Source organism: Pan paniscus, chromosome 20 (genome assembly GCF_029289425.2).
Source record: "Pan paniscus chromosome 20, NHGRI_mPanPan1-v2.0_pri, whole genome shotgun sequence".
Lineage (NCBI taxonomy): Eukaryota > Metazoa > Chordata > Mammalia > Primates > Hominidae > Pan > Pan paniscus.
The window spans coordinates 17,913,788-18,131,551 of NC_073269.2; the positions used below are offsets into that span (position 1 = coordinate 17,913,788).

At 54.7% G+C, this 217,764-nt stretch overlaps 6 protein-coding genes and 1 pseudogene across 30 annotated transcripts; 3 read left to right on the plus strand and 4 right to left on the minus strand.

Moving 5' to 3' along the window:
* The first annotated feature begins 10,256 nt into the window (after window positions 1–10,256).
* Window positions 10,257–113,556, plus strand: NFIX (nuclear factor I X). Of its 16 annotated transcripts, none has more exons than XM_034945263.4 (11): window positions 10,257–10,647; window positions 39,835–40,366; window positions 87,838–87,900; window positions 88,213–88,287; window positions 88,697–88,817; window positions 90,306–90,442; window positions 93,379–93,501; window positions 96,448–96,623; window positions 102,747–102,894; window positions 105,059–105,150; window positions 109,392–113,556. In XM_034945263.4, the coding sequence occupies exons 1-11, from the start codon at window positions 10,621–10,623 to the stop codon at window positions 109,404–109,406; spliced, it is 1,509 nt and encodes a 502-aa protein (XP_034801154.1). In that variant the 5' UTR covers window positions 10,257–10,620; the 3' UTR covers window positions 109,407–113,556. The 16 variants fall into 16 exon arrangements, with proteins under 16 accessions (XP_034801154.1, XP_008965935.1, XP_063456004.1 ...); XM_008967687.4 differs by lacking the exon at window positions 10,257–10,647 and adding an exon at window positions 37,970–38,845; XM_003814840.6 differs by lacking the exon at window positions 10,257–10,647 and adding an exon at window positions 39,346–39,498.
* Window positions 113,295–119,174, minus strand: LYL1 (LYL1 basic helix-loop-helix family member). 3 transcript variants are annotated; one of them, XM_055103396.2, is made up of 5 exons: window positions 117,294–117,427; window positions 116,942–117,198; window positions 115,599–115,957; window positions 115,419–115,510; window positions 113,295–114,496 (listed from the first exon to the last, which is right to left on the minus strand). In XM_055103396.2, exons 3-5 carry the CDS (start codon window positions 115,931–115,933, stop codon window positions 114,081–114,083), a joined length of 843 nt encoding a protein of 280 aa, XP_054959371.1. In that variant the 5' UTR covers window positions 115,934–115,957; window positions 116,942–117,198; window positions 117,294–117,427; the 3' UTR covers window positions 113,295–114,080. The 3 variants fall into 3 exon arrangements, with proteins under 3 accessions (XP_054959371.1, XP_034801161.1, XP_063456007.1); XM_034945270.3 differs by lacking the exon at window positions 116,942–117,198 and having other exon boundaries at window positions 117,294–119,174; XM_063599937.1 differs by lacking the exon at window positions 116,942–117,198 and having other exon boundaries at window positions 115,599–115,810; window positions 117,294–117,422.
* A 494-nt stretch (window positions 119,175–119,668) lies between these two features.
* On the minus strand, window positions 119,669–133,213 carry TRMT1 (tRNA methyltransferase 1). Of its 5 annotated transcripts, XM_034946200.3 has the most exons (18): window positions 132,563–133,213; window positions 131,728–132,187; window positions 131,221–131,506; window positions 131,072–131,127; window positions 130,701–130,843; window positions 130,354–130,541; window positions 127,968–128,083; window positions 127,777–127,889; window positions 124,911–125,059; window positions 124,668–124,754; window positions 124,522–124,591; window positions 124,303–124,437; window positions 124,134–124,219; window positions 122,512–122,620; window positions 122,335–122,411; window positions 120,249–120,368; window positions 120,029–120,158; window positions 119,669–119,843 (listed from the first exon to the last, which is right to left on the minus strand). In XM_034946200.3, the coding sequence occupies exons 3-18, from the start codon at window positions 131,472–131,474 to the stop codon at window positions 119,697–119,699; spliced, it is 1,980 nt and encodes a 659-aa protein (XP_034802091.3). In that variant the 5' UTR covers window positions 131,475–131,506; window positions 131,728–132,187; window positions 132,563–133,213; the 3' UTR covers window positions 119,669–119,696. The 5 variants fall into 5 exon arrangements, with proteins under 5 accessions (XP_034802091.3, XP_063456000.1, XP_034802093.3 ...); XM_063599930.1 differs by lacking the exons at window positions 131,728–132,187; window positions 132,563–133,213 and having other exon boundaries at window positions 131,211–131,340; XM_034946202.3 differs by lacking the exons at window positions 130,701–130,843; window positions 131,072–131,127; window positions 131,728–132,187; window positions 132,563–133,213 and having other exon boundaries at window positions 131,221–131,359.
* NACC1 (nucleus accumbens associated 1) lies at window positions 131,873–157,693 on the plus strand. 2 transcript variants are annotated; one of them, XM_034946205.3, is made up of 7 exons: window positions 131,873–132,010; window positions 133,065–133,202; window positions 151,734–152,687; window positions 152,766–152,939; window positions 153,805–153,910; window positions 154,012–154,109; window positions 154,681–157,693. In XM_034946205.3, exons 3-7 carry the CDS (start codon window positions 151,742–151,744, stop codon window positions 154,938–154,940), a joined length of 1,584 nt encoding a protein of 527 aa, XP_034802096.1. In that variant the 5' UTR covers window positions 131,873–132,010; window positions 133,065–133,202; window positions 151,734–151,741; the 3' UTR covers window positions 154,941–157,693. The 2 variants fall into 2 exon arrangements, with proteins under 2 accessions (XP_034802096.1, XP_034802095.1); XM_034946204.4 differs by lacking the exons at window positions 131,873–132,010; window positions 133,065–133,202 and adding an exon at window positions 133,334–133,525.
* A 2,921-nt stretch (window positions 157,694–160,614) lies between these two features.
* On the minus strand, window positions 160,615–167,050 carry STX10 (syntaxin 10). 3 transcript variants are annotated; one of them, XM_003814841.5, is made up of 8 exons: window positions 166,687–167,050; window positions 166,276–166,445; window positions 166,047–166,141; window positions 165,583–165,645; window positions 161,842–161,949; window positions 161,321–161,427; window positions 161,134–161,228; window positions 160,615–161,043 (listed from the first exon to the last, which is right to left on the minus strand). In XM_003814841.5, the coding sequence occupies exons 1-8, from the start codon at window positions 166,719–166,721 to the stop codon at window positions 160,967–160,969; spliced, it is 750 nt and encodes a 249-aa protein (XP_003814889.1). In that variant the 5' UTR covers window positions 166,722–167,050; the 3' UTR covers window positions 160,615–160,966. The 3 variants fall into 3 exon arrangements, with proteins under 3 accessions (XP_003814889.1, XP_008965942.1, XP_008965943.1); XM_008967694.4 differs by having other exon boundaries at window positions 160,615–160,696; window positions 166,687–166,918; XM_008967695.4 differs by lacking the exon at window positions 160,615–161,043 and having other exon boundaries at window positions 161,140–161,228; window positions 161,325–161,427; window positions 166,687–166,918.
* Window positions 167,051–167,592: 542 nt separating this feature from the next.
* On the plus strand, window positions 167,593–171,454 carry IER2 (immediate early response 2). Its single transcript, XM_034944103.3, has one exon. The coding sequence runs from the start codon at window positions 169,734–169,736 to the stop codon at window positions 170,403–170,405; it is 672 nt and encodes a 223-aa protein (XP_034799994.2). The 5' UTR covers window positions 167,593–169,733; the 3' UTR covers window positions 170,406–171,454.
* A 2,169-nt stretch (window positions 171,455–173,623) lies between these two features.
* Window positions 173,624–175,729, minus strand: LOC129394741 (large ribosomal subunit protein uL11-like; annotated as a pseudogene).
* Between the last annotated feature and the right edge of the window lie 42,035 nt (window positions 175,730–217,764).

The window sequence follows — 217,764 nt, forward strand, 5'->3', positions numbered from 1 at the left end:
CTCTGGCCTCTGGCTGGGTGGCCCTGGAGGCCCCAGGTTCCCAGCATACGTGGCTTGGCCAGGAACTCAGTGTGGCCGACTCACCCCCTCTGATACCCACACCCTGGGACGGCTGAGCATTGCTGGCGGCCCCAGCGGCAGCGCACAGAGGCTCCTTTCACGAGCCAGGGCCAGGTTTCCAGGGCGGGTGGGTCTCCGGCTGGCCCGCTGCAAATGAAACGTTTCCCCAACTCCTTCCCTTTCGTCTCCAGATGAGCGACGGCCACAGGAGGCCCTGGCCAGGCTGTGCTGCCTAGGCAAGTGTGAGTGTGTGTCTGTGTTTCCCTGTGTGTGTGCATGATCTAGATATCTTTGTGTGACTTTTTGTTTCTTTTTTATTTTTTTTCAAGACGGAGTCTCACTGTGTCACCCAGGCTGGAGTGCAGTGGCACGATCTCAGCTCACTGCAATCTCCGCCTCCCAGATTCAAGTGATTCTCCTGCCTCAGCCTCCCAAATAGCTGGGATTGCAGGTGTGCGCCACCATGCCCTGCTAATTTTTGTATTTTTAGTAGAGATGGGGTTTTGCCATGTTGGCTAAGCTGGTCTCAAACTCCTGACCTCAGGTGATCCACCCATCTCAGCCTCCCAAAGTGCTGGGATTACAGGCGTGAAGCCACTGCGCCCGGCCTGTTTCTTTTTTTGAGATAGGATCTCACTCTGTTGCCCAGGCTGGAGTGCTCACTGCAGCCTCAACCTCCCGGACTCAAGTGACCCTCCCACCAGATTAGCTGGGACCACAGATGCACACTCTATGCCTGGAGAATTTATAAATTTTTTGTAGAGACATGGGCTCGCTATGTTGCCCAGGCTAGTCTTGAACTCCTGGGCTCAACCGATCCACCCGCCTCGGCCTCCCAAGGTGCTGGGATTATAGGCGTGAGCCACGGCGCCTGGCCTTTGGTGACTTTTTGTGTGCTACATCTGTGGATGATTTTGAGAACATCAACGTGTGTGACCCATCGGGTACATGCAGTCCTGTGTGAGATTTTTGTGAACCTGTGTGACTTAGTGTGGCCTGTGTGTACCTGTGTAACTCAGCATGAGATTCTGGGAGTCCATGTGACTGTGCGTCTGTGTGTGTCTTTGCAACTCGGTGTATTGTCTGGGTCTCTATGGGGATCTATGTGATGGTGAAGGTCTTTGTGTGTATGACCTGGCTGTCACTCTGTGGGTGGCTCTGGGAAGGCCTGTGTGGGATTTTTGGCATGACTGTGTGTGTTTGTATGTCTGTGTGATATTCTAGAAGGGTGTGTGATGGTATCTGGGTGACCCTGTGTCTGTGTGTCATTCTGGATTTTATCTGTGGGAACAGAGGAGGAGAGGAAAAGGGGGGAGGGGAGAGGGAAGGAGAAGGGTCTGTATTTCTGTGTGTCTGAGTGTGCCTGTGTATGTTTGGGTGCCCCTGAGTGAGTGTGATAGTGAGAGTCTGGTGTCTGCATTCACATGTGTGTGGTGTGGTTGTGGGTGTCCCTCGAGGTGTGCCTCAGAAGCAACGACCTGTAACTCCCCAAATTGAGTCCCTAATAGGGGCTTCTAGATCACCCTGGAAGGCAGACAGTGATTTCAAGGCTAGGACCCCAGGCCCGGAGCACAGATCATGCCTACCACGCTAAGTACGGGGACATCAGGCCCTCTTGGTGGGAGTGGGGATATCCAGGTTCTACTGGGGGTGCCTAGAGCACCCTTTTCTCCCAGCCTGGCAGCACCCATGGCCTGGCTCCCTGCCTATGCTACATGCCAGATGTTTGCCCACCTCGCCCAAGAGCCCTGCTCAGTTGCCAAGCAGCCCTGGAGCCTCATGTTGCCCGGCCCCACCTTCTGTGCCCCGGAATGTGGCTGCCAGAGCCCAGATGTTTCAGCCCTCCCCTCACCCACATCCACACTGCCCGCAGCATCCTGGCCAGGTAGTGCCATGGGCCTGGCTGCCGCTTCCTGCTCCTCGTCCTACCCCAACACACCTGCATGGTAGGAACACACCTGCTGCCAGCCACAGCCAGGTGGGCAGCCTGGCAGGGAGGAATGTGGGGGATTCCAGCTGTGGCATGCCAGCTGTGCCCAGCCCCCTGGCGGCACCCTCCTCCCGTGAGATTTCTCGAAGGCCAGGTGTATCCTAATACTTGGGCTCCGGGGAGGGGGAGACAGGGAGGGGCAGCGCTGCCCTCTCTGGCAGTCCCTCTGCCTTCCCATAAATTCTTCCCATTGCAGTTGTGGAGGGGAGCAGAGTGAGGGAGTGTGTGTGTGTGTGTGTGTGTGTGTGTGTAGGAGGGTGCTGTCAGTGTAGAGGAGGGGTGCTGAATGTGGGGAAAGAACTTTGAATGAGGATGTGTGTGTGAGTGTGAGAGTGAGTGTCTTGTCTGTGTGAGTGTGGATGTGGTGTGACAGTTGTGTTTGAATACAAGGAAGTGTGTGCGTGTGTGGCGTGTACATGGGGAGGGTGTTATGGGAGGAGTATGTGTATACAAATGGAAGTGTATGTGTGTTGTGTGTGTTTTTGTGTGTGAATGGAGGGATGAGTTGTGTGTGTGAATGAATAATAGGTGTTCTGGTGTGATACTGAGTGTCATAGAGTCCGTGACTGTGTGTGTGAAGGATGTGTGTGTGTGCACCTTTGGAAGTCTGGTGTCCTGTGTGTATGAATGGAAGAACAAGTTTGTGTTTGTGAATGAAGGATGAGTGTTGTGTGGGTGTGAATGAAGGGTGTGTTATGTGTGTAAAAATGAAGGAGAGATGGCCAGGCGCAGTGGCTCACGCCTGTAATCCCATCACTTTGGGAGGCTGAGACAGGCGGATCACAAGATCAGGAGATTGAGACCATCCTGGCTAACATGGTGAAACCCCCTCTCTACTAAAAATACAAAAACAAAATTAGCCAGGCGTGGTGGTGGGCGCCTGTAGTCCCAGCTGCTCGGGAGGCTGAGGCAGGAGAATGGTGTGAACCCGGGAGGCGGAGCTTGCACTGAGCCAAGATCGCACCACTGCACTCCAGCCCGGGTGACAAGTGAGACTCCGTCTCAAAAAAAAAAAAAGTAGGAGAGATATGTGTGTGGATGAAGGCTGGGTGTTGTGTATGTGTGGATGAAGGATGGGTGTTGTGTGTGTACATATGGAAGGCTGGGTGTTGTGTGTGTGGATGAAGGCTGGGGTGTGTGTGTGCATATGGAAGGCTGGGTGTTGTGTGTGTGCGTATGGAAGGCCGGGTGTTGTGTGTGTGGATGAAGGATGGGCGTTGTGTGTGTGCATATGAAAGGCTGGGGGTGTGTGTGTGCATATGGAAGGCTGGTTGTTGTGTGTGTGCGAATGGAAGGCTGGGTGTTGTGTGTGTGCGTATAGAAGGATGGGTGTTGTGTGTGTGCGTATGGAAGGCTGGGTGTTGTGTGTGTGCGTATGGAAGGCTGGGGGGTGTGTGTGCGTATGGAAGGCTGGGTGTTGTGTGTGTGCGTATGGAAGGCTGGGTGTTGTGTGTGTGCGTATGGAAGGCTGGTTGTTGTATGTGTGCGTATGGAAGGCTGGGGGTGTGTGTGTGCGTATGGAAGGCTGGGGGTGTGTGTGTGCGAATGGAAGGATGGGTGTTGTGTGTGTGCGTATGGAAGGATGGGTGTTGTGTGTGTGCATATGAAAGGCTGGGGGTGTGTGTGTGCATATGGAAGGCTGGGTGTGTGTGTGTGCGTATGGAAGGCTGGGGGTGTGTGTGTGCATATGGAAGGCTGGGGTGTGTGTGTGCGAATGGAAGGCTGGGTGTTGTGTGTGTGCGTATGGAAGGCTGGGGGTGTGTGTGTGCGTATGGAAGGCTGGGGGTTGTGTGTGTGCGTATGGAAGGCTGGGGGGGTGTGTGTGCGTATGGAAGGCTGGGTGTTGTGTGTGTGCGTATGGAAGGCTGGGGTTGTGTGTGTGCGTATGGAAGGCTGGGGTTGTGTGTGTGCGTATGGAAGGCTGGGGGGGTGTGTGTGCGTATGGAAGGCTGGGGGTGTGTGTGTACATATGGAAGAATGGGTGTTGTCTGTGTGGATGAAGGATGGGTGTTGTGTGTGTGCATGTGAAAGGATGGGCGTTGTGTGTGCTTATGCAAAGCTGATGCGTGTGTGGATGAAGGATGGATGTCGTGCATGTGTGTCAGTGAAGGCTGAGTGTGTGCATGTGTGTCAATGAAGGATGGATGTTGTGTGTGTGAATGAAGGATGGGTGTTGTGCGTGTGGATGAAGGATGAGTGTTGTGTATGTGAATTAAGGATAGGTGTTGTGTGTGTGAACAAGGGATAGGTGTTGTGTGTGTGGATGAAGGCTGGGTGTTATTTGTGTGGGTGAAGGATGGGCATTGTGTGTGTGGATGAAGTATGAGTGTTTTGTGTGTGTGTGGATGAAGGATGGGCATGGTGTGTGCGGTGGGGCTGGGTTGATGGTTTGAGCAGAGCCTAGGTCTGGGCCAGGTGCAAGGACCAGGAAGGCCATGAGGGACCATCAGCCCAGGAGCCCGGGGCCTGGGGGCTGGTGGTCACGGCTGGAGCACAGGCTGGCAGGTGGGGTAGGGCAGCCGGAGTTGGGGTTTCTGAGCCATGTGCCCCCTCACAGCCATTTGCAGGGGGGTGGGCAGGGTCTGCCTGGCTCTCAAGATCCTCCAAGCCCCCAGCTCCATGAAGGGTCTCACACCTCCCCGGGCCCTTTCCCACAGCTTCCCCCTCAGTCCCCCCACAGACCCACACTGCTCTGCTGTCCTCTTCACCCAGGACCCCCAGATCCCCCAGACATTGCCTCTGCTCCTTTCCACAGCCATCTGAGCCCCCGCCCTGCCTCCATCCCCCATCACTCCCTCAAAGCCCGCATGTCCCCAACTCCTTCTCCCAGACATCCCAGCCTCTCTAGGGCCCCTCAAAAGCCCCCAGACGCTTTTCCGTTCATCCCTTCTGCCTTTTCCAGCTCCCCTTCCCTCCCTACACCTGGACCCCCATTCTGTCCTCTACCCCTTTCCAGAACCATCCATTCAGGGGCCCAACCCCCTTGATCCCCAAATCCCTTTCTGGCCCTTCCTCCAGCCCCTTACCGCTCCCAGCCCCCCACGGGGCCCCGCCCCTTCCCCTCTGCGCCCCCCCCACCCCCGTTCCGCTTCCAACCCCTCCCCCGTCCGCCCCTTGGAGCCCCCTCCCCCTTCTGGGGCAGCGGTGGTGTGGAGGCAGGCAGCCGCAGCACTCCTGAAACTTTAAACGGTGTTAAAAGTTTCTGTTTACGAGAAACCCTTGAATTTTTAAGGACTAGTATCGATTCCCTGCTCCACAGCCTTGCCTCGGTGGCGTGGCGGCCTCAGGCACAGTGGGGAGGCCCAGACTGGAGGGAGCCGGGGTTCCGAGGCCCCCAAGCACCGAATGACAGATACACGCATACCCAGACACACTCTCAGGCATACAGGGACGCGATCCCTGATACACTCACACACACACAGCTAGTCACACACAGACTGACATGGCCTGACACAGACACACATATCAGGACACACAGAGACCCCTCCCTGACACTGACACACACATACACCAGTGTGTGTATACACACACCGACATGGCCTGACACACACACAGACTCACATCTCTGACACAGGTTTACATTGACCCCCCTCCCTGACACACACACACACCCCCACACACACACCCACACACACATACACTCCTAGTTACACACACTGATATGGCCTCACAGACACACACATTGACATGGCCTGAGACCCACACACCCCCACACATAGTTAAACGCTTTAACATGGCCTGATTCACACACACACACTGACATGGTCTGACGCAGACACACAAGAGACCGCCCCTCCCTGATAAATGAACACACACACCTAATCACACACACTGACATGGCCTGACACACACAGACTCACATCTCTGACACAGGTTCACAGGGACTCCCCCTTCCCTGGCGCACACACATACACACACCTAGTCACATACACTAACATGGCCTCAGACACACACACACGACCTGACACACACAGACACATGTATCTGGACACACAGAGACCTCCTCCCTCATACACAGACACACACACCGACATGGCCTCGCTCTCGCTCTCTCTCACACACACAAACATACACACACGCATGGCTACACACACACACTCTCTGGCATGGCCTGACACACACAGGCTCACATCCTTGACACACAGAGCCCCCATGTCCTGACAGCCCTGATCCCTGACACTCCTGAGCACCTGTGTACACACCCTGGTACACAAAGATCCTCATCACTGCCCTAGGTCCACATAGCAAAACACACACCTAGTGACACCCATTGACACTTTCTGCCCCACAGACCCTGATCACAAACAGGGCTGGCTATGCCCATTGGGCTCTTGCAAGCAGGTCCCAGACCCACTGGGACCCTTGCACAGTCACTCACGTGATCACACTTTAAGACACACACACACACACAGACCCATATACACCGACACTGCACTGTTGTCCAGGCTGGAGTGCAGTGGCACGATCATGGCTCACTGCAACCTCCGCCCCCTGAGCTCAAGCCATCCTCCCACCTCAGCTTTTGGAGTAGCTGAGACCACAGGCATGCACCACCACGCCTGGCTTTTTTTTTTTTTTTTTTTTTGTATTTTTAGTAGAGATGGAATCTCATCATGTTGCCAAGCTGGTCTCGAACTCCTGACCTCAAGCAATCTGCCCATTTCAGACTCCTGAAGTGCTGGGATTATAGGCATGAGCCACCGCATCCGGCCTACACTGACACTTTTTTTTTTTGAGACGGAGTCTCGCTCTGTCGCCCAGGCTGAAGTGCAGTGGCGTGATCTCGGCTCACTGCAAGCTCCGCCTCCCGGGTTCACGCCATTCTCCTGCCTCAGCCTCCCAAGTAGCTGGGATTACAGGCGCCCGCCACCATGCCTGGCTAATGTTTTGTATTTTTAGTAGAGACGGGGTTTCACCGTGTTAGCCATGATGGTCTCGATCTCCTGACCACCCGCCTCGGCCTCCTAAAGTGCTGGGATTACAGGTGTGAGCCACCGTGCCCGGCTGGTGTTTGTTTGCTTGCTTGCTTGCTTTTTTCTTTCTTTTTCTTTTCTTTCTTTCTTCCTTTCTTCCTTTCTCTTTTCTTTTTCTTTTCTTTCTTTCTTTCCTTTCTTCCTTCCTTCCTTTCCTTCCCTCCCCTTCCTTCTTTCTTTCTTTCCTTTGTTTCTTTCTCTCTCTCTCTCTTTTTCTTTTTTTCTTTTCTTTTTTTTGAGATAGATAGAGCCTTGCTCTGTTGCTCAGTCTGGAGTGCAGTGGTTCGATCTCGGCTCACCGCAACCTCTGCCTCCTAGGTTCAAGCAATTCTGCCTCAGCCTCCTGAGTAGCTGGGATTATAGGCGCCTGCTACCATGCCCGGCTAAATTTTATATTTTTAGTAGAGATGGGGTTTCACCATGTTGGTGAGTCTGGTCTCGAGCTCCTGACCTCAGGTGATCTGCCTGCCTCGGCCTCCCAAGGTGCTGGGATTATAGGCATGAGCCACCACGCCTGGCCATGGTCTTTATTTTCTTCCCCCACCATGTCCCCACTGCTTGGTATAGGACCGGGCAGGCACCTTCTCTGCCTCACGACACCTTAAGTACAAAGTCAGACCCAGTCTCTGCTGCACAACATACAGATCCACACAAAAAGATTCTTGCTTTGTTTTTTAAAATTTTTATTATTTATTTATTTATTTATTTATTTATTTATTTATAGATGGAGTGTCGTTCTGTCGCCAGGCAGGAGTGCAGTGGCGCGATCTCGGCTTGCTGCAACTTCCGCCTCCCGAGTTCAAGTGATCTCTGGCCTCAGCCTCCTGAGTAGCTGGGACTACAGGTACACGCCACCACACCCAGCTAATTTTTGTATTTTTAGTAGAGACGGGGTTTCACCATGTTGGCCATGATGGTCTCGATCTCTTGACCTCATGATCTGCCTGCCTTGGCCTCCCAAAGTGCTGGGATTACAGGCGTGAGCTCTCCCTTTCTCTCTCTTTCATTTTGAGACAGAGTCTTGCTCTGTTCCCCAGGCTGGAGTGCAGTGGTATAGTCTTGGCTTACTGCAGCCTCTGCCTCCCAGGTTCAAGCGATTCTCCTGCCTCAGCCTCCCTAGTAGCTGGGATTACAGGCATCCCACCACGCCCAGCTAAGTTTTTTATTTTTAGTAGAGACAGGGTTTCACCATATTGGCCAGGCTGGTCTCAAACTCCTGACCTCAGGTGATCCACCCGCTTCGGCCTCCCAAATTGCTGGGATTATAGGTATGAGCCACCACGCCCAGCCAGACTCTTGCACCTATCATGACCTGCATTTGTTCAGTGTCCCCGGAAGACACCAGACCCATCTAGACACCCACAGACACACTGCCTGCCATACAGCCTAATACAGTATTGTGACAAGGAGCATATCGTTTCTGGGACATTTACACACATACTCACGTACACATGCATACTTTTGTGCCTGCTTGCAAGAGCCCAATGGGCACAGCCAACCCTGTGTGCGTGCGCACCCCCCGCCCTGGGCACTGACACCCCCTTTAACAGACAATGCATAGCTGAGAATTGCCACAGCTTTTTGGCCCAAGAGAGCAAGAAGGTGCTGGTTGCACCTGGCAGCAGGCGGGTGTTTTGTCTCAGCAGGAGCTGCCTGGGGGCTGTAGGCACTGCCTCCCCACCCACCCTGAGGGTTACCAGAGGGCTTCCTCTCCCCTTGCTCCAGGGTCCCCAGCACTACCTCTCCCCCCAGGCCTTTATGTTCTGAAAATGAGGAGTCAGGGCCCGCAAGAGGGGCTGGAACCTCACCAAAGTGTGTGTGTGTGTACATGTACGGAGGCCCTCATGCCCAATTCTGTCCCTGACAGCTGAGCTGTGGGTCTCCTGCTATATTTGCCTATGTCGATGATCAGGGCCACATTACAAGTGTGTGTGTGGGGGGGCACGTAAGGGACATGGGTGTATGTGTGTGATCCCTGTGTGCATGGCTAGATGATTCTCCCAGGGGGGTTGTCAGCCGCCTGGGCATCAGTTGGTCAGTGTGTCCAAGGCCTGTGGGTACATCTGGGCAACCCAGTGTGTGTGTGTCTGTGTGTCTGTGTGTTGTGTTGTGACAGCCAGTGTTGCTTTGTATCTGTGACGCTGTGTATCTCTTTGTATTGGGGTCCTTTGCATTCACTTCCAGGTGTTTGGTGTGTGTTTATGTGACATTGTGTATCTTCCCTTCATTAGTGTCATCTTATTTATTTAGTTTTTTTTTTCAGACAGGGTCTTGCTCTGTCACCCAGGTTGGAGTGCAATGGCACTATCATGGCTCACTGCACCCTTGACCTCCCCGGGCTCAAGGGATCCCCCCACTTCAGCCTCCTAAGTAGCTGGGACCACAGGCATCCACCACCACACCCAGCTAATTTTTGTATTTTTGGTAGAGAGGGGTTTTGCCATGTTGTCCAGGCTGGTCTTGAACTCCTGAGCTCAAGCAATCCACTGGCCTCGGCCTCCCAATCATCAGTGTCATTCTGTACATCGGGGTGTACTGCCACAACTGCCAATGTGTTCTGGCACTGCGATGTGTGTGTGTTGTGTATGTGTCTGCGTGTAGGAATTGTGTGTCTGGAAGGTGTCAGCGTGTGGCTGTGTGATCTTGCATGTGTCTGTGCTCTGCAGGAACATGCGTCAGTGTGTGTGCATCAGTGTGCATCTCTATGTGTCATGCACTGGTGTGTCTTCGTGTATATCAGTGTGTGTCTACGTGACGCCTGCTTTGGTGTATGTCTATACGCGGTTCCTTGTTGTGTGCCTGGATACCATGGTGGGACGGTGCATGTCAGAGCGTGGGTCGTGGGTGTTTTCCCAGACTGCTGTGTGTGTGTGCCCGTGTGTAGGGGTTGTGTGTCTGTGCCTTGTGTGCACTGGTGTCCGAGTGTGCTTTGTGTTCGAAGGCGGAACGTGTGGCCAGGCGTTCTGGACGTGACATGTGTGGCGGGGTCCGAGTCCCGCTGCGTGTCAGCGTGTGTCTGCGCTGGAACGCGGGCCAGCACGTGTCAGGGCGGCCGCGTCGGTGTGCGCCCCCGCGCGCGCGTGTGCGTGTGTTCGTGTGTGTGTGTGCATGTGTGTGCGTGTGTGTGTGCGCCGGCCGCCGCTCCCCCGCCCTGCCCGCCCCTCCCCGCGCCCCTCCTCCCGCCCGCGCCGCCCGCCCGCTCCCTCTCCCCGGAGTGCGCCGCTTCCAAACTTTGTCTAAACTTTCACTTTCACAGCGCGGCGGCTGCGGCGGCGGCGGCGGCGGGCGAGGGTGACCGGCCGAGCGGCGGCGGCATGGAGTAGACGCGCGGCGGCAGCGGCGGCGGCGGCGGACGCGAGAGGCAGCGGCGAGCGCGGCGGCGGCGGCGGCAGCGGCGGCCCCGGAGCCGGCGGGGCCGAGCTTGCGAGCGGCGAGCGCGGAGCGGCGCCGGGCCGAGCGCGGGGCCGCGGGCCGGGCGGGCGCAGCGCGGCGGAGGCCGGAGGAGCCGAGCCGGAGCCCGAGCCCGAGCGCGGCCGCCGCCTGCCGGGCCTCCCCTCGCCGCGGCCGGCCGCCGCGCTCCCGCCCGGGCGCCCAGCTATGTACTCCCCGTACTGCCTCACCCAGGTACCGGCCGCCGCCCCCGCGCGACCGGGGGAGGGGAGCGGGCGCGGGAGGCCGGCCGGCGGCGCGGGCGGAGGGGACGCGCGGCGGCCGGGAAGGGGGGGCCGAGAGCCCGCGGGCCGCCGAGGGGTGCAGGCTGTGCCGCGGGGAGCCCAGGCACGCGTGCGGGCGTCACCGTGCGCGTGCGACCCTGGCCACCGGGCGGACTCCTTTTGGGGGTTCCGGGGGTGGCCAGCTGCGTCGTGGCGCTGCCCGTGGAGCGCAGGCGGGAGTGCGTGTACGTGTGTGTGTGTGTGCGCGCTCGACTGGGGTGCGATGGGCAGCGGGACTCCGGCTGACCTGTGGGCTAGTGTAGCGCGCACCCGGGCAGCGTGGTCGCTGGCAGTGTTTGCGGGGTTGACAGAGTGGCAAGAGGGTGGTCCCGAGGGCGCAGAGGGGACACTGGGTCCCGCGACGCTTCCTGGGGAGGGCGCAGCGGTTCCCGAGGGTGGCAGTGGCCGGCGTGCGTGGCGGCGGCCCTTGCGTGCGGCCGGGGTGCCTGGGGTGGGCCGAGCGGCCCGGGCGTCTCCCCAAAGTCTTTGTTCAGGCCTCACATGGGAGCGGGGCTAAGAAAATGGCGGGGCTCCCAAATTTCGGAGGGGCAGGGGAGGGGAGAGGGGGGCGGGCGCGCTGCCAGCGGTGGCCGCGCCTCTCCGACCCCGGACGTCGCAGCCTCTGCCCCCCCCCACCCCCAAACTTTCCTCGGCGCAAACTTTCTGGCCCCAGCGACCCGGGCTGCTGCGGAGTGGACCCGGCAGGCCTGGGGAATCCCGTCCCGTCGCCTGGAGGCGGGAGGGGCGGGAGGCAGCCGTGGACACAGCCGACAGTGCTGCGGCCACACCGTCGGGTCAGCCTCGGGCACAACAGCGCCGACCTTGGCGCGTTGCTAGAGCGCGTCCCGCCTGCAGCGAAGTTCCCTGCGCGGCGCACGGCTGCGGCAAAAGCTTCGAGGATGCCTGTCGGGCCACCCAACTCTCCCTGGGCTGTGGCCTGAGGCTCTAAGAGGGCACAGAAGCTGCCCAGAGTCCCACAGTGGCCCTGACAGCGTTGCCTGCAGGGCCAGGCCACAGCTGGTAACAGTCTCCGAAGAGGGGACATCTAGGGGCTGCTTAGCCCTGCTGCCAGCGAGGCCTGCATGTGGGGGTTCTCTAGGCCAGGCCCTAATTGTCCCCTCTGCCCAGCCTGATCCTTGTCAGCCATGTGCCAAGTGTGTCCACAGCTTACAGTGGCAGTCCACATGGGTATGGCTCCTACTTTGTCTGGGTCGTACCGGGAGTGTGCAGTGGTGTCAAGGGGCGAGGGGTTTGTCGGGGTGTGTGTCAGCTGTGGCTACACCACACTCCTGTATGCACAGGTGAGAGTGTATGCAAGTGTGAATCAATCTAGAGTCTGTGTGTAGCCCCTGTGGGCCGGCCATGGGCAGGCCTGCGTGGCATGGCCGTGTGTGTGGCCCAGGGAGCGGGTTTTCCTGTAGAAAGCAGGCCCAAGTACGTGTTGGTGAGGGCGCACTGGCATGCATACATGTTGCAGTGTGCATGCAGGTGTGAGCAGGCACCCTGAGCACCATGGCAGTGTGGGGAACCCCCACATCTGCACCTCCAGTTCCACAGCCACTCCATGTTGGGCGCCCCTCACAACAACTGCCTACCCAGCGGTGTCTGAGCTGGGCCTCTTTGGTGCTACACTTGGCTGGGCTGTGTGGCCGATGTTTGGGGCCTAGTGGAACCAAGACCCCACGCTCAAGCAGCCCCTTGCCCACCAGGCTGCCAGCCCGGCCTCCCATGCCAAGCACGCCAGACATCTGAGCCTGCTCCCTCATGGCTTGGGTGAGACACCAGCCCCTCAGATTTCACAGCACCCTGGGAGAGAAAATGCCTGTGGATACGCCGGTGACATGGCTAGGAAGGGGCTGGGGCGGCTGCGAGACCCAGGGCGATGGCCGGTGCTTGGCTCTGTGTGATTGTAGGCCCAGGTTACGACAGTTCCAGTGTGCCAGGATGGCTGGAGAGGGGAGTGGGCATGGTGTCACCAGGCTGCCAGCCCTTCATGGTGGGCAGGGAAACCCTTCAGCTCTGGGCAGGTGGCTGCTGTCGGCTGGTCAGTGGGGTCTGGCCTGCCCCTCCCTAACAATCACATCTCTGTTTTTACAAATCTTTCTGCTTCCATAGTTTGCCCCGCTGGTCTCTGTTTTTATGACAACCTCTTTCCTTTGCTGTCTTTTTCTCGGTCTGTTTTTATCGGTCTCTGGTGTTTTCTGCCCTTTTCCATCTCTCTTTCTCCATCTCTGTCCTTTTGTATGTCTCTGACTGTCTCTGTCTCTGATTCCAGTTTTGGCCCCATCTCTGCTCCCCCCTCCACTGGCGTCTCGGACTCTCTCTCTCTCTGTCTCTCTGGCCTGCCTCTCTCTCTTTCCCTCTCTCTCTCTCCCTTTTCTTTTTTTCAAACCAGAATTGGCTTCGATTTTAAAGTCAATAAATGATTGAGCAGGAACGAGCTTGGAGCAGCGGGGCCCTGGCGGGGAAAGGTACTGTGGGCGAGGGGGAAGGGCGGGGGGAAAAATCTCCTTCTAGAAAAAGCATCGAAATTCAGGGCGGCCGGGCGGGGCGGTTGCTGGAGCTGCTGGAGTCCATTGTAGCCACAGTCCTGAGTCTCAGGCGGAGAGAGGGGTGGGGGGTGGATGGATGGACCCCCCTCCCCATCCCAACCCTGCCAAGAAACAGAGACACAACCAGGATGTGAACTCACGTACACCACCATCACCGCCAAGATGGGGATGTAAGTGTCCTGTTCACACCGATGTCCAGACCCACGACCATCGACGAGCCTACAGACCTACGGACACAGGAAACCAACGACTTGTGTTCACACTGTCACACACATTAACACACACGCACCTCTTGAAATGGGACACGTATATTGGTGTAGGCTTAGCGACACAGCAGTACCTCTTTGACGCACGTATGGACACAGGAAACTGTGGACTTGTGTTCACAACCACCCCCAGCGCACACATAAACACTCACAAACCCCTCGAGATGACACAGATAGCGAGGAAGGCACATGGAGACCACGACACCTCCCAGACTCATGGAGCCCTGAGCACATGCTTGGATACAGGTAGACACAAATGTGTGTTCACCCCCACACACGCTCACATGGACCCAAGGACAGACAGGCGGATGGATGGATACACATCTTTACACAGAGACATAATGCAGTTGGCTCGCCCAGGTGTGTACACAAATACCTTTTCTTTTTCTTTTCTTTTTTTTTTTTTTGAGACGGAGGCTTGCTCTGTCACCCAGGTTGGAGTGCAGTGGCGTGATCTCGGCTCACTGTAACCTCCGCCTCCCGGGTTCAAGCAATTCTCTGCCTCAGCTTCCCGAGTAGCTGGGATTACAGGTGCCCGCCACCACGCCCGGGTAATTTCTGTATTTTTTAGTGAAGATGGGGTTTCACCATCTTGGCCCGGCTGGTCTTGAACTTCTGACCTCGTGATCCACCTGCCTCGGCCTCCCAAAGTGCTGGGATTACAGGCATGAGCCACTGCACCCGGCCACAAATACCTTTTCAAACACACACACACACACACACACACACACACACACACACACACACACAAATATGCACCAATGCGTGCTTCCCCCTCCTTGCCACAGGCAAACATGCCGACATTTGCTGACACACACAAAGACATACATGGCCGCACACACGGATACACCCGCTCTCAGACACGCAGCGACCTACGCCCATTTTCCTGGCCATACAAGCAGCCGAACGTTCCTGTACTTCTGTGTCTGCATAGCTCCCCCAACACTCCTTCCATGGAAGGGGGATGGCTGGGGCTTCCCTGATGCCCCCTTCCCCCAGCTTTCTCTCTGGGTCACTCTGGCCACCCCTCTGTCCCTGCGAAGCTATAGCTCTCTGTCCCTGCTCCGGCCTGGTGCCCTGTTTTCATGGCACTTGGCATTTTCTCTCCGGCTCTGGCCCTGCCTGATTCATGCCCACTGCTGGGGTGGGAGGTGTGCCCAGGTGTGGGCCGGGATGGGGTAGCTCATGAGATGAGCTGGGGCTCCGTGAGATGTTTTGATGCTGGGCCGAGCTCAGAGCCGAGGGCTCTGCCGGGAACAGGGTGCTCCAGTCTCTCTAGGGCCTGGAATGTCTTGTGTAGCCTCAAGAGCTCCCAGACGGAGGCTGCGGGAGCAGAGTCAAGGGCTAGGCTTTGCCGTCAGACAGAAATGGGTTCGAGCTCCAGCTCTACATGTTCTAATCTTGCGACCTGAAGCACAGGATTTTCCTGGCCTGTAAAATGGGCAAAAACCAGTGTCTATCTCTTGGGCTGTACTTAGGTTCAATGTGGTGCCTGGTACATAGTGTGTGCTCCATAAATGGTAATTGTTGCCAATTGTTGGTTGTCAACCTCCCAGACCCTCCCAGCTGAGAGAGGGATGCCTCTGAGGGGTAGAAGACAGGATCGAGCACCTCCCAACCATAGATATCCAAGTGGACTGCCTGGAGGAGGAGGAGGCAAGAGGAGAGTTTGGAAGGATGAGAGTTTGCACATGGCCCAGCTCTTTTACCTTTGGATGGGGGCCTGTAGGCCAAGCAGAGGGTGGCACAACTTCAAGATAGGGGAGAGATGGTGGGGAGAGTGGGGGGCAGGAGGGGAGAGACGAGGCCTCCACTGTTCCATGAGGACCAGATACCCTGGTTGGGGGCCCTGAGTCCTGGTATAAGAGTATGTGTGCACGCATTCATCCAAATGTATGTGGGACAAAGAGACCCGGTGCATCTAGATGATGACTTCAGGGACGTCCCCAAGCTCCAGAACTTTCTGTGTCTGCACCTGGGTGTTGTCACCTGGACCCGCCATGGAGACAGGACATATGTGCAGGACCCTATGTGGGCACTTGGCTGGATCAGGGCACATTGCGGGTGGGAGCAATGCTGGGTGTTTGGCCGTGGCGCCGTGGCTGTGGGCAAAATGCCCCCGTGGTTGGTGTGTTGACTGCCGTCCTCCCCATCTAACCCACAGGGAGCCTGGCCTTTTAAATCTGCTCAGATATTGTCTCCCCCACCCCCATGAAGCTGGAATCTATGGACTTGCTGGACCAGAGAGGTAGGGGAGGCTGGGCACTTTCTCCAACGCGGTGCTGAGGATGGGCCTTCTGTCCCCTCCCTCCCAGCTGGGGTGGGGAAAAGGAGGGGGGTGTCTTAATTTTCTTGCCCCCAAAGCCCTGGATGTGGGGGCAAGTGGGCCAGGAGGACAGCTGTGAGCCACTATCTGGGTTCTCCCAGATCGGTGTGCGTGTTAATCGGCATGTCAGGCCTCAGAGCCATCATTTTCCCGAGGATGTCTGTGTGGCAGCGTGTGTCTGCCCGGGTCCCTCTCCATGCCTCTCCATGTCTCCCAGCGTCCATCACTGGGTGCTACCTGCATGTGACTCCACGGATCATCGCACGCCCTGTCTCTTGTGTATTTGGTAGTGGGGGTCGGGGAGCGTGCCACCATGCGTGTCAGTGTGCCGGATGTAGTCTCTGTGTCACGGTGGCGCTGCGCGCGTCAACGGGTATTGGTGTACCGGTCACCATCTTTGTATCTGCGCTTTGTATCTGGGGTGACAGTGTCCCAGCGACATGCGTCACATCTACAGCAGTGTTTTTCTGGGTGTCTGTGCGTCACGGCAAAGAGTGTATCCGTGTGTCTCACACACGTGTTGGCCTGTCCGTGTCAACTTGTGTCCACATATGTGTCAACGCACGTGTCTCCAGTGTCACCACCCTCATATCACTGTGCCTCCTGAGCTTGTCCCCGTGACGATCACTGTGGGTCTCACCCCACGGGCGCCTCTCCTGGGCATTCCCTTGGCCTCCGAGCACCATGTGAGATGCCTGCTATGGCGGCCGGGCAAGCGGCTGGGAGCGGGCTGGCTGCTCAGTCCCTTCCCATGAGGTGGAGCGGCCGCGGTGGCCTTGCTGGGGGCCCCGCCCGTGCCCCTGGCCTGGCGTGGACAGAAGCCCGTTGTGCGGCAGCGAGGTGCGGGCGTGTGTTCGGGCCGCCCACAGGCCTCCCTCTGTCTGCCCGGCGCACATTGATCTTGGCTTCTGCCTGTGTCCGTTCTAGCCTGGCCAGCTGGGTGTCCGGCTGTCTCCGTGGGCCTGAGCCCACTATCCCCGCTGCCCCCACAGCCAGGCAGGCCCTGGGCCCCACACCCCTGGGCCACCCGCCATCCCTCCGAGGCTCTGAGGGCGCGGATTTGGAAACTGAGGTCCCCCCTTCTTTCCCCCTTTCTCTCTCTCTCTTTCCTCCCTCTCTCCTCCCCTCCTCCCCTCCTCCCTCTCCCTCTCTCCCTCTCTCTCTCCTCCTGCCAAACGCGTCTTGGCTCCGTCTGAATATCTCTCCTCCTCGATTTTTGGCTCCAGCTCTGGGCGCGTTCACTAAAGGAAGAAGGGCTAGCTCCCCAACCCCCCCTTCCTCACCACCTCCCCCCTCCCGAGGAGCCCCTCTGAGGGCGGGAGTGGCCTCGTGCAGGGGCCTGGGCCCCCTGAGTGGGCTTGGCCAGGGGGGCACAGGCCTGGCGGATGAGGGAACAGGGTGGACAGGGCCTGGCAGCCAGAGGGAGGCAATGGGCAGGGTGACTGAGCTGCCCGGCGGGGCGGGCGGGCAGGGAGGGGTCGGGGGCACGGAGCTGGGGTGTCTGGCTTCTGGTGGGGCTGGCAGGCCTCTGTGAGGCGCAGCTGTGCCCAGAACTCCAAGTTGCGTTTGCCACCACTACCGATGTGGCTGCGCCAGCCAGGGAGGGGAGGCGGGTAGCGGGCACTGCGGCGCTCTGCAGCCAATCGGAAGCCGGGGTTGCACTGGGGAGCTCTCCCCCCACTGGGCCCCACCCTGAGGGGAGCCGGGGGTGGTGGCCAGCAGCGGGCAGGGGGCAGTGCCCACCACCATCGCCAAGGACCCTGCCCCCTCAGCTGAAGCTCAGTGCCAGCCTTCCTGGCACAGATCGGGCAAGAGCGGGGATCTGTCTGTCCCCACCTGAATCTGTGTGAGCCAAGCTGGAGGAAAGGACAGCATGGAGGTGCACCCGACCCCCCTGGGCCTTTTAGTCCAAGGCAGGCAGGAGCTAGGGATGGGGGCCAAATTATCCAGGTGGTTCCGTCCAAATATCGGCTTCGGTCGAATAATCTCGAGGAGTAGGGGGGGGGGGTTTATTCCGGGTCCATCTCGCACAAAGTCACACACTCTCACTGGCACATGCGGGCACAAAGAATCACGCTGACACACACTGGCATGCTGCACCTCCCTCAATCAAACAGACACAGGCGTCCCCATACAAAGAATCTTGCCCTCACTCACAGACACCTTGAGGCACCCGGCCACACCCGAACACATCGATGCGGCATTACACACTCAGGGACGTGCACGTGGGTGCAGACACACGGGACACGCGCAGTCACACGATCACATGCCATGAAGCACACAGCACAGACACAGGCTCTGCCACCGTCAAATGCAGCCCCACAGGCACAGCTAGAAACACGCAGCACACACACTCAGTCATAATGTCAGTGCCCAAAACACACACATGAGCACCGATACACCCGCACATGCCGCCAAGCACACAGGTACATGCACATGCATGCAATAACACGCTCTCAGACACACAAAACACCCCACACACTCCCTAACCCAGTGTCACCCACCGGGAGTGATTTCGCCCATTGGGAAATGTCTGGAAACATTTTTTTTTTTAGAGACAGACTGTCATCTGTAGCCCAGGCTGGAGCACAGTGGTGCGATCTCAGCTCACTGCAGCCCTGACCTCCCAAGCTCAAACGATCTACCCATCTCAGCCTCCTGAGTAGCAGGGAATACAGGTGCATGCCACAACACCTGGCTAATTTTTAAATTTTTTTGCAGAGACAGAGTCTGTTTATGTTGCCCAGGCTGGTCTTGAATTCCTGGGCTCAAGCAGTTCTCCCGCTTCACCCTCCCAAGTAGCTGGGACTACAGCCGAGCACCACCATACCCAGCTAATTTTTAAATTTTTAGTAAAGATGAAGTCTGGCTTTGTTGCCCAGGCTGGTTTTGAATTCCTGGGCTCAGGTGATCCTCCCGCCTCGGCCTCCCAAGGTGCTGGGAGCCATGAGCCACCATGCCCAACCTGGAATCATTTTTGGTTGTCACACTTGTGGAGGGGGTGCTATTTAGTGAGTGGAGACCCAGGATGCTGCTCAGTCCCCTACAATGGAACCCCTCAACCCTCGCCGAACACAAAGAATGATCCAGCCCCAAATGTCAGTAGTGCCAAGGTTGGAAACCCTGCCATGCATCCCCAGATACACAGTAACACACACAGGCACAGCTAACCCTTGACACTCATTACACATGCACCCACATACACAGTCACACCCAAACAAGACGCCAGCTGACAGTGTCACACACACACACTCTCCCTCACTAGGACCCAGGCATTGTCGCATATATAGCCCATTTCCCCTGCCAAACCCAGGCACAGTCGGCGTGCCATGTACACAGTCCAGGGTTACCCCAGCACACAGGGACGAGAGCCACACCCCCACACATATTCGCACCTGGGCCACACCTGGCAGTGGTTGGAAATGGTGCCTGAGAGCTGAGACCTGCCCTGGTGGCACCTCCCCTCTGCTTGTCAGCCACAACCAGCTGTCTTTGCGCAGCAGCTACAGCCACCCCAGCTTCTCAGGATAGAATTGGGAGCCCCGAATCCCTGCCCTGGTTTGTAGAAGCCTGGGGTGAGACAAAGCCTGGAAAAACCACATGCCCATCCCTGCCCAGGACACTCGCAGTCTTCTAGACTCCGTGGTCGAGGGCTCCACCCTCACCTCCTTGCTCCTGGCAGCCACCGAGAGAAGGGATGGGGACAAAGCTAGGTTCTTTTTTTTTTTTTTTTAAACAGTCTCACTCTGTTGCCCAGGCTAGAGTGTAGTGGTGCAATCTCAGCTCACTGCAACCTTGGCCTCCCAGGCTCAAGCAATTCTTATGCCTCAGCCTCCCGAGTAGCTGGGATTACAGATGTGCACTATCACACCTGGCTAATTTTTGTATTTTTAGTAGAGACAGGGTTTCTCCATGTTGGCCAGACTGGTCTCAAACTCCTGGCCTCAAGTGATCCGCCCGCCTCGGCCTCCCAAAGTGCTGGGATTACAGGCGTGAGCCACTGTGCCTGGCCAACAAAGCTAAGTTCTGAGACTCCTGTCCTCCGTGGGGCTGTCTCACTAATCCTTTGGCCTTTGACTCCCCAGTTCTGACGCCAGAGAAAGAAGAGACAACGGTCAGCAGAATGGTAGAAGAAGATAGGATAATAGCAAAATAAATGTTTGTCCTAAAAATTGTAGCAACAGCTAACGTGAACTGTGTGCTTGCTGCGTTGCACCCTTGCTAAGTGCCTTCACAGCTTGTCTTCTTGAATCCTGTGTTCAGCAGGTACTGTTATTAGGAGAGTGGGGCCTGCAGAGCCAGCTTCCTGGGTTTGACTCCTGGCTCTGCCACTCACTAGCTGTGTAACTTCAGGCAAGTTGCTTAACCTCTCTGGGTCTCAATTTCTGTATCTAGGAAGCAGGGCTGTGGTAAGGATCTGAGGAGTTGGTTCACAGCACATGCTTTAAAACTGTGCTTGATGTGAAAACCTGCTTTGATTTTATGGATGAAAAACCAAGACTCAGTAGAGGTATCCAGTGCTAGGGTCAAGGGCGGGGAGCTCCTTCTTCAAGATCGTCACCACCCTAAATCCTGCCGATGGGACAAAATTGCAGCTTGTTCTCTGGTCTTTCCCAAATTTCAAAATGGGCCTGCACACCCCCACGCCCCCATTTGAAACGTGCCCTAGTGGTTGGCCCTTGAACCTTTCTTACCACTCTGACCTTCGGATCTTCTTCCATCCAAGGCTCAGAATAAAGGTGGATGGTGGTCTCACCCCCTCTGCACCCCTGCTGGCCAGGCTTGCCCTCACCCCCGCAGGTCCAAACATCCTCTCCCACACCTTGCTGGGCACCCAGCTGGAGCTCAAATGCTGGGGGTGCAGCCGGGGAGCCTGTGCATTCCTTCGACAAATATTTACCAAGCACCTCCTGGGTGCCAGGTTCTGTTTTAGGCCCCGGGGGCTCGGCAGGGAGCAAAATCTGCAAAGATGCCATCCCTGGTGGGAGGGCAGACTGTGAATCTGATAAACAAGGGAGTGTCCAGTCCTTGAGATGGCGCTAGGTGCTGTGGGGAGAACAGAGCTGGCCGGGCCCTCGGGAGTGCTGGGCAGCTGTGGTTTTAGCAGAGGTGGGCACGGAGGCCTCATGGTGAGATGATGATTTTGAACGCTGCCTTGCTATAGCTCAAGTGCAGCCCACCAGGCCCCTTTCTCTCTCCAGGGGGCAGACTGGAGGTCAAGGGTGTGTGGCTCAGCATGGCATGCCCATCATTTGCCCAGACCATGTTGCCTGTCATTTCTTCAATCTGAGCTCATCTATTATCCATATTTGTGGATATGCCATACGGTGCCCGCCCAAAATCTGGGGACAAGATGGCCGAGGCCTTTCCTTTACAGAAACTGGGGCTTGATGGGCACTGGGTATTCGCAACCCTGCTGCTCTGAGCTGGGGGATGGGGCAGGGGCAGCTGGTGGCCCAGAGTGGCACTTCCACCTGGGCCCCTCAATTTAGCTCCCCCGGGGCGGGCTGGGTTTATTTTTACCCCAGCCTGTCACCCTGGCAGTACCAGGCTGCGCCATCTTTGCAGGGTCTTGGGGATCTGCCCACAGCTTGGGGGTATCAGGCTTTGTCTGTTGGGTTCCCCAACTCCCACCAGGGCCCCAGATTCTCTCCACCCCCAAAGCTCCAGGCTTGAGAGCTCTGGGCTGGGGCCCGGCGGGGTCGGCACTGCAGGCTGGCAACCACCGTGCCCAGCCTGGTGGCATTTGGTTTGGCGCCCTGCCTGCCTGCCACCCCCACCCCATGCCCGGGCAGAGCCGAGCGGCTGCTGCTGCCAGTCTCCATTTCGAAGCTTGAGGTGGGGGTGGGGAAGTGCTGGGCGCCTCCAGGCCCCTGCTTGTCCCGTGCCACCTGGGGATCATCCCCCATGCCTGTTCCCTGGAAGGGCCGGGCTGCCTCTTCCGCTGCCCCTTTACAGCCTGGAGCTCAGCAAGGATGCCCGCCTGGCTTCCATCTTCCCGGTTCGCTCCCTCCCTTCCTCCCTCTCTCGCCTGCTTGCCTGTGATGGCTCACCATTTTTGGCATCTCTTCCCCCTCCCCCTCCCATAGGCGCCAACCTCACTTCCAAACCCGCCGCCATCGTTGGCTCTCTGGCCTTCTCCGCCGCCTGGGGCTGGGACCTGGAAATGGGAATTTGGGGGTGGGGGCCGGGCCTGTGGACATCAGGGGCTTTCTGCGTGCTCGTGTGTATCTCTGGGGTTGGGGGGCACATGTTCTAAGCCAGCTTGCTCCATCCACCCCTTCATTTGCCTCAAGCTTGCAGAGCAGGACTGCAGCAAAAGCGAAGACCCTCCCATTTCTGATTGCCCTGCACCTGGTATTGGCATCTGGGCCACCAGGGGGCTAGGGTGGGCATCTCTGCCCAAGCCCAGGCCCTGGCATGGCAAGGGCAAGGCTTCATCTGTGGTGTGCCCCAACCTCTCCCTTTCCCTAAGTTCCCCCCAAGGTTCCAAGATTCCTGCTTCCACTCCCCAGAGCTGGAGTGGGGGAACCAAGCCTCACCTTGGGTAATTGTGTCCCCAGATGGGGCAAGGGACTTCGGAGGAACCGGTTTAATGCCCTCCCCCCCACCCCACACCCGCTGCCCGCGCCTCTCTCGGCACTAAACAAAGTTTGCTAAGTAACTTCAAATGTTATTTGAGGACGGCCTGGCCTCAACCCAAGGCGGCCCTGTGGAAACTTGTTTTTCGCTGCCGAGGCTGCAAGTATCAAAGACACACTTTCGGTGGGGGGGTGCTCCAATACCACTCCCCCCTCTGTGGCAGGGGCTGGCCCTGAATGGACACACAGACACACAGAGCAGACACACATAGGCCTGTGCCTACAGAGACACAGACATCATCCTGTGGCCTAAACACCAGGTACAGCTGCAGGACAGCCTTGGAGCATGGTACACATAATACATACAACAAACACACATGTTGACACGTTAAGGAGGTAGGAGGGGGTGACAGGGCACTACCCCTCAGCCCATGGAGTCCTGGGATTCTTCCAGCTGGTGGGGTTTCGCCATGTTGGGAAAAACGTACGGCTCCGATCCTTGGGGTCCTGTATTCTCATGACTCCAGGGCTTGAGGGGGTGCTGGGATGAGGCCCCCAGCCTCAGTTTCCCCATCCACAGAGGGACACTATGGACTTTTCAGCCCAGCCTGGGTTTTTTCATCCCCCTGGCAGGGCTGCATCCCTAAAGGTGAGTCCCTAAAAGTGGGCTCTGAGCACAGGGCCTGGTATACAAGCAATGCTCCAGTGTCGGCAGGCATTTCTGCCAGTCCTGACCCCATAAACCTGGTGTGTTTTCATCCTGATTGGTGGCCCTGACCCCAAGCAGCTTGGGGTTCTCCGGGTCCCGGGAGGAGCCCACGCTGACGTTACTCGCTTGCTCCAATCTTCCCGTCTCTGTGATTTTCTCACTTTGTTCCTCTCTTTCTCTCCTAGCTTTTCTTGATCTTTCCCCACATCCCTCTTCTTCTTTCTCCAGGTCTCCGCTGGCCCTGCCCAGGCCTGGAGCTCAGGGAAAACGTGGGAAACAGGCATAGAGTACGCATCCCTCACTGAAGCCAGCCAGGCCTGCAGTCCTCCATGCTCTGAGCCCCCTGATGACCCTCCTTTGGCCCCCCTCCAAACCCCAGCAAGAAGCTGGAGGCTGGGTACTTGAGCTGACACAGTAGGTGAAGGAGAGGCTCTGTCACAGGGTCCTCTGAGACCTATCACCTCCAAGGTTTGCAAACAGGTGGAGCCCCACTGAATCCGATGGAAAAGCCAAGGCCCAAGAGGAAACCGGAGTGAGTTCCTCCTGCAGTTCCAGAGAGCCTCCCCATCCTCGCTGTAGCCAGGTCCTCACCGAGGTAGATTTGCGGGGGTCTCCCAGTCCCAGTCCCACACACTGCCTCATCCCCACTCACAGTCAACGCCCGCAACACCCCGCCACCCGCAGTCTGTCGCGCAGTGACAGCCTGTCACAAGCACCGCCGCACACCGGCACAATCTGTCGTCCACGCACAGTCTCACACACAACCTGTCACACACGCACACACACACACAGCGGCACAGTCGCACACACAGCCAGCCTCACGCGATCACACCAAGCGTCACAGCTTGTCACAGCCATAGATTCCTCACAATAAAAATAACAGCTACCGACTCCAGAGCAATTATGCCTGGGCAGCGGGTGGGTGGGGGGAAGGCGGGCATATGTGACCTCCTGTGACCCTCCCAACACGAGGCAGGTATGAGTAACCTGTTTTACAGATGAGGAAACAGAGGCCGCAAGGTCAAGTGCCAAGGTCATGGGGCTAGAAGCAGGGTGGTGGGGATTACCCAGCCAGATTCCCAGGAGTGAGCAAGACTTAAACAGGTTCACTCCAGCTTTTCATCCCCCTTCTGGCCACCTGAGGCTCCTCCTTCTGGCCTTCCCATGGGAATTCCCTTCCTATTCCCCAGTTCTAAGAAGCCCAGAGCAAGAAACAGGAGGAAGAGGCTTCCTGATTCCCCGCTTAAGGGTGTTCAAACTGTCTGCCCTTGGCTGGGAAAACAGGGCCACGCCCTCCCCACCAAATGCTACTTGGCTCCAAGTGGGGTACTGATGGGCACTGAAAAACCGATGGGCAGTGAGGGCTATCAGAGGGGCAACTACAAGTACAGTAGCACTAGGCTTGAGTGTCTGATGTGTGAGTGGCCATGTGGACGGCTGGAGTTGGTCCGCAATGGTGGCAGCTTGTGGTCCTTTGGGGGATTTGGTGGGTAGGACGGGGCCGGGGGTCTTCAAAGGCAGAGAAGAGACGTCTCAGGACTTCAACAGCCTAGCCCTGTCCACACAGGTGGAGTGGCCCACCTTGGGCCCCGGGGGGCCTCCAGGAGCCCCCTGGCCCAGGCAGGCCCCGCCTCCACCGCCCCAGGGGCCCTCCGCGGTCCAGGGCGCTTCCTCCTCTGCAACCCGCTTTTCCCTTGCTTTCCCCTTCTTTGTTCCTCCCCCGCCTGCTCCTGGGGCTTCCCCCATTGGAGTTGCCTCGGCCAAAACCAACAGGGCTCCAACGACATCCCGCCTTGGCCTGCCGGGCGGGCGGCCGGCCCTGCCCCATGGCCCGCTCAGGGGCCAGATCCGGGCTCAGCTGGGTCCGGACGGCGGCCCTCGCGCACGTGGCTACTCCCAAGGCGTGCGCAAGCACTCGCACACCCCCTGGCCCTGCGGCCCCCGAAGGGGACCTAGGCGCGCTCATGCACGTCCCTGTCTGACACCCCAGCCCGGCAACTCGGACGTGCGCACGCACATAAGCACGCTCTCGTACAGTTGCTCCCACCTGGGTCCGCAGCATGCCCTTGCCCGGCGCCCCCAGTCGGGATCTCAGGCACCGAAAGCTTATATGCGCACCTAGGCCTGACATCCCAACGACACTGGCTGGCGCACTTACACCTATAACATGCCCCTATCGGGCACCACATGGGGGTCCCGAACACAAGCATTCACTCCCCTGCTTTCCCTCCGATGGAGCTTTCGAGCACAGGTACTCGAGCCCTGCGCCCCCCAACGGGGAGCTCCAGGTGGGTCCGTGAGCCCGCTCTGGTGCCCACACACATGGCTCCAGGCCCACGCGGGTACACACCTCCCCAGCCTGCACACGCGTGTTTCACATGAGTCACACACCTGCCAGGCCGCCCAGGGCATCTGGCTTCAAAGCGGCATTCAGGTTGTTGCGGGAGCCGGCAGGGAAGGGAGGCCTAATTCCACCTCCCCCATCCTTCTCGGAACACCCGCCTCCCCATATGTCCCTGGGGCACAGGTGGGACATCCCAGAACTGCCGCTGCCCAGTGGCGCCCCTGCATGTGCTATATTTATATTTGAAATTTGTACCTTTATATATACTTTTTATATGTAAGAACCGCTCCCCCCTCTTCCCGCTCCACGTTTGTACTTGGATTTTACCACCCCCACTAGGCTTCGACCCAAACCTGCAAAAACCATTTCGCCAGGCAGGGATGTAGGGGGAGGCGGGAGCAGCCCTCCCCCTCTCCACTGCGGACGGACATCCCACGTTCTTAAAGACCGGGGACCCCCCTCCCCCAAGGGCCGGACTGCAGCTCCGAATCCCGCAGCCCCAGAAACACAATCGCGGGGGTGGGTGCTGGCGGCGAGACGTTGCTTTTTGGTGTGTGTTTGCTGTTACCGCTTAAATTAACCCTGAGTGACGGCTTGCAATTCGCCACAAAGAGGCCATTTAATGCCCCCCACCTCCCCACCTCGGGAGAAATTTCCACTTGCCCCCGAGTCCAGCTCGGGCCGCACGCTACCCGCCCTCCAGGCCTTCGCTCCAGGTGCGCCCGGGCGGTGGAGGCGAGTTCCCTGCGCGCATCATGGACTTCAGGAGTGAGGGTGGGTGGGTTTTGGAGGGGTGGGAGCAGAGGCTGGGGGGGTGTGCCGGGACTCCCCAGACGCTCCACTGCCCAATCATAGCTCTTCGATATCCCAGCCCGGCTGGAGAAAGTTAGATGGTTCTCCAGCGTCTCCTCCGGGTCCCCGGAAGAGAGAAGCTGGTCTGCACCCCATGTTGGCACGAACACTCCCTCCCCAGTGCCTCTGTGCATTAGGTCGCGTGCCTGTACGTACCCTACCTGAGACCGCCCCTCCGCCAAGTGCGCCCCTCGACAGGTGCCCGTCGCCCACGGGCTCCTTTCATTGTAGCCTCCCTGGAGGTTCTCAAGGCGCCTGGCATTTCCTGGACCCGCTGCAACTGACTCAAGACTGGGGGGAGGGGGCTCATGGAGGTAGAGGTGGTGGGGAGGTCTCCCCAGGGCCCAGGCAGGAGGAGGGAAGGTCGTGTGCTTTCCATGTCGCGGGCAAAATGGGTGCTGACGGTCACTGTCACTTGCATCGCACACTGAGGGGTGGGAGAGGACAGCACATGCCTAGACCGTGCAGGAGGCCCAGAACCGGGGCGCGAAGGGGCCGCGGGACACGAGCGGGCCGTGCGCAAAGCCTGGCGCGCGCGTGCGCAGCGACGAAAAGGCGGGAAGCGGCGCTTCGAGGCCCCGGATGTCAGACGCGACCTGTGTGGCATGTACCAGGCTGGCTCCGACGACGGAACCGCCATGGGTGCTGAGTGGAGAGTGGGGACCGCGGACCCCGGGGGCAGGTGAGGGGAAACTGGGAGCCTAGGTCTGGCTTTCGACCGTTTGTGCCGCCAGAGTCTTCTCAATGATCCCTCCCAGGCACCGTAGGCCCTCTAGTGGGTCTGGGTGGCGTCCTCCCGGCCCCTCGCTGCTCAAGCGCGGCTCCCTCTTGCCGGGGCGCGGTCTGCCCCTCACAGTGACCCCCCGACCCACCCCCCAAAAAGTGACCCCGAGCTGGTGGGCATGGAGGACTGTCCCAGTTCACCATTTGCTGCGTCAAATGCCGCCGCCAAAAGGGGCTCCGATGTCGGCATTTTTGCCTTAAGGCTAGTTTGTCCCCCAGGCGTGCGGGGGTTGGGGGTTCAGGGCCGCCTGTGCCTCAGTTTCTCTCCTCCTGCGCCCATCCTGACATCCGACGGAGGATAATGCACGTTGGAGGGCTTTGGCCGTGAATGCGATGTTGATGATTGCTGTGATTCTTTGGGTGCTTGGGAGAGTTTGGGGTTTAACTGCCCCCAAATCCGAGGACAGCTTGGGGGCGTCCCTTCGGAGAGGATCTCTCCGCGTCGCATAGTGAGCGTCGTCATCTCTAGACTACCCCGGTTTCCGAGGAGCCTCACCTTCAATCCCCGAGCCTTCTCTTTTGGGGGAGTAAAGGCGGGGAAATTTACCAGGGGAGATTTTTGTTTCCAGGGTTGGCTGGGTTTGGGGGAGTTTGTCCTCCAGCGAGCGCGGGGAAGAAATGTGACTAAGTGGCAGAAAATGCGCTTTCCCTTTCTCTCTCTTCTGCCTTCGGGCCGCGGGGAGTTGCGCAGACTCTAAAAAAAAAAACCTTTAAAAACCCAAAACCTCCCCTCCAAGTCCCTTTCGATCTACGCCACCTTCCCTCTCAGGGCTGATTTCTTGAATTTGGGGCGTCGAGGCCTCCCCACCCATTGCTACCAGCCCTTTTGCAGCACTTCCTGGGCAGGCCAGGGGAGAGGACGGAAAAGTGGAAAAAGAACGTGTGCGCCCAGCGGACCCGACTTAACCTGTTGGTGGAGGAGGAAGCTGGCGTCGGGCTGAAGTCCCCCGAGCCACCCCCGGAGCCAGAGCAGCCCCCGAGCATTCAGAGAAAGCCGCCCGTCCCCAGTCCCCTCGGAAGCCGGTCATAAACCCGACTTCTCATCACCCGAATTACTTAAATGAGCTTTGATGGTGTTAGGTCCTTTTCCACGTGCGGATGACTCAGCCCGCTGCAGCTGCGCCCGGGGAGGTGACCCTGGGGCAGCGGCTGACCCTGCTGCGCCCTGTACCCTGGACCCAGACGCGGCCCATCCCAGCAGCACCCCCCGCCCCAAGCTCCCAGACCACACTTAGCTTTTTTTTTTTCCCCCTTACTCTTCGAGTCTTTTTCCTCTTTTCTAAAAACATTTTTTTAATTTAAAGGAGTTTTATTACTTTTTTTTTTATATAAAGCATGTGAGACAGAGGCTGAATGGTAGAAACAGGCTGTTAAAAAAAAGAAAAATACGTGCCGGTGACGCTTCGTGGAGCTGGCGAGCCTCGCCTGTCCCGCGACTGAGCTTGCGGTCGCCCCGATTCTCTAGTAGACCCTGGCGTGGGGCACCTGAGATCTCCGCCACTGAAAAGGCGCTATAGAAATGCAAGGAATTATGATTTTAATAAAATTGTCTCATTTAGGAGCGAGCTTCTGCGCTGCCTCTGTCGTCGGAGCCCGGGTTTGCCACGGCAAAGTCTGTAATCAGAGAAAAATACCAGCTTTGTTGAGGGTTAGAATATATCATTGGCTAATGTGTGTGGTTTTCTTTTTAAATAATGCTAAGCATTGGAATAATTAAAGAGTGAGAAATAACTCGTCTCTCCTCTCTCCTCTCCATTCAGCATTGTCTTATTTAAGGGCGGAAAGCGCGCTTTTCGGCAGAGCTGGTTAGTTTTTAATGCGGGCTTTTTTTTCTCACCCGCCGTTCCCTCCGCTCCGGTCTGATTCGCAAATCCCCAAACTGGCACAAACCGGGAAACTTGCGGCCGGCCGTTCTTCTCCCCGAGTTGGAGACAGCCCTCTCCTCTTCCCTCCCCCGCCTCTGGGCCCTGACCCACTGCCTGGTTTGCGCTAGAGCCGTTTAAAAAAGAAAGAAAGGAAGAAAGGAGCCGGGCTCTGGTACCCCGATGCCAGCCGAGGGCGCGTTTCCCAGGCGGCGGGCTGGTGGGAGAGTCAAACCCGGGTGTGGGGAAGCAGCTTCGCTGCCTACTCTGCATCCTCTCCCCTAAAAAGAATCAAGTATTTCTAGAGATCGCCTGCTCAGAGGGCTCAGATCCCTTGTCATATTTTAAATTAAATTGAACAGTTCTTTCTTTCCAGCCCCATATGCAATAGGAAGAGAAAATGCAGTCTTGGAGAGCCCGCCTTGGCAACCCTGTGCCCTTGATAGAAGAGAGAGCTGCCCACTTGGGCTGGGCCTGGCATCCAGCCCCAGAGGAGTGCTCTTGCCACTGGCCACAGGGCCTGGATTTGGGGAGGAAGAGCAGGGTCCAGGGCCAGTGGCTGAGCACGGCCTGGAGAGATGTGGGAGTTGGGGAAAGGACTTTTTATCAGGGCTGCAGAGGTTCGGCTCTGGGCTGGTGGTAGGGGGCTGGTGGTAGGCGAGGTGGCTGCGGTGGCCCTTCCGCCAGGTGTGGGGTAGACCGCTTAGAAGGGAAAGGGGATCCTGAAGTGCCTGAGGAAGAAACAGCAATGAGAAAGCAATGGGAAAAATGGGCAATAAATGGGCATAGGGGTTAGTGCCCACAGGCGCTAGTGGCTGTGAAGTGCCTTTGAGGTGCAAAGGGAGCTTTTTATTTATTTGCTTCAGGTGTTTTTCATTACATGTGTTTCCTTTTTATTTTCCTTGTTATTTGGTCCTTAGACTTTTCAGCGATCCCTTGTATTCGTCTTTTTACATAAGCAGAAACTTTTTTTTTTCCTCCTTAGAGAGATACTGTGGGAGGTATTTTGCCTTCAGTGCTTTCTCTTTCCTGCTTTTTTTAAAATTTAATTTTAAAATTATAAAGTAAATTTAGTGCTAGTGAAAGTGAGGGGGGAACCAGCTGGGGCTGGAGCCAGGGAAGGGGTAGGCAGAGGCAGGGTTCTGCCTCCCTTCCTGAGGCAGCCCCGCCCCAGGACCCTAGGCCCAGCCTGGTGTCGCTTGCTCACTCTCTCTGCTCTCTTCTCTTGATGCCATTCTGCTCCCCTCACCTTCCTGCAGGGTTCTTGTGGACAGGGATGGGGACAGTGTATCCCAGTGGGTGCCCATTCTCCCTTTGGGAACCCCTGGCTCTGCAGAGTCACTTTCCTTCATGACCTACATACTGAGGCCCCCCATTCCCTGCCTGTCAGGCAAGCAGGGCGAGAGGAGGGGCCCTTGCTCCCCTCAGACACTAAGGCTGTTTGGCTTTCAGCTCGGCGGGTCCTGTTTGTCCCCCATACATGCCCTGTTAGTCTGCTAAACCCGCTGCACAGTTGGTTGCCCTGTTGATGGGATCAGAGTTGGGCAGGCATAGAGAGATGACACACACACACACACACACACACACACACATACACACACGCACGCACGCACACGCACTCTGCAGCAGTGAGGATGAGAGGGGCTTCTATTTGCCACATATTTTTGTGGTCACATGAATAGCACACTCTGCTCTATAACACGTGTATGCACATAGGTGTTTGCATTTGATGATACTGGTGTGACAAGGAGGTATTTCTAAGCCATATAAATTATGAGAACTGTATAGCTTAAAAATTTAAGGCTTGTTCAGCGGTGCTGAAAATGTTTATTTCTTAATCTGGGTGGGGTTACATGGGTGTGTTCACTTTGTGAAAGTGTATCAAGCGGCCTAACTTACAGTGTGTGCACTTTTTATACCTGCCTTGCTTCAGTTAAAAAGTTTACTTAAAAAAAGAAGCCCCACTCTCAAAGGTAAAGAAAAACCTGTGCATTACAAAATAATAATAAAAATTTAAATAAAAAATTCCTCCAGCCTGCTTTGCTTAGTCCTTCCTGCTAGGAATGGTGGGAGGGCTTGTAAAAAATAGCGGGCTGATATAAAAGCTAGCAGGCATGTGGTCCACGAGGCATCCTGACCCGTCCACATGTGTGGAGTGCCTGAAAACCGCCTACAGACAGGTATAGAGGTAGGATTTTAACATCTCAGGGCTAAAGGATAAGAAATGGTGAGGAGTAAGTTACTTACCAATTACATTTTGCTGTCAACATCTGGAAAGCAAAATTGCAGCTGTTCTCTCTGCCCCTGCCCCCCGCCCCCGCATTGCCACCTCTTCTTTTTTTTCTGCACACTTAAATTTTTTGTACGCTTGCCATTTATACTTCGGTTTTCTGCACTGTTAAAACAATTCCATGGCTCTGTTCAAATTGGGTTGTTGGGTTTGAGTTTTTTTTTTTTTTAATGGATCTTGTAGTCTGACAGTATAATTTTTGGAGGGATTTATTTAAACAGGCCCAGGAGCCATTGATAATCCCCTCCCTTTTCTTTCGCCCTCTCTGTCTTCCCAGAACTGCTCAGGCCAGCAGTGAGGGGGAGGACGCTCGGCAGCCCTTGCCGGGCTCCTTCCTTTAGCCTCTGCTCCTCCGGGCAGGTACTGACAGCTTCGCCCTCCATGGCCCTTCTGTGGTGTTTTTGTTTTCTCTTCGCCCCCCAAAAATATTTGAACCAAAAAGCCTCTTTTTTTTTTCCTCCACCCACAGCAAACTGAAAGGACTAGTGAACCGTGATTCAACAGAGCGAGGGCGCCTCTTTTCTTCCTTAGCATTAATTAACTCAAGTTCGTTAGGACGTTGGGTCTGTCGCCCACAGTTTTCTCTTGTGTGTGCTGAATCGGGTCATAGAGGGAGACTTCCCGTGCAAACAGTTTGTGTTGGAGCTGAAGGACGCAGAGGGGGAGAGAGGGTGAGAAAGAAAGGGAGCCGGGGAGGGACGGAGCGTGGCCGAGGGGTGGGCATGGTCCGAGCTCCTCAAAGCACCCCCGGTGTCATTCTCTGCAGGGGCTAGACACCAGGGAAATGTGGATTCTTGGGTTTCCTGGGCAATGATCCTGATAATAAAATAGTTGCGGGAGCAATACATTTTGAGGAATTGAAAAATGACCTCTTTCTAACTCCTGAAATTGTACATTTTGGGGTTCTGGCCACTGCCTGTGGCTGAAGCAATTGCAAGAAAGAGGTTCCCTCAGGACCGAGGGGTGCCAGGCCGATCTGAGGGCAGGTGGTGAGGAGAAATCCTTCCTTGCTCCTTGTCTCTCCTGTGGCGGGGGAAACAGAACTGGTAAAAAATGAAGGGGGGTGTCTGGACTGATCCTGATGGAGCTCTTGCAGAGGGACTGGGAAGACCTCTGCCTTTTGGGTTTTGTCACCTTGCCCTGACCCCTCCGAAGGAGGGGATTTGCTGTGGTGCCTGGGGTGAGTTTTCAGCATTTTGCCATTTGCTCTGGCCTTCTCTCTCGACTTCCAGATATTTTCACAGTGTGCTGGGCACAGACCTCAACTTCACGCGCTGGTCTCTCTTTGCCTTGCCTTTTGTCACTTTTTCAGTTCTTCTTCAGAAAGAGTTATGAAGCTGGCCTGTGCAGTTCTTCCCTCTTCCCGGGCCCTTGGCCACCATGAAGTGACACTTCCCAAGCCGGTTAGGTGTGTGAGGCTCTGCACTTCCCTTGCCCCCGGAAGCCCTTCCCTGTCATCTGTCCTTCACGCACTTCGGAAGGTTTCATCCCCATGCAGCCTGCCGGCTGGAGAAGAGAGCTTTGGCCTTCCTGGCTTTTACTTCTATTTGGTGACACAAGGAAGTTTCAAGCTAAATAATGAATTAAAGAGTAGGATTTTTGTTTCCCATTCCTTGTAGAGGATGAGATGAAAGTAAACAATTTCCAGTTGCCTTAGAGAGAATAGATTGTCTCCCCTAATATCCCCATTCCTACCCTATATTATTCTGTGCCAAGAGGGTAAGGGAGATGTGCCTGGAGCAGAGGAGCATTTGGAGCCAGAACGAGGCTGCCTGTTGGCCCGATCCCAGGCCACCGCTCCTGGTTTGTAGTCTGGAGGAGAAAAGGAAGGGGCGGGGGGGGGGGGGTGCGGTTTACAGGAGAGAAGTGTGCGGCCTGGCTGTGAGGCAGACCCTGTCCTAGACCCAGCACTGGGGTGTGGGGCGAATCCATTCAGCCAGCATGAGGACACTAGAAAGAAACTGCGCAGAGCCGCCTTTCCTGAGCAGAGGAAAACAGGCCCAAGTCAGCCAAAAACCCGCTTTGTCCAAATTATCCGAGCTCCCTCGCAAAGTGCATTTTCCGGTTTCCATTCCTGGAGTTTCCAGACTTTTGGATGATTTTGTTCTGACTACAGAGCCCCTTCTCGTTGGCCCCCAACTGAGGGGAGGCCCCACCCTCCTCTAGGATAAGCAGCAGGGCCCCTTCCCTGGCTGCCCAGTGCTGCCGCTGCGTCATGTCTGCAGTTCCCTTCCCATCTCTGGCCGCTGTCTGGCCACTGTCTTCTTGTGGCCTTCCACGAAGCAGCAGTAATCTTGGGACAAGGTGGGAGAGCTCAGGGTTACGAAGCCGGCTTCTTTTGGTTCAGACCAAGGCTGAATTATAAAATTCCAACAATTGGGCAAACTAATTGGGGCCCTGTTTATGGCCTTTTTAATTTCCCATGTCCTTTCATACCCAGGCTGCAGATATGCTTTATTAAAATGGATACTGGAATATCTGGTCATTTCTGTGAAGTTTTGTAAGTTATTTGCTCTAATTGCCTGTAGTTACCCAGATCAACATGGGCCCAAGTGTCCAGGATCTGAAAGAATAAATCTGGGCCTTAAAGCCAGCAGGATGTGGACACATAGGATTTTTTTTTTTTTAAGATAAAGAAGGCTACTAAAAGTGGCCCTGTCTTAAAATATACAACTTCTTATGCTTCTGGATGTTTCACTATAGGTAGGTGCGGGCAGGTTGCAAAACCTATCTCAGTCTGGGAAGATTATTTTGTTTCCTTGAAGAATTTTTAACACTGTATATGTGAGTGAGGTGCTGTACATATTTTCCTATTTTTCCTCAAATAATCCATACGGCCTCAGTGGACAGGTCTGTTGTGTAGAGTTTTTGAAAACCATGCATTTCTTCTCATGGAGAAGCAGTCATTTTCCTTAACTGGTTTTTCTTTCTCTGCCGCGGTGCAGAGCCCTTTTCTGTCTTCTTATTTTTCTTCCTCTGCTGTTCTGTTTCCTTCCATCTTTATCCTTCTTTCTTTTCAGTTGTGGGCCTAGCTCGGCACTCTCTCTCCAGGTTTGGCTTTTTTCTCTTTTTTCGTTCTCCTTCTCTCTATTTCTCTTTCTCCGTGGCCCTTTCAGTCTTTTTCTGTTGGGGGCACATTTCTCCAAGTGATGGCTGAAACTGGCATGGGTATGTATTTTAGAAATGTTTCAGTGAAAACTGTTGATGGTTTTTTTTTGTTTTGTTTTTTTTGTTTTTTTTTTTACCAAATAGTACTCAACAATAAAAGACAGAGGCTTTTCCTCCATAATGGCAGCAAAATCCCTTTCCACAAACCAAAAACCCATGTGAATTTTTAAAAAGTCTTATTTCTGGCTTCTCGATGATTTTTCTCTCCAATGGGGGAAATACCTTTCCCCCACAATGTTTCCTGCTTTTCCTTTTTTCCCCCCCTTGTCTTTTTTTTTTCTCTTCCTATTACCAGCATCAGTGGCTTCCTTTCCCCATTTCCCATGTCTTTCTACTCTGTGGCCTGCATGTCCCCTTGCTCCTTCCATCACCTGAACTCTTACACTTGCCAGTGACTCAGACCTGGAGAAGCCTTGAATCGTATGAGGGATTTTTTGTCTTGATTCTGGTCTTTGGTGCAGGATGTAAAGCGGTCTGATCTCCTGCCTGGGGCTGGAGGGGAGAAGGGAAGGAGGCTGGGCTGGGAACAGGTAATCTTCCAACAGGAGCCTCCACTCTCTTAACAAAAGGGGGACAGTTTCCTTTTGTCTAGGGCTCATGAGGGGCGTGTCTGGGCTGATGGCCGCCACCAGTGGCATGCAGGAGGAGGGGGCCCGCAGTGAAGGGTGCTTGAAATGTTTCTAATGGAACCTGAGCAATTCCTCTGTGTGCGCCCAAAATAGGAGGGGAGGAAGGGAGGGAGGGAGGAGAGAGAAATAGAGAAAGAGACCTTCTCATCTCCCGAAGCATCAGAATATCCTGGCCACTCCTCCAGAAAGGCCTCCTCCACTGGGAGCCAGCAGCCCATAGAGAGAATGGGGTGAGGGGAAAGTATTTGCCTGAGAATCTTCTGCCCACCTGCAAGGTTATAGCCACTGGCAGGAGAAGGACAATTGACAATTGTTCTTCCTCCAACTTTCTGCCCTGGGAAAGGCCTGTTGCTTCTTCTGTTAAGAGAGCCTTGAGGGGGTGCTTGGGGCTCTTTGTAGGTCCCTGAGGCTCTATTGAGACACTCTTCTGCCGCCTCTCCTCTGATCTCTCCGCCAGTCCATGGAGTTTTGACCCCCAACCCCTCTCCAGGAGCCAGTCGTGCATCTTGTCCTGTTTCCCTAACTTCTACATGGATCCTTCCATCTGTCATTTCCCAGCTGTGGGACTGTTGCTGCCCCCACCTCTATCCCTGACCCAGTTGTACCACCAAATTCAGATTCAACCCATGTCGAGCATGTCTCTTCTACTGTGGCACTGTGGTCTGTGAAGCGGAACATGCCAGGATTCTCCAGGAGGCTCGTGGTGGCCATTTTCTGTTTGGTGTCTAATATTTAGTATAAATCAGAATACAAGAAAAACACCTCCATGCCAAATATAAACTCACTTGTAGTTTTTAATGACCTCATCTTGACTTTAGAAGGTAAAATTGTTTCCACAAGGTGGAGAGGCAGGATTTGGTACCTTATGTCATGTCTCTGAGCTAACATCTTTGGCTGATTGGACTGAAGCTGGTTATTAACATGATGTGAATTATTGGACACCACCCTAAGAGGCCTGTCTCTGATACCACCTGCCTTCTGTACTCTCACCTCTAACCGTTTCTTTCAGGGATCAGCCATGAGCTCAGTTCACTTGAGATGGATAATTCAGGGCACAGACTGGGGTCCCAGGTGTTGGGCAGCCCCTCTCCCATTGTCAGGGTTCAGCGCCAGCCCAGGGCTGGATGTTTTATTTTGGCACGCCCCAGGTGCTCTTCCGGGAACCTTTCTGCCAACATAAAGGCCACAAAGCACAGGGTTTCAGTTGGGGAAGAAAGGGGCACGAGTGAGCAGTGACCTTTTTTCCGTCGCCAGCTGAGGACTGAGCCTCGCTGAGGGAGAGGGCGGCTGTAGGGATGGGGTTCTGAGTGGAATTGGATCCATTTCTCCCTGTCTGCAGCCACATCCTTCTTCCTCTGCTTTTCCTTTTATGTCATATCTATTTCCTTCTTACTGTGTTTCGAAGGCCTCAAGCATGGCTGCTCCATAGCTCTAACTGGAGAGACCCCCTCAGAAGTGGGACTCCCCTCCCCAGTGCTCACCCTTTCTGCCTGCTGTGAGGAAGGTCCCCAAGTGGAGGACCAGAGCAGGGGCTCCCCGGTGGGTCACTTCTCTGTGACTTGATTTCCCCCAGGTGGCCTGTTTTTGATAGAGCCCTTTGCTGTTTTTTGTTGTGTCCTTTCTTAGCTCTTTTCTTTTCATTTGGGTTTCTCATTTTATACTTTTGCACTTTGCACTGCTAGGGTTTGGGCCCTTTAGTCTAAATTGATTTGGGAGACAGGTAAGAAAACTAATCTCAGGTCAACTGGAGAGGGCAGATCTGGAGAATTAAATGCCTGTGCAGTGGTGAGGGGCGTTGGTCAGATTCCTTGCCTCTGCTCAGAGGTAGTGTCCATCTTTTTGCCTTTGTCACTTCTCCCCGGGTCTGGCTGTTGTTTGTGGCTGCGTGTAGAGCTTGTCAGGCGGAGTGCTGTGACAGGAGGCTATTTTAATAAACTGTTGCAGTTTCTCGAGCCGAGCTGTGTTGCGTTGGCATCCCTCGTCACCGCTAATGGAGTGTGCGTGGCTGGGTGTGGGCCGAAGGAGGAGGCTGAGCTTGCTGGGGGCTGGGGGAGAAGGGAGGGATGTGTGGGGTGCTGGCCTCCCCCTTGTCTGAGAGTGCTCCTTCAGCAGCCAGACCTGGGGGCATCACAAGGTGGCAGTACCCTGGGCACCAGATCCCTGCCCTGGAAGTACTGCTGGCATGGACACTTTCTGAGCTCTCTTTCTTCTTATTTCTATTCATAGCACCGCAGGCCCGTGTGTATGTGGCCGGGGAGGAAAACTTCCACTCGCCCCTGTGTGCTCCATAGGAAGAAAAAAAAAAAGAAAGAAAGAAATAGAAACAGAAAAAGAGAGTGTGCAGGCCCGAGAGAAAGACTGAAACCAAAACACAGAGAGAAGGCGCAGCTGCTTCCCCAAGGCCTTCTGGGGCTCCCGCCCGCCAGCCCGCCCGGAGTCAGGCCTTTATTTATTTATTTTTCAGGCTTAAAAAAAAATTTCGAGTCTTCCACAATCCCAGTCCCCCCCACTGCCCCACCCCACCCCCAGATTTGCTGGGTGGCTGCTGCCAAATGGACCCGAGTGGGAGCCTGGAATGAAAAATTCATAACTGCTGGACTTTGCTTGTTCATTAGACGTGAACTTGTCGATTGGGCAAATTGTTTTTGGTCTCCAACTGCCGGGGGCTCTCCCTACCCTCCCTGCTCGCCCGGTTCCCTCCTCCCCTTGGACGCAGCCATTGGCTGCTCGTGGATGTCTCTTTGCCAAATAGGTGGATCCTTCTCTCTCTTTCTCTCTCTCTCTCTCTCTCTCTGTCTCTTTCTCCCCCCACCCCTTTTTACTGGCTTGGCACAAGCAAATGGATGGGGATTGAGCCTGAAAGGAGAGAGAGAGAGAGGGAGTTTGAGAGAGAGAAAAGGAGCAAAAAAAAAAAAAAAAAAAAACACCCCAAAAACCCAACCAGTGCGCACACACACGCGCACACTCACACACACGCCCCATCCCATCCACGTCCTCCCTCGATCCTCGATCTCTCCCTCCCCCCCTTCTTCCTTTCCTCCCTCCCTCGCTCCCTCTCTCTCTTTTGCACGCGTCTGCCAGCAACGGTCTGCAGCCGGTCAGAACTCGTCCTCTTCCCCGGGAATCTGCGAGCTCCCCCTTTTCCTCCGATCAGGCAGCTCGAAGTTTACACCCCTGTGCCGCTGCCAAAGCCGAAAGCCTTTTTCTTCAGCTGCCGCTTTTTCCCTCCTGGGTTTTGTTTTTGTTTTTGTTTTTGTTTTGCACGGGGGTGGGGTGGGGTGCGTTGTTGGTTGCGGGGAGATGGTGGGAGGCTGGTTTTGATTTTTAAATTTTGCATTTTTTTCTTTTTTTCTTTTTTTTAAACTGGAAGAGGATGCACAGGGGAAGAAATTGAAAAAACAATTTTGTTGGCTTTTGTTTACCTGGCGTGTGTGGCAGCCGGCTCGCTCCCTCTCTCTGCTTGCTATCCCTGACCTTTCTTTCTTTTTGCTCCTTTTCAAAAAAATATTAATTTCCCCCTTCTGTGCAATGGAGCATGGGGGGGGGAGGAGGGGGAAGGGTTTGAGAATCCACCCAAGCCCGGCCCCTATTCCCCAGAACACCAATAATAACCCCCTTTAAAACATTTACCTTCCTCCCCTGCTCCTCCTCCTCCCCCCTCCCCCCACCCGCCCCCAACTCACAACTCTTTTGAGTCCAGAATCTCAGAATCGGGCGTTGGGCTTTGCCGGGTGCTTCAGATCAATGGTAATTATTTCATTTTTTCCAGTTTTATTTTTGTAAACAGAAATCAATTATTATTTAAACTTCAAACAAGCAAACAACCAAAAAAAAAAAAAAAAACAAACAAACAAAACCGAGAGAGCCCATCCTTCTGTCACCTGACTGAGTGGGAAAAAGGGTGAAGGGGTTGTGGGAGGCTGGGGAAGGGGTCGCAAGGAGACCCATGTAGCTTTTAACCCTAATGTGGCCGAGACAAGCACCTTATTTGTGCTAACAAGAAGTGTTTTGTTCATTATTACTGTGATTAACATTAGTATTGGTGTCGATAACAAAGCTGAAATCACATATTTAGGATTTAGGTCTGATTAAAAAATGCTGGGGTGGATGTTCCAACTGGATCAGGAGAAAAGAAAATGAAAACAGCCTGGGGAGAGGGAAGCCTGATCTGTTTCCTCACTCGCTTGCTCGTGGATGTCATTTTCTGTCTTCTTGGGGGCGGCCAAAAATCGACCGGTGTCGGGGACCAGAGGCGGCCCCGCACGCCCCCGCGTGTGCGTCCACGGGCGTCTGTGCAGACGGACACTGTGCCGGGGCGAGCTGACAGGAGTTCACGGCTGCGATAGAACATGGAGATGTCATGGGCGCGACAGAGCCTGGCGGGGATACCAGCAGCGTGTGTGTGTGGACGGCAACGTTGTCTGTGCGCGTGTGTGTGAGTGAGTGAGGGAGAGAGAGAGAGAATAGGTGTGTGTAGAGGCTCCCGGTGCCTCTGTCTGGCTGCTGAGGCTGAGATGGGAGCAAGTGGCTGGCGAAGCTGGTGGTGGCTTCAAACCACACTTTTGTAGAACAATCGCAAGAGAAAATTGTTGGGGGGAGGGAGGAGGAGGAGAAGGCGGTTTTCCTTGTGCCCCCCCTTCTAACGCTGCTTTTCTCCTTCTCTCTTTCCCCCTCATCCCGTCTTCCCCTCCTCCCGTCCTCCCTCGCCCCGCATGCTCCCGGCTTGCCGCCTGCAGGATGAGTTCCACCCGTTCATCGAGGCACTGCTGCCTCACGTCCGCGCTTTCTCCTACACCTGGTTCAACCTGCAGGCGCGGAAGCGCAAGTACTTCAAGAAGCATGAAAAGCGGATGTCGAAGGACGAGGAGCGGGCGGTGAAGGACGAGCTGCTGGGCGAGAAGCCCGAGATCAAGCAGAAGTGGGCATCCCGGCTGCTGGCCAAGCTGCGCAAGGACATCCGGCCCGAGTTCCGCGAGGACTTCGTGCTGACCATCACGGGCAAGAAGCCCCCCTGCTGCGTGCTCTCCAACCCCGACCAGAAGGGCAAGATCCGGCGGATTGACTGCCTGCGCCAGGCTGACAAGGTGTGGCGGCTGGACCTGGTCATGGTGATTTTGTTTAAGGGGATCCCCCTGGAAAGTACTGATGGGGAGCGGCTCTACAAGTCGCCTCAGTGCTCGAACCCCGGCCTGTGCGTCCAGCCACATCACATTGGAGTCACAATCAAAGAACTGGATCTTTATCTGGCTTACTTTGTCCACACTCCGGGTAGGTGGTTCTCAACCATTTTTCCCTCTCATTTTATTTTCCTTGCTGGCATTTGTTCTGTTTATTGTTCCTCTAATTTCCAAGCGATAACTCACCATGGGCCTAACTGGTGTATGCCCGTCCTGCGGGGCCTGCAACACGGTTCTATGGGCCCTTTTCCTTTTTCCTGTCTTCTGTCTCCCCCGACCTGTTCTATTCTTCCTCCTCTGCCCCCTGGCCATGGTATCGACTTTGTGCATCTCCATCTTTGGAGGACTTATCTGATCAGAAGGATGCTGCAGGTCTTAGGATTGGGAACATGATGCCCCCAGAATTGTCCATGATGGTGAGAGTTTGAGATGAACAACAGCAAACCAGTAATTGCTCTTATTAAAATGAGTCAGAAGAAGTATTGAGGGGCAGGTGCTAGTTTCACTGCAGCTTCACCTCCAGTCCCAGGAAAAACTGGGTTTGGTACAAGCGGGATGGGCAGGAGTTCGGTGGAGAGAAGGGGCATGTGAAACCCTGGGATATGAGACTGAATGAACAGAAAAGAGGAGAGAAGACAGTAGTGGGCAGATTCTGTGGCCTAAATACTCAGGCGGGAGCTGTTTTGGCTGGGATTTGGCTGTCAGTATGAAAGTAATTTGATTTCATAGAGAGTGAAAACAAGGATGAGATTCCTTGAGCTCTTTCCCTTCTCCTTATTTCAGCTAAAGTGGCAAGGCCTCAGGATGGATGCCCACAGCCCTGGCACTCTGCTGGGGAGCAGAGAGGCTTTCTCGGGGCACAGGCATGGCAGGGAGCAGCGTTGCTGTGGAAGAGGTCTTAAACAAGCAAACAAACAAACCAAAAAAAAAAAAAACTCTGTAAAATCTCCTTTTCCTTTTGTGTTCCAAGTAGTTCTGCTTCTCTTCGCTTTTCCAGTTTTACCCTGCATTTTGGGTCAGGGTGGTTTAGTTCTCCTCCTCTGTTCCTTTTTTCCCTTACCCTTTCCCTTTTTATAATTTCTTTCCGCTTTTGTTTTCTTACAAATTGAAACAGAGATGGCTGGTTAATTTTTAGCCTCCACTCAGCTACGCCCAATTTACTGCCGCCTTTGAAACCTAAACGGGCGGCACTCTGTGATTAAGCAAGGCAGAAGTGTGTTTACATTATGCCCAACCAACTTGTAATGAGAGGGCTACCAAACCTTTCTCTCTCTCTCTCTCTCTCTGTGTGTGTGTGTGTGTGTGTGTGTGTGTGTGTGTTTCCTTTCCACCATTCCAGTATTTTTTCCCCTTCATTTCCCTTCTTCCTCTCTTTATGCGAATTTGAGAGAATGTGGCTTAACTTCAACTCTCGCAAAGGTTATTTCTCCACGAGTGTGTGTCTCTGTGTCTTCCTTCCTGTTCATTCACAAAAAAGAAAAGTGATTCACAATGGCTGTGGTCACCCCCTTGCCTGTTTGGGAAGTTGGGAGGAATGATATAACTGGATCCAGAAATAAAATTCGGGTTTGAGGGTGCTTTCAGCACTGCGTCAGGAATGTAATCTAGACTAGAGTGAGCCCTAAGTTTACATGTTGGAGAACTGTGGAGAGGAGAAGGTGGTATTGGAATTCTTGTCCTGAGAGGTTGCTTTGGTAACTGGTTAGAAGCAGGGGACACCACTCTCACCCCCCAAGTCCCTACCTACTTCTGTGGATCTTTCTAGGCCTGCACCCGGCCCTGTGTGACCATCGTGACCCGTCATGCAGAAGGGCCAGGTGCCAGTCATTCCCCCTCCCTTCAGCTTGAATTTTTTCTTTTGTCTTTTTTCTTTTTGGAAAACAGACTGAGAGGGAAAAAAAAGTTATCCCCTCATTCTCTGTCTATACAGCAAGCCAGATTTGGGAGGGTGTGTGCCTGGTAGTATTGGAGGTGACTGGTGGCTTGCAGAAGGCTCGGAGCCTCGAGCTTACCAGTGTGGCCATCAGATACTCCTGCACAAGGGGATTCTGCACCTTCCAATTTTAGAACCAGGGGCTCGAGAGCATCTAAGATGAAAATCAACACTCATCTTCCTCTGAGCTGGCTTCCTCCAACCCCGCTCTCTGACTGGATCCTTGTAGCTGAGTTGTTTCCCTGGCCTCTTTTATTTTAGGCCGAATTCTTGACTGCTGCCAGTGTGGGGCTAAGGTAGGATGAAAAGTATGTGAGGAAGCAGACTGTTTCCTGGCCAGAAGAAAGGCCCCACCATGCCTCCCTGCCAGCTTAAGAGATCATTCGCCCAGGAATATGAGTGAATTCATACCCCATTCCGTGTAGCCGAGGCCACTTCTCTGGGCTGGGGCTGAGGCCGAGTCTCCTCTACAAAAGCAGAATAGGGAACTTAGGGTGTATTTTATATCATTCAGGCCCCAGACTCCAGATAATTTCAGTGAAGGTAGGATTTTTCTCACTGGAATTGCTTTAGTTTGAGTGTGCCTTCCTGAAGTGAGTTGAGGCGAGTTGGCGCAACCCGGGCCACCAGTGGGCTGCATCACTTGTTCCTCTTTGGAGTTGGGTTGGGTGGTCTTGAGATGGCACAGACCAGGCATGGCTTGCTTCCTCCTTGAGCTGGCAAGAAATAAAAACATTTCTTGCTTTGCTAGAAAATGTCTTCTGTGGCTGAGCCACCAAACAGCATCGATCTGTGGGCACCACTTTCTCCATGCCCATGCCTGCCAGGCACACTCAGCAGAGCTGCCACTTGCTCCTTCCTTCCAGGATGATAAACTGGGGACAGGGGCCGGGATGGCACAGGCTCAGACAAGAGCTGCTTTGGACTCTGAAATAAGTGTTTTTCCTTTTCTTAAGACAGGGCTGAAGAGCCAGATCTGGGCTGAGCTGGGGGTCCTGGGTTTCATGACAGTAACGGTGATGTGGTGGTAAATGTGGGGGTGTGGCTTTGCTCCCAGGTGCCATTGTCACCCATGGCCTTCCTGAGCCCTTGTTATGTCCCAGATGAAGCTTCAAGAGATGACATGTTCGAGAGGGAATAAAGGACGTGTGTTTGGCGTTGAAACTCCACTCCCAGAATACTGGGTCCAAATACAAAATACTAGGTCCAAAAGGCTGCCATGCGGCTGGCCTTCCTGCTGGGAAGGAGTCTCTCTGTGTGTCTGTCTGTGTTTAGGAAGGGAGGTTGAGGCAGGGCAGGGTCAGAGAGCACTGCCGTGGGGAGGAGGGTATCCATTTCCTGGTGATATCCTTCCATTCAAAGCGGGTATCCCAGAACAGGTGGCCAGGGACGGGTGAGCTGGGGAGGACCAGGAGAGAGATCTCTGCTTGTGTGAGAAAGGATGGCCGAGCTGGCCTAGAACTGCTGCTAGACTATCTCCAAAGTTTCTGCAGCACCCTGAAGGTGAACCAGTGCCTTCAGACCTTCCCTGACACCTAAGCCTTGGTCCTAGGAAAGAAAAAATAAAATCCAAAGCTAACAAAATACTTGAGCGAATGGAACTGTCAGCGTCACCCTGTCAGATCCCTCCTGTGGGCCTGCAGCGGAATCCCCACGAAGTCCAGGTATTTGAGTGGTGGCTCTTTTCTTTATCTAAACTCTTTAATGATGGAGAGCTTCCCACATAGAAAGAACTCCTGTGTACCCACCACTAGTGCCAGCAATCGCCAGATCACGGCCAATCTCAATTCAACCATCCTCCCAACTGCCCACCCACGCTGAGTTATTTAGAAGATCCAGGCATTATAGCTTTTCATCTGTAAATGTTTTTGTGCACATCTCTAAAGATACGGACTCTTGAAAAACCAAACCACAATACCACTATTATACCCATTAAAAATTCAGCATTTTTTTTAGTATCATCAGATACTGGTTAATGTTCACATTTCCCTAATTATCACTTAATTTTTTGTTTATAGTTTGTTTGAATCAGGATCCAGATGGGGTCGGTCCTGCATTGCGATGGGTTGATCAGTCTCTAAAGACTCATCATAATCTCTAGGTAGTCCTTCTCCTCTTCCTCTTCCTTAGTCTTGGTTTCTTTTCTGGCAGTTGTCATTGTTGTTGTCGTTGAAGGAAACAGGTTGTTTGTCCTGTGGGGTTTCCTCAGCTGGACTCTGCAGGCTGCGCTGCCCCGGGTGATTCAGTGAGTGTGGTGCTCTGAGAGCAGATTCGGCCTCCCCTCCCTCCCTACCTTCAGGTCCCGGGACAGCTGAGCTTAGCCTTACCTGTCGCAGGAAATGGGTTAGCACCTGAAGATTTGTCTAAGTGAACTTTTTCACCTGTGGGGTTGCCTTCTCAGGTATGAGAGCTTCTTGGTTTCGGCACTCTAGTTTAGGATTTGGGGCTTTGTAGCAGGCACTAGTTTTCAGGTCTGAGGGAGGGCTGCCCATCCACGTCCTTCCTTGGCGGTGGAGGGCATTGTTCAACTGTGTCCATACTGCCAAGACGGGGCTGGTGCCAGCGAGGTTCCCCAAGCCTTTGCTGGATGCCCAACCTGACTGTTGGCTCTGGGGTGAGTATGTGGGAGGGTCCACAGGAGCACCCGCCGCTTTCTCCAGGTCCACCCCCACCATGGACCCTGTGCCGCCTCATCCATTGCCTCCTTTTTCAAGGCCCAGAAATGCCACTGGTCTGCGTCTTTGAGGCAGCGCCATCTGGTGCCAGGGCTGACAAAGATCGCAGGGCCCTGGAACTGACGCCTAAAATTAGCAGGATCTACAGATTATCTTTTAACCCAATGTAGGGTCCCCTTTAGAACATCCCAGAAGAGGTGTCACTGTCATTCAAAGGTCAGCTTTGGTTGTAAAATTCTTCCATTCTTCCATGTCTAGCTTGTAGGATGGTTCCAGGGATTAAACCAGCTAATATGTAAAGATACCGGCACATAGCAGGACGGCAGCTGCTGTGATTGAGAACAATTGTTATGATTTAGGGAGCCCAAGGCTGACTCTCTGTCACCTTTACTTGTTGGTCTTTTTTTTCTCTTAAGGGATGACCCAAGTGAAAGCTGATTTTTCTGTAACAGGACAGCATTTGAAATACCAAAGGCAGCTCTTATGTCTCCCTTCCACCCTTCTCCCCAGGAAGCTGTCTCCTCTCCAGCCTGAATATCACCAGTCCCTAATGCCTCCCACATTTCACATGGCTCCTAGTGCCCTTGCCATTTTGGTAACCACCTCCTGGAAGCCCTCTGGTTTGTTTTGGTCCCTCTGATTCATAAAATTTCTGAAACTGGAGTGTTCAGAATTGAACACAGAAACTCCAAGCATGATCAGATCCTAGCCAGCCATGGTGGCTACATAATTTTCAGGGCCTTCCAGCTACATACTGTGCAGGGCTCAGTGCAAAATGAAAATGTGGGGCTCCTTGTTCAAAATTTTTAGGAATTACAGCACGACATCAGTTAGAGCATTTAACCAAGCGTGGGGGGCACGCAAGTTGCACACCCGTGAAGCTGGCCCTGGCCACCTTTGTTTTGGACATTCGTGTCTGTTAATACAACTTGGGGTGCTGGGTCTGGGTGATGTGGAATAATGATGGGGCTCAGGCTGGCCTCAGAGGGGGGCATGACCCCAAAGAGGAGAACAGAAATGCCCAGACCCAATCCTTATGCTTGGGCTTGGTCTTATTCTCAGACTCCTTTGACCACCTGCTCTTGTCCCTTTTGTTCATAGTGCTGTCCACCCAACCAGTCAAGAGCTCCCATTGCCTACAACATGCAGGGGGTTTCTCAGTAGAGTGCTTGCTCTGCTGGCTGAATTGGAGGCTATGACATGGGGGAAAAAAGAGTCACCTTTGTCGGAGCTTGAGCCAGCAAAGCGCCGACCGTGAACAAGCCAGAGGGGACCTAGAAGCCTGATCCCATAATTATGGGCATGGTGACCAGCCGTGCTCTATTGCTGACCCAGAGGAAACAGGGCTACTCTGCAGCAGAAGGGCTGGGGTCCAGACGTGCAGAAGGACTTCCTGAGAACTTGGTTTACTTTTTGGCGCTTCCAAAGCATGGTAGAATTCCCTTTATCCATGAAATGCACACTTAGTCAACTTACTGTGAGCAAGGTCCTGGCCTAGGGGTTCCTAGATCTCTAAGAATAAGAGAATCTTGCATGTACCTGGCAGGCTTTGGGTAAAGGCCCGATGATATCTTCTAGAAGGCTTCCTCCCGTAGGCGTAGGCGTGAACCTGCAGTGACCCATGCTGGAGGGGAGGGAAAGCCCAAAGGGCCTTATTTGGGGGATAGCTCACAGTGGGCTGTGAATTGGGAGGCAAGGTCCTTCTTGGCCACCCTCTAGTGTTACAGAGACCTGGGATGCCAGAGGAAGAGTGGGTTAGAAGGGGTAATGAGGCCAGTGCTACGTTCTCCCTCTGTCCTGGCTTCCTGTAGCAGCTGGGCAGAGAGGGGACAGCTGAGTGTCCCCTTTTCTGCCTAGGGAAGAAGGTGACTCCCTCCCCACCCCTTTTTCTCTTTGCCCTGTCCGTCCCATCCCTCCACCCCCGCCCTTCTGTCTCAGGAGCTGCCACGCTTCAGTTATTTTATCCTTCAGTGTCCGATTCAGAAGTCTTTTCAAAGGCCCCAGCCGTGTCAGCGCGGTGCTCGCACAAAAGGCCTCTTTGATTTCTTGTTTGTTTTCATTTGCCAGTGGAGGGGGAGGGGGGCAGGAGAGAAAGAGCTTCTGGGTTTTAAAATTTTTATTTGGGTTGCTTCATTCTCAGAGGAGTTGGCTCCCTGGAACTCCTTTCTGAGTTGGGGGCTCGGAGTTGAACGGCAGCCTTCTGAAGAGAGGGCTAGTGTAGGAGTGGAGGGTTGGGTGGGGCTCCCAGGGTGACAGGAGGAGGTGTAGGGGTTTAAATATAGTTATTGATTCATCCTACAAACACTTTGGGCAGATCTTATGTGCTAGGCCTAAGGGCAGCCCTGCCTGTTGGGTAGAGGAAAGGTCTGAGGTGTCTGGCACATGACATTCCCCTGTGTGTTGCATCGTTCGAGGACTCCTCACAGCTGTGGATTTGCACAGTTGTGAACTTTGACTTTGTTATTTTTCCTTTTTTGTCCCAGATTCCGCCTTTGAAGGGGGTTCTACTAGCATACACACTTCTTGGAGACTCAGTACTTCAGAATACAGGTTGGGGCTTCCCACCCTAAATCAGAGAATGAGGGAGAGGGAGTGAGAGGTTTATAGAGCAGCTAGGTGTCTTCCTGGGAATGGTGTGCAGAGGACCTGGGCCCACAGCTTGTTTTGGACTTTGAGGGCAGGTCAGTGCTGCTGAGACCTTGGTGAGTAGGGAGTTGAGGCCAAAAAGAAATGGAAGGCCATGCTTGTCCAAGGTTTCGAACAAGAGACACCCAAACCAGTGCCTGTTGGGGTGCGTACCTTAACACATGTGGGCACGTCCCTATATCCCAGTAAGAAGAGGTGCAGCCTGCTGGTTTACATGCCTGTATGGAGGCCTAATTGTCAGGGCTTGGGAAGAGAGTGCCACAGACCGAGACTCAGGCAGGTGGTCACGGGCATCAGCAACAGGGAAGTGTGCCCATTGGGTGAGGGGGGGCTCACAGGGCCTGGTTGGCAGACGGGAGGAGGAGGCTGGGGGGCTGAGAGATAGATAAATATAGCTGATGGCATTTCTGATGATAGGTTTTTCTTGGCACCAAGGGCACCGTGGAAAACAGCACGACAAACGCCCGGCCCTGCAGGCCGCCGTCGCCATTTTAAGCATGTTTGAGTTTAAGGGTTGTTGGCGTTAGAATAGGGTCCCAGGAGGCGGAGGGCCTAGGGAGGAGAAGTTTGGCTGGACTGGACCTTACCCCCCAGGTGCCTGGGTCCCTTACTTTGTCTATAATGGATATCTCGTACCTTATTTCCTGGCCCTTTGGGGATTTAAAAAATATTCTGGGGCTGCCCTTTATGGGTCTGTCTCCCAAGTGACTTATTTCACCACCAGCTGCCATGGACTATCAGTAGGGGGCATCTTGGCTCTTCTCTCACTCCTGATGCCTTACTGATGACATGGCATGCCACCACGACCCCAGTACAGGGTACTTATTAGCTGTTATTTGGGGACACCCAATAACTTAAGGGGCACCTGTTTGTCCAGGCTCCTAACAACTTCTTGTCCCCTGTGGGCATGCCCTTGGTCTCTATCCCCTGCTTTAATTCCATTTTTCCATTGAAGGCCCTCTATGGCTTTAGCACCAGGCTAAGTCCTCTCTATGTATTAATTCCCTGAATTCTCACCCTGATTCTAGTTTTAAACCTGTGCTCCTGGCTGGGTGTGTGTGCACTCAGGTGATGTGCATAATGTGTGTAGTGAGGAATCAGCAAACCAGACCTGGGGACCAGGGAGGCTTCCTAGAAGACGACCTACTTGACCTGCACCTTGAAAGACAGTGAGGAATTAGCTCGTTTTGTCAGCTGCCTGAGCCTTCTCAGTGTGCCTGGAGCTGATTCCCTCCTCACAATGGTTGAGTGATATAGACAGGGCAGGTATTATTGTATCTACTGTACAGAGGAGGACCCGAAGTACAGAGATGACAGGGGACTCTGGTCACATGATGAGTTTCTGGCAGAAGGGGCCGGGTTCTAGGTCACTGAGTACCTGGAGCTCATTCTGAGGGCATCGCTGCTCCTTGAACTTCATCAGGATTACTGGCTTTGGCAGAGTCTCAGAGGAGAAAACCTCACGGGTCCCTGTTGGAGCCAGTTTCATCATTGTGGTCTCTGTCACTCTAGAAGAGAGCCCAGCTTGCGGCTCAGCTCAAGGGCTCCCCCAGTGGCTGAGTATGTGGGGTGGAAACAGAGAATGGGCACCTGGCCCTGTCCTGACACTGGCCTCCCTCCCTCCCGACAGGCCATGGCTCCCTGGATCCCTGCCACCAACCTCGAGAGGCAGCATGCTAGCATAGACGGGCTGAGTCTAGCATAGACAGGGGCCAGGTTGGCTGGATGCTCTCACCCTGCTGCAGCCAGCTCTGCTTCTTTTCATATCTCCCTGGAGCATGGGGGAGGGATCCCACCTGACCTTCTCAGGTAGAGGAGGCAGGAAGTCTAGGTGTGAGGCCAGGCAGGTTCTGCTAGACCTTGGGATTCCTGATCCTTGCACTGTCACACCCTTTTCCTGGGAGTGTCCTTGGAATCAGTTTGAAATAAAAATGAATGTAATTATCATAATTAACCAGGTGATCGCTGGAAGTTTTACAATAATCTGCTACTCATTGCCTTTTTCACTTCTTCACATTGACTCTCACCTTTACCCCTTTCTTAAAGTTGGAAAACTCTCGGGCTGTGTATATAAAAACTCTCCTAGCATGACTAAGGCTGGGTTCAGGGAGAGGCTGGCTCACCGCTCTAGATTTTCGTCTGTGTCCATGGCTAATTAGACAGAGGCTTACCTCTCACCATTGATATCAGCTCCCCTTGAGCAGCATTTCCCAACTGCGGAACTGTTGACATTCGAGTGAGATCATTCTGTGTCTTGGGGGACTGTCTTGGACATTGTAGAGTTGTAGCGGAATCTCTGGCCTTGACCCCCTAGAAATCAGTTGCACCTCCCTCCCCAAGGTGTGACAACCAAAAATATCTCCAGACATTTCTAAGAGTTCCCTGGGAACAGAATCATGCACGGCTGAGAACCTCTGGCCTGGAAGAAAGAGGGATTCAGACAGAATGCCATCTGCGTTCACCTCTTGCCTCACCGCCAGTTTAGGTCCTCATTTACCTTGTGTTGAATGTCGACTGAACCTCTGAGCATCGTCTACTCCTGTGTGTCCTGTGTTGTTTTCGCTTTTCCGGATAGCAGAGCCCTGGGCTGAAGCAGTTTGGGGGCTTTCCCCTTTCACCTCCCCCTGGCCGGAACTGTAAGCCTGCCTCCAAGTCCCCTACTGAGTTATTCCTCTCTGATTTTTTGCATAGTGGTCTCTGTGTGCTGGGGCTGCTGATCTGGGGAACAGGACAGGGGATCTGCTACTGGGCTGACCCAGGCCTGTGCAGCAACCGGTAATCCTGTCAGGCCTGTATCAGACCCCAAAGAACAGCAGACGTTTGTTTCTGCAGCATGAGACACGGAGACCAGAACTGTTGTCTGGGTCTTAGTACTACTCTTTTTAAATGATTTGATTTTTTTTTTATTATAGTAGTAAAACACATTCTTTGTAAAAATTTAACAATAGAGAATGTGAGAGACAGACAGGTTCCCCAAACTACTGTCCTGTGCCTGAGACAACTTCACTTCGCAGATCCATGTTAGTTCTTCGAATTTTTTTCATCAATTCATATATCAAGTAACTTTTAAATATAGAGGTATCTATTTTAAGAGCAGATGGTATGTTTGGGCTAATTGAATTGGCTCCGTCAAGTGCCACTGTGGTCTTAACTCTTCCCACCCGCTGCCTTTTGTACCCTTGCCCGCATCATCCCAAGTGCAGAGCCAATGTCCCTGTCTTCTTTTCCCTGAGGTGACAGTTTCAGCGTGTCATTCCTGGGAGGAGTGACCAGCAGGGCATGTACTGGTGTCTGAGTGGTTAGGATCCCACTCTGGGGGATTCCTGCTGGTGGTATAACCCCGACCACAGAAGTCAGGGCCTAAGCCTCAGCCTGCCCTGAGATCCCCACCAAGGGGGCTGCGGCTGGAGGGAGGGGCCCCTGGGAAGTATCCTGCTTGGCTGCACCTGGCTTGGCCTCTGGAGTCGACTTCCCAAGTCTCCTAGGAAGGCGAGGGCTCTCCTTCATGTGGAGCAGACCCTTCACCAACTGGCCTGGCGTGTCCGGGAGGCTTCCTTTCTTAAAATGGGGGGATGAAGCGTCAGTCATGCTTCCAGGATTTATTTCATCATAATTGTTTGTTTTGGGTTTAACAATACAGCAGAGAGAAGAGTGGCAGAGGAAGAAGAGCGTCCTCTCCAGGCCAGGGGTGGGGCTGTGGAAATGAGAAACCCGCCAAGACAGAGAGGGAATCCAGAGAGGGCTTTGCGGTTGAGTCTGCCAGTCTGGAGAAGGCTGCTCTCCAGACAGCCGAGAGTAGGGTGACACCTGGTGACTCTTGTGGACTGGGCGGAGCTGTGTGGAGCGATCGGGAGATCCCCGGAGGCGACCTGCAGGAGGCCAGCCGAGTGCAGCCCTTGGGGAGTGTGTCCTTATTATGCCTGCAGATTATATCCCCATTAGCGCATAATTATTATATAATGGGCGTTATTGCATAATGGCAGTTATATAACAGGTGGCCCAGAATACAGACAGGGGGTGTAATAAGTGTATATCCTCTGGCTATAAATAGCCACCAGCCCCACACCAAATATGTGGTCACACCAGAGCCACCTTATAAATACCCGTGCTGGGCTATAAATTTCTGAGCAGTGACGTCAGCGGGCATGGTACCTAGTTAGGGGGTGGTAGGAGGGACCTGCGGCCCCACCCGGACACATGACATCATTGTTTCCTTAGTAACAGGAATGCTCCCGGGGGACCAAGTGAAGAAAGGCCTTTAAAGGGAGGAGGCAAATGGATAGGAAGCTTGAGTTGGGGGTGGGTGCTAAGCCTGGGCTGAACAGGGTGAGGTCTCCTGGGCAGAGTCCTTAATGGGTGAGACAGGCCATCTGCCCTTGGGTATTTGACCCAATGGGAAGCAAGGCAGTAGACTCCGTTTCCTTTCATCTTTAGGGGGTCTCAAGTCCCCTTTCCTGTGTGTAGCAGATTCTGCCAGCCTTGGCTGTGTGTCAGGGAGAAGAGGGGAGCTACAGAGTCTTCCCTGTCCTTCTCTCTCCCAGGTGACCTCTACAGGGCTCTGGGGCCACTTGCTTAAGGGAGACCCGACTTCTGCACCCGGTCATATCCTCCCCAGGGCATGACCGCTTCCCCTACCAGACGTAGTAGGCCAGTTTCAGCCTTAGTAATCTAAGAAATATGTGAGCAATTTGATGCGGATCTCAGAGAGCCTCGTGGAAGTAATGGCGCTGAGAGATGGCGCCTGGGGAAGAAAGAGGAGACAAGGATAGTATTCTGGCCCCAGAAGAAACTATGAGGTGGGATATAATCTTTTTAGGTGTATGGGAGATTGCTTCATATAGGGTGGGGAAGAACTAGTCTTCATAGCCCTGAGCATAGAGGAGGAAATTTGCCTTTGGCAGATGAGGGGATTGAAGAAGGCTGGATGACCAACTCGTCCTGGTTTGCTCAGAGTTTCACAGTCCCTCACCTCGGTAAACCCCTCAGCCTCCAGCAAACTGGGATTGTTGGTCACCCTAGAACAGTGATTTTCAACCAAGGGCAATTTTGTCCCGCAGGGAACATTTGGCAATGTCTGTGAACACTTTTGGTTGTCACAGTTGTTGGGGGAGGGTGCTATTGGAATCTAGTGGGAAGAGTCTACTGCATATGACAGTCCCCCAGGAACAAAGAATCATCTCGCCCCCAAACGTCACAAGTGCGGAGGTGGAGAAACCCAGCCTTAGAGGGAGAATAAGCAGACCCTGCTGTGCGTGGTCTCTCCTCAGGACGCCTCTTGCCTCTGCTAGCAGAGTGGGCTGCTTGGCTGCCTTCCTGAATTTCTTGCAGCTCTTGTTTTCTGTGCTTTGATTGGTTGTGTTTAGGGTTCTGTGGCCTGGAAACCTTTTCTAGGAAATCGTGTGGCTTCTAAGAGGGTCTTTCCCATCTCAAAGCTCAGAGACCCTTTGAGACAGTGCTGACAGCAAGCCCTGCCAGGCAGTATGGTATTGGTGTGGATCCTTCATCTGTTATTTAAAAAAGAATGGAAAAATCATCAAATACCTATCCCTTATTGCCTACCAAAGAGTTTCTAAAAGGCAAAGCCTGCCTGTTTTCCCTGCCTTTCAGGTCACCTCTTCCCATATAGACCTGAACAGGCCACTGCGGCTCCTGGGGCTTCCTGAGCGTAGCAGTCCCAGGGTGAGAACTCACTTCCATAAAAGCCAGTTTCCCAGACCCAGTGACCAGGGCTGGACTCTGCCACCCAAAGAAGCTTCCCAAATGAAACAAATGAGGCAGGAGCAGAAGAGAGCCAAATCCTATTCTGGCACATGGAGTTTACAGAAATCTAGGTTCTAAGTGTTCTCATGTCATTTATAGAAGTTTCCGCTTAGCCCGGCATATGTGAAATGTAATCATGAAAGCATAGCAGACACTGTTTTTCACCTGCCTTTAGTGCCTGTTTAGTTTACTACCTGGCTGCAGTTGACTTGGCGCCCTCTGGCCTTGACCACATGCATAGCGTGGCCAACTGGGTCATCGTTTCTGCTGGCCTTGGACAGGGCCTACAGATGAAGGCCAGGATGGTGGTGGTGGCGCAGTGGTCTGGTCTGCACCAGAGATTTGGCCAGAGAGAGGGGATCAGCTGGGCTGTGGGCTATCCGTTGTGTGTGTCAGGCCCAACTTTTGAGTTTGGACTTGAGATTGAGGCAGCTAATAAGCGTGGATGGGGAGGAAGGGCCCAAGGGTCTACATGCAAGGTCCTGCCTGCTGTGCCAAAGGGGACTCTGTGGGGAACAGTGCTGGCTCTGAACACAAAGGCCATTGCTCCATGGAGCAATAATCCTCAGGATATTGCCAGCCCAAAAGATATGGCCAAGAGAGAGGCCCCTGCCCTGAGGACAATGGCCAGATTTCTCTCACTTATTTATGGTATCGTGGTTTACAAAGTGGGCCCAGCACACAAATCTCTGGGCATAGTTTCAAATACATGCATTTCTTTTAAATTAAACCTCACACACACACACACACACACACACACACACGTGTGTGTGTGTAGGGTCTGTTCAAGCCCTGCTGCTGCCCAGGAGTGTTCCCAGCCACGTGGGACAGTAACTGAGGATGATGGTACTGAAGCCACTGTCTAATATTAGATTTTGTAACTCAGAGATTCATTAATATAATTACTCAGATGCCAGCCTGGCTTGGCAAGGCCTCTTGAATTGTGTTCCTCTTCAACAAAGTGCTCCGGCTGCAGAAATGCCCCTGGTGAGCCTGAGCTCTGCTACCTTGCCTGTGAATGGGGCAGAAGGCATGTGTTGGCCTCCTCAGTGCACCCTGGGAGAGGCAGTGCATCCCCATGGTGGCAAGTCTTGCCTTTACATGTCTTGTCACGAAAACAGGGACCTTGGAGAGTCTGCTGCAGAGGGGAGCAATCTGCTGGGCGAGGCCCCGTTTCTATGCAAGTTGGCCCTGGGCTCATCTGGGGGCCAGTTTATTTTGCTCCATTGTGATACTTAGCATGCAGTTTTGTAGTTTCTCTTAGGCTGGAATCTTGGAGCTGGGACTGTGTTTTATCCGCCTTTGCATCTGTCTCTCACGCAGCTTATAGTTTTATACGCTCCATAAACCCATTTTGAATATTGAATTACCTTCAGATGGGAAGCAGCCCATGGCCCATCCTTGAGATGATGTAAAGGCTCACGATGGTATAAAAATCAGAAAGGGGGCTGATGAAGGAAGAGAGCCAAGATGGGAAAGTGGCAGGTGTGCTGTCTGAGTGGGCATTATGAGGGGAGAATCCTGACAGAGGAGGGGCAGTGAAAGCTTCCAGAATGCTGGAAGGAGTGTGGCAGGCAAGTGAGAAGCTGTGGGTTAATGGGTTCAAAGAGACATGGTTTTTCAAAATACTTGTTTTTATTTTATGTGAATGAGCTCTCAGGAAAATGGGGAAGGAGCAGCCTTCTTCTCAGCCCCTTCCTTCACCCCTGCCCCCGCTGAGTACCTTGTTACAGGGGCTACTGCTTGGTGGGCTCAGCCCACCCCACCCTCTCATAGGCCTTTTCTTGGTCTCCTTGGCTGTCCCTGCTAGATAGTCATCTTTGGGGACATCCTCCCTTTTGGCCACAAAGCACACAGCCCCCCAGAGGCCATGTCCTCTCCAGACTTGGTCTGCGGAGCAGCCAAACTCACTCGTGACAGGGTCTCTTCCCGTGCCAGATCTTCCCTGCCACGCTAGCCTGGTGGATGCCCTGCGGCAGGGGTTGGCAGGGATCAGTCCTGGGCTCACTGGGATTGCTTGCCTTTTGCTCTGAGGCTTTTCCTCGCCTCCCTCCCTCTCCTCAGGAGCCCTGGCCTCCAGGCTCCTTGTATGGACAGACTCATGGCTGCTATTCCTGCCCTCCATCTCCTGGAGACCCCTTCAGTCTGGGCCTCTCGGGTCAGAGATGACTGCCGTCCCCCAGCTGGTACATGTGCTTGCGGCTCTGGTAGCTGGGTTTGGTTATTAACAATGAATTATTAAAGGAATGTGAATAGGGAGGGAGGTTTGTCTCTCACACACTCGCGCACACACACAGCCACTTCTCGAAGCAGATCTTAAAGTTGATTCTGCTGCTGCTGCTGTACCTTTGCTTGCCTCGGATCTTAGAACTGTTTCCAGTAGTTTTTGAGTGAATTCCGAGCACTCCACTTTCTACCTTAAGACTGTCTAGATAGCTCCTTCCTCCTCTCTCACCTGGTCCTAAACCTCTTTCTCTGGCCCCATGTGCCAGTTCTTGACTTTCTCTGAGACCGGTTTTCCCCTCTGAAGTCCTCCTTGTTCAGTGGAAGGGTAGCTAGAGGCCCACCAGGCACCCAGTCTTGGTAGTGTCACATGCCACAGCATGACAGTAACATGAGGACATTTCCCTCCTTGCTACCACTCTTTGGGCTGGAGTCCACTTGAGCATGAAAGTTCAGGAGGCCAAGCCTGCCTCTCACAAACTCTGGACACACAGGGGCTTAGTTTCACGATCAGCTGATTATGTTGTTCTATGATTTGGGGAGTGTGCCTGGTACGTACAGTCCCTCATCTGTCCACTGTTTTAAAAAGGTTATTTTTCTTATTATAAGACTACTGTACATTCATAATAAAAATACAAAATTAGCATGAAGTCAGGGGGTGGAAATTAAAATTATACAATTATGCCACTGAAATAACTGCTATTAACTTTTGTTGCATTTTCCCTTACTTATTCATGCACATATTTTATTTTTTACTGGAATTTATAGTATAGACACTTAGGGATGCTGCTTTTAAAATTTAATACTGCAGGGCGCAGTGGCTCATGCCTATAATCCCAGCACTTTGGGAGGCCGAGGCAGGCAGATCACGAGATCAGGAGTTCAAGACCAGCCTGACCAACACGGTGAAACCCCGTCTCTACTAAAAATTCAAAATTAGCCAGGCATGGAGGCACATGCCTGTAATCTCAGCTGCTCAGGAGGCTGAGGCAGGAGAATCACTTGAACCCGGGAGGCAGAGGTTGCAGTCAGCCGAGATCGTGCCACTGCACTCCAGCCTGGGCAACAGAGCCAGATTCCGTCTCAAAAAAAAAAAAAAAAAAAAACAGTACCATTGTGTATTCTACTATGTCGCTATTTTTCAAAATCTAATTTTTAGTGGTTTAGCATCTTTTCTTTTTCTTTTTTGTTTGTTTGTTTGTTAGTTTTTGAGATGGAGTCTCGCTCTGTCGCCCAGGCTGGAGTGCAGTGGCGCAATCTCAGGTCACTGCAAGTTCCGCCTCCCAGATTCACGCCATTCTCCTGCCTCAGCCTCCCGAGTAGCTGGGACTACAGGCACCTGCCACCACACCTGGCTAATTTTTTTTTTTTTTTTTTTGTATTTTTAGTAGAGACAGGGTTTCACCGTGTTAGCCAGGATGGTCTTGATCTCCTGACCTCATGATCCGCCTGCCTTGGCCTCCCAAAGTGCTGGGATTACAGGCATGAGCCACTGCGCCTGGCCTTAGCATCTTTTCTTATTAGCTGCATTACCCCTAAATTGTCAACTTTTCTAATGACTTCTGTCCCCTATTCCTTTTGAAAATGAGAAATTACCTCTTATTATAAGTGTAATAGGTGCTTACTGAAAAATAAAAACATGCTTTTACATGCTTTTTTTTTGGAGACAGAGTCGCTGTCACCCAAGCTGGAGTGCAGTGGCACTATCTCAGCTCACTGCAACCTCTGCCTCCAGGGTTCAAGCAATTCTCATGCCTCAGCTTCAGGAGAAGCTGGGTTTACAGGTGTGCGCCACCACACCTGGCTATTTTTTTGTGTGTTTTTAGTAGAGACGGGATTTCGCCATGTTGGCCAGGCTGGTCTTGAACTCCTGGCCGCAAGTGATCTTTCCGCCTCAGCCTTCCAAGTGCTGATATTACAGGAGTGAGCCACCATGCCTGGCCTGAAAAAGAAAAACATGCTTTTAAACAGCTTCATGAGATTTCATCATGCCAGAGCTGATGTAAACCCCACCCCCACCCCCACTGAGGCCTTTGAGTTGTGTTGCGTTCATCCCCATTGTAAATTCTGCTGGGATGGACATCCTATTACACCAAGCTTTGTAGCTGTATTTGTTACCTTCAGCTAATGCTTCCTAGCAGTTGAATTACTAGGCAAAAGGTATGGACTCTCTTGAAGGCTCTTCGTCCATCCTGTTAAATTGCCATCTGGAAACTTGACACCCTCAGGCAGCACGCAAGGATCCATCTCACTCTGTCCCTGTACCCTGATCCTATTCCCCAGAGCCTCAGAAAGATGTTGCCATCATTGTACATATCGTGTACATTGCATATACATGTCATGTCAGGATGCACTTTTACAAGTCAAGTCTCCCATCCCTGTCATAGGTGTATGTCCCGTTCCTGTATTTATTCTCTGCATCAGCTCACACATTCCTTGATGGACACATGGTGTTACCCAGTGTAAAAGCTAATCATGGACATCAGCCCACATTCTCACACCCTCCAATCCATGTTTTTATGAATCTGAGGTGCCCCCTTCCAGGCCTCTGCAGCCACTTCCTGTTAGCACTGCTAGAAGGGGAGGGACCCTTGGGGGTCACCGTGGCATGGCAGTTTCCTCTCAGCTCCTGGCCTTGGGACTGCAGAAGTGGCTCTTGAGACTGTCTGGTGGTGAGCAGGTGCTGGCCATGGTATCTTAATGGCAGTAGCCCCCAGGTCCACTTCTGAGGTGCAAGCCCATGCTGGCCGCCAGCACATGCCAGAGAGCTCCTGAGGAAGCAGCCGCTGCTGACACCTGAGGCCAGCTGCGCAGTCTGCCACCAGGCCCCTGGGGCTGCCAATGTCGCACATGTCCTCCTAGGACTTGAAGGGGGACTAGGGGAGGGTGAGCTGTTGCTGTGGACTGTGGACTTTGACATCACTCATAGACACCCCCTCTCTCACCCTTGCATCCCAGACAGTGTCCCCCAGGGCCATGCAGGCAGGGACACACAGCCCCCTTGTGCCCTGCCCCAAGTCCCTGTGTGTAAGTGAGCATGCTCTCATCAGACTTGGTCCCCACTGCCATGGCACTCTTACCTGTGTGCCTGAATATGCATGCTTATTCATCTCGAAAACTGGGCTGTAGGGCCAGGTGTGGTGGCTCATACCTGTAATTCTAGCACTTTGGGAGGCCGATGTGGGAGGATCATTTGAGCCCAGGAGTTCGAGCCTGGGCCACGTAGCAAGACCCCCGTCTCTATAAAATAAAATTAAAAAAAAAAGAAAAAAGAGAAAATCGGGCCTTATATCATTTTCTACATCCTATTCGGCCCATGGAAGCGTAAGTGTCTTCAGCCTCTGTTGACCCTTGTCCCCCACCCTTTCTCTGTGATACTCCACCTTACCCAGAACCTGACTGTCCTCAGGCCCTGGGTGGTGGGAGCTGCCTCAAGACTCCTGAGGCCCCACAAGAGGCTTTTGAATTGCAGCAGTGGAGGTGGGTAGTTGTGTAGGACAGAGGGAGGCGACAGCATCATTTCTCCCCTTTCTTCCTTCAGCTGGGGCTGTGGCATGGCAGTGTGGGCCATCCAGTGTCTAGAGGGCTTGTGGCCACGCAGTCGTGGGTGGGATGCATATGTTCATGAGGTTTGCTCTGTTCTTTCCTCTGCAGGGTGTTCAGGATGTGCTAACCTGCGGGTGTCTGTGTGGGTGTCTGAGTGTCAGGAGGTGGGTGTCTGTGTACAAGTATGGGTTGGGGTGTGTGTGTATAAATGTCAGCTTAATTCACACCCCAACAACGTAAGAGGAAACTTCTCAGTCATGAGGTTCAAGTTCTTGTTACTCCTATGAGCTGTAGTAGGAGTGCAGTGAGTAGGGGGCACAGCAGGTATGTACCCCTGGGCCCAACTCCAACCTGGCCCCTGTGGCTTGTAGCTTCTGAGTCAGAGGGCGTGCATGCTTGTGAGAAGTGTCAGGCCTTTCCCGTTCGCTCAGCAGCTGAGCAGTTCCTTTCTGGGGTTCTTTGTGAACCTGCCTCGCTATTAATCTACCTGTTAGTAAAAGAGATTACAGTTGTCGTAATTACAGGGCGCTGCGTCTCCACCGTCAGGACTGAGCTGAGTGAGAGGCAAGGGATGGGAGGAACCCAGCCCCACAGGAAGCTGCTATTAAAAGCCCTCTGTTTGGATATGGCACAAGGACAACAACCCTTCCCGGGGGCTAACGAGATCTGGGACAAGAGGCAGGTCAGGTTCCGGGGGTGAGGAGCGGGCTAAGGTCCCACTGCAGGCTGTGGGATGACACGGGATGACTGCAGTACTGAGGATGGTGAGAACAGCGGTGGCCCGCCGGCAGCTCAGATACCTGGGAGCAGCACAGGGCTCAGCACCCTGACCACATGGGCTCCATGCTGAAGGCTGCTTTACTTCTGGACAGGCCTTCACCTGCATAGAATGGAAGAGACCTGGTGGCACTTGTCATGGTGAGACAGTGGCTCTCTTCTGAGGGAGCTCCACAACCACCATGGATTTAGGTGGACAAACAGAGGTATCCTGGTCTGTGGCTAGCATGGGCCCCAGAGCTGTGTGTGATGCATGTGTTCCTGATAGCACAGGGGTTCTCAGTGAGGGTGGTTCTGCCCCTAGGGTATATTTGGTAGTGGCTGAAAACAGTTTTGGTTGTCACTACTTGGGATGGGGTTGCTACTGGCATCTCGTGGGTGGAGGCTGGGATGCTGCTAGCTGTCCTACACTGCACAAGACGACCCCCCATAGAAGACAGTATCTAGCCCCAGCATGAGGGGTAATGAGGTTGAGAAACCCTGACTGAGGCCAAGGAAAGGAACGGCAGCAGGGCAAGCCAGGCCCAAGGAGGGCTCTAAGAACTCCCTGATGCTGAGTCTGGAGACCTTGGCCCACGGTGCTCAGCAGTCTGTTGCCAGGGAGGTAGGAGAGAGGGGCAGCAGGCACACTGGGTTGACAACCGCACTGTGTTGACCCCATGGCGGGCATCAGGGGACCACAGGCTGTGGTTGCGCCTGTCCGTTCTCCCTCCCTTTTCTCGTAGGCTTCTTCCTCCTCCAGTGCAAGAGCTGGATCCAGGATTGGAGAATTTGCTCTTGCCCACCTCTCCATGTCCTCGTTGCCGACTGAGGCACCTGGGAGTGAGGGGCTTGGACATTCTTCCTCAGCTTGAGCCCCATGGACCCCTCCAGGTGGGAGGAGTCCAGAGGAGGATACGCAGAAATGGGAAGGGCTGACACTCTCCAGCTTCCATCTTGCAAGGACACAGGCCCCACCCTGGCTTCTCCCCAACACACATCTGGCCTGGTTTCTGCTCTGAGAAATGGAGCTGGGTGGGGCAGAGGCCTGGCAAGTAAACCTGTTTGCTGTTTTCTGGATGGAGTGTAGGAAGCCTCCTTCCACCAGTCATTCCTGTTGACCAAAGGGGCATCCCTGCAGGCACTCCTGCCTCCTTTTCCACTTTTGTTTTCAACTTTGACTCCCACTACCAAGGAGTTCTCGGGAAAGAGGGTAGGCCTGTGGGTTAGGAGGGCACCATGGAGGGTAGTCTGTGGGGCTGGGTGAGATGGGTGTGGGAACGCAGCCCTGTGTTTAAGGGTATGTGTGCTGCCTGCTTGCTGTGGGCAGGGTGGCTTCTGATGCCCTCCCAGCCCTTGGGCCACTGTGTCTTGTGTTTTCTGCAGACAAAGCATGGAGATTTTCAGCTGTTGTGAATTCTGCGTTTCACACCGAGTCCCTAATAGTGGAATCGCGTTGCCTTCCCCCCCCTCTTTTTTTTGCCTTGACAGCTCCAACCTTATAATTTTACCTTCTTTTTCCTTGCATACACTCTTTTTCTTCCCTTTCCCGTTCCTGGGGCTTTTGCCATTCATCGCTGGGGACCCCCTTTAGGAGGGATTGCTCCTGACAAGAGGGGAGGGGCTTCCTGTCAAACATTGGGAGTTGATGTTTTGTTTGGTAAAATGTCTGTAAATAGGCTGCGAGGCAGTCATTCTACATGGATCCCTGTGTATGCCAGCGTCTTTTTGTGTCTGAGCATGTCTCCAAGCATGTGAATGTCAGGAGCAGAGAGAAAGGGAAGGGAAGAAGAAGGGAGGAGAGAGAAGAGGGATGGTGTTTGGGGGCATTGGGATGGCTCTCTTCCTTCTTGGTCTAAATCACAGAGCCTGATCAGGAGAGGGTCAGAGTTCCAGACTCTTGAAGAGTCAAGAAGAACATCAGAAGTGAAGCTACTGCCATCTGAGGTGGCTCTGGGTTGGCTATTCACAGAGGGCTGGAATGGGATGATGGGGCTGTACTTCCCCACTAAGGCTGCCAGATCTGGAACTTGACCTTGAAGTCTAGTTATCCAGGACTCTTAAGGCTCTGAGGGTAGGTTGTAACGGAGACTGTTTCTCCTGCCCAGCATCAACGATGAGCCTTGGATTCTTGGGATCAATATCAGTCTTCCACCATGAATGGGAAACCCATTTCTCCCTGGAGACAGGTTCCTCTGCAAGACCACTCCCTTATTCTTTTTTCTTTCTTTCTTTCTTTTTTTAAAGTAGGACGCCTTGTTGCTTTAGATGGACTCCTTTGTTAAGCTTCAGGTAGCTTACCTATCCTATGATTTGATTTACAGCAAACTCACTAAAAACATTGGTCAGTTTGATTTCAAAAACGTGGCCACATCCATTTTCCCGCCATCAGCTTTCCAGACCACAGAATGCTCTGCTTTTGAGCTGCTCCTCAGCTGACACCCTCCCTGAATCCATTTTGAGTTGCTCTTCCCTGGCCCCATTAGAAAATGTCGGCTCTGACTACACCATGCTTGCGAACAAAGGTGCAGAACGATTTTGGCTGCTTCGTCCAGGAAATAAATTCCTCTTCGGTGCCAGAAACCATTGAGTGGTGCCATGTGTTGAGCTCTAGGCCCCAGAACTGTGGGCAGGGTTATTGCTCAGGGTGAGGAGTGTGGAAGCATAGGATAAGGAGGCCATGGGGAGGAGACCCTTGCTTCCCGGACATCCCCACGTACCTTGGGTCAAGAACCTGAGGACTTGCCATGTCCCCTGCTCTCTCTCTCCTGGCTTTCCATCTGCAGTTGCCCATGGTATGGCTGGTCTGTGGACTTGGGGAAGACAGGCCCCTCTCTTCGTCCCATGGTGGCAGCATCCCGGTCCGGTTAATTGCATGCCACCCTTCCCAGGTCCTCTTGTTCCGTCTGCTTGATGAAGGTAAAGGCTGATTTCCCTGGGATCTGCCCATGCTCTGCTTCTCGACCTGTGTTTTCACCTGTAATCAGCAATGCCACTTATCAGTGTCTCTGAACCCTATCTCATTTAAGCCCATGACAGTCCAGTGAACTCGGCACTTTTATAATCCTTGTGTTATGCCTAGAAGCTGGCAGATGGAAGAATCTTGCTCAAGGCCACCCACTAGCGAGCAGCAGCCCTGGGGCCTGTCCCCACCCTGCACATCTGCCCCTCACTGCTGACCACCCTGGCTTATCTCAGGGTCTGATTTCTCCTTGTGAACTCTAAACTCTACTTTCCAGCTACCAGGCAGACGCCTTGTGGACAGCTTGCCCCCGTATCCACAAGGTGTACCTCCCAGTACTCCTGGCTGCCCTCTGCTCCCTGCTCCATTCCTTGTCTTGGCTGTGGGCATCACCACCTAGCCAAGCACTTGAGCCCTCACAACCAGACTAACCACAGGCCGGTGAAAGGGCTGAAGCCTCCCTGCCTTTTCACCAGGCTGAGTTTTCTGAACTCAGTGTCTTCTCCTCTCTGTTGTATTTTTTTTTTTAATTCCCCATCTCCCCAGGTTGGATTTGTCTTTTATTAAGATATAATTCACATAATAAAATTCACTATTTTAAAGTGTACAAGGCCAGGCATGGTGGCTCATGCCTGTAATCCCAGCGTTTTGGGAAGCCGAGGCAGGAGGATTGCTTGAGGCTAGGAGTTCAAGACCAGCCTGGGCAACACAGGGAGACCTCATCTCTGCAAAAAATAAAAAATAAAAAAATTAGCAGTACTTGGATTTGTATTTTATCAAGATTTAATTCACATAATAAAATTCAGTATTTTAAAGTGTACAGGGCCAGGCATGGTGGCTCATGCCTGTAATCCCAACATTTTGGGAGGCCAAGGCAGGCAGATCACTTGAAGTCAGGAGTTCGAGACCAGCCTGGCCAGCATGGTGAAACCCCGTCTTTACTAAAAATACAAAAAAAAACATTAGCCAAGTGTGGTGATGCAGCCTGTAATCCCAGCTACTCGGGAGGCTGAGGCAGGAGAATCACTTGAGCTCAGGAGGCAGAGGTTGCAGTGAGACAAGATCGCGTCACTGTACCCCAGCCTGGGCGACAGAGCAAGACTCTGTCTAAAAAACAAAACAAAACAAAACAAAAATTAGCCATGCACGGTGGTGGCGTGCATTTGTAATCCTAGCTACTTGGGAGGCTGAGGCAGGAGGATTGCTTGAACCCAAGAATTTAAGGTTGCAGCAAGCGATGATCACGCTACTGCACTCCAGCCTGGGCAGGCAACAGAGTAAGACTGCCTCTAAAAAAAATAAAAAATAAAAAAATAAACTAAAAATTAAGCATAGGATTCAGTGCCATTTAGTACCTTCACAATGTTGTGTAACCATCACCACCATCTAATTCCAGAACAATTCCATCGCTCCCAAAAGAAACTCCATACCTATTAGTTGTTAGTCCCAATTCCTCATTCCTCCTAGGCCCTGGCAACCGCTAATCTGCTTTGTTTCTATGGATTTGCCTAGTTGTGGATGTTTCATATAAATGAGATCATACACTATGTGGTCTTCATGTCGGGCTTCTTTCACGGAGCATAATGTTTTCAAGGTTCCTATATGTTGTAGCAGCAAGTGTCAGTGGTTCCTTTTTTTTTTTTTTTGAGACAGAGTCTTACTCTGTCGCCCAGGCTGGAGTGCAGTGGCGCGATCTCTGCTCACTGCAACCTCTGCCTCCTGGATTCAAGCGATTCTTCTGCCTCGGCCTCCTAAGTAGCTGGGACTACAGGCGCCCGCCACCATGCCCGGCTAATTTTTGTGTTTTTAGTAGAGACGGGGTTTCACCATATTGGCCAGGCTGGTCTCGAACTCCTGATCTCGTGATCCGCCCACCTCGGCCTCCCAAAGTGTTGGGATTACAGGCGAGAGTCACTGCACCCGGCCAGTTCCTTTTTAAGGCCAAATAATATTTAATTGTATGGCTGTGCCACATTTTGTTTATCCATTCATACATTGATGGATATTTGGGCTCTTTCCACTTTGTGGTGTGAGTAATGTTGCAGTAAACATGCATGTACAAGCATTTATGTGGATGTATGTTTTGGATTCTCTAGGGTATATACTTAGAGAGGAATTGCCCTGTCCTAGAGTTTCATAACTGCATTCCTTGTGCATCTTGTCTGCCCAGCAGTGCTGTCCCCTTAGTGGGCACCCAGGGTCTCTCTGGGTCGGGCCCCTGCTGACCCTTCCATCACCGCATTCCTTTACTTCTCCTATACTGCGTATTCCAGCATTTGGAGCTCTCTATAGCCCCTGAGTGTGCTGTGCTATTCCTGCCTTTGGGCTTCTGCTCATGTGTATCTGGCGTGGTCCCTTCCCCTTTTGTCTGACGGCCTCTATCTTTTTACCCCCGGCCTGGCTGTCACCTCCTTGGTGCAGCCTTGTCCCGCATCACTTCTCATCCTCTGAAGCCAGTCCCTCCCTCTGAGGGGGCCTCCATTTTGTCCATTACACACCAGCTTTCAGCTGCAGGGGGGTGTTACCCAGGCAGCTTCTCTGGCTCTGTATCTGTGTGGTTCCTGGCGTCTAGCAGGTGCCAACAAACACATGTGGAATTAACTTTAAGGCACTGCATGTGCTTTTCCAAGTGTGCATGTCACAGATCTGTGTGTGACCCACACAGATTTGTATGTCTGCCCCTGCAGACATACAAATGAATATAGAATCAAGGTGTACCTCCCATTACTCTCTGGACCCCTGGGTGTCGGTGGCCTCATATTTGCTTCTGTGACCCAGACAGGACTTGGAGAGCTCTAGAGTGATTCTGAGGAAACCCAGTCCCCTTTAACCCAAACAGGTGACCTAACTGTTCCAGACTGCTGGGGAAGCTCTGGTCACAGGGGACATGCGACCTGTCTTTTGGCTCTTTCCCTTCACTCCTCTAAGCATGTGGCTGAGTAGCCTGCAGACAGATGGCCTGTCCCTTCCGTCCTTCCAGACCAGCCCCCTTGGAGATGGCCCTGGGCAGGGAGAAGGCAGGCCCCAAAGCAGCGTCCAGGTCCCGGGAGAAAAGCATAGTTGCTACCCTGGTGTTGTTGGTAATGACTTGGCAGTGGAGGGAGGAGGGTGCATACCTCCAGGAGGATAGTAGCAGGGGAGCCACGGAGCAGCTGCCCCATGGCTTGGGTGCTGTGCTGCAGATCTCATCGCTGAAGGTGTGGCTAAGGCTGTCCCACCAGGTGTTTGGGATGCTCTCTGGCCCCTATACCAGCCCCACTCAGGGCCAGAGGGCTCTAAATGAGTCACTCAGCTCTGGCTTTGCCAGGTGGCCCAGGGTAGGGGGATGCCTCAGGTGGGCACATCACGGTGCTGCCAAAGACTCAAGGAGGAAGAGGGGTGTGTCTGGCCACTACCCAGGGCTCACTCAGGGTACTAGGGACGGAAGGGAAGAGGAGGGGGATGCTGTCTGACCTGACAGCATTGCACAAGTCAGCCGTCCTGCAAGGTGGCTCTTTGCTGCTTTTCTTCTCGCTGGTTCTCCCCTGTCCTTCTCTAGCTGGGATTCCAGCTCTAGTCAGCCAGTGACATCTCCCCCGTACCCAGGCCAGTGAGCCAGATTTTTTTCCAAGCCTCAAGTCAGGCAGGTTCGGGGAGGAGACAGCCTCTCAGGCGAGTGAGCTCCAGAGGCCCTTCCTCGGAGAAGCCCAGCCCTCCTCCTCCTCCCTTCTTGGCCCTCTCCTCTCCCTGGGCCTCTTCCCCACGTGGCTCATTACAACTCCAGTTGTTCAGGTCTTGACCTCAAGAGCCTTCCCTATTGACCCCTGACCAGCGATACTAATCTGTGTCAACAGGCCCCAGGGGTTAAAGAAACACAACCCGCCGCTGCCGCCTTAGCAGGTGCCTGGAGGGGGCGGGGCGGCTCCCGGGAGCAGCCGGGCGGCTGCGGGAAGGCACTTCTTAGGCGCCGCCTCCTCCTCACAGCGCCCGCCTTCTCCGCTCCGGCTTCATGCTCTCCAGGTTTCTCCACTTCCTTTGCAGACCTCCCTCCTGCCGATTACCCACTCCTCTGTGCCCCACTTCCCTTCTGTCTTTCCTTTGCTGTCCACTCTGCTTGCAGGATTTGGGACCAAACGCCCTCAGGCATCCAGGTGGTGCCCGGGTTGATATGCAGCTGCCTGCCCTTGCACCTCTGGGGGCTTGTTAAAATGCAGATCCTGGGGCTTGTCCAAGTGGGTAGGTCTGGGCAGGGCTCGTGAATCTGCATTTCCACCTAGTACCCAGGTGCTGTTGGTCCTCCAGGCTTTCCCCCTGCCTCTGCCAGCTGCTGCCTCTCTGAGATGTGCTCTTTTGTCTCCAGGGATGGAGCCATCCTTAGGAGACAGAGGCACACTGCTGGCCATGTAGGCTGGGGGTAGAGCCCAGATGGGAGCCCACCTGGATGGCACGAACCACCTGAGTGATCCCCCTGTTCTCAGAACACAGGTGGGTCACCTGAGGATGTCCTGGTGACGATGCAGGAGCTGCCAGGCAGGACCACCATGAGTCACTGGGGGTCATGCCAGTGAGCTTCCTGCGCTGCTGGCCCTGGCTCTGCTGAGGGCCATGTCAGGGTGAAGGGGGCACGCTGCTGGCTTAGATAAGACAATCCAGATTCTCTCAGAGAAACAGTCACATGTCAGACATGTGCCCTTTCTTGGGCTGAACCTAGAGTTGTTCATAGCCTGGCCTTAACCCTGCCAATCGCATATACTGTGCTCATCTCGACCCAGTTGAGGCTGTGCTTCTACGCTTCTTGGAACGGCTTCAGGGCCATGAGGTTGGCACCCCCTGCACCCGTCCACACACACAGACCAGAGGAGTGAGGATGATGAGGACAAGGACATTAATCACAGTTCTGTTCTGCCTGGCACTGCAGCCCCAGTCCCCAGGAGTCTGTGTCTTCCCATGTTCCCTTCGTCCTGTTCACAGGGAGGTGGAAATCCAGACAGAAACCTGCCTTCTCCTCCATCCCCACTTGAAGCTGCTGGTACTGCTTCTGGCCATCCAGCCTTAAGACGTCCCTTCCTTCCGTGTGGCCCCACAGCCACAGGCTGCCCCTCCTGCACAGTGCACACATGTCTGGCAGGAGATGGCCCAGAGAAGGTGCTAAGCAGAATGCGGGGTAGGGCTTCATCAGGGCCTGGTGTGCTGGGTGGTTTGACAGTGTTTTGTGGGGGTCTCTCCTGTAGCTCCAGGAAACCTAGATGGGGGTCAGGCTGGCTGAGGGAGCACCCTTGGGTGCTGCCCTTTTTCCGAGTGCTCTGCTTCTCTTTGACTTTACTCTCTATCCCCTAGTCACCCCAACCCACTCCTTTTCCTTCTTCCTCTTGGCTGTAGCTCCCTCACAGGGCTGGGGAGCAATAGACAAACTCTCCAAAAATATTTTTTTTAAGTTTCCCAAACTTTTCCAGATGCCAAGAAGGGGCCAGGGAAACTGCAACTGCAGAGGGGGGAAGGGGAGAGGAAATGTTCCAAGGCCTTCCCTCCCTTCCGCCTGGAGGCGAGGATAACTAGGGGAGCAGGGTGACTCTGGTGCCCTCAGACAGTCCACCTGGAAGGGAGAAAGGCCCCTAACCATCCCACCCTTGCTACCCTCCAGCCCATCCTCCATCCTCATTCCCAAAGCCCCCAGCAGCATGTAGAGGTAGAGGCAGAGAAGGATGTCAGTGGGGCACCTAGGAACTTCTGGGGTTCAGAAGGGTGGATTTGGGACATATACCCCCACCAGTCGAGGGAGGTCAGGAGCTGAGAAGTAGGAGAATCCGTCCCCAAGGGCTCCCTCCCTGGGAGTCTGGGGCCTGATAGAAGAACCTGCCACTGCTGGGGTTGAGGTGTGGGGGAACAGACAGGAGGGGGTGGTGTGTGAGGACAGTACAGGGATCACTGCCCTCCCCCAGTCCCACCCTCAAGGGGTGCTGCCCCCACCTCTACCATTCTGTCCATCCACTCCCTGGACACCTCCTAAAACAAAGGCCTCTTTGTGGTCCTGGCCTACTGGCCTGCGGCCAGCGGCATTCTTTGCGTGTTTCCTGAGCACGGATCCCAGCTTCGTGGTCAGCTCCTCCCCCACCCAGCCTGCTTCCCGGCCTGACTCCTGGTGGCTCAGAGCAGTCCCCTCTCCTGTCCTGCCCAGGGTCCTCCCCCAGTTCCCGTCTCTACCGTGGACAGATCTGGACAGAGAAGGGAAACTCCCAGGAGCTTGGCCACTGGGCCTTCGGTGGGGGTTGGGGGACAAGTGGAGGTTCAACTCCATCCCAGCTCCAGCTGACTTTGGTGGGTTTCGCCGAGCCTCTGTTGATATGTTCTCATCTGTAAAGATGGGGAAAATAACCACCCCTTGGGGCTATCAGGCAGATTCAATGTCTCCAAAACACAGAGCTCCTGCTTGCCGCAGAGTGGAAGAGGCAGTGTGTAACTCGAGCTCCCCATTTCTGCACTGCTCCCTGGGTTCCTAGGGGGCTGGAGGTGAGCTTGGTGGGCGGCTGAGGAGCTCAGAGGAGTCTCCAGAGTCTTGGGTGGGACGTTTCCCTGCACTCCTGTGGGTGCCCCAAACCTATGGCCCACTCCTGGGAGTGCTGAGGCCAGTACCCCAGGGAGTCCTACTCCAAGAGTTGGAGCTGGGTCCCTAGCAAGTGGCCTGCCTGTCCTAGGCCTGGTCTGGCTCTGTGTGCCCCCAGCCCCTCCTGGCATCCATGTCACTCTGTAACAGCAGTGGGGTGTCCTCCCTGGGTTAGGCATAGCAGGGTGGTTGGTGCCTAGAGCCCTGAAAATAGCAGACCTGAGGAGGGCGGGGGTAGGGGGACCAAGGAGGGATGGCCTAGCTTTTGGAGAACACTTTCGAATGTCAGCAGATGCACACCCTTCAGTCACCAGCCACAGTCACACACAGAGACACACACGGTCCTAATGAAGTCCTAGATCACTGCTTTGGGGGGTTCCCCCCCTTGTTAAAAAATGTTCATAATTTGGAAAGAAAAGGAGCTTTTTACAAGCTGGCGGCTCTAGGGAACTTTCCGTCGGTTCTTTCTGGCCTCGTGATGGGTGGGGCCCACTTTTCCCTTCCTTCTCTCTCTCCCCCGCTCTCCTAATAATCCCCCCTTTCCAGCCTCACCAAACACACACACCCTTTAGGAGACCTCCCGCCGGCTGTCACCCCAAGAAAGCTGGAGGAAAGCCGAGGACCTGTCTGTGCCCTCCTGGGCCCCATCCAAGCGCCAGGCACAACCCTCCCCACCTCCCCACTCCTCCCTCCCACTTAGAGGTTGGCCCCCACAGGCCTAGAGTCTTCAGATTGCTAAGCTTCCCAGAATCTGTGCCTGGACCCAGGCCCAGCAGCCTGCCTGCCCTTCCCTGAGGGCCTGCCCCACTCTCCCGCAGGGTGAGGGTCCCCCGAGTCCTTCTTGCATCCGGGGGCCCCGCCAGGGAGGGCAGTGCTGAGCTCACCGCCTCGGCATCTGCCCTCCCCCTGCCTCTGGTGCGAGGGCCGGCCGCACTCCCGCCAGTGCCTTGCTCCCTAATAGCTTTTTAAGTCCAACCACATGTGTCTGTGGAGTGAGGAGCCGCCCCTCACGGGGCCTCGGCTCTCCTCCTCCCTCAGCCAAGACCACCCTCCACTTGGAGCAGCCTCAGGGCTGGGGGAGGGGGGGTCTGCCTCCTGAGAGCCCATCTGCTCGCCCCGGGCCTAGCTGAGGAAGAAGGGGGCGGGCTGAGTGCTTGGGGGTCTCTTTTGGGAGTGTCGCATGAGGCCAGCCCTCAGGCTCGGCTGGCCCCAGGTTCCCCAGCCTCTCCTCTGGGTCCTGCAGTCTAGGATCCTCTCTCTCTGTAGGGCAGGTCAGGAGGGACTGGCTTCTGGGTGTGGGAGCCTGGGTGAGGAGTCCTCATCTCACCTCGCGCCTCCCTGGCCAGGGACTTTGGCCAGCAAATCTCTCCTTGCACCCAGCCCCACGGGGGTGACCCCCCAGTCGCCCCTCAACTCAATACACGTGTGGTTCCCTGTGCGTGTGAGTGGTCTGTGGGGAGGCCTGTGGGGTGCGGTTTCGCAGGAGGGGAGTGAGGGCTGAAAAGCAACGAGCAAGCAGGCTTGGGGTCCTAATGAGAAAATTGCTTCCAGCCAGGGAGCCCTGCTCTGCGGCTGAAATTGCATCCAGCCCCAGCCAACTTTGCTGCCGCAGTACCCGCCCTTCGGAAGGAGTTGGGGAAGCAGGCGGGCAGGGGGAGGAGCGGGCTTTGCACATGACTCAGGCCCCCCCCCCGCCCCGTTCTATATGCACACACCTTGAAGAGTCTCTTCTGCCTCACGGGGAGGAGCTTGAGGGTCAGGCTTGGCTCTGCACCCGACCGACCGTTTGATCCTTGGGAGGCAGAGGAGGGAGTGGGGAGGGATTTCCTTTCTGTTTTGCTCAGTTCTGCTGCACTTATGAGGTGCTCACTGTGTGCAGAGGGCTTGGAGAGGTGAGCTTGCATAGGGTGGGCCTGCATAGGGTGGGCCCACCCACCCGGTGGTATTCACTCTTACTGTTAAAGGGTGTTAGGAGCACTTTGTTTTCACAAAGATCCTGCGTGGAGTCCCGCCTTCTAGGATGCTTCATTTGAAATTCGGCCTCCCTGGGGTGGGGTGGGACCCTCTTGCCTGTCCTTCCACTCGGGAGCCCAGTGCCTACACCCGAGGCCAGGGAACCCAGGGGTGAAAACCTGGCTTAGCTACATTCTTCTTTCTGTTCTTCACTTACTTGGACCCTTGAGCAGAATCAGCTGCAGAATTTGTGGGGCCCAGTGCAAAATGCAAACTCAGGGCACCTTGTTCAAAAATTAAGAATTTCAAGACAGCAACAGTGGAAGTCAAGGTTATGAAGCCAGCCCTGCTTCCAAGGAAAGCCGGTACCACCCAGCAGCCCACTGGTTCAGGGGCTGTGGCCTTTGCCCTGATCTGAAACAGGAGGTTCCACCTGCTTGTTTCCTGGATCCTGGGGAATCTCTTCCCAACCTGGGACGGTGGTCTCCCTGCTGCTGCATCCCTCAGAGACTCTAACTTTCTGGATTTTAGAGATGTTGCTTAGGGAGGAGGGCTATGAGGGGAGGGAACAGAATGAGAATGGATCACACCTTCAGTGCTTAGAGAGTCTCAGGGCAAGGCCGCACTTGTCACCCTTAGGTGAACCTGACAGTGGAACCATATCCCTGGTGAGGTGGAACCTGCAGCCTGCTGGGCCCAGCCAGTAGCGGGTCAGTGGGACCTTCCCCTCCTCGGGTGGAGCCTCCCCCACCAATGACAAGTTCTGACGGCTGTGCCTGTGCAGAGCGGGGAGCGAGCAGGAGTGCTTGGAGGGAGGGAAGCAGGCAGGAGGAAGGAAACAACCCCATTGTCATCCCCCAAATTACTGGCTGGGATGGCAGGGGAGGAGGCGGAAAGCCGACATTGTTTACTTAATTAAAAGTAAACAACAATTTGCCGCTGCCAGCCTCCCATTAGCTGTGTGCGAGGAGCCCTACGAGCTGCAGACTCGGCTTTCGCTCCCACCAAGCCGGCTCCTGATGCCACACCCCCAGCCTCGGCTCCCCAGGGCCCCGGGCCCTCCCCCGCTCATGTCCTCCTCAGGCTGAGGAGAGGGGAACAAGCTATTAAAAGTAAATAAATACATAAAAAGAAAACCCACTAGTGTCTCAGAGTCCTGTGGGTCAGGATAAGAATGTCAGAAACTGTCATGTGGCAGGCCAGCATGGGGCCTAGAGACCCCTGAGTGTGTACACTGAGGTCTGGTTGTGGTGGGCTGGGCAGGGCAGGGGGCACTTCTTTGTCCAGTAAGCCAGATGTTGGACTACCTGGGGAAGGCAGCCTCCCTCCCTTCCTCCCTCCCTCCCCCCAACCGAGGCCCTAGTCTATACTACCTGGAAGCCTGGGCCTCTCTGCCCCAACTCCCACTTTTTCCTTTTCCCTTTTAGCAGCTTATAAACATCCTTCTCCCATCTTTTTGGCTCTGCTCCCAGAAGGGGGCTGTTCAGGGATCCTGGAGGGCTGGGGAGAGAGGCAAGCTCCTTGGGGCCTGAGGGGAGAAAGACAGCTGGAACTGGCCCCACCCCCAGGACAGTACAGCTACAAGTGACCCTAGAAACAGGGGAGGGGGTTGCCCTAAGTTGCGGTGAGGTGGGGACCCTCCCAGCTCCTGCTTCTCTGGAGCCTTCAAGCAGGAGGGGTGGTTGGATGGCAAGAGGGGTTTTGCATGGGCTTCCACCAGGCTCCAGGGGCTGAGCAGGACACCTTTCCAGGGATCTGTCCTCAGGAAAGCCCTCACCTCTCCTGTAGGCCCTGCCTGCAATTATGTAGAGCACAGGCTTCCATCTGGACCTCGGTAGGCATGACCTGAGGCCCATGACTTTAAAAGCTCAGGATGTGCGCTGGGCGCAGGAGCTCACATCCGTAATCAATGCCAGCACTAGGAGGCCCAGACCAGAGGGTCGCTTGAGCCCAGGGGTTCGAGACCAGCCTGGGCAACACTGGGAGAACTTGCCTCTTCTAATAGTTAAAAAGGGGTGGTAGCATGCACCTGTGGTCCCAGCTACTTGGGAGGCTAAGTAGCTGGGACCACAGCTGCATGCTACCACCCCCAGCTAATTTTTTAGGAGAGCTAGGAGGGTCCTTAAGCCCAGGAGTTTGAGGCTGCAATGAGCTATGATGGCACCACTGCATTCCAGCCTGGGCGACAGAGCAAGACCCTGTCTCAAAAAAAGCAAAAAAGAAACAGAAAAGAAAAAAAGCTCAGGGCCCGGATACTTGCAGGGAGAGAAGTACAGGAGCACATGAAACGTACCCAGCTTTATGAAACCATTGCTGAGCCTCCTTCTGGGGGCCAGACAGGCAAGGTGGGGAGGGGTAGGTCTGAGAAAAGAGCTAGACTGAGTGAATGAAACAGCCCCAATCCCCAGGGTGTGGGGGTTGAGAACCCTGGTCTGGAGTTGGTCCCTCCAGGAAGATGTAGGTCCCCACTCTTCCCCGGAGCCACCGTCTCACCTTTCTCTTGTCCCATCCCCCATCCTCATTTGCCTCCTCTCATCTTAGTCCTCCACCATTAGGATTCACACATCCACATGCACGTGCACACAAGCGCATAGATCCCGGGATTCGTGCACATCGGGATTTTCACATGCACTCACACACATAGACAAATCTGGGAAGTCTGTCCCATACTTAATTGAATTAAAGGACTGGGGTTTGGCAGGACATTGTGTATCTGAGCTGCAGCCTCTTGCAGCCGTTTCAAGGGCTGATGGTTCAGTCTCCCTGTAATTCCAGCCGCTGCTGCTCCCTGTGGGCAGGTGGCTGGGTCTGCGCCTGTCGCCTCTCCCCTTCCCCTTCTCTCTCCTTTTACTTCCTAGGCCAGAGCCCCCTAGAACAGGGCCTGGGGAGGCTGGGGACACCCAGTGTATTCCTCCTCCCTTCTCTCACTTGCATTCTGGGAGCTAGTGGGAGGTTAGGGCATCCTGAGGAGGAGGTACCCCCAGCGTGAGGCCAGGGGACTGTCAGAATAGAACAGTCCAGGCAAATCCCTCCTTCCAGGTTTTCTGCTGCCCATTCTTGGAGTGGGAGCTGGAGGCTGCTTGCCACTGGTTGGAAAGTGGACACACTTCTTGGCCAAGTGTAAGCCACCTGGCTTTAAAAGGTGGAGAGTCTGGTCTAAGGGCTTTGGGGAACCCTACCGGAGTGGCCAGGAGCCATAATGATTGGGGGAGTGGTGCCAGCGGATGGGGTGTGCTGCAGGGCAAGAGGGATGCTTTTTTTTTTTTTCTAATTTGATTTAATTAGAATTCTTTTTTTTTTTTTTTTGAGACGGAGTCTCACTCTGTATCCCAAGCTGGAGTGCAGTGGTGCGATCTCGGCTCACTGCAACCTTTGCCTCTGGGGTTCAAGCGATTCTCTTGCCTCAGCCTCCCAAGTAGCTGGGACTAGAGGCATGTGCCACCACACCCGGTTAATTTTTTTTGTATTTTTAGTAGAGACGGGGTTTCACCATTGTTGCCCTGGGTGGTCTCGAACTCCTGAGCTCAGGCGATCCACTCGCCTCAGCCTCTCAAAGTGCTGAGATTACAGGCATGAGCCACTGCACCCGGCCAAGAGGAACGCTTTTGGCCTCCATTTCTTCCCTCCACTTCAGCCTCTGCTTTGGCAGGCTCTGGGGTGGGAGTAAGCCTGTTCTCAGCTCCCCTTTACTAGGGACAGGTAATTCCACTCTGGCTGCTCCTTGGAGAACAGAGTGGATGAACTCAGTCCCCACCTCTCAGAGGGACCTAGTACAGAGCCCAGCCCCCACTCTGAGGAAGCCTTGGATGGGCCATTCCTGGCCCAGAGCCTGAGGCCATTGGAAAGGGCCTATATCCGGAACGGGTGAAGGAGAGAGCCCGGGAGCCTCACTGTGGGTGGGAGGGGCGTGGTCAGCCAGGCTTGCCTCCTGGGGCATCAGCTCCCAGCTTGTGCTGCACCCTCTGACCACAACTTTGTGGGGCGCCTGCTGTGTGCAGAATCTGCCCCGAAACCTATAGCTTAGGAGAAGCCTGGGTAAGCTGCTAATGGCTGGTAGTATGGGTGTCCAAGGACCTGTTGGAGGAGCCCAGTCCAGCCCTACATGTGTGACCCTTGGTGCCTGGCAAGGCAGGGGGGTAGGGAGCAGCCCTCGCACAGCCAGCTAGACTGTTTTGCTCTGGGGCCTGAGGATTGGGGGGCCAGGGAAGCAACCAGGCCCAGCCTGGGGCCCTGTGAAGCGATCTGCACTGCCCAGGGTCAGGGAGATGGGGGGGTAGGCCTCACCTCGGCTAACCTCCCAGCGGAACAAAGGGGCCTTTCTCCACGCCCGCCCGGGAGGGTGTGCCCGCCCGGCTGCTGCCGCCACTACAGAGGGCGCTGATTTTTTTTTTTTTTCTTCCTGACTTTTCTCCATTTCTGTCTCTGGTTCCTGATCTCTGACTTTTATTCTCCATTTTTTCACTTTTTATGGGGATGGGGTAGAGATCTTCCTTTTCAAGTGTTTACCAATTGCAGAGACAAGTCTGCACTGCCAAAAGGTGAGGGCATCCTGGGTGCGTTAGGAATACTCCGGGAGTCACGTGGCCTTAGACCCCCCCTCCCCCCCAAATCGAGGGCAGCTCCGTTCTGAAAGAAGCAGGCAGGATTCAGAGCGGCAGCCACGCAGGGTGGGACCGGGCTCACTGGATAACCCCCAGTCAAGCTATGCACCTGGCAGGTCCCCCGCCTTCTATTCGCCCACCCATTTCGCAGTCCCCTTTCCATCCGGCCCCCGCACCGCAAGCTGTTCCTAATCAATGCGAACGGGAAACTCGGCCCTCATATCACGGGATGTGTTTGGCAGCGACAGCAACAGGAGCCGCTGCCACGGGCAGCTCCTTCCTTGGTGCATAACCCAGGGTCCCAGTGGCCTGGGCCTGAGTGGGTTCTTCTCCTTCCTCTTGGGACCCCCTGGGTATGCAGAGGGAACCACATCCCCTGGAGCTCTGGGCCGGTCGCTGGCCGCGCCCCGCCGCAGCCCTCGGAGGGCAGCTAGTGTTAACTCGCTGCGCCACCTAGCTATGGCGTCCAGGAGTGCAGCGCTTCGCTCCCTGAACCGCGTCGCTTCCTGAGCCGCGCCGCTCCCTGAGCCGTGCTGCTCGGCAGCCTGGGGAAAACCTCTTTTTGGTCCTTCAGGGAGTTATGAATGAGGAATTTGGCAGCTGTCAGTCGGAGGATCAGTGTCACTTTGTTCCTTCAGCAGCCTTTGCTGTCCTTATGCAAGCTTGGTACTTTATAGTATATAAAACTCAAAGTTAAAATATGTTAAAATCTGTAAAAATCCCCACTCACATCTCATGTTGCTGAGCAGGTCTTGGTTGTGTTGCACCAAGAAGCAGGAGAGACACACTGGAGGTCTAACAGCAGCAAGTCTAGGATTTGGAGCCTAGGCTTCTGATTCCAGGCCCAGGGCTCTATGCAGCACTCCGTGCCGTCCTATTTAACCCATCCCTGCCCAGGCTTTTAGGGCTCCAAGCTGGAAATTTGCAGTCAAAGGCCCAGATTCCTCGTATTTCCTCTGGACAGCTCTGGACAGTGGCTGCCTTTGGGTCTCCAGGGCAAGGAGAAGAGCAGGCCTGCGAGAGAGTGCTCTGCTGCCTTCCCCTGCTGTGCTGTTCTCAGTGAGGCTCCAGTTCCTTCCTCTGGTCATTCCAGCTCTTGAGTATGGTGCAAGTATGTTCAGTCCTGTGTCTGGAACCAGCTCGGCTTTGAAGGAAGATTAGCAGCATCAGGGTTTCCACATTAATTCACTGGACATGAGTGTCGGTGGTTGGGCTGCAAGAAAGCTATTCTTTCTTCAGGAGGGGGAAGATGTCAGCTAGCTGGTGCCTCTGTTCCCTGGGTGGTCAGTGTAGCCATGGTTTGAAGAAGGATCTAGAAGGGTCTCTTTGGAGTCTTATCATCCACTGCAGCTGTGCTTTGAGATGTGGGGGATGTAGCAGCAAACAAAACCAACAGAGAGGGCTTGTCCTCAAGGGGCTGATGGTCTAGTGGGGTGTTCCTGGTCAGGACCTCCTGGCCTGAGTGGCCTGGTGGCCAGGTCTCTGGGGCTCTCATGCCTTCCAGAGCTAGAGCCTCCCACTTCCCCAGCCGTGGACCAGCCAGAGGTTCCCTGTGTAGGTGGGATTTGGAGGAAAGGCTGTTTAGTTTCCAGCCTCCAGGTGGGAGAAGGGCCCCACTTAAACATCTGATTATGGTGGGCATTTGTGTTTGTTGCTTGTCCATGAGCCAGGGTCAGTCCCTGCTGCACCAAGGCAAGTCTCCGGGTGAAGGAGGCCCCTTTGGAGTCACCAGCCTGGGTATTGAGTGCTCTCTCACAGGGGTATTGAGTGCTCTCTCACAGGGGTTGAGGAAGTTAGCACCTGAGGAGGGGAGGCAGGTGGCTTCAGCCTAACTCCCACTTCCCCTTCCCCACAGGGTGAATTGAAGTCGGTGGGTTCTACAGTTCTAATCCCAGGCCCTGAGGTTTCCTGGATGGATTCTTCCAAGGAAAGGGAACAGTGGAAGGAGGCAGGAGCAGAACCCTGCTTAAGGCCAGAAAGAGAGCAGGGGGCAGAGAGAGGTGGTGGTGGAGGCTGATGCTCCCCAATCCCTGCCGACCCTCTGTCCTTTTTGATTTCCTCAGGCAAATAGGCAGAGAGCTTAGGGACCTTCCCCTGCCCTGGGCTAAAGTGAATTTCCTGCTCTATAGGGTCTCACTTCTTCCACCTTCCTTTTCTTAGCCAGTTGTTCCTTCTCTGAGCCTCCTCCTTTTCCTTTTCTTCTTCCTTCCCTCCCTTCCCCAGAAGCATTCAGGGGTGGGTGAGTAGGGGCTCCTTGTCCTGGGGTCTCCCCAGCTCCTCACTCTGCTGAGTGCCCACCAGACAGATGCTGGCAGCTGCATGCAGCCCAGCAGTTGTGCACACAAAGCCACTCTTGAGTATCTTTAGGAAAGTTTTCCTCTTTCTGTTTTTTTTTTTTTCCTTCACCCAAAGGAATAATTTCCTCTCTGCTCTTTTTTGTTTTTGTCCCCTTTCCCTGCCTCTCTCAGAATCTTGTACTGTACTTCTCTGATTCTTTTTGCCCCAGTCTTCTTTCTTTGCTTTGGCCCTGATTCTCTACTGTGGCTCCTCCTTCTCTCTCTCCCTTTCTCTCTATCTTTTAGTTTTAGTTTTGTCTTTTGGTTGCTCTCTGGCTCTGGGGCTTCCTGCCTTCTCGCATCCCTCCTCCAAACTCCTGCTTGTCCCAGGCGCATCCCTTGAGTGGCCTGCAGAGCCTCCGCCTCCTGCTTCTCATACCAGGTTGGCATTAGAGTCTGGAGGACTCTGTCCCTTTATGAATAATTAGACCAAGGGCAAGTGTATTTGGGGGTAGGAGGAGGGTGATGCCCAGCCCTGGGAGGTTGGGACACTATTAATAGCCCTAAGAGCAGCTGGGGGTGAGGGTGATTGTCTGGCCAGCCTGTCCTGTCCTGGGCAGCTCAAAGGGCCAGAAAGGGCAGTGCTGGAAATAGAGAAAGCGGGTGGGGGTGGAAGAGCAGCTCTGCAGGCCCCTTGCTGGGATGGGACCCCCCCTCCCCAGGGCCCCTCTCTTTTCTTGACATGTGGGGTATGGAGGGCATTCTCCACTGTCAGTTTTTCTTCGTCAAGTTGGGGAGGGGATAGAAGCTTCAGGGGCTGGGGGCTGCTTGCCTGGACCCCACCATCACATGACTCTTGGCCCCAGGCCCTCTCAGAAATGCTGGCTCCAGCTGCCGGCTGAATCGTGGCACCAGCCAGCACTGCCAGGAGAGGCGCCTGGCCTGGACGCCCATGGGCCTGTGCCTGTGCTCCTGGTTTTCTCAGCTCTCTGTATTCCAAGGCTGGGCTGGGCTGGGCAGGCCTTGGGCCCAGCACTCCCAGAGTCTAGGGGGACAAGCTCTATCCTCCCTGTTCCCTGTTGGCCCTCTCTCCCCCACCCCTGTTTCTAGTATGGTGACTGTCTTGAGACCGTTGGATGGCTATTGCACACCGATGTGGGGAGGGATATGCCTGTACAGGTGTCTGCCCAGGCTCTGCCATTATATTTGCAGAGAAACCTCTCTGTTGCTCTTTGTAGATGGTAGTGGGCCAGGCCCCAAGGGAGCCCCTCTGTTCACTGGCAGTGGTCCCTGGGGCAAGACACCAAAAACTGCGATCTAGGACACACTCACCATGTACTCAAGAGCATGAGCTCCTGGGGAGGGGAGCTGAGGGTCAGCCACAGCTTCCCCCACCAGGGTGGGAGGTGGCATTTGAACAGAGTTGAGAAGGAGGAATAAGCATTCAGCAAATGGAGATGAAGGGAAATAGTAATCCAGGTGGAAGGACAGGCGACATTTATGTAGCCCCAACTATGAGCCAGGCCCTGAGCTAAGCACCTTATTATACATGTTTTCTCATTTATTCCTTACCCAGGAATGCTAATGGTAGGTGTTATCTCCCTTTTACAGATGAGGAAACAGTTCATAACTTGACCAAAGTCACAGGCTGGTAGGTTCTGGAGCACGGATGTGAATTCGGGGGAGCCTTGGTATGCCGTTGCTGGCCACCCACCTCCCTCCTCCTCCTACCCTCCATTTCAGCATGCCCCCTTCGGCCCCTCTGTGCTGGGGCAAGGCCAGCTCACCCAGGATAGGGTATCCACAGTGGTAGAGCACCGTGTTGTACCCCCTCAGTGGACACAGGCTCCAGACCAAGGGCACCTCCCTGGGTAGGCCAAGGGCAGGCTCAGAGGACAGGGGAAGCAGACCCAGGCCAATGGCTCCTGCCTTTCTCCATCTCCCCAAGATGTTTTTCTTTGCCTTCTTCCTTGCCTGATCTTTGCCTGTCATCTTCAATCTCTTCTGCTCTGATGGGAATTCCTACCCCAGGTATCTCTGAAACACCCCAGACAGTGCTGCTGCCGTGCCCTGGGTCCACGTGTTCCCTCCATAGTCAGATATCTGAGGTGCTAGGTTTGGTGCTGGGTCACCTTGCCATGGGCAGACACAGGAGGAGCCTGCAGGCCCACTCGCATGTCCCATTGCTGCTGTGGCTGGGGGTCTCATTTATTAACTGTTGGGCTGGTCCTGGAGTGGCCATTGGCAGGTGGACCTTTGTCCACCTGCTGGGTGCTCTGTTGTGCACCAGGGGCATATCCCTTCTCTCTCCCCTTTGCTGGCCACTGCCTGTCATCCCTTGGGGAAGAGCAACTGAGCATTCAGTTCCCCAGTGCCTCCTGGCTTCTTCTGCCGCTCCATGCCTGGGCCCATCTAAAGGAGTTCTCCCTGGGCTGGGGACGGCTGCTAATGAACGGGAGCCAAGCAGAGAACGCTGAGTAGCTCACACCAGAAGAACTCCCTGGAAGGCTCCGGGGCCACTTGCTGGGGATGGAAGGGAGGTGGGAGTTCTATTGTTTTCTTGGAGGAAAATTTTAAGCTTAGGAACACCTTTCTCATTATATGAGGGAGGCAGTGATGGGCTGTGTGGCTGGAAGGTTTCTGGCTACGAGTCTATCTCCACATGGGGAGTGGAGGCAACCAAGGACTGTAGGAGACAGGCCTTCTTCACCTCAACACCGTGTGGGGCCTGAGGCTTTCAGATGAAGTGTGAGACTGCTCTGCTGATCTCCTGGGTACAAGATGAGCTGATGGACTTGCTTTCTCCTCGCTTCCCGGAGCCTCACTGCCGAGCTGTGAGTCCTGTAGTAGCCAGGCCTGGCACTTGCTCCAGGGGCACCCGTAGAGGCCGGGATGTGTTGGAATGGAGAAAGTAGTTCTTCCTGGGGTCAGGAGATGGAGAGGGGAATGTCCCATCCAGATGCTGGCCCTTCATCTGCCAGGTTCCTGTGCCTTGCCTACACCCCCGCCCCCAACAATGGCTTTTCTTGAGCCTAGGCCCTAGGGGCAGCCAGAGCAGGCCTAGACCACATGTGGGTGTCACTCGGTTTCTTCCTCTTTCCTGTCACTTATCCCCTCTGCCATGTCCTCTTCCCCCATCTCCAGCAGGTCAGTCAAGTCAAAGGCGGAAGCCCCTTTGGATCTGTGAGCAGGGAGGGAATGAGGAAAGGGGAGAGGACGATAATGGGGTGACATGTTCCCCTGTCCTTATCCCTGCCCCCACCCACAGCTTGCGGGCTCTGCTTCTTGTTCAGGCTCCTGCTTTAAACCATGTGAGACTCTAGGGATGACAGAGGAGGGAAAAACCTGCCACCTCAGGATGACTCCAGGATGTGTGTGTGCATGTGTGTGTGTGTTTGTGCACATGTGTGTGTGCACATGCATGGTGGCTGGTGGAGCAGGGTGAGGAATGGAGAGAAGGAGAGGAATATCCTAGAAGCCCCGTGGGCCCAGACCCTGGCCAAGCCTCATCCCCCTGGTCTGCCCTCTGGCTGCCCTGCATTCTCAAGGACTTCCTTGGTCCCCTGAGTCTCCTGTCTGCTGAGACGGGGAGAACCCCTCTGTGACCCGTCCCCTTAGCCCCCCATCTATCCACCGTTCCCCTCCTCAGGGTGTCTCAGATTCTCAGACTTCAGTTTCAGGAGGCACAATAGTTACATTCTCCAGCTCTGATGGCTACAGGCGGGGCCTCTGGCTCCCCTTGAGATTGGGTTTCCTGTGCCCTGGACGCTCCGGAATCTCAGAGGAAGGGGGAGAGAAGTAGGAGGTGGGTGCAGTGCTGGGAGGGCCAGTGATTGGCCCCAGAATCGCATCAGCCCTTCAGAGGATGGGGTGTTGCAGCTGCCCAGAGGCACCCCCAGAACAGAATGTACCCCCACTTGCTTCTGGAATGTCAGGCCTGGGAGGGCCAGGGGATGGGCAGGCACACCCCAAGGGCTGTTCTCCCCGTTTCCAAAGGCCAGCGGTTCCTGCAGAGTTGAAGGGGATTCCTCTCTGGTGGCTCCAGATGTACCATCTCACTCCACCCTTTCTGGACGGCAAGAAGTGGCTAGTGGCACCTCCGTGTGTGTGTGTGCGTGTGTGTGTGTGTGTGTCTGAGTCTGAGCATATGAGTGTATGCATCCAAGTGTATGCACATACCTGGGTATGCATATGTGGGTTCAGCTAAGGCCAAATCTGTGCACACCCCTCAGCCTCCATAAAACTTGTTAGGCCAAAGTCCGTGGGGGCAATTGGCCAGCAAATTACACATGACCCCTTTCACAGTACAAGTTTGTTTCGAGCGGGAGCTGAGGGCAGTGTTGGCTGTAGCCAGCAGGAATTCCTCCCTCACCCTAGTGGGAGCCATAACTATCTCCCCATCTGTAGGTGGAAAATATATATATATATATTAAAAACATGCATCCGGGCACGGTGGCTCACGCCTGTAATCCCAGCACTTTGGGAGGCTGAGACGGGCGGATCACCAGGTCAGGAGATCGAGACCATCCTGGCTAACACTGTGAAACCCTGTCTCTTCTAAAAATACAAAAAATTAGCTGGTCCTGGTGGCAGGTGCCTGTAGTTCCCAGTACTCGGGAGGCTGAGGCAGGAGAATGGCGTGAACCCGGGAGGTGGGGCTTGCAGTGAGCCGAGATCGCACCACTGCACTCCAGCCTGGGTGACAGAGCAAGACTCCATCTCAAAACAAAAACAAAAACAAAAACATGCTGTCAGTTGGAGTTTATGTGCAATCCCAGGCTCCTCCTGGCTGCTGGAGCTTCCCCTCCAGAGCTCTACTGAAGAGGCAGTGTCCTCTTGGAAACACGCACAAGCACATGTGCCTGCAAACAGCAGAAGGAAGAGGGGGGTGCTGAAGAGGTGAGGGGGAGGCAAAGGAAGGACAGAGGGAGGGGAGCCAAGGGAGACAGGGAAGTAAGATCAGAAATGGGGATCCAAGGGGAAAGGCAGAGAGCTGAATAAAAGAAGTAAGGTGGGGACTTGTTCCAGGGGCTGAGAAGGGGAGCTGGTGTGGGTGTGAGAAGGGCAATTTTGCAGGAGAACTTTGTGGCTGTTCCAGAGGTTACTGAGGGGCCCCCAAGGAAGAGAGGGGCCCAGAGTGGCCACTTGGCTCAGCCTGGCTCTGGTCTGGGCACTGCCAGAGGCCTCCAGCCCACAAGCTGTTGTTGCTGTGGAATGACCAGTGGTGTGCAGATGAATACAGAGTGGCCCCAGAACCTGGAGCCAAATCCCGTTTCAAAGGCTTCTTCAGCAGAGCCCACTTGGGCCCATGCGGAGGGAGTCCAGTCTTATTGCCTGCTCCTTCGTAGCCCTCCCTTCCAGAAGCCTGCAAAGTGGCCAGAACCATGGGCAGGGGAGGCCTCTGCCTCAGAGACATGGATCTCACGAGTAGCCCAGGTCCCCAGAGAAGGACAGCCAGCAGAGCTGCGTGTTTGTGTGACACGAGCCAGCCTGACACCCCCAAACAGCATCGAGAATGAGCTGTGGGCTCTGAGATACTCTCCCTCCCCTAGCCTGGCCCAGAAACCAGGGACCCCGAATGCTAGCCTGGCCAAGGCACCTGTCGGACACAGCGGCTGGGCTCAGGTTTTAGGCAGCTGCATTCGATGGGCCAAGTGGGAAGCAGCTGAGAGCACAGAAAGAACTTTCCAGCTTCCAGCACCAGCATGGAGGGAAACTCTGAGTTGGTGTGGGGCGAGGGGAAGCAGCAGCACCCACTCTATCCCATCTCCAACCAGTATCTCCAGGGAGCGCTGGGAGTCACAGTCCCTGAAGAGACTGGGAGGGTGGTTGGGTGGCCCTGAACTTGGGGGTGCACAGTTAGTGTCCCCACTGGCTGGCAAGCAGGCTGGAAAGAAGCCTGAGGCCAGAAAGGCTTCCAGGGGACATGGCCCCAGAAGACTGGGGAATCAGAGAGACAGTCCTCGGGGGCGTCGGCCGATGACAGGATAAAAGATGAAAGATGGAGCCCGGCACCTGCCCGCGTTGTGCCAGCCAATACTGTCCCTGCCCCTCCACTGGCCCACAGGCCACCAGCTGGCCCATTGTCCCCAGTGAGAGAGCAGACACTGGAGGGGGCTCCCTTGTGGGCAGGGGCTCACTCATGTACGCCTGCCTGGCAGGGACTGCCAGGGGAGAGCCACCCCGGGCTCAGGGGCGAGGAGGAAAGAAGTGGGGGTGGCCAAGAGACAGAGCGTGGAGACTGAGTGGGAGGCCCGGCCAGAGTCCGGGAGGCTGCCCTCCACCTTCAGAGTGGAGAACAGAGCCCTGCTGTGCTGCAGTCAGGTCCCCTCCTGTGCTGTTGGCAGTGGGCAGTGTGCGGGGCCTGCAAACAGGAGATAAAGAGTTCAGGCAGAGTGTTTTTTCTCACTAACTGTGGATTTGTGTATTTGTTCAGCTGGTGGCTCTGATAAGCCCCATTCTGCCAGATAAAAGCAGAGCAGCCACGAGGCAGGGCCTGGGGAGGGGCATCCTAAAGGGGCCTTCCTCCTTTCTGTCCCAAATCCCAGAGTTATCCCCTCCCCCGGGGAAGCCCAGACAGGGAAGGCAGTTACGACATGGAGATGCTCTGCAGCTCCTGTCACCTGTCCAGAGCAGGTGTAGACCTCAAGGCAAGGCTCCCCAAAGAGCCTGCCAGGTAAGAAAGCTGGCCCACGTTGTGCCTCTGGTGGGCAGGACGTCTCCTTGCCTCCCCAGGAGCTGCCTCCCCAGGAGCCCTTTCACCATGGACCTAGTGGCCTCTCTGGGCCCTGCAGCCACTGGCTGGTTCCTGCCAGCCTCCTTCCTCTATCTATCCAAGGCACATCCCCGAGCTGACAGGGTGCTCAGAGACCTTCCCCCGTCACATCCCTGGTGTCCCGAGGTGCCTGTGGCCCTATCGGGGCAGGGGTCTACTCTTGCTGAGCTAGTTAAGGCCCTGGCTAGAGATGGCCTGTGAGGACTTTAGCCACCTTTGAGTAGAGCTGTGGTGTCCCCTGCCCCTGGCTTCAGCCTTCCCTGCTCCTTTCACTGTGCTGGCCAGCGGGGAGAAGGAGAACACCACTTGAGCAGATCAGTGGGGCCCTGGCTGCAGCTGCCCCGGCCGCAGGCCTGGCTCCTGTGCCTCTGAGCCTGGGTCCAGATTTCCCATGTCTCTGCCTTTTGTCCTGGAGCTGAGCTGAGCATGTCAGGGGCCGGCGGTCGCGGCATTGTGGGCCTCCGGCTGAGGCCGCCAGCCGTAAGATGGCTGCCAAGGTCTAAAATGGCTGCCAGCAGCGCCCGGAGCAGCGCCCGGAGGCGCGTGGCAGGGGCTGCACTCACCGGATCCTTGCTCCCACTTGCTCCTTTACACAGAGCTAATAGTAATAACAGCAATAACGTTTTGGGGCTGTGTCCTGATTTAGAAGGATTTCCTGTCTGTCGCGCTCTCCTGGAGCCCTATTTGTCTCTGCCTCAGTCGCTGGCCCACCTCCATCTCTTTGTCGGGTTCCCTCTCGGCTGTCCCTGGGCTGGGTACGCGCATGCGCATCCACACGCGTGTGCACGGGCACATGACTTGCCATCTCCACTTGGCCTTTCGCAGTGGGTCGGGGCCGCTCCCATGGGGTGGACTGTGAAGCTTCCTCCTTCTTCCCCTGATTCCACTGATCCAGCTCTGGAGGGCTTGGTGGGGACCAAGTTGTCCCTAGGATGAGTGGGGTTCATAGCAGAGAGACCCCTGGGCAGCAGAGTGGGGACCACGTGCCCCTCGCTGAGCTCTGCACATGGGTCCTGAGGTTGTGCCCTTCCTGAGCCATGATTTAGAGCAACCACAGGACTGGAGTCTGAGGAGGCCCTGGTGTGGGCTGCCTGCTCCGTAGACCTCTTGGCTGTCACTCCTGGACTGGCTGGGGGTCAAATCAGACCCAGAAACCCAGCAATGGGCCAAGGTGAAAGAGTGAGGTAGTATCAAGAAAGTTCACATTCACACCATGCTATGGCACAGAGAGGCTGCCCTCTCAGGGAACATGAGTAGGCTTCCTCCAGAGCAGAGAGTGCCACTAACAAAGAGATGGCTCAGGGTGGGAACCTCTTTTGCCAAACACACCACCAGGGCTGAGCGAAAGGGGAGGTATGGAAGGATACACCCCAAACCAGAGGTGGTGAAGTATATCCTTCCACATTAAAAGCACTTGTTAGCACTTTCCATATTAAAAAGAACTACTTTTTCTTGACTCGCTACAATAGTATTTATTTTTTGGAATTAAAAAATCAAAAGTTAAGTGGGGATGGGGTGGAGGGGAAGTGGAGCCTGAAACAGTCACCCTTTTTCACCCATTACACTAAGGCAGGCAGCCTGGAGCATGGCCAGTGCTTTCAGCCCCAGACATGGTGGGGCCCTCATGCTGCAAGCAGGGGTGCCACCCGGGTGGGCTGCATCCTGCCCTCCAGCCCCAGAACCCAGCTCTGTTCCTTGCCTCCCAAGTGACTGATGGGGTCCCTCACCCCAACCCTAGGGCTGATGTCACCTTTTGTGAACCTCCTTTATGGTGGGGGCCAGCAGGTTGAATCAGGGTGGTGGCGAGACCCAGGAGGCAGGAATGCTCTTTAAAGTCGGGCAAAGCCCTGGCCAATACCAAGGCACGTTTTTCAGATGCCACCCCCATGTGGTCCCCCTGCGAGCAGCTGATTCTTCACCAAATGCCTGGCTTCCTCCTGCCCCACAACCTGCCTGGCCCCCCTCAACCACCCTCTCGCCAGCTGTCATGCCCAGGCAGGCATTCTGGAGGTCCCCGTTGTGCCCCTGGCACACAAAGCTTTGAGGACCGGGGGGACCAGGGTGGGGGGCTTTCCCAAGCTCAGCAAAATATTCACACACACACTCCACCCTGCCCCCAGCCCTCTGTGAGCTCCCACTGCACAATGAGCCCTTGTCTCGGGGCTCCCTCTGAGCAGCTGTGGCACCGGGGCATGAGACAGCCCAGACAGGCTGGCACAGAGCGGGCGACAGCGTCAGGGCAAACCTCCCCCCTCTGGGTTGCCAGGCACTGCCTCTGAGCATAAAGGTGAGGTGGGGGAGGCACAGGCAGACAGGAATGGCTTCAATTAACCAAGTTAGGGAAGGGGATGCTCCTCTGGGAGCTGGAGCTGGGTGGGGGATGGGGGACCCTTGGGTCTCTCCCCGCTGTGGAGAGAGATGGTCTCTGACTTCTCTCTTGGGACCCCTCTTTGCTCCTGACTCTTGGCCGGTGCTTCTTACCTGAGGGTGACTTTGCCCTTAAGGGCACAGTGGACAATGTCTTGGGACAGTTTGGGTTGTCACAACTGGGGTGCTACTGTCATCTAGTGGGTGGAGGCCAGGGATGCTGCTCAGATACCCCACAGTGCACAGGATGGTCCCCACCAGAGAGAGCAATCCAGCCCAAATGTCAGCAGTGCTGAGGCTGAGACACCTGCACTGGGCCTGTCTTTCCTTCCCTGCTTTGGGTCTCCCGGAGCCTCCTGGGGCTGGTTTGGGGAGAGGGTGGGGTGAAGGTTTCTGTAGCCAGGGTGGGCCGTCCCTGCTCTTGCACCAGGCTGGAGGGGCCAATGCTTGGCTGGTGCTTATGGGGAACTTTGCTCCTGACACATTCTCCCCTTTTGTGTCTCCTGCAGAATCCGGACAATCAGATAGTTCAAACCAGCAAGGAGATGCGGACATCAAACCACTGCCCAACGGTCAGTGCCCCCCACCTGCCCAGCTGCCCTTATCCTTCATGCCCCTCCACTTCCTTCCCCCACCCTGGCTGCCCTGGCCACCCTCACTTCTTCCCCTTCATTCAGCTGTCCCTTGACTGAGCTTAGCTTGCTGTCCTGAGGGGATGGGGGCACACCTAGAGGATCCCCCCTGTTCGGTGTAGACCTGAGGGCCAGCCTGGAGCTGGAAACGGGACTTGGGAGGGAGAAGCAACAGTGTGGAAGACCTTTGGAAATAGCCAGGCAGCCCCCTTCTGGCCTTGTCTTGACTCACTCATCCTTTCCCCTCTTCAGGGCACTTAAGTTTCCAGGACTGTTTTGTGACTTCCGGGGTCTGGAATGTGACGGAGCTGGTGAGAGTATCACAGAGTAAGTGAGTCCTTCCTTCCAGGCCAGGGATGGGGATTGAAAGTGAGGAGGTGGGACCTCATGGGATGTCCTCCTAATGGGGTCTTAGGGCAGGTGGATGGGAACAGATGCTTTCTGGGACACTCTCGGCTTCATTGGTGCTGGGCTGGGTACAATAGAGTCTTCCAGAGAGGCCTGTCTCCAGTCTCCATTGCTTTGGAGGAAAAAGAAAAAGTCACAACCAAAGGCTCTTCTGTGACCCACTAGCTGGGAGGAGGTTCCTCAGCAGCCCAGATGGCCCACTTTCTCCCATCTCCTGGCCCCACAGTAAACTCACCCTGGGCTTCTGGGAAGCTGTTGATGACAACGAAACAGACCCCATCAGGCCTCCCCCCACCTCCAAACCTCATCACCCTCTCGTTCTTCCCAGCTCCTGTTGCAACAGCATCAGGGCCCAACTTCTCGCTGGCGGACCTGGAGAGTCCCAGCTACTACAACATCAACCAGGTGACCCTGGGGCGGCGGTCCATCACCTCCCCTCCTTCCACCAGGTAAGCCCAGTGGCCCTGCCTTTCCATCTTCTCTCCACTCCCCCCAGGGCCAGGGCCGTCCCAGTGGCTATAGTCAGCTGTGTCACCGAGGCTAGGGTGCTTCAGAATGTCACCTCTCTCACTGAGGGCACTGGCTCTAACACTTTAGAGTCCACCATGCCCAGTCACCCACTGAGCTCCTGCTTTGTGCTGTCATGAAGGACCCAGCCCTGGGGACACAAACTCGCACAAGGGATCGCTTTGCCTGGAAGTGGGAGTCCAAGAAGGTCTCTGTCTTGGGGAGGTGACATTTGAGCCCAGACACAGAGGGGGTTGTTGGGGGGTATGGGGAAAATGTTCCAGGAGAAGAGGGTAGCCTGTATCCCAGTTCAGCCTGCACAGGCTGGCGGGGCACCCTGCAGAGGGCTTTGGAGGCCAGAAGAAGGCATTTAGACTTCATCCCTGGGTAGTGGGGACCCCTGAGGGGTTTTAAGCAGGGGATGCTGAGGGTGTGTGTTCCAGAAAGCTCTCTCCAGCAACAGTGTGTGTGGGCGGGACTGATAGCCAGTTAGGAGGCCATTGGAAAGGCTAGAGTGGGGGAGGGCCTGGAGGATGGGGTGGATGGAGAGGGAGGGAGCTGCTTGGGAGGCAGGGATGTGGGTTCTGGCCAGGGCAAGTTGTGCTGGGCAGGGTCCACTCCACTTTTTTTTTTTTTTAAACGGGTGTTTATATTAATTGCGAGATTTTTGGCATTCATTTTGATTTTTTTTAAATATGGGACTAGGCCAGGCTCGGTGGCTCACGCCTGTAATCCCAGCACTTTGGGAGGCCGAGATGGGCGGATCACGAGGTCAGGAGATTGAGACCATCCTGGCTAACACGGTGAAACCCCATCTCTACTAAAAAATACAAAAAATTAGCCGGGCGTGGTGGTGGGCACCTGTAGTCCCAGCTACTTGGGAGGCTGAGGCAGGAGAATGGTGTGAACCCAGGAGGCGGAGCTTGCAGTGAGCTGAGATCACGCCACTGCACTCCAGCCTGGGTGACAGAGCGAGACTCCATCTAAAAAAAAAAAAAAAAAAAGGAACGAAAATATTCTTTATTGATGACTGAGTTTTATGGCATTTTTGTCCCCCTGACATTTTTGTCCCTGTGAGTACGTCATTCACCTCACCCTAGCCCTGGGGGCTGCCAGGAAATCATAGGTGGGATACAGGAGGCAGCTGAGGGTTTTGCCGACTTCTCTGATGTGGGCAGCTTGGAGGACCGTGGCATCACAGATTGGGAAGGGGCTTGAGGAAGAGGAGCAGGTTGAAGCTGATGGCTTGAGGGGCCCTAGGGCTGATCTTGGGGTTGGGCACGCAGTGAGTGCCCAGAAATGTTGCTGTCGGCCGGCACCACTCCCCACCCAGAGGGCCATCTGTGCACAGTTCTTTAGCCTGGACACTTGGTCACTCCCTGGAGCCTCAGCCCATCCTTGGCCCATGTGACCCTTTCTTTCTTCCCCAGCACCACCAAGCGCCCCAAGTCCATCGATGACAGTGAGATGGAGAGCCCTGTTGATGACGTGTTCTATCCCGGGACAGGCCGTTCCCCAGCAGCTGGCAGCAGCCAGTCCAGCGGGTGGCCCAACGATGTGGATGCAGGTATGGGTGCGGGGAATCCTGACCCAGAGCAAGGGCAGCCCAGAGTCTTTTTGTCCCCTTCTCAGTTCACCTGGTGAGCCTCCCACCAGTTGTCCCCCTGTCGGGGGGCATTACCCATCTGTTTTCTTGCCTCCTGATCTTCCAGGGAGGGCAGAGCAGGCTGAAGGAAGGGAGTGGAGGTGAGGAGGGGTGCTGTGAGAGTCAGCAGCAGAGCCCGTGGTATGGCGGTGGGAAGCAGAGGGGGTGCCAAGCCTCTGGTGCCCCACAGTGGGATGGCCGCAGCCCCTCCTGGTATTTCTCTAGAGGTTGCCCCACCCCGTGGCCTCATGGTTTAAAGCAGTTTCTCACCCTGGGGGCTCATCATTCTGTGTAGGGGGATTGTTCTGTGCATGGCAGGATGTTTAGCAGCATCCCTGGCCTCCACCTACAAGATGCCAGCAGCAAAACCCCCACCCCCAGTTTTGATGACCAAAAATGCCTCCAGACATTGTCAGACGTTCCCTAGTGGGACGGAATCCTCCCAGGATGAGAACCACTGGTCTCAAGGGCCCAGCTTCACAGAGAGAGGCTCAGTGTCTAGTGAAGAATGAGCAGAGTCCTTTTGAGACCAGGTAGGGAAGCTAGCGAAGGGGAGAGAGTACAGAGGAAGCCAGCTCAGACCTTCCCAGTCCCCTCTAGGGATCTTCTTCTTGTTGAACCCACCCCCCTTCACCTCCATTCTTGACTGAGGGTGCAGACAGACCTAGAGAGGACTCTGGAAGACAGCATGTAACACGTGCGTGTGTGTGTGTGCATGTGCATGAGCACATGTGTGTGAGGAGGCTGGCCGCAAGAGTCCCCCGCTGACGTGCCAGTGGTACAGCCTGTGTTTATCCTCACTGTGGGTGTGACAGGGCCTGGGAGTGCAGACTCACGCGTGTGGGTTGTGCACAGGGCATGGCTGCTCTGGACAGGCCTGGGCCCTGGGCATCATTCTCCTCCTCCAAAAGGTGAGGGTCTGACCTAATGGTACTTTGTCTGATGTTTTCCAGATATGCCCCTACTGGGAAGGGCCAAGTGGGCAGGCAGAGTCTGGGGTGGAGCGAGGTGGGGCTGGGAAGCACTCCTGCTTTTCTGCTGCCCCAGAACGAATGCAAGTTCCGGCAGCTTCTCCTCCTCCTGGGAGGAGGAAAGGAGGGCTCGCCTCCAGGCCTCAGGCTGAGGGAGTGGGCTGGAGACCCTCTAGATGGCCAGCAGAGGCTGGCCTCTGTGAGAAGGCTTCCTTGCGTGACTCTGGGGCCCCTCCCAGGCTCTCCTCGTGGCAGGCAGGGACTTGGGCCAGCATGGGCCAGATGCTTCCCTAGGGGAGCCTTGAGAGGCAGAGAGAGGAGTTGAGAAGGCCCGGGAGACTCTTGGGCTACATCCTGGGTCCCTGGCCGGGGCCTCAGTAGGTGACCCCTTCTGCAAGGACTGCCCCTGGGGTGCATAGAGGACTGTGTCTGCAGCTGGCTCCTGGGGCAAGGGCTCCTGGGCTCCTGTGCCCAGACCTAATTCCTGAGGAGCCCCCCTCTTCCTGGCTCCTGCTCTCTCCTTTCTTGGCTGTCTGCTTTTGCGCCTGCCATTTCTGCATTTCTGCTCCTTCCGGCAGTCCTGCCACGCACGGCCCCTCAACATCCTCCCGCAGCACCCTCTGGCTCCCTTTTCCCCTCACCCCGCTGTGTGTTGTTTCCATGGGCTGCAACAAATTGCCAATTAAGCAGCCCAGCTGCAGGACAGGGAACAGCTGGGGAGGCACTGTGCGGCCATGGGGACAGCTGTGCACAGCTGGTAGGATGCTCCCCCCTCCCCACTGTGCCAGCTATCAGGTGGCACACAGCTGCTGCCAGATAACACCTCTGCTGGCGGCTGGGAGTTCGCCCTTCCCCCGCCCCTTCCCTCTGCAGTTAAGATGGCTCTTTATTTCTCTGTTCTGTAGCCCCTCCACCCCTCACCCAAACTGACTTGATTTGTCCTCCAAGGGTGGCAGCTGTGAGATCTGCCCCAACTCTACCTTATCCTTCCCAGCCTGGGCACAACCTTAAAGCTCAGCCCAAGATGGGAGCTGATCTTTCCAGAAGAACCTGGCCCCCTGGGGGCCCTGCTTTGTCATTTGGATGCTGTGGCCACTGGGCAGAGATGAATTTCTAAAGACAGACGTCAAACAAGGTGTTCTCTGTGCCCTTGTTTCATGCTGAATGCCACCCACACCTCTGGCACCAGAAGCAGGGCAGAGCCCTGAAATTATCCATCCTATGGCAGCTGAGCTTCTGGGTCCCCTGGCTGGGGGAGTCTTCTCCCCTCTGGCTCTGCCTGCACAGCCCGGCTAGGCCTGAGCAGCCCAAGGACTCTCCAGGTCCTCTGGCCTCTGTCCCTGCTCTCTCGCTGGGCATTGTGTCCCTCCTGAGGGCTCATGGCTGTGTGCTCCCTTCCCTAAACGGGGCCCTGGCTTCTTCCCACCAGAACCTCCCATGGCCCAGGGCACCATGGCATAGACCCCAGCCTGTCCCTCCCAAACTTACCCCTTCCCGGCTCTCAAGCTGGCGCCCTGGGATTCCTCCTGCACTCCTTTCCCAATGTTGGTCCTGCATCCCACCGTTTCACTTCATTACCTGCTTGCCAGGGCACAGGCTGGGGCCCTTGCTCACCCCCTACCTGGCACACACCACCCCACATTACCCAGGGGCCTCATTTTCCTCTCTGGTTAGAAGCACCCCTTGGCTGGCCTACACACAGGGCCTCCGAACCAGGCCTAGAACAAGGCCTGGGACTGGGCAAGGAGCAGCAGGAGGGAGCACAGTGGAGGAAGGGGCAGTGGGGAGGGGCTGAGGAGAGAAGGAGCGAGCTGCTGGCTTCCCGCCTTCCCCGCGCCCACCCCAGCCCAGCTAAACCTGCCCTGTGTTGCTGCTTCCTCCCCCCAGGCCCGGCTTCTCTAAAGAAGTCAGGAAAGCTGGACTTCTGCAGTGCCCTCTCCTCTCAGGGCAGCTCCCCGCGCATGGCTTTCACCCACCACCCGCTGCCTGTGCTTGCTGGAGTCAGACCAGGTGAGAAATGGGGGGCCCCGGAGGGGGGCAGTTGGGGAGGTGGCTGAGTATCTAGGGGCAGCTGGCCAGGTGAAGGGGCCAGAGCTGACCCCGAGTGACAGCCCCACGCTCTCCGAGTGGGCCATGGTGCAGCAGCGGGTGGGCATGAGAGCCGGCCCCTGCTTCACGTAGCACCTCATCGAGGACCAGGCCGGGCCCCTGAGCTGCCCACCTGGCTCCTGAGCAACCTCCCACTTCTCACTCCTCACGTGCATGGGTGCTACATACAACACAAGCCTGTCCCGAGTCCTCCCCAACTCTGGCCCAGTTCTCCTTTTGTCCTGCCAGCTGTGGGCGGGAAGGCACAGCCTTCTGCTCTGCCCTCCTGCCGGCTCCTCTCTCCCAGCTCCTGGCTGAGCCCAGGCTCTGGTTTTTTGCCAGCATGAGCCCAGGTTGATGTGGGGCCTGGATGGAGAAGAGTACTCCTAAGGAGCCCAGGCTCCTGCGGCAAGTAGCTACCTTGTCTGGGCCTCCCTGCCGCTTTCTAGAAAGGAAGGGCTGGGTCTAGGGGACAGGTGGTACCTGGGCTGCTCCCCAGGAAAAGGAACTGCTCACTGCCGTGGGGCTGCTCTCTGACTTCAGTGTCCCAGTTGAGAAGGTGCTCAGGATGAGAACACCTAGATCGCCCTGAGGAGATAGGATCAGGCAGGAGGCTGTGGGAGCTGAGACCTCAGCCCTGTCACTCCTTCACTTTCTTCTTCCCTCTCTGGGCACCCACCTGGCAGCAAGAGGCCTGGACTTTTTCTGGATATGGCCCTATGTCCGCCTGCCATCTCCTGGGCTCGTATGTAGGACACAGAAAATGAGGAGGTTTACCTCCTGGCTTCCTCCTTGGGGCCTCCTGGCTGGGAGCCCAGAGGCAGCCGGTGCTGGGGCAGGGTGTGGTGGCCGCAAGGTGGGGGTGGGGAGCCCAGGCCCTCTACACAGGCAGCAGGAGGGTGCAGGCCTGGCTCCTCCGGCTCCACCTCAGCTTTTATGAACTCCAGAGAGAAGCCAAGTTTCCTCAGCCCCCTAATGAAACCGAGAGCAAGAGCGAGCTGATTGGAAACAGACGGGAGGAGGAAGAGCTGGGGCCTGCTCTGGGTTGGGAATTGCGTGTGCAAGGACGCGTATGTGAGGACACGTGTGTGAGTGATGAGGCTGAGCACATGAGAACACCGCCTAGGTGGCGGTGGCTGGGTGCACACCAGCTCGCACTCAGGAGATGTGTGTGCATATGTCAGACGGCCATCCTGAGCAGATGCTGGCTTTGTCTTCATCCAGAGCCCCAGGGAACCCTCTGCCTCCTCTTGTCCCCCACCCAGTCTCCCACCCAGGGCCTGAATTAAGGCAGGGCTAGTGAGGCACTCACCTTAGGTGCAGAGTGTCAGCAAGTATCAAAAACTCAGTCATCAAGATAAATAATATTTTAATGGAATATGTTTTAAAATCCAAACTATTGCAAAAAAAGGGTATGATAAGCAAACACCAGTTTTTTTGTTTGTTTTTCTTTTTCTTTTTTCAAAGACAGTTTCCTGCTCTATTACTCAGGCTGAATGCAGTGGCATGATTATAGCTCACTGAAGCCTTGAATTCCCAGACTCAAGTGATCCCTCCTGTGTGCCACCCTGGCTAATTTTTAAATGTTTGTTGTAGAGACGAGGTCTTGTTATGTTTCCCAGGCTGACCTCCAACTCCTGGATCAAGTGATCCTCCCACCTTGGCCTCCCAAAGCACTGGGATTACAGGTATGAGCCACAGCACTCAGCCATGTCTTTGTTTAAAATGGTTTAAAATGTTGAGGCTGGGCACGGTGGCTCATGCTTGTAATCGCTGTACTTTGGGAAGCCAAGGCAGGAAGACTGCTTGAGGCCAGGAGTTCGAGGCTGCAGTGAGCTGTGATCATGCCACTGCACTACAGCCTGGATGACAGGGCGAGATCCTGTCTCTATTTAAAAGATACTGGCTGGGCGCGGTATCTCACGCCTGTAATCCCAGCACTTTGGGAGGCTGAGGTGGGCGGATCACAAGGTCAGGAGATCGAGACCATTCTGGCTAACACGGTGAAACCCTGTCTCTACTAAAAATACAAAAAATTAGCCGGGCATGGTGGTGGGCGCCTGTAGTCCCAGCTACTCGGGAGGCTGAGGCAGGAGAATGGCGTGAACCCGGGAGGCAGAGCTTGCAGTGAGCTGAGATCACGCCACTGCACTCCAGCCTGGGTGAGAGAGCGAGACTCAGTCTCAAAAAAAAAAAAAATTCTTTAGGCTGGGCACAGTGGCTCATGCCTGTAATCCCAGCACTTTGGGAGGCCAAGGCAGGCAGATCACTTGAGCCCAGGAGTTTGAGATTAACCAGGACAATATGGCAAAATCTCATCTCTAGAAAAAAAAAAAAAGCAAAAATCTACCAGGCCTGGTGGCGTGCACCTGTAGTGCTGGTTACTTGGGGGGCTGAGGCGGGAGGATTGCATGAGCCCAGGAGGATTGCTTGCCGTGATCCGTGTTTGTGCCACTGCACTCCAGTCTGGATGACAGAGCAAGACCCTGTCTCAAATAATAATAATAACACTTTTTTAAAAAGCCAAATAAAATAAAGACAAGATCCTACCCTGCCTCATCTGCCTCATCCTAATCTCCCAGCGCTGGTTGTGATCAAACTTTATTTACAAAAACAAATGGCTGGCCTTTGGACCCTAGTTTGCCTATTTGATTATTATTATTATTATTTTTTTTTATTGCATTAAAACATCATGGATCCTGATGACTGACTTTTTTGTGCCGCCTTAACTTTTGTGCCTGTGGCGGCTGCCTTACCTGCTCAGGATCCTCAGGACCCTCTGACCGGCAGCTCCCCTCCTCTCCTGTCCCTCCCATTGGCTGCCTCCTTGGCCCTGACGCCCTTTTTTCCCTGCCCACGTGCATTCAGGGAGCCCCCGGGCCACAGCATCAGCCCTGCACTTCCCCTCCACGTCCATCATCCAGCAGTCGAGCCCGTATTTCACGCACCCGACCATCCGCTACCACCACCACCACGGGCAGGACTCACTGAAGGAGTTTGTGCAGTTTGTGTGCTCGGATGGCTCGGGCCAGGCCACCGGACAGGTGAGTCCAGAGGGCCCCAGGAGCCCGGCTACAGCCTCATCTCCACATCTATCTGTCTGTCTCAGGGCTCACAGGGAGAGGGCCCAAAAGCCAGGAGCCCACCTGGGGCTGGAGCAGCAGGGAGCTGGTAGTACCAAACGCCTCGATTTTCTGGGTCTGGGGACGGGGGTCTGTGTATTATGCCAGGGCTTGTCTATCATGGTCCGGAGAGGTGGGGGCAGCATCTGGGCCCCCTTGCTCAGTCAGGCTCCTTGCCTTTCCCATGGTCCTTGCCCCCTCAGCAGGAGTGAACTCATGATGATCCAACCTGGATCTGGGCCCTGACCTCCCAGCGCTCCTCTTAAACCTCGGGGCTGCAAGGATTTGCTAGATTTTAGACCAGGGTTTCCCCAGTATCAGCACTGTTGACATTTGGGGCTGTTTATTCACTATTGTGTGAGGCCATCCAGTGCTCTGTAGGATGTTGAGCAATATCCCTGGCCTCCACCTGCTAGATGCCAGGAGCACCTCCTCCTCCCCAGTCTTGATAATAAAAAAAAGTCTCCAGATTTCAGTGTGCCCAGGAGGGCAAGACCATCCCTAGTGAGGAGCACTGTGTCAAGGGAAAGCCCTGATCCACATAGCTGCCACGGAGACTCCTGCTGGCAGAACTTTTAACAAAGGGTTCCCAGGACGGTCCTGGTTCTAGAGTGAAACCCTGCTGCTCCTCAGCCCTGGGAGACACACTGGCTCCCCCCAGAGCCCTTCTCTGTCACTGACAGAAACTCAGGGTTGCTCAGCGAAAGAATGATCCCAGGAGGTGGTGGGCCAGAGATGACCCTTCAGTGGGACAACGGTCCCTGGTTGGAATGTGGAGGTTTCTAGACCTCTGGGAAAAATCCAGAGCCTCAGCAGCATGCTGTAATAGGAGAAGCTCTAGCTCCTCTGTAGCCAGCCCTCCCAGCCTGGAAGCCTGCTGCGAGAGGTCAGGCAGGGAGGATGCTCAAAGGGCTGTGGTGGGGAAAGGCATCCCGGAAGCCCACACCAGAGGCTGCCTGCTGCCACCAGCCCCGTGCTGCCTTGGTGTGCTCTGGCAGAGCGAGCATTTGCTAAGTGCTGGTGTATTGATTTGCGGCGGGGCCGTGGCTCCGCCTCCTCACTCTGTCCCTAAGGGAAGCCAGTCCTCTTCCCTCCCTCCTGTTCCCCTCCTTCTCCTTTCCTCCTCGTCTCCCTTCTCCCTTTGCCCGTCGAGGGTTTCTCTTGGCTGACTCTGCAGCTCCTTAGCGTACTGGTAGCTTCGCCCACCTCTCTCTGGACAAGCTCTGTCCACTTTTAGGGCCATGGAGGGAAGAGCAGACCTGACCTCTGACAGCTGCTGTGCTTGCATCAGAGATGCCAGCAGAGTTCACGGGGAGCTACCAGCCTATGCCCAGCCCCCAAGGGGCCTGGGGTCTGGGATATGCCGCAGAGAGGCCTGGAACATTACCTTACCTGCTTTCTTAACTACCGAGGCAGCCAGGATTTGGAGTCAAATTCAGGCTGGCCTAGAGACCAGCCAAGGTTAGGCCAAGGAGCCAAACCTAACCACAGAACCCTTGAGAAAGTGGGTCATTTAGTCCCCTGGCCATTCTGAGCCTGTGGTCCTGAGGGCTGGGTCCTGAGCCTCTCCCTTGACTTGACTGTTCAAGATTGAGGACTCTGATATAGAGCCATAGTTTTTAAAAAAACGACAGAGGACTCATTTTGCCTAGAAGCTTCTCTTCCTGAGGCAGGCACTTGCTCCAAGCAGACCATGGACAAAACACCACAAACAGGCACCTTGATTAAGCAAGGAGTGTGGCCCAGCTGGGGAGCAACTTCTGAGTTTCCTTGTGTGGCCTGTTGTACTGAAGAGAGGGAGAGGGGGCTCAGCGGGGAGCCTGCTTGATGGAGCCCACGCCCAGCTTCTGGGAGGAGGCTAGAGACAGCACTGTGCTACACAAGAGGCTGATGCATAGCTGCAGAGAGCCAGAGGGCCCGGCTCCGCCACTGATCCAGTGGGTAGGGAGTGGCAGCGCCCAGCTGTGCTTGCACTACAGCCACTGTTAAGCAGTGCTTCTCAGACTTGGCATGCGCGAGAGTCAACTAGAGCCCTGGCTAACACACAGATGGCTTTGCCTCACCCCCAGAGCATCTGATTCAGCAGGTCTGGGGTGGGGACTAAGAATTAGCATTTTTCCCAACTTTCTAGGTGATGCTGATGCTGTTTCTAACCTCCTTGAGAATCAGAAGTCACAGATCAGTTTTGCAGGAAAATGTCTGCATAGAAGAATTTTAGGCTGGGCGCGGTGGCTCACACCTGTAATCCTAGCACTTTGGGAGGCTGAGGCAGGCAGATGATTGCCTGAGCTCAGGAGTTCGAGACCAGCCTGGGCAACACGGTAAAACCCCTCTCTACTAAAATACAAAAAATTAGCTGGACGTGGTGGCGTGTGCCTGTAGTCCCAGCTACTTGGGAGGCTGAGGCAGAAGAATCGCTTGAACCCGGGAGGCAGAGGTTGCAGTGAGCCAAGATTGCGCCACTGCACTCCAGTCTGGGCGACCGAGTGAGACTCTGTGTACAAAACAAAAACAAAAACAAAAAAAACCCAGAATTTTACAGACAATTGCAGAAGGGTTCCCAGGGCACACCTATAGCCATGGCCTTGGACCCTAGGGTAATAACAGCCAAGGCCATGTGGAGACACTATGCAGAGGAGATGCAAAGGGCAGTTAAGAGGATGCCTGGTTAGCTGTGTTTCAGGGAGAAGGAAGAGACTGCCAAGTGAACATGATGGAGAAATCACAGGGCCCAATGGGAGAGCATGACTCCGGGAGGCAGGATGCCTGGTCCTGGCTCAGTCTTGACCATCAATGTCTGAACAGCCAGGCCCACGTGTTCATCTGTAAGGTGAAAGTGAGGAGCTGGTCGGGCGTGGTGGCTTATACCTGTAATCCCAGCACTTTGGGAGGCCGAGGTGGGCGGATCATCTGAGGTTGGGAGTTCGAGACCAGCCTGACCAACATGGAGAAACCCTGTCTCTACTAAAAATACAAAAATTAGCCGGGCATGATGGTGGGTGCCTGTAATCCCAGCTACTTGGGAGGCTGAGGCAGGAGAATCGCTTGAACCCGGGAGGCGGAGGTTGCAGTGAGCCGAGATTGCACCACTGCACTCCAGCCTGGGCGACAGAGTGAGAATCCATCTCAAAAAAAAAAAAAAAAAAAAAAAATTGAGGAGCTATACCACCTTCCAGGCTCCTTCTAGCTCCTAACTCCTGAGGTTTTAAGGCACTGCACAGTCACAAGACCTTGAGGTTTTTAAAACCTCAACTGTACCCCAATCAGAGCTGAGACATGCCAGCCTGGTTGGAAGTTACATCTAGAAACTGAATGTTGTAAATCAGCAGGTTTCAATGTCTGGCCATATCAGGCGGGGATTAGCATTATCGGGTGGGATTAACGATTTAGATACTCCTCGGGGAGACAGGCTCTGAAGCTGGAGGAAGGCAGAGGCCGTCCTGTGGTTGCTTGGAAGGCCTCTGTGTCCCAGTCCCCTGGGAGCCTGAGCTCGGGACACCTGGAGAGGAGGAGTGAGGCTGTGATCAGACCGTCCCATTCCCTCCTTCTAGGCAGGCATGGAGATGAGGGGAGGCGTCGCATCACCTTTCTCTGCAGCGCTGCAAACCCCCACGCTCTGACCTGCACTGTTACCTGGAACTAAGGGTCCCTTTCCAAAACAACACCTGCACAAAAGTTCTCCAGCCCATGACACATATGGGGACCAGCAGCCACTGTTTGCTTTTGTCAAGGGCCACTGAGAGTTGTCACCCTTGGAGTGGGCAGGAATGGGTCAAAGGAACCATTTAGAGGGACAGTGTGTCAGACCTAGATGCTGGTCATCGTGGTAAAAAAACAGTGGGCAGAGAAGCCAGAGTTCAGAAGGGCGCGGCTGCACAGGCCAGCCTGGGCTTCCGTGACTTTAAAGTGCAGCAGGAAGGACAAGTCGATCCCACATGCTTAGTGGTACTTGAGTGCTGCATGCTTCTGCCGACTTGTTGGGGAGCTGGCAGGGATGGGGGAGTGGCCTGTTTTGAAGGTTCCAGTGAGATCAAGAATGTCCTAGAGAAACAGGGCAGAGAAAGATAGGTTGTGATTCAGGGGATCTGGCTGGTCCCCACAGAGGGGACAGCGTTTTTTGAGCAGGTCTTGAAGGGTGTGGGAAATAGTCTTTCATACAGAGAGCTTTGCAGCAAGCCAGCGTGCAGTCCTGCCTGCTCGGCCTGTGTTCTGGAAACCCCAGTCAGTTTGGAATGGGAAGTGCAGAGGGGCGGTAGGGGCTGGACCAGTAGAGGCATCCGTGGGGGCCTTGAATGCCCAACTGAGGAGATTGGACTTCATGTTGGGTATAGCTGGGGCCGTGGAAGGTTTCAGAGGACTGGAGAAACCTGAGCTGATGTGGATTTGGGGGAGAGGATTGATGAGCCTGGTGGAAAGAATCCTAGCATCCCTGGAGTCAGGCAGACATGGCTGTGAATTCCAGGTCTGGCCAGTTGCAGCTGGGTGACTTAGGATAAACCATTTAATGGCCCAGAGCCTCAGTTTCCTCAGTTGTGAAATAAGGAGAATAGAGCTTCCTTTGTGGCAAGGCTTCCCAGGGCAGGCCTGGTAATGCTTGGACTGATGATCCTTTGTTGTTGGGGCTGTCCTGTGCACCGCAGGATGTCGAGGAGCATCCTGGCCTCCACCCAGCCCCTCCAGCCCCTTTGTTGTGACAACTGAAAGTGTCTCCAGACATTGCCAGTGTCTCCTTGAGGGGGACAGAATTACCCCTGGGTGAGAACTGATGCTTTCTGGGGTGGGTCAGGGGTTACACAACAGAACTAAAGCACCTGGTCCAGGGCTGGACACTGAGGGTCCTGAGCTGATAAGCACAGTCTCAGCACAGGGGAGCCCCATACACCAGCTCATTGTCATCGTCCAGCTGAAATCTGTGAGGACAGAACGAGGCACTGGCTGGAGACATCAAGGGGATGGGCTCCTCGGGGCTTGCTCACCGATAGGAGGAGGAGCACACAGGATCCTCTCTGGGTCTCGCATCCGGGTGCCCGGAAGGGCGGAACTCTATCCCACAGGAGAGGTGCTGGTTTCGGATGAAGAGCGCAGGCCAGGCCTTCCTGAGCCCACGCTGCAGTGGTCATCAGGGTCCTGTTCAGAGCAGCAGGAGGTGTGTGCCCAAACCTCCAGGGAGGTCTCTCCAAGGAACCTGCCTGGGAGAGGCAGGGGCGCCTCTGTCTGTCCTTTGGCACCTATGTGTCCTGAAGCCAGAAGGCCAACCCACGCAAGGCCATGCACAGGGCCTGGAGGAGAAAATCCAGTTAGAAGCAAATGAGGGCATAAAGGACAAGGAATGTATCCTGGCAGCCGAGCATCCATGGCGTCTGAGGGCGTTGTACAGGGAAGTCCTCCTGAAGAACCTCACGGGCACTAGAGCTGGCAGCGACGGATTTTCTTCCCTGGCCATTCTTGAGAGAACAGGTCAGCACCCTACCACCCACAGGCAGTGAGGACCCAGGCTGCTGGAGCCGAGGACGAGCTCCTCAACTTCTGGTGGCCTCCTGAGGACATGTTGTGGGGTGGGTGCTGGCAGGCCTGCCGTCCTTGGTTAGGTGAACCAGCTCAGCCCGACAGCCCTCAGAGGCAGGCAGGCATGTGCTTTGGGGAGCTGGGGGAGCAGGGTGAGCGCGCTCATCTTTCCTGCTGTAGGAGATGGTCTTCAGGAGTGTGAGAGTTCTAGGTGCAGCTGCACGTATTTGCTAGGTGGCACATTTTGGTACCTAAAACATTTTCCCTAAGAAGTAACAAACCACCCGTCGAACACCCCCTCCCTCCCTCCCACAACTTCAAAAGAGGACCAAAAAAAAAAAAAAAAAAAAGAGAAACACCTGAGAGACCAAATAGAGGCCTTACACCCTCACCCATCCTGTGCCCTGGAGGAGAGGACCCAATCCTGGATCTTCCACCGGGAGCGCCCGCTCTCAGGAGCGAGCTGGCGCGGCCGCGCAGGGGAGCGTGTGTCTGTGTGTGATGTGCCTTCATGCGTCACTCTATTTATGTTGTTCGCAGCCCAACGGTAGCGGCCAGGGCAAAGTCCCGGGGTCATTTTTGCTACCGCCGCCGCCTCCAGTGGCCAGACCTGTGCCCCTTCCTATGCCTGATTCCAAATCCACCAGCACTGCCCCAGACGGCGCCGCCTTGACTCCTCCATCACCTTGTAAGTGGACGATGAAACCGAAACCACAACGCCCAGCGTCCCCGGCCCGTCCAAACAGTCTCCACTGCAAAAAGAAAAGCCTTCCCCCTCCCCACCACCAAAGCCCCCCAACCCAGAGCACCATGGACAAGAGCAGAGCCGAGCCCCCCAACCACAGCCTCCCTCCCGGGCCTCAGTCGCACCAGCCAGCACCCCACGAGCCCCCTGCCCGCTGCTCCCAGCCGGGGCCCCTGGCCCAGGCCCCTCTGGGGGGCGGGAGGGAGAGCACAGCTGGGGCGCGCAGGCCAGGGGTGCTGGCGGGGGTGGGAGGGGGCGGGGAGGCACAGCCATGCCATCTTCATGCCTGATTGCTGTTTTTTGTTTTTTGTTTTTTGTTTTTGTTTTTTAATTTTTTTGTTGTTTCGTTGTTCCCCCCACACCAAGAAAATCAAATGTAACCACAAGGCGACGCCACCACCATCCCCTTTTTGCCTTGCCCCTCACCTCCATCCCTGGGCCCTTGGGCCTCAAAGACGCAGCAGGCCAGCCCCGACCCCTTCCCCCTCAGTCTCACATTTGGTTTCTCGTTGTTCCTCTTTTTTTTCCCCCCCCTTCCATCCCTCTCCCGTCCCTTCTCCGCAATTCCTTTCCCAGGTTAGATGTTCCAAGGACGAGGGAGGGCTGTGGGCTTTGGCTTACTTCATCTCTCTCTCTGTCTCTCTTTCCTTTTCTTTTCTTTTCTTTTTTTTTCCTCTTAAACCAATGACAAATTTTGTCAAAGGGAAAAGAAGAAAAGTCAGTCGAGAGGTCCCAGGTAGACCCGGCGTGAAGGACAGGAGGATGGGGCGGGTGCTGTCTGTGGGCCAGGGTGGGCAGCTCTGGGGGTGGGCAGGCCACAGGCCAGGGCAGTTCGGTGGCGGTGGGAGGGGTGGCCCATCTCACACTGCTCTCCGCTCGCTTTGTCTCTCCTCCTTTCTCGTGGTTTGAGTTCTTTTCCCCTCTCCATCCTCTTCATGCCATCTTCCCATCTGCATCCACCATAAGACATGAAGTCACAGTCATTGGAGGTGGGCAGGGTGGGGGATGGGAGCTGGGCTACAGGGTTCGGGGGCCACTTCTGGAGAGAGGTGGGCAGAATCTGGTGAGCATGGAGTTCCTGGGTGTGTCTGGTGCAGGGCAGCGGCGGGCCTTCCAGGTAACCTGTGACACTCCTTGCCTCCTCTGGGGGCATCTTCCCTTCTGGGGGTGCAGGGCCTGTTCCCTCCAGCAGGGCTCCATCTGGACAACCTGAGAGGAACTCAGGGCTGTTGAGATCATTTTGTCCTTGGGCCCCAGGATGGCTGCTCCCAGGCATCTGAGCCCTAGGGCTCTGCCAGGCTCTCCAGCCTCCTCCTCCTCTATTGCCTTGGTCCTGGAACCACAGGCCTGTTGGACCTGGTGCATCAGTCAGAGGAGGAGAATGCCATAGGCCTGAGCCTTGCCACCCCTGGGCCCAAGCCAGGCAGCCAGCTCTAGGCCCTTCTCTGACCCTGCCCTACCTGGCTCAGACCTCCATTGGGCACCCTTTGGGTTCCCCAAGCCTGCCTGCCTGGTCCTTGGGCCTGCCCAGAGTGGTAAGAGGTGTAGCATCTAGCTAGGCCACCCAGGTTGGAGAGGTAGCCTGGCTGGGAAGGCCTTCCCGAAGCAGGGTGGGGCCGGACTGCCAAAGCCTCCACCCTCCCCTGGCCCCCTCTCTTCAGTACCTGAGAGGGGCCAGTGGGAAAGCAGGGTTATCCACTGAGGGTACTTGGGGACCAGGGCTATCCCCAGCCCTGCCCAGTGCCTCACTAGCGGGTGGAACTGGGTCCAAGAGACTTTTGTCTCAGCCTCCAGGGCCTCTCCCTCATCCCAGCTGTGAAAAAGGATGCCTGGCTGAGACTGTGGCTTCTGAGTGGGTGTGTGTCGGGGGTGTAGTGTGTGTTCCTGGTCAGTGAGAGGATGAGGGTATCCCTCTGTAGTGGGGGGCAGGCTCGGAGCCTGGCCTTCAGCTCAGATGCCCCTCTGGCCCGTCCTTCCCACTGCCAGCCTAAACTCAGGCAGCATGGTCTAACTCAGTCTCTCCCTCTCTCAGCAGCCCCGAGGGGCAGTGCCCAGGTGGGCCCCAAGGCCTGACAGGGTCTCTCCCTCTCTCCCCTGCTCCCCACAGCATTCGCAACGACAGGCGCCTCCTCTGCCAACCGGTTTGTCAGCATCGGACCCCGGGACGGCAACTTTCTGAACATCCCACAGCAGTCTCAGGTAGGAGACCCTGCCCACCACCTGGATGCAGGGACCAGGGGAGTAGTCAGGGTTGGGGGGCATCTTGGTGTTAGGGAAGAGCCTGGAGTCCTTGGGGCTAACAGGGAGAGAGAGGTCTGAGGTGGGGCTGGAGGGCCCAGGCTTTTGCACGCCCAGCTGAGCCTGTCTCCCCAGGCAGCCCCCAGCCTCCCTGGCTAATCAGCTAATTGGATAATTAGCTCTGACAGCCCTGGCCCTGGGGAAGGCGGCCAAGGACCCAAGTCTAGAGGCCCTCTGGGCCAGGCCTGGTAGAAGCAAAGATGGAAGCCTGAGGCCCATCGGGAGGAGAATAGAGTCTGCCTCACTGCTTTCACCTGCCCCGACTGGAAGCCCTGGCCCCTAGCCCTCCCCTTTCCCCTGGCTTTGGGTGGGCTGGGTGACGGGTGGAGGAGGGACAGAGGGCCTGGTGGGCTGCGTGCCCAGAACTGGCACTGAGGGCAGGGCAGGGCAGGCCGCCACCCTAGAGGCCCCTCACCCAAGTCTCCAGGAGTCCTGTTAGGGAGAAGGCCAGCATGCTGGAGACCTCATCCTTGCTCCTATCCCCTGCTGACACCACCCTTAGTTCTCACCAGGAGACAGATCCCCGTCGCAAGCAGGACATAAGACTACTCTTAGCCCTCCAGGTGGAGACCCCAGAGGCCAGTGCCCACAGAGCCCAGTGCCCTTGGGGGCACAGGGAAGACCCATCTCAGGAGGAGGACAGAGGCAGCTTTAGGGGGCCTGAGGCTTTTACAGCCCAGGGTTTTGAAAAAGAACATGCAAAGATCTTTCTTTTGCACATTTTACAAAAACACCACCTTGGAGGTGTCCTCAGCCCTGGGAAATCCACCTCTCTCAAGAGCCCCTGGGGCCACCTCTCATCTCCTGCTCTGCCTCTGTTCTGGGGCCTGAGTCCAGAGAAAGTTGGTGGATGGAAGTTGTGTGTGTGGTTTGAGATTGTTTTTTTTTTTTTTTCTTTTCCTTTCCTTCCCTCAAAAAAAAAAAAAAAAAAAAGCCAAAAAACTTTGTCAAACTTCAAACTTCAGAGCTCCCTAGTGGCAAGGAGGGGAGGGGAAGAGAACTTCAACCCCCTCCAGCTTCCCACCCCCTTTCCCCAGAGTCACGTCTGACCCGTCTGGTTTCCAGGAGCAACCAGACATGATGTAACACCCAGATGAACTTGAACTTGGGGGTGTTGAGAAGAAAAACAATGGCTCCGAGCAGGGGCTGGAGCCAGCCCCCTCTGCTCTGTGCCAGGGAGGCCGAGAGAGCCCTGCTGGCAGAGGCGGGAGGGGGTGCGAGAGGAAGGGACAGCAGGCGGGCCTCCCCTCCCAGCTCTGGGCTGGCACCAGGCTTCAGGGTTCCATCGCTCCCTCCCTCCTGCCGCCTGCCTGGGCTGCTCACAGCTCTGCGGTCGTGCGCTCTGGGGACCACTGCCACGAGCCCTCCCTGCTAACCCTGTTTCCGCTGCCTCCTTTACTTTCTTTGCTCACTTTGCTTGGACGTTTGGGGGCCAAGTCAGAGTTTAGGGAAAGTTTGTCTCCCCCCATGTTCCCTGTGTCTTAGGCTCCAGGAGGTAGGAGGAAGGAGTCCCAGCGGGGGTCCAGGGCCCCTGAGCAGGCAGGTGTGTCTGGGAGTGGTTGGGGGAGCAGGAGCTGGACAAGCGGAGCTGGAGCCCTTGGGCCTGGGGGCAGGCAGGCGGCTGCAACGGGCGGGCACAGGGGGTACAGCCGGGGGTGGTTTCCACAGTAACCAGTGACTTTAGCTGATCTCTGGAGCACCAGATGGAGAGAGAACAATAGAATGAGGGAAGAAAAGAGAATTTTAGCAATTTTGTCATTCCCTGGGCAGCGCTTTTTACTTAGTTTTAATCAATTTTGGACCTGGCTCAGGAAGTAGGGAGGGGTGAGCAGAGAAAGCCACTCTGTGCTTGGCAGCAGATCCCCCATTTCTGGGACCTGTGGGGAGGTGCCGGGGAGCCCCCTTGGGGCAGCCTTTGTCCCTAACTCCAGACCTGGAACCAGAGTCTTCCTTCCCTGAGGAGGACCCCCCAGTCTGAGCATTGGCAGTTGTCCCCAACTGTACAGCTCAGGAGACCCCAAAGGGGCCAGTGTGAGGCCCTGGCATGATCTGCCAGGAGCAGATAGGGCAGGTGGGGCCCTCCCTGTCCTATTGTCCACAAGCCTCATTTGCCTGGTGAGGAGAGGGGTGGGCTCACCACCAGAGTCAGCCTCCCCCTCAACCTCGGGGCAATGGCACAGGGTTCCTGTATAGTCTCCCCTTGGGAAGGGGGTCCCAGGGAACAGGCCCAAGCCTGTGGCAGGTGGGGGTCACCCAGCCCAGGCGGTTCCCACCCCCGGGCCTGGGCCAGAAGCCCAGGAGCTGGCTGCGGGCCGGTTCTCCCCCACCCACTCTGGGGATGCCTCAGGCCTGGGTTTCCGCCTTAGCCTCACCAGGCCCCAGTGAGCCTCTGTTTGGCCTGTAGTCAATTGACCGGTTGGACTTGGGGCAGGTGCTCGAGGAGCCCCGTTGAGGGAGGGTAGGTCTCTTGTGCGTACTGTCCAGCACATACAGGAAATTTAGCATTTCTGCCCGCCCAGCAGCGCCTGCTCATTGTGGCAATCCCAAACCGCCACATTTCCAGATGCTCTTGATCTGCACTGTCCATTGTGGTAGCCACGGGCCACGTGTGGCTGTTTACATTTAAATTATTAACTAAAGAAAAATTTAGTTCCTCAGTTACAGTAGCCACATTTCAAGTGCTTAGAAACCACTTGTGGCTAGTGGCTACTGCAATGGAAATGAGAACATTTCCATTGTCACAGAAAGTGCTAGATGATCTCCAAGGCCCTTTCTGAAACTCAGTGTCCCTATCCTCAGTCCCAAACCAGAGCCTGAGAGCAGGTCTGGCCTGCAGGCAGAATGTTTGACCAAAGCAATGTTTTAAATATTGGAAATTTTCACACGAAATTCTGTTTGGGCTTCTGGCTTCTTTTGAAAAGTTGGCAGATGAGCTGCCCTGGGCCCTCACTCTGACCCTAGGCAGGGCACAGGCATTCTGGCCACCACAGACCCTGCTTCCTCGTGCTCGCAGCACAGGCAGCAGTTAGGAGCACAGCCTGCACTGCCCCTTACATTTGAACCCTGGCTCTGTTGCCCGAGGGCTGTGTGGCTTCAGGCAGGTCACGCACCCCCTCTGTGCCTAGCTTCCTGGTGGGGTCAGGGCAGGGGTGGAGTGAACCAGGACCTGGTATGTGCTCTGTAGTTGGCTCTGCCTGGCCCCTGCAGACCAGAGTCTGTGACAGCCTGGGAGAGGTCCCAAGATGCATTTTCAGGGACCCTCATTTTGCCCCAACGGTACTACCAGGTGCACCCAGGCCCTGTAGACCACAGTAGACCCTGACCCACCACTTTGCCAGGAGGTGGGGCTGGAGCCTTGGATGGAGGGCATAGCCAAGCAGCCCAGACCCTTGGGGTCTGCCCTGGGTGTGCTCTGAGCTGAGCCACCCGACACAGGCAGACAAGGCCCTGTCTGTGGGAAGGCAGCGCCCCCTGCTGGCGATATGAAGGAAATGACGCTCACCCCAGGGAGCCTCAAGTCCTTCCTCAGTGTCTGGTGCCCTGAGGGTAGAGGATCCAGCACCATGGGCTACGTGGCCCCTCCTCCAGGCCTGGCGCTACTAGGGACTGAAGCTATGTGGTTCCCCTGCCCCCAGTCTTTCAGCCTGTGGGACCTTGGCTGGGGTATACAGATGGGAATTTCTGCTTTTAATCCAAAGAGACAGAAAGAAAACTCAGCAAGAAGCTGGGCCACCCCCAACCCATTCCTAAAACCCCTCTGGGTACAAAAGCCCCAGCCTGGCATCTTCCCCACCCTCCAGGACCCACACAAAAACCTAAACAATTGGAAACATGGCCAGATCTCAGGCCTGTGCCAGCGCCAGCCATGGGGGTCCCACCCGCTGGGCACAGTGCCCACGGGAAGGCCAGCTGGACTCTAGCACTAGGGGCAGAGTCTCTGAGGGGGCGGGGTTCTTGCAGGAGGGAGGGAGAGAATGGGGATGCCCTTTCTTCTCCATGGGAACAAGGTGGGTAGTGGCTGCCCGGCACCCTGGCTCTTTGGGAGCTGGACCCTTGAGGGGCCAGGTCACTGGGCCAGGTAGGAGTGAGATGGGACCTGCCCCAGCTGTTCTCAGTATCGCCTCTTTTTCATCCTGTTTCAGTCCTGGTTCCTCTGATAAGATCGACAAAAGAAACAACAAAATGAGAAGAAGAGGTTCCTCGAAAGGGGGGAGAAGAAATTTTGAGAATGGAAAAATCCCCCAGCCCAGCCCAGCCCCACCGAAAAGCAAAAATTACACGTCGTCAGCCACTCAGCCCTTCTCTCCTCCAGCCCGGGGACCCCCACGGGCCCCAGAAGCAGCCCAGTTCTCAGAGAGCCCTTGGAAGGGGTCTCGGTGGAGCTGTGCACCAGCAGCCAAGCAGAAAGAAACACGCGACATGGACTCTGTCAAGTAGAGGACAGAAAGCAAGAAAGGATGCAGAACTGCCTTCCTCCCCCTGACCCCGCCCCGGCCTTCTGGGGAAGGAACAAAGTCCCCAAACAAAGCAACCAGCACAGTTCTGAAGGGGCCTGGCCTCCACCCTCACCCCTTCCTAGGGGAACCCCACCCTCCACACAGCCGGAGCTGCCCTAGGGAGCCTGGAGGACCAGCTTGTAAAGATGATGGGGTTTAGATCCCTCAGGCTCTCCCCTCCAGACTCCGCCCTTCCCTCCCTCCCTCCCTGCCAAGGCTCCAGCTTCTTCCCCCAGCTGCTCCCGACCAGGAGGGGGAGAGCAGCCTCCACTTACCCCACCCCACCCTTGGGCTAAAAGCCCCCAGGCGGGCAGGGGGTGACCCCTGGAGCTAGTTGCGTGTCCCAGAATGGAGGGTGTTCTGACACCCCACCCTGAGCCGCAAGAGTAGTTCCTGGGGCCCTGGACCCCTCTGTACAGTCGGTAGAAAAAAGTCGGAATGCTCTCGACGGCCTCGTCCCAGCCTGGGACAGGCCCCCTTTCCCCTCTCTCTGCAGGCCAGGAGGGCCTCCTTCCTGCCACGAGGGAGGGGAGTCGGGCCCCAGGTCGCCCCCGCCCCCAGCCCTGCATGCAGGTGCCCTCGCTCCGCCCCATCAGTTCCTGCCCCTGCCCCTCATGCAGACTGCCCTGCTGGGGCCGGGCCGGAGGGTGGAGCAGAAAGGGGACCCCGGAGCCGAGCGAGGAGGACCAGGCAGCCGCCGCTGCCGCGCTAAGCCACCACCTGCGCTTAGGTAGGCGTCCTGCTCGCCGACTTTCAGTTCCTTGGGAGGGTGTTGGGTGTCGTCCTTTTCAAAAGTGTTTTGGAGCTTTCTGTGCCCCCCGACTTTCCCCCGCCTCCCCGCCCCCTACGTGGCCACTTTTCTCTGGATTTTAGCTGTAATGTCTTTACTCTTTATTTAGGGGTGGGGCATTCATTGTTTGGGTCTTTTGCTGTTGGAATGGGAACTCCTCCTCCGTTTGAGCAACTTGGGAACAATTTGGTAACACACCACAGGAAGTAGCTCTCCCCCCCAGCCCCCTCCTCCCTCAAGGGAGGGTTGGGGGGCCTGTCCAGAGGGTCTTCAGAAGCCCCCCTGGGAGGGAGGGGAGGATGAGCACGCCCAGCTCCCCTCCAGGGTGTGACTTGGCCCCTCTGGCTTGTCTTTCTGTGCCTTACTCCTCCTCCTGCGTCTCCCGTCCCTGGCCCCTTCTTGAGTCCTTGTGCCTCTCTCTCTTTCTCTCTCTTTCTTAATTGTATGAAAACACAAAGCACAGGTCAGGATCCTCTGAGAGAAAATCAACATTGCACCACGTAGGGGTGGGCTATGGGCTGTATTTATTGTGAATCTAGTTTGTGAGGCTGTGGCCCCGAGCTGGCGGAGGGAGGGAAGAGGAGGGAGTGAAGGGAGGGGAGGAGGTCAGCGACCTGGGGCCGTAGCGGCAGGCGAACGGTGGTGCCTGCTACCCAGCTGGAAGCCACAAGGTGGCTGGCTCCAGGGGCGGCTTTTGTTGGAAGTTGAGTGAAGCCCTCCCCCTGTCCTCAGCGTGCAGCCCTAGAGGACCCCAGGGCTGAGGGGCAGTGGATCCTGCGGGAGTCTCCCGGGGCGTGGGGAGTAAGGCCCCGGGGGTGGGGGGCCGGGTGGGCCGGGCGTGACGCGCGGTCAAAGTGCAATGATTTTTCAGTTCGGTTGGCTAAACAGGGTCAGAGCTGAGAGCGAAGCAGAAGGGGCTCCCTGTCCGGCCGCACGTGCCCTTTCCCTCGACGACAGTCGAGGGCTCGGGCTCTGTGGGACTGTGGGAGCTAGGGTCTGCGGGGCGCCTGCCCGGGCGAGGTCGGAAGCTGCAGGCCAGCTGGGCCCGGGCCGGAGCGTGCCCGGCGGGGCTGCCCGGGCGGGCAGGGGGTGGGGGCTGCTCCTTTCCCAAGTGGTGTTGTGAGGGGCAATGAGGGCAACAGGAGATGTGGGGACGTGTTAGGAGAGAAAAAAAAAAAAAACAAAAATATATATGGGGGAAATTAACTTTTTTTTTTCATTGAACCAAGTGCAATGCATCAGAGAGTTTTCCTATCTTTGTATGTTAAGAGATTAAGAAAAAAAAATTCTATTTTTGTTGTAATGTCCTCGCGGCTCTGGGGACGCTAAAAGAACCGGGCCTGCCCCGCCCTGCGCGGGGATAACGAAAGCTGAGTGTTTTTCCCTTTTTTTTTTTGTTCGTTTTTAGTTTTTTTTTTTTTTTTTAAGTCGTTTTCCTGCGTTGACGAGGATGATCTGGGGTTTTTATTTGTTTCGTCGTTCGTTCTGTTTCGGTGGGAGGGCTGAAGGAAACGTTCACATTTTAGAGTTTAAAAAAAACACCTCGACATTTAAAAAATCAACCAACACAAGATCAAAAAGGAAAAGGACGAGAGAAAAATTATTTTTAAGATAATTAAACATAAAACCCTGGTGCTTCTTACATTATAAAGTACGTTTTAAAGAACCCACAAACTATTATACATAAGTTTATGAATCAATTAAATATCCTGCACTTGTTAGGAATACGCATATCCCTTCTTTGTTGAGTTTAACGGAACGGGACAGCGGCGTGCCCCCGGCGGCTGGACTGCTCCGGCCGCGGGTCTCCCCGGGCGCCCCTCCCTGGGGCCCAGCACCCCTCCTCGCCCCATCCCCGTCCGGGTACGGGGGCGCGGCAGGGGTCCCCGGCCCCTCCCCCGCAGAGGTCAATGCCAACGAACAAACGTCCCCTCCCTCCCTCCCTCTCCGCCCCGAGCGCCCTTCTTTGAGCCAGACGCCAACTTGACCCTCACCAGCATTATCAGGAGCGCGCTCAGCAAGTTGGTAGTTTCCTCCCCCCTTTCCCGGCGCCCCTCCCGCCCCCATTCAACATCTCTCATCCTATCCCCGACCCCCTCCGGGGAACACCGGGAAGGCTCGACGCTCCAGGACAGGACCAGCCACGCTGACAGGTCGATTTGCCCAGGCCCGCGCCCGCACGCACGCACGCACACGGCCCCGCACACAGCCCCGCCCCACCCCGCAACCAGCCCTGTCGACTGCCTTACACACCCGCCCCTGCGCTGGCCGGCCGACCTAGTGCCTTGTTCTCACCCCCGTGCTGGCGGAGCGGACGCCGCGCTCTGGGTCCCAGAGGGGCCGGGTGGCTCAGACGACCCACCACTCCCCCACCCTGACCGTGCTGAACAGACCCCCCCACACGAGAGAAAATAAAGGAGCAATAAAGTCACGAGAACTTTCGTCCCCCAATCGAGAGCCCGAGGGGCACCCCAGCCCCGCCTCTGCTCCCCCCCACCCCACCCACCCTCGGGGCGCCCCCCTCCCCCCGCAAGCCAGCCTGGGCCAGCCCCGCTTCGGCCCCTCCCGGGAGATCCGTGCGCCCGACCAGCACCAGCATCGCGGACCGCAAAGGCCGCCCGTCCCGTCAAACAAGTTTCTTCTTAGGCTAAGAAACGCAGTATATACGAGTATCTCTATATATAGTACTAATGGATTTGGTGTGCTTCCCCCTTAGCGTCCCCCTCCCTCTGCTCCTCCTCCTTCAGCCTGGTCTCCCCCTCTTCTCTGCCCTCCACCCCCGTCTCTGCACTGAGATACATAAGAAACAAGGGTAGTTTACTGTCTGTTTTGTTTTCTGGGTTTTCAGTGTCCTAGCGGAATGCAAGTAGGCAGCCAGCCCGTCTGTTCCCTCTCCGCCCCGCCCCGCCCCGCCCCCGTCACTGCGCTTCTGTTATACCATCTTTGCCTGACTCTCTCCGGCTTCTCCATTGAATGGCTAATGTGTATGTGAAATAAAGAAATAAAGAAAAACAAACGCGAGAGCGCCTGACCCTTCGCTAACGCGACCGTGCGGGACTGGGTCGGGGTCGGTAGGGTGCGTCCCCGACTTGGATTCTGCGCCTCTCTCCAAGCGCCGGGAGCGCAGCAGACGCCGTCGACGAGCGTCTGCCCCTGGGTCTCCCAGAGGGGCCGACGGTGAGAAAAGCGAAGCCTCCCCAGCCCCTCCTGGCCTCCCCCCGCGACCCCAGCCCGGAAAAAATGAGGCACCACTTGGGTCCTATGACTGCTCTGCCATGTTGCTTTGCCGACCTCGCCCCTGGGAAGGGGACCCGGGCAAGGCCACTTCCAGAGGGTTGTGGGTGATTTTTTTTAAGGGTCTGCGGGTCCCTTGGGGGTCGATGATCACCCTTCCGGACCCCCGAGACCTTGCCCCTGACGTCTTCACTGGTCCTTCTTCGGGGGAGTTCGCTCCCGAACATGCGCAGCACGTCCACTGCCCTTTCCTTGACGGCCCTGGGCCGAGTCCCTGGTGCCCTCCGGCTCAGAGGTGCTGCCGCGTGCGGTCACCGCACCTCTGGGCTCAAAGCGGTTTGCTCCATCTTGATGGGCCGGGCCGCTCCACCGGGGCTGCCGTCGGGGTCGGCCGGGGGCGCGGGCTGCGAGCGCGCTGCCGCCTCGGCCCTGCGTCCGGATCCCCGGCGGGCGCCGTCGTCTGGGACCCGGTGCACCGGCCGTTTGCGGGGCCCGGGAGGGGTGGGGCCTGCGGCCAGAGCTGCGGCTTGGTCGCGTAGCAGCCGCACCAGGAAGCCGATGTACTTCATGGCTAGGCGGAGCACCTCGTTCTTGCTCAGCTTCCGGTCGGGCGGGTGCGTCGGCAGCAGCTTCCTCAGCTCGGCGAAGGCGCCGTTAACGTTCTGCTGCCGCCAGCGCTCCCGGCTGTTGGTGAACACGCGCCGGGCCACCTTCTGGGGCTGGTGCCCTGTGGACAAGGAGGGCCGGGCTGGTGCCATGGCCCAAAGGGCGGCCCCTCCTGCCCTCCCGCTAGACACGCAGCACCCTCGTGGGAACTTAAACCCAGGCCATGGGCTGGGGCTTTCTCCACCCAAGGGGTCCACGGGCAGCTCTCCCCACCCCTCCCAAGAGCCATCCAGACAAGAATCATCACAGGCCCGGCCTACGGACAAGGGCCTGCTGTATCTGTGACTATGGGCACCTTTATGTCAATGACTGAGATTCCCTAAAGAAAGATTTCCTTGTGTTTGTTTGGTCTGGGAAGCTGTCCGTGGGGCCCTCATTCTGATTGTGCCCAAGTACGGCTGGCTGGGTGTACTCATGGGTCTGAGAGGTCCTCTCATTATGACTGTCTGTGTCCTGTGTCTTGTATGACTGTGTGAGACTCTTGTTATGTCTCATGGCTGTGGTTATGTGTGATGTTGCCATGTGGCTGTTTCACGAGTGGCTGTGGTTGTGTGGCTGACTCTTGTGTGGCCGTGGTCCTAAGTGGCTGTGGTCCTGTGGCTGTCTTGTGTGTGGTTGTGGTCCTGTGGCTGTCTCTTGCATGGCTGTGGTCTTGTGGCTGTCTTGCGTGGCTGCACATTCCAGTGGAGCTGTCATTTTGTGGCTCCCATGCCCTGGTGTGGCGTGCTCTGTTTTGCCGTGACTGCGGCTACACGGCTTGGCCTGTTGGGTGGCGGTGGTTGTGTGGGGCTGGCTATGGGACTGCGATTTTGCACATGGGTAGAACCTATGTGGTCTGTTCTCTGTGTGTGCTGGAAGCACGTCTCCCCGAGGTGGAGTAGAGGACAGACATGAGCCCCACACAGAGACGTCCAGGCCTTCTGTGCACCCACAAGTGCACATACAGGCATACAAACCCACAAGGCACACAAACCCACACTCACCCTCAGCCAGGTCCAGCTCACAGTGGCTTGGTCTCCGCTTCAACCGGCTGCTAGGGAAGATGCTAAAAGGTCCTGCTGGCCCAATGTAGACACTGTAAGGGGTCGTGGGTCACTAATGCCTTGTGGGCAAGGACCCTGGCCCCCAATCCCCACTGCCCCCCGCCCCAGATCCCCACTGACCTGTTGAGGAAGGGGTGAGGGTGGTAGTGCAGGGCCAAAGTGGGCGGGGCAGTTCCCAGGGTGGAGAGTTGCAGCAGCGGGGGCCGCAGAGTGCCCAGCTCTGTGGTGGGCATGGCTGCCCCTGGGGGCCTGCTGTGGCCCAGGCTGATCACTGGTACACCAGGTGGCAGCCTGGGGGGTGAGGAGCCTCCTCGGTGGCCCACCTCCTCCACCTGCGGGGGCCCAGGCGAGGCAGGCTTAGGGGGTGGGGCAGGCGCTGGGCTGGGGGCACACACTATCTCTGCCTTCTCAGTCATGGTGGGGCCCACCTCTGCCTGTGCCTGAGGCGGGCACATGGACCCCGACGTGGGGGTACTCACCTGTGGGAAAGAAGGCAGCCAGTGGGGAGGAGGACTAGGTGCCCCGCTCCCACCTGCTTAGCTCAAGAAACCCCTCAAATGGGAAGGGGGGAGGGGGAGGGGGAAAGGAGGAGGGGAGGAGTTTCAGTAGGTAAAGGCAGATGGCGGGGGCAGGCCCAGAAACTTCCAGGACACGGGAGGGGGGTCCTACGTTAGAGTAGGAGGCGCCCCCCAGGTGCTAGGCAGCGCACTGTCCCTGAGCTCTTTGTGACCCAGGAGGGGCGCTGTTGCCCAGCCTCTGAGCAAATATTCCTTCTTCCAGAATTCCCTCACCTCTGCAGCCTGGAGAGGGAACAAGACAGGGAGCCCCTAACTGATCCTGGGATCCCCAGAAACCCCAAGATTAACCCTGTTATCCTCAGATCTAAAGATCCAACCCAGAGACTCCTCATTAACTCATTGATGCCATGTGAGCTTGGAATCCCTCCAAGATGGACTCTGACCCTTCACGGAAGGCCCCCAGCCCCCACCCAGGCTGACCCTCTGCACCTCAAGAATGACCCTGCGGTTCTTCCCATTGCTGTCCCTGAAAGTGCTCCATAATTGCTTGAGTGACCCCCACTCCCACTGCAAACATCCCCCATAGCAACCCTGTGACCCCACTACTGACACTATGACCTCAAATGCTGACCCTAGACCCCCAAACACTGACCCCACTGCCCAGTCCAGTCCAGTCATGCCCCAACCCTCCCTCTGGCTTGGAAGCCCCCATCCTCATCAGCATCCACACTTTTTAAAATTTGTTTATTTTTTTAGAGACAGGGTCTCCCTCTGTTGTCCAGGCTGGAGTGCAGTGGTGCAATCATAGTGCACTGCAGCCTCAAATTCCTGGGCTCGAGCCATCCTCCTGTCTCAGCCTCCTGAGTAGCTGAGAGTACAGGCATGTGCCACCATGCCCGGCTAATTTAAAAAAAAAATTTTTTTTTTGTAGAGGCGGGTTCTCACTCTGTTGTCCAGGGTGGTCTGGAACTCCTGGGCTCAAGTGATCCTCCTGCCTCAGCCTCCCAAAGTGCTGGGATTACAGGCATGCACCACAATGCCCCGCGATCATCCACAGTTTCGCATACTGTTTTGACATCCCTGTTTGCTCTTGGTTCCAGAGTCCAGGATGTCCCAGCAAGGTGTGAGACTGTTGGCCCCTCTGCCCTGTCTTCCTCAGCTAGGCCCTGGGGAAGCAGGCCTGGCCCCTCACTAGTGGGTCCCTGCTGGTGAATGAATGAATGAAGGAATGAACAAAGGAATGCAGGCTGGGTCCCAGGCCCAGGATCCTCCACCTTTAGGCCCGCTCCCCTCTTACCCCAGCACTGTTCTTGCAGCCTGGTGAGTGCCCTGGCTCTGTCCCGTCAGGGCTGGCAGTCTGGGCCAGGGTGTGGTTTCCAGCGTCAGTCCAGGCTCTGCTGTCTCGCGAGGGTCCGGCCTCAATGCTCCAGGCCCCGGCGTTGGGCTGCGCCTCCTCGTGGGCCTCGGAGGGCCAGGATAGCCGAGGTCTCCGCGTAGGTCCCCCCCAGGGAAAGTGAGCGGCTCCCGGGCCGGCCCGCCTTCTCCCCGCCCCCGGCGGCCCGGTTTCCTCCCTCTCACCCCTGGCGGCGCAGCGGCCGGAGGATGCTGGCCCAGTGCAGATAAGGGCCAGGCTGCCTGGCCGCGCCTGATAAGGAGCCTGGCTGACCCCGGAGGAAACCAGCGGGCGGGGACCTAGCAGCGCGGGCCTCCCGGCCCCGCCCCCAGCCGACGCTGGCAGGACTCGGTCCGCCACCCCTCAGGGCTTCGCCTTCCGCTCCCCCAGCCACTGTAGGGACCCCGGGCCTCTGGAGACCCGGGCCCCAGGGCAGCCGGGGAGGGAGATGCCTGGATGCACGCAGGGGGTAAACTGAGGCAGGGAAGCTGCCTCCTCTTATGTCCGAGTCTGCCCTTTGGCTTTGAACACTCCCTGCCCGAATGTCTATGCTGATGGGGGTGAGGGAGAGCCCTTTCCGGCCCGTTGGGGCCGCGTGACCCTGGGCCCCCACCTCCTCTCCTCACCCAGCCTGGTTCCTCTTTTTACAGAGGCCCTTCCCTCCTCTCCACCACCCCTACCCGGGAGTGGGGCACCCAAAGGGGAACAGTTCTAACAGTCTGGCCTTGGGTGTCCAGCCTGGGCAGGTGTCCTAAGCCCTCAGCACAGTATCCACACATTTCCAAGCCCAGGAGGGTGAGAGGAAGAGCCATGGCTGTCAGGGGTGGGGTGGGGAAGTTGGATTTCCTAGGGTGCCGGGGCTGGTGTGACCTTCCAGTAGATGCCCAACAGGTCCCCACAACTATAGGCCTCTTGGCTACAGGATCACATAACTCCAACTTGGTGGTCCATGGCCCTCACCCCACAGCACCCGGCCCCTTCATGGGGGGCAGTTATCCTGGCTTGGTGGTAAACCTGAAGACCCTACTGGAGCCTCCCACAGGGAGAGGCTCTGGGCACAGCCAGGCAGCAGCAGCTACCGGACTGCCGCCCACTTGTGATACTCATGCTTTGGCCCGTCTGTGTATCTGGGCAACTGCAAGAGCCCCCAGGCAGGCAGGCACCCAGCACCAGGACTACCAACCACCGCCCCCCCAGGAATGGGGTGGAGCCCAGGACCCCACGATCAACACCTCCATTGCTTTCCTCCAAAGAAGCAGGAACTAAAGTTTTATGCAGTAAAGGCCGGGCGTGGTGGCTCATGCCTGTCATCCCAGCACTTTGGGAGGCTGAGGCTGGCGGATTGCTTGGGCTCATGAGTTTGAGACCAGCCTGGGAAACATGGCAAAACCCCATCTCTACAAAAAATACAAAAATTAGCTGGTTGTGGTGGTGTGTGCCTGTAGTCCCTGCTACTCTGGAGGCTGAGGTGGGAGGATGGCCTGAGCCTGGGAGGTGGAGGCTGCAGTGAGCCAATATTGCGCCACTGCACTCCAGCCTGGGCCATACACCTAGACCTTGCCTCAAAAAAAAAAAAAAAAAAAAAAAAAAAAAATTAAGCGCTAACTCTGATATCGCTACAAGGAGGGTCCTAAGATTAGCCTCATTACAGATGGGGATGAAGGGAGCAGGAGCCAGAGAGGGGATCCTGCCCCAGGACTCTTCGTTAACGTTACTAAACCCCACTCTGGAGGGCAGGGAGGGGTACAGCTCCCCCTCACTGGGTGTCTGGGCAGCAGCCTATGAGGTCCCTCTTTGTGTGCACGCCCCCCTCGCCCCGGGCCTCAGGGCAGGAAGCACCTGGTCTGGAGCGGATGCACAGGGCGCCTGGTTCCGGTCCAGCTTCCGCCACTGTGGCCCCTGGAGAGCTGGGCCAAAGAAACCAGGCGGCGAGGAGGCAGCGGCGCGAGGACACGTGGGGGCTACCGGGCAGGAGCGCCCCACTATGCGCAAGCCCGTGGCCTGGAGAGCGCTGAAGGTGGGAGGGGGAAGAGGGGCAGAACCCCCGCGGGAGCGAGCGCACAGCTGCCGCCCCGTGGCCGCTTCGGGAATCGCTGGCTCCGGCTCTGGGGTGGCTCAGTGACCCTCGCTGCAGAGGGGCCGACCACTGTGCAGATGGTCAGCTCCTACCTCCCATACAGACTCAACACTCCAGTCAGGCAGGGGCGAACGATCCCCAGAGAAACAGATCCCAGTCATGCAGCTGTATGGACCAATACACAAACCACAGGCAATCGGGAGAAGGTGACGTGACATCTCTTTATTGGTTCAGTCTATGCCTGGCCCAGCGGCAGCCCCAGGTCCAGGGGGGCTCTGGTTGGAGGACTCTGGACAGTCAGGGGCAGCATCAGCAGAAACCCTGGGTGTCGGGGGGCTGTGGGAGTAGCAGCACTGGTCCCCGCGTTGACAGGTGCCCTGGTGGGAAGATGGTGGGTGTGAACCCCTGCCCGGAGCTCAGCAGCCCCTGATGGGATCCTTTCCTGGGATGGGAAGCCCACTCCCAAACACTTGCCTGGCCCCAGCTCCCTCAATTCTCTCCCTGTTGCCCAAAGGGGAGACTCATGTGTCCTGCAGTGGGGGAAAGGGAGGAGGGACCTCACCTCCTTAAACCTCTTGCAAGGAAATGTCTTGAGCCGGGCAGCCCGCTGGGCCACATCTTCCGGCGGCTCCTTCCGCTTGTTCTGAAGCAGCCTGCGTCTCTCCTCCATAGCTTCGTCGGCCGCCTTGCCCCTGTGCGAGGGGAGGAGTAGGTGGGACCCCATCTGCCCTTTACCCCTTCTTTCCCTGGCTGAGCCCCACCCCCACCTTACCACCACTCACCCTGGCCGGGCACGAGGCCGGGGACCCCAGTTGGCCTCCGGGTTAGCCTGGAAGCGCTTGAGTCCTCGCTGTCGGGAGCTGGGGTTGGCATCTTCCCGGATGGTGAAGTTGGCCTGCAGCCTAGGGAAGCAGGGGTGGGGCGCTGGGGCTGGGGGAAGCTGCCACACGAGTGTGTCCCCACTCCCCACAGGGCCTGTCCGCCTCCACAACACAGCACGAGGTGTCTGCTCATGTCAGGATTCTCTCATTCATCTAATAAACATTTTTGGTTTTTTTTAAAGAGATGGGGTCTCGGCCAGGCACGGTGGCTCATGCCTGTAAATCCCAGCACTTTGGGAGGCTGAGGCGGGTGGATCACCTGAGGTCAGGAGTTCGAGACCAGCCTGGCCAACATGGTGAAACCCCATCTCCACTAAAAATACAAAAATTAGCCAGGCGTGGTGCCGGGTGCCTGTGATACCAGCTACTCGGGACGCTGAGGCAGGAGAATCGCTTGAACCTGGGAGGCGGAGGTTGCAGTGAGCTGAAATCGCACCACTGCACTCCAGCCTGGGCAAGAGAGTGAGCCTCTGTCTAAAAAAAAATAAAATAAAGATACAGGGTCTCACTCTGCTGCCCAGGCTGGAGTGCAGTGGTGCGATCGCCATCAAAGCTGCAGTCTGGAACTCCTGGGCTTGAGCAATCCTCCTGCCTCCGCCTCAAGCTCCTGAGTAGCTCGGACGACAGGCAGGTACCACCATGCCCAGCTAATTTTTTTAGTTTTGTGGTAGAGATGGAGTCTTAATTACTGTGTTGCCCAGGCTGGTTTCAAATTCCTGGGCTCAAGCGATCTTCCCGCCTTGGCCCCCAAAGCACTGGGATTATAGGAATGAGCCACCATGCCTAGCCTTAATAAACATTTTTATTTAACGACTGTGTGCCTGCATTGTTCTCAGTGCTGGGAATAGACAGTGAACAAAATGGACAAAAAGTTACCCCTGGTATGCTGGTAATGCTAATTTTCTTTTCTTTTGGGATGGAGTCTCACTCTGTCGCCCAGGCTGGAGTGCAGTGGTGCGATCTCGGCTCACTACAAACTCTGCCTCAGGTTCAAGCGATTCACCTGCCTCAGCCTCCCGAGTAGCTGGGACTACAGGCATGTGCCACCACACCTGGCTAATTTTTTTTTTTTTTTTTTTGTATTTTTAGTAGAGACAGGGGTTCGTCATGTTGGCCAGGCTGGTCTTGAACTCCTGACCTCAGGTGATTTGCCTGTCTTGGCCTCCCAAAGTGCTGGGATTACAGGTATGAGCCACTACGCCCAGCCCAGTCAGCAGATTTAGTTATTTTTATTTTTATTTATTTATTTATTTTTTTTTTGAGACGGAGTCTTGCTCTGTCACCCAGGCTGGAGTGCAGTGGTGCGATCTTGGCTCACTGCAAGCTCTGCCCCCCGGGGTTCACGCCATTCTCCTGTCTCAGCCTCCCAAGTAGCTGGGACTACAGGCACCTGCCACCATGCCTGGCTAATTTTTTTTTTTTTGTATTTTTAGTAGAGACAGGGTTTCGCTGTGTTAGCCAGGATGGTCTCAATCTCCTGATCTCGTGATCCGCCTGCCTCGGCCTCCCAAAGTGCTGGGACTACAGGCATGAGCCACCGCACCCAGCTATTTTTTTATTCTTTTTGAGATGGAGTCTCGCTCTGTCGCCCAGGCTGGAGTGCAATGGCGCGATCTAGACTCACCGCAACCTCTGCCTCCCAGGTTCAAGCGATTCTCCTGTCTCAGCCTCCTGAGTAGCTGGGATTACAGGCACCCACCACCACACCATGCCCAGCTAATTTTTGTATTTTTAGTAGAGATTGGGTTCCACCATGTTGGCCAGGCTGGTCTTGAACTCCTGACCTCAGGTGATCCACCTGCCTCAGCCTCCCAAAGTGCTGGGATTACAGGCGTGAGCCACCTACCCAGCCCCAGTCAGCAGATTTTGAATCTCACTTGAAGAATGGGCACGAGTCTGTGTGGGGCAGCATCTGTGTTGTCTGCACACACATGTGCTTCCATGTCTGTGGGCAGCCCTGGCCGCTCCTGCATGTGCTTGCCCCTACCTGGGCTCCACACTGAGAATGCGGAATGCTGGGCTAGTCTCTGATAGTCGCTCCCGTTTCACCGGACATTCCTTCTCCTGGGGGCAGAGGTCAGAGGTTAGGGAATACTAGGCCCAAGGGACCTCCAGGTGACCACCACCTGCCCTCGCACCTGCATGAGGTCGGCCCTGCCCTCACCCAGCAACGCATGATGTCCCAGAGGGCAGAGGCAGGGGCATCCGTCTTCACAGCGTTCTTACAGGCGTGGGAGAGTGAGACCCGGAAGTCAGCGTGGAGGAGGGCCGACCTGGGGAACAGCAGGGATTATGAGGGAGATGCCGGACTCCTTGACCCCAAAGCCCAAGCTGACCAGTGTGGGTAAGACTACCTTCGGCAAGGGCTCATGGTTACAGAATTCATTTCTTTTCTTTTCTTTTCTTTTTTGAGATGGAGTCTCACTCTGTCGCTCAGGCTGGAGTGCAGTGGCGCAATCTTGGCTCACCACAGCCTCCGCCTCCTGGGTTTAAGCGATTCTCCTGCCTCAGCCTCCCGAGTAGCTGGGACTATAGGCATGTGCCACCACGCCCAGCTAATTTTTGTATTTTTAGTAGAGACAGGGTTTCACCATGTTGGCCAGGATGGTCTCGATCTCTTAACCTTGTGATCCGCCCGCCTCAGCCTCCCAAAGTGCTGGGATTACAGGACTGAGCCACCGTGCCTGGCCTTCTTATTTATTATTATTTTTTTTTTTGAGGTGGAGTCTCACTCTGTCGCTCAGGCTGGTGTGCAATGATGCAATCTTGGCTCACTGCAGCCTCTGCCTCTCAGGTTCAACCAATTCTCCTGTCTCAGCCTCCTGAGTAGCTGAGATTACAGGGATGTGCCACGACGCCTGGCTAATATTTTGGTATTTTTAGTAGCGATGGGGTTTCGCCATGTTGACCGGGCTGGTCTCGAACTCCTGGCCTCAAGTGATTCGCCCGCCTCAGCCTCCCAAAGTGCTGGGATTACAGGCATGAGCCACCACACTTGGCCTTTTTCTTTTTCTAATTATTATTATTATATTTTAAATGGAGTCTCGCTCTGTTGCCCAGGTTGATGTGCAGTGGCGCAATCTTGGCTCACCACCGCCTCCTCCTCCTCCCAGGTTCCAGTGATTCTCGTGCCTCAGCCTCCCAAGTAGCTGGGACTACAGGCATGTGCCACCACACCCAGCTAATTTTTGTATTTTTAGTAGAGACAGGGTTTAACCATTTTGACCATGCTGGTCTTGAACTCCTGACCTCAAGTGATCTGCCCACCTCAGCCTCCCAAAGTGCTGGGAATATAGGCATGAGCCAATAAGCCTGGCCTAATTTTTTTTTTTTTTTTTAAAGAGACAGGGTCTCATTTTGTCACCCAGGCTGGAGTGGCATGATCATAGCTCACTTTAGCATCAAACTCCTGGCCCAAATGATCCTCCCACCTCAGCCTCCTGAGTAGTTAGGACTATAGGCATGTATCACCATGCCAGGCTAATGGGTGTGTGTGTGTGTGTGTGTGGGTGTGTGTGTATACATACGTATGTATGTGTGTGTATATGTATGTGTGTGTACATATATATTTATTTATTTGTTAGAGATAGGGTCTTACTACGTTGCCCAGGTTGGCCTCAAGTGATCTTCCTGCCTCAGCCTCCCAAGGTACTGGGATTACAGGAATGAGACACTGCACCGGGTTCTCCCCACCCCCTCGCAAGTTCTATGCATGAGAATCCCTGGACTTGCCCCAGGCCACCCTGTGGTCTGGGACAGGCTCCTCCCGACCCCAGGGGCTCTTACCGCAACTGCAGGAGGCTTGGTGTGTTGCAGTGGATGGTGCTGCTCAGCTGGTCCAGGGTGTAGTACAGAGGCACGTCCGGGAGCTCCTGCGATGGGGGACAGGATGGGCATGAGTGGAGATGGACGGGCACAGGTGGAGCCCCCTTCCCCGTCACAGCCCGGCTCTCACCTCAGTGATGACGCTCAAGACCCCTCGGATCCGCTCCGAGGTGTGGAAGCGGCCGGGGTTAGCGCTCACAGCCTCCAGGACACGGCCCACAAAATCCAGGTCATGGATGGGCTCTGCCCACATGGGGCCGCCAAGCTGGGGGCACACCGGGGACAGGTGAGCAGGGACCATGACCTTCAAGACCCTCTTGCTCCTTTGCCTCCCCTGGCCTAGCCCTACCTGGTGTCGTTGCCCACAGTGTTCACACTCGGGGGTCACAGGGGGACCACAGGCTGCAGAGAACTTGACCCTAAACAGAGAGGGGTGGTTGGTAGGGAGGGAGGAAAACCCTGGGACTCCCCTTCTCCTCCTTCCTCCCTGCTCACCGGCCGCTGGGGACTCCTGATGCTTTGCCGAGACGCTGAAGGTGGAAGGCCCCGCAGCCCACACACTGGAACACCAGCGCCTGCTTGCTGTGGGGGGTACCAGTGGCCATGAGTTCCCAGCGTGACCACGACACCCCAACTCCTCCCTTAGACTGGCTCTGTCCCTTAAGAAGCCCCAGATCCCCCAGGGCAAGGTCCTGTCTCCTCTCTCAATCCACCACCACTCTCTGTCCCCGGGCTGACCTGGCTGAGGCCTTGACCTTGGCCTGGCCGGTGAAGACACGGACAAAAACACGCACGTAGAAGTCAGCGCTGATGCTGAGCAGCGGCACCACGAAGCGCTGGTAGCAGTTGGCGCGGAGGTCCAGGCTGTGCAGGACGATTCTCAGGGCCTGGGGGTGGGGGGTGGGTGTCAGCCTCCCCTCCACTATCCACCCACCCCACCAGGAGCCCTATGTGGTACTCACAAGTACAGGCTCAGGGCCAGCTCCGTGGGATCCAAGCCCACCCCCGAAAGTCCTGGCTGTGGGACCCTCAACAAGTGAGTATCCCCTCTCTGTGCCTCAGTTTCTTCATCTGCAAAATCACAACAGTCCCTGTCTGTGGCACTGCTGGGGGCACTAAATGAGTGAGGAAAGCATAGATCCAACCTATTCTGACCAGCATTATCGGTGTGCCATGTGGCATGTACTGAGGACCCACGTTCCAGCCCCCAAGGGCTCTGTGGGCAGGAAGTGGGAATACTAGGTGCTGTAGAACTGCTGGGGCCTGGGCCGGGCGTGGTGGCTCATGCCTGTAATCCCAGCACTTTGGGAGGCTGGTCAGGAGTTTGAGACCAGCCTGGCTAACATGATGAAATCCCCGTCTCTACTAAAAATACAAAAAATTAGCTGGGTGTGGTGGCGGGCGCCTGTAATCCCAGCTACTCGGGATGCCGAGGCAGGAGAATCACTTGAACCTGGGAGGCGAAGGTTGCAGTTAGCTGAGATCTCCCCACTGCACTCCAGCCTGGGCAACAAGAGTGAAACTCCATCTCAAAAAAGAAAAAAAAGCAAAACGGCCAGGGCTTTCCTGCTAGTGTGAGACTCTGATATGGGAAAGGAGACAGCATTTCCCGGGCTGACTTCATGACAGGATCCTTTAGGAACAAGGGCAAGAGCCCTCTGTGGACCACACTGGAGTGCAGTGGCACTATCAAAGCTCACAATAACTTTGAACTCCTAGGCTCAAGTGATCCTCCTGCCTCAGCCTCCAGAGTAGCTGGGACCACAGGCATCCACCACCACACCTAGGTAATTTTTAGGGTTTTTTTGTAGAGATGGGGTCCTCGCTATGTTGCCCAGGTTCCTGACCTCAAGTGATCCTCCCACCTTGGCCTCCGAAAGTGCTAGGATTACAGGCATGAGCCGCTGCACTTCGCCACTCAGCCTTCTTGAATCCTGATCAGACACTCAATAGGGTCAGACCATTTTTTTTTTTTTTTTTTTTTTTGAGACAGAGTTTTGCTCTTGTTGCCCAGGCTGGAGTGCAATGGTGCCATCTCGGCTCACCGCAACCTCCACCTCCCGGGTTCAAGTGATTCTCCTGCCTCAGCCTCCCGAATAGCTGGGATTACAAGCACCCACCACCACGCCCAGCTAATTTTTTTTTTTTTTTTTTTTTTGTATTTTTAGTAGAGACGGGGTTTCACCATGTTGGCCAGGGTGCTCTTGAACACCTGACCTCAGGTGATCCGCCCACCTCGGCCTCCCAGAGTGCTGGGATTACAGGCGTGAGCCACCGCGCCTGGCCTATTTTTTTTTCTTTTTTTTGAGACAGAGTCTTGCTCTGTCGCCCAGGCTGGAGTGCAGTGGCACAGTCTCAGCTCACTGCAAGCTCCGCCTCCTGGGTTCACGCCATTCTCCTGCCTCAGCCTCCTGAGTAGCTGGGACTACAGGCGCCCGCCACCACGCCCGGCTAATTTTTTTTGTATTTTTAGTAGAGACGGGGTTTCACTGTGTTAGCCAGGATGGTCCCGATCTCCTGACCTCGTGATCTACCTGCCTCGGCCTCCCAAAGTGCTGGGATTACAGGCATGAGCCACCGCACCCAGCCCTTTTTTTTTTTTTTTTTTTTTTTGAGACAGAGTCTCGCTCTGTCGCCCAGGCTGGAGTGCAGTGGCCAGATCTCGGCTCACTGCAAGCTCTGCCTTCAAGGTTCACGCCATTCTCCTGCCTCCGCCTCCCGAACAGCTGGGACTACAGGTGCCCGCTACCACGCCTGACTAAGTTTTTGTATGTTTAGTGGAGATCGGATTTCACCATGTTAGCCAGGATGGTCTCCATCTCCTGACCTCATGATCCGCCCACCTCGACTTCCCAAAGTGCTGGGATTACAGGCGTAAGCTACCACGCCCGGCCTATTTTTTTTCTTTTTAAGACGGTCTCCCTCTGTTGCCCAGGCTGGCGTGCAGCGGAGTGATCTTGGCTCACTGCAACCTCGCCTCCTGGGTTCAAGTGATTCTCCTGCCTCAGCCTCCTGAGTAGCCGGGATTACAGGTAACTGCCACCATGCCTGGCTAATTTTTGTATTTTTAGTAGAGATGGGGTTTTACCATGTTGGCCAGCTGGTCTCAAAGTCCTGACCTCAGGTGACCCACCTGCCTAGGCCTCCCAAAGTGCTGGGATTACAGGTGTGAGCCACTGTGCCCGGCCTTCAGACCATCATTGTGCCCATTTTACAGATGCAAAAAAACCCGAGGACCAGAAAGGTGAAGTCACTTGCCCAGAGCCACCAGCAAAGCTAGGATTTAAACCCAGTCCTGGAAAAACCACCTTTAAAAAAAAAATTTTTTTTTGAAAAGTTGTTCTAATACAGAAAACTAAAATAATGTGGCCATGCACTCCTGTCCTGGCCAAAGCCACTGTCCCCAAATGACCACGATTATCAGCCATGCTCTTAGGAACTATGTGGGTTGAAGACACGCCTGTCGTTAACAGCCTGGGATGCATCTGGCCATCAGCCTGGAGGAAGCTGAGCAGGTCTGAGGAGGGGGAAAGTGTATTGGGAAGGGACTCAGACAACCACCTGTCCCCCAGTCTCCCTGGCTGGCTGGCAGAGGGCCCCTCACCATCTCGTGGCAGGCCCGGCTCTTGAGGGCCATGGCCCCGTACTTGCTGTAGCATGTCTCCCCGCTGTTCCCCGCCAACACCGCCATGTCTGTGCAGGTCACACACAGCAACCCTGCAGAGAGGGGCTGGGCAGTGAGAACCCTCCAACACCCCAAGCCCTGCTCCCACCCCAGTGCCATCCCCGCCTCACCTCCTTCACTCACAGCCTGCACAGCTGCATCCAGGAAGGTGGCTGGGCTGCCATAGGGGTCCAGATCGATGACGTCAAACCTCTCCGACACCCTCTGGTGCTGGTACATCAGCATCCTGGGTGCAAAGAGGGCCAGGTCCTCAGCCTCCCACGCCAGGTACCTTCTCTGTCCCCTACACATATTAACTCGTACAGCACAGTGGTTTGGGTCTGAACTCCGGGGCCAGATTCCCAAGTTCAAGTCCTGGCTCAGTCATTTATTTATTTATTTATTTTATTTTTGAGTCGGAGTCTTGCTCTGTCAGCCAGCTGGAGTGCAGTGTTGTGATCTCGGCTCCCTGCAACCTCCGCTTCCCCAGTTCAAGCAATTCTCGCGCCTCAGCCTCCCAAGTAGAGTAGCTGGGACTACAGACATGTGCCACCACGCCCAGCTAATTTTTGTATTTTTAGTAGAGATGGGGTTTCAACATGTTGGCCAGGCTGGTCTCAAACTCCTGACCTCAAGTGATCCATCCACCTCGGCCTCCCAAAGTGCTGAGATTACAAGTGTGAGCCACTGCACTGGCCTTGGTCATTTATTAAACTGCACAATTTTCCTACTTAGGAAAAGCACCATGTGGAACTCAGTCCACACATCTAAAACAACAACAATACTGATATAAGACATATCTGCCTGACACCATTTCAAGCAGTTTATAGATGTATTAACACATTTTTTTTTCCCTTTCTTTGGAGACAGAGTCTCGCTCTGTCACCCAGGCTGGAGTGCAGTGGTGGGTTCTCGGCGCACTGCAACTTCCACCTCCTGGGTTCAAGCGATTCTCCTGCCTCAGCTTCCCAAGTAGCTGGGATTACAGGCACGTGCCACCATGCCTGGCTAATTTTTATATTTTTAGTAGAGACGGGGTTTTACCATGTTGGCCAGGCTGGTCTCGAACTCCTGACCTCAAGTGATCTGCCCACCTCGGCCTTCCAAAGTGCTGGGATTACAGGGGTGAGCCACTGCATCTGACCTCATTTTAAAATTTTTGTAGAGACGGGTTTCACTGTGTTGCCTAGGCTGGTCTTGAAATCCTGGCCTCAAGCGATCCTCCTGCCTTGGCCTCTCAAAATGCTCGATTACAGGCATGAGTCACCATGCCCAGCTAATTACTTTTCATTGTCTGTGATTACTATTTGGATTTTAGTAAGGTCAGAAAAGTAAAAACTTTTTTCTCTGTAAAAGGTCAGAAGGTATTTTAGGCTTTGTGAGTCATATGTGGTCCCTACTGCATATTCTTCTTTTTTAACCTTTAAAAATGTAAAAAACATTCTTGGGTTGTGGGCCATTGATAAACTAGGCTAGGCCGGGCGCAGTGGCTCACGTCTGTAATCCCAGCACTTTGGAAGGCCGAGGCGGGCAGATCACTTGAGGTCAGGAGTTTGAGACTAGCCTGGCCAACATGGCAAAACCCTGTCTCTACTAAAAATATAAAAATTAGCCTGGCATAGCCAGGCGCAGTGGCTCATGCCTATAATCCCACCACTTTAGGAGGCCGAGGTGGGCAGATCACGAGGTCAGGAAATCGAGACCATCCTGGCCACCATGGTGAAACCCCATCTCTACTATAAATACAGGTGGGTGTGGTAGCAGATGTCTGTAGTCCCAGCTACTCAGTCGGGAGGCTGAGGCAGGAGAATCACTTGAACCTGGGAGGCGGAGGTTGCAGTGAGCCAAGATCACGCTAGTGCACTCTAGCCTGGGCAACAGAGCGAGACTCCGTGTCAAAAAATAAATAAATAAATAAAAATAAAAATTAGCCAGGCGTGGTGGCACGTGCCTGTAATCCCAGCTACTCGGGAGGCTGAGGCAGGGGAATGGCTTGAACCCGGGAGGCGGAGGTTGCAATGAGCTGAGATCGTGCCACTGCACTCCAGCCTGGGCAACAAGGGCGAGACTACATCTCAAAAAACAAACAAACAAGCAAACAAACAAACAAAAAAAGGCTGTGAGCTCCACAGGCTATAGTTTGCCAACTCTTGCGAAGGTCACCAATTTTGCATGTTTTGTTTCCTGATGCATTTCCAGTTCTGAAAACGGTGCCTGACACATAGCAGACACTGGATATACTATGGCTCATTTGAATGAATAAAAGGAGTGTAAGAAGTTAAAACAGAGACCAGGATGCTACTTATTTCTGGCACAGAGTATGGATCATACCATAATTATCTATTACTCATCACAGCAACCCCTGTAAAACTAATTTTCTCAGTTGACAGACAAGGAAACTGGGGCTCAAAGAGGCTAAGTCACTCACTCAAGGTCACAGAGTGAGAATATGACAGAGCCAGAATTTGACCCCAGGCAGGCTTGTCCCAGAGCTAGGCTGTGATGCCCAGAACCTACCGGGCATCTGCTTGGCTCGGCTGTACCAGGTGGGCCACGTCATTGAGCTGGACATTCCGGCGTATGAGATCCACAGCCCGGGTGGAGGCATCGTTTGCAACCACAGATCTGAGCCCAGGCACCTCTAGGGCAAATCGAATGGAACGTAGGCCTGAAGCTGCCAGGCCTTCCAGCACATGCAGGCCTTCCTGTTGGAGTAAGCAGAAAACCTCCCTCATATCTCCACCTCCATCCTCTTCTGGGCCCCAAGGAGCCCCCACCACCCACCTCCTATAGCTCTCCCCCTCCAGGAGCCCTCTGTCTCCCGCTAAATTCCAGGGCTGCCAGCTCCTATGCTCAGGCCCCACCTCACAGATCTCCCCCACGGCCGCTGTGCGAGGTTGGTCTCCTGAGGCCAGGTTTTCACTCTCTTTCAGTTCAACCTTTTCCTCCTCTTGCTCTGACAAGTCCACGACCACTTTTTGCGTGTCCTTCTCTCCTGGCACCTTGACTGCAGCCACCCAGAGGCACAAGTCAGAGAATAACAAGGTCCCCTCTGAGAAACCTCCCCTTAATCTCCAAAATATCGTCCCTGAAATCCCTGGGGAAAGGCTGAAGGAGCAGAACCCAGGGCCTGCTATGTGGCTGAAGCCCCTCTGGATTTGGGCGGCAGAAGAGCCCAGGCAGGGAGATAAACTTGTGTGACCCCCGCCCACCAGAAGCCTGGACCTCCACTCACTCTGGATTCCTTTGGCCCCAAGCTGAATGCGAGCAAACTCGGTGATCACAGCACATCTGGTGGGAGACAGAGGACTAGCTCATACCCCGCCCCCGCCATCCACACTGACCCACTAGCCGATGCCAGGCTAACGTCTGACCCCTGCTCACGTCAGGTCCCGATTGAATTCCTGCACCGGGTTATAAAAGACCTCGTTGGCACTGGGAAAGGCGATTTTGGCAGCCCCCTCGGTGACTGTCGTCTCCTGGACTTCACGTGGGCGTTCTTCTCCATAGGGCCCGGTGCCGTTCTCCATCGCTGCTGTATTCGGCAGCCCTGGGGACTGCCACTCGAAAAACCGGGCTCTAGAGAGCACCCGGGCGGAGCGGAAAGTGAGGCTTAGCCACAGAGACGATCCTTGCATGAGACATCCGCTGGCGCCTCCGCCCGCCAAGCCTGGTTCGGGGGGCGGGGAAGGGCACAGAGAGGGTCAGAGAGCCGCATTCCGGGCCCGGGGATGTCCTACATATCTATGAGGTAGGGACTAGGAAAACCTGCGGCCTCGGTAAGCTGATATCCCCTCGTTTTGGGGATGACTGGTCCCTGTGGAGCCGATGCCCTCGTGCAGGCCCGCCCCGAGTCCGAATCCCTCCCCGCGCTGCCTAGCCCGTCCTCACCTGCTCTCGTAGCCACAGAAAACCGAATTAGTCAAGGTGCACGTTTCCCGAATTAGGACCTGGGCGCCGCCATGTTGGCACAGTGGGTGGGCGAATCACATGATAGTGGTTGGCCAGTCAATGAGGAAACGTACGGTGGGCGGCCGGGATCAAAATGAAAGCCATAAAGGAAGCGCGCTGATCGTGCTGTTCCGGGGGTGTTAATCACAGTGGATCCCCTGGGAGAGGACACGTCCCTAGTCCCATTTCACAGATGAGGAAGTTGTGGCTCAGAAAAGGGGCGGTAAGCGGAGAAACCCAACACTTATTGGTCCTCTTCTGTGTTCTGGGTGCTATATACACATTATTTCAGAGCACCCTGCAGGAATGACTCAGGCTCTGGAGTTGGATTTACCGGGTTTGAATCTCAGTCCCATCACATGCTCTGGGCAGGTTACTCCCGCGGCTTCACTTTTCTTACCTATTAAATGAGAATCGTGGTTTCTCAGATAGAGCAAAGATTAAATGACAGATTCCTGGAAAGTGTGCAAAGAACCACTCTAACATTGTAAGCGCTCGGTAAAGTTCTAACCAGTGTATGAAGGCAGGACAGCGAAGTGGTCCCGGCTACCTGGGTCCCAGTCTCAGCTCGCCCTGCGACTTGTTAACTCTGAACTTAAGTTACCGCTTTTGCAAAATGGGCAGAACTTTTTTTACCATTTGTTACTGGGTTGTAGTGAGAAGTAAACGAGTTAGTGCAGGTAAAATGCTAACAGAACCTAGCATCCGGTAAGCATCATAAAAGTCTTAGGTCTTATTGTCGCTTTTGAGCCTGTGTTTAAATCCTGGCACCTACCATCACTTCCTTGCTGTGTGATGATCTTGACCAGCTTTCTTCATTTCTCTGTGCCTCCTTTTCTTTCTTTCTTTCTTTTTTTTTTTTTGAGACGGAGTCTCGCCCAGGCTGGAGTGCAGTGGCATGATCTCGGCTCACTGCAACCACCGCCTCCCGGGTGCAAGCAATTCTTCTGCCTCAGTCTCCCGAGTAGCTGGGATTACAAGCGCATGCCATCACGCCCGGCTAATTTTTGTATTTTTAGTAGAGACAGAGTTTCACCATATTGGCCAGGCTGGTTTCGAACTCCTGACCTCAGGCGATCCACCCACCTCGGTCTCCCAAAGTGCTGGGATTACAGGCGTGAGCCACCGCGCCCAGCTGCCTTTATTTTCTATAGTGTGTCTGTAACAGTTCTCACTAAAAAATGTTACTGTGTAGTTTAAACGAGCTAATTCCCATAAAGAACGTAACGCAGTGCCTGCCACAATAAACAGCAGTCATTATTGTTTTTGTTTTACAGGAAACTAAAGTTCGGAAAGGTAGAGCGACTTGCCCAACGTCGCGGGACTAGAAGGTGGCGGGGTCGGGATTCGAACCATCGAGCTGAGCCGACGTACTGGCGAGGATCCCCCAGGGGCATAGAGAGGAGACGGAGCCGGTTAGAAGGGGCGCGCTCGGAGCTCGGCTGGCCTCGCCTGGAGGGCGGGGCCCGAGGGCGGTGCGCGGGCGGGGCCGGGGCCGCTCCTCCCTGGCCTGGCTGCGGCGGCGGCGCGGCTTGCGCTCGCTCGGCGCTCGGCTGGGGCGGCCTGGCCCACAATGAATGGCCGCCGCGGCTGCCGCTGCTGCTGAGGCGGAGGCCGCGGAGGCCGCGGAGGCGGAGGCCGAGGCCCCGGCGCAGCGGGGCGCGCCCCGGGCCCAGGCCCGGCCCCAGCCGCCGCTGCGGAGCCCGCCGGGACCCCCCGGAGCGCGACCACGGCGCAGGTGAGGCGGCCCGCCTCAGGCCCGGTTCCGGCCTCCTCCAGCCGGGGCGGCCCGAGGGCTGAGTGGGGAGGGCCTGGGTGCTTTCTCGGACCGAGGAGGAGCCGGGCCCGCAGCCTGCACTGTGCCCGGGCAGGCGAGTGTGTGGAGGCCCAGCTACCGCGGGCGGCCTTGAGCGTCCAGCCCGAGCTTCGGGGCTTGGGGGCGGCAGGATCGTACCTGGACCGCTCCCCCGGCTCCCAGCGAGGGAGGGGGCCAGGTCGGGCCGGGGCAGGTACCAGGGATCCGGGGAAGTTGGAGGGTCCGAGGCGGAAAAGTGAGGAGGTTCCCGTGGATGCCGGAGGGGGAGGGGGAGGGGGAGGAGGAGTCGGGCTCCGGCCAGGCCGAGTGGGGGAGGAGAGGAGAGCGGCGCGGCCGGAGGGGGGCGGGGAGGGGCCGGGCCTGCAGGTACCGCCTGGGCGCTGGAGGAGGTGGGTGGGTCAAGTTACAGGCCTGGGGGCGGCTGAGGAAGTGGGGCACGGCGGGTGTGGGCGGAGTTACTTCGTGTGGGGGCGGATAGGAGATCCCAGAGATGTTTTCCGGGGGTCACATGAGGTCAGGACTCAGATGTGGGGAGGGGGAGGCTAGATGTGGGGGCGATCTGGTAAGGTGAGGGACTGCTGTAGGAGTTTTGGGAGTCGAGAGAGCAGAGCCTTTTGGGCTAGGCTAGGGGGGATGTGGGGGCAGGTCAGGAAAAGCTGGTGTGACCAGAAGGTATATACTAAGATGCGCCCCCCACCGCCCCCAACTCCAAGTGTTAAGGGGTTCCGTCTTTCTCACACCTCATCCCTGAAGCCTCTAGAGTCCTGACCCTACCCCTTGGGCAAGCCTCTGCCAACTGTTCAAAGGCACTGGCCAGTGGGTGTTTGTGTGGGCAGCTGGAGACAGTCTGGAACACCTAGCTTAGGCATCTTGTTTATCACAAGGTGGCCCTCGCCCACCCCCACCTTATATATCTACAGGGAGGCAGCCCAGCAGACGTTACCTGGGTATTTTAGGATCCTGCATTCTTTCTCTACCTTTTGTGGCCAGAAGCTGGTGGTTCAAGCCTAGTGGATGGGACCTCACAGCAACCATCGTATATATTAGTACCATGGCCTCCCAGGCACCAACTCCTTGAGCCTGAGTTCTGTGTGCCACCTCCCTGGGGGTGAAGAATTAGAGGGAGTGAGCATGTAAAACTCTGTTGATCGTGGTTTGGAGGCTCCCGATGGGGTGAAGGCAGGGCACAGAGAAGAGTTAAGGGGATCAAATCAGGCACTCACACCCTGGCCCAGGGATCTACCTCTGGGACACTCGTCCTGGGCCAGGCCCTGTGCCGAGCTCGCTGGTCGGATGAGCTCATTGATGGCTTACCACCACCGGTTCAACTTAGGCCTTCTCTGTGGTCCAGACGAGGAAGCTGAGGCTCGGGGTGGTGTGGCTTGTCTCAGATCACATGAGCAGACAGTGGCTGAACTGGGATTGTCTGACCCTCAGCCCAAACCCATAGTCACTCAAGTGGCCTTCCAGGAGGGTGACTGAAGGAGCTCCTCGTTCTGGATTCCCTGGCAGGCGTTCTCCTCCGTCCAGGCCTTCCCTTCTGCTCACCCTGAGGGATGGGTCAATCCCCTTTGGGACAGACTGAGTTTCCATGATGTCCCCGGGGAATGGAACAGTGGAGGTATCTTTCTCGGAGGCCTGGTCACCCCTTCTTCCCCATTTCCCTCCTGGGAGCCAAGAGGTCAGGAGTCATGGAACTGTGGGCTGACCGTGGGAAGCTGAGGAGGCCTGGCACCACCAGGGCTGGACTTGACTTTGCTTGCCTAGACTGTTTTTGCCCCACTTTGGCCCCCAGTCGGATGGCAGCAGCTTTTGTTCCTTTCTGGGCTAATTGCAAGGCTGTTACCAGGGTGTCCTTGGGACTTTGATTTGGGATCTTCAGCACCTGAGGCAGGAGCCACAAACTGCTGGGTCAAGTGGTGTCAGCCAGTTCTTCTGGGTTTAATGATGGGTTGTCACCCTAATTCTCCCCAGTCTCCCTATAGTTCCCAGGACACCCTCCAACCTGGGCCCTGCCCTTCTTGCCTGTCTGGCTAGCCACTTGGTTCTAGGAGGAGTAGGAACTGGGCCAGCAGTCCCGCAAAGAGACTGAACCATCCTTCCTGGCTGGTTGGGCCAGGATTGCTGCAGGTCTGCTTCAGCACAGACTGGGTCCTCCTGGACCTAAGCTGGGTTGGATACCAGGGATAGGGGATTGGTGGTACCATCCAGTCACTTAGCTGAGACTGTTGGGAGTTGGCCCTGGTGAGTGGGGGACAGGCAGTGCCTCGGGCAGCTCCGGTTTGTGCCTAGAGGTAGAGGAGAAGGCACCAGTAATAACTGCTTTTCGGTGAGAACTTAGCATGCACAGACTCTGTGGGGGCAAGTGCAACAAGTAGGCAGCCCGTTGAGACAGTTTTATTTCACTGCTGGGTGCTGACTCCCCGCTGGGGGCTGGGGAAGCATCCCGGAGTAACAGATCCAGAGCAGCTAGCTCTCAAGCGACCAAACTTTCACAAGCAAAGGATCAAGATAATTTCACATACCTCTGTGTTTACAAAGATGGTGTAGCAAAGTGAAGTCATCATGAGCCATGAGGGGATGGGGAGGTTTCGATGGGTGGCCGGAAGTGTTCCCGGAGAGCTAAGATCTGAATAATAATATTAGCTAAGGGGTGGGTGGTGCTGGGGCGCAGGGAGGGGTCAGTGTTCTAGGCTCAGGGGACAGCACATTCACAGCTTTTCTTGAGTATGTACCAGTCTTCTTCTGAGTGCTCTAAACATTTTGTCTTCATGAGGGAAGGAGTAGGGGGATGACCCTACTGTGGAGACAGAGACTCTAGTACCATTCACAAGAGAGTGAAGCCCTGTCTCTGGGTCTCCTGGATCTGCCCATCACCCCCAGATGGAAGTTCAGAACCCCTTGGCCAGCATCTAGGGTATTTAAAAAATCTGGCCTCCTGGCCGGGCAGCAGGGAGCCCCAGCAGGTTCTTGAGCTGGGCTTTGAGGAGATGTGAGTTTTGGTCAGCCTTACAGGATCTATTGAAGGAGTCTGCCTGGAGGCCCGGGGGTTTGGAGAGAGTTTGGGGTTGGCCCAACATTGTCTGACCCTAGATTTCATCAGTGTGATTGCCAGAGCCTGTGTGGAGAGAGGGATCCCATCAGGCTTGGTGGGGCATATTGCTTTTGGGATGGTGGTGAGCCACTGGGGCTGGAAAACATGAGTCAGTGTTCATGCCACTCTGCGTCCTCAGATCCTCCGTGCCCCTCGTTTCTCCTCCTAGGTTGCTCTCAGCACTTGTACACACTCGAACTCATTTAAGCCCATGGCTAGCAGGTCCTGCCTGTTATCATCATTTGACACACAAGGCAACTGAGGCACCCTAGTCCTTCCTTCACACAAGCTGCAAAGTGGTCTGGCTACCACCCCTGTGCCGCCTTCCAGCCACTTTCATGTTCCTCGTGTCTGCATTTGCTCCTCAGTCCTCTCAGCCGCTACTGCCTTCCCCTAGAGAACCCTCTGGGCCGCATGAGGTGGGGCCGGGAGGTGGGACTGGGCCTGCTTGCACATTAGGTGGGGTGAGGACCAGCCGAGCCGGCAGAGGTGACGTGTCTTAGGTTGTGATCTGTGTGTGTGTGGTTGTGGTCATGTCCCTCCAGCCTTCTCATGTGCTGCCTCCTTGGCGAAGGTCTCAGTTCTTAGAGACCTGTGCGTCTTCTCTGAGGGCTTTGACTGTGTCCAGTTCGTGGTTTCTAAATCGAGCAAAGGGAGAGGGTAGGTAAGGGTGAGCAGACACGGTCTAGTGGAGAGTGAAATTTCACACTTAGCACCACCCCTGTCTCAGCCATGAGACTCTGGGCAAAGGTCTTTACCTCTGAGCCTCAGTGTCCTCCTCTGATAAGGAGTGACAGGTGGGCACAACTATACTGCTGTGATTCGCAACTGGGTACAGTCCTACCTCCTCCGGGGACACTTGGGGAATGTCTGGGGACATTTTTGGTTGTCCCTGCCGGGGGGGTGTGCTGCTGGCATCTAGTGGGTTTATAGGCCAGGGATGCGGTTCAACATCAGACAGTGTGTAGGGCAGCCCCCACCACAAAGAATGATTGACGCAAATGCAGTGGCTGGGTGGGGAATCTCCACTGTCTGGTTATCATGAGGTTTGCGGGAGAGGTTGGCGTCTGGGGTGTGAGTGGACAGTGCTGTGAAGGCCCTGGGGAAAACCCCAGCGATCACTGCCTGTTAATCCCATGAAATGTGCAAGGTCTGGGAGATGGTGAGAGGCATAAGATGTCTTCTACTCCCAGGGAGTTTGCGGCCCAGCACGGGGCCAGGGGATACGACTAACAGCAGCTGGCATTCATGAGCACCGACTACGGGGCGAGCGCCAATCGGCCTGTGTTCTTTGGTTGTTTAATCCTTGAAATAGCCTTGTGAGGTAGCTGCTGCTGTCAGCCCATTTTCTAGATGGGAGACTGATATGGGGGGTGAGCAGTATTGAGGGTAATTCTGAGTGACAAGCTCTATAAGGGATTTGAGCCTAGTACAATAGTAGGATTCAAAATCTTAGGTCCTGCGTGGTTCCCTAGCACAGCCCAGCAGGCCCCTCTCCCAGGATGATCCCCATCCCTCCACCCTCCTTTGTGTTAGCGGCACCAGGGTCACCTCAGGGCCTTTGCACTTACTGTTGTTCCCTCCACCCTTGGTTGCCGCCACTGCTGCCCTGTCTTTTGGGTATGATCTGATTACACGCAGGGAGTGGGATGTAACTCCGAAGGGTGGGCTTATGGTTGGAGTTGGTGGGGAGGGAGCGGGCAGGCTGCGAGCTCCATGAGGACGGAGGCAGAGCTTCTGCCAGGCTCTCCAAGGAGCTGGAGCTGCTGCCTGCAAAGGGAGGCCAGATTGCCGAGGGCTGCGAGGAGGAGCGAGTGGGAGGAGGGAGAGGCAGCACGCGGAGACTGCTCATTCCCGGAGATGGTGGTTGCAGGGAGAAAGGGCTAGAGAATAGCTGCAGTTGGGAGGATTGGGAAAGGAAGAATGAAAAGAATGAAGAAGGCCTTCCTTGGGGATTAGAGAGAGGGCACCCCAGACCCTGAGGTGGAGGTCCTCAGACAGGCAGAAGACCCTGTTTCTGGAGAGGACACATCCAGTAGCTCAGGTAAAGAGCCCCAGCTCTGGGCTCGGCCGGTCCGGGGTTCCTGTCTGGTCTCTGCCTTGCTTCTCTGAACACCAGTTTTCCCACCTGTGAAATGGGTCTAGTCACAGCTGCCTCATATTTTTGCCTGATTCGGGAGCCAGACGGCCTGGGTATAAACCTGTGCCTGCCATTCACCAGCTACATGTTCCCCACCTCTGGCTTCACCTCTCTGGGCCTCATTCCCATCCATGAAATGGCAGGCAGGCTCATTTCTTCCTCAGAAACTGTAAAGAAGAGTAAGTTAAATGAGCCTGTCTGAGCCCTGGCCAGGTATGGGCCCAGTCAGTGAGGCTTGAGTAGGGGACACTGTTACTAATCCTACTGCCACCATGGATTTAACAACAGTCATTCAGGGAAAAAGATAACGAATTAAATCTATGGGTGTATAAGAAAAAAAATACAGGCCAGGTGCAGTGGCTCACGCCTGTAATCCCAGCTCTTTGGGAGGCTGAGGTGGGCGGATCACTTGAGGCCAGGAGTTTGAGACCAGCCTGGCCAACATGGAGAAACCCAGTCTCTACTAAAAATACAAAAATTAGCCAGGCATGGTGGTGTGTGCCTGTAATCCTAGCTACTCAGGAGGCGGAGGCACGAGAATTGCTTGAACCCAGGAGGCGGAGGTTGCAGTTAGCCGAAATCACGCCACTGTACTCCAGCCTGGGCAACAGAGGAAGACTGTCTCAACAAAAAAGAAAAAAAAATACTGATGCAAGATGAGGTCTTGCTATATTGCCCAGGCTGGTCTCAAACTCCTGGCTTCAAGCGTCTTCCTGCCTCAGCCTCCCGAAGTTCTGGGATTACAGGTAGGAGTCATCGCCCCCTGCTGAACAGTTTGTTCTTCACTAACCATTTTCCTGGACTGCCTTCACATTCAGCCCCTACAGAGGGGTCTTCCTGGTTCTGGGTCAGGCAGGCAACCTGAGTAGCTGCCAGGATCCAGCCACATCCTGCTGAGCTGCATGAAGGACTGTGGGGCTCTCTGGGGCCTTTGTTCCTTGTTACACTTGGAGTTGCTGGTCTCCCTTAACTGGCTTGTAGGTCTTAGCCCATCTGGGCTGCTGTAATAAAATACCTTAGACTGGAAGCCAGGCACATTGCTCATGCTTCTAACCTCAGCATTTAGGAGGCTGAGATGGGAGGATTGCTTGAGCCCAGGAGTTCGAGACCAGCCTGGGCAACATAGTGAGACCTCATCTTTACAAAAAAATTTAATTTTAATTTGTTTTTCACCCGTGACACAGCCCTCAGGAGGTCCTGAGAACATATGTCTCTCATCTTTGCAAAAAATTGTTTTAATTAGCCGGGCGTGGTGGCACACATCCCTAGTCCCAGCTACTCAGGAGGCTGAGGTGAGAGGATAACTTGAGCCCAGGAGTTTGACGCTATAGTGATCCAAGATTGCACCACTACGCTTCAGCCTGGGTGACAGAGCAAGACCCTGTCTCAAAAAAACAAAACAGACTGGGCCATTGATAAACAACAGAGATGAGCTGCTCATAGTTGTAGAGGGTGGGAAGTCCCATATCATGGTGCTAGCAGATTCCGTGTCTAGTGAGGGCCCATCTCTCATAGATAGCACCTTTTAGGTATCTGCACAGGGTGGCAAGGACAAACAAGCTCCCCCTCTTTTATACGGGCACAGTTCGTATTCATGAGGACAGAGCCCTCCTGACTGAATCACCTCCCGAAGGCCCCACTTTTTTTTTTTTTTTTTTTTTTTTTTTTTTTTTTTTTTTTGGTGAGACGGGGATTTACTCTTGTTGCCCAGGCTGGAGTGCAGTGGTGCGATCTCGGCTCACCGCATCCTCCGCCTCCCAGGTTCAAGCGATTCTCCTGCCTCAGCCTCCCAAGTAGCTGGGATTACAGGCATGTGTCAGCATGCCAGGCTAATTTTGTATTTTTAGTAGAGACGGGGTTTCACTGTGTTGCCCAGGCTGATCTCGAACTCCTGATCTCAGGTAATCCGCCTGTCTCTGCCTCCCAAAGTGCTGGGATTACAGGCGTGAGCCACTGCACCCAGCCCTTTTTAAATTTTTGATCAACAACTTCTTTTTTATTTTGAGATGGAGTCTTGCTCTGTTGCCCAGCCTAGAGTGCAGTGGCATGATCTTGGCTCGCTGCAACTTCCACCTCCTAGGTTCAAGCAATTCTGCCTCAGCCTCCCTAATAGCTGGGATTACAGGCGTGCACCACTGCGCCCAGCTAATTTTTGTATTTTTAGTAGAGATGGGGTTTCACCATATTGGCCAGGCTAGTCTCCAACTCCTGACCTCAGGTGATCTGCCCACCTCGGCCTCCCAAAGTGCTGAGATTACAGGCGTGAACCACCATACCTGGCTGAAAGGCCTAACTTTTTTTTTTTTTTTAGACGGAGTCTTGCTCTGTCACCAGGCTGGAGTGCATTGGCCCGATCTCGGCTCACCGCAACCTCCGCCTCCTGAGTTCAAGCGATTCTCCTGCTTCAGCCTCCCGAGTAGCTGGGATTACAGGCACATACCAATGTGCCTGGCTAATTTTTTGTATTTTTAGTAGAGATGGGGTTTCACCATGTTAGCCAGGATGGTCTCTATCTCCTGACCTCGTGATCCGCCCTCCTCAGCCTCCCAAAGTGCTGGGGTTACAGGCGTGAGTCACCGTGCCCAGCCAGCCCCACTTCTTAATACCACTACATTGGAGATAGGCTTTAGCATGTGAATTTTGGGAAGAGGCAAACATTCAGACCATAGCATCTGTCGACGGCCATGTCACAGCTTCCCTGGAAAGACATCAGGAAAGGACTGTGCCTTTGACAGTCTCTCACAGGCCCATGCTGGCTGGGGAATTCCGCAGCTCTCTTCCCTAAGAGCTGACAGTTACTACTCCCAGGAATCATCCTGCCAGCCCCCTTCCTGCAGATGGCAGGATCCACCGGCAGTGTGAGCAATTCGTCAGGTAACACTGAGGTCTCAATAGGCCCCTGACTGCTGGCTACCCACCTTGGCAACTGTCAAAGGAGGTCGTCTGTCTGCCCAGCCACAGATAATGCTTCTGAGCCCTATTCCTGTTTGAGCCACGTTAATGTGGAACAAAACAGGGAGTTAGGTTAGGAGGAATGGAAGTAATTCTTTGTTCATTTTTTCCACAAAGGACTGTGAGCACCCACTGTGTACCTGGCCAGATCCTAGGGGTAGAGGACACAACAGGGATCTACACAGGCAAACTCCCTGCCCCAGGGAAACTGACATGAAGCCCCAAAAAATGCCCAGTTTGGCAGGGGTGGTGGCTCGCACCTGTAATCCGAGCACTTTGGGAGGCCAAGGCAGGAGGACCACTTGAGCCCAGGATTTTGAGACCAGCCTGGGCAACATTAGGGAGACCTCGTCTCTATTACTAAAAAATGCACAAATAAATAATTTTTTTTAGAAAAAGAAAAATGGCCAGCTTGCTAAATAAATCATAGGAACTCCCAAGAAGGATAAGTCAAACAGGGAGAATCAAGCCAGGGAGTTAGTGTCGGGAAGGGCTTTGTTGGTCAGACGCAGTGGCTCATGCCTACAATCGCAGGGTTTTGTGAGGCTGTGGCAGGAGGAACACTCAGCTGGGAGTTGGAGACCAGCCCAGGCAATATAGTGAGATCACGTCTCTACCAAAAAAAAAAAAAAGCATACATATACATATACATATACTTTTTTTTTTTTTGGTTAACTGGATGGGCCGGGTGCCGTGGCTCACGCCTGTAATCCCAGCACTTTAGGAGGTGGGCGGATCACTTGAGGTCAGGAGTTCAAGACCAGCCTGGCCAACATGGTGAAACCCCATCTCTACTAAAAATAGAAAAATTAGCCAGGCATGGTGGTGGTTACCTTTAATCCCAGCTACTCAGGAGGCTGAGACAGGAGAATCGCTTGAACGATTCTTGCAGTGAGCCGAGATCCCACCACTGCACTCCAGCCTGGGCGACAGAGTGAGACTCTGCCTCAAAAAAAAAAAGAAAAAAAAATTAGCTGGATGTAGCTCCTGTGGTCCCAGCTATTTGGGAAGCTGAGGTGGGAGGATTGCTTGAGCCCAGGAGTTTGAGGCTGAAGTGAGCTATGATGGTGCCACTGTACTCCAGCCTGGGTGACAGAGCAAGGCCCTGTCTCCAAAAGCAAAAGAGTAGAGAAAGGACTTTATGTGACCAGGGAGAGTATGAAGAGCTATGGCTGTCCCATTCCCATTCTAGTAGGTCCGAGAGCAAGCAGGGCCAGACTGCCAGGGGCCCCAATAAATCATTGTAGGGGCCCAGGCAGTGTCACTTGGGGCCAAGGTAGTACAAAGTGGTTTTGAAGGAGTTGAAGATGAATCCAAGGATCTGAATGAGGAGGGCCGGAGCTGGTGAAGCTACGGCATTCACAGGTTTTGGGAAGGACTGGAGCCAGGTCCTGAAATTGTTGAGTGGAGGTGTCTGGGGTGTGTGCGAGTCTGGCATTCACAGGGAAGTCCGGGCCAAAGACTCCAGTGGGGGAGGCATCAGTGAATAGATGGTGCTTCAGGCCTGTCTTAGTCAGCTCAAGCTGCCACACAACAAAATATCACAGACTGGGTGGCTTAAACAACAGACATTTATATTTCAGAGTGCTGGGGGCTGGCAGTCTAGATGAGAGTGCCAGCGTGGTCAGGTTCTGGTGAGGGCTCTCTTCATGGCTTGCAGACAGCTGCCTTCTTAATACCACCGTTATGACCTCAATTAACCTTAATTAGCTCCCAAAGGTTTTATCTCCAGATACAGGCACATTGGGGCTCAGAGTTTCAATCTATGAATTTGGAGGGACATACTTTGTCCATAGCAGAGCCCTGAGACTGAGCCCAGTCCCCTGGAGGTGAAAACCCTTTCTGGAAGGGCCACACTCCCCATCCACTACTGCCCTTCCTAGATCTCAGCTCCACTGTCACCCCTTCTGGGCAAGGTCAGGCACCCCAGTGTGTAGCACATTGATCTGTGTGACCAAGGATGAATGGCCCTGTCTCCTGCTGGACTGTGAGCTCCAGAGGCAGGGCTACTTTGTCACCATTGTGGCCTGCCCAGGCAGGGACCTGGCAAATATTTATTGAGTAGTTGTTGGGAAGTCATGGAAACTGTGTGCTGTGCCCTTGGGTCTCACCAGAAGATCTGCTCAGGTCCAGGGCCAGGACTAGGCACTGTCCTGGCCAGGAAGGTCCCAGCTGCCCTGTGGCCTCCTGCCCTTGTCCCCCACACCCTCAGGGGTGCTGATATGCTGAATTTTAAGGAGAGATGATTCTCATATGGTTTTCTGCCCTTGGGGAGTTTATAGTCAAGTGGGACTTAGTTTCCTCAGAGGTAAGCTTAAGGGCACTGTGGCTGGGGTGGGGCAGGAGAGGGACATCTTCTCTAGCCTGGAGAAGTGAGTAGCTGAGGGTGGAGGAAGAGGGTATTCCAGGCAGGGTGCACAGCTTGGGCAAAGGCCTCACCGCAGTAGAGGGGGACCAGGCAGTGTGTTTGAGCCTGACTTAGGTGGGGATTTGGTGGGGACTAGAACCATTAGGTGGTTTAGAGATCTCAACCCTCGACTCCATCCCACCCCTGCTTCAGCCAGCAGGTGACCCTGCCAGGGACCTGCCAGCGAGAGACCCGTTTCCTCTGAGAGTCCAGTCATGCTAGCTCCCTTCCTGGGGCTAGCGTGGGTGAGGGCTTCTTGCAGGGGCCCACATAGTTTTTCTCCTGAGTCCATTGGGCAGGATTGGGCCGGATTGGGCCAATCACAGAGGGATGGAGGGGTTCCCAGAGATGGGTCTGCTCTGGCCCACACTGCAGCTCACCCCTGTCCACTCTGTGCGGGGGCCACTGGGGAACTAGACGGAACAGCATTCAGGTCACTGTGGCTCACAGACCCATCGCCCCACTCCGCTCGTCCCCAGCAGCATGGAGGGAGGGAGAGCTCCCGTGCGCTAATTGGCTGAGCTATTTGGACCAATTGCTAATCAAAGGCTCCAAAGCCCTGGGTGCTGTGGTGCTGGGCTCTGAAGCTGAGGTTCACAAGGTATGGGGGACCTCAGTCTGAGCATCAGGTTGGCTCTCATTCTCAGGAGGGGACCTGGGCCACCTTCCCAACCCCCACATCTCTGTTGCCTCCTATTATCCCCGTAACCTTTCAGTCTCCATTGCCAAATGGGGGGGTTCAAGACCAGCCTGGACAACATAGTGAGACCCTGTCTTTAAAAAAAAAAAAAATTACCTGTGGCCGGTGCCGGGTGCTTGGTAAGGTCACCTTGAAGCAGTCCTGTGCCCGTTCTGCACTGTTTTGTTTGGTTGGTTGGTTGGTTGGTTGGTTGGTTGGTTTTGGTGGGGTAGTGGGGTCGGGGGATGTGGTTTTTTGTTTTTGCTTTTTTTGTTTCAGAGACAGGATCTTGCTCTATGACCCAGGCTGAAATATAGTGGTACGATCATCACTCACTGCAGCCTCTAACTTTTTGGCTCAAGTGATCCTCCCACCTGAGCCTCCCAAGTAGCTGGGACTACAGGTGCAAGCCACCAAGCCCCACTAATTTTTAAATTTTTTGTAGAGATAGGGGTCTCACTATGTTGCCCAGACTGGTCTTGAACCCCTGGCTTCAGGGGCTCCTCCTGCTTCTGCCTCCCAGAGTGCTGTGATTACAGGCGTGAGCCACCGTGCCCAGCCTCTCTGCACTGTTCTTTAACACATTTACAAATATTTACTGAGCATCTATTTCATTCTAAAGAACTAATCTTGAATAAAACCAGCCAGAATGTTTGCCTTCATTGAGCTGACAGTGCCCTTGGAGGGGTTAACTGTACATACACCTCTTTTTTTTTTTTTTTTTGAGATGGAGTATCACTCTGTTACCCAGGCTGGAGTGCAGTGACTCGATCTCAGCTCACTGCAACCTCCACCTCCCAAGTTCAAGTGATTCTCGTGCCTCAGCATCCTGAGTAGCTGGAACTACAGATGTGCACCACCACACCCGGCTAATTTTTGTATTTTTAGTAGAGACGGGGTTTCACCATGTTGGCCAAGCTGGTCTTGACCTCCTGACCTCAGGTGATCCGCCCGCCTCAGCCTCCCAATGTGCTGGGATTACAGGCGTGAGCCACCGCGCCTGGCCTGTACATATAACTCTTAAAATGCTGCCCTGACCCTGGGGCTCATTTTCAAAGATGTCCACACTCCGTAGGTCAGGACCCCACCTGTCCCATACCCTTCCTGGCAGCCCTGTCCCTGCTGCATCGCCCTTCAGCTACACCAGCTTTCTTTGGGTCCCTGGACCACACCTGATACCTTCCCGCCCAGAAGTGTTATCTCTGTCCTGGCAGTTGCTCAACCTTTAATGGTCCCTACCACCAAGGCCATCTGCTCGGTTGACATACCCACCCCAACTGTAATTAAATCATCCCCAGTGTCTCCTCACTAGACAGCTCCACATAAGCACAGCTGGTCCTTTTAGGGCTGTGTCCCCAGCACCTCCCACAAAGGAGGATGCGGTTCATCAGGATGGGTTGGATGAACAGCCCATTTTACAGATGAATAAACTGAGGCACAGGCAGGTGCAGGATTTTGGCAGCACTGCACACCTGTCCTGGCTTTGTCCTCCTCCCTGGGGAATGAGCTTGGAGCACCCCTCTAGGAACTGGGATGCCAGCCTCTTCCCTTGACCATCTTGGTCCTTGTCATTTGGGCCCCAGTACCAGGGGTGGCTTTAATTTGGCTGCCCAGGGAGGTGGTTCAGGGCTGCCAGGACCCCTGAAGTAGGCTCTCTGGGCTCTGTCCTTTGCCCCCCAACATGGTGCCTGTTTCTCCTGCCTCTTCATGCAGAGTGGCCAGCTCCTGGCCCATTCAGCTCTGAGTTTGAGCTCCTGGGCGGAGATTTTTGTTGCCTTGTAACTGGGATTCCTAGATCCAGCCTCCACCCTCTGATTGCCCTAAGGAGGTTTTGGGGTTTTGTTTTGTTTTGTTTGTGTTTTTGTAGGATGGTGGCAGTGATTTTGAGGAGGGGAAGAGGAAGGAAGATACAAGCAAGGGAAGTCACAGGCTGTGGTGCCTAGGCAGACCCTGGTTTGAATCTTGGCCTTACCACTTTTTGCATGTAAGTGGTAGGGGCAGCAGATAGCTCAGGACATATCTTGGGTTTTTTTGTTTTTGTTTTGAGACATAGTCTCACTCTGTTGCCCAGGCTAGAGTGCAATGGCACAATCTTGACTCACTGCAACCTCCACCCTCCCGGGTTCAAGTGATTCTCCTGCCTCAGCCTCCCGAGTAGCTGGGATTACAGGCACCTGCCACCACACCCAGCTAATTTTTGTATTTTTAATAAAGACGGAGTTTCACCGTGTTTGCCAGGCTGGTCTCGAACTCCCGACCTCAGGTGATCCGCCTGACTCGGCCTCCCAAAGTGCTGGGATTGGCCAGGTGTGGTGGCTCATGCCTGTAATCCTAGCACTTTGGGTGGCCAAGGCAGGTGGATCATTTGAGGTCAGTAGTTCAAGACCAGCCTGGCCTATGTGGTGAAACCGCATCTCTACTAAAAGTACAAAAATTAGCCGGACATGGTGGCACACGCCTGTAGGCCCAGCTACTCAGGAGGCTGAGAATCACTTGACCCTGGGAGGCGGAGGTTGCAGTGAGCCGAGATGGCACCACTGCACTCCAGCCTGGGTAACAGAGCAAGACTCTGTCTTAAAAAAAAAAAAAAAAAAAAAGTGCTGGGATTACAGGCTTGAGTCATCCCGCCCTTCAGGACATATCTTTTGAATTTTGAACCTGGTGAATGAATTTTTAGATGACCTCAGGACAGTCCTCAATTTCCACATGACCTCAGTTTTTCCAGCTTTGCAAGGGGAGTATGAAACCAGCCCTGAAGTCTTGCTAAGAGGATTCGGGGAGCTCATAGAAGTTGTGAGTTTGTTCCTCCATTCGCCTGGGTGTTGCAAGGGGCAGGGTCTGTGTCTCGCTTGTGGCCTGCCAGGGTAGCAGCTCAGTAAGTGAGATGGTATCTCACTGTGGTTAGGATTCACATTTCCCTGATGACTAGTAATGTTTCCGTGTAATTTCTTGAATGATCATTCAGTAACAATAAGTGTAGGTTGAGTTTGTAGAATCAGGTTGACCTCCTCAGCCTCGATTTCCAAATGGAGAAAGCAGAGATTTGGAGCTCCTGGTCAGAGGAGCAGGTCGGTGCTGGAGCCAGGACTCAACCTTAGGTTGCACCTCTGAGCCTTTGAACACTTGCCGTTTCTATTCCTCACAGCAGCCCTTTCAGACGGAACGGGTGTTACCAGATAGGAGGAGAGTGGCCACTGTATTCTCAGTGCCCAGCCCAGGGAGGCAGATCTGAGTGGAGTTGCTAATGAAACATGGAAGGTGCTTGAGAGCTAACTGGAAGGGAGGGAAGGTGTGCATTCCTGCACCAGGGCCTTTGCATGTACTTGTTACTTTCTCCTGCTGGCCAGCTGGAGTGTCTGGAAAGATCTGCCTTACTCAGGGAAGCCTTCTCACTCGCATTCTGCCCAGTTAGGACCACTGCCCTCTAGAGACCCTATAGAATTACAGAGGAGGCCGGGCGTGATAGCTCACGCCTGGAATCCCAGCACTCCAGCCTGGGCGACAGAGTGAGACTCCATCTCAATTAAAAAAAAAAAAAAAAAAGGCTGGACGTGGAGGCTCACACCTGTAATCCCAACACTTTGGGAGGCTGAGGTGAGTGGATCACCTGTGGTCAGATCAAGACCATCCTGGCTAACACTGTGAAACCCCGTCTCTACTAAAAATACACAAAATTGGCCCGATGTGGTGGCGGGCACCTGTAGTCCCAGCTACTCAGGAGGCTGAGGCAGGAGAATGGTGTGAACCCGGGAGGCGGAGCTTGCAGTGAGCCGCAGTCGTGCCACTGCACTCCAGCCTGGGCGACAGAGCGAGACTCCATCTCAAAAATAAAAATAAAAAATAAAGAATTCTCACTTTACCAGTGGGGTCAGGTAGAAAGCCACACCTTCCTTTGAAGCCCTTTGATGACTGCCCCAGAGTGTGGGGGACAGCCTTCTCACGTCCCACGCAGCCAGTTCTTCCTCCTGGAAGAGGCAGTACAGGGTCCGATGCAGAAGTTCACACATTGACACCCCCACTTCTGCCGCCTCCCCAAGCTGTTCCTCTCACAGGCCAGTGCGGGGGGTCGTCTACCTGAGCAGCAGCAATTCCCATTTCTGGTGGCCGAGATGGGAGGATCGCTTGAGGCCAGGAGTTCACGACCAGCCTGGGCAACGTAGCAAGACCCTGTCTCTACAAAAATTTTAAAAATTAGCTAGGCATGGTGGTGTACACGTATAGTCTCAGCTACTCAGGAAGTTGAGGCAGGAGGATCCCCTGAGCCTAAGAGTTCAAGACTCGTAATGAGCTATGATCTTACTACAACACTCCAGCCTGGATGGCAGAATGAGACCCTGTCTCTTTCAAAAAAATAAAATCCCATGTCTTCCTCGCCTCCCTGCCCTCAAGCACTTTTGAGTTAATTTGCTTGAATTAAGTATGTATGGCACAATTTCACGTTTTTTTCTTTTTAAATATTATTTACTTTTGCAAATAGGCATTTCATCCACCAGATTAAAAATTCAAAAGACCTGAAAATGTACTTTGCAAGTCTCCTTCCCACTTCTGCCCAGAGGAAATCAGTCTCACAGTTTCCTCCTTTCTTTCTTTTTTTAACAACTTTATTGAGATGCTCACACCATGCACTTTGCCCATTTAAAGTGTACAGTTAATGATCTTTAGTATATTCACAGAGTTATGCAACCATCACCACAGTCAGTTTTAGAACATTTTTCATTATGTCAAGAATAAACCCCAGCTGGGCGTCATGGCTCATGCCTGTGATTCCAGCACTTTGGGAGGCTGAGGCAGGTGGATAACCTGAGGTCAGGAGTTCAAGACCAGTCTGGCCAATGTGGTGAAACCCCATCTCTACTAAAAATACAAAAATTAGCCGGTGTGGTGGGGCGCACCTGTAAGCCCAGCTACTCAGGGAGGCTGAGGCAGGATGAATCAGTTGCACCTAGGAGGCAGAGTTTGCAGTGAGCCAAGATCGCAGCACTGCACTCCAGCCTGGGCAACAGAGTGAGACTCCATCTCAAAAAAGAAAAAAGAATAAACCCCACACACCTTTGCCTTCCCTTTGCTTTCCCTCACCACACCCCCATTCTCCCTGCCTCCCAGCCCCTGGCAACCACTAATCTGCCTCCTGTCCGCGTGGATTTGCCTGTCCTGGACATTTCCTATAAATAGATCATACAATCTGTGGTCCTTTTGTTTGGCCTCTTTCATTTGGAATAATGTTTTCCAGGGACATCCATGTTGTAGCATGTGTCAGAATTTCCTTTCTTTTTATAGCTGAATAATATCCCATTGTATGGACTGACCATGTTTAGTTGGCCCATCCATCCGCAGATGGACGTTTGGATCGTTTCCACCTTTGGGCTATTGTGAATAATGCTGCTGTGAACGTCTGTGTACAGGTTTTCAATGCAGGCAAATGTTTTCGTTTTTCCTGGGCATAAATTCCAGGAGTGGAATCGCTGGGTCATATGGTAACTCTCTTTAACCGTTTGAGGAACCGTCAGACTGTTCTCCATGGTGGCTGTGCCATTTGACATTCCCACAAGCAGTGGAAATGGGTTCTGGATTTCTCATCCTCACCAACTTTTTTGATTCTAGCCATCCTAGTGGGTGTGAGATGGTGTCTCATTGTGGTTAGGATTTGCGTTTCCCTGATGATGTTTTCTTCTAATTTCCCTGATGACTAGAGATGTTTTCATGTAAGTTATTTATTTATTTTTTTTTTTGAGACAGTGTCTCTGTCTGTATCCCAGGCTGGAGTATAGTGGCGCAATCACAGCTCACTGCAGCCTCCACCTCCTGGGCTCAACAACAGATCCACCCCCCACCACACCCTCCCTAGTAGCTGGGACCACAGGTGTGCTCCACCACGCCGGGGTAATTTTTGTATTTTTCGTAAGAGGCAGGGTTTCACCATGCTGCCCAGGCTGGTCTCAATCTCCTAGGCTCAAGTGATCCACACGCCTTGCCCTCCCAAAGTGCTGGGATTACAGGCATGAGCCACTGCACCCAGCCTCATGCAATTTCTTTTTCCTTTTTTTTTTTTGAGACAGTCTTACTCTATGTCCCAGGCTGGAGTGCAGTGCCACAATCTCGGCTCACTGCAACCTCTGTCTCCTGGGTTCAAGTAATTATCTGGCTTCAGCCTCCCTAGTAGCTGGGAGTACATACCCACACCACCTTACCTGGCTAATTTTTGTATTTTTGGTAGACAGGGTTTTGCCACGTTGGCCAAGCTGGTCTCGAACTCCTGGCCTCAAGTGATCCGCCTGCCTCAGCCTCCCAAAGTGCTGAGATTACATGAGTGAGCCACTGCGCCTGACCTCATGTAATTTCTTGAGTGGTCATTTAGTCATTATACAAACAGTGATTGAAGGGCATGTGCCCAGCACTGCAGACTCTGCTGCACAGTCAGATGACCCTGCCTTTCTGGCATTTCCATGCCAGTACCCTGAAGAGATACCATATATGTACCTGGTGCTTGCAATAGCTGGCACTCAGAGGTAGCACACTGTGTCCTAGCCACTCTTCCGAGCACTTAAGCATATTCAGTTACTCTTAAAGTACATATGAATAAGTATGCCTTTGCCCCCTCCTCTTTGCAAGGGATAGCGTGTGGCCACCCTGGTCTGCAGCTAGCTTAGCAGATTTGACCACATATTGTAAAAGTGAGTCTGTACCAGGACAGATAGGGTAGAGGGCTCTGTGTGGTTTAGCACCATGGTAGATTCCATCGTGCGGATGTCCCTCCAGCAGGGGAGGTCTTTGGGGCCAGGGCTAGGCCAGCACCCACATTTGCCGCCTGACCCCGTCCCTCCGTCTCTGTCTCTCCATTCCTCCCTGCCCCTCGTGCAGCCGCTGCCATGGCCCAGACACTGCAGATGGAGATCCCGAACTTCGGCAACAGCATCCTGGAGTGCCTCAATGAACAGCGGCTGCAGGGCCTGTACTGTGACGTGTCAGTGGTGGTCAAGGGCCATGCCTTCAAGGCCCACCGGGCCGTGCTTGCTGCCAGCAGCTCCTACTTCCGGGACCTGTTCAACAACAGCCGCAGCGCCGTGGTGGAGCTGCCGGCGGCTGTGCAGCCCCAGTCTTTCCAGCAGATCCTCAGCTTCTGCTACACGGGCCGGCTGAGCATGAACGTGGGCGACCAGTTCCTGCTCATGTACACGGCTGGCTTCCTGCAGATCCAGGAGATCATGGAGAAGGGCACCGAGTTCTTTCTCAAGGTGAGCTCCCCGAGCTGCGACTCCCAGGGCCTGCATGCGGAGGAGGCCCCATCGTCGGAGCCCCAGAGCCCCGTGGCGCAGACATCGGGCTGGCCAGCCTGTAGCACCCCGCTGCCCCTCGTGTCGCGGGTGAAGACGGAGCAGCAGGAGTCGGACTCTGTGCAGTGCATGCCCGTGGCCAAGCGGCTGTGGGACAGTGGCCAGAAGGAGGCCGGGGGCGGCGGCAATGGCAGCCGCAAGATGGCCAAGTTCTCCACGCCAGACCTGGCTGCCAACCGGCCTCACCAGCCCCCGCCACCCCAACAGGCTCCGGTGGTGGCAGCAGCCCAGCCCGCCGTGGCTGCGGGAGCAGGGCAGCCAGCCGGTGGGGTGGCGGCAGCAGGGGGTGTGGTGAGTGGGCCCAGCACGTCGGAGCGGACCAGCCCAGGCACCTCAAGCGCCTACACCAGCGACAGCCCTGGCTCCTACCACAATGAGGAGGACGAGGAGGAGGATGGTGGCGAGGAGGGCATGGATGAGCAGTACCGGCAGATCTGCAACATGTACACCATGTACAGCATGATGAACGTCGGCCAGACAGGTGAGGTGCCGCCCTGTCCCCCATCCCACCAGCCACCCCTGCTCCTCCTGCCACTCGCGTGCCACTCTCTCCCTGCAGCCGAGAAGGTGGAGGCCCTCCCGGAGCAGGTAGCCCCCGAGTCCCGAAATCGCATCCGGGTTCGGCAAGACCTGGCGTCTCTCCCGGCTGAACTTATCAACCAGATTGGGAACCGCTGCCACCCCAAGCTCTACGACGAGGGCGACCCCTCTGAGAAGCTGGAACTGGTGACAGGTGGGCCGGTCTCGCCCCAGATCTCTCCCCTCCACAGCTTTGGAGCCGGCTGGCCTGGGCTGGGCTGGGCAGCTGGTTAGGAGCCCCCAGCACCTCAGTTTCCCTATCTGTGCTGTAGTGTTGGTAACAGCCACCCTAAGGGTGGGGGCGTTGGTGAGATGGAGGAGCTGATACAGCAAGGCCTGGCCTCTAGGTTTCTGGCTTAAGGGGTCGGGGCGAGCATTGGCTATTATTGTTTGGCCGCATGGGTAGATTAGCTACTTCCCGGGCTCCTGTGAAGGCCAGCTACTACCTAGGTTAGGAATTTGGACAGTCACAGGGGCGAATGCCTGTAGTCCTAGCTACTCAGGAGGCTGAGGTGGGAGGATCCCTTGAGCCCAGGAGGTCAAGGCTGCAGTGAGCTATGGTGGCCACTGCACTCCAGCCTGGGTGACAGAGTGAGACTTCATCTCTTAAAAAAAGAAGAAGAAGACTGTGTTTGGTCCTTGGGTCAGAGTGCCTAGGTGTGAGCCTCCACTCCCTGTTGGTCCTGCTGAGCTTGGGCTCATCTCTAGCTGGTGACAGCCAGCGTGCCCACCTCACACAGGCTTGCGGCACGACCGGCCACACAGCAGGCGCCCCGAGGATGGTGAAGCAACCCTTTCTGTCCTTTCCTGAGCACTGATGAGGTTGGGGGAGCCCCAAGGAGCCTCCCCTGACTGCCCTTGGTGGGTAGAGGTGTAGGGGAGAAGGTCCCTGGGTGAGTTTTCTTGGGACCCAGAGCCCAGCAGGGAGGGCCTGGGGTGTTCTGAGATGAGGCCTGGCATCATGGGGGCTGTGGCGGTTTGGGGGCACCCCAGGCCATCCTCCGGCTTCCTCTCACCAGGCACCAACGTGTACATCACAAGGGCGCAGCTGATGAACTGCCACGTCAGCGCAGGCACGCGGCACAAGGTCCTACTGCGGCGGCTCCTGGCCTCCTTCTTTGACCGGTAAGGCCCTTGCCAGAGCCCCAGGGAGGGGGGTGGGGTTTCCCCATGTCCCCCCCACCACCAACTTGAGCGCTGACTCCCTCCATGTCCCCTGCCCCCAGGAACACGCTGGCCAACAGCTGCGGCACCGGCATCCGCTCTTCTACCAACGATCCCCGTCGGAAGCCCCTGGACAGCCGCGTGCTCCACGCTGTCAAGTGTGAGTGTTGGCCCAGCTGGACGGGGCGTGGGCCCGGGGCACGCAGGTTGACGTTTTTTCCCAGCCTTGGCTCTCAGAGAGGGCTAGAGTTCAGTGTTGAGAAGCATTCTGGGGCTCATTCTAGCCTTGCTGGGAAACCGGCTGTGATTGCTTAGAGATTTCTTCGTGTTTGGGGGATACACGTGCCGAAGGGAAGCCAGGGAGCCTGTGTCAGGCAGGAGGGTCTCGAACTCAGGGCAGTCTGGGAGGGATGAGGCAGCCAGACAGTGCTAGCCACTCGTCATGGGGGGCATCTAGATTTTCAAGTGACCACTCCCAGTTACTAAATTCTGGCAAATGATCCGAATTTTTCAAGAACACGGGGCCATCCCATCAAAACCAACACATCCCCACACATGGCTGAACTCAGTCCGGTGTAGGGTTGGGTGCATGTAGTGTGGTGTCCTGGCCGCGTGGCCTCACTCGTCTCCCCTTTGAGAGGGAGTCGCAGATGCTGTAGGGGAGCTGGTGAGTAGGCCTTGTGGGAGTCACCTGGCCCCCGTGCCAAGGCCGCACCCACCCTGCCCCACAGACTACTGCCAGAACTTCGCCCCCAACTTCAAGGAGAGCGAGATGAATGCCATCGCGGCCGACATGTGCACCAACGCCCGCCGCGTTGTGCGCAAGAGCTGGATGCCCAAGGTCAAGGTGCTCAAGGCTGAGGATGACGCCTACACCACCTTCATCAGTGAAACGGGCAAGATCGAGCCGGACATGATGGGTGTGGAGCATGGCTTCGAGACCGCCAGCCACGAGGGCGAGGCGGGTCCCTCGGCTGAAGCCCTGCAGTAACCCGCCCAGCCTCCCGCGGGGCCGCACACTTCCCCTCCCAACACACACACACACCTGCCATCTTGGTCATGAGCTACTGTCTGTCCCTCCCCAGGACCCGCGGTGGGTGCTGCATGTTCCCGGCCCTCTGCCCCTCCTGTCCTACCCCCTTTCCCCACCGAGAGCTGGGCCGGGAGAGGACCGCAGGGCAGGTGGCGTGAGGTCCGTGTTGCCTTCTTTAACACACACTCGTGCAGTGGGGGAGTTCTGGCTCCCCAACCTAACCCCTAGCCGTCATCTCCACACTCACCAGGCCCACCAGGGGAGGGGGCTGGCCTGGGGGTCTTGGGAAGGCCCCTCCCCAGGCCCTAGGCCACCTCGCGGAAGCCTTCAGCCTCCGCTGCTCACTGCAGCCCCTTGGGACTTGAGGGGGGCCCCAGGGGTTCTCAGGACCCCTCCCACCACCTCCCAGTGCTTCCACGTCTCCAAAAGCGCCTTCCTGTCACCCTCGTCTATCCCTGCGCCTGGGGGCTGGGGTAGGCGAGGCCGTGGGGACTACCCATTTTATAGCTGGGGAAACAGGCTCCGAGAAATTGCACAACCGACCTAAGGTGGCCGGCAGTGGCGTGCCTGGTGCCCTTTCTCCTCTTTTCCGCCTCTGTTGCTCCCTTTGGTCCTCTGGGGCCTCAGAGAGGCAGGTCCTAAAGGAGGGGGGGGTCTCTTGGGGGCAGACCGAGGGTCTCGGAGGATAGAATGAGAGGTTTCCAGGGCTGGCAGAGTGTGTGCGTGTGTGTGTGCAGAAGTTTTGCTTTCAAACAAATGAAGATACAAGAGGCAGTAGGACCTGGGTTGGAACCCAGGGGAGCAGACTGGGGGGCTGTTGCCCCTCCCTCCATCTCCCCACACTCACCCCCCCCCCCCCACAGCAGGGCTCCTGGCCCCCACTCCCCTGTACATAATTTTTAAAACCTTTTTTTAGCGAATGAAATATTGAAGTATAAGATTCCTTTTATTTTTCAAACCAATGGGGCTGTGTCTATTGTCCCCCTCGGTCCCCAGGGGTGGGGGGCCTTGGAAGGCAGGGAGGTGTTGGGGGGCTGGGGGGCAGGCTGAATGTGTGTGTGTGTGGGTGTGTATGTGTGGAGTGTGAGTGTGTGTTTCCATGGTAGGACTCCAGTCCCAGCTGCTGCCTAGGCTCCTGTGGGTCCTGTGGGTCCCCCTTCCCTGTTCACCTTCCCCAACAGGGCTATAGTTTAAGGGTGTCCCAGGCCTTGGCTGGTTGGCTGGGCCCAGCTCCTGGGGGCTGGGCAGGGCAGGGCAGGGCCGGGTCCACTTCCATTGTTAGCAGTTGTTTGCAGAATTTTCTCTTTTACCATTCCTCTCTTTTTGTTCTCGCCCAGAGTGGGTGGTTTTTTGTTGTTGTTTTAGATTTTCATGTGAAGGCAGAGTTTTTTTTCTTTTTTAACTCCCCATCCCCCTATGCAGGGTGTCATTTCACCATCCACATCCACATCCTTGTTTGCGTTTCTGGCCCTCGTCCTCCCTGCCTCTCATCTGCCTCCCCAACCCCCACCTACCCACTGCTCCCAGGGGTCTCTCTAGGGGCAGGGGGATTTTAGGAGATGGGGTGGGGGCCAGCCCCTACTGGACCCTTGTAATCTGATTTGGAGACCATCCCCCCGATGGGACCAGCAGCCCCGCCGGCCCACTGGGGGTCCCTCTTAACATCTGCTTGTTGCGGGGGTCAGTCATGAGTGCCAGGGTCTGGCTGGGGTCTTGGCACTGTCTTCCTGGCCGGGGCCTGGCACCTTAGCCCCCAGCCGGCCTGAGTGGGGGATATTGACACCCCCAGCTAAAGCACAAGCACCTTAGTCACCCCTCCTCTCCCCCCGCCTCCTGGCCTGCCACCCCACCCCAGCGTTTACCCCAAAGCACAATGCCCTGGTCACTTGGCAAGCGGCTGGGCCTGACGGAGGCCGAGGGGCAGACCGGGGCTCCAGCCAGACCCCTGAAAGGAAGCAGGTGCTCCCTCACTTCCAGGCCTTAGTTGGGGTGGGGGGGCCAGCTCCTGGGCCTGGGGTCTTCTCACCCCCACCCCCTTGTCCTGGGTAGGCCCCTGCCTGCCCCTCTCTGCCTTTTCCTCGGGTGTCCCTCCTCGAGCCCCTGCGGCACTGGCTTGGGTGGCAGAGCCCACTTGTTTCAGGGACCCCAGGAGGTGCCCCCTGGCTCCCAGGACTGTGTGTGGGTCCGGGGGGTGGGGGGCTGGGGAGAAGGGTCGGGCAGGGGGTGCAGGGGAGGAAACTCCTCACCAGGAGAGCCAAAGACAGGGTTGTGCCTTACCCCAGGAGCCACCCCTGTACCCCCCTTGCCCTGCCGTTCACCCTCCACCCCTACCCCTGGGCGGCCTGCTGCTTTTTCCTTCTCTTCCTCCCCTGCCCTGAGCTGCATGGTTCCCCCACCCTGGGCAGCCAGGAAGGAATCTGAATGGAGAATCACCAACCACCAGAGAAAAAAGACTGTGGGGCCCTCCCCTGCCAACTCCCCTTCCCTGGCCGCCCACTCAACCCACACCTCTTTCACGCAGGACAGGCTGCCCACCCTGTCCACGTGAAGTGCCAACGCCCTCCCCACCCTGGGCCGAGCCCCCACCCCTCCCTGGGCCCCCAAGTGAGATTGCACATTTAACTACTGTAAGGAGAGGAGCGGCGTTGGCAAATGTGAACCATGAGAATATCAGTGATACTGATGAGAATAAACTAAACGCCTTTGTAACAGCCTTGCCGCATGCTCGTTACTGGGGGGCCCAGGGAGGAACACACACACCTGCATTGTGCCCAGCAGACCCAGGTTGCTGACTGCAAACTGACAGCCTCCGATTCTAACACGCATGCAAGTTACCCCAACAGATACAGATAACGCAACATATGAGCTGGTCCTACACACACACACACACACATTTTTTTTTTCTTTTTTTTTTTTTTTTGAGATGGAATTTCACTCTGTCGCCCAGGCTAGAGTGGCGCGATCTCGGCTCACTGCAACCTCTGCTTCCTGGGTTCAAGCCATTCTGCCTTAGCCCCCCCCAAATAGTGGGGATTGCAGGCACCCACCACCATGCCCGGCTAATTTTTGTATTTTTAGTAGAGACAGGGTTTCACCATGTTGGTCAGTCTGGGCTCGAACTCCTGACCTCAGGTGATCCACCCGCTTTGGCCTCCCCAAGTGCTAGGATTACAGGTGTGAGCCACCGCGCCCAGCATTTTCTTTTCTTTTTTTTTTTTTGAGTCGGAGTTTCGCTCTTGTTGCCAGGCTGTAGTGTCATGGCGCGATCTCGGCTCACTGCAACCACCGCCTCCCGGGTTCAAATGATTGTCCTGCCTCAGCCTCCTGCGTAGCTGGGATTACAGGCATGCACCACCAGGTTCAGCTAATTTTATATTTTTAGTAGAGATGGGGTTTCTCCATGTTGGTCAGGCTGGTCTCCCAAAGTGCTGGGATTACAGGCATGAGCCACCACCACACCCAGCCTGAAAAAATACTTTTAATTAGCTGGGTGTGGTGGCATGCACCTGTACTCCCAGCTACTCCGGAGGCTGAGGCAGGAGAATCACTTCAACTGGGAAGGTCAAGGCTGCAGTGAGCTATGATGGCACCACTGCACTCCAGCATGGGCAAGAGTCAGATCCCATCTCAATAAAAAAAAAAGGGAGCTGTGGCTCTGTCAATTTTACAGCAACACTGGCTCACTCGGTGCCCGCCTGTGCCGTGGCTGATATGCCAAGCCCCAGAAACAGATCCCATACACACACACTCCACGCCGCATTCAGAAGAGCATTCATGCATTAAAAGAACATAAAAGAGATCGGCAGGGCGCAGTGGCTCATGCCTGTAATCCCAGCACTTCAGGAGGCTGAGGCAGATGGATCACCTGAGGTCAGGAGTTCGAGACCAGCCTGGTCAACATGGCAAAACCCCGTCTTTACTAAAAATACAAAAGTTAGCTGGGCGTGGTGGAGTGCGCCTGTAATCTCAGCTACCCAGGAGGCTGAGGCAGGAGAATTGCTTGAACCTGGAAGGCGGAGGTTGCAGTGAGCCAAGATCGCACCATTGCACTCCAGCCTAGGTGACGAGCAAAACTTCGTCTCAAAAAAAAAAAATGAGATCACAAAATTTAACCGGTATTGGAAATACCTGGGTGAACAAGAGGGTCCCAAGAATATAAAAGGACAAATGGTTCTATCAAGTAGGAAAAACCATGGATGCACCGTGGGTCCCCATAGACTCAAACATAACACAAGATTAAAGTAACTGGGCTGGGCACGGTGGCTCATGCCTGTAATCCCAGCATTTTGGGAGGCCGAGGCAGGTGGATCACCTGAGATCAGGAGTTCAAGACCAGCCTGGCCAACATGGCAAAACCACGTCTCTATTAAAAATACAAAAATTATCCGGGTGTGGTGGCGGATGCCTGTAATCCCAGCTACTCAGGAGGCTGAGACAGGAGAATCACTTGAATGCGGGAGGTGGAGGTTGCAGTGAGACGAGATTGCGCCACTGCACTCCAGCCTGGGTGACAGAGCAAGACTCCATCTCAAAATAAATAAATAAACAAATAATAACATAGAAGCCAGGCATGATGGCTCACACCTGTAATTCCATTACTTTGGAAGGCTGAGAGAGGAGGATCAGTGGAGCCCAGGAGTTTGAGACCAGCCTGGGCAATATAGGGAGACCCTGTCTCTACAAAAATGAAATAGCCAGGCGAGGTGGCATGTGCCTGTGGTCCCAGCTACTTGGGAGGCTGAGGTGGAAGGCTGCCTTGAGCCCAGGAGTTCCAGGCTGCAGTGAGCCACCATTATGCCACTGCACTCCAACCTGGGAGACAGAGTGAGAGAGACCCTGTCTCAAACAAACAAACCCAAAATAGGCCAGGCACAGTGACTCATGCCTGTAATCCCAGCACTTTGGGAGGCTGAAATAGGCGGATCATTTGAGGTCAGGAGTTCAAATTCAAGACCAGCCCGGCCAACATGGCAAAACCACATCTCTACTACAAATAAAAAATTAGTTGGGTGTGGTGGAGCATTCCTGTAATCACAGCTATTCAGGAGGCTGAGGCATGAGAACCGCTTCAACCCAGGAAGCAGAGGTTGCAGTGAGCCGAGATCACGCCATTGCACTCCAGCCTGGGCGACAGAGCGAGACTCTGTCTCAAAAAAATATAAATAAAAATAAAAAGATCAAGAGAACCTAAACCATTAAAAAAAAGACTCGCATGGGTGCAGTGGCTCACGCCTGTAATCCCAGCACTTTGGGAGGCTGAGGCAGGCAAATCACTTGAGGTCAGGAGTTTGAGACCAACCTGGCCAACATGAGGAATCCCATATGTACTAAAAATACAAAAATTAGCTGGGTGTGGTGACACACACCTGTAATCCCAGCGACTTGGGAGGCTGAGGCAGAATTGCTGGAAACCAGGAGGTGGAGGTTGCAGTGAGCAGAGATTGCACCACTGTACTCCAGCCTGGGTGACAAGAGTGAAACTCTGTCTCAAAAAAAAAAAAAAAAAAGAAATCCGGAACACGCACATGTGCACACACACACTGGAGCACTTGTGCAAGCAGTGGCTTAGAATGGGAGTCCCAATCAGGGCTCGGTCACGCATTTGCAGTCAACACACACCACACGACACAAATACGTATAAAAAAGGCTGACATTTTATTTCCAGGTTGGCACGTGTATAAGGCACAGGGGCAAATGGCTTTGGAGTCCTGGAACTGGAAATGGAGACAGGTGTGTCTCAGGTGTCCCTGCCTCCACCACCCCCTAAGTGCACTTGAGACAGGACCAGTGGTGGTGGTTCCAGCCCAGGGTCCTGAAGGGTCCCACTGGCTCTAGGGGAGAGCCATGGGGACAGCTCCCCAGGCGGGACCCTCTACTCTCCAGCTACCCAGGAGGGACCCTCTCCTCCTAGGGGGCGAGGCCAGCTCCAAAGTGCTTGGTGGCTCCCCAGGCTTAAGGGACCAGCCTGCCAGGGAGGGCTGGGGTCAGAGAGAGAATAGTAAGATGAGAACGAGCAGAAGCACCCCCACTAGCACGGCGATGGCACACCACTGTCGGCGGTCTGGGAACGAGAAGGTCAGGGGTCACGGGGAGAGGGTACCACCTACAACCTGCCCCCACCAGGACTGACCCCTCCCCTGAGGGGACTCACCACTCGTCATGTGGGATACTTTGGCCAACTTCCTGAGGACCCCGTCCATGCGGGACTGGGTGTGGTCCATCTCTTGGGCGAAGGCATCCAGCATGCTGCCAAGAACAGGATGGCATCAGCTCCAGACGGCCCAGACACACCAGGGCGGCGGAGAGCCCCTGGCCCACCCCCAGGGTCCTGGCCTCACATGCCCTGCTCGTCCAGCTCTTCCCCAACGCGGCCGGACATGTGCTTCAGAACCTGGATGCTCCCAGACACCATCTCCAGCTGTTGATCCTGTTCATCCATGATCAGCTGCAGAGCGAAGGGGTGGGAGATGCTGTTGAAAACGACCCCAGAAGGCCAGGCGCTATGGCTTAGGACTGTAATCCCAGCACTCTGGGAGGCCGAGACAGGCGGATCACTTGAGGCCAGGAGTTCGAGACCAGCCTGGCCAACATGGTGAAACCCCATCTCTACTAAAAATATAAAAATTGGCCAGGCATTGTGGTGGGCGCCTGTAATCCCAGCTACTAGGGAGGCTGAGGCAGGAGAATCACTGGAACCTGGGAGGCGGAGGTTGCAGTGAGCTGAGATCGGGCCACTGCACTCCAGCCTGGGCGACAAAGCGAAACTCCATATCAACAACAACAACAAAAAGGGACCCCAGACCTCAGATCAGTCTGCAAGGCTCTCCCCTCCCAGGATCCACCCCGCTGGCCCCAAAACCTGCTGTGTGGCCTGCTGCTCCTCGATGTAGCGAGATGTGGCCGAGACTGCGCTGGCATCCAGCAGGTCGCTGGGTGACTTCTGGGCAGCTGGCTTGCCTGCGAGTATCTGCAGGGGCACACAACATAGGCTCAGGGAGAGACCCCAACTCACAGCGGGGCCTGTGGGGCAAATCCCCACGGTGGTAAGTCAGGGAGGCAGACTCTGGGGCAGGACAGCCTGCATTCCCCACTCACCACTTACTAGCAAGGTGACCCAGAGACCCCATCATTTGGCTTCCTTGTGCCTCAGTTTCCTCATCTGTAAAATGCAGAGAGCAGGATGGGGCATGGTAGCTCATGCTTGTAATCCCAGCACTCTGGGAGGTGGAGGTGGGCAGATAACTTGAGGTCAGGAGCTCGAGACCAGCCTGGCCAACATGGTGAAACCCCATCTCTACTAAAAATACAAAAATTGGGCCGGGCACAGTGGCTCACACCTGTAATCCCAGCACTTTGGGAGGCCGAGGTAGATGGATCACGAGGTCAAGAGTTTGAGAGCAGCCTGGCCAACATGGTGAAATCCCGTCTCTACTAAAAATACAAAAATTAGCCAGGCTTGGTGGCGGGTGCCTGTAATCCCAGCTACTAGGGAGGCTGAGGCAGGTCAGAATCACTTGAACCTGGGAGGCTGAGGTTGCAGTGAGCCGAGATCACACCACTGCACTCCAGCCTGGGTGACACATTAAGACCTTCTCTCAAAAAAAAAAAAAAAAAAAATTACCGGGTGTGGCAGTGCATGCCTGTAATCCCAGCTACTTGTGAGGCTAAGGCAGCAGAATTGCTTGAACCTGGGGGGCGGTGGTTGCAGTGAGCTGAGATCGCACCACTGCATTTCCAGCCTGGGTGTCAGTGACCTTGCCTCAAAAAAAATAAATAAATAAAATGGGAAGAGGTAGAATCCGTGTTTCCTGGGTTGAAATGAGGATTTAAAGAATTAATTGATGGGGGACACTTACAGCAGTGCCCAACACATAGTAATGCTAGTAAATGTCACATTTTACTATTTGTTTATTTTTGGGGGGATTTTAGCTGGGATTACAGGCACCTGCCACCACATCCGGCTAATTTTTGTATTTTTACTAGTGATAGGGTTTCCCCATGTTGGCCAGGCTGGTCTCGAACTCCTGACCTCAAGTGATCCACCTGCCTCAGCCTCCCAAAGTGCTGGGATTACAGGCGTGAGCTACCACGCCTGGCCCAACAGATGTTTGTTTGTTTGTCTGAGACAGAGTCTTGCTCTGTCACCTAGGCTGGAGTGCAGTGGTGTGATCTCGCCTCACTGCAACCCCCACCTCCCGGGTTCAAGCAATTCTCCTGCCTCAGCTTCCCAAGTATCTGAGATTACAGGTGATCACCACCACGCCTGGCTAATTTTTGTATTTTTTGTAGAGACAGGGTTTCATCATGTTGGCCAGGCTGGTCTCGAACTCCTGACCTCAGGTGATCCACTTGCCTGGGCCTCCCAAAGTGCTGAGATTTTAGGTGTGAGCCACCGTGCCCGGCTCCAACAGATGTATTTTAGAGTTTGGACTTGAATTCCCCCAAGGCAGCACATCTGGAAGGCACGTGGGCACTGCTATGGGATGACAAACTGGGAGGAGCCTCAGTCCCCCACCCTCCCCGACCCCACGTACACTTATGAGGGAGAGAGAAAGGCTGGTGGTTCTCAACATATGAAAAATATCAACAGAGAACACCAAGAGAAAAAGTGGACTGACAGAGGTGGTTGGGAGAAACACAGAAACACACACACACACACACACACACACACACACACACACACACAGCAGGCACATTACAGAGGAAACTAGCAGATATTAGGATATGAGGGGGGAAAACGCAGATACACTCAGAGGCCAAGTGCACGCACCCAAATAGGTTAGGTGCATGCACAGATGAAAAGGCGGGGGCGGATCACCTGAGGTAGGGAGTTCGAGACCAGCCTGGCCAACATGGGGAAACCCTGTCTCTACTAAAAACACAAAAATTAGCCGGGCATGGTGGCACACTCCTGTTGTCCCAGCTACCCAGGAGGCTGAGGCAGGAGAATTGCTTGAACCCGGAAGGTGGAGGTTTCAGTGAGTCAAGATTGCACCACTGCACCCCAGCCTGGGCAACATGGCAAGACTCCATCTCAAAAAAAAAAAAAGGAAGCTGGCCGGGCCCAGTGGCTCATGCCTGTAATCTCAGCATTTTGGGAGGCTGAAGCTAGTGGATCACAAGGTCAGGAGATCAAGACCATCCTGGCCAACATGATGAAACTCTGTGTCTACTAAAAATACAAAAATTGGCCGGGCGTGGTGGCTTACACCTGTAATCCCAGCACTTTGGGAGGCCGAGGCAGGTGGATCACGAGGTCAAGAGTTCAAGACCAGCCTGGCCAAGATGTTGAAGCCCCGTCTCTACTAGAAATACAAAATTTAGCCACGCATGGTGGTGGGTGCCTGTAATCCCAGCTACTTGGGAGGCTGAGACAGAATTGCTTGAACCCGGGAGGCGGAGGCTGCAGTGAGCCGAGATCACGTCACTGCACTCCAGCCTGGGCGACAGAGCAACACTCCGTCTCAAAAAAAAAAAAAAAAAAAAATTAGCCGGGTGTGGTGGCATGTGCCTGTATTACAGCTACTCAGGAGGCTGAGGCTGGAGAATCGTTGAGCCCAGGAGGCGGAGGTTGCAGTGAGCCGAGACTGCGCCACTGCACTCCAGCCTGGCAACAGAGTGAGATTGCATCTCAAAAAAAAAAAAAAAAAAAAAGGAAGTTATGTGCGATGGCTCACGCCTGTAATCCCAGCACTTTGGAAGGCTGAGGCAGGCAGATCAGTTGACGTGAGGAGTTTGAGACCAGACTGACCAACATGACAAAACCCTACTAAAAATACAAAAATTAGGCCAGGCGCAGTGGCTCACGCCTGTAATCCCAGCACTTTGGGAGGCTGAGGCAGGTGGATCACCTGAGGTTGGGAGTTCAAGATCAGCCTGACCAACATGGAGAAACCCCGTCTCTACTAAAAATACAAAATTAGCCAGGCATGGTGGCGCATGCCTATCATCCCAGCTACTCGGGAGGCTGAGGCAGGAGAATTGCTTGAACCCAGGAGGCGGAGATTGCGGTGAGCCGAGATTGCACCACTGCACTCCAGCCTGGGCAACAAGAGTGAAACTCCATCTCAAAAAAACAAAAACAAAAACAAAAATACAGAAGTTACCCTGGCATGGTGACGGGCACCTGTAATCCCAGCTACTTGGGAGGCTGAGGCAGGAGAATCGCTTGAACCCAGGAGGCAGAGGTTGCAGTGAGCTGAGATCAAGCCACTGCACTCCAGCCTGGGCAACAGAACAAGACTCTGTCTCAAAAAAAAAAAAAAGAGTAAAAGGCAGGCATGCGTCCTGGAAACAGGTGCACACAGGACAAATGGCATGGAAGCAGAAAGGAGATAGGTACACAGGCCCCCAGCCCTCTCCTGCAACAGGAAACCAGTATAGACCCAGAGGACACAGTAGAGAGGAACCCACGGACATATACACATAGAGAGGTTCAGGTGCACACACCGAGAAAGTGCAGGCAGGTAGACAGCAAGAAGATAACTTCCCACAGAGAGGATGGGCACTGTCGCAAAAGGGACAGGTGAACACACACAGAGGGATCTGGCTTGGTTACCCCCAGGGGCTCAGGTGGGCAGGGTGGGTCAGGAAGGCTTACCTCTCTGTTATTCCTCTCCAAAAATGCTACGGCTGTTGGGCTGACCATATGGTCCTTCATTTCCTGGAGGTAAGGACAGCATTAGGGAGGAAAGACACTCAGGCTGGGCGCGGTGGCTCACGCCTGTAATCCTAGCACTTTGAGAGGCCAAACCGGGTGGATCACCTGAGGTCAGGAGTTCGAGACCAGCCTGCCCAACATGGTGAAACCCCGTCTCTACTAAAAACACAAAACTTAGCCAGGTATGGTGGCAGGCACCTGTAGTCCCAGCTACTCAGGAGACTGAGACACAAGAATCGCTTGAGCCTGGGAGGCGGAGGTTGCAGTGAGCCGAGATTGCAACACTGTACTCCAGCCTGGGCGACAGAGCGAGGCTCTGTCTCAAAAAAAAAAAAAAAAAAAAGAAAGAAAAAAACACACACTCAAACCTTCCCCCACTCCCCGCCTGCAGGACCTTTCCTGACCTGGACTGCCTCTCGCATCCGCTCCACGAACACCTTTCTCTCCTGCAGGTCCCCGGCTGGGAGCTTGAACTTGCCTGGGTTGGCTTCCACTATACGTGGGCTGAGAGTCAAGGGTCAAGGCCGGAGCCAGATATCATCCCCGTCCCTAGGGGTCCAGCCCTACCCGAAGGTGGGCTGCCACCGCAATGGGCTCTCCCATGCCACCCCCTGCCACAAAGCCCCAGGATATCGATGGTCTCTTCCAGGTCCTCGAGGTCCCACTCGATGCTGCGCAGGCCATTCCGCAGCTCATTGGTCGTCCAGTCCAGCTCCTCGCGTCCGACCGCCGCGCTTTCCTGCAGGAGCTCGCACCAGCGCTGGTACAGCCCGCGGGCCGTGTTCACCGCCTTCTGCACCTCGCTGCGGGCAGGGGCACGGCGGGCGCGGCTGGGGGCAGGCGGTCCTCCCGCCTGCCTCTGCCCCCGACTGCAAACCCAAACGCATGGGGGACTCCGGAGACCCCTATATACCCCTGCGTGCGCCTCCCACTCTGCACCCCGACGGCCTTGCCCAGCCCGCCGGGCACGCTGGAGCCGGCACCCGGGCACTGGCTGGCTTGGGTACAGAGCACCCTCCGCCCTCCCCCGTCGTTGTCACTCACCCTCGGACTACAAAAAAGGGGTCTTCGAGAGACATATCAGTCCCTTCCCCCCCAGGCCGAACCCCCCTCCCGGCCTGGGTTCGCGGGCTGGTTCCCTCCCAACCGAGGAGAACGCGTCGCCACCCCCGCCCCCGTCACGCCACCATCGAGAGCGGGACCGCCAGGGGAGAAAGAGAAGCCTCGGAGGCCCGACGTGCGGACACTTCCGCCCTCTCCGCAGCCATCTTGGTTGTGGGCAGAGGCAGCTTCCGGTGCACATGCCCCCGCCCCTTAGCCCTCTCGTGCCGCACCGTAGGGGGCGGTGTCGGAGTTCTGTCTGGGCCTATTCGAGTCCGAGTTCGGAATTTCGGTTCAAGGCCCAGTTCCTCGGATTGTTCCTGCGCAACTTCAGTTTCCCTTCCAGGCACGGGCAATGTAAATAATGATAGCCTCCCTCATCTCTGGCGGCTGGGTATTATGGCTGGGGAAGGGGCTCATTCGATTCGTTGAAGCTTTTCATGGACTCCCTGAGCTGGCACCTGGGAGATCGTCCCATCCCAGGGTTCCGAGTGTCAGGTTTGGCTAGGGTCTGGGGGAGAGGTGGTCCTCCCTTCTCCCTGCGGGGGCGCGGTGAGGAGCGGGCCTGCTCCTCCGGGGAGTTCTGCCGCATTCTCCCAATCTCTCTTTCCTGAGAAGTGGCGGAGTTGGGGGCACCTCGAGGTCGCCTTGGGGCGAGGTGGTCGTGAGGGGGTCCCAGATATGCCAGCGGCGGGGGGAGGTCACCTTTGAGAGCGTGCGTGGAGGTGGGTTTCTTCAGAAGCGCGGAGTCTTTCTGGGTGCGAGCCTGGGGGTAGCGGGTGGTGGCTTTGAGGATGGTCTCCAGGGGGGCCCTCTGTGTGTGGGGTCTCCGTCTGGGTAGGGGCCAGGAATATCAGCGGAGGGACTCAGGGTCGTCCCTATGTGTGACAGTGGCGCTGTGTGTTGGGGAGCTTCGGGAAAGCACTTTTTTTGAGTGATAGGGGGCCTGGTCTCCCCTGGAGGGTGGGCGGGTTATCTGAGGGAGTCCTCGGAGGGTCGCCCTCTTGCGCGTCAGAGTTGCTGCGTGGGGTCTCAGAGATAGCGCCTGGGCTGGGGAAATCATTGTGGGGTCTCCGTGGTAAGGTTAGCGGGGTGGGGACGGGGGCGTCTTCGGCAGGTCGTCGCAGTCTGGCACCATCGTTGAATGGGGACGAGTTTGGGAAGGGTCTTTTAGGGGGGAATAACTTTTGAGTTCCCAGCGTGCGGGGGAAGGGCGGGACGGGAGGGTGTCCCAAGGCCTGAGAAGATCAGTGTGGGGCAGGGGTCAGGAATAACCTGGGAGGGGGCCTTGTATGGGGGAAATAATTGGGAAGGGGAGAGATGGGATGAAGGGGGCCTCAGCGTGTCGTCTCCTGTGTATGCAGGGTCGTTCTGCAGCGTCTCTGGGAGATGGCGTCCCTGGGAGCCCTCAGGTCGCCCCTACCCGCTGCGGGGTGCTTTCCTGGCGTCATGCCTTCCTGGCCCCTGGAGGGAAGGAAATGAAACTCTCCTCTTCACCCACCCGGCTGGAATGCGAGTCAGGAAGCCTGGGTGTTCCAGCCTGCTCCGGCTGCCCGGGTCGGGGATGGGGAGGGGCGTGGCCGGAGCGCAAAGCCCCGCCCCTCCGCGCCCCCCCGGAAGCCCAGCCGCCGGCCGCTAAGGCGATCACGGGCCCTGTCCTAATATGGGCAACCGGAAGCGGCCCGCGCGACTGCCCTACGTCACTCCGTCCAAATTTAGTTGTGGAAGTCAGCGGGCGCTGGTGGCGGGAAGGCGCCGCGAGCCAGTGCGGGCGGAAAGGGGGCGGGGGGCGCACCACCCCTTAAAGGGCCCGCACCAGGAATGAATGGAGCCATTCGAACAATTCTGCATCCTATTTTTGGAGGAAGTGGAATTAGTATTTCTTGGAGTGACGGCGCGTAGCGGAGGGTAGGGCGGAGATTTTCTATCTGCTCTGTCTCTGCATTGCTGGGTTTCCAGCTCCCAACCTAACCCCGCCTCCCCGAACGCGGAGACGGAACTCGGCCCCCTTGTTTGGGGGGCGGCAGCCACGTGTTCACGGGGACTGTCGTGCGCGCCGGGTTCGCAGCCGTGCGAGCTCTGAACCCACCCGTGGAGCTCCTGTCGCGGGAAACTGCGGGGGAATGGCTTGGTACGAATCACGGGAACCCGTAGCCCGGGGCGGGTCACCGCCTACAAGCAAGGGCTTGCGTACGCTGGAGACCGAAGAGCTGGAGGCCCCAGTGGCCCCCTTTCACAGCAGTAGCAAATATTGTTTGTTTAGTAAATATTGGCCTAGTGACTCTGCCTTGGTTTCCCCACTTGAAGGAAGCAGATAGAACACTATCCTCCGAGGAGTGGAGGCTGGGGATCGGTGAATTATTGATAAAAGGAGAGCTCTTAACCTAGCCTGGCACGTTGTAAGCGCTGTTAGCATGATTATTGGTGCAGAAAACACTCATTAGACACACCTGGTAAATGCTAAGAACAGTGGCCACAGGGGATGTTCAGGCTGGAACCCGGGTCTTCCCCTGTGTGAAGGGAAACTTGCTGCCCACGACCCACTGGGGCCTCCAGACGGGAGCATGTGGGTAGGCCGTGAGCTCCACCCCCGGCCCCCCTCCCTTGGGCCAAGGCGCTGATGCATCGGCGGGGCTCAGAGAAAGGAGCCCACCCAGAAAGCTCAGCGTGGAGGCGGGGGACGCTCCTCCTCGCCAGGGTTCCCGTCCCCTTTCCCTGCTGGGTAAATCGCATTCTGTCTCTTTAAGGAGTGTCTGGCCGCGACGAGTTGGAAAGCCCGGATGCGTCCTTCGGTTGGGCGGGGTGTCTCAGTGACGTCACTGGGGGTATAAAAGGGCCTGGGTGGCGGGCGCCTGGGCAGAGCGTCCTAGCAGTGTCACTGCGTGGGTTGGTTTGTGTAGAGAGGCGTGAGCGAGCCCGTTGTCCGGAGTGCACCTGCTGCCTGCTCTGTCCCTCCCGGGAGCCCCCGCCGCTGTCGCCGTCGAGTCGCCATGGAAGTGCAGAAAGAGGCACAGCGCATCATGACCCTGTCGGTGTGGAAGATGTATCACTCTCGCATGCAGCGCGGTGGCCTGCGGCTGCACCGGAGTCTGCAGCTGTCGCTGGTCATGCGCAGCGCCCGGGAGCTCTACCTCTCGGCCAAGGTGGAGGCCCTCGAGCCCGAGGTGTCCTTGCCGGCCGCCCTCCCCTCTGACCCTCGCCTGCACCCGCCCCGAGAAGCCGAGTCCACGGCCGAGACAGCGACCCCCGACGGTGAGCACCCGTCTCCGGAGCCAATGGACACGCAGGAGGCGCCGACAGCCGAGGAGACCTCCGCCTGCTGTGCCCCGCGCCCCGCCAAAGTCAGCCGCAAACGACGCAGCAGCAGCCTGAGCGACGGCGGGGACGCTGGACTGGTCCCGAGCAAGAAAGCCCGTCTGGAAGAAAAGGAAGAAGAGGAGGGAGCGTCATCCGAAGTCGCCGATCGCCTGCAGCCCCCTCCGGCGCAAGCGGAGGGCGCCTTTCCCAACCTGGCCCGCGTCCTGCAGAGGCGCTTCTCCGGCCTCCTGAACTGCAGCCCCGCGGCCCCTCCGACGGCGCCGCCCGCGTGCGAGGCAAAGCCCGCTTGCCGCCCGGCGGACAGCATGCTCAACGTGCTCGTGCGGGCCGTGGTGGCCTTCTGAGGACCCCGAGCGGCGCTGCCGGAGCCCAGAGCGCGCGTCGAACCGTCGGCCCGAGGGCGCAGACCTGAGGCGAGGCCACCCCCCTCCATCCCGGGGGAAGCGCCCGCGAAAACCGTGGAGAGAAGCCGCCGCCCGGGCTGCTGAGAGGCCCGGAGAGGGACTCTGTCCCCGGGGAGCCATCGCTTTCAGTGTGCAGGGACGGCACCGAGGAGTCTGAGCCGGGGGCGCGGGCGCCTTCCGCAGAGACCTGCGCCCACAGGTGCTGTCTTAGTGGACTGGGACGTGAACCTTTCGCTCTCCTTCTGGACTGGGAGAAGGGAGGCTTGGGTTTTGTGTTTTTATTTTTTTGTTTGTTTGTTTTTAAAGATCTCCTCAGGGTCGGACTTCATTTTGTACTGTGGGCTGTGCTGGCCCTTTCAAGGTTTTTCAAGAGTTGGTTTTGCGTTTCCAACCTCGGAGAATTCCAGGCACTCCCCTTCCCCCTCCGCTGACATACTTGTATAAGCGGTCATCGTTGCGTCATGGGGCAGGCGTGGGGAGCTTCCTGTCGCCTTGCGTGGGTGTGGGGCCTGGGAGGAGGTTCTGGGGCGTGCACCCGCCCTGGGCAGTGGGGAGGAGAGTGGCCTGAGTTACTTCACCCCCGCGTGCTGCTGGTTAATGTCCCGCGCCTCTGCACCTTCAGGTGGGAGCGGGGACTGATCTAGTTTCACATTCAAGTTTTTCTCATCTGCATTAGAGGTGCCCAGTAGGTTCCCAGGTTCCAGCGTGCCCCTCCCTCAGACACACGGATACAATCAGCCGAGAAGTTCCTGGTCTGAATCACGAGAATGTGGAGGGGTGGGGGGTGTCAGTGGAAAGGCATAAGGCTGAGCTGAGACCAGTTGCTGGTGAAACTGGGCCAATCTGGGGAGGGGAACATCCTTGCCAGGGAGTTTCTGAGGGTCTGCTTTGTTTACCTTTCGTGCGGTGGATTCTTTTTTTTAACTCCGTCTACCTGGCGTTTTGTTAGAAATGTCAGATAGGAAAATAAAAACCATTTGAGTAAAAAAGCCGGTGCTGTCTGGTTTTCTGCTGTGGTGGGGGAGGGGCGGGGTTAAAGGGTCAGGGGCTGGCAGCCGCTCGCTGGGGCCCCAAGAACTGGTCTGACCGGTTACCACGTGGGCGAGAGAGGGTTGGGCCCCCTTTTCCTTGACCGGGCATTCCCTAACTGGTGGAGTCCCGCCTCCCCCAGATTTGGGGGTTCCCTTGAAATTGTCCTACAACTCCGGGACAGGGAGATCGGGGCTTTCTGAGTTGAGACAATAGTGCTAAACACACTGCCCCAAGCGGAGCTGGGGATCGATCGCACGCACTTTGAAGCCTTGAAAGGTGGTAGATCTCGCCCCCACCCCCTAGACCAAACTGAATCAGCTGCGGCCGGGGCCCTACAGTCTCAGGTGGAGCTGAGCGGGTGAGCTTTGAAGGGCTCTTTAGTCCCCAGTTCCCGTATCTTCCTCGAGGAATCGTTGTGTGTCTCAGGCAGGGACGTGCAGCCTCAGTTTCCTCATCTGTGAAATGGGCCTCTAAGCAGCTTCACCCGGCATTAGGTTTTTAAAAATGCCCATTAGAGCCCTAGTTATTTTCTTGGGTCACTCCCCAGCTCTAGAATAACCACCCCGAAAGGAGAAAGCCCTTTCAATATACCCCACGTAGGTTTAGGAGTGGGGTTGTGGGCGTTGCCCCAGGGCGAAGGGAGGGGGCCTGTCGGGAAGACAAAGGAGTCGCAGGTGCGGGGAGTGGTGGCGGCGGGAGGCGCCGGGAAAGCGCTCGCCCCGCCCCCCCCCCGACGGCTGGCTCTGCCGCCGCAGGCTTCCCATGACCCCAGGGGAACTGACCCCGTGGCCACAGGGTAGAAGGAGGGGCAAGCCAGCCTCAGAACGTCTGCTGGTGGAATCTGGGAGCTTTGGCTCCCCTCCCGCCCAACCCACACCCCCTTTCCCCTCCTGTGTGGATTGTGAAGGAGAGCTTCTCACCGTTCTCCAGCCAAGCTCGCCCCCACGGCTGCCTGATTCCTTCCTGGGAACACGTGGGGGGACTTTTAAAAGGCGCCACCTACTCCGAGTCCTGACCCACCCAACTCTCCCAGGGGACGTGGGGGCACTGGAGCCCCACACCGCAGGCGGTAGCTCAATGCACCCGCGTCGGAGTTCCTCCCCCGCGAGCGTGGCAAGGCTCAGGGAAGTCCCGGGCCCCTGGGGAGGGGGCCTCGCCGCGCATCCTGTCGCAGGAACCGCCGGGCCCTTCCTTCCGCGGGAAGCGGCTTGGCCGACCCCCGCCCCCGCCCGGGCCTCTTAGGGGTTTCCGGTGCCCGGCCACCGTGGGGCTGGGGACTGAAAGTGATGGGACTGAAGATGGGGCTGGAACAAACACACTACAGACACATCCCCTTAAGACACACCCATCCCCAAGACCCCACTGGACCCATCAGAAAAGGCAGCATTGAACCTTGTCACAGCAAATAACATTGGTGAGGCCTGGACTAATTGATTGGACAATGGCTGTGAAAACTAAAAAGGTCACCCATCCTGTGACCAGCAGGTTCCAGCAGGGAACCCCAAGCCTGCTGCAGGAGACTCCAGAAAGGTGTTTGCTGCTGGCTTGTACTAAATTGGCACAAACTGCAAACAGCACAGCCTACATGCCCATCCTCCCAGATGGGTCCTCCCCAGAGGATAAAAGGCCGGAGCCAGACAGAACTACACACACAGGCCACACAGATAATTCGGTACCAGAAACATGATGCTGAGTGACAAAGGCCAGCTGCAGAAGTCAGGTAAGAAGCACATATTCTGGGCCGGGCATGGTGGCTCATGCCTGTAATCCCAGCACTTTGGAAGGCTGAGGTGGGCGGCTCACCTGAGGTCAGGAGTTCGAGACCAGCCTGATCAACATGGTGAAACCCCATCTCTACTAAAAATACAAAAATTAGCTAGGCAAGGTGGCAGGCGCCTGTAATCCCAGCTATCCGGAGGCTGAGGCAGGAGAATCACTTGAACTCAGGAGGCAGAGGTTGCAGTGAGCCGAGATGGTGTCACTGCACTCCAGCCTGGGCTACAGAGGAAGACTCTGTCTCAAAAAAAGAAGAAGAAGAAGAACATATTCTGGAGGGAGGGAAACAACCAGGTCTACTTTCTTTTTCTTGCTATGCATCCTTGAGTGAGTCACTTGACCTCTCTGGGCCTGTTTCCCCAACCGTATACTGGGGACAATAATAGTCCCTGCCTTTTAGGTTTGTTGTAAGGATTGAGATTACACATGTAATCTTTACAACAAACCTAGCAGAGTGCTGGCACGTAGAAAATGCTAAATGTGCTGGGTGCCGTGGTTCATGCCTGTAACCCCAAAAATTTAGGAGGCTGAGGTGGGAGGATCACTTGAGGCCAAGAGTTTTCAGTGCAATCATGGCTCAATGTAGCCATGTAGCCTCGAACTCCCAGACTCAAGCAATCCTCCCACCTCAGCCTCCCAAGCAGGTTGGACCACAGGCTCAGGCACCATGCACAGCTAATTTCTTTTTCTTTCTTTCTTTCTCTTTCTTTTTCTTTCTTTTCTTTCTTCCTTCCTTCTTCTTTCCTTTTTCTTTCTTTCTTTCCTTTCCCTCCCTCCTTCCCTTCCTTTCTTTCCTTTCTTTCTTTCAACTAGAGTCTCTCTCTCTCTCTATCACCCAGGCTGGAGTGCAGTGGCTTGATTACAGTTCACTGCAGCCTCGAGCTCCTGGGCTCAGGCAATCCTCCCACCTCAGCCTCTGGAGTAGCTGGGACTACGCCACCACACCCAGCTAATTTTTCTTTTTTTTCTTCTTCTCTTTTCTTCCTTCTTTCTTTTCTTTTCTTTTTTGTTTTTGACAGAGTCTCGCTCTGTTGCCAGGCTGGAATACAGTGGTGCAATCTCGGCTCACTGCAACCCCGGCCTCCCGGATTCAAGCAGTTCCCCTGCCTCAGCCTCCGAAGTAGCTGGGACTACAGGCGCACACCACGACACCTGGCTAATTTTTTTTTTCCCCACCAGTTGTCAAATGACCCTTTATTGAAATATTTTTCTTTGTGCTTCTTAACTAGCTGGGCATTTCACAGCACCACTGTGGGTTTTTCTGGTTTTTTGGGGTTTTTTTTTTGAGTCGGAGTCTTGCTCTGTCGCTCAGGCTGGAGTTCAGTGGCGCGATCTCGGCTCACTGCAAGTTCCACCTCCCGGGTTCACGCCATTCTCCTGCCTCAGCCTCCTGAGTAGCTGGGACTACGGTCGCCTGCCACCACGCCCGGCTAATTTTTTTGTATTGTATTTTTAGTAGAGACGGGGTTTCACCTTGTTAGCAAGGATGGTCTCGATCTCCTGACCTCGTGATCTGCCCGCCTCGGCCTCCCAAAGGGCTGGGATTACAGGCGTGAGCCACCGCGCCCAGCCATCACCACTGTTGATGTCATCTATGATGTCACGAGGGTGGCAGCCATCAACATTACAGCCTACAGACTGGGCAGTCCCCAGGATCTCTTTGATGGTTCCAGAGAGTTCTCTGGCTAAAGATCGGTGCCGCATCTGTCGAGTAATGTTGACGATCTCATCAAAAGTGATATTCCCATTGTGTCTAATGTTTTTCTGTTTCTTTCTGTCTCTTGGTGGTTCCTTGAGGGCTTTGATGATCAGGGCAGAGGCAGAAGGCACTCCCTCAATCTGGGCCTGTCTGTTCTGAATGGTCAGTTTCACTGTAATCCTCAGGCCCTTCCAGTCACCCCGTTGCCTTGACAAGGTCATTACCAAGCTTTTTTGGAGACAGACCCAGGGGGCCGATCTTGGGGGCTAGTGCAGAAGTGGCACCCCCTTCACCCCGAGTGCACCTCAGGTATACAAATTTGATCTCGTTGGGGTTGAACTTTGGCAGCATGGTGGAGGTGATTGGTGTCGGAAAAACCTGGATTCTGGACAACCGAAGAAAGCTGCACCTTGGGCTCCTCCAAGCCGAAAGCCCAGCTAATTTTTTTTTTCTTTTTGACACGAAGTCTTGCTCTGTCACCCAGGCTGCAGTGCAGTGGTGCAATCTTGGCTCACTGCAACCTCCACCTCCTGGGTTCAAGCAATTCTCCTGCCTCAGCTTCCTGAGTAGCTAGGATTACAGGCACCCGCCACCATGCCTGGCTAATTTTTGTATTTTTAGTAAAGACGAGGTTTCACCATGTTGGCCAGGCTAGTTTCAAACTCCTGACCTCAGGCAATCCACCCACCTCGGCCTCCCAAAGTGCTGGGATTACAGGAATGAGCCACCGCACCTGGCCGAAATTTTTTGTATTTTAGTAGAGACGGGGTTTTACCATGTTGGCCAAGATGGTCTCCATCTCGACCTCGTGATCCGCCCGCCTCAGCCTCCCAAAGTGTTGGGATTACAGGCATGAGCCACCGCGCCTGGCTCTTTCTTTTCTAACAGGGTCTTGCTCTATTGCCTAGGCTGGAGTGCAGTGGCATGATCTTGGCTCACTGCAATATCTTCCTAACAGGTTCACGAGATTCTCCCACCTCAGCCTCCTGAGTAGCTGGGATTGCAGGTGCACACCACTGCGCCTGGCTAATTTGTATATTTTTTGCAGACACAGGGTTTCACCATGTTGCCCAGGCTGGTCTGGAACTCCTGAGCTCAAGTGATCTGCCTGCCTCAGCCTCCCAAAGTGCTGGGATTACAGGCGTGAGCCACTGCACCTGGACGTATTTATTTTTTACTTAGGATTTGTGCCCTAACTCAGAAGTTAATTCTGTTAATTCTACCAATGTCCAGCCTGAGCCTGAATGAGTGAATGAGGTTGTTTTGGGTAAACAGGTGTTACATGCTTAATGTTTATCATTTCATTAAATCAGTGGCTTCTACATGACTCTTAGAATTTCTCAAACCTCAGATGGTTGAGGGGTCAGGATATTTGTGATATTTTCATAACTACTGTACTATTATTATTATCATTTATAGACAGGGTCTTGCTATGTTGCCCAGGCTGGAGAACAGTAGCGCCATCATAGCTCACTGCAGCCTCCACTGCCTAGGCTCAAGCAGTCCTCCCACCTCAGCCTCTGGAGGAGCTGGGTCCGCAGGCCTGTGACACCATGCCCAGCTAACTGTATTCATGTAATAGTTTTCTTTGCCTTAACCCACTTATTAATCACTCTCCCTATTTAGAAAGTAACAGTTTTTTAAAAGGTTACAATGAAAATAAAACAATGTCAAAAGATCCTGCTGAAACAGTAACAGGTTTAATAGTTTCAAAGAGAGATTAGCCAGCCTTAACGACACATTGTTTCCAAGGGAAGAAAACTACGCTTGGGCTGAGAAGGGGGATGCAAGTTGACAAGGGAGAAATTTGGAGAGATCCAGTCCACGGTATTTAAATAACATTTAATTGGGCTGGGCGAAGTGGCTCACGCCTGTAATCTCAGCACTTTGGGAGGCCGAGGTGGGCAGATCACCTGAGGTCAGGAGTTTGAGGCCAGTCTAGCCAACATGGTGAAACATCACCTCTAATAAAAATCCAAAAATTAGCCGGGCATGGTGGTGAGTGCCTGTAGTCCCAGCGACTTGGGAGGCTGAGGCAGGAGAACTGCTTGAGCCCGGGAGGCAGAGGATGCAGTGAGTCAAGATCATACCACGGCACTCCAGCCTGGGCAACAGAGTGAGACTGTCTCAAAAAAATAAATAAATAAATAAATAACCTTGAATTATTTTGCCACACTGTCCCAGAATATGGAAAATTCTGCTTCTGGAAGAGGGACAAACTCCTATGATGATCTGCAAGGCCCTGCTTGATCTGGGGCCATCCCATCTCTGGATGAATCGTGCATCACCCTCTGGCCACATGGACCTGCTTTTTGTTCCTCATACTTCCACAGCCTTCTCAGCCACATGGCCTTTGGATATGCCGTGACCTCCTGAAGATCTTTCAGCTTCCTTGCTCACCTAGTGAAGCCAGCTCAGCTCAAGGGGCAAATCCTCAGGGAAGTGTTCCCTGTCTAACCCTCTTTTGGCCTAAGGACTGCTTTATTTTATTTTTTATTTTTATTTTTTGAGATGGAGTCTCTCTCTGTCACCCAGGCTGGAGTGCAGTGGTGCGATCTCAGCTCACTGCAACCTCCACCTCCCGGGTTCAAGTGATTCTCCTGCCTCAGCCTCCCGAGTAGCTGGGATTACAAGCTCCCACCATCACACCTAGCTAATTTTTGTATTTTTAGTAGAAATGGGGTTTCACCATGTTGTCCAGGATGGTCTCGATCTCCTGATCCGCCCACCTCAGCCTCCCAAAGTGCTGAGATTACAAGCAATGAGCCACCGTACCTGGCCTATTTTATTTTATTTTAATTAATTAATCTATTTTTGAGACAGGGTCTTGCTTTGTCGCCCAGGCTGGAGTGTAGTGGCATGATCCAAGTCTCACTGCAGCCTCAAAGTCTAGTGCTTAAGGGATCCTCCCATCTCAGCTTCCAGCATAGCTGAGACCCCAGGCACACACCACGATGCCTGGCTAATTTTTTATTTTTTTTGTAGAGATGGAATTTCCATGTTGCCCAGGCTGGTATTTTTTATTTATTTATTTAACCAGTCTCTGATGGGAGGCAAGACCCCTATATTTGACACTCGGATCAAGAGCTACTTTATTTAAAACATTTGGCCAGGCATGGTGGCTCACGCCTGTAATGCCAGCACTTTGGGAGACCGAGGCAGGAGGATCACGAGGTCAGGAGTTCAAGACCAACTTGGCCAATAAGGTGAAACCCCATCTCTACTAAAAATACAAAAATTAGCCAGGCATGGTAACACGCGCCTGTAGTCCCAGCTACTCCAGAGGCTGAGGCAGGAGAATTGCTGGAACCTTGGAGGAGGAGGTTTCAGTGAGCCGAGATGGCACCACTGCACTCCAGCTGGGCGACAGAGCAATACTCTGTCTCAAGAAAAATAAAGAGACCAGGCGCAGTGGCTCACACCTGTAATCCCAGCACTTTGGGAGGCCAAGGTGGGCTGATCACAAGTTCAGGAGCTCGAGACCAGCCTGGCCAATATGGTGAAACCTCATCTCTACTAAAAATACAAAAATTAGCCGGGCGTGGTGGCAGGAGCCTGTATCCCACCTCTTGGGAGGCTGAGGCAGGAGAATCGCTTGAACCCGGGAGGCGGAGGTTGCAGTGAGCCAAGGTCAAGCCACTTCACTTTAGCCTGGGCGACAGAGCAAGACTTCATCTCAAAAAATAATAATAAAATAAATTTTTGCGGGGCTGGGAGTGGTGGTTCATGCCTGTAATCCCAGCATTTTTGGAGGCTGAGGTGGGCGGATCACTTGAGGTCAGGAGTTTGAGACCAGCCTGGCCAACATAGTGAAACCCCATCTCTACTAAAAATACAAAAATTAGCCAGGCGTGGTGGCGCGCACCTGTAGTTCCAGCTGCTCGGAAGGGTGAGATGGGAGAATCGTTTGAACCCGGGGCCGGGGGGCTGAGGTTGCAGTGAGCTGAGATAGCGCCAATGCACTCCAGCCTGGGTGACAGTGAGACTCAGTCTCAAAAAAAAAATTTTTTTTGTTGTTAATACTTATCACAAGTGCAATTTTACCTTTGTAGAATTAAACCGTTGTTTCTGAGTTAGTTTCCTCTTGTAGCCTACTGCCTCCAAGTCTAGCAGATGGTTAAGCGGTTTTTGTGAATGAATGATGCCTTTGCAACCTTCGTTTGAGATCTGTCCTCTTAACGTCCACTGTGTATATATGAGGAAACAGGCCCACAGAGTTTCGCTCTGCAAGACAGCAAGTAAAGGACAGCTCTAGTCGGGTCCTCTATCCCGAAGCCTCCTCCCCACTCTGCCCTGCCCTGCCGTGCAGGACCCAAAGGAAGGGCGCCCCAGTTCAGCCTCTGTAGATCTGGGAAAGGGCCGGGCCACAGGTCGGGACCAATCCAGAAGCAGCACCCAGACCGGTTTACCCGGTTCCAGGACCTTGGGCGAAGTCCACCCGCCCGAGGGCAGGGACGACGCAGGCCACGCCGCGGCCCAGTTGCTAGCCAGGCAGGGTGGGGATTTGATCTTGCCAAGGAAATGTGAGCGGGAGGCCGAGCGTTGGAGGTGGGTAAGTCGTCACTATGCAGGGCGGAGCCATCCTGTGTCTATCACGCCCAAGGGCGGTGCATGCAAATTGACTCCCGCCTTTGGCTTTTCCCCGGGCTCCGTCCCCGCGCGCTGCAACCCGCGACTTCCAAGAACTCCCCGCGTAGTCAGTTGCCCGGGCCACGCCCCCTTTCCGGACCCGCCCTGCCCGCCCCAGGGAGGCGGGAGCGGAGCTTGCGGCCCAGCGGGAAGGCGGAGGCGGGGGTCGCGCCCAGGTCCCGGGGGCGTCAGAGGCAATGGGAAGTCGTGGCTTCGGCACCGCCCTTGGGGGTTCGGCTCCCAATCAGGGAAAAAGGGCCGAGAGAATGAAAGAGTAATGAGACTTGCGAGTTTGAGGCTCACACTACTCTTTGGGTTGGGGGTTGCTGAAGCCTCCACGTGTATTCAGGGAGCCCCGAACCTCACACCTCTGTCCAGGGGAGCTCAGAACCCGCGTGTTCTGGAAAGCCTACACCTTCCCCGGTTTTTTAGTGTCTAGGGGAGCCCACAACCCTCACAGCCGTGTCTAGTGGCGCTCAGATCCACACACCTGTGTTTGGGGGAGCCCAGATCTTCTCTACCTGTGTCCAGATGAGTTCAGAGCCCCCACGTTTGTCCAGGAAAGCCCAACTCTGTCCACAAGCGCTCTGACTAGGACCTTTCCTGTTTCCTGAGGCTCAGCCTAGGGGGTCATCCCACCCACGTCTGTGTTAAGGGGAGCTTGTGTCTCCCCAAACATGTCCAAGTGAGCTGAGCTCAGGAGCTGAGGCCTCCCCATATCGTGCTCCCCGCCTGGCCCTTTGGTGAATCCCTTTCTCAGAAGAAACCCTCAGGGGCCCTAGCCCTGCTGCCCTTCCCTGCACCGTCTTCGAGCCTCCTGGCCCAATTGGCCCCTCCCCCAGTACACTGTTGAGTCTTAGTTAAGACATAATCCCAGCATTCACTGTCCCCCATCCCCCAGCTCTCCCGCACCTCGGCGGCTGGCCGGGCCCCCGGGGGTGCCGTCATCCCAGCCGGCTGGCCACCCGACTGGCACCAATTAATTTCCTCCTCGGCCTGTCCACCCAGGGCCTCGGCCTGTCTGGTTGCCAGCTGCTCACCCTCAGCCAGCCCGCCCCCTCGGGCTCCCAGGGAATTGCCAACAGTTCTCCTTCCTGCAACCCCCCCACCCCCAATCCAGGCCACCCCACCCAGCACAGTTAATCAGAAAAAGCTGACAGGGAGTGATCTGAAATCAGATGGAGGAGGGGTGGGATGTTAAACTTTCGGACCCAGGGATGCTTGGGGTGGAGCGGGGGCATGGCTGGAGAGAGGCAGAGGATCCAGTTTTACCTAAGAACCCCATATCAAAGGCTCTTAGCTTCCAGATGGGGACTGCAGGGAGGGCTGACCCCCTCCCACATACACCAGGCGGGCAAGGTGGAGCGCCCCTCCTCGGAAATTGCCCCCCGCCCAAGGTGCGTCAGTGACAGCTGTGCCTCCCCAGCCCGCACCCAGCCGGTTTCCTTTTCCTGTGCACACTCTCCCGATGGGCTGGCCTTCAGCCTGGAGAGACTCCACGGCCCCTTGGAAGGGGCTCCCCAGAGGGTCTTCCTGGACCAGGGGGAGGGGACAGGCTGAAGAACAATGGGGCTTCTGTGGCTGCAGGACGCCAGGCACTTCCTGTTAACCCTTTCCTCGGGGTGCAGCTGCAGGGAGCACCTCCCAGGTCCCGCCTTGTGGGAAGGGGCAGAGGCAGCCCGAGGGGAAATCTTGTTTCGGGAATTAACTGTTGTGTTAATTGAGGCTTTTGTGAGTGTGCTTAGGAGGGGTGAGGTGAATCACACCTTTTCTCACTTGATGGAGTTACAGGGCTTTCTCCTCTATTGCTGAGGGCTGTGCAGTCAGGGACGGGGCAGGGCTAGCCTGGGAGAAGCCTGTGCACTGAGCTCAGAGACGTTCAAGGCTTTTCCCCAGATAGGTTACACCAGGATCTCCAGGGCATGGACAGGGATGGGGTCGGGGAACCCAGGCATCCTAGGTGAATCCAAGGAACAGCCATGTCTGCAAACCACTGTTCTAGCTGCCTTGCTGGGCTTATCTAGGGGCCACGATCCCTGAGTCAGTTCCCTTGGCAGCCTGGGTCTCAGTTTCCCTTGGCTTGTAGAAGTTCTCCCAAGGGCCTACCAAGAGGACACGGCAGTCTAGGAGCTCCCTAAGGGGCAGGAGTGGGCTGGGAGCCTTGGAAATGGTTTGTTTCTCCTGGGAGCCCTGAGAAGTCATGTTGGGGGAATTAACTGCTGTGTTAATTGAGGCTTCAAGCCAAGTCCCCTCTGTTTACACAGAGAGTCTGAGAAATGCCCTCGGAAGATTCCGAGAGCCTCCAAAGGCCCTGGGGCCTTTGCTTCTGCCCTGGAGGCTTCCGGTTTTTTACAGGTAAGATAACCTCTCCCATAGTCAAGAGAGAGACTTACTGATGCTTATGGCAGCCCCAGGCCCTGAAGGTATGCTGTACTTCGTCACTTCCATGCATTTGTTTAATCCTCACCACAAGCCTGGGTCAGGATAAAAAGTAGGCACTTCACTCTTTTTTTTTTTTAGGGGTCTTGCTATGTTGCCCAGGATGGTCTTTAACTCCTGGGCTCAAGTGATCCTCCCGCCTTCGGCCTTCCAAAGTGCTGAGGTTACAGGAATGAGCCACCGTGCCCAGCCCAGCCCTAAAGTAGGCCTTTTTTTCCCCCCGTGACGGAGTTTCACTCTTGTTGCCCAGGCTGGAGTGCAATGGCATGGTCTCAGCTCACCGCAACCTCTGCCTCTGGGTTCAAGTGATTCTCCTGCCTCAGCCTCCTGAGCAGCTGGGATTACAGGCATGGGCACCATGCCCGGCTAATTTTATATTTTTAGTAGAGAGGGGGGGTTTCGCCATGTGGGTCTCGAACTCTCAACCTCAGGTGATCCGCCCGCCTTGGCCTCCTAAAGTTCTGGGATTACAGGTGTGAGCCACCACGCTCGGCCTTTTTTTTTTCCCTTCTGAAGTGGAGTCTTGTTCTGTTGCCCAGGCTGGAGTGCAGTGACGCGATATCAGCTCATTGAACCCTCTGCCTCCCAGGTTCAAGCAATTCTCCTGCCTCAGCTTCCCAAGTAGATGGGATTACAGGCATGCACCGCCACGCCCAGCTAATTTTTGTATTTTTAGCAGAGATGGGGTTTCACCATGTTGGCCAGGCTGGTCTTGGAACTCCTGACCTCAGGTGATCTGCCTGCCTCAGCCTCCCAAAGTGCTGAGATTACAGGTGTGAGCCACTGTGCCCCACCAGGTAGGCACTTTCATTAGCCCCATTTTACAGATGAGGGAACTGAGGGGAACTGAGGCACAGAGTGGTTAAACAAAGTGTCCCGGGTTACCCTGTCCAGTAAAGCAAAGCCCATTGACATTCTTCCTCTCCTGGATTTTTTTTTTTTTTTTTTGAGACGGAGTCTTGCTCTGTCGCCCAGGTGGGAGTGCAATGGCCCAATCTTGGCTCACTGAAAGCTCCGCCTCCCAGGTTCAAGCAATTCTCCTGCCTCAGCTTCCTGAGTAGCTGGGATTACAGGCGTGCACCACTGTGCCCAGCTAATTTTTTTTTTTTTTTTTTTTTTTTTAGTAGAGACGGGGTTTCACCATGTTGGTCAGGCTGGTCTCGAACTCCTGACCTCATGATCTGCCCGCCTCGGCCTCCCAAAGTGCTGGGATTACAGGTGTGAGCCACCACGCCCGGCCGGATTTTTCTTCTTTTCTTTTCTTTTCGGCGGGGAGGAGGAGAGTGTGAGGACCTTTGTCCAGGTTGGTGAACTTTTGCTTAAACCCAGCTTCTATCTCTGGTTCTCAGATAAGGAACCAGCTCCTTCTGGGAGCTGAGAGCCGCACCCCAGGTCTCCTTGCCACTCCTGGGCTACCTGTTTTCTCTTTCCTCATATCCAGGGCTGATCACTCACCAGGTTCCCTCTTAGAATCATTTGCCAGGTCACTTCATTTTCCTCTCTTCTCCCCTTTCTGCAGGATGAACACTTCCCCAGGGGTCAATCTGTGCACGCTCAGTCCAGGGGCTGGGTAAAGACAAAGTTTTTTGTTTGCTGTTGTTCACTTGTTTATTTAAATTTATTTATTTTGAGATGGAGTCTCGTTCTGTCACCCAGGCTGGAGTGCAAGGCGCGATCTCGGCTCACTGCAACCTCCGCCTCCCGGGTTCAAGCAATTCTCTGCCTCAGCCTCCTGAGGAGCTGGGATTACAGGTGTGCACCACCATGCCCGGCTAATTTTTGTATTTTTAGTAGAGATGTGGTTTCACCATCTTGGCCAGGCTGATCTTGAACTTCTGACTTCGTGATCCACCTGTCTCAGCCTCCCAAAGTGCTGGGATTACAGGCGTGAGCCACTGCGCCCCACCCTCACTTGTTTATTTACTTGTTTTGTAAACATTATTTACTGAGCATGATCAAACTGCTAGACTGGAGAGGCTGCTGCAATCTCCTCCCTCTGCCCCAGCCATTTCCCGGTACCCATCCTTGCTGGTGGTGTCTGCAATCAGCGGGGCCCTGGCTGAGTTCACGGGAAAGGAAATGGCTCATTGCTTCAGCCTTTAGACCGGGGGGCAGGGAGGGCCTGTCGGGAGGCCGCCTAGTCAGGGGCGTGTCAGAGGCCAGAGGGGCCGGGGCCCAGCAGCTGGGGCTTGGTTAAGCTCTGGAGCCTGGGCTCCAGGCCAGCTCGCTGCCAACCTCCACCTGAGACCACCCCACCCCCAACCCCCTTCCTTCTCTCCCCTGCTGCCGAGGCGCGCCCTTCCGGAGTGAAACTTTGTTTGGTTTCTCACGACCCGGAAGGCTTGAAGCAAACCTGCAATTACTCACTGCCTGGTCTGTGCGGGCTGCAGCTCTCAGACTCAGGATGAGGTGGCGGTAGGTGGGGTGGGGCTCTTGGGACCCTTTTACCCCTTCGTGCTGCTGGCTGGGGGAGGCCACTAAAGTCTGCGCGCTGCCTTCCACGCGTTCTCCAGACACCTTCCAAATCCCTGCGGACACTACCTTATAAACAGATACTGGAATTTTCAAAGTGCTGTCATGCTGTTTGGGACCAGAAATTCCCTCCCATGAGGGTTGGATATGAAGCCAGTTTGGAGGGGGAAGCTGAGGGTGCATGCCCCTGGATCTACCAAAGCCTTCTCTTCAGTCTGGGAGGTTTTTTTTCTTTTTCTTTTTCTTTTTTGAGACGGAGTCTCACTCTGTCGCCCAGGCTGGAGTGCAGTGGTGTGATCTCAGCTTACTACAACCTCCACCTCCCAGGTTCGAATGATTCTCCTGCCTCAGCCTCCCGAGTAGCTGGACAACAGGCGTGTGCCACCACACCGGGCTACTTTTTGTATTTTTAGTAGAGACAGGGTTTCACCATGGGTTTCAGAGGGTGCAGTGGCTCACGCCTGTAATCTCAACACTTTGGGAGGTCGAGGCAGGTGGATCACTTGAGGTCAGGAGTTCGAGACCAGCCTGGACAACATGGTGAAACCCTGACTCTACTAGAAATACAAAAATTAGCTGGTGGTGGTGGCACGCACCTGTAGCCCCAGCTACTCAGGAGGCTGACTCAGGAGAATCAGGAACCCGGGAGGAGGAGGTTTCGTTGCTCCAGACTTTGAGACTCCATCTGAAAAAAAAAAAAAAAAATTAAGCCAGGCAAAGTGGCTGATGCCTGTAATTCCAAAGCTTTGAGTGGCTGAGGTGGGATGATCTCTTGAGGCTAGGAGTTCGAGACCAACCTATGCAACATGGCAAGACCACCACACCCCCATCTCTGCAAAAAATTAGCCAGGTGTGGTGGCGCACACCTGTAGTCCCAGCTACTCTAGAGGCTGAGGCGGGAGGGTGGCTTGAGCCCAGGAGTTTGAGGCTGCAGTGAGCTATGATCATGTCGCTGCACTCCAGCCTGGGTAACAAAGCAAGGCCCAGTCTCAAGAAAATCAGTTATTTTTGCATGTGTATGGCGTACATAAGAACATTTGTTACATGTCTATAATGTAACCTCTCTCTGCTTTGCTTTGCAGCTCTGGCAGGGGCAGGGCAGCAGTGCTATGATGAGGCCACTTATAATTGGGGGTGTTCATGGGAGGGCCTTTGTTCTCTGAGCACTGAGTGGGCACTGCTGTATCTCCATATGCCTGGGATCCTCATTGGTTCCCCTCCTTTCTCCCAGGCTTGTGCCTCTTTCTTTTACTTGACTTTTTTTTTTTTTTTTTCCACCCAGGCTGCCATATAGTGGTGCCATCTCAGTTCACTGCAACCTCCACCTCCCAGGTTCAAGCAATTCTCCTGCCTCAGCCTCCCCAGTACCTGGGACTACAGGCATGTGCCACCATGCCTGGCTGATTTTTGTATTTTTAGTAGAGACTGGGTTTCACCATGTTGGCCAGGCTGATCTCAAACTCCTGGCCTCAAGTTATCCATTAGCCTCAGCCTCTGAAAATGCTGGGATTACAGGCGTGAGCCCGGCCTTTCTTCTTTTTCTTTTTTCTTTTGTTTGTTTTTTTAGAGACAGGGTCTCACTCTGTCACCCAGGTTGCAATGTAGTGGCATGATCATAGCTCACTGCAGCCCTGAACTCCTGCGCTCAAGTGATCTTCCCACCTCAGTCTCCCAAGTAGCTGGGACTATAGGTGTACATCACCATGCCTGGCTAATTTTTTAATTTTTTTTGCAGATATGCGGTCTTGCTATGTTGCTGAGGCTGGTCTCCAATTCCTGATTTCAAGTGAGCCTCCTGCCTCTGCCTCCCAAAGTACTGTGATGAGCTACTACGCCTGGTCATTGTCCCTCTTTCTCATGACTCTCTGGACATCCCTGGGGTGGAGGGTGGGGCAGGCACACACATCCCTCAACTTCCCAGTGGTTCCACGATGACTAAGCCAGCCCTGTCCCTGAGGCTGGGAGTCTGGAGCTAGGATCCACCCCCATGGCCTCATATCCCAACCTTGAGCCTGGGTTTCTGGTCAGACTGGACGGGCTAGCTCGGTCTCCTTAACTCTCAGAGTTGCCTTGTCCAGGCCCAGCGGGTCCCACACAGCCAGGCACACCCCACCCCACAGGGCTCCTGGGAAATTCTCTGCCCCACCCTCAGGCTGCCTCAGACAGACTGAGGTTACCTGTGATTATCCCAGATAACCCGAGTGAGCCCATCCTCTGCTCTGGGTGGCTCCCTCCCTGGCAGCTGACCTGTAAATTTTGAAAAGATGGGGACAATGCTCAGCGAGGAGGGATGCTCCTGCTGTCTTCCCTGCTGGCCTGGCCACTCCCCAGACTGGACAGGTCCCTTGGCAGCTCTTCCCAGCAACCCAGGCAGCCCCAAGCCCCCTCTTGCTTGGTGTTCCAGGCCAGTGAGAATCTCACTTCTTCTCCAAAACTTTGTCTTCCAACTCCTGTTTTGTTTTGTTTTGTTTTTTTATTGAAACAGGGTCTCATTCTGTTACCCAGGCTGGAGCTCATGGCATGATCATAGCTCACTGCAGCCTCAAACTCCTAGGCTCAAGCAATTCTTCCCACCTCACCCTCCTGAGTAGCAGGGACTACAGATGTGGGCCACCATGATCAGCTAATTTAAAAAGTTTTTTTCTTAGGCCAGGCATGGTGGCTCACGCCTGTAATCCCAGCACTTTGGGAGGCCGAGGCAGGTGGATAACAAGGTCAGGAGTTCGAGACCAGCCTGGCCAACCTGGTGAAACCCCTGTCTCTACTAAAAATACAAAAATTAGCCAGGCGTGGTGACAGGCACCTGTAGTCCCAGCTGCTTGGGAGGCTGAGGCAGAGAATTGCTCGAACCCGGGAGATGGAGGTTGCAGTGAGCTGAGATCACTCCACTGCACTTTAGCCTGGGCGACAGAGTGAGACTCTGTCTCAAGAAAAAAAAAAATTATATATATATAAATTAGCCAGGCATGATGGTGAGTGCCTGTAATTCCAGCTCCTTGGGAGGCTGAGGTGGGAGAATCGCTTGAACCTGGGAGGCAGAGATTGCAGTGAGCCAAGATTGCTCCACTGCACACCAGCCTAGGTGATAGAGTGAAACTCCATCTCAAAAAAGAAAAAAAGAAATTTTTTTTTTTCAGAGATGGGGATCTCTCCGTGTTGCCCAGGCTGGCCTCAAGCAATCCTCCTGCCTCAGCCTCCCAAAGTGTTGGGATGACAGGCATGAGCCACTGCGCCCGGCCTGTGGTTTCTCCATGTGGGGCCAGATCACTCTTTGTGCAGGGAGCTACCCTGTGCATCTTTGATGTTGAGTAGTAGCCCTGGCCTCAACCCTGTGCCAATGAAAGATGTCTCCAGATGTTGCCAAATGTTGGGGTGGGGTGGGGCGCAGCCTTGCCGCCTGCTTCACCTGTTCTACCTGTCCATACTCATACCAACCTGCAAAGTAACTTGGACCGTGTGTTTTCTTTTTCTTTTTTTTTTTCTGAGATGAGGTCTTGCTTTCTCCCAGGCTAAAGTGCAGTGGCACAATCTCAGCTCACTACAACCTCTGCCTCCCAGGTTCAAGCGATTCTCCTGCCTCAGCCTCTCGAGTAGCTGGGATTACAGGCACCCGCCACCATGCGTAGCTAATTTTTGTATTTTGAGTAGAGATGGGATTTCACCATGTTGGCCAGGCTGGCGGCTCGAACTCCTGACCTGACCTCAGGTGATCCACCCGTCTCGGCCTCCCAAAGTGCTGGATTACAGGTGTGAGCCACCGTGCCCAGCTGGAGCATATGTGTTCTCTTTCTTTCTTTCTTTTTTTTTTTTTTTGAGACGGAGTCTTGCTCTGTCACCCAGGCTGGAGTACAGTGGCGCCATCTCGGCTCACTGCAAGCTCCGCCTCCTGGGTTCATGCCATTCTCCTGCCTCAGCCTCCCAAGTAGCTGGGACTACAGGTGCCCGCCACCACACCCGGCTAATTTTTTTGTATTTTTAGTAGAGACGGGGTTTCACCATGTTAGCCAGGATGGTCTCGATCTCTTGACCTCTAGATCTGCCTGCCTCGGCCTCCAAAAGTGCTGGGATTACAGGCATGAGCCACTGCGCCTGGCCAGGAGCATGTGTTTTCTCATCTTGGGCCTGGATCGAGTCCTTATGGTGGAGGTGATCTGCGGGTTCCAGAATCTTGGGAAGGGATTGGTGAGACCATAGCATGGCCCATTGCACCGTCCCTCTACCTGGAGTGAGGGGTGCCAGCCTCCCATTTCCTGGTGGGTGGGCTTGCTGGATGGCAGCCTGAGGTGGGTGGAGTCAGGCTGCCTTGTTCTATTTCCTGGTTCCCAGGGCTGGGTGGTGGCAATGGTGGCCCCGGAGCCAGAGGGCGTGGGGTACCCTGATCCTGCCTCTGGATTTACTGGGTGGGTGCTAGGGTGTGTGCTCCAAGACCGATGGCCCCTGTGGGCGTGGAGGAGAAACCAGAGACTCAAGCAGATCTCCCTGCCTGCCTTCTGCCCTCATGTCCCACTTCACCTTGGCTGTAGGCCAGGGGCTGCCGGAATGGTGACTCAGAGCGACTGAGAAGAGGAGAGAAACAGAATGGAGGTCCTCATCCTCCAATCTCCGCCATCCCAGCATCCCCATAAAGGTCAGGACCCTTGAGGCCACATGTCAAGACCAGCCACACTGCCCTCTCCTGCTTCCTCCTCCTCTACCCGCCCTCTTTCAGTGGGATTTTTTTTTCCGGGTACCACGCTAGGGCAGGAAGGCGGAAGTGAGCATGGGGCGTGGAATGTCTCTGAGGTTGGAATATATTTAGGCCAGGAGAAGAGTGTGTGTGTGGTGCTGGCCAGGCCCTGGCGCCGGCTCGGCGGGCTTGAGGAGTGATGCTGGGGAGCCCTGAGCCAGTGTGGGAGGCTCCTGCCTTCTCCCTTTTTTTTTTTTTTTTTTTTTTTTGGTTTTGAGATGTAGTCTCGCTCTGTTGCCCAGGCTGGAGTGCAGTGGTGCGGTCTTGGCTCACTGCAACCTCTGCCTCTTTGGTTCAAGTGATTCTCTTGCCTCAGCCTCTGGAGTAGCTGAGATTACAGGCATCTGCCACCACGCCCGGCTAATTTTTTCTATTTTTAGTAGAGACGAGGTTTCACCATGTTGGCCAGGCTGGTCTCGAACTCCTGACCTCATGATCCGCCTGCCTCGGCCTCCCAAAGTGCTGCGATTATAGGTGTGAGCCACCGTGCCTGGCCACCTTCTCCCTTTTAAAGACAGCCTGTCAGCTTTGGGGAGGAGGAGTGGGAATCACTAGGCCCCCACCAAGGCTGAGGCAGGCCCTGTGTGGGCCAGATACATTTAGCATCTTCAAAACAAACCAGCAAGACTAACATCAGGATCACCTACAGCTGTAAACACAAGGCCCAGAGAGGTTAAGTGGCTTTCCCAAGGCTGTTCAGGAAAGAGGTGATGATGGAAGGGTTCTCTTGCTGGCCCGGCTGGCTGCCACCATTCATGCACGCAGTGTTCATTCATGCAACACCTTTGTGGGTACAGCCTAGCCTGTGCCAGCCCCCAACAACGTGCGGGAGAACAAGAAGCCAACTGGACCCAGGTCGGCAAACCACAGCCCATAGGTGGCATTCGTCTGTTGTCTCTGCACAGCCCTTGGGCTAAGAATGGTTTTTACATTTTTAAGTGGTTGAAAACAAAAGAATAAGAGTATCCCATGATACATAACAATTATACGAAATTGCAATTCCAGCCTTCATGAATTCAGGGTACACAGGTTACACCCATTTGAGTCCACATTATCTTTGGTTGCCTTTTCGCTACTGTGGCGGAGTGGAGCTGTTTTGACAGAGACCCTGCAAAGCTAAACAACTTTCCTATTTGTCCCCTCCTCCCCTGTCCCCCTCACACTTTTTTTTGACAGAGTTTTGCTCTTGTTGCCCAGGCCGGAGTGCAACAGCGCAATCTTGGGTCACTGCAACCTCCACCTCGTTGGTTCAAGCGATTCTCCCGCCTCAGCCTCCTGAGTAGCTTACAGGCGCCTGCAACTATGCCCGGCTAATTTTTATATTTTAAGTAGAGACAGGATTTCACCATGTTGGCCAGGCTGGACTGGAACTCCTGACCTGAGGTAATTCAGCCGCCTCGGCCTCCCAAAGTGCTAGGATTACAGGCGTGAGCCACCACACCTGGCTTTTTTTTTTCTCTCTCTCTTTTTTGAGATGGTGTCTCACTCTGTCGCTCAGGCTGGAGTGCAGTGGCGTGATTTCGGCTCACTGCAACCTCTGCCTCCCGGGTTCAAGCGATTCTCCTGCCTCAGCCTCCTGCAACCTCTGCCTCCCGGGTTCAAGCGATTCTCCTGCCTCAGCCTCCTGAGTAGCTGGAATTACAGGCGCGTGCCACCATGTCTGGCTAATTTTTTGTATTTTTAGTAGAGACGAGGTTTCGCCATGTTGGTCAGGCTGGTCTGGAACTCCTGACCTCAAGTGATCTGCCCGTTTTGGCCTCCCAAAGTGCTGGAATTACAGGCCAGAGCCACCACGCCTGGCCACGCCCGGCTAATTTTTTTGTTTGTTTGAGGTAGAGTTTCACTCTTGTTGCCCAGGCTGGAGTGCAGTGGCATGATCTCGGCTCACTGCAACCTCCACCTCCCAGGTTCAAGTGATTCTCCTGCCTCAGTCTCCCTAGTAGCTGGGATTACAGGCGCCCGCCACCACGCCCGGCTAATTTTTTTGTATTTTTAGTAGAGACGGGGGTTCACTATATTGGCCAGGCTGGTCGGCAACTCCTGACCACAGGTGATCCACCCGCCTCAGCCTCCCAAAGTGCTGGGATTACAGGCGTGAGCCACCGTGCCCAGCCGGAGCATGTGTTTTCTTTCCTTTTTTTTTTTTTTTTTTAAGAGACGGAGTCTTGCTCTGTCACCCAGGCTGGAGTGCGGTGGTGGGATCTCGGCTCACTGCAACCTCTGCCTCCTGGGTTCAAGCAATTCTCCTCCCTCAGCCTTGTGAGTAGCTGGGATTACAGATGTGCACCACTATGCCCGGCTAATTTTTTTTTGTTTTTTGTATTTTAGTAGATACGGGGTTTCACCGTATTGCCCAGGGTAGTCTTGAACTCCTGAACTCAGGCAATCCTCCCGCCTCAGCCTCCCAAAGTGCTAGGATTACAGGTGTGAGCCATCACGCCTGGCATAAAATAATAATAATAATAATAATAAAATTGGCTGGGCTTGATGGCTCATTCCTGTAATCCCAGCACTTTGGGAGGTTGAGGCAGGCGGATCATGAGGTCAGGAGTTTGAGACCAGCCTGGCTAACATGGTGAAACCTCATCTCTACTAAAAATACAAAAATTAGCCAGGCATGGTGGTGGGCACCTGTTAATTCCAGCTACTGGGGAGGCAGAGGCAGGAGAATCACTTGAACCCGAGGGCTGGAGGTTGCAGTGATCTGAGATCGCACCACTGCACTCCAGCCTCAGCGACAGAGCAAGACTCTGTGTCAACATTTTTTTTTTTTTAGGCCAGGGGCAGTACCTATTTCCAGCACTTTGGGAGGCCCAGGCATGAGGATCGCTTGAGCCCAGGAATTTGAGACCAGCCAGGGCAACATGGAGAAACCCTGTCTCTAGAAAATATACAAAAAATTAGCTGGGTGTGGTGGCATGTGCCTGTGGTCCCAGCTACTTGGGAGGCTGAGGTGGGAGGATATGCCAAGTCCAGGAGGTCAAGGCTGCAGTGAGCTGTGATCACACCACTGCACTCCAGCCTGGGTGACAGAAGAAGACCTTGCCTCAAATACAAAAAAAAGTTTTTTTTATTATTTTTTTTTCTTTTTGAGACAGAGTCTCGCTCTGTCGCCCAGGCTGGAGGGCAGTGGCACAATCTCAACTCACTGCAAGCTCCGCCTCCCAGGTTCACACCATTCTCCTGCCTCAGCCTCCTGAGTAGCTGGGACTACAGGTGCCTGCCACCACGCCCAGCTAATTTTTTTGTATTTTTGGTACAGACAGGGTTTCACCGTGTTAGCCAGAATGGTCTCAATCTCTTTTCACCTTGTGATCCATCCGCCTCGGCCTCCCAAACTGCTGAGATTACAGGCATGAGCCACCATGCCCGGCCTTAATTTTTAAAGATAGGGGTCTCACTATGTTGCCCGTTTATCTGAGCTCAAGCGGTCCTCCAGTGTTAGCCTCCCAAGTAGCTGGACTCAGGTTTTTATTTTAACAATGTAAGACTATATTATCCTTATAAGAATACTTTAAAAAAAATGGATAATCCTCCCAGACTCCCTGATATGGGAGTTGAAGGGGCAGATGTGGGGCGGAGGGAGAGGGGAGCTGGTGTTGGAACCATCTAAACCAGGGCTTGCTAAATCCAGCCTGCCACCTGTTTCTGCACAGCCTGTGAGTTAAGAATGGCTTTTTCATTTTTAAATGGTTGGGAAAAAAAAAATCAAAAGGGAAATTTCACGACATGGGGAAAAGTATATGCAATTCAAATTTTAGTGTCCATAAATAAAGTTTTATTGGCATGGAGCTGTGCTCATTCATTTACCCTGTATCCGTGGCTGCTTTTACGCTTCACCGCAGAATTGAGTCATTCAACAGACTGTCTGGCCCTCGAAGCTGAAAATATTTACTGTCTGGCCCATTGGAGAAGAAGCTTGTAGACCCCTCTTCTAAGGGGCCTGAGACCCTCACTTCAATCTGTCCCTGATTCAGGCCGTCCCAGGATCATTTCTTCATTGGCATGGAAAAGACGTTGGTGTGATTTGGAGGCAGGAGGACTCGCTGAGGACTGATCCTTAACACTGGATGCCCCCTGGGGAGGAGGGGCATTGGGGTCTTCAAGGTGAAGCAGGATTGAGGACTGAGGTGGGCAGGCTGGCTATGGGCACGGCAGGAGCAAAGGCCAGGAGGCCAGACCTGTGCCTCAACTCAAGCTGCCCCGCTCAGTTCGAGTCCAACTTCGGCAACATAGCAAAACCCCGCCTGTACAAAAAAATTAGCCATAGGCCGGGCACGGTGGCTCATGCCTGTAATCCCAGCACTTTGGGAGGCTGAGGCAGGTGGATCGCGAGGTCAGGAGATCGAGACCATCCTGGCTAACACAGTGAAACCCCGTCTCTACTAAAAATACAAAAAAAATTAGCCGGGCATGGTGGCGGGCGCCTGTAGTCCCAGCTACTCGGGAGGCTGAGGCAGGAGAATGGCATGAACCTGGGAGGCAGAGCTGGCAGTGAGCCGAGATTGCGCCATGACACTCCAGCCTGGGCAACAGAGCGAGACTCAGTTTCAAGAAAAAAAAAACAATTAGCCGTGCATGGTGGCACGTGCCTGTAGTCCCAGCTACTCGGGAAGCTGAGGTGGGAGGAATTGTTTGAGACCAGGAGTTCCAGGCTGCAGTGAGCCATGATTGCACCACTGCCCTCCAGCCTGGGCAACAGAGTGAGACCTTGTCTCTTAAAAAAATTAAAAAAAAAAAAAACCAAAAACAAAACTGGGCGCGGTGGCTCACACCTGTAATACCAGCACTTTGGGAGGCTGAGGCAGGCAGATCACCTGAGGTCAGGAGTTCAAGACCAGCCTGGCTAACTTGGCAAAACCCTGTCTCTACTAAAAATACAAAAATTTGCTGGGCATGGTGGTGCATGTCTATAATCCTAGTTACTTGGGAGGCTGAGGCACAAGAATCACTTGAACTCAGGAGGTGGAGGTTGCAGTGAGCCAAGATCATGCCATTGCACTCCAGCCTGGGTGACAGAGGGAGACTCTGTCTCAAAAAATAAATAAACAAATAAATAAATAAATAATTATAAATAAATAAATAAAAGGAAAGAGAGACAGAGAAAATAAAAAAGAAAGAGGCGGGGCGCGGTGGCTCACACCTGTAATCCTAGCACTTTGGGAGGTTGAGGCGGGTGGATCACTTGAGGCCAGGAGTTCAAGACCAGTCTGGCCAACATGGTGAAACCACATCTTTACTAAAAATACCAAAAAAATTAGCCGTGTGTGGTGGCACGCACCTGTAGTCTCAGCTACTTGGGAGACTGAGGCAGGAGACTCACTTGAACCCAGGAGGTGGAGGTTGCAGTGAGCCGAGATCGCGCCACTGCACTCCAGCCTGGGGGACAGAACGAGACTGTCTCAAAAAAGAAAAAAGAGAGAGAAAGAAAGAAAAAAATATAAGCAAGCAAGCTCCCCCCCATCCCATCTCCTAGTGGATGGGACAGATCTATTCCATGGGTCACCTCCCCCTAACCAGTCCCCCAGGCCCATCTGCTGTCTCTGCATTTCTCTGCCCCTGTCCACCATCACTGTTTGCACCAGGCTCCATCTCTTTCATTGTCTTGGGTCTGGAGATGTACCCTGAGCTCCCTTAGTTGGTCCCCCACCTCTCTTATCTCCTTTTCTCAGCATGACCAGTGCACTTTTCTTTCTTTTCTTTTTGTTTTTTTTGTTTATTTTTTGAGACGGAGTCTCGCTCTGTTGCCCAGGCTGGAGTGCAGTGGCGTGATCTCCACTCACTGCAAGCTCTGCCTCCTGGGTTCAAGTGATTCTCCTGCCTCAGCCTTCTGAGTAGCTGGGATACAGGCTCCTGCCACCACGCCCGGCTAATTTTTGTAGTTTTAGTAGAGACAAGGTTTCGCTATATTGGCCAGGCTGGTCTCAAACTCCTGACCTTGTGATCCGCCCACTTCAGCCTCCAAAAAGTGCTGGGATTTCAGGGGTGAGCCACCGTGCCTGGCCTTTTTTTTTTTTTTTTTTTTTTTTTTTTGAGACCGAGTCTCACTCTGTCACCAGGCTGGAGTTCAGTGGCACAATCTTGGCTCACTGCAAACTCTGACTCCCGGATTCAAGCGATTCTCCTGCCTCAGCCTCCCAAGTAGCTGGGACTACAAGGCGCCCACCACCACGCCCGGCTATTTTTTGGATTTTTAGTAGAGACGGGTTTTGCCATGTTGGCCAGGCTGGTCTCGAACTCCTGACTGCACGTGATCCATCTGCCTCGGCCTCCCAAAGTGCTGGGATTACAGGCGTGAGCCACTGTGCTCGGCCTTTTTTTTTTACTTTAAAAAAAACCTTTTTTCCTCATTCCATGCTTCACTTCAAAATTAACCATTTTAAAGAGAACATTTCGGTGACATTTCAAACATCCACGTTGTTGTGCAGCCGTCGCCACCATCCATCTCCAGAACGCTTTCATCTTGGAAAACTGAAACACTGTCCTCATTAAATACTCACTCCCCATTCCCCCTCCCAGCAGCCCCTGGCACCCACCCATCTACTTTCTGTCTCTGTGGATTTGACTATTCTGAACATTTCATATCAATGGAATAATCTACTGTGTGGCCTTTTGTGTCTGGCTTCTTTCACTCAGCATGATTTTAAAAAATTTTTATTTTTAGAAACAGTCTCACTCTGTTGCCTGGGCTGGGGTGCAGTGGTGTGAAAATAGCTCACTGCAGCCTCAACCTCCTGGGCTCAAGCAATCCTCCTGCCTCAGCCTCCTGAGTAGCTGGGACTATAGGTGTGTACCACAATGCCTGGCTAATAAAACCTTTTTTTTTTTTTTTTGGTTGGATGCGGTGGCTCACGCCTGTAATCCCAGCACTTTGGGAGGCCGAGGTGGGCGGATCACGAGGTCAGGATATCGAGACCATGCTGGCTAACACGGTGAAACCCCGTCTCTACTAAAAATACAAAAAAATTAGCCAGGCGTGGTGGCGGGCGCCTGTAGTCCCAGCTACTTGGGAGGCTGAGGCAGGAAAATGGCATGAACCGGGAGGCAGAGCTTGCAGTGAGCCGAGATTGTGCCACTGCACTCCAGCCTGGGCAACAGAACAAGACTCTGTCTCAAAAAAAACCACGGGGTCTTGCTTTGTTGCCCAGGCTGGTGTTGAACTGGCTTCAAGCCATGCTCCTACCTGGACTTCTGAAAGTGCTGGGATTACAGGCATGAGCCACTGCGCCCAGCCTGCCATCATGGGTTTTGTTTTTGTTTTTGTTTTTGGTGGGGGAGGGGTGGTTAATGCATGTTGCAAAATGGATCAGTGCTTTATTATTATTATTATATATTTTTATGAGACAGAGTTTTGCTCTATTTCCCAGGCTGGAGTGCAGTGATGCTATCTCAGCTCACTACAACCTCTGCCTCCCGGGTTCAAGCGATGTTCGAGCCTCAGCCTCCCGAGTAGCTGGGTGTGGAGGCACCTATCACCATGCCTGGCTAATTTTTGTATTTTTAGTAGAGATGGGGTTTCCCCATGTTGGCCAGGCTGGTCTCGAACTCCCGACCTCAGGTGATCTACTGGCCTCGGCATCCGAAAGTGCTGGGATTACAGGCGTGAGCCACCTTGCCTGGCCCAGAATACTTTCATCATCCCAAACTGAAACTCTACCTCTGTTAAACATCAAATCAATATTCTCTGCACACCCCCAGCCCCTTCTACCATTCTACTTCCTGTCTCTAAGCCAGTGAGCTTTCCTTTTTTTTTGGGGGGACAGAGTCTCGCTCTGTCATCCAGGCTGGAGTGCAGTGGTGTGATCTCGGCTCAATCCAGCCTCTGCTTCTCAGGTTCAAGAGATTCTCCTGCCTCAGCCTCCTGAGCAGCTGGGATTACAGGCCCCTACCACCATGCCTGGCTCATTTTTGTATTTTTAGTAGAGATGGGGTTTCACCATGCTGGCCAGGCTGGTCTCAAACTCCTGACCTCAGGTGATCTGCCCGCCTCGGCCTCCCAAAGTGCTGGGATTACAGATGTGAGCCACCACGCCTGGCCTCTTTTTGGTTTGTTGATGTAGGCTGGGCTGATTGATCCTCCCCCATCTGATGGTGAGCCCTTGAGGGCTGGAACAGGATCCTTCTTCCTCAGCACTGTGCACTCCCAGCTCCCAGGCCTGTGCTTGATCTTCAGCTGATGCTCAAAATACAGTTGAAGGAACGGCAGAAAATTCCAAATGGGTGGGCAAAGGATGCAGTCCGCTGCTGGGGAGGATAGATGGGCTGAGGCAGGCGATGAATGCCTCGTGGCTCTGGGTGGGTGTAGGGAGCTCTCGGGCTGCAGGTGGGGTTGGGTGCATGAGCCGAGATCTCAGGGGGCTGGCTGGGTAGGGGCTGCAGACACTGAGAGAGAAGAAGGGTCTTTGGAGGCAGAGAAGTGGGCACAGAGAGATGGGCTCCCCAGGCAGAAGTGCGGCCATGTGGCCAGGAGAAGGTGGGACGGAGGGACGGGAGGTGTGGAGGCTCCATGGTCACATTCTTGGCCGTCCTGCATGTGCGTTCAAAGCCTGGGAAGGGCCCGGTGTGGTGGCTCATGCCTGTAATCCCAGCACTTTCAGAGGCCGAGGCGGGCAGATCACCTGAGGTCAGGGGTTCAAGACAAGCCTGGCCAACACGGTGAAACCCTGTCTCTACTAAAAGTACAAAAATTAGCTGGGCGTGGTGGCAGGTGCCTGTAATCCCAGCTACTCGGGAGGGTGAGGCAGGAGAATCGCTTGAACCCAGAAGGCGGAGGTTGCAGTGAGCTGAGATGGCACCACTGTCTGTCTGGGAGACAGAACGAGACTTAAAAAATAATAATAATAAAAATAAAAAGTAACAAAGCCTGGGAAGGCCTGGGGAAGGGGGCTCTCAATCCCAGCACTTTGGGAGGCCAAGGCAGGAGGGTCGCTTGATCCCAGGAGGTCAAGGCTGCAGCTGCAGTGAGCTATGATCGTGCCACTGCTTTCTAGCCTGGGTGACAGAGCAAGACCCTGTCTGCAAAAAAAAAAAAAAAAAAAAAAGTCCAGAAAGGCCGGTCTTGGGCTGAGTCCTGCCAGGGCCTGGTAGCCAGGGCCTAACAGTGTCCTTGTGTCCTTGCTAGGAGGTGAATTCCTAGTGTAGGCTTGACCCACTTTAGCTAGGGAAGCCACAGGATTTACCATTTCCAGGGGCCAGCTCTGCCCGAGGAGAGAGGCCTTCCTCATAAAGTCAGGCTTGGCTTCCTCCCAGCTGGCTGGCCTCCTTCTCCCTGATTCTAAATGCGGGCTTGTCACCGTGTGTCTGCATGTAGGCACACGAGCGCACATCTGTGTGTGGGGGGGTGTTTGTGGTGCTGTGGGCAGCGTGGGGGTGGCATGTGTTAGCAAGCTGGGGGCCATTTCTACCCCACGGTTCTTTTTATATCTCACATTTACAGAAAGCCTGGACCTCTGAGCCTGGGCCTGTCAGTGGGCTGTTTGAGGCTTTGAAGGAAGGGACCAAGAGGCGGAGGCGTCTGAAACCCCGGCGCCGAGGGAGGATAGTTGGGTCAGGGGTGGCTGTTAGCTTCCTTCCATTGGCACTGACGGCATGCAGCCCGGGGCCATAGCCCTGCAGTGTCAGATGTTGCAGAGCTATATTTTAAGACACTGGCACCATGGTTCACACCTATAATCTCAACACTGAGGTTGGAGGAAGCTGAGGTTGGAAGGCTGAGGTGGGAGGGTCACTGGAGCTCAGGGATTCAAGACCAGCCTAGGCAACATAGTGAGACCCCATCTTTACATATATATATATAGCGATTATGTGTATATATATATGTATAGCGATTATATATATATAGCGATTATATATATACATATTTTTTCTCCTGCTTCAGTCTCCTGAGTAGCTGGGATTACAGGCTTGTGCCACCACGCCCAGCTAATTTTGTATTTTTAGTAGAGATGGGGTTTCACCATGTTGGTCAGGCTAGTCTTGAACTCCTGACCTCAGGTGATCTGCCCGCCTCGGCCTCACAAGGTGCTGGGATTACAAGCGGGAGGCACTGTGCCCAGCCCTACAAATATATATATATTTTACTTAGCTGGGTGCAGTGGCTGATACCTGTAGTCCCAGCTACTTGGGAGGCTGGGGCGGGAGGATTGCTTGAGCCCAGAAGATCGAAGTTGCAGTGAGCTATGCTCGTGCCACTGCACTAGCCTGGGTGACAGAGAGAGATCCTGACTAAAAAATAAATAAATAGGCCGGGCGTGGTGGCTCACGCCTGTAATCTCAGCACTTTGGGAGGCCGAGGCAGACGGATCACGAGGTCAGGAGATCGAGACCATCCTGGCTAACATGGTGAAACCCCATCTCTACTAAAAATACAAAAAATTAGCCAGGTGTGGTGGCGGGCGCCTGTAGTCCCAGCTACTCGGGAGGCTGAGGCAGGAGAATGGCATGAACCTGGGAGGCGGAGCTTGCAGTGAGCCGAGATCGCACCACTGCACTCCAGGCTGAGCGATGGAGCGAGACTCCATCTCAAAAAATAAATTAAATAAATAAATAAATAAAGCCGGGCATGGTGGCTCATGCCTGTAATCTCAGCACTTTGGGAGGTTGAGGTGGGCAGATCACTTGAGGTCAGGAGTTCGAGACCAGCCTGGCCAACATGGTGAAACCCCGTCTCTACTAAAAATACAAAAATTAGCCGGGCATGATGTTGGGAGGTCCCTGTAATCCCAGCTACTCAGGAGGCTGAGGCAGGAGAATCGCTGGAACCTGGGAGGCAGAGGTTGCAGTGAGCCAAGATCCCGCCACTACACTCCAGCCTGGGCAACAGAGCTAGACTCCATCTTAAAACAAATCAAAGTAAATATAATAAATAAAGCATACTCTCTCCGCCTCCACTGCTGGGTCCTCACCAGGATGAATGGTTCAGAGCAAGGCCTGAAGGGGTCCTCCCTGAGATGCTGGGAGCGTCTCCCTGGGAAGCCCTGTTGGGCTGGTCCCAGTGGACCCTGGGTGCTCGCTGCCTAAGCTGCCCTCCCCCATCCCTGCCCAGCTCTGCACCCCATGAGAAGCCCTGTGGGTGGCCCCCAACTCAGGAGTTCCCACAGGGAGTTGAGGGCCGGTGATAGCCCCCCAGGCTTATGCAGTGACCTCCCTTAACAGCTGGTAACTCCTGCAGGATTCTGAGGCACCCGCCTCCTCCCAGAGGGACACATTCATGGCCTTTTCCTATTTATTTATTTATTAGAGATGGGGTCTTGCTCTGTCTCCCAGGCTGGAGTCCAGTGGCATGACTATCGCTCAATGCAGCCTCAAAACTCCTGGGCTCAAGCAATCCTCCCACTTCAGCCTCTGGAGCAGCTGGGACTATGGGCATGCACCATGCTGGGCTAATTTATTTTTATGTGTATTATTGTATTAATTTTTTTTTTTTTTAGACGGAGGTTTGCTCTTGTTGCCCAGGCTGGAGTGCAATGGCACAATCTCGGCTCACCGCAACCTCCCTCTTCCAGGTTCAAGCAATTCTCCTGCCTCAGCCTCTGGAGTAGCTGGGATTACAGGCACCCGCCACCATGCCCGGCTAATTGTTTTTTTTATTTTTCTAGAGACAGGGTTTCACCACGTTGTTGGCCAGACTGGTCTTGAACTCCCGACCTCAGGTGATCTGCCCGCCTCAACCTCTCAAAGTGCTAGGATTACAGGCGTGAGCCACTGCTCCCGGCCTCGTATTAATTTTATTTTTAAAAATAAACACACTGCAGGCCTGGTGTGGTGGCTCACGCCTGTAATCCCAGCACTTTGGGAGGCCGAGGTGGGTGGATTACGAGGTCAGGATATAGAGACCACCCTGGCTAACATGGTGAAGCCCCGTCTCTACTAAAAATACAAAAAATTAGCCGGGTGTGGTGGCGGGAGCCTGTAGTCCCAGCTACTCAGGAGGCTGAGGCAAGAGAATGGCGTGAACCCGGGAGGCGGAGCCTGCAGTGTGCCAAGATCACGCCACTGCACTCCAGCCTGGGCAACAGAGCGAGACTCTATATCAAAAAAATAAATAAATAAAAGTAAATAAAAATAAAATAAACAAACACACTGTAGCCTTTAAATCCTGGGCTCAAGCAATTCTGACTCTGCCTCTCAAAATAATGGGACTGCAGAGGTGAGCCACTGTGTCCAGCTACAAAAAAATATATGTATATATGTGTATATATACACGTGTGTAGGTGTATATATACACGTGTGTAGGTGTGTATATACACGTGTGTAGGTGTGTATATACACGTGTGTAGGTGTGTATATACACGTGTATATGTGTATACACGTGTATATATACGTATATATACATGTGTATACATGTATGTGTAGTGTATGTGTATATATACGTATGTGTATACATACGTGTATATGTACGTATGTATATACGTATATGTACGTATGTGTATATACGTATATATATACGTGTGTATACGTATATATATACGTGTATACATATATGTATATATGTATCGGCCAGGTTCGGTGGCTCACGCCTGTAATCCCAGCACTGCGGGAGGCTGACGTGGCTGGATCACCTGAGGTCAGGAGTTTGAGACCAGCCTGGCCAACATAGCGAAACCCCGGTCTCTACTAAAAATAATTAGCCGGGCATGGTGGCGGATGCTTGTAATCCCAGCTACTTGGGAGGCTGAGGCAGGAGAATCACTTGAACCCGGGAGACGGAGGTTGCAGTGAGCCGAGATCACGCCATTGCCCTCCAGCCTGGGCAACAAGAGCAAAACTCCATCTCAGAAAAAAAAAAAAATTTTTTTTTCTTTGAGACAGTCTTGCTGTGTTACCCAGGCTGGAGTGCAGTGACACAATCTTGGTTCTCTGCAACCTCTGCTTCCTGGGTTCAAGTGATTCTCATGCCGCAGCCTCCATAGTAGTTGGGATCACAGGCACGTGCCACCATGCCTGGCTGATTTTTGTATTTTTAGTAGAGATGGGGTTTCACCATGTTGGCCAAGCTGGTCTCGAACTCCTGACCGCCAATGATTCGCCTGCTTTGTCCTCCCAAAGTGCTGGTGTGTCCGGAATTGGTGGGTTCTTGGTCTCACTGACTTCTAGTATGAAGCCGCGGACCCCCGCAGTGAGTGTTACAGCCCTTAAGGTGGCAAATCTGGAGTTTGTTCCTTCTGACGTTTGGATGTGTTCGGAGTTTCTTCCTTCTGGTGGGTTCGTGGTCTCGCTGGCTCAGGAGTGAAGCTGCAGACCTTTGCAGCGAGTGTTACAGCTTTTGAGGCGGCGCATCTGTTGTTGTTTGTTCCTCACGGTGGGCTCGTGGTCTCCCTGGCTTCAGGAGTGAAGCTGCAGACCTTCGCAGTGAGTGTTACAGCTCATAAAAGCAGTGTGGACTCAAAGAGTGGTCAGTAGCAATATTTATTGCAAAGAGCGAAAGAACAAAGCTTCCACAGTGTGGAAACAAACTGGAACGCGTTGCCACTGCCAGCTGGGACAGCCTGCCTTTATTCTCTCATCTGGTCCCACCCACATCCTGCTGATTGGTAGCGCCCAGTGGTCTGTTTTGACAGGGCGCTGATTGGTGCGTTTACAATCCCTGAGCCAGACACAAAGGTTCTCCACGTCCCCACCAGATTAGCCAGATACAGAGTGTCCATTGGGGCATTAACAAAGCCCGAGCTAGACACAGGGTGCTGATTGGTGTGTTTACAAATCTTGAGCTAGATACAGAGTGCTGATTGGTGTATTCACAATCCCTGAGCTAGACATAAAGGTTCTCCAAGGCCCCATCAGAGTAGCTACATACAGAGTGTTGATTGGTGCATTCACAAACCCTGAGCTAGACACAGGGTGCTGATTGGTGTGTTTACAAACCTTGAGCTAGATACAGAGTGCCAATTGGTGTATTTACAATCCCTGAGCTAGACATAAAGGTTCTCCAAGGCCCCACCAGACTCAGGAGCCCAGCTGCCTTCACCCAGTGTATCTCGCACGGGGGCTGCAGGTGGAGCTGCCTGCCAGTCCCGCGCCGTGTGCCTGCACTCCTCAGCCCTTGGGTGGTCGGATGGGACTGGGCCCCATGGAGCAGGGGGTGGCGCTCGTCGAGGAGGCTCAGGCGGCACAGGAGCCCACGGAGCGGGTGGGAGGCTCAGGTATGGCGGGCTGCAGGTCCCGAGCCCTACCCCACGGAAAGGCAGCTAAGGCCCGGCGAGAAATTGAGCGCAGCGCCGGTGGGCTGGCACTGCTGGGGAACCTAGTATACCCTCCGCAGCCACTGGCCCGGGTGCTAAGTCCCTCATTGCCCGGGGCCGGTGGGGCGGGCCAGCCGGCTGCTCCAAGTGCAGGGCCCGCCAAGCCCACGCCCACCCGGAACTCCAGCCGGCCCGCAAGCGCCGCACGCAGCCCGGGTTCCCGCTCGCGCCTCTCCCTCCACACCTCCCTGCAAGCTGAGGGAGTGGGCTCCGGCCTTGGCCAGCCTAGAAAGGGGCTCCCACAGTGCAGCGGTGGGCTGAAGGGCTCCCCAAGTGCCGCCAAAGTGGGAGCCCAGGCAGAGGAGGCGCTGAGAGCGAGGGAGGGCTGTGAGGACTGCCAGCACGCTGTCACCTCTCACTGGGATTACAGGTGTGAGCTACCACGCCCAGCCAAAAAAATTTTTTATAGATGGGGTCTCACTATGTTGCTGAGGCTGGTCTCTAACTCCTGAGGGAAAGCAATTCTCTCGCCTCAGCCTTCTGAGTACGTGTGATTACAGGTGGAGTGATGAAATTATTCTGAAACTAGATGCAGGTGGTGGTTGTATTACATTGTGAATGTACTGAATGCCTCAGAATTGTACATTTTAAACAATTTTATGCTATGTGAATTTCACCTCAACTAAAAAAACTTAATTTCACCTCCCTTCCTTTCCTCCCTCTCTCCCTCCCTTCCTTCCTCCTTCCTTCCCTCCCTCCCTTCCTTCCTTCCTTCCTCTCTTTCTTTCTCTCTTTCTCTCTTTCTCTCTCTCTCTCTTTCTCTTTCTTCTTTCTTTCTTGTCTCGCTCTGTCGCCCAGGCTGGAGAGCAATGGCGCGAGCTTGGCTCACTGCAATCTCTGTCTCCTGGGTTCAAGCAATTCTCCTGCCTCAGCCTCCCAAGTAGCTGGGATTACAGGGGCCTGCCACTACACCCGGCTAATTTTTTGTATTTGTATTTATTTTTTTATTTTTGAGATGGAGTCTTGCTCTGTCACCCAGGCTGGAGTGCAGTGGCACGATCTCAGCCTACTGCAACCTCTGCCTCCCAGGTTAAAGCAATTCTCCTGTCTTAGCCTTCTGAGTAGCTGGTACTACAGGCACCTGCCACCACGCCTGGCTAATTTTTGAATTTTTAGTAGAGACGGGTTTCACCTTGTTGGTCAAGCTGGTCTCAAACTCTTGACCTCTGGTGATCCACCCACCTCGGCCTCCCAAAGTGCTGGGATTACAGGCATGAGCCACCACACCTGGCCAGGCTTTTTAAAATTTTTTTTGAGACAGTCTTGCTCTTCTCCCTCAGGCTGGAGTGCAATGGCATGATCTTGGCTCACTGCAACCTCCACCTCCCGGGTTTAAGCGACTCTCCTGCCTCAGCCTCCCAAGTAGCTGGGATTACAGGCACCTACCACCAAGCCTGGCTAATTTGGTATTTTTAGTAGAGATGGAGTTTCACCATGTTGGCCAGGCTGGTCTCGAACTTCTGACCTCAGGTGATCTGCCTGCCTTGGGCTTCCAAAGTGCCTGGATTATAGGCATGAGCCACTGGGCCCAGCCTCTTTTTACTTTTTTTTTTTTTGAGACAGAGTTTCACTCTTGTTGCCCAGGCTGGATTGCAATGGCTCGATCTCGACTCACTGCAACCTCCGCCTCTTGGGTTCAAGCAATTCTCCTGCCTCAGCCTCCCAAGTAGCTGGGATTACAGGCATGCGCCACCATGCCAGGCTAATTTTTTCTTTTCTTTCTTTTTTTTTTTTTTTGAGACGGGGTCTTGCTCTGTAGCCCAGGCTGGAGTGGAGTGGAGCGATCTTGGCTTACTGCAAGCTCTGCTTCCCGGGTTCATGCCATTCTCCTGCCTCAGCCTCCTGAGTAGCTGGGATTACAGGCGCCCTCCACAACTAATTTTTTTGTATTTTGAGTAGAGACAGGGTTTCGCCGTGTTAGCCAGGATGGTCTCGATCTCCTGACCTCGTGATCCACCCGCCTTGGCCTCCCAAAGTGCTGGGATTACAGGCGTAAGCCACCGCGCCCAGCCTCTATTTTTAATAGAGACGGGGTTTCACCATGTTCTCCAGGCTGGTCTTGAACTCCTGACCTCAGATGATCTGCCCACCTCGGCCTCCCAAAATGCTGGAATTACAGTCGTGAGCCACTGCGCCTGGCTCTTTTTACTTTCTTTAATGTGACTATTAGAACATTTTGTTTGTTTATTTATTTATTGAGACAGTGTCTGACTCTGTTACCCAGGCTAGAGTTCAGTGGCACCATCTCAGCTCACTGCAATCTCTACCTCCCACACTCAAGCGATCCTGCCACCTCAGCCTCCTGAGAAGCTGCGACTAAAAGCACACACCACTATGCCTGGCTAAATTTTGTATTTTTTGTAGAGATGAGGTTTCTTTTTTTTTTGAGATGGAGTTTCCCTCTTGTCGCCCAGGCTGGAGTGCAATGGCGCAATCTCGGCTCACTGCAACCTCCATCTCCCGGGTTCAAACGATTCTCTTGCCTCAGCCTCCCAAGTAGCTGGGATTACAGGCATGTGCCACCACACCTGGCTAATTTTGTATTTTTAGTAGAGACGGGGTTTCTCCATGTTGGTCAGGCTGGTCTCGAACTCCCGACCTCAGGTGATCTGCCCGCCTCGGTATACCAAAGCGCTGGGATTACAGGCATAATCCACTGTGCCCAGCAGAGATGGGGTTTCACTTTTTTGTCCAGGCTGGTCTTGAACTCCTGAGTTCAAGCAATCTGCTCACCTCGGCCTCTCAAAATGTTGGGATTACAGTTGTAACCCACTGCATCAGGCTAGAAATTTTAAATGTGGCATACTTTGGATTTCCGTTGGGAGGCTCTGGTTTAACACTACTGTGCCTCCAGAGACAACACATCACACCTATTTCCTCTGCCCAGCAGGTGGAAACCCCCAGGGCCACTGTGGACCCACAGCAAGGCAGAGAGAAGTCTTAGAAGAGCCGAGGTGGGGAGGAGAGCTGTAGCTGTCCACCCACTAACTGGAATTTTCTTTTTTTTTTTTTTTTTTGAGACAAGGGCTCGCTTTGTGGGCCAGCTGGAATGCAGTGGTGCAATCTCGGCTCACTGCAATCTCTGCCTCCTGGGTTCAAGCGATTCTCCTACCTCAGCCTCCCTAGTAGCTTGGATTACAGGCACCTGCCACCACGCTCAGCTAATTTTTTTTTTTTTTTTCTGAGATGGAGTTTTGCTCTTGTTGCCCAGGCTGGAGCGTAATGGCGCGATCTCGGCTCACTGCAACCTCTGCCTCCCAGGTTCAAGCAATTCTCCTACCTCAGCCTCCCGAGTAGCTGGGATTACAGGCATGCACTACCATGGCCGACTAATTTTGTATTTTTAGTAGAGATGGGGTTTCTCCATGTTGAGGCTGGTCTCGAACTCCTGACCTCAGGTGGTCCGCCCGCCTCGGCCTCCCAAAGTGCTGGGATTACAGGCGTGAGCCACTGCGCCTGGCCAACGCTTAGCTAATTTTTGTATTTTTAGTAGAGACGGGGTTTCACCATGTTGGCCAGGCTGGTCATGAACTCCTGTCCTCAAGAGATCCGCCCGCCTCGGCCTCACAAAATACTGAGATTGCAGGTGTGAGTCACCGTGCCTGGCCTGGACTTTTCTTTTTAATTAATTAGTTAATTATTTTTTCTTTTAAATTAAATTTTTTTGGGGGGGATGGAGTTTCACTTTTGTTGTGCAGGCTGGAGTGCAGTGGTATGATCTTGGCTCACTGCAACCTCTACCTCCTGGGTTCAAGCAATTCTCCTGCCTCAGCTTCCCGAGTAGCTGGGACTACAGGCTCCTGCCACCACACTCAGCTAATTTTTGTATATTTAGTAGAGACGGGGTTTCACCATGTTGGCCAGGCTGGTCTCGAACTCCCGACCTCAAATTATCCACCCACCTCGGCCTCCCAAAGTGTTGGGATTACAGGCGGGACCCACCGTGCCTGGCCTAATTTTTTTTTTTTTTTTTTGCCAGTCTTAACTCTGTCACACAGGCTGGAATGCAGTGGTGTGGTCATAGCTCACTGCAGTCTCCACCTCCCGGGCTCAAGTGATTCTCCCGCCTTAGCCTCCGAAGTAGCCGAGACTACAGGCATGAGGCACCATGCCTAGCTAATTTTTGTAAAGATGGGGTCTTGCCATGTTGCCCAGGGTGGTCTTGAACTTCTGGCCTCAGGCGATCTGCCCCCCCTCAGCCTCCGAAAGTGCTAGGATTACAAGCATGGGCCACTGCACCCAGCCACTGACGGGACTTTGGATTCATGGTTTGGTTCCAGAGGTAGCAGGACCTAACTCTCCCTGGCTGGCTGGGGCGGGTAGGGGAAAGAGATGGTTTCAATATCTTGAACCACCCTGAACTTTGGACCTCCTGAAGTTCAAGGACCTGGAGATTGTTGTTCTGGATCACGATTTAGGAGGGGGCGGAGGCGGGGGTGGGGTGGACGTGGCAGAAGTTAACTAGGTCTCAACCAGCAGGGGCGTGTCCTCACCTCAGGGAAATGGCAAGTGTGACTGGACGGAAACCAGAAACCAACCGGTTATAGATTCAAGTCTCATCCTTTTTACAATTGTATGACATTGGACAAGTAATTGAGCCTTTTTGAGCCTTTCTGACTCTTTATTTTCTTTTGAGACGGAGTCTTGCTCTGTCGCCCAGATTGGAGTGCCAGGGTGGGATCAGGGCTCACTGCAACCTCCACCTCCTAGGTTCAAGCAATTCTCCTGTCTCAGCCTCCTGAGTAAGCTGGGATTACAGGTGCTCACCACCATGTCCAGCCAATTTTTGTATTTTTAATAGAGATGGGGTTTCACTATGTTGGCCAGGCTGATCTTGAACTCCTGACCGCAAGTGACCCACCTGCCTCGGCCTCCCAAAGTGCTGGGATTACAGGCATGAGCCACTGTGCCCGGCCTGACTCTTACACTTTTCTGATCAGAAACTTTCTCCCTTGGATCCTTTGAGGCCAGGAGTTTGAGACCAGGTTGGGCAACATAGCAAAACCCTGTCTCTTTTTTTTTTTTTGAGACGGAGTTTCACTCTTGTTACCCAGGCTGGAGTGCAATGGCGTGATCTCGGCTCACCGCAACCTCCGCCTCCTGGGTTCAAGCAATCCTCCTGTCTCAGCCTCCCGAGTAGCTGGGATTACAGGCATGCACCACCACGCCTGGCTAATTTTGTATTTTTTAGTAGAGATGGGGTTTCTCCATGTTGGTCAGGCTGGTCTCAAACTCCCGACCACAGGTGATCCATCTGCCTTGGCCTCCCAAAGGGCTGGGATTACAGCTGTGAGCCACCACGCCCGGCTTTTTTTTTTTTTTGAGCCAGAGTTTTGCTATTGTCACACAGGCTGGAGTACAATGGCGTGATCTTGGATCACTGTAACCTCTGCCTCCCTGGTTCAAGCAATTCTCCTGCCTCAGCCCCGCTGAGTAACTGGGATTACACATGCCCACCACCACCCCCGGCTAATTTTTGTGTTTTTAGTAGAGATTGGGGGGGGGGGGGTCTCACCACATTGGCCAGGCTGGTCTCGAACTCCTGACCTCAGATTATCCACGCGCCTTGGCCTCCCAAAGTGTTGCGATTACAGGCATGAGCCGCCGTGCCTGGCCAAAACCCTGTCTCTTAAACAAACAAAAAAGGTTAGGTGCGGTGGCTCACGCCTGTAATCCCAGCACTTTTGGAGGCCAAGGCAGGCGGATCACTTGAGGTCAGGAGTTTGAGACCAGCCTGGCCAATGTGGTGAGACCCCATCTCTACTAAAAACACAAAAATTAGTGAGGCATGGTGGTGGGCGCCTGTAGTCCCAGCTACTCGGGAGGCTGACACAAGAGAATTGCTTCAACCCGGGAGGCAGAGGTTGCAGTGAGGTGAGATCATGCCACTGTACTCCAGCTTGGGCGACAGAGCAAGACTGTATCTCAAAAAATAAATAAATAAAAAGTAAAAAATAAAAATTAGTTGGGTGCAGCGGCACCCACCTGTAGTCCTAGCTACTAAGTAGGCTCAGGTGGGAGAATTGCTTGAAGTCTGGACTTTAAGGCCAGCCTGGGCAACATAGTGAGATCCATCTCTATTTTATTTATTTATTTATTTGAGAGAGGGTCTGGCTCTGTCACCCAGGGTGGAGCGCAGTGGTGTGTTCATAGCTCACTGCAGCCTCGACCTCCTGGGCTCAAGTGATCCTCTCATCCCAACCTCCCAAGTAGCTGGGACCACAGGAGTGTGGCAGGCCGGGCATGGTGGCTCACACCTATAATCCCAGCACTTTGGGAGGCCAAGGCAGGTGGATCATTTGAGGCCAGGAGTTTAAGACCAGCCTGACCAACATGGAGAAAGCCCGTCTCTATTAAAAATACAAAATTAGCCAGGCGTGGTGGCACATGCCTGTAATCTCAGCTACCCAGAAGGCTGAGGCAGGAGAATCGCTTGAACCCAGGAGGCGGAGGTTGCAGTGAGCCAAGATCACACCATTGCACAGAGCGAAACCTCGTCTCAAAAAAAGAAAAAAAAGAAAAAAAGAAGTGAGGTCTCACTATGTTGCCCAGCCTTGTCTCAAACCCCTGGACTCAAGTGATCCTCCCGTCTTGGCCTCCCAAAGTGCTGGGATTTAAAAAAAAAAAAAGTAGCCAGGTGTGGTGGCACTCACCTGTGGTCGCAGCTACTTGGGAGGCTGAGGTGGGAGGTTCAATTGGAGGAGGTCGAGGGTGCAGTGAGCTATAATGGGACCACGGTACTCCAGCCTGGGAAACAAAGGGAGACACTGTCTCAACAACAACAACAGAAAACCAAACCAAAACAAAAAAGAAGAAAAAGAAAAAAGAGACTGCCTCTGTCTTTCCAGTTTTGGTTTCCTTCCTTCCTTCCTTTTTCTCTTTCTTCTTCTTTTTTTTTTTTTCTTTTTTTTTTTTTTTTGAGACAGTGTCTCGCTCTGTTGCCCAGGCTGGAGTGCAGTGGTGTGATCTTGGCTCACTGCAATCTCTGCCTCCCGGGTTCAAGCAATTTTCCTGCTTCAGCCTTCCGAGTAGCTAGGACTACAGACATGCGCCACCATGCCCGGCTAATTTTTGTATTTTTAGTAGAGATAGGGTTTCACCATGTTGGCCAGGCTGGTCTCAAGCCCCTGACCTCAAATGATCCATCTGCCTTGGCCTCCCAAAATGCTGGGATTACAGGCGTGAGCCACTGTGCCTGGCCTGCCACTTTCTCTACCTCTCCTAAGCAGCCACTCCCCTCACACAAGAGACTTGCTTCAACCCGGGAGGCGGAGGTTGCAGTGAGGTGAGATTGTGCCGCTGTACTCCAGCCTGGGCGACAGAGCAAGACTGTATCTCAAAAAAAATAAATAAATAAATAAATAAATAAAAATTAAAAATTAGTTGGGCGCTGTGACACCCACCTATAGTGGCCCACCGCGCCTGGCCATCCAGTTAGAATTAAGAGTGGTCTCTCCGGGCGTGGTGGCTCACGCCTGTAATCCCAGCACTTTGGGAGGCTGAGGCGGGAGGATCACCTGCGGTCGGGAGTTTGAGACCAGCCTAACCAACATGGTGAAACCCCATCTCTACAAAATATACAAAATTAGGCGGGCATGGTGGCGCATGCCTGTAATCCCAGCTACTCGGGAGGCTGAGGCAGGAGAATCGCTTGAATCTGGGAGGCGGAGGTTGCGGTGAGCCGACATCGCACCACTGCACTCCTGCCTGGGCAACAAGAGCAAAACTCCGTCTCAAAAAAAAAAAAAAAAGTGGTCTCATCTTTGACTGTTTTCCATCTGGCCTCCAGGTGGCGCTGTCGACTGACTCCTTGGCTTGTTCAGGCTGTGCAACCTCAGGTAAACCAAGGCCCCCGGGAGCCTGGAGCTTGGGACACTACCTTGAGCAAGGCCCTGGACCTAATTTTGTGGAGTTCCAAATCTAATTTGATTGTCCAATTGATTTACTTTTTTTTTGTTTTGTTTTGAGACAGGGTCTCACTCTGTCGCACAGGCTGGAGTGCAGTGGTGGTGCGATCTCGGCTTACTGCAACTTCTGCCTTCCTGGTTCAAGGAATTCTTATGCCTCAGTGTCCTGAGTAGCTGGGGTTACAGGCATGCACCACCACGTCTGGCTAACTTTTGTATTTTTTGTAGAGACAGGGTTTCACCATGTTGGCCAGGCTGGTCCCGAACTCCTGACCTCAAGTGATCCACCTGCCTCGGGCTCCCAAAGTGCTGGGATTATAGGTGTGAATCACGGCTCCCGGATTTTTTTCAAAAATTTCAAAATTTATTATTTGTTTGAGACACAGTCTCACTCTGTTGCCCAGGCTGGAGTGCAGTGGGGCGGTCTCGGCTCACTGCAACCTCCGACCCATGGGGTGAAGGGGTTCTCAAGCCTCTCAGGCTCCTGAGTAGCTGGGATTACAGGTGTGAGCCACTGCACCCGGCCGAAGTTCTAGATTCTTTTTGTTTGTTTGTTTTGAGACGAAGTCTTGCTCTGTCGAGATCTCGGTTCATTTCAACCTCCACCTCCCAGGTTCAAGCAATCCTTCTGCCTCAGCCTCCTGAGTAGCTCTGACTACAGGCACGCACCACCACGCCCAGTTTGTATTTTTAGTAGAGACAGGGTTTCACCATGTTGGCCAGGATGGTCTCGATCTCTTTCTTTTTGTTTTTTGAGACGGTATCTCGCTCTGTGGCGCACTGCAACCTCTGCCCAGGTTGAAGCAATTCTCCCAGTAGCTCAATTACTACAATGGTGGGGATTACAGGAACCCACCATTATGCCCGGCTAATTTTTGTATTTTTATAGAGACTGCGTTTCACCATTTTGGCCAGGCTGGTCGTGAACTCCTGACATCTCAAGTGATCTGCCCGCCTCGGCCTCCCAAAGCGGTGGGATTACAGGCGTGAGCCACCGCTCCCAGCCTCGAGTTCTAGATTTGTTAATCAGTTACAGTTTTCTCACCTTTGGCTGTTTGCCAGCTGGCCTCCAGGTGACGCTGTCGACCTGCCTCCTCCTCCACTTGTACAGACTGCCACCTCAGGTCAACCAAGGGCCTCCAGGCCGTCCCTGGAGCCTGGAGCTCGGGACACCCCATTGAACAAGGCCCGGGACTTAATCTTGTGCAGTTTTGAATCTAATTTGATTGTCCAATTGATTGATTATTATACTGTGGTCTTTGATTGGACAAGGCGGTCCTTGAGACTCAGGAAACACATTTTGGAGAAGAAGGTGCCTGGGCACCCTTAGAACATTTTTCCAAGCTGGGCATCGTGGCATGTGCCTGTAGTCCCGGCTACTTGGGAGTCTGAGGCAGGAGGATCCCTTGAGTCTACAAGTTTCAGGCCAGCCTGGGTAATATAACAATACCCTGACTTAAAAAAAAAAAAGTGCTTGATGTAATCCCATTTGTTGATTTTTCCTTTTGTTGCCTGTGCTTTTGGGGCCTTGCACAAAAAATCTTTGCCCAGACCAACATCTGAGCATTTTCCCAATGTTTTCTTATTTTCCTTCTTTCTTTCTTTTTTCTTTTTTTTTTTGAAACAGAGTCTTGCTTTGTTGCCAGGCTGGAGTGCAGTGGCGCGATATCGGCTCACTGCAGCCTCTGCCTCTCGGGTTCAAGCAATTCCACTGTCTCAGCCTCCAGAGTAGCTGGGACTACAGGCGTGCGCCACCACGCCAGGCTAATTTTTTTGTATTTTAGTAGAGATGGGGTTTTACCACGTTGGCCAGGATGGTCTCGAACTCCTGACCTCGTGATCTGCCCGCCTTGGCCTCCCAAAGTGCTGGGATTACAGGTGTGAGCCACCTCGCCCAGGCTTCTTTTTTGTTTGTTTGTTTCTTTTGTTTTTTTTTTGAGGCAGAGTCTCACTCTGTCATGCAGGCTGGAGTGCAATGGCACAATCTCAGCACACTGCAGCCTCTGCCTCCCCGGCTCAAGTGATTCTCCTGCCTCAGCCTCCTCAGTAGCTGGAATTACAGGCACCCACTACTGTGCCTGGCTAATTTTTGTGTTCTTAGTAGAAATGTGGTTTTGCCATGTTGGCTAGGCTGGTTTTTTTTTTTTTTTTTGAGACAGAGTCTTGCTCTGTCACCCAGGCTGGAGTGCAGTGGCGCGATCTCGGCTCACTGCAAGCTCTGCCTCCTGGATTCACGCCATTCTCCTGCCTCAGCCTCCCGAGTAGCTGGGACTACAGGCGCCCGCCACCATGCCTGGCTAATTTTTTTTTTTTTTTTGTATTTTTAGTAGAGATGGGGTTTCACCGTGTTAGCCAGGATGGTCTTGATCTCCTGACCTCGTGATCAGCCCGCCTCGGCCTCCTTTCAAAGTGCTGGGATTACAGGCTTGAGCCACCACACCCAGCCCAGGTTGGTATTGAACTTCTGACCTCAGGTGATCCTCCCACCTCGGCCTCCCAAAGTGCTGGGTTACAGGTTTGAGCCACTGCGCCCGGCCTCTTTGGTTTTTTGTTTGTTTGTTTGTATTTTTGCGACAGGGTCTCTCTCTGTCATCCAGGCTGGAGTGCAGTGGCGCAATCTGGGCTCACTGCAACCTCTGCCTAACAGGCTCAAGTGATTCTTGTGCCTCAGCCTCCCGAGTAACTAGGACTACAGGCACGAGCCACCACACCCAGCTAATTTTTGTATTTTTGTAGATGTGGGGTTTCACCATGTTGCCTAGGCTAGTCTCAAACTGCTGGACTCAAATAGTCCGCCTGCCTCAACCTTCCAAAGTGCTGGGATTACAGGCATGAGCCGTCGCGCCCGGCCTCCAAAGTTTCCTTCTAGGAGTTTCATAGTTTCAAATCTTAGATTTAGGTTTGTAATCCATTTTGATTTGATTTTTGTGTGTGGTGAGAGATAGGGGCCTAGTTTCATTCTTCTGCACATAGCCAGCCAGTTTTCCCAGCACCATTTTATTGAAGAAACTGTCCTTTCCCCAGTATATATTCTTTTTTTTTTTTTTTTTTGAGAGACAGTCTTACTCTATTGCCCAGGCTGGAGTTCAGTGGCACGGTCTCGGTGCAACCTCTGGCTCCCGGGTTCAAGTGATTCTCCTGCCTCGGCCTCCTGAGTAGCTGGGATTACAGGCGCCCACCACCACATCCGGCTAGTTTTTGTATTTTTAGTAGAGACTGGGTTTTACCATCTTGGCCAGGCTGGTCTTGAACTCTTGACCTCAGGTGATGCACCCGCCTCAGCCTCCCAAAGTGCTGGGATTACTGACGTGAGCCATGGCACCCCACCTAAATATTTATATTTAAGATGACACATATCCCAAGTACACTTGATTTGATCTTTACAAATTATATGAATGTATTAAATTATCACATGTACCCCCAAAACTATGTACATCTATGATGCATCAATTAAAAAAACTATTGAGTGTAGTGGCTCATGCTTGTAATTCCAACTACTCAAGAGGCTGAGGTGGAGGATCGTTTGAGGCCAGGAGTTGCAGACCAGCCTGGGCAACATAGCAAGATGCAGTTTGCACAAAAAATTGCTGGATGTGGTAGTGTGCACCTGTAGTCCCAGATACTTGGGAGACTGAGGAGGGAGGATTGGTTGAGCCCAGGAGCTCCAGGCTGCAGTGAGCCATGATCGCGCCATTGCACTGCAGCTTTGATGACAGAGCAAGACCCTGTTCATATATATATATATAATATATATAATATATTTATATATATTATATATATATTATATATATAAAATATATATATATACACACATAAATGTCCAAATATATATATATCAGAGTGGGCAGGAGGGAGGTCGCCTTTTGCAGGGCTGCAGGGACAGGTATGAGAGAACCAAGAGTGGGTGAGAGGGGCTGGGCCTGATGTAAACGTGTGCAGGGCTCGTAGGGGCCTGGGGCTGGGGGAAGCTCACAGGGGGAGAGGTAGTAGGCGTGACGGGTGTGACAGGAGCCCGCAGCGTGGGACCGGCCATCATTCCAGGCAGGGCAGGGGCGGCAGAGACAGGAGCCCAGATGGAACGTAGGCACCCTATATAGCGGACGTGGCTGTCATCACCGATTCAGGACGTGGGTGGGATGACATTGGTTTCCGTGTCTGTCCCCTCTGCAGTCTCTCCTCCGCGATGGCTGCCCCCGTCTGCTCATCCTCACCTGGCCTTCAGCAGGTGCTCAGCTGACATCGGTGAGGGAATGGGAGTGATTCGTCATCACAGTAACCGTGTACTTCAGGTAAACGCTCGGAAGCCAGTTCCCACAGGACTCACAGTGGGAGACAGAGCGGAGCGTCCAGTGCTTCCTCGGCTAGCCGTATCCCACGATGCCGGGTCATTTGCGGACACAGTCTGCACCTCCTTTATCGCTTGTGTTACTGATGTGGGTTGAATAGCATCTGCTTTAGTCTGTTTGGACTGCTATAACAAAATATCGTAGACTGGGGGATTCATGAATGACAGAAACGTGTAGCTCACATTTCTGGAGGCAGGGAAGTCCAAGGATAGGATTTTTTTTTTTTTTGAGACGGAGTTTTGCTCTTATTGCCCAGGCTAGAGTGCAGTGGCGCAATGTTGGCTCACTGCAACCTCCACCTTCCAGTCTCAAGTGATTCTCCTGCCTCAGCCTCCCAAGTCACTGGGATTACAGGCGCCCACCACCATGCTCAGGTATTTTTTTTTGTATTTTTAGTAGAGACGGGGTTTCACCATGTTGGTCAGGCTGGTCTCGAACTGCTGACCTTGTGATCCACCTGCCTCGGCCTCCTAGAGTGCTGGGATTACAGGCGTGAGCCACCACGCCCAGCCCTGACTTTTTTTTTTTTTTTTTTTTTTTGAGACAGAGGTTCGCTCTTGTTGCCCAGGCTGGAGGGCAATGATGCGATCTTGGCTCACTGCAGCCTCCGTCTCCCAGGTTCAAGCGATTCTCTTGTCTCAGCCTCCTGAGTAGCTGGGACTACAGGTGTCTGCCACAATGCCTGGTTATTTATTTATTTATTTTTGTATTTTTAGTAGAGAAGGGGTTTCTCCATGTTGGCCACGCTGGTCTTGAACTCCTGATCTCAGGTGATCCGCCTGCCTCGGCCTCCCAGAGTGCCGGGATTATGTGTGTAAGCCACTGTGCCCAGCCAAATGTCTGCTATTGTAAGCCACCCAGCCTGTGATAATTTATTACAGCAGCCACAGGAAGAGACTAATACAACTCCTATTTCTTTAATTTTTTATTTTATTTTATTTTTTTGAGACGGAGTTTCCCTCTGTCTCCCAGGCTGGAGTGCAGTGGCATGATCTCGGCTCACTACGACCTCCGCTTCCCAGGTTCAAGCCAATTCTCCTGCCTCAGCCTCCTGAGTAGCTGGGATTACAGGTGCCCGCTACCACACCTGGCTGATTTTTGTATTTTTAGTAGAGATGGGGTTTCATCATGTTGTCCAGGCTGGTCTTGAACTCCTGACCTCAGGTGATGCACCCACCTCGGCCTCCCGAAGTGCTGGGATTACAGGCATGAGCCACCATGCCTGGCCCAACTCCTATTTCTTTAATTTTTTTTTGAGATGGGTTCTTGCTAGGTTGCCCAGTCTGCTCTCAAACTCCTGGGCTCACGTGATCCTCTCGCCTTAGCCTTAGCTGGGACTACAGGTGCATGCTACCACACCTGACTTCTTTAATTTTTTTTTTTTTTTTGAGATGATGCCTTGCTCTGTCACCCAGACTGGAGGCTCTGTCACCCAGGCTGGAGTGCAGTGGCGCAATCTTGTCTCACTGCAACCTCTGCCTCCCGTGTTCAAGCGATTCTCCTGCCTCAGTCTCCTGAGTAGGTGGGATTACAGGCACCCGCTGCCACACCTGGCTAATTTCTGTATTTTTTAGTAGAGATGGGGTTTCACCATGTTGGCTAGGCTGGTCTCGAACTCCTGACCTTGTGATCTACCTGCCTCGGCCTCCCAAAGTGCTGGGATTACAGGCATCAGCCACTGCGCCTGGCCACTTTTTTTTTTTTTTAACTTGAAACATTTTATCTTTTTTTTTTTTTTTGAGATAGGGTTTCACTCTGTCACCCAGGCTGGAGTACAGTGGTGTGATGACAGCTCACTGAAGCTTCAACCTCCTGGGCTCAGGTGATCCTCCCACCTCAGCCTCCCAAAATATTGGATTATAGGCATGAGCCACTGCACCTGGCCTGTTTTATCACTTCTTTTAAATTTTTTTTTTGAGAAAGAGCCTTGCTCCGTCACCCAGGCTGGAGTGCAGTGGTGCGATCTCGGCTCACTGCAACCTCCGCCTCCCGGGTTCAAGCGATTGTCCTGCCTCAGCCTCCCGAGTAGCTGG

Bases quoted from the DNA above. Each gene is read 5' to 3' on its own strand.
- STX10 (XM_003814841.5), bottom strand. From the start codon at position 166,721: ATGTCTCTCGAAGACCCCTTTTTTGTAGTCCGAGG. The intron at 165,646-166,046 runs GTCAGGAAAGGT...CCTTACCTCCAG, and splicing joins GGATGCGAGAGGCAGTCCAG to GAAATGAAGGACCATATGGT. The intron at 161,044-161,133 runs GTGAGTCCCCTC...TCTCGTTCCCAG, and splicing joins AGTATCCCACATGACGAGTG to ACCGCCGACAGTGGTGTGCC.
- IER2 (XM_034944103.3), top strand. From the start codon at position 169,734: ATGGAAGTGCAGAAAGAGGCACAGCGCATCATGACCCTGTCGGTGTGG.
- TRMT1 (XM_034946200.3), bottom strand. From the start codon at position 131,474: ATGCAAGGATCGTCTCTGTGGCTAAGCCTCACTTTCCGCTCCGCCCGG. The intron at 127,890-127,967 runs GTGAGGCGGGGA...CCCTCTCTGCAG, and splicing joins GCAGGCTGTGAGTGAAGGAG to GGTTGCTGTGTGTGACCTGC. The intron at 124,755-124,910 runs GTCAGCCCGGGG...TACCCCCCACAG, and splicing joins AAGGTCAAGGCCTCAGCCAG to CAAGCAGGCGCTGGTGTTCC.
- LYL1 (XM_034945270.3), bottom strand. From the start codon at position 115,933: ATGTGCCCGCCTCAGGCACAGGCAGAGGTGGGCCCCACCATGACTGAG. The intron at 115,511-115,598 runs GTCAGTGGGGAT...GACCCCTTACAG, and splicing joins CCTCACCCCTTCCTCAACAG to TGTCTACATTGGGCCAGCAG. The intron at 114,497-115,418 runs GTGAGTGTGGGT...CCTTGTCCACAG, and splicing joins TGAGCTGGACCTGGCTGAGG to GGCACCAGCCCCAGAAGGTG.
- NACC1 (XM_034946205.3), top strand. From the start codon at position 151,742: ATGGCCCAGACACTGCAGATGGAGATCCCGAACTTCGGCAACAGCATC. The intron at 152,940-153,804 runs GTGGGCCGGTCT...TCCTCTCACCAG, and splicing joins GAAGCTGGAACTGGTGACAG to GCACCAACGTGTACATCACA. The intron at 153,911-154,011 runs GTAAGGCCCTTG...CCCTGCCCCCAG, and splicing joins CTGGCCTCCTTCTTTGACCG to GAACACGCTGGCCAACAGCT.
- NFIX (XM_008967683.5), top strand. From the start codon at position 39,293: ATGTCATTTTCTGTCTTCTTGGGGGCGGCCAAAAATCGACCGGTGTCG. The intron at 88,288-88,696 runs GTAAGTGAGTCC...CGTTCTTCCCAG, and splicing joins GCTGGTGAGAGTATCACAGA to CTCCTGTTGCAACAGCATCA. The intron at 90,443-96,447 runs GTATGGGTGCGG...ACGTGCATTCAG, and splicing joins GCCCAACGATGTGGATGCAG to GGAGCCCCCGGGCCACAGCA.